General features: G+C 44.1%; 3 protein-coding genes across 5 annotated transcripts in view; 1 reads left to right on the top strand and 2 right to left on the bottom strand.

Annotated features, from left to right (window-relative positions):
* nin (ninein (GSK3B interacting protein)) overlaps positions 1 to 22,317 on the bottom strand; it is a 189,578-nt gene extending 167,261 nt beyond the window's left edge. For all 3 annotated transcript variants that reach the window (XM_041214930.1, XM_041214931.1, XM_041214932.1), the window contains exons 1-2: positions 22,077 to 22,317; positions 4,310 to 4,516 (exon numbers count right to left, since the gene is read on the bottom strand). In XM_041214930.1, the coding sequence (XP_041070864.1) occupies positions 4,310 to 4,492 (183 nt within the window). In that variant the 5' untranslated portion in view covers positions 4,493 to 4,516; positions 22,077 to 22,317. The remainder of the gene's footprint in view (positions 1 to 4,309; positions 4,517 to 22,076) is intronic.
* Positions 22,318 to 37,238: 14,921 nt separating this feature from the next.
* On the top strand, positions 37,239 to 68,875 carry LOC121292605 (lysophosphatidylserine lipase ABHD12-like). Its single transcript, XM_041214782.1, has 13 exons — positions 37,239 to 37,352; positions 40,423 to 40,550; positions 46,759 to 46,861; positions 53,656 to 53,775; positions 53,915 to 53,945; positions 55,608 to 55,653; positions 55,873 to 56,002; positions 57,040 to 57,077; positions 57,897 to 57,976; positions 59,028 to 59,110; positions 60,421 to 60,499; positions 61,256 to 61,380; positions 68,766 to 68,875. Exons 1-13 carry the CDS (start codon positions 37,321 to 37,323, stop codon positions 68,794 to 68,796), a joined length of 1,026 nt encoding a protein of 341 aa, XP_041070716.1. The 5' UTR covers positions 37,239 to 37,320; the 3' UTR covers positions 68,797 to 68,875.
* A 15,039-nt stretch (positions 68,876 to 83,914) lies between these two features.
* pygl (phosphorylase, glycogen, liver) lies at positions 83,915 to 255,380 on the bottom strand. Its single transcript, XM_041214190.1, has 20 exons — positions 255,129 to 255,380; positions 247,312 to 247,413; positions 236,605 to 236,683; positions 232,981 to 233,084; positions 224,949 to 225,080; positions 203,088 to 203,199; positions 184,660 to 184,742; positions 164,398 to 164,538; positions 163,673 to 163,765; positions 162,976 to 163,122; positions 155,537 to 155,700; positions 124,474 to 124,588; positions 119,089 to 119,190; positions 118,840 to 118,987; positions 118,253 to 118,311; positions 108,860 to 109,001; positions 104,766 to 104,973; positions 91,839 to 91,973; positions 85,155 to 85,221; positions 83,915 to 84,091 (listed from the first exon to the last, which is right to left on the bottom strand). Exons 1-20 carry the CDS (start codon positions 255,378 to 255,380, stop codon positions 83,915 to 83,917), a joined length of 2,562 nt encoding a protein of 853 aa, XP_041070124.1.
* Positions 255,381 to 288,358: the final 32,978 nt, after the last annotated feature.

The raw sequence follows: 288,358 nt of genomic DNA, 5'->3' as shown, positions 1-288,358 counted from the left end.
TCATTTCCCTCATCCAAGTCATTAATATATATTGTAAATAATTGTGGCCCCAGCACTGATCCCTGTGGCACTCCACTTGTTGCAGGTTGCCAACCTGAAAATGTCCCCCATGTCCCAACTCTGTCTTCTATTAGCTATCCAGTCGTCTATCCATGCTAATATACTACCCCCAACAACATGGGCTCTTATCTTATTAAGTAACCTTATATGTGGTGCCTTATTGAACGCCTTTTGGAAATCCAAATATATTACATCTACTGGTTCCCCTTTACCTATCCTGCTTGTTACCTCCTCAAAGAATTCTAATAAATTTGTCAAGCATGATTTCCCCTCCATGAAGCCATGCTGACTCTGCTTGATTATATTATGCATTTCTAAATGCTCTGCTATTACATCCTTTATAATAGACACCAACATTTTCCCAATGACAGACATTAAGCTAACTGGCCTATAGTTACCTGCTTTTTGTCTCCCTCCCTTTGTGAATAAGGGTGTTACATTGGCAGTTTTCCAATCCTCTGGGGACTTTTCCAGAACTAAGGATTCTTGGAAGATTACTACCAGTGCATCCATTATCTCTGCAGCTATTTCCTTTAATATCCTAGGATACAACCCATCAGGTCCAGGTGATTTTTCGGACTTTAGCCCCAGTACTTTTTCTCTAGTGATAGTTATTGTATTTATTTCCTCCCCCACTTTTGCCCCATGATTATTTGGTATTCTTGGTATGCTATTAGTGTCTTCTACCATGAAGACTGATGCAAAGCATTTATTCAATTTCTCTGCCATTTCCTGGTTCCCCAGCCTCATTCTCCAGGGGGCCTATGTTGACACTGCCCTCTTTCTTCCTGTTTATATATTTAAAGAATCTTACTGTCCATTTTTATATTACTTGCTAGCTTACCCTGAAAGTTTATTTTCTCCCTCTATTATTTTTTGGTCATCTTCTGTTGGTTTTTAAAACTTTCCCAATCCTCTGGTTTACCACTAATCTTTGCCACATTGTACATTTTTTCCTTCACTTTGATACTATCCTTAACTTCCTTTGTTAACCATGGTTGGTTTATCCCCTTCCTACAATCTTTCTTCCTCACTGGGATATATCTTTGTTGTGAGTCTTCTTAAACATCTGCCATTGTTCATCAACCATCTTTTCTGCTAAACTTTTTTCCCAGTTTACTCCAGCCAACTCTACCCTCATTTCTTTGCAATTATCCTTATAAATTCCACCATGTTATGGTCACTGTTTCTTAGGGGATCTTTTGCTCTAAGATAATTTATTAAATCTGCCTCATTACACACTACCAGATCCAAAATAGCCAAATCCCTGGTTGGATCCACAACATATTGTTCTAGGAAACTGTCCCGAATACACTTTATGAATTCTTGCTCGTGGCTACCTCTGACAATTTGATTTTACCAATCTACATAGAGATTAAAGTCACCCATGATTAATATACTACCTTTTTTACACTTCATTATCTCCTGATTTATTTTCTGTCCGACAGTATAGCTACTGTTTGGGGGGCCTATAGGTTATTCCCATTAGTGTCTTCTTTCCCTTGTTATTGCTTACCTCCACCCATATGGATTCCACATCCTCTGATCCAAGATCATTTCTTGCTATCATACTTATTCCATCTCATACTAACAAAGCTACCCCACCACCCTTTCCTTCCTGCCTGTCCTTCGAAAAGTCACATACCTCTGAATGTTTAGTTCCCAGCTTTGATCTCCTTGTAACCATGTCTCCGTAATGGCTATCAGATCATACCCATAAGCCTCCATTTGTGTCGTTAATTTATTTATTTTGCTCTGAATACTATGTGCTTTTAAGTAAAGAGCTATTAATTTTGCCTTTTTATCATTTTTCCCCCTTTGACCCTATTTACTACTGTTTTTTTTATGTTTGTACACTCTGTCTCTTCCTGTCACACTCTGGGTATCATTACCTAAGTAGCTGCCCTGCAATTGCCGCCATATCGTTTTGTTTTGTAAAGCTATTTAGCCCCTCTCCAGAACCGTCCCCCACTCCACCCCCCCCCACTCTATTTAGTTTAAAGAACTCTCTACAACCCTAGTTATTTGATTCGCCAGGACACTGTGCTGAAAGGAGAGAGGAGAGGAAGCTGAGTTTGGAGGTGGCATCACACTGAAATGGCAGAGGATGATCTGTCCAATGCGGGAGCTGGGGGTGGGGGGGCGCAGTGTGGTGCGGGGGCAGCGGGTGAGGACAAGGGAAACCCTATCGTAGTTCTGGGATGGAGGGGAAGAGCAAGACCAGAAATGCAGGAACTGGAACAGACAATTGAGGGCCCTGCAAACCACAGTGGACTGGAATTGTTAGGTAAGGAATAAAGGAGACATATCTGAAGTATGGGTATAGAAGGTGGCAGTGTCAGAATAGATGGAATGGTGATGGACAAACTTACAGGAAGCAGAGTGAGAAGAAATATAGTCAAATTAGTTGAGTCAGTAAGTTTTCTAGTTCATATTGGTCAACAACCTATCCCCAGAAAGTGAATTAAAAAAGCTGAGGAAGGAAATGGAAGTGTCAGAGATGGATCATATGAAGATGAGGGAGGGTGGAAATTTAGAGCAAAGTTGATGAAATTTTGATTCAGGGTGAGAGCAGGAAATGGCACAAACAATCAGAGAAAGGAGATTAGGGAGGGGAACTGGGTAGGACAGGACAAAAACATTCCAGATAGCCCACAAAAAGGTAGGCATAGCTAGGACCCAATAGTATTTCCATAGCAACATCTTTTACTGAGATGAAGTGAGTGGAGTCAAAGGAAAAGTAGCTCAATGTGAGAACAAATTCAGCCAAGCAGAGGTGGATGCAGGTTGTTTGGGCCTCCGTTCATGGAATCAGTTCAAATTTCACCATCTGCCATGGTGGGATTCAAACCCGGGTCCCCAGAGCAATACCCCGGGTCTCTGAAATATTAGTCCAGTGACAATACCACTATGCCACTACCTCCCCCGATACATGTTACATCTCTAACTTTAACCAGTTCTAATGATATGAAATGTTAACTCTGTTTTTCTATTTCCCTTCTTTAGTTCAGGGGGACCTGTGCCACATGAATGGATAGAGACAGCTCAGACCAGTTTCCACCACTGCTACAATTTTTTGCTTGGACACATCCAGGGAAAAAATTGGAGCTCAGTAATTGAACAGCTGTATCAAAACTTCCTATATGTGAACCTCAATCCAAATCTAATGAGAAATGGATGTATAAAATTTATGAGCCCTAGTTCCTGCCAGGAAATTGTCCAATAACAAGAAACTGAGAGCAATCATGATAGAACTGCATCCACTTTTCAAACACCAACCAGATCAGGTTCTGCAAAGTTATCGACCTACCAATGATCCCCAGTATATTGTGCTGAAGCCTGCTGTAAATGCATTACAGTAATGCAGGAATATTATCTTTCAATTACAAGAAGTAGAAAAAACGATTAAGCAATATAGGCCCCAATATTTATTGTGTGTGTGTGTGTGTGGGTGGGAGGGGGGGGGTGCAATTTTTGCTCTCAAGGTTTCCCCATGTTATGGAATTTTGATCCTTTATGTCTTTTTTCAAACAGATTCCCTACCCAGGAACCAGCCAGATTGACAGGCTTGGCTCTCTGTTGGGTGAGGAATGTTCTGAAGAAGGCAGAAGCCCCAAGAGAGGTAGGGAGGCTGCTGCTGGATTAGTGAGAGTGCGGAAAGTCCGGATCCTTGAGATAAGGTGGTGATCACTGGTTGTGGGAGGATGATGGTCTTTGGTGGGGTGGAGGTTGGGGGATGCAGGGGGAGTCCAGTGGTGGCAAGAAAGAAGGTAAGCCTGATGTGCTGAGAAGATACCTACTCCACCAGCCCACAAGCAGTGATGAATCATCAACATTTCCATGAAGCAGTACTCCCTTTACCTAGTGGGTTTCCTGAGGCACAAGTAAACTGGCTGAGCAGGGCTAGGTGTGGAAGACAGATTAAATAGGAGCCATGCAGCCTCTTATAATGTTTAAAAGGTCAGCACACCTTTAGAAGCAGTTTGTCTCCATCCACCCCGCTGCTGTTAAAACTGTAGGTGGGCAATTTAGGATTGGGTTGAAATTTTCAATGTTCCATCCAACCACAATCCACCCATTTTTTGTGGTTAAAATTACCCCCACAGTTTCACTTTATAATATTTCAAATAGATCATTATCAGATAAGAATTGGTAAGAAAGTAAATTATGACTTAGTATAAACAAACTAAGTTCATGGTTTAATCAACACATTATTTAAAATGATTCCTGAAACCAAAGGTGGCCTTACCCTGCCAGAGAGGTTTCCTTGAAGAACAGTCTGCAGCAACACTGGAGCCACCTCTTGTAACTGTAGCATATGACAGAGATCAGTCAGCTCTTTTCTGCCCAGTGACCCAGTGCCGATGGTGTCAAAACTGTCAAACACCTCTTTCAGCCGTGCCTCATACTTATCTTGCTCTGCTTCATCCATCCCATAGCACACCACGGCGACAACCTGTTGAAAAATGAAATAAAGCCTTTAACAGCTTTCTACTAAACTTCCTTTCCCTCTTCACAAAATGAACATTCAATATTCCTGGAAAAGGATTTACAAAGGGCTTTTGATAACATATTGCATAGACTCAAGACTAAGGTCAGAATAAGAGGAGGTCAAGTAGTAGAATGAATAGTGAGCTGGTTACAAAACAGAAAATAGAGGGTAGGGATTAAAACTAGCTACTCAGACTGGCAAAACGTGGAAAGTGGTGTTCCACAAGGCTCAGCGTTTACATAAATAATTTAGACTTTGGAATCGGAAATATGGTTTCAAAATTTGCAGACAACACCAAATAGGGTGTGCAGTTAATATATAGAAGAGAACTGGGATAAAATACAGGAAAACATTAATAAACTTTCAGAATGAGCATATAATTGACATTAGCTTTAATATAGATAATTGTAGGACCAGGATTTTACAGCCCCTCCCACCCAACGGGATATTACGGTGCTGCCAAACTGAGTGGAGATTTAAATGGCTTGCCGCATCCATTGGGGGGGATCCTGGCCTAGGTTATAAATTTTGGTAGGTGAGATTATGGAGGCCAAAGATTCTTCAGGAAAATAACTTTCTAAATGGGGTAGAGGAGAAGAGGGGTCAAAGGTACAGAAACGCAAATTGCTATAAGTAGCGATCCAGCTTAACAAAGCCCTAAGAAAGGCAAACAAAGCATTCGAGATGAATAGGACTGAAAGGCAGAGAATCTCAGTTAAACTTATAAAGAACCTTAATTATACCACACTGATGAAGAGTTCTGGTCCCCATACTATAAAAAGGATACAGAGGCATTGGAGAAGATACATAAACATTTACTAGAATGATACCAGAACTGAGGGGCTATACCTATTAGAAAAGATTGAACAGGATGGGGCACCTTTCTCTAAAACAAAAAAAAAGGAAAGATAGCCAGTTATGTTTACGAAAGTATAGTTGCAGAGAAGGTGTTTCCATTTGCGGGGCAACGAGAACCAGGGGCCATTAGTACAAGGTAGTCATTAATAAATCCAACTGAAGAGAAACTTTTTTAGCCAGAGAGGGGTTGGAATGCAGAACGCGTTACCACAAGGTGAATAGCATAGATGAATTTAAGGCAAATCTTGATAAAAACATGAGGGAGAAAGGAATTGAATGATATGTTGATGGGGTTAGATGAACTAAGCTGGGAGAAAGCTCATCTGAAGAATAAACATTAACATGGACCTGGTGGGCCAAATGGCCTGTTTCTGTGCTCTAAGCCCTAATGTAAGGAGTTATATGATTTGCATTCTGCGGTCATAAGGTTGAAGAACTGGTGTACTCCGTTTTTGTCCCAAAAGACAAATGAATAATGTTACAATTCCATTGTATCCCTGATTGTAGTAATTATAGTTTTGATAAATGTAGTACTGTAGCTTTAAGAATAGAGTTGTAAGATCACATGATCTGTGTAAACCAATGAGTTATCAGCACAGGGAACCTTTAGGGGACAGTTCTTTAGTTATAGAATTTGATGCACACATGTAGTTGCTGCTGCCGCCTTGTAAATAAAGTTCAATGATTCCACCAAGAAAAGTTGCCTGGAAAATCAACTCTATAACACCGATAAAGTCAATATTTCAGATTTTTGTATCAGCCAACTGACAAGGGATAGTAGCGCCAATGAGCTTATCTTACAGTGTGTCTAGGATGTAACAAGTGAAGTCAAAGCTTTGACAAAAGAAATATATATGTGAAATAATACAGATACACTAAAAACGTGAAAATTAACCTTAGACAAACCAAAGAAAGGGAAATGAAAACATGGCCATGCTTCCATCCCAGTTCACACACCAACCCCCTCAAAACCAGAATCTTAACAAAATACAGCTTAAGCTGCATCTTAAAAAGCAGCACATCTCAATGACACATCACAAACCCTCAACACAAAAGCAACTGATTGATTCCCCCCAAAAAATCATCAGCTGTGTCCCCGTAAACTTAATTATGTTGCTCTGCAGATGTCATTGTTTCACACTGATATAGTTAAAGGCTCAGAACCATGGTACTTAATAAAAAGTACTGCAGCAGCTTGGGTGACCATACTCCTCAGTGGGATGTGCCAGTTGCTTTCAATTGGTATACTAAAATTTACAGCAAATTACATTTCAAAAGATGTAATGCATATAATTCTGCAGTTACTAAACTTGCAATTTCTAAATAGTGACTTTCTGTGGCTGCTGTACAAAAGACACTGCCTTTCTGGAAACATTTCTACTTTGAATCTCACTCAGCATGACACTTGCTCAGCGGCAGGTAACTGTCACTAATCGCAATACAAAAAGCTTGTTGGCATCAGCTGGATGCAAACTCACTTCCCACTTGCTGTGATGATAGGAGAACACACTTAACAGTAATGACTGCATTTATTAATGTCAGCAAGGTTTGTTGAGGTTTCCAAATGACACCAGCTGCAACATAATGTGGAGCTGGAGACAACACAAAAGAGTCTGAATACTCTTTGACTATTACTTCAGGAGGCTACGTGACTTAAAGAAAGCTCCTTTGCTTTCAACAAACAAGGATAACAAGCTTTCATGCACAATATCACTCCCGTTACTAATTCCCAAGTACAGACGTGTGAAATCGAATCAACCAATTAAATAGAACATTACCAGATGCTTACAAACATGCACTGTAAAGAACATTAAAAGGAGCTTTTAAGAAAGCATTTGCCACATATTCAAATAGAGAAAAAAAATCAAACTGTCAAAAATGGCAAAGTCATTCATTGTTCCACACCAGCAGATTTGACTCTTAACTGTGCCCTGGACTGGCCTAGCAAGCTACTCAGTTTCCTCAAAATGCTACAACGTTGCAAGAATCAGCCCCACCACCAACATCTCAAGGCAACTAGGGATGGGCAGTAAATGCAGTCTTGCCAAAGATACCCACAGCCCAAGAATGAAAATAGAAATTCTTAATTTTATTAATATTGAAAAAAAAGTGTAAATTAAAAGTGAAAACTTGAATATGCTCTCCTGATGTCTCAATGAATTTATCCAGGGATAGCTGAGCTACAGAGCAGAGCAGAGGATCCAGATTCGATCCTCATTTTGTGCCCCTTCAGCTGGGGTGGCAGTTCTTGTTCATCCTTCGAGGCAAAGATGGCCATGTTCATCATATGGGGTGTTTGGTAAGAGTTCCAGTGTGTACGTTGGTGACTACTAAGGCCAAAGGTTCTGCTGCAAATAGGACAGGATGCTATAAATGATTGAGTTTTGGACGAGTTGCTGGCTTGGGATTTCCTATCCTTGCATTTTCTTTCTGATTTTGATATGCGCTTGCTTTCAAAAGGAGGTTGTGCTGCTTTTCAGCTGGTTGTGCCAGGTGCAGCAATCCTGGATGAGCTTCTTCCAGGACTCGGAAGTCGATATCAAAACTCCTAAGTGAAGCCTAAAGACTGTCCTTGTAGCACTTCCTTTGATCAACTTGAGAGTGCATCCCATACTCAAGCTCTCCATAGAAAATTTGCTTTGGTAAACGAGTGTCAGATACTCTGGTTAGATGATCAGCCCAACTCAATTAGGACCGTCTCAATATGGTGTGGATTCTTGGCATGCCAGCTTGAGTGAGCACCTCAGGTGTCTGATATTTCATGCTGCCATCTGAGCCTCAGAAGGCAGCTCAAGTGAAAGTGGTCGAGTTTCTTAGCATGACGCTGGTATATAGTCCAAGTCTCACATTGGTGGAGCAGAGTGGGCAGGACTATTGCTCTATAGACTCAGTTTGGTACACACCGACTTACTCCTGTTCATTTTCAGACTGATGTTCAAAGTCTACACTTGCAAAAATTGCCAAAGTAAGTGTTTAATTCTCAGTATAGACAGCTTGGGAGAGTCTGCTGCCGAGATAAGTGAACATATCTACTGCTGACAGGTTCTGCTCATGGACTGAAAGCTTGGGCTCAAGATAGGGCTTTCCTGGGGCAGGCTGGTACATTACCTCAGTTTTCTTCCTGCTTTTGATAAGGCCAAAGTCATTGCCTGCATTGGAGAACAATTCTATGCTACACTGCATGTTCAGCTCTGAACCAGCAGCTATTGCAGAGTCATCACCAAACAGAAAATCATGAAGTATGTCCTTGGAGACCTTGGTCTTTGCCTGGAGTTGTCTGAGACTGAACAGCTCCCTGACCACGCGATATCTGATTTTGATGCCAAGGTCATCATCATGTAAGGCATCAGAGAGCATGGCAGAGAAAACTATGCTGAAGAGGGTTGGCTAATTCCATTAGTGACTAGGAATAGATCAGAAGACTCACCATCATCCAGGACACATGCAAGTATGCCATCATAGAACTGTCAAACCATTAAGATGAATTTCTCAGGACAGCCAAATTTTTCCATTAAAGGATCACAGAACTGTTTTGGTGCAGGAGATGGCCATTTGGTCCATCCTGTCTGCACCAGCTTTCCGAATCGCTGTAATCTTAAACGTTCTTCCTTTTAAGAAAACTGTCTAATTCCATTTTGGATGCCTTTCAAATTGCCTTCCAAAAGGCCTTGGTCAGGCCAACAAACGTGATATAGAGGTCCACATTCTTTTCTTAGCATTTCTCCTGGAGCTGTTTAACTGCAACCACCACATCAGTGGTTCCTTAACCCTTTCTGAAAACGCACTGGCTTTGTGGCAGCAGATCCTGGTTGATCTATTGCACTAAACAGTTCAGAAGGATTCTGGCAAAGGTTTTGTTGGCGATGGAGAGCAGCGAGATTCCGCTATGATTGGCGCAAGATTGGCAAGTTCTTTTCCACTTGTGCAGGTGGATAATGGAGGCATCTTTGTTTTCTTGTGGGATGATTCCTTGCTCCCATAAGGCCTAAAAGAGTGCGAGCTTCTTGACCAGGCACTGACCTCCAGCCTTGTAAACCTCAGCTGGGATAGCATCAGCTCTCAAGGCTTTGCCACTAGACAGGAGTTTGATTGCATTAGTCATTTCTAACAGTAGGAGAGTGTCATCAAGACAGCAGTGGATGGCAACCTGTTGATTGCTTCTTCATTGAGGATGAAGGCCGTTTGAGGCTCTACTCATCTCACTAAAATTTGGGCTTTTTCTGTGAGCAGGTTTGATTTGTTGGTAACAAGGATTGGTGAACTAATAGACACTGGGGGCTGTAGGCAGATTTCAGAGCATCACAGAATCTCTTCCAGCCTATGCAGTTTGCATAAGACTGAAGTTTGTCTGTTTCTGATTCAGCCAAGTGTCTTGCATCTCTCTGAGCTTGCATTGGGCAGGTTGCCATCAACTGCTGTCTTGATGACACTCTCCTGCTGTTAGAAATGACTAACGCAATCAACCTCCTGTCTAGTGGCAAAGCCTCAAGAGCTGATGCTATCCCAGCTGAGGTTTACAAGACTGGAGGTCAGTGCTGGTCAAGAAGCTTGCAACTCTTAAGCTTTTTGGGAGCAAGGAATCATCCCACAAGAATACAAAGATGCTTCCATTATCTAGATGTTACGGTTGGCGTCATTCTTGGATAGTGATGACTTGTCATTGAGTTAAACCCTGTAGAGGTTATGTTTCTTCTCCAGTAGTTTCTGGATTACCTCACTGTTTTCATTGAGCCAATCTTGATGCATACGAAAGCAATCCAGGAACTACTGAGGTAGCAGTAGTGATGCTATAACTGGCTTAACGTTCACAGACAAGGAGAGAACCACTTGGGTTACCATTCCAGTGCCTGCCTGCTGAAAACGTGAATGTGGGATGATTCTGGAATCTAATCCCAAATAAGACACAAAATTATGAAGGATTCCAAGTAAAATCAGATGGCCTGGGGTAGCAGTGTTCCTAATGGGACACAGGTCCAGAATCAAAACTCTGCTTAAATCAGCTATGATCGAGAAAAACAAAGATATTCCTTTGTTTATGTGATGTTTCTATGTAGCATCCTCATTGTCTGAAGGTTGGTAATCATGATTCATGCCATTACATCACTATGGGGCAAGGTGAGGAGGTAGGCCCCAAAAAAATACATCAGCTGGAATGGGAATTGAACCCAAACTGTTGGCGTTATTCTGCACCACACTACAACCATCTGAGCTAACTGACCCACCCTCCCACTCAGTCATATGGTTGGTAAACGAAATAGAACGGTCATATTGGTAATGACGAGTTCTCTTCCAAATTGGGAGAAATTCCATCCTTGGTTGTATATAACCTAACCAGCTTTGTTTAGAAAAGGGCAGGAAGAGGGGCAAAATCAGTATGGTTTCCTTTCTGTGATCTCCCTTTCTCAACACACAGACTCAAACATACAGTTAGAAAGGCAACACACAATTTAAACATCATTATACTGAAACATAACAGGTATCCTAAAGTTTCTACAGTAGAAAGTCAAGTTTACGATTTCCTTCTATGGATTTAAATCAATTAAATGTCATTCTAATTGATATGTTTCACTGGGTAAGGTACAAATTTGAGAACCATATAACAAGTTAAGACATATCAGACCTACCTCCTGCTAGGAATCTGTATGTCTCCCCCAGCTTGTACAAATTATTCATAGAGATTAATATGAAATGGAGCATGTCATCCTCTATTAGACTTTCATGAAAAGTATTCTAATGATAGTGCTGAATCCAGGCAACTGGGGCATGTGATAACCCACTGACAAATTACACATGAAAATCTCTGAAAGCAGCACATTTCAGAGAGATGAGACACAATAATTTTAATTGTTATTTATTAGTCCATTAATTGCCTTAACAAAAGTATTATTGCTTGAAAGAAGCTTAGGAGGAAAAGTGATACAAGGATCAAAAGTATTTGCTCAGAATTTCCATTCTTATAGGCTATGTTTTTGTCAGTAATACAGTATCCATTTTTAAAATTATCTTTTTCCCAACCAATTATCAGCAACAAAGGTTCCTACGCATCTGTCAGTCATAAAAGTAAAGCTCTTTTTAGCCTAGATTAATAACTTACTCCGAAGGCCCTAAAATCCCCCAATATACATACAATGGTTTCTTAAATTATTTCACTAATTTTGCAGCCAATACTCTATACAGGAGTCCATTTCATGTTATGGTCACTTTGTTTTAAGATAGTACCCCAGTATCAGTTCCATATTTGCCTTTTACTAGTTTGAACCTGTGTTCTCTTGTTATACTCTCACGATTCTGTCTAAAGTGATTTTCTGGATGTACTTTATATTCCTCTATATGGTCACCTCTCAAACACTTCTCTTACCATCTCATAAAGCGGAACACCCACTAAGTGCCAGTGAAACTGTCAAATTTTGCAAAATGGACATCCATTGGCCTCAAAGAAAGATGTGAAATTTAGCACTAAACTACAAATAACTTTGCATTTTAGGCCAGGATTCAAAATGAATTCATAGACGACTGATGGAACTGAACTAAATTCACAACTAGAAGGACGGACTTAAATGGCAGAACCATTTGGCTTGAATCAGCAGTTGGGCATCATTAATAAATACAGGGCTACAGTATAAGAGCTATAGTATAAATATATGATTCCTGGCCGAAAATGCAAAGTTATTCGTAGTTTAGTGCTAAATTTTGCATCTTTCTTTGAGGCCAATGGATGTCCATTTTGCAAAATTTGACAGTTTCACTGGCACTGTAGTAGGTGTTCCGCTTTATGAGATGGTAAGAGAAGTGTTTGAGAGGTGACCTTGTAGAGGTATAAAAGGTACATCCAGAAAATCACTTTAGACAGAATCGTGAGAGTGTAACAAGAGAACACAGGTTCAAACTAGTAAAAGGCAAATATGGAACTGATACTGGGGTACTATCTTAAAACAAAGTGACCATAAAATGAAATGGACTCCTGTATAGAGTATTGGCTGCAAAATTAGTGGAATCATTTAAGAAACCATTGTATGTACATTGGGGGATTTTAGGGCCTTCGGAGTAAGTTATTAATTGGATAGCTCTTTTAAAAAGCTTGTACAGGCACAATGAACCAAATGGTCTCTGTGCTTTATCATTCTGTGTCCTAATCATTAAACTATTATCAAATGTTAAAAGCAATTTCTTCACAAAAAGTTCCATTGTCATGATCCACCAATATGTATAGCAATGCTCATGAGTTACATTTATAACAACTAGGAATAGTTTAAGTGTGTATAAAATTGTACAGTAAAGATGATTGATTTACTGTCTTTATGGATTCAAAACTAACTAATTAACAAGCCAGTAAGGCACTTCCACATTATAGAAATTAAATCAAACCATCACGTACCATACCCACAGAGTGAATTAGTTTAAACAATACTATGGGTAAAATGACCGCTAGCATTTCAATACATTCACTGCATCTTGCAGAAAATGTGTTCACTAGCACTATTTAAAGGGATCGTCAACTACTTACGGGTTAGTTGTTAGTTAGTTCCTATTGACTGTTACTGTGATTGCAGAAGTGCTTGGTGGTTTCCAGAATGGTTTAAAGCTGCTAAAGTTTACAGGAGGTGCTGCGGCAAACGGTGTGGGATTTGGTCCTGACTTCAAACAATTTGTTCCTTGACAGGGGTGCAATAATTTGTATCCTTGGACTACAGCATGGCAGAGAGAATGAACTGAGGTGACACAGAGCAGGAAAAGCTGCTAAAGAGGGAGAGGTGGAAGATTCTTAGCAAGGGGCCATATCCACCCAGGATGTTCAGAGTGCAATTCTCCTCCCTGAACCTCAGCATGGACTAGGCAAATATCTCTGTTCCACTAATGAGATCATCACTAAAATCTTTCACCTCCTGCAGCCATAACTGTAGTTTCAGTGCAGGGCGAGGATGGCATTGCCAATGGCTGTGAAGGTGACCATGGCCATGAGCTTCTATGCATCTGGCTCCTTCCAGGCTGGAGCAAGAGATATTTGCAACATTTCCCAGTTTGACGTCCGCTGTTGCATAAGAGGGGTGTTGTTTGGCGCGGGGGGCGGGGGGTGTGTGTGTGTGTGTGTGTGGTGGTGGTGGTCATTGAGAGTCTCTATTCTAAGAGATCTAAATACATTTCATTCTCTCTGGAAACAGACAGGGCAAGCACAAGGTTTTGTGAGGATTGCAAGCTTCCCTATGGTGCAGGGTACCAGTGACAATACAGATGTTGTTCTGTGGGTACTGCATGCTAACCCTGATGATATTTACCCCAACTCCTGATATCCTGCTTCTGTACTACAATACACACAGTGTATCTTGATGGTCAATACCCAGTATTCTGGCAGCCTTATCCCTGGTGGGGTAGGTGCATTGAGCAGTGTGTATGAAGCTAGTGGCACACGTGGTAGGATATGGAATTTGTAGATGCATCCACTGACCTTAGTCAAGATCAAGATCAATGAACATCTTGTGACACTGCATCCAGGTCTTCAGGTCTGGACTCTTGACATAGCTGTGGTGGGCAATCTGCTCTCACTGTCTTCACATGGTTTGTTTGGAGGACTTCCAGGGCCCCTGTGAATACACAACCTCTCTCCTCCTTTCCACCTCTCCAAGGGATCCACACCAGCATCAGTATGCTTTGGAGCAAGCTATTTTCTCTGCTGTGGCCTTCTTGCTCACACTCACTTATGCAAAAAACACCTGCTCCAGCCAGAATGCACATCCCCTTTAAAAAGGTTCAGGCTGGTTTTAAGTAGTGAAGACTAGTTTAAAGATGTGCTAGCATCACACAAACTTGTACCCCTGCTGAGATATGCAGTCACTCAGCAGCACCTTTGACATTGCTTTTGATGTAGCTAATTTGCCTGATAACTGTGTGCGACCAAAGGGCACAAGTTAGTTATGCATTACAATACCTGTGCCCATTTTCAGGCTCTGTCCAATTTTGCAGACAACCTTTTTGCATCACTTCCAGTTTATTCAGCGAACTCTATAAATAAAGCAGCACTTTTTACTTTTCTCTCATTCTACACATTCTAAACCCGCTGATACTAATGTTATAGCAATGACATAAAGTGCATATTTTGAAAATTTATCAAAATTCAGTATTTTGAGGATTAATCCATTTCTTTTTTCTAAAACAAACTGAATGAGCATGAACTTTCAGTTGATGCCTTGAAAGAACAATATCCCTAGATTACCTTTACAGACCAAAGATTTCACTACAAAACTGTCGCATCTAAAAGAAAAACTTGCATTTCTAGAGCACATTTTACAAACTCAGGACTGCAGTGGTCCAAGAAGACAGCTCACCTCCACCATCTCAAAGGTAACAAATGCTGGCTTTGCCCGCGACACCTGCATCCCACAAAAGAATAAAAAAGGACATCCAAAAGCAAAGCGAGTGAAGTGCCTTGAACTTTAGTCGCTGTTTTAGTGTAAGAAACGTAGCAGCCAATTTGTACACAAGAAGCTCCCACAAGCAGCAATGTGATCATAACCAGATAATCCATTTTGGTGCTGTTGGGTGAGAAATAAATATTGACACGGAAATCAAAGATAACTCCCGTACTCTTCTTTGAAACAGTGCCACGAGATGTTTTACCTCCATCTTGGAGAGCCAATGGGTATTGGATTAACATTGCATCTGAAAGACAGAACCTTTGACAGTGTAGCTTCCTCTCTGTACTGTATTAGAGTGTCAGCTGAGACTGTTGTGCTCAAGTCTCTGGAGTGGGACTTGAACCCACAGCCTTCTAACTCAGAGGCATGAGTGCTACCCACTGAGCCACAGCGAGTTATAGGCATTTATAATCTGATGATGATAACATGAAATGGATAAGGTGTGTTATATATATATTATATATATATTATATGTGTGCATAAACTGGGTTATTTACAGTGAGAATGTGCAAATTAGATTTTGACCATTTTGAACACAACATTATAGAGCAAGGATGAATTTTCAGTGGGTTAAAATTTTGAAATCAGTGACTTGAGGTCATTAACAATGACCAACTGAGGCCATTTTAAAAGTCTGCTTTGCTTGGGCAGTCACAGTTTTAAAAAATGTGATTATCCTGACATCCATTATTATGCCAAACAATGAAGCTTTGATTTATTGCACTAGTTCATTCCACCTGCAGCTCCACAATCAAAATGAAAATGGCCCCCTGATCCAGAAATGTTACCAATAGATGGATTTAAACAAAGGGATTGTGGCAGTTTGGTTTAAAATTTTACAAAAGACTCTAGGCTGCTCATAATTTGTTTTTAATATATAATATACATCTTTAACTAGCTTCTAGTATCAATTTATTTTTATGACTCTGTCTCCGCAGGAAAGTGGAGTTTCATCATTCATGTTTTCACCTACCAAACAGCAGGCAGTAGCTACACAGGAGAGGTTGTTAGCAACCTTTTGTTGTCAATTGACATGCTGATATGCTGTTTCCGGCAAAAATGGCTAGAACTACTGCAAGACTTTTCCTCTGTAAAAAAAATGAGGATCACTTCTTACTTTTCTTCATAGATCTTTCTTTATAACACTTTGGACTTTAAACAGCTCTTTGGAATTATTATTTCACAGGGCAACAATTCAAAGTTATGTCTCCTAGATTTTTCAAACAGTAGACTACCTGACATTATTTGGTGACAAAAGGCTGCAGGGTTGAAAAGGTCAATTGGTAGTGTTTGTAAAACTGAGGCAAAATTGATCGATTTTGCAGGTCTGGGGGCTGAATCCAAGGGCACCCGAAAAATGTTCAATGCATTACTGACCTTGGACGACCTTCCAATGTCTGGTGCCTTGCTTGTGCTAAATTGTTACCTTATGTATGCCTACTGTAGGACATCTCTGAGAGATTGGGCTACCCTGAATGAAGCAGGCTCCAGGCCTGTTCTGCATAGGTTTTCCAAGCATGGATGCAGCCTAGCTAGGGGCTGCCACTAAAAAGGTAAGTTTTACAGAAAGTAAAATTGACATAGAGCCAGGACAAGCAAGAGTTCTCCTCCTGACTCCACAGTACTCCTACCTCTTCCCCTCCCTCCTCTTACCTGAGGGCCATTGCTAGACGCAAGCAGTATGGAATTTATGGGCTGAAATGCGAGAGCTGCCAGAGAAGGTGCAACAGTCATCAGCAGCTCACCCAAATTATTGAAATGAGGTCCAAAGTCCAATTTCGGATCAGCTTTGGTCAGGTCTCTAGGTTAACTGAAATGCATGCTATCTGTGTAGCCCAGATCCTAAACAGGTCCCACTAACAAGCAATTAATTACAGCATTGAGATAGCTGAAAGCAAAAGATATTTGATTTACTTAGGAAAAAAAATGATTTTTTGAGCGCCCTGCGGTTTTCGGTGAGTCTATGATTCTGCAACCAGGATAAGCAAATTGGATTAACTGTAACACCGGGAGCAATTTTATGATTCCATTCTCCTAGAATCCAGCCGAAACATCTGTGAATATAAAAGCCAGTTTCATTTTTTCTAGCCCTCCCTCCCTGAAGATGACAGTATGCTGAGGTATGGTTCTTTGTATACCAGCAACCATTAGGCAACTTCTGCAAGCCTAGACATTGAGAGCAGTATTTAAGGGAGGCAAAGGGGGTCTAGCCTTCTGGAGGGTTGGCAAGAGCACCCACATCACCTCTATTTTTAGGAAGGCCTGCCCAATTAAGTGCCAATCAGACTCTTAACTGGGCAATGGCAGGCCTTGCCCAGGATCAAGAACCCCAGGCACGGAGGTCCCACCCACAGAGAGCTGCTAACCAATCAGGGCTCGCAGCTCTTCATTGCTCAACAACTGGAGAGGTGGCTGCTGCCAGTATTGGAGCCACCCATGATCTTGGATAGCCAAGGGTTTCAGGCACAAATGGGTGATGGTAGGACAGGGGTTGCAGAGAAGGAGGAGAGGCTGTCTCTCTGATGGCAGGTTTCGCGATCAGAAACTGAGTGCCTTTGCACAAGGAGCCACCTGCCACGCACAATGGACGCCTGCAAGAAACCCGGAGAGAATTTGCTTTTTGGGTTTCCTGCATAGTATTAATTGCCCACTTAAAGGCCTCAATGAGCAGCAGCTTGGAAGGCCCTCCACGAGCTTTTCCACCAAGGACTTAATCAGGACAGAGGCGGGAAGAAGGTGGGATTCCCACCCTGCACTCCCCTGCCCAATTAAATGCCATCCTCAACCACCAAACTTGCCTCGGGGAAGGGCGTTAAATTTCATCCTGAGTATTGACAAGCTAGTTGTTACTTGAAGACATCATAACTGAGCCTAAACATTTTCTCACACATCACCCAACTAACTAGCATGATCACCAGTGTGTAGTATAGGTGAACCAGCACTTCCCAAGATGAAAAATAGATTGTGTTGGTACATAGGATGGGGGTTCCTTATCGGTATACTGCCAGCAGGGTGGTTTACACTCTTGACATTAACCAGTTTCTTTCTCACAAGATTCTTGGGCCACTGGAGTCTGTTCTGCTTTGCCAGATTTTCATATTCCCCATTTCCAATTTACCCAACCCACTCTAAAAATGTTTATTTTACTTCTTTAATTTCTCTCATCATGTCTCCTTTCATCTAACACTATTATCACTTCTGATCCTTCTCCTATCCTCCTGATCACTTTACATGGCATTTGTTTTCATTTCTTGTGTATGCGATCTTTTTCCTTCTCTTTATCTCGCTATGTCCCTTTTTATATGCAATATCTTCCACTTTGGCCAAAGCACTATGGTTGAACCATCAATATTTATCTTTTCTTTACAAGTGCCACCCGACTTGCTGAGCATTTCAATGATTGTTTCTGAATGACTGCATAAGAATTTCTAATTTCTTCAATTTGCAATCTTAGGGGCACTCAGCTCAACTGTAGGGTGACTGCTGCCCCAACAGAGATCAGCCAACAGTGCAACTTCAAAGATTGAGACCACCTTGATTTGTATGGTCGAATACTACAACATGCAGTTTAGCTACTCAACAATTCCTTGGAACAGACCTGGAGATCACAGTCAGGTAGGGACCCCATCAAAAATGTAAGTTTTAAAAATATATAATTTCATGTGGAACCAGGAGGAGCAAGAGTTTTCCTCCTGATTCCTCAGCATTTCCACCATTCATGATCAGCTCTCCTCCTGCTTCCCCCAAGAACCACCAACCCCCCACAGAATGCAGTGTACCTGCCCAATGAACCACTGGAACAGCCCATGAAAATAAGATTAAAATATCAGAAAATAAATCTACGCAGCAATGGATCCATCTTTCGAGTAGCATTAAGTATATTAATTAAAAGCTATGCTTTAGACTAAAAAATCCATTTAAAGTAGGAACATTTAAGCCAATATAGAATAGAGATAGCCTCCCAGTGACAGTTTACAGCTCATGTTGTCCAAGTTCCAGTGCCAGCCTCCACCATATATATGAAAGTATTCTTCTTTGATGGATTTCCTAGGCACAGCACTAAATCAAGTACTGCATCAAATGGAAATGGAGCAACAAGTCTCAGGAAAGGAAATATTTAGTGGGTGACACTTGGTCCAATATAAAGGCAGCTCTTGATGGTTCATATGAAGCAACAGTGATTACAATCATGAAGAAAGCCATGACTCAACTATTGCTTGCCTTCACAGAGAGGAAAGTGATGCAACAGGGATGGAGTACAGTGGTTAATTTGTAAACAACCAATGATTTCCACTTTTATACTTGAAATTTTATTTTTCCTATTTGAACAATTGAACAGTACATGATACACTATGCAAATCAAATGCAACTATGTATTACTGTTCCCAATCTTGTTCCCAATGTAAAAGGAATAATTAGGAAGTAACGCACCAGTAACAACGTCCTCAGAGAAAGTGAACAGAGCAGTGAGGAAATCTTTTTAACTAAGACGACTGGGGAGAAACAAACCTTAAGAGCATGTACAGGAGGGTTAAGAATAGATATACTAAAAAAAGCTAAGTAGGCCAAAATATTATGCATGGGGAAGGGTATGGATAGAAGGGAATTTTTGAACAAAGAAATGGAAGAGAAATGTTACCGAGAAGTATGGTTAAGTCAGAATTACTGGTTTATATGCAAACTTGCAAAGCATTCTAAATAGAGTAAAGAAATTGGAGGAACTAATTGGAATAGATAAATAAATACATGCTCTTATTAGCATTAACAGAAGCTTGGCTTCGTCCAGGGCAAGACTAGAAACTAAATGTTCCCACCTGTAAATTTTTCACAAAAAGTGAAGGAAAAGGGCAAATATAAATACACCCAAAGTACTTCACAATGATGTATTTTTGAAAGGAAGTCGTTGTTGCAACATAGGGCAATGTGGCAGCCCATTTTAAACAATGTACCACAAAGAGAAATGACAATGATCTGTTTTAGTGACATTAAGGAATAAATATTGACCACGAAACTGGGACTTTTGCAGAAAAGGGTGGATCTAAGAAATTTTCAAAATTTTGAATAGTTTCGAGGAGGTAAGAAGTGAAAGGTTATTTCCCCTGGTTAACATAGCAGTAGCAACGAGGAAGAGACTCAAGATTACTACAAAAATAGGCAATGAGAAGAAGAACCTGCTTTCCTCTCTGCCCCCAACCCCAGAGAGAGCATTAATACAAGATGACACTGAAGTGGTTACTACACAATGACAAATTGTGTTTATTTACCAGTTTTAACATAGGAAAACACTGGTGCAATGGGAGAAGTGGCTTCCTTCTGTAATTTTAATATTATTGTTTAGGGGGAGCTATAAAGACTAAATTTATAATATTTTTTCCAATTATGATCCCCAAAGACCCAGAAGCTCAAGGCCATCACCACATCCTTCAAAGTGTTTCCCATCACTGAAAGTGGAGGAACCTGCTGCGTTTCAATATTATGTCATGTAAAAAAAAGTTGTATTATCATTTTAATAGCTCTACAGGGTGGATTAAGACACAAGCCTGTGAACTTCACCTAAGAGGGCCTAACTAAAACTTCAGTCCCAGTAAAACTTGCCACAGAAGAGATAAACTGCATTCAGCCAAGAGCTCAGTTTCATTTAAGCATACCATATTGCGATATGATGTTATTAATATTGTATAGTAACAACCACCTGCACTTATAAAGCGTGGTAAATATATTGAAACGTCCCAAGGCATTTCACAGGAACATTATTAAACAAAACATGTGTTATTAGGTCAGATTAGTTAAAGAAATAGGTTTTAAGGAGTGTCTTAAAGGAGAAAAGAAAGGTAGGGAGGTGGTGAAGTTTAAAGAGGGAATGCCACAGCTTAGGACCTTGGCAACTAAAGGCCTGGCCACCAATGGTGGGCAATTGAAATCAGGGATGTTCAAGAGGCTAGAATTGGAAGAGTGGAGATATCTTGCAGGATTGCAGGCCTGAAGGAGGTAATACAGATAGGGAGGAGTGAAGCCATGGAGGGAATTGAAAATAAGGATGAGAATTTTAAAATTGAGGCCTTGCTTTACTAGAAGCCAATGTAGGTCAGCAAGTATAGTATGATAGGTGAATGGCATTTGTTGCAAATAAGGACACAGGCAGCAGGTGACCTGAAGTTTATGGAGGGTAGAACGTGGGAGGCCAGCGTGAAATGTGTTGCACTAGCCAAGCCTATTTCTTCGTGTGTTTTACACTGTGTTTTAATGGGTTTGGCAGGGATGGGGTTTCATGGGTGGTGGTGGGGGTCCTAAATATTCTTGATGTCCAGGCTACCTAAAATTCTTAACCCAGCTTTGACTGAAAACCACACTTTTTTTTAAAGAGAACATGTTACTTAAGATGGCATTGTTTATTACCGTGAAAATATGGAAATTAATTTATTTTATAAAACAGAGATACATCAAGTTAAATTAACGTTGGCGTGCTTGATCATAGCAATATCTGAAGATTCTGCAAATAATCTTAATATTACCGCCATCAGATTAACGATCGAAGCAACAGTGTGCTCAGCAAATACTTTTAAATCCCATCAGCCAAGGACGAAGTGATAAAATATTCCAAATTAAGAACATAATCAAATTTCTTGGCCGTTACTGTATACAATGTGTTTTTTGAAGTTGGTCAAAGATCAAAACAGTAGTTACTTGATTTTAACCTGCACGGATGTTGTCTCACAGTATGAACAAGAACCTGATTCTAGATGTTAACGCTTGCCACACAAAGACACTGGCGAACATCAAGCCACGGAGCAACCACACACACACACACACACACAGATGATTCACCATAAAGGCGGTCGGGGGATCTCTGCGGCTCCGGAGCTCAGTGGGAGGGAGATTCGGGAAACAGGCTTACCCCAAAACTCAGCTTCCAATCCCAGCCACCTTTCTAATTCAGCAAGAAATTCACCCAAACCCGCCCCTGTTCAATTAAACACATGCACAATAAGCTGCAATCTCGTCTAGGAATTTTTTTAAAAAATGCCATATTCAATTAAAAAAAAGTGAATATATCCAATAAAATGTCAGCAACTTTAAGGCAGCAAAATGGCTTTTTTGGAGGTGTTTGGGAAGAAACGTCCTGCCTTGTCCTTGAAGATCACCCCTACCGACAGTAACTTCACATGGGTACTTCCTGCAGCTGCTGGTGCCGGTTACAAGAGGCAATCGTGTCCTAAAAGCTTTGAATCTCATTCAGCAGCCGAAGCAAGGCTTACCAACTGCTGCTGGATCTCAGTCCGCTTCCCGGCCTCCGCTCGGTTGCCAGCGCTCTCGGCTTCAGCTTAGAGAATGTCGACCTCGCTGGAGCACATCCTCCAGAACATCAATACTGGCTCAGGCTGACGAGAAGCGAGGAGCTGCTCTCACTCCTACTACCTGACTCCCTCTCCGCGATCTGCCACTTGCATTGCTCAAGTGCAGCTTTTTCAACAGCTTCTGTCAGAGGAGGCGCCTCATGCTACATCCTCTGCGCATTAAAACGTAAGAGGTCAGGATTTAGCGCTGAACCATGTGACACTCTCCCAGATGGACCCTTCCAGGCGAGCAGTTTGCTCTATTGAAAATTTCATATTCTCTCCATTTCAGCCTCTTCTGACGACTGAATCGAAAAGAATAAGCACAGTAGGATTGTTTAGACCTCTTTCTTTATGTTTCACATTTCTATGTAGTAAAATATAATAAAACAATTGTGATTGAGCAGTTGCAGTAACATTCGAGCCAGGCGATGACCACCTCCCCTTGCCATTTTTTTGATTCATTCATGGTGTGTGGGCGTCGCTGCCTAGTCCAGCATTAATATTGCCCATCCCTAATTATCCTTGAGAAGGTGGTGAGCTGCCTTCTTGAACCACTGCGGTCCATGTGGTATTGTCATACCCACAGTGCTGTTAGAGAGGGAGTCCCATGATTTTGACCCAGCAACAGTGAAGGAACAGCGATCAAAGTCTGCATTAACATCTTGAATCAGAGGCTGGGAATTCTGAGGCAAGTAATTTATCTCCTGACTCCCCAGACTTCCCCCATCTGTAAGGAATGTGATGGAATACCCTACACTATTGGGTGAATGCAGATCCAACAACACTCAAGAAGATCAACACTATCAAGGACAATTAAGCAGCCCGCTTGGTCAACATCTCATTGACCACCTTAAACATTCAACATCTACAAAGGCACTACAGCAACTCACTAAGGCTTCTTCAGCAGCACCACCCAAACCCATGACCTCCAGGAGGACAAAAGCAACATGTGCGTGGGAACACCACCACCTTCAAGTTTCCCTCTAAATCACACACCATCCTGGCTTTGAAATATATTACCGACTTTCACTGCCACTGGGCCAAACCCTGGAACTTCCTCCCTAACAGCACTGTGGGGGTACATAAACCACATGCACTATTAACAGTTTGACCACAACCTTCTCGGGGCAATTAAGGATGGGCAATAAATGCTGGCCTTGCCAGTAATGTGAATGGATTAAAAAAAGGTACAAAATGTCTTTGTGCTTCTGGTTATAAAATATATTCCTACTGTATCTGTGAATATAATACATTCTAAGAACTAGCTCCCTAGATGGCTGAGTGACAACATGAAGCCATATTCATCAAAAGCTCACAGGTTCAATTTCTGGCCTGTGCTGAATAAGCAGATGTTAGCTAGAATTAAAGTAGAATTATTACAATTATTCAAATATCCCTATGATAGATAGGGGAACATTGGCCAGTGTTCGCTCTTGATTACAATCCGGTGACTCCTATTGGATATCTGTGTGTTTGGACATCAGGTAAGGACCAAATTGGCTGTGAAGGTTCATATGGTCAAAGAGCTCACCCATAGACAGTGGCTCTTTGCATAAAGACCAGAGGCAATGCTGCAAGTGGAATCATATCCCCAATAATGAGTTAATACTTTGAAGAGAGAATGTAGAAAAATGTAGACATTGTAATCCGTTGCAAATAGAGTTCATGCTTTAGGTAATTATATTTCCAACAACATGACCCAGTGCCAACTCATTCCAGTGCTGTGGAATAGATAAAAGCAAAATACTGCGGATGCTGGAAATCTAAAACAAAAACAACAATTGCTGGAAAAACTCAGCAGGTTTGACAGGATCTGTGGAGAGAAAGACAGAGTTAACATTTCAAGTCCATATGACTCTTCTTCAGAACTAAAGAGAAGTAGAAATGTGCTGAAATGTATACTGTTTAAGCGGGGTGGGACAGGTGAAGCTGGATGGAAGGCCAGTGATAGGCAGAGGCAAAGGAGAGATTGCAAAAGGTCAAAGGGTGGTGATATTGGCTAAAGGAGGTGCTAATGGTGACATTAAGAATAGAAAGCAGGATGAGCAAATGGCTGATGGCCCTAGGGGGGATGGGGTGGAGGGAGGGGACAGTGTGGGAGAAAAGATCGAAATAGGCTAAAAGGTGGGGATAAAACAATGAATGGATATAAATTTTAAAAATAATAATAGAAATAGGTGGGGAAAAATATATATATAAAAATTTTAAAATAAATATTTGAAAAAAGGGGATCAAAAAGGGGTGAGGATGGAGGAGAGAATCCATGATCTGAAATTGTTGAACTCAATGTTAAGTTTGGAAGACTGTAAAGTGCCTAATCGGAAGATGAGGTGCTGTTCCTCCAGTTTGTGTTGAGCTTCACTGGAACATTGCAGCAGGCCAAGGATGGATACGTGCGCATGAGGGCAGGGTGGTGTGTTGAAATGGCAAGCGACAGGAAGGTCTGGGTCATGCTTGTGGACTGACCAAAGGTGTTCCATAAAGCGGTCACCCAGTCTGCATTTAGTCTCTCTAATGTAGAGGAAACTGCATTGGGAGCAGCGAATGCAGTAGACCAAATTGAGGGAAGTGGAAGTGAAGCACTGCTTCACTTGAAAGGAGTGTTTGGGCCCGTGGACGGTGAGGAGGGGGGAAGTAAAGGGGCAGGTGTTGCACCTTCTGCAATTGCATGGGAAGGTGCCATGGGAGGGGGTTGAGCTGTAGGGGGTGATGGAGGAGAGGACCAGGGTGTCCCAGAGGAAACAGTTCCTACGGAATGCCGACGGCGGGGTGAAGGGAAGATGTGTTTGGTGGTGACATCATGCTGAAGTTGGCGGAAATGACAGAGGATGATCCGTTGAATGCGGAGGCCGGTGGTGTGAAAAGTGAGGACAAGGGGGATCCTACCATGGTTCTTGGAGGGAGAGGAAGGTGTGAGGGCAGAGGCGCAGGAGATGGGTCAGATATGGTTGAGGGCCCTGCCAACCACCGTGGGTGGGAAACTCCAGTTAAGGAAGAAAGAAGACATGTCAGAAGCACTGTTTTGGAAAGTGGCATAATTGGAACAGATGCGACGGAGGCGAAGGAACTGGGAGAATGGGGTGGAGTCCTTACATGAAGCAGGGTGTGAGGAGTTGTAGTTGAGGTAGCTCGTGAGAGTCGGTGGACTTGTAATGAATATTGGTGGACAGTCTATCACCAGAAATTGAGACAGAGAGTTCAAGGAAGGGAAGGGCAGTGTCAGTAATGGACCATGTGAAAGTGATGCAAGGGTGGAAATTGGAAGCAAAGTTAACAAATTTTTCCAGGTCCAGACAAGAGCGTGAAGCAACACTGAAACAGTTATCAATGCAGTGGAGAAAGAGTTGTGGGAGGGGGCCTGAGTAGGACTGGAACAAGGAATGCTCCACATACCCCACAAAGAGACAGGCATTACTGGGGCCCATGCAGATACCCATAGCCACACCTTTTATTTGGAGGAATGGATGTTTCTTAGAAGAAAGACAAAGACTCTATTGAAGAGAGTTAATTGATTTCTCCAATAACTATTTGAAAGTAATCCTCTCTGAAGGATGTATATCTTTGAATTTCTTGAGTCCATGGCAGGTGATACACATGGAGAGACCAGGGCCTTGGATCTCTTGCTGACTTTATCCAGGTAAACCTTAAAACAAAATACCTAACATAAATGTCAACATTTCTTTATTATTTGGAAAAAGATTATTGTAAGTTTAGTATTAGGTTTTATCCTGAATTCTATTTTTTTGGGGGGCAGGGGGCGGGGGGGGGGGGGGGGGGGGGGGGGGGTGGTGGTGGTGGAGTTGCTAGTGCATCTATGAGCAAGAGTAGGTTGACGGGTATGACAGTCAGTGGACACACACAAACTAATAGGCTTTGTCTTCTGCTCCAAGTTTCTGTACTGGACAAAAAGATGACCATCCTGTCTTGGTCTCTTTTTTCTAGGCCAAACCTTCGAAATGAAGAGTACATTTTAAAATAAAGACATAGCAAATATATTATCAACATATTAAATTAGATTTCTGAAATTATGAAGAGACATGAAAAACTGCTTAAACATGTCAGCCCCCAAATTCCACTGGCATTCTTCTACTCTTTTAATGGAACCCTGGCAGGAGACTGGCAGAACCCTTGGAGAAACTGCACACGTAGCTGAAAATAGATGTTCACCTCATTTTTTCTTGCAGTTCTGCCTGTCTGCTCCCAGAGTTAAGGTGGGAGAATGGGCGAGCCCCAATGGAATTACAGGGAAATCTTAGCTCAAATCATTAAATCACAGACTGGTAAGTCTAGATTTATGACTACTTACAGCATCGTTGGTTTATAGAGGGCAAGTAAATAAAAACTCTTGTATTTGATTGCAAACCTTTACTGGAAATACACATTTCTGAACATTTGGACTGCATTGGGCTGTGATGCTTCTGCAGTCTAGTAACCTATCAAATTTCAGCATTAAGGCTCAAATAAATAATTGCCAGATAGGTAAAGTGTTGAAATAGGCCCAGCGCTTATGAAACTGTACTCTAGCAATGAGTCAATAACTTAGGAGAGAGGAAAGGGTGGTGAGAAAATTATCAGTAATGGTTTAATTTTTATTCTGTTTCTGAAACTCTATCAAGAAAACAAGGGAATTAAAGGCACTAGAAACGAACAGTCCACCTCCTGACTCCAGAGCCAAGAATTATGGTCCTCATTTCATCACATTAAAATGTTTCTTGACTTTCTGCACAATGATTCAGCGACTGCTACTTAGCACAATACTTGAAGACACCACTTTGTCACAAAATTGTTATTATTCAGCTCATCAGCACCACCATGTGTCTAACTGCAAGCTTACATAATGCATTGCACATTGTTTCTTCAGAAACTTTAACACTTCATTGACTGATGCAGAGTTCAAAACTTACAAATTTCATCCATTCCTTACAAATTGATAACATTATCACGAAACTAAACTATTCGCAGCTGTCTTAAAATATCACTTACCGTTCACTTTTCCAGTTTATATTCATTTTTAGTGGAATTGGTATTGAATTCTTCTTCTCAGGCAGTCGCTCAGAATTGAGGATGACTTGCTTCCACTCTGATTTGATGGATTCCGAGATGGCTGATAAGTCCGATGCGCGATCTTCAGACCTCTTTCAGGCCAGGTGGTGCTTGAAGGGGCGGGCAGATGAAGTATTTAACGGATTTTGCGCTCTCTCCGACACCTCAACTTTGCCTCTGCGTGCTCCCGACAAAGTCTCATGTTGGTGCCTTCCCAAATAAACCTCAATTTTTGCTGGTCACAAACCAGGGCCTCCTATGAGTCGGCAGGGTTGTTTGTTCTCTTCAGGGATGTTTTGATGACATCCTAAAAGCTTTTCTGTTGTCCTTCTGGAATATTTGAGGACCAGGTATAGAATAGGAACATAGGAAGAGTAGTAAGCCTTTTTTTTGTTATTCATTCATGGGTAATTGTTGTTGGTTTTGCCATCTATAATTGCCCTTCTTAAAGCATTGCAGTCTATGTCGTGTAGACACACCCACAGTACTGTTGGGTAAGGTGCTTCAAGATTTTTATCCAACAACAGTGAAGGAAAGCGATATAATTACAAGTCAGAATTGTGTGTGGGTTGGATGAGGACTTGCAGATGGTGGTGTCGAAGAAGGCTTGGCAAGTTCTTGCCTCAAGTCTGTTATACCATTGAAAGAGATCATGGCTTATCTGCCACCTAACTCCATATAAATGCCTTTGTCTTGCTTATCTCAATATCTTTGGTTACATGACAGAAACAGGCCTCTTTATTGATGTGCACTTTATGCAGGTAGGCTAATTTTTTTTTAATATGCCAAATGCCATTCAAGGTGGGAATGGATGCTTCCCAACAATTTGTGCTCCATTGCCCACAACCAGCTTGATGTGTGCCAGGCCAAGATTCTGGTGGAAATGGAAACCATATATGCTTCAATTTTCAGATTTCTAATTCCTGTGCTTCAATAATAATTTGTGGCAAAGAATTCTACATTCCAACCACTATGCACACTGTGAGCAATTGCCTTTGGGAATAATCAATTGCCTTTGGTGTTAACTTTGAATTGTGCAAAATTTGACCTCTGCCTATCTTTGGACAGCATCATAGTCAGCTTTAATGCAAGGTACCCATCCAAAATTGCTTCTTCCCCACTTAGGTGGATACCACAGTAATACCACAATTGGAGGGAGTTGGACACCCACACAAGTGACTCTGACTTGAGGATTTAGTGCAACAGACCGGGCGCTGGGGGTTTCGCATTGTTCCAAATCTGACAGCACAGCAAGGCCCTACTGATTTCAAACCCTTTATAATCTAGGTTCTAGTCTTTGAAACAACAGGCAGAAAAACTATTTGGTTGCACACCAAACCATGAAAACTTACAAAATCTAACCAACAGTTTTTTTAAAATGTTAATTTATTAACAAAAAAGGTGACAATTGAAAAACCGTCTCAAATATACTTGAGGGGGTAACTTTCCAAGTGGGTGAGGTTACAGCCTAAATATATAAATACACTATATTTGTACCAATCGGCAGAAGGATACACATAACTTGTAAGTCTTGCAGCTGGATTATGCAAAATAAACAGCAATGGGCATATGCTCACTTAAGTTATAACATGTTTAAAATAGGTTACTCACAAAATACATTAAAATTAATGCAAGCATAATGCTGCAGTATCCCAATGTATTTTACCCTCCAATTTTCTTCTTATTTTAATCTGTTCTAAATTCATTATCACCTTTTATCACCTAGAAACTATAATTCTGAACAGAATTAATTGTCAGATGGACAAATGTGAGTTAATTAAGGCAAGCCAGCATGGATTTCTTAAGGGGAAATTATTTTTAACTAACTTGCCAAAGCTTTTCAAAGAGGTAACAAAGAGGGTTGATGAGGGCAATGCTGTTGATGTGGTGTACTTGGACTTCCAAAAGCCAGTTGATACAATGCCGCACAACAGACTTGTGAGAAAAGTTATAGCTCGTGGAAAAAAAAGAACAGTTGCAACGTGAATACAAAATTGGCTGAGTGACAGGAAACAGAGGATGGAATTTTCCGTTTTTGAAACTGTGTGGTGGTGAGCGGGTTCCGCAGCACATATCCCGCTGCTCAGAATGGTGGGGAATCGTACCCAATTCCACTCTTGGAAGCTCATTAATTACGTACAGGCGATTATCACACCAAATCACCTGGCAGGTCGGGAGCTGATTCATCTGCCCAGCCGTTACCTGGTGGGGTCAAAAGTCCAGGCATCACATTTAAATGCCAGCCGAGCACACACATCTCACTCTCACCAGCCTAGCTGTCTCTAGCAGAGATGTCGGTGACCCAAAAGATGAAGGCTGCAAGCCAAAAGAAGAAGGCAGCACCCCGCCTCAGCCACGAGGCCCTCCAGGCTTGATAAGAGGAGAGTAGGTGCATAGGGATGTACTTTATCCCAGGGACTGCTCCAGAAAGCGCTCTAACCTCACCTCTCAGCTTGGGAGGCCATAGCTGAGGATGTCAGCGCAGCTGGCCAATGCATCCGAAACGCCACTGAATGTAGGAAGACGATGAATGATCTCATCTGATCTACCAGGATAAGTTGTCCTTCAACTCCCTCCAATATCAAGATCTCATCATGGCATTATGTAATCAAAAGGCTACTCTCTTCAGGGATCTCACACAACTATTAGCGGGGGACACATATCACCACTGATTGTTCTCAAGGAAACTTTCACATCACCACCATCTCATCTATCATGCTGCTCACACTCCATCCCAGTCCTTTCTGGGGATGGCTCACCACACACAGGGGGCATGCATTTTTCCCAACCTCTGCTCCATCCCATCTCATTGCCTTCCTTTCTATTGTCTTTATCCAGGGCAAGCTTGCCCACAACAGAAGGGAAAGATCCCAGGCTGGGGGAGGGATGGCCGACATCGTAACCCTCACGGAATTCGAGGAGGATGCCACCGAACCCACTGGGGAAGACAGGAATCACTCCAGTGGAGAAGGGGAGATCAGATTGTCTCAGCAACCCAGTACGGATCACACCTCCATCCGTTCATCGCATCTTGACAATCATAGTGAGTGACTTGCAATCTTGTAATCCACATGCTCATCAACTAAAACTCTCTCCTCTCTCTTTTGGCACCAGCAAATTGAGGCCCACAAGGCTGCCCACCATAGGTCCTAGCCCCCAGACCACGTTTGAAGAGGAAGCTGAGGAAGATCCATCACAGCGCTCACCCCTACCCTACACCAGTTCAGAGACAGACACCTCGGTGGGGCATAGTTCTAGATTAGGCCCGGGCTCACCTACTGAAGAACACCTCAATGACATGTCCCCGCTGCAGTCGAAGGCAGGGACAGCCCAGGTCTCAGGCACTCGGAGGGCTCCTGGAGACCAGTCACCCACTCAGTTCGAGTCAGATGATGAGCTTCTGTGAGTATCTGCCAACTCAATGCTGGAGATGCAACAACAGGTGGTGAAACATCAGGCAGAGATTCGGCAGTCACTCAGCAGACTAGAGTGAAGGATGGAGGAGTCTGTCGACGTTCTGTCCAATGTCGTGGCTCTGACATGTGAGCACATTGAGGTCAATATGGGAAGGTTGGCAACCACAACAGACACCTTGGTCCAGAAGGTTTTGCCAGATTTGCACCCGGCCCCGCACTCCATGGCCACACACCTTGGTGGGCACCATCAATGTGTAGGCAAGAGGGTGAATGAGGCATCTTTACCTCCCTCCAGGTGCACCTTCTCCTCAAGGAGTCAGATACACACAGGGAGGATAAGCGTCAGCTGGATACCTCAGGGGCTTCCTCTCAGGAAACTCCAAGGATGCCCAGCCACTCAGAGTCCTGTCTGCCTGTGATCCCACCCTCTCCAGCTGCTCAGGCTGACGGAGGTGCATCTGCCCCTGAACAGGAGACACTTATCAGGCCGGTGCCTTCCAGGCCTCGGGCCACCAGATGTCAACCGCCAAGGTCATTGCAGACATCAGGATGTAGCAGTTAGCAGGCTGCCTCCATCTCTGCTGCGGATGTCGGGGCTGCACCTAGATGTAATGTTAGGATTAGAAAAATTAAGAAATATTGAAATCACTTTTCGGTCACAGGGCTGAAACCACTGTAAAAATATTGCATTCTTGTAAATCCTTTTGATGTTTATGTGAAAGGCTTGGTCAACTGAAGGCATCGTGATTATGTACATTTGAATCCTGTTAATTCGCGGTTAGCCACCCTTCCACTCACTGATAGTCTCCCTCTGTGAAATTCAGATTCATGTGATGTCAATCTCACTGAAAATAGTTTCTACACCTTTGTGTGATGTCAGGGAGATGTGTTAAAATCTTTATTGGCAGTGTATGATTAAAGCGCTTGTAGCCCTTCTTCCTCACAATACACCATTTTGTGAGGGCAGTTCAGCAGCCTTGAGGGATTAGCAGCAGTTGTGTCTCCTAAGTGGTAGTGCCATAGGACAAGAAATGGATGGGAGGAGGAGATCCCAACCATGTCCTCATCTTACCGGCTGCTGTAGTTTCTCATTTACGTGGCGATGACTGCTTCAAGTGAGTTTGCACAGTGTTCTCCCAGAGAGAGTGCATACAGAGGGCACTGCTGGCCTTCTTAGAGATCATGGCCTGGTGAATCAGGAGGACTAGAAGGTGCAAGCATGAATGCTGAATTAGCTCTCGATGTGACTGGTTGGACATCCCTTTCAATGCAATGGAATGGCATTTAGGGCCAGGAGAAATGTGGCCATCACCCCTTCCCTTCACTTTACTCCTCCTGGAATCTGGTAGCAATTAAAGTGTCACGGGCACATCTCCCATGTCTTGCTTCCTCTATGGTGATGTCGCATTCAAACTGACCCTCATCACCCTCTTGACATTCCTGGGCCTCCTGAAAAGGGCAGGGTAAATAGTGAGAAACTGTTCCCACTCGAGAGAGAATCAAGAACTAGAGGGCACAGATTAAAAATAATTGGCAAAAGGAGTAATAAGGGTGTGAGGGTAGTTGGAGTCTGGAACGAACTTCCTGGGAGGGTGGTAGAGGCATGTTCGATCAAAGTATTCAAAAGGGAATTGGATTGCTATCTGAAAAGAAAGAATGTGCAGGATTACAGGGATAAAACAGGGAAGTGGGACTAGGTATAATACTCTTTCAGAGAGACTATGCAAAATCAATGAGCCAAATGGCCTCTTCTGCATTGTAAAGATTTTGTGATTCTGTGATCTTCATCCTCCGAAGAGCTCTCCTCCTCCCCCATTTCACCCTCTGGCACAGGTTCCCCTCTTTGCCAGGTTGTGAAGGGCGCAACACACAGCAATGATGCGTGAAACCCTATTGGGAGTGTACTGTAGTGCACTTGAGCGGTCCAAACATCTGAAGCATATCTTCAGAATGCCAATGGTCTGCTCAATTAGGGACCGCGTAGAGCTGTGAGCTGTCTTGTACCTCTCCTCTGAACAACTCTAAGGGTAACATGCTGGTGTTATCAGCCATCGTTTCAGTGGGTACCCCTTATCCCGAAGCAGCCATCCCTGCAAGCGTTCAGGTCCTTTGAAAATCTGAGGCACCTAGGAGTGACTCAGTATGTATGAATCACGGCAATTTCCAGAGTACCTAGCACAAACGTGCATGAGGTGCTCCCAGTGATCACATACCAGTTGAACATTGATGGAATGATAGCCTTTAAGGATGATAAACATTATGGCTGCTGCTGTGGAGCCCTTTAAGCCACATGGGTACAATCGATTGCACCCTGCACTCTTGGGAAGCGTGAGATAGTTGCAAAGCTGTTGAATCTTGCAGCCTGGCTATCTGTGTTGAGAGCAAACCTCATATAGTGATGTGCCTTGCTATAGTGGCATCTGTGATCGTCTTTATGCATCTATGTATTGCAGACTGCGAGATGCCGCACAGGTGATCCCTGAAACGGCCCGCAGGCAAAGAAATTGTCCGTGGTGGTCACCTTAAAAGGCACTGGTATGGGATAGCCTCCCACTCCACAGGCTGTTAGGTCTTCACAAAGAATGTGGCAGATGTAATCTACAAGCGCAGACATGCGCGGCATTGTCTGTCACTCATCTGTATTTAGGGGAGTCTTCTTTGCTATACCCTAGATCTGGCAATTCACCTCCTGGGTCTCTCCTCCTAACCCTCTTGTTCTTGCTCTGGCTCCCCATGACCCTGGACCTCAGGCGGGGCCTTCTCCTGGAGCTGTGCTCAGCATTGCCTCTCTCTCCTTCATTGCATTAGAACTCTCAAAAAGACAGCATTGAACCCTGGATCCATAATTGCTTTATCCTTCACTCTGAAATGAAAGACTAAACACATTAATGATTAATGGCTTAACATAGTGAAGCTCACAATCTGTTACCAATAGCAACTGTAATGATCTATTATGGTTTCTGCCCTACTTGCCTTGTTGCTAATATAGCCTTGTATCAGAGGCTAACACATCAAGATGCCATCCCTGAGACTTAACGTCTGAATCCTTCAGTGGTTGAAGGTTTGCATGACATGTGTCACATAACCTAGCTCAGCGCTCCAATATCTAATCTGGCATACTAATTAACAATAAATTGCATATGATTCATGGCTGGATGCCCTTTGGTCAGTTATGAATGTCAATTCCGGAAAGCACATGACAGGCCTCCATTGATGGAATGCCATCTATGCTACGCCTGTGCCTCCTTAACAGTTGCCTGCATTCCCAAATTTCACATTGCTATGTGTCAATGTTGAGATGCAGTGACTGTGAAGTTAAGCAAGTAAATCCAGAATATCCCTCTTTCAACGCTGATAAAGGCATTGGCTTCCAATGGTTCTCTTCACAAGGAGATCTTCTTCCTTTCTATCTAATAAAACTCCAGTTCACTCCTGCAGCACCAACGAGTTAGAGTGCACCCCCAGAAGTGGCCCCTTAGCCCAGCAGTGCGCTCCTCCCACACAGCCTCAGACCACTCTTGTTCAGATTCACTTTCACTTTTGATTTATTAATGCACCATAACTCTAGTGGAGCAAGGTGGTGGTTCTGCACTATTATTTCAAGACCAGCTTCGATGCTCCCTCTAACTGTCTGCATCCCAGAAATCTACCTGGAACCTCACGATGCGAAGGTAGAGCTCCCTCCTGTTATTCTCCAGCCTGCAACAGTAACACTGGATCCCATAGTTGTGGTCGACATTTCTACCATCACCGCAAGCCCATGGACAGCGGCTGTGAAACAGCACTGCACACCAAGCTGTGCATTATTCCTAGGGAGCACATAGCCCTTGCCACTCCCTGGACATGTAGTATACGTGTTTTCAACGAATATTCCTACAGCATGACTCCATGACTGTCTCAACCCTCTGACTCTTGACTGTGAGGTCCACAGAGCCCCAGAACTGTCTCGACCCTCTGAATCATGCACACAGAGGCCCAGGACTGTGCCTACTCTCTGAATCCTGTCCACAGAGCCCCAGGATTGTGTCTACTCTCTGAATCCTGTCCACAGTGCCCCAAGAGTGTCTCTATTCTCTGACTCCTTGACTGCAAGCCTCAGACCAAGGATGTCCCCCCTTTCACAGAGTTTCCCATTGTCCTCATGATTGAACACTACACAATCTCCTTCCCAATCATCCCCCCATCACTTATGAGTCTTCATGCCACATATCCCCCTTGTGCCACACTAACAAACCCCCTCCTTTCCTAACCCAGTCTCTGTGCATCCCCTCCCATTCATAAATATGTTTTCCCATTCACCCCCTTTTTGTCAGAGTTTCAGTTTCCCTTGTTGGGCTCCAGCTCCCCACCTCTTAGTCTGCCCTCTGCCTTCCATCGTTACCCCTCCTCCTCAACCCACTTGCAAAGCCTTCCTGCTCCTCTGCCTTCCATCGTGCCCACTTCCCCCATCCCTTGCAAAGCTTCTTTCCCCTTTGCCCACCCCCCATGTGTTCCCCTTCCCCCCACCACTCCTCCCCAGTTGAAATGCTGGTCTCTGAATGCTCAGCCCTGTATGAGTACCACTGCATAGTGGTGTCCTTGTGACTATGGAGGTACCCACTGGGAACAGACCAACCCTACACCCCCAGCAGTGTGGCATTCCATTGTCATCGCCAGGAGGCCAGCACAACGCTATGGCAGGTAGACTATGTATATTGCACTCGACTTGAAGTCACGTGTAAAATGAGGTCCGATCTGTGCACGCCACTCTTTTTCAAACGAGATTCAGACGGATGTGATTTCCCGCCGGCGTGACGCAAGATTGGAAGGCTCTCGAAACGTTAACTCTGTTTTTCTCTCTGCAGATGTTGTTAGACCTGATGAGTTTTTCCAGAATTTTCTGTTTTTGTTTCAGATTTCTAGCATCCGCAGAATTTTTAGTTTAGCAAGGAGGTTATGTTGAGCTTGTATTAGAACTCAACTGTAGTATTGCTTACAGTTCTGGGCACTGCATTTCAGGAAGGATGTAAAGTCATTGGAGAGAGTGCAGAAGAGATTTATGAGAATCACAGAATGATTCCAGAGATGAGGAACTTCAGTTATGAAGATAGATTGGAGAAGTTTGGACTCTTTTCCTTGGAGAAAAGAAGGCTGAGATTTGATAGAAGTATTCAAAAACATGAGGGGCCTGAACAGGGTAAATAGGGAGAAACTGTTCCCACTGGCAGAAGCCTAAAGATTCAAAAGGCATAAATTTAAAGGTAATTGGTAGCAAAAGCAAAAGAGAAAAAAACATTTTTACACAGCAAGTGTTTAGGGCTGGAATGAACTGCCTGAGAGTGTAGTGGAGGCAGGTTCAATCGAGACATTCAAGAGGGAATTGGATAATTGTTTGAAAAGAAAAATGTGCAGGGTTACGGGAAGAAGGCAGGAAAATGGCACTAGGTGAAATGCTCATTCAGAGTGCTAGTGCAGACACGATGGGTCAAATGGCCTCTTTCTGCATTGTAACAATTCTGTTATTCTGTGTTTTAAATAAGACTACACACCCCCATCCCTGGCCAAAAATGTTTGCACTGCCTTGAAGCCTATGAGCTCCTGGTTCAGAAAAATAGTTTAAAAGACATTCACCACACAAATGCCAGTAAATGACCATCCCCAACAAGAGAGAATCTAACCATCTTCCTTTGACATTCAATGGCATTACCATCACTGAATCCCCACCACAACATCTTGGGGGCTACTATTGACCAGAAATTGAACCAAACCAGCTTTATAAATACTGTGGCAACAAGAGCAGGTCAGAGGATGGGAATTCTGCAGAGAGTATCTCACTTCCTGACTCCCCAAATCTTGCCTGCCATCTACAAGAGACAACACAGGAGTGTGATAGAATACCCTCCACTTGCCTGGATGAGGGCAGTTCCAACAACACTCAAGAAGCTCAACACCACCCAGGACAATGCAGCCCTCTTGATTGGCACCCCATTCACCACCTTAAACATCCACTCCCTCTACCATCGACATACAGTGGTAGCAGTGTGTATCATCTACAAGATGCACTGCAGGAACTCACCAAGGCTCCTTTGACAGCACCTTCCAAACCCACGAGCTCTATTGCCTAAAAGGATGGAGGAACATCACCATCTGCAAGTTTTCTTTCAAGCTATACATCATCCTGACTTGAAACTAATTTGCCATTCAATCACCGTTGTTCGGTCAAAATTCTGCATCTCCCTCGCTAACAACATTGTGGGTGTACCTGCACCACATTGGGCAGCAGCTGAAGACTACAGCTCACCACCACCTTTCTCAAAGGCAATTAGTGATGGGGCAATAAATGCTGGCCTAGCTAGAAATGCTTACATCCCTTGGAAAGATATAAAAAACAGCATCACGTTCACTAAGAACCACCTTGGAAGTCCGCAGACCGATGAAAGGGATTGCACTGGAGCCTTATACCATCCTAAATGCGAAGGTATGAGGGAGATATGGCAGAGGCAGAGGCCTGGACACCGGCAGAGGGCGGAGCCTGGATGCCGACACGAGGCTGGGCCTGGTCTTCGACACGGGGCAGGACCTGGGCACTGACAGGAGGCGGGGCCTGGTCTCCGAAAGGGGCGGGGCCTGCACTCGGTGGGAGGGGCAGCGGTTGTTGAGGTTTCTGCATCAAGCTTGAATCTCGAATTCCAGCTGTTTTCAGGTGGCGTTTTCTTTGAGTCGAGATGATGAACGTGGTCAGGTTTGGGGCCATCAGGTCAGTTTAACAGCGGGAGCGCTTCAAGCCTGATGGAGGAGGGAGTGTCCCACATCTTAAAGCAGCCTTTGTATCTCCTCAGTGAAAATCAGTTTACCTGTTGTGACCAGGCCTCAGTTTGGGTGAGAGAGAGGTTGGGAGTAACTATTATATCGGGTAATTGGCCCGTCCTTTGCTTGTAATATCCCTAGTTTCCATCTATATTATTCCTGGGGCTGAATATTAATCCCTTCGTCTGGGACAGGGAAAACCCGATCTGCGCGCTCTCTCGGCTCGCAAATTGCTCACCTGACTCATGTTTGTCTTTTCACACAGGGGTCAGGTTCGCAGTTTGCCAGCCACTATTGGAGAGCGGCAGGAGTGTGGATGCAGAGGTGGGCTGGTTGGCAGGCCAGCCTTGGTTCTTCAATACAGCAAACGAGCTCCCAACAGAGTTTAAAGGTCCTATGAACCTCTACCCCCAGCCCAATCCATTCCATCTCAGATCGCCCCTGTATACTTTATAGCCATTCACCCAGTATGCCCTATGTACATTCCTCAGGAGCCATGCAATAACGATGGGAATTATTTTAAAATCATTGGAAATAGCTCTAACAATCTAAGAAAACCCTGAATGCAAACACATTATCATGGACAAAAATACCCAAAGAAAAACTTGTAATTCTTTTAAGCGTCAATGAGGTTTGTTGTAGTATGTTGCAGAACTGAGCATTTTGTTATATTGTCTCTCTACCATCCTCTCTGCTGGGGAGATGTCAATAAAATCTGAATTACCTGGAAAAACTCAGCAGGTCTGGCCCTTCAAAGGGTCATGACGACTCGAAATGTCAACTCTTTTCTCCGCCGATGCTGCCAGACCTGCTGAGTTTTTCCAGGTAATTCTGTTTTTGTTTTGGATTTCCAGCATCTGCAGTTTTTTGTTTTTATTTTTAATGTCAATAAAATCTGTTCAATAATGGTTGCCTGCAGCTGAGCATGTGTTAGTCGTATTCAGTGCAATACACAATGGAAAGATGATGACCAGATTGGGATGGAATTTTAATTTACATTTAGGTCAAGGCTATCTCCTGTGAGGGTTAAGAGTCATTGTTCTGCTGAGGTTTAGAGCGAGATTGTTGGATTAACTTCATTAAGAGCACACCGGGATAGTCTGCATGAAAGCAGCAGCAAGACCCTTTTTTTCTGGCCTCCAAAGATAGCTAGAGGTATAGAAGAATTATTGAAAATTCGTATGTTTTACTCCATTCTTACTTAGAAATATTTCAAACTCTTCTAACATACATTGTGGACCATTATCTGACGCCATCCCATAAATTGCAGACCAATTTCTCAAAACCTCAATAATTTTGACACTTGTGGTATTGGGTATATACTCAACATTTATCTACTTGCAATAGCTAGCAATTAAAACAAAGTACTCTTTTCCTTCCACTTCAAAGAAATTGACATGTACTCGTTCCCACAGTTTTCTTTTGTTTGACCATGGAATAAAAAGATTGGTTGGACGACAAGTTGTGAAGTGTAGATCAGAATGAGAAATGACATGCCTCCCCACCCAGATGAAAATGCAGCCCCTGGTATCTGGTCTCAATAACCAGCTCCACTGTTCGATACCTGTGTTCACCTCCTCCCCTGTCTATTATATCTTCGGTATCCAACATGTGTGTGTATTTCAAAACAAAAACAGAATTACCTGGAAAAACTCAGCAGGTCTGGCAGCATCGGCGGAAAAGAAAAAAGTTGACATTTCGAATCCTCATGACCCTTCAACAGAACTGAGTTTTTCCAGGTAATTCTGCTTTTGTTTTGGATTTCCAGCATCCGCAGTTTTTTGTTTTTATATATGTGTGTGTATTTGCTAATCTACCTGGACTGGGTGATAGCTCCTGCAACATGCCAAGTCTCTGATAATCAGATTTATTGCCTTCTATCCCTAGTTACCAGCCCGTGTGTAAAATGTCCTTGGTCTCCAGCCCTATTATGCCCCCAAAAATTGATGATACATATAATATCTTTAGTAACCAGGCTGTATGTATGTCACGTTCACAGCAATCAGCACCTATGCCATTAATATTTTAGTTAACCAGGCAGGATGTATATATTCCTTGTGTGTAACAGTCCTTTTCAAATATACACTGAGGACATCAAACTCTCTCTTTTGACCCCCTCCACTGCTGCTAGTGCTGTCTAATGTACAGTCTTGGATGAGCTTTCTCTGATTAAGCAATGAGAAGACTGAAATAATTTGGCCCCCAGCAAAAATTCACTGCCCTCACCCTCTTCTTGGCCATTTTCTTAGATTGAACCAGACTATTTGCAACCTCAGAACTCTATTTAACTCTGATCTGAGCTTTCAACTTCCTATCCACTCATTAAAAAGACTATTAACTTCGATCACATAACATGATCCGTCACCAACAGAATTATGAAATCTTGCTTTTAAAGAATGTTAGGTTCAAATGTTTTAATTATGCTAAAATTTTGGGTGCTGATTGCAAATACAATTTTTGTACTGTGTTGAAAAGCATCATTTGCCTTAAACATAAATTGCAGTTGATGTCTATAGGTCTTAAACATGCAGTTGGATTTTAGTGATGCACATGGTTGACAAGTGAAATTTTTGTACAATGTACACTTGAGTTGTGAAAAAATCTAGCAGCAGAGTCCTTCCAAATCTGCATCGTGACTAGAGAGAACATTTTAAGTTGTATACCAAGGTTCTTGGGTTACAGCCTGTTACTGGTGTTAACAGTAGTGTGAGCAACTTAGAGTAATTTTTATTAATATATATCAATGCCAATGCATTAAATACGCCTACTGGTACCATTGCAAAATGTAACTTATGCACAAAGATTTCTCCTTTATGCTGAAATGTTACAGAGATGTACTTAGATATCAAAATTTTCCTTTTCATTTTTTTGTAAAGGTAGGTGTTTATATTTTTGAATTAGCATTAGTCCACTTAGTGGGCAATTTGTTTTAAAATGAACATAATATGATTCCAAAAAAAACCAGTAATCTGTACCATTGATACAGCTGTTGCTCACAAAAGGATTTTTTTAAAAAACAGGATACTTCGAAATCGTGGTTCTGAACTGAAGTTGATTTTTTTGACGCTCGTCGTTATCTATGTGACTATACCGTTTGCCTTCAAAATGTGTCCTATCATAGTGACAAAGGTCGTTTATCTTAATTTTTGTAAGTATAAATTTCATAAATCAACCGTAGCAACTTTTTTACAATATAAAATAAGCATGCTATTTAGTTTTTCCCCACTCATTTCCTGAATTCATTGATACACAACTTTCATTTACATGGTGCCCTTAATGTAGAAAAATGTCCCAAGGTGAGGAGTATAGGAGACTCTAGGAGGATGCAGAGGCCATGAGATGAGATTTTTTAATATTGGGGAACTGGGAGGCAGAGTAGATCAGCAAGGACAGGAATGGTAAGTCAGACTTAAAGGACTCAAAACAATTGAATTTATGAGATTGGACACCATTCTTTCTGGAGTAAGGGAGCTGGGAAATTATTTTTGAGGTGCAGACCACTATTATGGAGAGACAGTTAATATTTGGAGGTTTCATATATGAAATTTTTCACACAAAGGATAGTAGAAATTTGGAATTCTCCGCAAAAGGCAGTGGATGCTAGGACAGTTGGAGCTGTCGAAACTAAGATCAGATTTTGTTAGTTAAGGGTATTAAAGAATGTGGAGCTAAAGCTGGTAAATGAACTTAAGGCACAAACCAGTCATGACCTAATTGAATGGTGTATCAAGTTCGAGGAGCTGAATGGCTTGTATGAATAGAAACAGAAAATGCTGGAAAAACTCAGCAGGTCTGGTAGCATCTGTGGAGAGAGAAACAGTGTTAACATTTCAAGTTTGTATGACTCTTCAGAGCTAAAGAGAAGTAGAAATGTGATGGATCTTATACTATTTAAGAGGAGGTGGAGCAATATAGAATATCAGGGATAGGTGGGAACTCAGGAGAGATTGACAAAGATGTCATGGAAACAAAACAAAGGGAGTGTTAAAGACTAAAGAAGATGCTGATAGTGGCATAAAGGTAAGAATGTGTTAATAGCAGAACAAGAATCAGTGCTCTGTGAAAGTACAGCACAGAAACAAGAGACAGGTGGCCCTGTTGTGTTGGGGGGAAGATTTTTTAAAAAGAATAAATGAATAAAAATGAATAAATAGATAATATTAACAAATTGGATTAAAAAAGATGGAGGAGAGTGTTCATGGTCTGAAGTTGTTGAACTCAATGTTAAGCCTGGAAGGCTGTCACGTGCCTATTCAGAAGATGAGGTGTTGTTCTTCCAGTTTGTGTTGGGTTTTACTCGAGCATTGCAGCAGGCCAAGGATGGACATGTGGGCATGAGAGCAAGATGGTGTGTTGAAATGGCAAGCGACTGGGAGGTCTGGGTCATGCTTGCGGACTGAGTGATGGTGTTCTGCAAAGCGGTCACCCAGTCTGTGTTTAGTCTCACCAGTTGTTAAAAGCGCAGCTGGTGTTAATTGCTGCGCAAACCTAATCCCAGAGAGAAACTTGCTTATGGGCCATAACCTTTTTTTTGTATTCTGATAATGAGAGACACACCAATCTCAGCAGTAAGAGGTCCAGTAACACTTCTGGGTTTTTAAAAATTAAAAGTAAAAGTTTTATTAACAAGAAAGAAAAAAAAACTAAAGCGCACAACCTTATAGTTACACAATTATGGTTGGTCTTACAAATAATTCCCCCTAAACTGTCTACTTGGTCAAACCACAAGTAAACACTTTCTAGGTATCACTTGCTTATATATATTTAAATATGAAATATCCAGTAATGTTACACAAGGCAAACTGCTGTAGATTCAATAAATGTGTACCACATGACCTTTACCCTCTCCCACTCTGCTATGAAATCCACTTCAGGTTTAAAACTGCTTGCTGCAGCCCAAGACTTCTCAACAGCTCAAACGGCTTCAGCCATCTCCAGCTTAACAGCTCATCAGCTATCCCTGGTAACTCTAATATCCCTTTTTTCCCTTTCATCTTTGTTCCATTGTTCTCACACACCATTTTGAAACTAAAACCCATCCAACTATAAAAACTTTCCTGTTTCCATTTTGTCTTTACTTTTGAGCCAATAAAATATCAAACCCCACTACTTCTTTACCTATGAGCTCCTGCAAGATGCAAACATTTTTCTTTTTACCTCTGACTCCCCTTTGAAATTCAAACAACCTCTCAACTTATCTAAAAATGCAAATGTTAGATCCAACCTATTTACTTGTACCTCAACTTAACACCGCTATCCTTTTCATGTTTCCAAAACCCCAGACAACCTGACTCTTATCAAACTCTTGCCCAGCTTAATTAAATCACAGACACAGACACCTAGCCTTCTTTACCAAATAACACAACATTCCCCCGAAATATTTTTTAAAAAATCCATTCCCACACCAATGTAGAGGAGACCACATTGGGAGCAATGAAAACAATAGACCAAATTGAAGGAGGTGCAAGTGAATCACTGCTTCACCTGAAAGGAGTGTGTAGGACCTTGGATGGTGAGGAGGTAAAGGGGCTGATATTGCACCTTCTGCGATTGCATGGGAAGGTGCCATAGGAAGGGGATGAGGAGTTGGGGGTGATGGAGAAGTGGACCAGGGTGTCATGGGGGAACGGTCCTTACGGAATGCTGACAGGAGGTGGTGAGGAGAAGATGTGGTTGGTAGTGGCATCATGCTGGAGTTCGCGAAAATGGTGGAAGATGATCTTTTGAATGCGGAGGCTGTTGGGGTGAAATGTGAGGACAAGGGGGACCTTATCATGGTTCTGAGAGGGAGGGAAAGGGGTGAGGGCAGAGGTGCAGGAATTGGGCTGGACACAGTTGAGGACCCTATCAACCACAGTTGAGGGATCCCTTGGTAGAGAAAGACATGTCAGAAGCATTGTTTTGGAAGGTAGCATCATTGACACAGATGCAATGAAGATGGAGCAACTGGGAGAATGGGATGGAGTCCTTAAAGGAAACAGGGTGTGAGGAGCTGTATTCAGGGTAGCTGTGAGAGCTTGTGGGCTTGTAATGAATATTGGTGGACACTCTATCACCAGAAATGGAGACAGAGAGGTCAAGGAAGGGAAGAGAATTGTCAGAGATGGACCATTTGAAGGTGAGAGAGGGGTGGAAATTGGAAGCAAAACCAATAAAGCTCCAGGTCCAGACAAGATCTTAAAGTGGCACCGATACAGCCATTGAAGAAAAGAATTGTGAGAGGGGGCCTGAGTAAGACTGGAACAAGGAATGTTCCACATACCCCACAAAAAGACAGGCATAACTGGGGCCCATGTGAGTACCCATAGCCACACCTTTTATTTGGAGCAAATGAGATAAGTTGAAGGAGAAATTGTTCGGTGATGGAACAAGTTCAGCCAGGCGGAGGAGAGTGGTGATGGATGGGTGTTGTTCGGGCCTTTGTTCAGGGAAGAAATGGAGAGCCCTCAGACCATCCTGGTGGGGGATGGAGGTGTAGAGGGACTGGATGTCCATGGTGAGGAGGAGGCAGTTAGGACCTGGAAGCTGGAAATTGTTGATATAACATAAGGCATCAGAAGAGTTGCAAATGTAGGTGGGAAGAGACTGCACAAGGAGGGAGAGAATGGAGTCAAGACAGGAAGAAATGAGTTCCGTGGGGCAGGAACATGTTGACACGATGGGCCTACCAGGACAGTCCTGTTTGTGGATTTTGGGAAGGAGGTAGAAGCGGGCTGTGCAGGGTTGGGTAACTGAGGTTGCAAACTCTGAAGGGAAGATCTTGAGAGGAGATAAGGTCAGTGACAGTCCTGGAACTTTTACCTTGCATGAATAATATTGATGTAACGAAGGGTGTAGTTGAAAGATCTAGTAGATTAGTAGACTCATTACTTGGTGTACAAAATCGCTGCAGAAGTACAATCAAAGCAAATAGAATGTTGAATTTTATCACCAGGAGAGAAGGGTACAAGCCAAAAGAGATCATATGGGTGCAATTGATCTCTGCCAATAATGTGGAATGGCTCATGGTGAGTTAGCAGCCCTTTTTATATAGTGCCCAATTTTCTTAACTTCAATGAGAAAGAAAATCAAGTTTGTGCAGAATGGCTGTTGAATTGCTACCAGTCTGCTTTACGTTACTGACAAGGACCAATTTCACCTCCATGATGAATTGTACAGTGCCCCATTCACTAGCATTGAAGAAATAAATTATGAAGATATACTGGAAAAAATTGGCGTTTCAGTCCTGAAAGGAAGTAAATGAGAGTACTACTTAAGATACGAGAAAGTAATATATAAAAGATAAATCTGGATCATTACTTCAAATTTATTTATTCATTCACAGGATGTGAGTGGCTAGGCCAGCATTTATTGCCCATCCCTAATTGCCCTTGAGAAGGTGGCGGTGATCCGCCACATTGAACCGTTGCAGTCCATGTGATATAGGTACATCCACAGTGCTGTTACGAAGGGAGTTCCAGGATTTTGACTCAGTGACGGTGAAGGACCAGCGTTATAGAGCATGGTGCATGGCTTGGAGAGGTGGTGGTGTTCCCATGCATCTCCTGCCCTTATCCTTCTTGGTGATAGAGATTGCAGGTTTGGAAGGTGTTGTTGAAGGAGCCATGGTGAGTTGCTGCAGTGCACCTTGTAGATGGTATACACTGCTGCCCCATGCATTGGAGGGAGCAAATGTTGGATGGGGTGCCAATCAAACGAGCTACTTTGTCCTGGATGGTGTCAAGCTTCTTGAGTGTTGTTGGAGCTGCACTCATCCAGGCAAGTGGGGAATATTCCATCACACTCCTGACTTGTGCCTTGTAGATGATGGACAGGCTTTGGGGAGTCAGGAGGTGAGTTACTCGCTGCAGAATTCCTAACCTCTGATCTGCTCTTGTAGCCACAGTATTTATATGACTGGTCGGGCCCAGTTCAGTTTCTGGTCAATGGTAACCCCCACCCCCCACCCCTGGTGTCGATAGTGGGGCATTCAGCAATGATAATGCCATTGAATGTCCGGGGCAGATGGTTAAATTCTTGGAGGTGATCATTGCCTGGCACTTGTATGACTGAACATTACTTGCCACATATTAGCTCAAACCTGAATGTTGTCCAGGTCTTGCTGCACAAGGGCACAGACCGCTTCAACATCTGAGGAGTCGCCAATAGTGCTGAACATTGTGCAATCATCAGTGAACATCCCCATTTCTGACCTTATGATGGAGGGAAAGTCATTGATGAATCAGCTGAAGATGTTTGGGTGTAGAACACTACCCTGAGGAACTCCTGCAGTGATGTCCTGGGACTGAGATGATTGATCTTCAATAACCACAACCATCTTTCTTTGTGCTAGGTATGACTCCAACCAGTGGAGAGTTTTCCCCCCTGATTCCCATTGACTTCAGTTTTGCCAGAGCTCCTTGATACCACCCTTGGTGAAATGCTGCCCTGATATCAAAGGCAGCCACTCTCATCTCACTACTTGAGTTCAGCTCTTTTTGTCCATGCTTGGACCAAGGTTGTAATGAGGTCAGGAGCTGAGTGGCCCTGGCAGAACCCAAACTGAGCATTAGTGGGCTGGTTGAACTATGAAGGTAGGATGAGAGACACAGGTTCATATGTAACACCCCAAGGTCAGGGATTCCACAATTCAGGTACAGAGTAAAACCAAAAAAAAAGAAAAATACGGTACTAGATATCTGAAATAAAAACAGAGAGCAATGGACATACTCAGCAAGTCTGATAGCATCTGTGTAGAGAGAAATAAAAGTTATTGTTTCAGGTCGATGAGAGCTCCGATGAAAGATCATTGGCCTGAAACTCAAATTCTGTATGGCAGCGCCTGTGGAGAGGGAAACAGAGTAAAACCACTTTTACTTTGCTTTACCAACATATCTTAACCTTAGCTTCAGTGTAGGAACAGTTGCTCGGCGTGAATATTCCTGTTTCCCTACATCAGCCCTGAGCGATAAGGATACAGGGTTGAAATTCATTATTCATTTCAGAAGGCCTGAAGGCACATAGCTACATAAAATATTTATTAGAACAGTTTGGTTAACTTTCGAATCCAGAACTCAGAAGTGAAAATGTCTATTGCACTATTCAATCCTGTTCCATACAGATCCACCAAGTAACTTTCCTCCATAGATTATGCACTATCCTGTTGCAGATTTAAGTTATCCACTTTCTCTCAGAAATATAATTTCTGAAGATAATTAAGTGAAAGTTCAGAATACCAATTCAGCCCGCCATTGTATGCTAATGATAAGAAAAAATATCAATGTTGCTTATTTATAAAGCTAGTTAGGAGATTATAAAAGAAAGTGGCATTTCCAAAATTCTACATTGTCATTGAGATTTTAATTTTTCTATTACAGTGCGACGGCCATTTATTGATTTTAAACAACCTGCAAACTATTTACTGAACCACACTCTAAATTTATATCTTACTCCCGAAGAAGGAATTACAGTAGGGGTTTGGTAAGTGCCAAATAATGAAGCCTCACAGAAAAATCTAATAGATCTGTGTACTTGTCAAACAAAATCACCTTGTCTTTAAATTAAACCATACATTTTGTTGATTGCTATAGAATATTGTTTAAATTGGACAAAAATTTGCTTTTGTATAGCACTTAATTCATTGTCCTTTGAAATATGTTTACTTTGAAGTGTATGGATTGCTGTTACATAGGCAAATGTGGCAAATGTTTTCACATAGGACAGCTTAAGAAACATTGATAAGAGTGATCTATTAATCTGATTTTGATGTTATTGGTGTAGGGAAAGCATGTTACCAAAACAGGAAGAACTTTCTGCTCTTCCTCGATAGTGCTTTGTGATCTTTAGTGTCCATCAGAACTACTGGAGGTTAGGGGCACTGGATTAGTGGCTTTTCATTTCGGTTAGTGCTGCACCCCTGCTCCCCACACCGTCTCCACATTCATCTTTATAAAAATTACCTTTTTGTTGGCAGCCTCCAGTGGTTTCTTTAAAAACCACATTTTAGACTTGGTTATCCTAAACCCAGTGGGCCCAGCGTGGTTGCATTCAGGGCACCCCAATTTCGGGAAGGGGCCCTGAAATAGGCATTTGACTCCTTATTTGCATATGCAAAGGAGCTAATGTCTGTTTCAATAATGGGCTCTGGATGCCTAAACTTCAGCCTTTACCAATATGGTGGGTGTTGCACTTCCTGCTCTGAGTATGCGCACAATGTTTGTACACCATTTTCGATACTTAGGTAACAATTTTACACTTGTAAAATTGCCCTGATCTCAAAGAGTTTCTGGGCTATGATCCTTTCAAGCCATAAACATTTAAGTTGGGTAGAAGTATTAATTTTTAAAAAAAGCATGGAACACAATTATTTCCCTGTTTGGAATATTTACTGAACACAAATTTATGAAATCAAATGTAAATCTGATTATATGGAAGCTGCCTTCTTAATGAACCACAACTGAAATCAAATTGTGGCAAATTTCATCTTGCAGGAAACAATTATTTGTATGGGTTTGGATATTTTATCAAAAAAATCATTTCCCTCTCTTAAGCAAGATCTAAAAAGATATGATCTGGTTATTTATTTCACCAGCTGTGTGTAGATCAGCTGCCACATTTCCAACACTTACAACAATGACTACACTTTGAAAGTGCACCATTGGCTGTAAAGCATCTTGGTAAATTCTGAGGTGTAAAAAATGCTATATGAATACATTTGTGCATTCTCTTTTTCCTTCTTTTGCTCCTACTAATCCTGCTGTAGTCTGGACACCTATAGTAGCTTCTCTTATTAAAGAGTGTTATAACCGGGATGGGCGGAGTGCGCAGTTGATCTAGGCCTGCTTCTCCAGAGGTCGCAACATTAGTGTAAATGTTTAATTCACTCACCAAAATGACCAATTATTTACTTTTGCTACTGTTAGACCCAGTATAAAAAAGACTTTAACAAGGCTTCTTACGATAAACTCAGAATGATGGATTATTATAAAATGAAACTTCTCTTTTAAAACAAATTGCAAGAACTGCCCGACACACAATTTGTATACTGTAAGTCTAATTATCTATCCCTTTTAAAATATCCCAGCTTGCAGGCATGCACGCACACGCACACACACGTGGGACAAACAAATAGGGTCTCTGCAGAGATAGACAGTTGAAGACAAATTTTATTAAAACAAAGGATGAGGGTAACAGGGTTTTGATGCTGTCAATCTGGAGCTCCCTCGTGTGAATACAGGTGGCTAGTCCCATTAGGTATCTGGAGCTTTTCACCAACAGCTTCAGCGTGGAGGAGAATAGAGCCGGGTTAATCCTTCTTGTCTCTGCTTCTCAGATTTCCAAATACATACACATTCCACTGAGATGAGGATTCCTAGCTGGATACTGATAGCCACACTGCATTCAGGCAAGGCAAAGAGAATGTGAGCTGGGCAGCTTTTCCCCTCCCCTTCTCAGTTCATTCCCAGCTGAGTTCAAAAACAAGTTCAAAACATAAAGCTCATCTTCATCAGGTGATTTCCAATAAATCACCAGTTCCTTTGCCTTTAAAACAGTTTCTTTGCCCCAGCCATTAAAGTAATTACTGTTCAAATAAACAAATAGCTCTTCTCCTCAAGTACTATGCAGGTCAGGTAATTTCTTGGAAAAAGCATGCTTGCTCACAGTCCGAGGTGAACTTATGACCTTTTAAAAAAATCCCAGTGTCCAAATAATGCAGCGCCCTTACAAATTTTAAAAGAAAATACAGTTCTTAAAGATATGGTTTCCCAACACAGTCCTGGTTGCTTCAAGGTTCCACCCTTGACCTCCCTCCTATTCTTCATTGTGTTGCTTCTGTGATGTTATCTATAAGCATGGGGTAAGGTTCCATTGTGTATGCTGATAACTTTGAGCTTTACCTCTCAACCACCATCCTGGATTTCATATACTATAGATTACAGCATACAAGTCGACCTGAAATACAAGATAACCTCAATTTTTTGGCACCAAGATTCACGCGAAGACCTATACTTGGCACATAAATCGACATACCCTCCCATTTCTTCAGCGAATAAAGACATGTTTAGGACTATATTCACATTAGGGGTAGACCTCAATTTTTCAACTCAGAGATACATGTTTAGGGTTATACCCACCTTGTAAGTCAGTGCATGGGATTACACAGGCAATACAGGCCATGTTGCCAAGAAGATCCACAGGAGTTTAAGACATGCCCACACAGAGCAGATCGTCCATGGTGATCACCGAGCAGAAATGGGTCCTCCTGCAAAAAGAATGAAGTATGAATCTGGTTTCATGATAAAAATTGTAACATTTGTTAACTTGTCAAATAGCTGCAGCGAATGAATTCAGCGTTAGTGAAAAACTGGTGCAAGACTGGAAGAAAAACAAATCTGTACTGAAGAAGATGCTCAAGATAAATTCACCATCAGAACAGGACTAGCCACTGGTCTGTTCTTGAGAAGCATGCATTGGAATGTGTCCTCGAAAATCCTGAGCATGGTTGCATCATCACCAGAAATGCATTGTGTACATATAGTACCCACTTAAGTAGGCCAAATCAAACCTGGAGTCCAGCAAAGATTTCAGAGCAACAGGTAGTTAGTCTAGCTGGTTTATGGACAAAAAATATCTAGTGTTGCGACAGAAGACCATTATCGCTAAGAGACTACCAAAAGACCTTGATGCCAAAATTACCAGTTTCCAGCCATTCATGATGAGACAGTGGCAAAAATATGAGTACCCTTTACGTCAAATCGGCAACATGAATGAAACGCCCATGAATTTTGATATGCCCAGCAACTGAACTGTGAAAATGTTCGAAAACAATTCTAGTGAAAACCACAGGACATGAGAAAACAAGATTCACTGTAGGACTAGCCTGCAAGGGCAACGGAACAAAGTTAAAGCCTATGGTTATTTTCAAATGTAAAACCATGCTGAAGATGAAGTGCCCTGCAGTAGTTTTTGTGCAAGTTCATGACAACAGTTGGATGGATGAGGATGGAGGGAAGTTATGGATCCATAATGTATGGAATAGATGACCCAGTGAACCATGCAAAGAATGCAGTTTATTAGTGTGGGGCATGTTCAGATCCCATATAACTGATGAGATCAAGAAGCGCTCGCGAAAACATAAATTTCAAATTGCACTTGTACCAAGGGTCTAACGTCTGTATTTCAACCTTTGGGTATGTGCCTCAATAAGCCATTCAAGAATCAGATTCATGTTGAATGGATGGTGGATGGTTGATGGAAATAAAACCTTCACAAAGAGTGGAATATGCTGGCTTGATGTTTTTTGTGGTTTTGTCAACAAATTGTGGGATGCTATTAGTACACAAACTGTCATCAGATTGTTCGACAAATGTGGAATATCCAATTTGATGGAAGGAGAGGAAGATGATTTGTAGAGGGATGATTATGAAATTGAAAGTGCCACATCTGATCCAGAATGTGGTCCTTACGATGTTGCCATAGTCAAAGTGATAGGATAAATTCAATGAACTCTTTGGGTCAGATGATTAATTTGATGGTTTTTAAACATTATAATTGTGGTTCAAACTATCCTTGTAGAAATATTTCATTAAATAAATCGTGACACATCAATTTAATTTGAATTATGTTTTTTCTCCACATTTCAAAATAGTGATCACTCACATCGGCACTGGTGGTTTGCATTTTATGCTCGGTGTATAAGTTGACCCCCATTTTTGGAAGGATTCTTTGAGATTCAGAGGTCAACCTATATGCCACAATCTACGCTATGTTATTGTGCTGCCTGATTGCCTGTCCCACGTGAAACTGGATGACCTAGAACTTCTTCAGCTTAACATGCAAAAGCTATTGTACTTTACTAAAGTCAGTAAATTTACATCTGTTTCCCCCTCATTCCATTCCCCATTCTAGCTACTTGCAGGCTTACCATCATGCACAATTTTGGTGTCCTGTTTGACTCTGACCAGAACTTGAAGCCTCGGTCTCTCCATCGCTAAAACAGCTATTTCCATTTTTGTAAGCATTCCATGCCTTCCTTTTATCTCACCTATTCCAAGTATGAAATTTCCATCTATACCTTCATTGTCACCAGGCACAAAATGTCCTTGTTGGCCTCTCCCAGTTACCTTACCCAAATTTAGTTTGTGCCACCACAGCACCCCAGTTCCCTTCCCCACTGTTTGCACTCCACCTATCCTAAAACTAAGTCCAATTTACATATCATCCTTGTCCTTGATGGCCTCTATTCACCAAAGAATCAAATTCAAAATTATTGTCTTCATTTACAGGTCCCCCCAAGACTTTGTCCCATTTTAATACTGCAAATATCCTGCAGTTCTCCATCCTTTAGCCTACTGTGCATTTCCTTACCATTGGCGATTGAATTTTCAGCTATTATAACCTTGCATTCGCAGTCCCTTTTTGAACTTCTTCACCTTGTTACATCTGTGCCCATAAGACGTAGGAGCAAAAGTAGGCCATTCAGCCCATCGAGTCTGCTCCACCATTCAGTAAGATCATGGCTGATCTGGTAATCCTCAACTCCACTTTCCTGCCTTTTCTGCATAATCCTTGATTCCCTTACTGATTAAAAATCTGTCTATCTCAGCCTTGAATGTACTTAATGACCCAGCCTCTACAGCCCTCTGCAGTAAGGAATTCCACAGATTGGCTACCCTCTGAGAGAAGAAATATTCCTCCTCACCTCTGTTTTAAATGGATGCCCCCTTACTCTGAGATTATGCCCTCTGGTCCTAGACTCTCCCACAAGGAGAAACGATCTCTCAACATCTACCCGGTCAAGCCCCCTAAGAATCTTATATGTTTCAATAAGGAAGCTTCTCATTCTTCTAAACTCCAATGAGTACAGGCCCAACCTACTCAACCTATCCTCAGAAGAAAATCCTTCCATCCCCGGGATCAACCTCGTGGACCTTCTCTGGACTGCCTCCAATGCCACTATATCTTTCCTTAGGCAAGGGAACCAAAACTGTTCACAGTATTCTAGGTGTGCCTAATTAGTGCCTTGTATAGTTTTAGCAAGATTTCTCTGTTTTTATACTCCACTCTCTTTGAAATAAAGGCCAACATTCCATTTGCCTTACCTATTACCTGCTGAACTTGTTTGCTAGCTTTTTGGGATTCATGCACAAGGACACCCAAATCCCTCTGTGCCGCAGTTTTCGTCAGTCTTTCTCCATTTAAGTAATATTCAGCTCCTCTATTCTTCCTGCCAAAGTGCATAGCCTCACACTTGCCTACATTACATTCCATCTGCCACGTTTTTGCCCACTCACTTAACCTGTCTGTATCCCTCTATTGACTCTTTGTGTCATCCTCACCACTTGCTTTCCCACCTATCTTTGTGTCATCTGCAAACTTGGCGATAGTACATTCATTTCCTTCATCCAAGTCATTAATACATATTGTAAATAATTGTGGCCCCAGCACTGATCCCTGTGGCACTCCATTAGTTACAGGTTACCATCCTGAAAATGCCCCCTATACCCCAACTCTCTGTTTTCTATTAGTTAGCCAGACCTCTATCCATGCTAATATTACTACCCCCAACACCATGGACTCTTATGTTACTAGGTAACCTTATATGTGGTATCATATCAAATGCCTTTTGGAAATCCATATATATTACATCTACTGGTTCCCCTTTATCTATCTTGCTTGTTACCTCCTCAAAGAATTCTAATAAATTTGTCAGGCATGATTTCCCCTTCATGGAGCTATGCTGACTCTGCTTGATTAGATTATGCATTTCTAAATGCTCTGCTATTACATCCTTTATAATAGACTCCAACATTTTCCCAATGACAGATATTAAGCTAACTGGCCTATAGTTACCTGATTTTGGTTCCCCTCCCTTTTGCATAAGGGTTTTACATTGGCAGTTTTCCAATCCTCATGGACTTTTCCAGAATATGAGGATTCTTGGAAGATTAATACTAGTGCATCCACTATCTCTGCCTTCCATTTTTTCTCAAACCATGTCTCTTTGGCCATGCATTTGATCACTTCTCTCAACTCTAATTTCTGCCTGGTTCCTGAACCCTTCTAACTTTGCGGCTGTTTTGCTGTGTTAGACGTGCATGTTGTAGTTATCGTACCTTACATTATCCCTTTAAAAACTTTGTCTAGGAAAAATAGATCATGAGAATTGAGAAGTTATATCCAACAGTAAACATTTTCCTTGATGTCGTTACTATTTGATTTTTAACAGAGTTAGATATTTTTTCCTTCATTATGAATAGGACTCCTTTTTCTAGGTTTACTATACCAGACAAGAGATGGCACGAAGCTAGCGGGAAGGACCAGCAGTGGTATGAAGCTGCCCTGGGAGATGATAATCCAGTAATAGTTTACCTTCATGGGAATGGAGGCAGTAGGTGATGCATTTTTAAAGCAGAAATAATTATTTCATAATTAGAATCCATATCATATTTACTAGTATTTAGTGGACTCACATATTGGTGTTTTCAGTTATATTTCTGTCTATTAATTAAACATTTTGTTGATTAAATTTAGAGCTGTAGGACACAGAGTTGAACTGATAAAGGTAAATATTAATTTGCTTTCATTAGCGCATATTTTCCTAGGCTCTGTATCAACTCTATGCCTGTTTTCCCCATGTAATTAATACTTCTAACATTTATACTTGTCTTGTTAACAGTTAAATATATAGAGCTAAACATTAATGTTTTGTAGGTGTGTTCATCTTACATAAAATATTGAGATATTTAATGAGAATATTTAACAAGAATTTGTTTAACCTAATAGCTGCAATGCTAGAAAGAGAGACTCTTCATGCATCAGGTAACTTACAACTGTACTTTCAAACTCTCAATTGCCTTGCCTTTGACCTTACATTCACAGCAATAACTTGTAGTTAGCTATCTGTCCATTCAACCACTCCCTCACCTCCATCTTTTATGCCCTTATCTTCATTAAAATCTTTACACGATCCCATTTCGGTTGTTCCCCAAGTATGATACCCATCTTTGCTATCTCAAATCCAAGGTGTGCAGGTTGATAATATCTGGTGCATAACTGACTTAGCCATCCATCACCAGATCTGGCTGGTTCACATCAAGCACCAATAGGCCTCGCTCTCTTCTACCAAAATTGCTCAGTACTCCAGGATCATCTTGGAGAGTAAAAATAACCCCAGTTTCTTTTATTCACTATAAACCATCTTAAACCCCTCACCTCTCCTCTACCCATACCTCCAACAAATGCGAGGAGCTCAGGGGTGACCTTGTCAGAAAGATTAACCATTCAACTGCCTCTGCTACTTTCCCCTTGTCCAAGTAATCAAACCTCCATCCAGCCATAGTCCTCATAATATTCTTGAAAATATCTTTTTTGTTAATAAGTTTAAGTGTTCAGTGCCCGCAACTTTAATACTTTTTATAAAGAAATAAAAGATTGTCTGTCCTCTACCATATCTTACATCGCTATATCAAATCTCGCTCACCTATTCCCTCTTTGCTTGCTAGTCTATATCCTCCAGTGTGTGTCTTCCAATTTGCATCCTTGTGCTTTAATCCCTTCATGGCCCGTACTATCTCTATCCTATTCCTGCAATACAATTCCTTTAGAACTCCCCATTCATTCAACTATGGGCTTTTGGGTGTACTCCATCCCTTCACGGAACCATTTGCTGCTGCCTTCTGCTACCTAGGCCCCATATCCTGGAGTTCTCTTCCTTCACCCCTCCTCTTTAATTCCCTCCTTGGAACTACCACCTTGACCAAAGCTTTTTGTAATCCTTTGTAACATATCGTTTTTTAGCTTGGCATCAATTTTTGCCTGTTTATGTGTCTGCAAAGCATTGTGGTACTTTATTTGGACATTAATAGCACTTCATAAATGCAAGTTGTTGAATGGTCTTAGATTGAGTTTTAGTCTACATTTATTCTTGTGCTTGATGTGTAGAGTAATCCTTGGTCAGGCCATTGGGGCAGAGGAAATAAAACTGTGTATAGGACTCCTTTCTCTTGCTTTAAAATATAACCAGTGGCGGATTGATGGAAGAGCAACATTAACAATGTATTTAGAAAGCTCCAATGCTATAATTTCAGCTAAGGTGCATAGAATAATATGGGAACTGCAGAATATTATGAAATGCAATGTGATAAGCAGTTATGAATAGATCTGATTTGTAAGTTATTTTGGGTTTATGGTTGAATGAACACCTGCAAGATTCCTTCTTCCGTAGATGCTGAGTGCACACGGGTTCCATGTATTAGCTCTAGACTATCGAGGTAAGAATGAAAATTCTCATTGTTTGAAAGATTTCTGTTATTTAGCTACCATAGTGACCTATCATATGCTATAGCAATACCATCCTGATCAGGCTAAATCTTGTCTGGAGCTTTATGATAAAATATAGCAACATGAAAAATACTTTTGTATAAGTTAAGACAACATTATACTGTTTAAACAATTACCAGAAAAACATATATTGATTTAATTTGCATCAGGATGGGCAGATTCTACTGGTGAACCTAGTGAAGCAGGAATTACCACAGATTCGTTATACCTCTTTGAGTGGACCAGAGCTCGCAGTGGGAAAAGTCCTGTGTGCCTATGGGGACACTCCCTAGGCAGTGGGCAAGTATTAAATGACTTCTTCATGTGTAAAAAAGGACATCAAAATATAAAACACCACACATTATGTAAATACTGAATATATATAGCTTTGGGAATTGATAGCAAACAATTTCTCGATAGACTTATAGCAATGATATAAACCACCCCAGTGTGTTAAGCCTATATTGTATGGGGGATTCTGATTATCAGTAAACACAGTTGTTGGAGGAGAACAAAAATCCTGAGTTTGGTAGCACATATACTACACTTAAAAACCCTACTCCTGTACCATTTTAAGATACAGTAGTATTGTGTTTATTGTACTGGACTAACAACCCAGAGATAGTAAGTTCAGTTCCCATCATGGCAAATTGTGAAGCTGAATTCAGTACAATCTGTTCGTTGAGCTAGCACCGGCAGGGGGGCGTGGGGGTAGAAGACATCAAAGCTGTTCTACACCAGAAAGCTATATTTTATTTTACAGAGATACACATTACAAACATGCACCTTCTAGCTGCCACCCTTTATATCTCTTCCTATTTATAGGACCACAGATGAATCCCAGTTAATGTCCACTACCTGCATACAATTAAACACAATTAGTATACAATTAACAAAAGCTGTCAAATTCTCAAAAAATGCAACTGGCTCATTCAGTGTTCATCATGGAAGAGAACCTGCCAACTTCACTGGTCTAACCTACATGAACTCACCCAATATGGTTAGCCCTTAGTGCTTTTTGAAGTGGCCAGCAAACCATTCTTGGCATGGGCCAGTGTCACCCAAGTCTGGAGAATGCATAATGAAGAAACTTAAAAAGGCAGTAAGATAAACTAGTCTGGGTTCAAGTGGTAAGCCTGGTTAACAGTTATTTTATAATATAAAACAGCCTATGGATGAAAATAGGTGATTTTAACTATTAAAGTAGCCAGTAAATACGTTTGAAAGGCATATTGCAAAGAGGCACTTATTTTTATTACCATGGGAAAACAGAAAATGGAAAATATCAAATCTAGTGTAGTATAATGCTTTACAAACATGTTCCTTTTCATTTACAGTGTTGCCACAAACACTGCACGGATCCTACATGAGAAAGGTAAATGCATAACGTTTTCTAAAGCTCCGTAATGCTCGTTTATTCAACTGCGTGATAACAAATGTTTTCACAAATATTATGAAGCATGTATTGTTAAACATCAGAAAGTTGTACCCCTGTCAGGCTTCTTCCTTCCTCCCTCCAGAGATGGCAGTGGCTTCCTGGGCTCCGATTTCAGGCCTCAGCTACTTCACCTCAGTGGTTATTGCATGTGTATGAGCATTAATGATGAATGCTAACAGTTTATTAACAGTGCAGTGCTGCCCTTACTGAAGATGCGCACATTCTAGGCAAGGGTCGCTGGATCAAGAAAGGATCCACTCAATCTTCTCCTCCCTTAACCAGGGGCAGCTACTTATTGCAAAATAGGCTTGGCCTAAATAGCCAAGTGGTTATGGTACTGGGTTTGTAACCCCAAGATCAAGAGTTCAAATCTCACAATGGCAAACTATGAAACAACGTAACTTCATCTGAAACAGATGGAAACGTGTTTGTACTCGAAAGAGTTACTTATTGCAAAATACTGCAGATGCTAGAGATCTGAAATAAAAACAGAAAATGCAGAAAATATTCACTAGGTCAGGCAATATCTGTGGAAAGAGAAACAGAATTTTTGTTTCAGGTCAGTGACCTTTCATCAGAACTCTACTGTCGCTCAGTTAAGGTCAGCTAACTCAACACAGATTGAGAATTTAAAGGGAACTTGCAGTCTGTATCACTGAGTTACTCACTGAGTGGAGTTGTTGACTGTTTTCTCAATCAAAAAGGATAGAAGACTGAATTGAATATTTCACTGAAAATCTGTGCTTTATTACATAGGAAGCCCAGCTGATGCTATTATACTGGAAGCTCCATTTACCTCTGTGCGAGAAGAAGTAGCCCATCACCCATTTGCTGTGGTGTGTAGGAATGTTTGCTTGTATCATACCTCTGCATAAGTGTGGAAAAAAGTTCAATTAGAATAATATGTCCTTTCCATTTTTGTTTTGTTACATAAACTTTAAGATGTTTCTTGCATTTTATATGTTACTAAATGCATGCATGTTTTTACCAGTTCTGATGTTTCTTCTGTTTTCATTTTTACAATCCTTGTGCTTTTCAGTGGAAAATATATTTGCCCAAGATTCCATTGCTGTAATAATAGTATCGCTAGTGTAACGTTTTACAAGGGATACTAAGACACTGTGTTGTAGCTGAATTGAATGATACTAATGCTGTAGTGTCTCCTTTTCTTTACAACTCCTGAAGGACTGAACATGTGTTGGGGCTTGATGAGCTTCTGCCAGTTATAACACTGTTGTGTGCACCCTTGTTCTTAGTTTATTATTTCTTTGGGTCCAGAAAACCAGAAAGTGTTTCAACACTGGAAAATTGTAATTGTCTCAAAACAGAACTGATGGTGCAGCAAGAAAGTTCCACCTTCAGTTTAAATCTAGTCCAGTCCTAGAGGATTAAATTATGTTGTGAGAGCTATAGAGCTTTAGACAAAACTATTTTGGGCGATATCAGTCAAATCTAAATCAAACTTAAGAAGTGTGAACTCATGTGCAGCAATGCCACTGAACTGGCATTCTCACTGAGATGTCTTGCAGCAGCTGATATGAAAAAATGTGCAATGTGTGAGTGACCTTCTAATGTTTGGGCTAAGGCATACTGTTGAAGTATAGTTGCTTAGCTATTTTGATGAGGCACTGGCAATCCCTGTGCCCCCCAACCAACTCCATTTCAAACAAATCAAAATTGGGAATTTCCCTGCACCTTTGCTAATGGAAGAAGAATTTGCTCAGTATCATACTACAGCATCAGCATAATTAAATGTCCAAGTTTTAGCACTGGCTTTAACTAACAATATTTAACTCGGTTGTGCATGTCCCACCAAGTGAGCCAACTTGAGACACAAATCAAAAGCAAGTACCTCTTTACTATTCTAACAATTTATTCTTCCAATAGTATTACAAGCTTTTTCCTGGATTTGAATGGTTCTTTATGGATTCAATAACAGAAAATAATATTTTCTTTCATAATGTTGAAAAGTAAGTAAAATGCATTTTTATTAGCTTTTGCTATAATAATCTAATTAGAAGCTAATAAAATAACCAGTAACATAGTTACAATGCTTAGTTGCCTATAGTGCCTTTTTTCTGCCATTTTTCCACTGTTATCTTTGTTACCTATCTTCATTTACTGCCTAGTTTCAGACTTGGTTGTCCACTTATCAATCATAAGGATGTTTACTTACCATTGTCCTTCCTACAGGATTTGCTGAATAGAAATCAAAAAATGAGGATCTAAAGCCCTGTCTGAAGATATAATTGAACCAGAGCCATCTTGATTTGTATTGATCAGCTACCCATTGAGTCACCAGAGAAATATGTTTACTTATCTTTCACATTATAAACAGTCATATACTACTAAAAGCAAGGAGGTTATGCCCCAGCGGGATGACTATAACCAATTCTGGGCATCATTTTTTAAAGAAGGATATCAAATTGTTGGACTGGATACAGAGAAGATTTACTAAAATAATACCAGGGCTGCGGAACTTCAGTAACATATAGAGACTAGAGAAGCTGGGATTGTGCTTCTTACACAGAGAAGGCTAAGGGGAGATTTAATTCGAACTCAAAAGATTTTGTTAGATGAAACAGGGAGAAACTCTTTGTAGTGGCAGATAGTTGGCAAAATAACCAGAGGTGGCATGGGCACACTTTTACACAACAAAAGTTATGATCTAGGTACACTGAAAGAGTGGCCGAAGCAGGTTCAGTAATTTTGAAAAGGGAATTGATTAGTACTTGAAGAGGAAAGATTTGTATGACTGTGGGGAAAGGGCTGGGGAATGGGATTAATGGGTTAGCTCTTTCATAGAGCTGGTATTTGGACAATGAACTGAATGGCCTTCAGTTGTGTTGTATTGTTCTATGATTGAATTGAACTTATTAACTGGGAAAAATGCCTGATAACCTAATGCAAAAAGGCTTAGCCTAGGAAGTAAATGGTTGCAAGCATATCAATCATAAGGCCATCACATTTGTTCTAATGTAGTGATTCCTTGTACTCTGTACGGGCTGATGTATTGATTCACATTAATTTTAGGAATATTGGGAACAAAGTAGGCTGTTTAGCCCTTTGAGTCTGTTCCGCCATTCAGCTAATTCACGACTTATCTGTACCTCAACTCCATTTATCCATCTTTGCTCTTTAGCCCTCTACTTTATGATTTTACATATTACTCATATTACAATATTGAAAGTTTTTGTGTAAATCTGAGTATGTGATACTTATGAATGTATTCTGCTTTTTGGCTTTATTTCAATAAGCCAAATTTATCTTTTCAATTTAGTCTGCAGTCAATTTCTACTCCTGTGTTGATTCTGCATGCTGAAGATGATAACATTATACCATTTGAGTTGGGCAAAAAGGTACACTGGATGTAATGGCTTCTTTCGCTATATTATTCATAGGATGCCATCTGAGGTTTGTTTTGACGCTTTTGGTTTACTAATCAGTAACAACGTTCACAAGATTGGTAACTATAAAGAAGATCATTTGACTGCATTTCCCCTTCATAGGTTGCTTTTCTAAATGATTAACTTTTACTCCAGCCAACCTATTCAGAAAACTATTCCATTTGTGGTCATATTTTGAGTCTTAAAATCACCTTTAGCTAGTTTGAACTTGAATACCTTTAATCTCTGATTGTGGTATAATTTGAGGTAATATTCCAGATTTATCTCTTCTGTCATATTTACTATCTTGTAAACCTCATATGAGATTTTTTCTCAGTTTCATCCTTTCAAAAACATACAAACTTGTATTCTTAAAGCAATTTTACATCCCCACATCACCCCAGAATGATTTACAATTTTAATTCCCTACACAGCACCATTGTGAGAGCACAGTCATCATCACAATAACTGCATTAGTTCAAGGAGAGAATCCACCACCACCTTCTCAGGGCAGCTAGAGTCGGACAATAAATATGCCTTTGCCTGCATCCCAAATAAAGCATGATATTATTATGTATTAGGATCACAGTGGTGAACACTGTCAATTCTAGTATTTTACAAGTACAACACAAGTTAAAAAGAGAATGATGGGCTTGGGAGCATTTTCAAATCACTTAGTCTACAAATGTCTTATTCATTTTCCGTTATTTTTTCCACATGTTTATATAGCTCTATGAAAGTCTACTGGATTCATGGACATCAGGAAGACAAGTCAAGTTTGTTTCATTTCCTGCATTTCTTGGATACAAGCATAACAACATTTACAAAGACCCACAATTGCCAGATATAATAAAGTAAGCTTTTGCTTCAGTTGTTAATTCAGGAAATGAGGTTTGTAGTGTTTCAAATAGTGTAACTTATTATTGAAATAAAATTTCTAAAGAATTTTCTTTGTGACAGGATGGTGGAATGTAACGATTAGAGACTAGAGAAACTGGGATTGTTCTCCTTGGAGCAGATTTAGTTAAGGGGAGATTTAAAAGAATGTATGAAATAGGAGCAGCAGTAGACCACACAGCCCATTGAGTCTGCTTTGCCATTAAATACGATCATGGTTGATCTTGGGTTTCAACTCCACTTTGCCGCCTGCTCCCCATATCCCTTAATTCCCTGCATGACCAAAAATCATGTCTATTTCAGCCTTAAATGTATTCAGCGATGGAGCATTCACAACCTTCTGGGGTAGAGAATTCCAAAGATTCACAACCCTTTGAGTGAAGAAATTTCTCCTCATCTCAATCCTAAATGATTGGCCCTTAAGTTGAGACTGTGCCCCTGTGTTTTAGATTCCCCAACCAGTGGAAATAATCTCTCAGCGTACACCCTATTGAGCCCCCTTCAGAATTTTGTAGGTCTCAATGAGATCACCGCTTATGCTTATAAACTCTAGAGAATATAAGGCCAATTTACTCAGCTTCTTATCATAGGACAGCTCCCTCATCCCAGGGACCAATTCAGTGAACCTTTACTGTATCACGTTCAATGCAAAAGTATATCCTTTCTTAAATGTGGAGACCAAAACTGCACACAGTACTCCAGATGTCATCTCACCAAAACCCTGAACAACTGTAGCAAGAGTTCTTTATTCTTAAAGTCCAATCTCCTTGCAATTAAGGCCAATATGCCAATTGCCTTCCTTAACAGAGCCATTAACATGGGTATTAAAGTTTTTGATAGAACAGATAGGTGAAATGGTTTTCTGACAGAAGAGTTGGTAACTAGAGGACACAAATTGGTTAATGAACCAAGCAAAAATGAGAATTTTTTTAAGCAGTGAGCAGTTATAAACTGGAATACAGTACCTGAAAGGTTGTAGAAGCAGATTCAGAAGTAACTTTCAAAGGGAATCAGATCAGCACATGAAAAGGAAAAAAATGCAAGGCTATGGGGAAAGAGTGGGACGACTTGGATAGCTGTTTCAAAGAGCCTGCACAGCATGTTAGGCCAAATGGCAGTGTCCTTTCTGTAAGATTCAATGAATCTATATTATCCATGGAATTGTGCAGAGAAAACATTTTCAACATAGGCAATAGTTCCACTGACGCTGGGGCCCAATATTGATATTCATTCAGCAAGCTGCTTTGTCTTCAGATATAATATTGGAATTTTCTTTTTAAAAAGTTACAAACGATGTGAAAGGAGGAATCCTTTCCGTAGAAAGTATTCGTCAGCATCCAAAGAAAACTTGCTTTCCTTTAAGTCATAATATTTGTCCTGTTTACAAATGTATCATTCTCCTTATTTTAAACTGACCATTTGTTTACTCTGTCGACCATGGTTAAGATTCAGGTAGCAAAATTATTCTTAAGGGTATCTTTAAATGATTTTTAGTCCTGAAAATGTAAATTTTCTTTCAGCACCATGCCCAAGTATCTGAGGATTGGCTCTCTTAGAATTGAGTTTTTCCATTATAAACATAAACTTCTGCCTGCCAACCTGCTCAGGTCAAATAAATAATATATTTTATAGTTTCACTGCTTTTAAATATACCTGTCTAATATTACATTTAGCATTCAGTACAAGTCATAGTTTTCCACTTCATATATCAGATTGGTGTCATTTATTTGATTGTGATTTTGTATATTGGAAACAGAATTGTTGAGTTGTAAGTTTATCTGATTAGAATTAATTTATGGGAAAATCAAATAACAAGGAGGGTTGTTTAAGCAACGTTTTCTATAAGCTGTGTTGGCTGGTCACAAGTTGGTCCTTTAAGTGTGGCTGTGCAACAAAAATTTAAATCACCACGTTTAAAAAAAAAATCAGGGAATGTTAGTCTAACGTTCTGCTAAAATGGCTCTGGATGAGATTAATCCTGTATAGTACTAGAAAAAAGTTGAGAAAAAATAGCCTTCAGAAAATAGGGATCCAGTAATATTCTGGTCACACTTTGTCCATTGTCTGAGACATAAAATCAAGTTTTTGTCCGTTTAAAATATGGAAGTCAATTATTTCTTTTCTGCAGTGTGATAATGTAGTTAGAGTTAAAATGGAACCCGACAAGGTGGAACCACAACCTTGTGGTCTGCGATGAACAAGCCACATTTTTGTTTTGCAAATCACTTGGGTTGAAGAAATGTTGTTCTTAGTGTTAATTAAGTTAATCCAAACACAAAGCTGGATCAGTAGGACGGGAGTAGTCTTCGTGCAATGTTAGCATATGGAATAGTCAACAAAAAATGTTGGATATGCTCAGCAAATCAGGTAACATCTGTGGAGGGTCGGGGGGGGGGTGTGGAGAGAGAGAGAGACAGAGTTAATGTTTCAAGTCATCAAATTTAATCTGTTTCTTTCTCCACAGATGTTGGCAGAGTATTTCCAGCATTTTCTGTTTTTATTTCAGATTTTCAGCATCCAGAGTATTTTGCTTTTATGTGGGAAAAGTCAAATGCAATTACTCTGGTTGACTTATCGAGATATTTGTAGAACTTAAGTGCTCAACTTCAAAATAGTACCATGAAATCCTTGGCGTTCACCTGAGGGAACACGTGGGACTTCAGTTTAACACCTCATTTGAAAGACGGCACCTCCAGCAGTGCAACACTTCCTCAGTAGTGTACTGAAGTGCAAGGATTGAAGATTGTGTCATGCCATGTAATACTATACTGCTATTCATCATTGGAATTTTCTATCACAGCACTATCTACCTTGTGTAACATGTATTACAAGAAATGTTACAAGTTATGTTTCATTTTAAAGTCATGGAGGCACAGAAGTCCATGCTGGCTCTCTGTAGAGCTGTCCAATCAATTCCATTCCCCCACTTTATTTCTGTAGCGTCAGTATGCCTATTTCGTCAAGCGTCCAGTTTCCTTTTGAAATCAATAATTGTCTCTGCTTCTACCACCCTTGTAAGCAGCGAGTTCCAAATCATTACCATTTGCTGCATAAAATAGTTCTTTCTCACACCCCCCCTCATTTCTTGCCCAACGCTTTGAATCTATGTCCCTTTGTCATTGTATCATGAGCTAATGGGTACAGATTTTCTTAATTTACCTTGGCTAAATGTGTCATAATCTTGTATGCCTTTATCAGGCTCTCAACCTCCTTTGTTCCAAGGAGAATAACCCCAGCTTCTTCAACCTAACATTGTTGCTAACATCCATCGTCCTTGGAACCATTCTGATAAATCTGCTCTGTACCCTCTAAAGACCCCTCACATTCTTCCTAAAGTGTGGCAACCAGAACCAATCTCAATACTCTAGTTGTGGCCTAAACAGGGCTTTAAACAGGTTCAATATAACTTCTCTGCTTTTGTACTCAATTTATGAAGCCCAAGATTCCATATGCTTTGCTGACTGCTCTCTCAATATGTACTATCTTCAAGGATCAATACACATGAGCCCCCAGTTCCCTCTGTCTGTGTACACTCTTTCGAACCGTGCCATTAAGTCTATTGCCATTCCCTACACCTTCTGCCAAAATGCAGCACCTCATACTTTTCTGTGTTAAATTCCATCTGCTATTTGACTATTCTGATAGCCCAGCTATGTCCTGTTACAGACAATTGGTATCACATTCACTGTCAGCCACACCACCAATTTTGGTATCATCGGCAAATTTTAAATTTTATATTGTATTCCAATACCAAGTAAAATTTGTCAACTCTCCTCTCTGCCTTTGCTTATAGCTACTCCTACCAAGTGATCTGCTGTCATGGTATGTTGCACTCATCTATCTTGCACCATCCTCACACATCCACTGTAACTCGTTTACAAATATGCATTCTTCTTATTTTAAATTGACCATTTGTTTACTCTGTCGACCATGGTTAAGATTCAGGTAGCAAAATTATTCTTACGGGTATTCTTAAGGGTGCACTCTGGAATATCTATCATCCAACTACGTTTAAGTTGACCCTATTTCTGTTGCCCCCCACTTTTCCCTTTAGCAGAGATCTCTATGGCTTTTCAGCTCTGATCAAATCTGCTCTGTAATACTAGGTTTCTTTTCTGGATGTCACTTTTTAGAATTATTTTCACTCTTGCAATTTCATGTACCTCTTCATTTGTCTTATGTTTTATATATGGCATTTTAAGCATACGTCTTAGCATCCACAACTCAAAGGCTTCTAATTTCTTCCATAAATCCTTGTTTATTGTCCAGGCTTCTGAGGTATACAGGAAAGTGGATAGAATGTAGCATCTAATGAGTTTTTTTCCTTGTTACAAGCTTGAGTTTTCTTGTTAACACATCCTTTATCGTCACAAAACTACTTCTGGCTATCTCTATTCATCTAATTTCACCATCACATCTGTCATCTTCTGTTATTATTTGTCCCAAGTAAACAAACTTATCTACTTGTTCTAGTGTGGCACTATTCATCTCAATCTTCACTCCTGTTTCTTCTAATGTACTCCTTCGGACTACCATTGTTTTTCTCTTTTTGATGTTAATACTCACCTCACATTCCAAACTTCTAGGTTTACTTGGTCTACAATATTTTGTTAACTAGCCTTTCTTAAAATCCATATAGACTATCATAGTCAGCCTTTCTAGTACATCCTTCCTATCAATTTTCATCAATTACCTCTACCACTTCTGTTTCTACTGACGTTTTGTCAGCATCCTCCTCCATAGTAAACACCAATGCAAAATATTCATTAAGTATTCTAGCCTTGTCTTGCGCCACTCTCTTTGTCCTTAATTGTCTCTATCCTGACAGATTTGGCATTATGGAAGGCATGAAGTTGTAATACTTACCCACTAGATGTATGCTACTCTTTAGTGTGTGCTGTGCTGTTGAAGTCCTTTTTAGATGGAAACCTTACAAATCGTTTGGTTTGATATGAATTTCCACTTTTAATGCTCTTTAGTCTTGCTGTTAAAATGCTTGAAAAAGTTATGCCTTGCTGTACAAGTGTAACTTTGTTTTTTATGGCATACTAAGTCATAATTATGCTTTTCTGACCCTGAAAAGCTAGTTTTATATTTGTGGATAATTTATTTTAATAATTTTTCCATTTATTACAACAAAATTCCATACATTTTTAAAAATCATTTTTTAATGTTTGATATTTTAGCTTCTACCCTAATCCCATGTGTGCACCCAATCTTTATTTTGCTGTCTGTAAAATGGTTATAAAGTGAAGGATGATCTGTGCTTTTTACTTGATGGTTTGCAGTAAGGATTCTTAAATGTGATTGTCTGCTTAGACTCTTTGATGACATCACTGATGCTGGAAGCTGGCGATCACCCATAGCTGATGCTAGAATGAAATTAACATTGGGAAAGGTGAAATACATGCCACAGAAATTGCTGGATCCTTGTGGGTAGCTTTCTTCAAGATCACTGTAGATTATGGTCACTTTGTCACTGACCGCAAAATCATTTGATGGAGCTATAAAGATAATGTCCTGTGACAGGGCCAGATAAGCAAGAATATGGATTCTTGTAACCCATCTTTGGATATCCCCAAAAGGGGCAAATAAATTAAAGAACAGGTAACTTATTTATCTATGGTGGTGAGGATAGCCTTATGGAAAATTTCTGAAGTAGGAGTGTAAAAGCAAAATACTCCAAAGTCAGAAATCTGAAATAAAAACAGAAAATGCTGAAGGTAATCAGCAGGTCAGGCATCACGTAAAGAGGGAGAAAGAGAGTTAACATTTCAGTCTGTGCCCTTTTAGTCAGAATAATATAACGTTATAACCATTAGGAAGTTTGGGCATGTGTATTTAAAATGTCCCTTCCTCATAGTTCTAATTTACTCCTTAACACACAAATGCCATGAAACAAAATAATTTTCAGATGTTGACCTCGTTGATTTTTCCTGAAATCCTCCCTAAACTTAAAAGACAACATCGTTTAATGTTCCACTTATTAGATTTTTGAATATTGGATTCTCCCTTTCCTGTGTAGATATTTTTTTCACTAATATAGGCAAGATAGCTCACTCCTATATTTTAGTACTTGCCATCATGGAGCTCCCTCTGTAATCAGCAGGGCCAGCCATCACCTTAAACTAATCTGACCAGTAGAATGATACCATAGCAAGTAGTCCTGATTCTTCAAACAGCTGATGTGTATAAGGTTCAGAAAAGTTGATCACGGGAGTATGTTTCAAGTTCAGCAAGCCATAGTTAATTGATCTGCTGCTGGCAGGATTTCTGGTGATTTCTGTATGCTGCCTTTTAGTTTATACATTAACAACTGGGCACCTGCTGTTACCATAAGGGTCCATAGGTTGAACACCCATCCAAATATAGCATCAGAACAAAAATGACTTTGCTATTACTGCCAATACCATTGGTAACTAATTGTGTACTTATCTCACCAAGATTTCTCATTTTAATTCCATAGTTTTTGATTGGTCCTTAAAACACAACTCTGAATAACGGCCAGTAAAGCTCACAAAATAAAAAATAAGTTTATGCATTTACTGAATGTGTTTCCTGTGCAATGAGCCTGTAATACCAGAAAGTTAAATGAATAGAATTTAGCATAACGTTTTCTGAAACGTGGTGCAGATCATTAGTTCCATGGGGAGGATCTTCCGGTCAGCGAGCGGGGGGTGGGGCCCGCTCGCTGACACTTAAAATAACATGGAATGACGTTGGGCGGATCTCCCGACATCACCCTGTGTCATTTCCATTTTCAGGTTGGTGGGGGCGCAGCTGAGTCAGCTGCGTGCCCGCCAACCTGTCAACGGCCTATTGAGGCCATTAATAAACCAATTTAGGTAATTGACAAGGCTGCCCGTCCAACCTTAAGGTTGGCGGGCAGGCCAGGAGCCCTGGCGGCCTTAAGCAAAAGCATGAAACTTGATCCACAAGCAGGATGAGGCTTCATGAGGGTTTTTAAATACTTAATAAATATATATGTCGGGGAAATTTTTTAAACATTTGTCTTAAAAGTTTTAATGCTGAGGCAATCTCCCTGAGGCAACACTCAGCCTCAGGGAGATCAGTGCACTCCCAGCTGAGGGAACCCCCCCCCCCTCCGCCCACACAGGGAGCGCATAGCGCTTCCTGGTGGTTGTCATGCTGGGCAGGCCTTAATTGGCCCACCCACATAAAATGGCGGTATGCCCCCGATTGGGGGCGCCGATTGGAGGCGCGCCTGCCCGTGCCCGCTCTTGCATTCCACCCCCCCCCCACACCCCAAACGGGGGGAAATTTTTCCCCATGTTACAAAGACTGCATTTGAATGATCAGATTTTGTTTTTCTTTATTTCAGAGACTTTGTCAAGACCATGCACAGATATTGAACTTAGATATGGGCACTGACAATGGCAGTACAGTTCTGTTGTATGCGTAACAAATTTATTTTGCACATATTGTGACTGCTCTTTTCACTAGCTGTAACTAATTGTGTACTGTAATTTGTTTGCATTAAAGCCTAAATAAAACAGCGCTTTAAGTTTTTATATGGAGAACAATAGCTAATCTTGCACAGAAAATTGCAAGGAATATAAGCAGAGTTCTAGCACAATTCATCTTGAGTTGTTACTATCTATAATATTCACTTGAACAAGTTGTAATTTGGGTAATGCAACGGTATGGGCAATATTTAACTTCAATGAACAGGATTCATTTTGGTCCCAGAGATCTACAGCACAATTTCTCTCTAATCTTATAGTTTATTACAATGGTTATTGATACAAAATTTGAATCATAGTACTGTAAATGTGAAACTGTGCAATCCAAGAATGTGATTGCTTGTCAACTTTGGACACTGGATTTAAATGCAGACCAGTCTCATGGGATATAAAGACTTTTTGTCAAAGATTCTCTATCAATGATTTTCTGTAGTCTCATCACTGTTGCTAATAGGCATGGATCTGCAGCAAAGGTCATTTACAGAAATAAATTTACCATAAATTGGCATTAATTTGGCAATACCAATCTAGAGAGGCCATAAAGAATCTGTTGTCAAAGGTGGCAAATTCACATTGGTGGAGTAGGGGTGCACTTCTAAGATTGGATTCAGATACATTGTTGGGCAGAGTGCCTGACCTGTGCATTTGGTAATGATGTACCAAATATAGCAGAAGCTGATTGCACTGAGTGCCTGATATGAAAATGCGTCCCATCCCTCATTTTGAACACAATACAAAAACACCAAAACATGAGTGGGACCAAAGTATTACAAGAGGTAAATCTCTTCAAAATTTCAAGATGGAGAGTTTAAGGAGTTGTGGAAAATGGTTTAATCTTTTATGTAAAAATAGTCTGCATGGCATCAAAACAGTTGCAGTGAAGGTGAAATAAGTTTTGTATTTCAATTTTTCCACCTTTATTATTATCTAAAATTATCCTTCAGGAAGACCGTTATCTACTTTGCCTCTAATTATTTCCCCTCTTCCCAACGTATGAATTTATGAATCAGGAGCAGGAGTAGGCCACTCGGCCCTTCGAGCCTGTCCCACCATTCAATAAGATCATGGCTGATCTGATTTCTCCACATTTCCGCCGATCCCTTATAGCCTTTCAACCCATTACTTTGATCAAAAATCTATCTACCGCTGCCTTACATACAGAAGCCAATGATTATGACTTGTCGAAATGCACAATACTAGTGACTTTCTCCATTGCCATACATAGTAACCATTCTTGCATTGACTAAGAAGACCATCAATATTGACACTATCATATAAAGCACACCTTAAACAATCACCAAGAGGAAGCACATACATATGAATCATAATGAGAATATAATGAAAGTAAATCTGGCCAAATATATTTATTTCTCCTTAATGTGGACAGGCGGGCCATGGGAATGTAATAGTAATAGGAGAAGGCTTGAAAGATGGGAATTCACCTTCAGTAGAGCTAGTATGTGGCATTTTCTGAGGGGGGTGGTGGGGGGTGGGTGCGGTGCAGTGGATATGTGTGGCTTTTAATAGTCAAACAAGGATAGGAGAATTATGTATATTTGAGAGGTTAGGAATTTTTGACGGGGCCACAAACTGCAGAATAGTCTTTGTAAATTCTGTTAATTTAGGGGTGCACAGCAGAAGTGCCCATCTTCCCATATGCAGATGATGGAGTTAGGACAGGATGACTTCATCCATCCTAAATTCCCTCATTTCCACCACTTCATCTTCTCTTGAGAATGTGTGCCACAATTTAAAAGTCACAATTTACCAGTATTTGTTTATCGAGTTTAGATAAAGACCACTACTGAACTGAAAATGCTTGTGGAGACTTGCCAATATTTTTACCCTTACTCAAATATAGGAAAGCTTCCCTACATTCTGCACTAAATCATGGAAAACATTGTAATTCAAAAGAATTAATGTGGGCTACACTATAAGCTTCCCAATGGGAATTCCACTTTATCTGATATATATGCTGGAGAAAAAGGAGTGGCAGGAGGCAGTGAAGGAAGCCAAATAAATCAGGCAGTGTCCGCAAAGTAAAAGGAAATGCCTTCAGAACTCTTTTAAATGCAGGTGTGGTTAGAAATTAAGAGCAAATGTTTTGCTAGTTAGAAAGAGAAACTGTATTTAGCCAAAATGCAAAAGGTTATTGTAAGAAGTTTAGGCGAAATAAATCTTGTTTTTCAATGTGCTTTTATAGAATTCAATGTAATTGTTAAATATTTTTCCATTGTAAATTCTGAACATTTATAGGGACAATGAAATGTTAAATAATAAATTTAGTGTTTGATTTGGTTAAAATAGATAAATTCAGACAACATGCTCCACACCTTCCATTTCTATTTGTAACTGGCATGAAGAAATGGATTTAGGAACTCTTTTTGGAGCATCAACTGTCCTTTGATTTGTTATGTGGAAGAGTCTTCAATTCTAAGTATAGCAGTTCATATTTATTTCCTATTTTGGGTAATTTTTTGAATACTGCAAAATTTCTTAGCAATGATAAGTTTGAGAATTTTTTTGGCCCATTCTTAAGGGTCTTGTGATGAAGTACAGGCAAACAAACCATAAATTTGTTGAAGTTCTGGTGTGAATATTGTATCAAAAATATAGATGCAGGACAGACTTTAACATCAATGTCCTTGTTACATATAAGCTGAAGCACTGAAATGGGCCACTAACCTCAACTGGTCTTTGTCAACTTTATGCTCCACACAATCTTCCTCACTTAACCTCTTCCCACCCTTCCAAAAAAACAATTCCCTCAAATGCTTCTATATTACCTTCTCCCTCATATATGCATCAAGTATTGCTTAAATATACCAATATTATATTCTTCCACCATTCCACATGGCCGCAAGTTCCACATTCTGATCACTCTGCATAAAGAATTTCCTCCTAATTTAAATAAAAACAGAAAATGCTGGAAAAACTCAGCAGACCTGGCAGCATCTGTGGAGAGAGAAACAGAGTTAACATTTTGAGTCCATATGAATTTTCAGCTGAAACGTTAGTTCTGTTTCTCTCTCCACAGACGCTGCCAGACCTACTGAGTTTATGCAGCACTTTGTTTTTATTTCAGAAACCCAGCATCTGCAGTATTTTCCTTTCCTCCTAATTTATTTATTTGATATTTTGGTGGATATCTTGTATTTATGCTCCCTTGTTGAAGACACATACATATGAAAGCATTGTATCCAAGTCTATGCCATCAAAACACTAATTTTAAAGATGTCTATCAAATCTGAAGCAACAACAATCTACAATTGATTCATTTCTAGATTCTTGAATGTATCTGTAGAGGTTGTTTCGGCAGCGGTAAGTGGCTGGAAGAGTAAGTTTGTTAGACACTAAGGAGCAGGAAGGCCGTAAGAAGGTGATGCAGTTTGTCTCAAAGGGAAATGACGGAGGCAGGCTACCATCTCTGAATCTCAATCTTTAGAGTGCAGAAAGAGGCTCTCTGAAAGAACATTCTACCTAGTTTCATTCCCTTGCCTTATCCCTGTAACCTTGCACATTCCCTCTTTTCAGATAGCCATCAAGTTCTCTTTTTGAATGCATCAATCAAACCTGCATCTGCCATCCTCTCAGGAAGTTCATTCCAAAAAATGATCCTCATATCACTTTTACTCCTTTTGCCAATGATTTTGAATCTATGTCCTTGAGTTCTTGCTGCTCCTTTGTGTGGGAACAGTTACTCACTATTTACTCTGGCCATACCCCTCAGGCTCCTCTAGCCTTTTCTCTAAGTCCTAACCTCTCCAATCTATCCTCAGAGCTACAGCTCTTCATCCCCGGAATCATTCTCGTGAACCTCCTCTGTACTCTCTCCAATACCTTCACATTCTTCCACAAGTATGGTGCGCAGAACTGGATGCGGTACTTCAAATGAGGCCTGATATGTTAACATCATGAGATGAAGTAAGATGGGAAGAGATTCATGTGAAACATAAACACTGATATGGAACCTTTCTGTGTGCTGTAAAATGCTATGCAACAACTACCTTTTTCCCACTATTTCCTAGCATCTTCAAAGGTAAACCTCATCAAAGTATGTAGCTTACAGGTAAAACTAAACATTAAAATGTACATTTTAAAATTCATTCTGCACAAATGGATTTTATTTTGTAATCAAAGCCAAATTTGTTGGGCATCATTTGAACTAGTTAAATCAGGTCATCAAGGATTGGGTACCTTGCACTATGCCCAATATTCAGGAAACTAAGAAAATATGTCAACCATAGATCTTTGGATTTTTAAAAAGGATACTAATAAAACATCAATACTTGGTTATACTGTAGGTCTTGCATTGGAGCAATGCAAAACAGTGCACAGCTGACAGCCCTGTAACATAACCGTCAAATTGGCTTTGGAAGTATTGGAACATGTGGGCAATGAGCTCGGACATCCCATTTAAAAAATGTACAAGCAGCCTGTGTAGCGCATCTCACCGTGGGAGGGCAAACGACCATAATGTTGGACATTAGCTTGCAAACCGGATACAGTACAAATCTTATTGATTAAAAATTAACATAGGTCCTAATTCAATACATTACAGTTTAAATGGTCCAAATGTTTGCTAGATATTCGATTTTGGCAAACATTGCTAGTGTAGAACAGAACATTATTTGCGCGGCTTAAAGACATCTCCGTCTTTGCCTGAGGCAAGTTATAAGGACACAACGCCAGTTAATGTCACAGAGTTAAGATGGAGATCAAACCCTTATTAGAATGAATGTGCTTCTTTTCACTGGGATTTTTTGTCGCGTTGAGTTGCGATGGGCTACAGCGCGAATAGTAAACAAATCTGCCAGGACATTTTGCCATGATCAAAAACACCGAACTGATACAAGTAAAATGAATCTTCCTCATTCCCAGTGATGTGGCAAAGAACCAAAGAGAACAACAGATTTTGTTCTTCCTGATTGTCTATAAGGAGATTGCAGCCCCGTTCCCGGTGAGCTGGCTCCGAACTCTCATCCCCGGGGTTGACTACAATATGAAAGGAGTGTATCTACGGTTGACAAGTCGGGTGTTACCACTTCTACGCATACTTTTGAAAGTATCTCCACCACGCTAAGATATACCACGCTGCACAGGCTCAGTGACCTCACAAGTGTAGCTTAAGTGCAGATATCCTTGCTAATCATGTAGGCAAGCCTTCATTTACCAGAAGCTTTCATTCTTCCAGCAGCTGGCTGTCAACTGACTTTTGCAAAGGGAAACCTCTGCTAACAAGGTGCCCTTTTTCTGATGAAGCACTAAACCAAGGCCCGATCTGCCTGCTGGGGTGAATGTAAAGGATCCCATGGCACTATTTCCAAGAAGAACAAGGGGGTTATCCCCGGCATCCTGGCCAATATTTATTTTTTCAATCATTTCTGGTCATTGTCACATTGCTGTTTTGGGGAGTTTGCTGAGCACAAATGAGCTGCTGCATGTCCTATGTTTTGACAGTGACTACATTTCTAAAAGTACTTCATTGGCTGTAAAGTGCTTTGAGACATCTGGTGGTCATGAAAAGGGCTATATAAATGCAAATCTGTCTCTCTAACACTCAATTATCTTCTTTACTCTTCCAACTCATTGCCTGGCACAAGAGCTACACCTAGTCCAAAATTTAAAGGGACAATGTAGCTCTATCATTCATCATCATGAAATTCCTGTACTCATATGGGGAGAAGTGGATCTTCCACTTCGGCCCTTAAAGTTGTCTTCTCTCCTTTCAAAAGAAAAGATGGCTTACTTTTCAAGCAGCAAAGAAATATAACGAGGGAGGGACAGTGTGCTGAAAATCCTGTACGGCTAGAAAGAAGAGGCACTACATGTTGTGGTGACAGGCAGGAGACCCTGGGCTTATCTGGGGTGAGGTTATATACTGCAAAATGACCATCAGAGGCATCTCAGCTCTTTGTCCATACACAAAGCAACTATTCAAGGAGGAATGTCACTCTGCAGCCAAACATGCTCCTGTGTTTCACAGGGTAGGGTTAATTCAGTGAGAGCCTCCCACCATGCTGACCACCTAAGCATTTTGATGGGAAAATTAGCTACCATAACCACCTCCTCTGGGCATCTTATTTGTGCAAGCATCAGTACAGAGTCACCTACTTGAGAAGGGTCTCTTCATGAACTCGGGTGCCTGTTTCATTCACAGAATTCAAATGCCACCACTTTGAAATGAGGCTTTTAAAAAAAAGATTCTTGCAGGTGGCTTGCTTGTGGACAAGGAAGTCCCTATGATCATCGAGGGAATGGTAGCATAGTGATTGGTACTGGATTAGTAATCCAGAGGCCTGAACTAATAATCTGGAGATGTAACTTCAATCCCTGTCATGACAGTATGTGAATTTGAATTCAACTAATTAAATAAATCAGGAATAAAAATATAGTAATGGTGACTATGAAGCTGCCGATTGTCATAAAAACCCAACTGGTTTGCTGATATCCTTTAGGGAAGGAAACCTGCCTTTCGACCTGGTCAGTCTTATCTCCAGAACTGCAGCATTGTGATTGACTCTTAATTACTTGAAATAGTCTAAGAGAATACATAGTTGTATCAATTACTGTGAAATGTTACAGTAAGAATAAAACTGGACAGACTAGTTGGCAAAACTGTCCCACAGATTAGTCATACTGTCAGAATAATACCTATCAGGCAAATACCTACCAGACTTCTCCATCACAACCCCTGTTCCACTGGCAGACAGACCACCAAAGGTGGTGGCACAGTGGTATAGTCAAAAGGAGATAGCCCTGGGAGTCCTTATCATTGACTACACATCCCATGAAGTCTCATGGTACCACATCAAACATGAGTAAGGAAATCTCCTTCCATTTATCACCCTGCCTTAGCTGATGAATCAGTATTCCTTTATTTTGAACATCACTTGGAAGAGCACACAAGGGATTTTAATCACCAGCAACGACTTAGTAGCACCAAGACTGACTGAGCTGGCTGAGTCCTGAGTGTGACTTCAACAGAGTTTTGAGAGTTGAGGGAGTTCAGTGGGGAGGGGAGGGAAGCACTAATTGTTAAAAATAATTTTTTCATCCTTGTGGAATTGGTTCTTGCTCTACTACAGGGGAATAAGCTAGCTGCTTGGAGAGTACCTGGTGAGTATCCAGTAATTTGTTAAGGTTATTCTATTCCTAAGGTTTAAAATTGTACAGGGATTTGTGGTAAGATTAATAAAATACATAAAAGAAAAAAAACTTGAATAAAATAATTAGGTAACACATATAGATGGCAGGACAGTTGGTGTGTCCTGGCAGCAGCATGTGGGAGCTCCTGGATATGAGTGTGATCCAGGGCAAACACACCTGCAGTCAGTGTCTGCAGCTTGAGGAGATTTGGCTCAGAGTCATTGAGCTGGAGGCTGAGCTGCAGACACTGTGACACGTCAGGGATGGGGAAAGTTACTTGGATCCTTTGTACCAGGAGCCAGTCACACCCCTTAGACACCCCTTCTAATTTGGAAGGTGGTCAGGGACAGGAGGATGTGACTGCAGCTGAGGCAGGATCCAAACTGCAAGTGTGTCAGTCTCTGTTGTCCAACAGGTTTGAGGATCTTTCAGCTTGTTTGGATGAGAGTGGGGCTACAGGATGGATGAGCTGACTGACCATGACACTGTGGTAGAGGAAGCCCTTCAATTGCGGGGGGGTGGGGGACAAGAAGGAATGTAGTGGAAGTAGGGGACATTGAGGGGGATTGATACTGCCCTCTGTAGCAAAGAGTGAGAGCTCCAGACAGCTATGTTGCCTGCCCTGGGCCAGGGTTTGGGGCATTTGCTCAAGGCTGGAGAGGAACTTACAGTGGGAGGGGGAGGATCCAATTGTTGTGGTCCATGTAGATACCAAAGACACAGGCAGGATGAGGAAGGTGGTTCTGCTTGGTCAATATGAGGGGCTAGGCACAAAATTAAGAAGCAGAACTTCAAAGGTTAGAATCTCTGGCTTATTATCTTAGCCATGTGAAAATTGTCATAGGGAAAACAAGATTAAAGAAATGAATGTGTGGCTTAAAGGGTGGTGTGGGAGAAGTGGGCTCAGTTCATGGGGAACTAGCACCAGGACTAGGGAAAGTGGGGGCTGTACCTTTGGGATGGTCTACACTTGAACTGTGCTGGGGCTGGCATTCTAGTGAGCCACATAACTAGGGAAGTAGAGAGGGTTATAAACTAAATAGTGGGGACAAGGGATCAAATTTGGGAAAATGTAAACCAAAGAGTAGAGACAAGACAAGAGAGAAAGTTACTAATGTGGGAAATGAGACACAAACCATGACAGGAAGGGACAGAGAGTATAAATCTAAGAGTAAGTCAGCAGATAGGGCTAGAAGTTACAAAAATAATAAAAGGACAAAATTAAAGGCTCTGTATCTGAAGACATGTAACATTTGAAACAAACAGATGAACTGATAGCACGAATAGAAATAAATAAGTACAATTTGACAGCAATTACAGATACATGGTTACAGGATGACATAGATTGGGGCCTGAATATTGAAGGATAGGTGACATTTAGGAAAGACAAGAAGTTAGGAAAATGTGGAGGGGAGGCTCTGTTAATTAATGATGGTATGAGCACATTAGAGAGGGATGACCTAAGTTCAGGAACATAGGATATAGAAGCAGTTTGGTTTGAGATGATAAAGGCAATAAGTCACTTGTGGGAGTATTGTACAGGCCCCCTAAATGTAACTACATGGTAGGACAATGCATGAAGGAAGAGATAATGGGAGCTTGTCCGAAAGGTTCAGTGATAATCATAGGGGATTTTAATCTACAGATAGACTGGAACAATCAGATAGGCAAAGGTAACATAGATGAGGAGTTCATGGAATGTTTTCAGGATAGCTTCTTAGAACAGCATGTTCTAAGCTAACCAGAGAATGGGCTATATTAGACCTGGTATTGTGCAATGAGATAGATTTGATTAATAACCTCATAGCGTAGGCATCCCTAGGTAGCAGCGATCATAATATGATTAAATTTTACAGTTTGAGGGAGAGAGGAGTAGGTCTAAGACTAGTTTTTATACTTAAATAAGGGCAATTATGAGGGCATGAAAGCACTGCTAGCTAAAGTGAACTGACAAATGAGGTTAAGAGATATATCAATAGAGAGGCAGTGGCAGAAAATTAAAGGGATATTTCAGAATACACAGAATAGTTACATTCCAATGGGAAAGAAAAATTCCAAGGGGAAGACCAACCACCCTTGGTTAACTAAAAAGGTTAAATGCACTATCAAACTTAATGAAAAGCATATCATTACTCAAAAACAGGGGGTAGATCAGAAGATTGGATAGAGTTTAAAGAACAGCAAAGAATAATGAAAAGATTAATAAGGAGTGAAAAATTAGAGTAGGAGGGAAAGCTAGCTTGAAATATAAAGATGGATTGTAAGAATTTCTATAGGTACTTAAATAAGAAGAGTTAACAATGTAAGCATTGGTCCTATAGAAAGTGAGTCTTGGGAATTAATAATGGAAAGTAAGGAAATGGCAGATGAATTGAACAGGCACATTGCATCAGCCTTCACTTTGGAGGATACAAGTAACATTCCAGAAATAGCTGTAAATCAGGAAATGAAAGGGAAGGAGCAACTCAGGAAATTACGATCACAAGGGAAGTGCTATTAAGCAATTTGTAGGAGCTGCAGACTGACAAGTCCCTGGGTCCTGATGGAATTAATTCTAGGGTCTTAAAAGAAGTGGCTAGTGAGACAGTTGATGAGTTGGTTTAATTTTCCAAAATTCCCTAGATTCGTGGAAGGTTCCATCAGGTTGGAAAATAGCAAATGTAACTCATTTATTCAAAAAGGGAGGGAGACAGAAAGCAGGAAACTACAGGTCGGTTAGCTTAACATTGATCATAGGGAAAATTTTAGAAGCTATTATTAAAGATGTTATAATAACATCTTTAGTAACATCTAAATGAGAAAAATTGAAAGCAATCAGGCAGAGTAAACATGGTTTTGTGAAAAGGAGATCATGTTTAACCAATTTATTGAGTTCTTTGAATGAGTCACATGTACTGTGGATAACAGGGAACTGGTGGATGGACTGTACTTAGATTTCCAGAAGGCATTTGATAAGGTGCCACATCGAAGGTTATTGCAGAAAATAAAAGATCATGGTGTAGGGGGGTAACATATTGGCATGGATAGAAGATTGGCTAGCTGACAGGAAACAGAAGCCAGGGTTTTCCCATCGGCGAGCGGGGGCGGGGTGGGGGAGCCTGCTCACCGATGTGTGAAGTGATGTGTGGTGATGTCGGGCAGAACTCCTGATGTCACCGCGCCCCATTTAAATTTTCAGGTAGGCAGGGGCTCAGCAAAATCAGTTGTGCGCCCGCCAATCTATCAATGGCCGATTGAGGGCATTGACAGAGTCATTAAAGTAATTAATGGACCTGGCTGTCCAACCTTAAGGTTGGTGGGCAACCAGGAGCACTCACAGGCATTAGAAAAAGCATGAAACCTCATCCACGGGCGGGATGAGGTTTCATGTAGGTTTTAAAAAATTTAGTTAAAATGTTTTTAAAGGTTATGGACATGTCCCAACTCATGTGGTAGTGTCACATGAGGGAACATGTCAGGGAAATTTTTTTCTATTTGTAATGTACAGCTGATCTCCCTGAGGCAGCACTTAGTATGCGTGAAAGGGCGCACTCTCGGGTTAGGGATTCCCCCCCACCCGCACAGGGAGTGCATAGTGCTTCCGTGCAGACGTCACACTGGGCAGGACTTAATTGGCCTGCCCACATAAAATGGCAGGGCACCCAACTGGGGGCACCGCACGCCTCCACACACCCGCTCTTTAACTTCTTCTCTGACAGGGGGAAAATTCTGCCCAGAGAGATGACATAAACAGGTATTTTCCTGGTTGACAGCATGTAATGAGTGGTGAGCCACAGAGATCAGTGTTGGGCCTCAACTTTTTACCATTTATACAAATGACTTGGATGAAGAGACCAAAGCTATGGTTGCTAAATTTGCTGATGACACAAAGACAGATGTGAAAGTAAATTGTGAAGAGGACATAAGGAGGCTACAAAGGGACATAAATAGGTTAAATGAATGGGCAAATGGAGTAGAATGTGGGCAAATGTGAAATTGTCCATTTTGGCAGGAAGAATAAAAAAGAAGCATATTATCTAAATGGTGAGAGATTGCAGAGCTCTGAGGTTCAGAGGGATCTGGGTGTCCTAGTGCATGAATCACAAAAAGGCTAGTATGCAGGTACAGGAAGTAATTAGGAAAGCTAATAGAATGTTATTGTTTATTGCGAGGGGAATTGAATACAAAAGTAGGGGGGTTATGCTTCAGGTGTACAGGGCACTGGTGAGACCACTAATGAAGTATTGGTCTCCTTATTGAAGGAAAGATGTAAATGCGTTAGAAGCAGTTCAGAGAAGGTTTACTAGACTAATACCAGCAATGGGCGGTTGTCTTCTGAGGAAAGGTTGGATAGGTTAGGCTTGTATCCACTGGACTTTAGAACAGTAAGAGGCAACTTGATTGAAACCCCTATGATCCTGAGGGGTCTTGGATGTGAAGAGGATGTTTCTTCTTGTGAGAGGATCTAGAACTGGGGGTCACTGTTTAAAAATAAGGGGTCACTCATTTAAGACAGAGATGAGAATTTTTTTCTCAGGGAGTCATGAATCTTTGGAACTCCCTTCCTCAAAAGGCAGTGGAAGACAGAATGTTTGAATATTTTTAAGACAGAACTAGATAGATTCTTGATTAACAAAAGGGTGAAAGGTTATCGGGGTAGGCGGGAATGTGGAGTTGAGGTTACAACTAGCCATGATCTTATTGAATGGCAGAGTAGGCTTGAGGGGCTGAGTGGCCTACTTATGCTCCTAATTTGTATGTAACTTCCAGTTTGGTTTGTAGCAGGTACTGAGAGAACCAGTGCAAGGGGAAAACCGACTTGACCTCATCCTCATCAATCTATCTGTAGCAGATGCATCTGTACATGACAGTACTAGTAGGAGTGACTACTGCACAATTCTTGTGCAGGTGAAATCTTGTCTTCCCCCTGAGGACACCCTTCTCCATGTTTTGTGGCACTATGGCTGTGCTAAATGAGTTAGACTCAGAACAATTGTCAAAACTGGGCATCCATAAGGTATTGTGGGCCATCAGCAGTAACAGAATTGTATACCACCATGATCTATGACCTCATGGCCCTGCACATCTCTCACTCTACAATTACCATCAAGCCTTTCTTTAGCCTTGCCACATCCATTCATGAATAGTGGTGGAGAATCAAATAATTAACAGAAGGAAGAATGTTCCCATCCTTAACGAAGCAACCTAGCACCTGAGTCTAAAAGACAAGCGTGAAATGTTTATAATCATCATCAGCCAAAAGTGCCAAGTGGATGATCCATCTCACCTTCTCCCAAGGTACCCACCATCACAAATGCCTTCAGCCACTTCAATTGACTCCATGTAATGTCAAAAAATGACTGAGCACATTGGATGCAACAAAGGCAATAGGCTGCAACAACATTTTGGCTGTAGTGGTGAAAACAGGTGCCAGAATTAGCTTTTAATCGAGCTGTCCCAATAAAGCCACAACGCTTGCATCTACTCAACAAAGTGAAAAACTACCCACGTATATCCTATCAAGAAAAAGGAGAATGCAATTTAGTCAACTACCACCCCTGCAACCTACTCTCAATCATTAGAAAAGTGATGATGTCAATAACAGTGCTAACAAGCTCCACTTACTCACCAATAACCTGCATCAAAAATTAATGTCCAGAGTTTCTTTGAATTGGTGTTTATTGACTATGCCAAGTGATGTGATAAAAATACAAATGTTGGTGTTTACTGCAGGGCATTCATCTGGAAGGTGGTAGGGCTGGGTCTTTTTTGGTTGTTGCTGGCAAGACCAATTATTTCCCATCCTTAATTGGCCTTGCTAGGGTAGTGAGTCACTTTCTTAAACCACCGCAATCCCCATGTGGTGAAGGTAGTCCACTAGTGTTGTTAGGTAGGGAGTTCCAGAATTTTGACCCAAAGATGATGAATAAATGGCAACATATTTCCAAGTTAGGATAGTTTGACTTGGAGTGGAATTTTAAGATGGTAATGTTCCCATGTTACTGCTTAAGGCTTTTTGTAGAGTTAAGCTTGGGAAGTTGGTGAGAAAATGTTGAAGGAAATGAGCCTGGTGCTGTCTAAAGTGAACATGCGAATTCCAGTGAATGAGATACAGTTAAAATGGGGCTATAAGATTTTGTAAAAGCGAAAATAGGCAATTTTAGTAATGGTCTCTATGAGAGTTTAAAGCTCTTACTATGAAAGGTCGGTGCCTCACGCCCACATCATTGGGTGTATACCACAGAAGTTCTGCCCATTTTGTGTGTCTGTTTTGGGTGCAAGTTGAAAATCTCTCCCTATCATTTCTTACATGTTGCCACATGTGTTCTCTGTCTTTTTGGATAGCGCATTGAAAATTACTCCAGTGAGATGAGGCCAACTGTTGACTTATGTAGATTTATTTTACACCAAATACATAAGTAAACAGACTACAGTGTTCAGTAAGATTCAAGCAATTCACTGCCACTTTGCATACCATAAAATAACAAAATATACAACTCTTCCATTATTATAAGCCAAACCCACTTAAAAGTTAGCTATTCCTCTGTTAAAGGCTGTATGTGTTCATGTGTAAACCTGTGACTGTCATCTGACCCTACTTTCAACTCTGGGTGCTGAAGATTGACTGGTTACTGCTGATGCTTGTACAGAATAGGTGGAGAAAATTAAACAAGCATAGTAGTCGCAACTCAAAAGGGCAGAAGATGCAAACTCTGAGATGTAGGACTGGAGGAGATGCCAAGGTGGGGTAGAATTTGTGGGTCAGGATGGAGTGACAGCTTTGATTTTTCAGCTCAAGTCCTGGGAGTGGAACTTGAACCTTGTGACTCAGAGCTGAGAGTGCTACCAACTGAGCCACAGCGGACACAAGAAAGCATGCAGCTGGCACTGTGAACTGGGTTAGGTTACTGTGAGGAGTTTCTGGTGAGAATGAGCAGGAACACTATCCTTAAATTTGACTCATTCATGATGATGCTGGATAGACAGTCAGACAATATGGTACACCTGTCTTTGCCAGCCTATTTGTTACACCTGAATGGGCATGCTGTAAGGCTGAATGCTTCTCAGCAGAAGTATGGACAGTGATTCAACAAGTGGACTACTGTATATAGATTTATTAGAATGTCAGCAATTGCAAAAGATTGCAAACACTTTTTGACCAGAAGACAACTGCTGTTCACGACAGGCAAAATAAAAACGAAGAACAGAAAAAAACTTCAATATGGCAGTATCAACAATTGTCTCATCAAGGCAAGGGTTTCTCAGAGGTTGATAACCTTAACTGTTTATCCCCTATATTCTATTTATATGTTGTGATTGAAAAAAAATTAGTTGTGTATGGATCTATAGCTTGGTAAAATCACTTGGAACTGGTAATAATTATGATATTAAGTTAACCATCTATTTGTGATGAAATTATGGCATTACTTTGGCAAGTTAAAAAATGTTCTTTTAGGTAAAAATGCAGTTAGACATCAGACTCAACTCTTTCCTACTTTTGAAAATTAAACTGCATTTGATAAAAATATAGAATATGCTTTTATGAGAAGCATGGGCAAAAAATCTGCTCTACAGTACTTCTATAGAAATTAAGACCTGTAATTATCAAATACTTAACTGTAAATTGCAAACAATCTTAGGCATTGTAAAATGTTAAATTCTAAACTTAAGATGCTTTATTTAGTTGAAACTGAAAAAGATCAGTCAAAATACTTCCCCTCTATGCCTATAATTGTACAACATAGGCCAGGATTTTACGGCCCCTCTGGCCTGGCAGGATATTATGGTTTTGCCGAGCTGAATGGAGATTTAAATGGCTCATTGCATCCACCGGGGGAGACATGCTGTGGCGGGACTGTAAATTCTTGGCTAAATGTATTCAAGACTTTACACTGGAGTTCCAGGTATCCTTTGAATCGTTAGGAGCAGGAATCTTCAAGGCTTTGGGTTCAACACCCCAGATATCACGGGCATACTCGGTAATAGCTCGATCACTGGAGAACTTCCCAGAAGAAGCAATGTTTTTAATTACTATTTTGGTCCATTCTCTTGGGTTCTGTAAAATGTACAGATAGACAAAACATAAAATTCATTTTTCTATCAAATTTACAAACTTTCACCATCCATACACCTTAACATTGAGCAACCTGATACATGAAAACATCAGTTCTTCTGGTAATGTCATACAGCGCAGTTCTCAGGTCCTGCAGAAAGGAAAGGGACAGAGGATTATTACACCCCCATTAAGCTGTCCTGCCCATAATGGATCTACCTATCATATGTACAGGCCCAGTATTGCAGGGGAATTGAGGAAAAAAGGGGAGTCCTGGCCCTTTCATGTCAACTTCCTCTTTGTTTCCACGTGCTATCCAAACATATGCACAGCTCAAAAATTGAACATTAGGGCTTACGCCCAAACCCACCTAACTGGAGAGTCTTGGAGTGAGGGTGCGTTGGGAGAAATCCAAACAGGACAGAGCAGCAGGTAAGTACATTTTCTTCTTCCTCCAACCAGCTCTCAGGGCTTTAGAAATGCTAAACCCTGAAGCTGGCAGTCAAGACCACAGTTGAAGGTCTCACAAGGGCAAGCCTACATTTGGGGTGTATTTGGTCTAAACTAATAAATACAAACTCTAGACCCTGAGTCACCTTTAATGCTCCCAGATCTCAGGAGCCACAGAAGGGTGTGGGGTCCTGGATGCCCAACTTTTTGCCATACCAAAATGCTCAGCATATTGGAAGCATGGACACCTATTCATTGCTTGAAAAACAGACATGCCTCCATCAAATTCAACACCCATGTTCCACCCTTCACATTATCTATTACTACTTTTTACGAGCCTTCTGCTGACTTGCAACCTGACTATTTTCTCTATGTTTTACTTTCTATCCATTTTTACTCTCTATCTTTTCTAAAAAGTGATCAAAACATATAATGCACTTTATAGTTTTAAATGCCAAACAACATTGTGTCATCCAAATCACTGTGGGCAATACCGAAGATGATTTGTTATACATAAATATTGATATTAAGGATAGGACCAGGATACTTAGCTGCTTATCCATTTTAAATTTAAAGGCTTACATAAACAATAGTGTTGGGAATACAATATTCTGACCTGGTATAATTGGTTGACTTTCTCTTGAGTTTTGACATAAGATTCAAAATCAGCAAACACTTTGAACCTGGACATAAATCGTAATTTGAAACACCATTAAAATATAAGAACAAAAGGCTGTTACAAATTAGAGTTGAACTTTACAGACTTCAATATTGGATGAAACACAGCTGGTGAGATCACGATAAGAGTCCTAAAACCTGCCTGTTACTCCCAACTCAGGAATACAACAAATTCCAGGACTAGGTCCTGGAGAATGTGAGGTTCAGCAGCTTTTTAAATGTTGGTTTCCTGATCACTAGCAAAGCTTCAAATTTAGAAATAAGGCTGTTCAACCCTTCTACTTTTAATTTTGTTTTGTACAGCTACAAAAATAAACTTTTCTCCCATTGGAATTGGTGCACCAGTTTTGTCAAAACAACATAGGTTTTATGTTTTTGGTTATCAGGTTCACTTTGTCCAGCAAACGCTAGCTAGACCCTTGATATTAACACATTAGTTGGTGCTTGAAGCAATAAAGGCAGAGACTGATTAACTGAACAAACACTGGTGGTTTATTGAAACTACACCAGGTGTGCTTCTTCAATCACCTCCAGTTCTAGACTTAGAGTTATCCAAGGAGCCCCTGGTGTGTAGCAATTGGTCAATACAGTCATATGGTCAACTAACTACATTCTCTTAAAGGTACATAGCACTCCATTTTACCTCATCCCTCCCCCTTTACTTGAAAGTACAATTGACAAGCATCACAACATCCCAATTATTTGCTTGAATAACTATTTACAAGCCAAGTCTCTCAGGAGGCTTGCTCGGACAGGTCAAATGTCGTAGCTCAATGGCATCGGTTGGTTTTTCCGAGACCTCCTTCTCAGGGGTCAACTGTCCACCAGGCTCCTCAGTGGAAGCAGGCAAGTTTGTGTCTTTGACCCTCTAGGGTCCAACAGGCTCCACTGGTACTTCCAAATAATGTGACATTTCTTCCTTCTTGTGGGCCTGTCTCTCTTCTTCAGAGATGATCCATGTGTCACCAAATTATTTGGCCATTTATCGATACATTTTAGAAGAGAGGTCCTGTCATGGCACTCAATTTGCCTAATAGCCAATTGGGCCCATCTCCAAAGTTCTTTGTGAGAGCTATGTCTCCCACTGTGAATTTTCTTTCATGATTACGGCCATCATGCCTAGCCTTCTGGGCCTCTTGGCTTCTTTCCATCCACCCCACTAAATTTGGCTTGATATGAGTTAGATGGGCGCAGAGACGTCTTTCATTAGTAATTCAGGGGCAATACCGGTGGTCGTGTGTGGCATCGTCCAGTATGCGAACAGAGACCATGATAATCTGGTGCTGATAGCATCCCTGTCCAACTTTTTCATCCCAGACTTAAAAGTTTGGACTGCCCACCCAGCCAAACCATTAAAGGCAGAGTAGTAAGCTGAAGTTTTGATATGAGTTATTCCATTGAGGGTTGTAAGCCTCTGGAACTCCCCGCTCATAAATGCAGTCCCATTGTCTGACACGAGCCCCTCTGGTAACTCATGCACTGCAAATTTCTGTTGCAAATGGTCTATGGTGGCAGCAGACATGGGTGACCGGACTTTGTAGACATTCATTCACTTACAGTGGGAACCTATTAGTAAAATGAACATTGTGCCCAAGAAGGACCCCACATAGTCGATGTGGAGGCGCACCCATGGCTGCCCTGGCCATTCCCAGGGGTGCAATGGAGCTAAGGGGGGTAGTTTTTGTATTTGCTGGCATTGAAGACAACTTTTGACCAGGGTTTCGATGTCCGCATCCATCCTTGGCCACCACAAATAGCTGCATGCAAGCATCTTTATCCTACTAATGCCAGGGTGAGCGCAATGTAATTTGGCCAGTAATGTCCATTGCCCTCTCAGGGGCATGATAACTCTTGGTCCCCAGAGCAATATGCTGTCCTGGCAGGTGAGCTCATATCTGCAGTTGAAATAGGGCTTCATGTCATCAGACTTTGGCTCGCCTGACCATCCATTCAAGACCTGCTCCCAGGCGTGAGATAAAAGTGGATCTCAGCTTGTTTACTCACGGGTTTGTTTGGCCTGGACAGGGGAGGAATCCAAAAAATTTAGTACTAAGATAAGTTTCTGGGGAATTAGAACCTTCACATTGTTACCTGGCACTGAAACTGGAAGTGTGCTTTTGCAACAATTCCTATAAGTTTCTCATCCTAATTTGAAAAATCTCGGCCCAGAGCAATTTCATCTTTTTGAGCCAGTTCTGACCAATTAAACTGGGGCCTGCCCCAGCTCCTACTATAAGGGGTAAATTTGAACACTGATCACCATAGTACACCAGGACTTGACATATCCCATTTACTCTTATTTCTTCACCCATATATGTTTTTAATTTGGTGTCCAAATATTCCAAACTTAAAGGATGGACTCCTTTATTCAAGTTTCTGAACATATGTTCTCCTATGACAGGCATTGATGCCCCAGTATCGACCTCCATCTTGATGGTTTGTTCATTGACTCTAATGACAGCTGGATTGGCTCAGTTCTACTCACTTTCAGGTTGTATAATCAATAGATGTCAGGTTCTGCTTCCTCTGGATCTTCATCTAGACAGATTTCACAATTTCTACCTTTGTTCTTAAAATGCTGTCTCAGCCTACCTTGACAATTTACCATAATTGGTCGCAATTATGCAACCATTGCAGTGGCAGAAAAAGCATTCAATATTTCTGAACTGTCGACCACTTGTAGGCTGCCAGGATGCGCTTCTCTCATTAATGTTGTGGGTTTTCACTATAGTTGCTCTCCAATGGTTTGTACATAGTGGGCATTCCCCGTCTTTCTGTGGAGTCCAACATTTTTGCACTTTTGTTACCGTCCTTCCCACCCTACAAGATGGACAGCACCATTTTGTGTATCTTTTATTGCCTCCAAGTCTCCAAAAGCGCTCTCCATGGCTGCTGCCAATTCTAGTGCCTTACTGAAGTCTAGATTGGTTTCAGATACCAAATGTTCTTGAATAGCATCGTTCGTGATTCTGCATATCAATTGGTCTCTCAACATGTCATTAATTGAAGTTTTAAACTCACAATATTCTACTATAAGGGGTAAATTTCTTTCCGTTAATTTCTTTAAAGCAGCTACATAGCCAGCGATTGTCTCCCCTGGAAAGCTATTCCGCGAATTAAATTTAAAATGCTGCATAGTGACTGAGGGCTCTGGCTTCAGGTGGTTTTATACAATACTTACTAACTCATCAAAGTCTTTGTATCGGGGGTGTTAGGTGATGTGAGACTGCGGATCAGCCCATACGTTTTGCTTCCACACGTGGACAAAAGAATCACCTTCTTCTTGTCCTCCCCTGCGATGTCATTAGTGGTAAAGAAGAATGCTAGCTGTTTGACGTAATGAGACCAGTCATTGGAAACGGGGTCAAATGGTTCAAGATGCCCAAGCCGCAGCATACTCGATGACTATGGAGACTGCACTTTCAAACAGCTTTCAAGTTGGTGTCGAAATAATGTGGCTGGCTTACCGTGACTTTCTTGATTACTGTCAATTGATCTGGTTTATCCTCGTCGTCAATTTTAAGTTTTTGGTTATCAGGTTTGCTTTGTCTGGTGAATGCTAGCTGTGCCCTTGATATTAACACATTAGTCAGTGCTTGAAACAATACAGACAGAGAGACCGATTAACTGAACAAACACTGGTGGTTTATTGGAACAAAGAACAGAGCACTAACGCCATGTGTGCTTCTTCAATCACATCCAGCTATAGACTTAGAGTTAGCCAAGAAGCCCCTGCTGTGTAACGATGGGTCAATACAGTCACATAGCATTCCACTTTACCACAATAGGTGAGCTCCAAAACATGTGAAATTTGTTGACGCTGGGAAATCAGACCAAGGTAGGAATTTCCTGTGCCCGTTGGCGTCGAGTGTCACAACAGGTGTGAATGGATATTATGCCACGAAGTCCAAAAATTGGTTTCATGCCATCGTGTAACCAGCTTGTGATTGTCCACTCTGTCCGTCTATGGTGGGCTGTTTTTCCCACTGCTGAACGTTGGGAACTTCATTTTACTACATCTGAATATCATTATAAGCCCTGCTCACCGGAATCATCCCTCCACGTTAGATCATCCAGGCATGCCCTTGTTTCATAGCTGTACATAAGCGATTTGCACTTGGCGAGCTGCACTTTGAGGTATGTTTGCCTACCTTTCTTCAGGCAGCACTCGCAATCATTAGTGCTAAGCTTCACAGGCAGCACCACATCACTTTTAGGGGGCTCATGGACGTGTCACAACCTACCAGACCAGCCCGTAAGGCAGGCTGGTTTTGCAACAGCTGCAGGGCAACGTCTTGCTTGGGGAAAGAAGAGAAGTGGCCTCAGGCAAGGGAAGAGGCTGCAGGGCATGGGCTGTCCTGGGGAAGCGGGGTATTCCAGGGGATGTGTGGGGTCACATGTTGATCTGTGCAAGTGGCCTCAAGATGATGAGGGCTGGGGAAGCAGTATGCAGAGGAGATGAAGCCTGATGGTAATGTGAGAGTTTGTGTGAGAGAGTGATTGGTGATATCCCTTGAGCTGTCAGTAAGTGATATGCCAGTGAATGTGTGATGGTTTTGAGAGTGTGTGAGTTTAGAGTAATGAGATGGTTGCCTTACCCTGGCAACACAGATGAGATCATTCATCTGTTTTCTGTACTGGATGGCTGACTTCTTCTGGGCAGCATTGGCACTGACAACTTCTGCCACCACCTCCCAAGCCAAAGTGGTGAGACTGCGGCCAGAGCAGGAGTTGAGGACATAGCAGTGGGCTTCCACAGTGTCCAGAAGGCATCCCAGGGATATGTCACTGAATTGGGAAGATTCACTCTTCTTGGCTTTTGAGGACATTTCTTCATAGTGCTCTCCTGGGCGGCAAGCATTGAGAAGTGTGCGCACAGTTTAAATATGGCGTCCTGCATGAGGAAGCGGCAAGGTATGGCGTGGTGGGAAAATTGGAGGTCACCTGCCAGCAAGACAGCGTATTTCCTGTGGCTACATAATTAATGAGGTGGGAATGGAAATGGGAATGGGGCCAAAAGTTGCCATTGTGACTGGCGGGTAAAATGTCCTTTTTCCCACCCGCTATCGCACTTAATGCAAAACTGGGATGATTCCACCCCAAGTTAGCACTGGGCCAGTCAACAGATGGAAGTTTAGCCCTGCCTTAATTCCAGTACTGCTGCAGCTACTAGGAATTTCAGGGCTCCCTTGTCCAAATAGGAGTATATTGAAACAACTAGAATATGAAATAACTGTTTAATTGAGGTTTAAGTAATAACTGGTGTTATGCCTTTAACCTGTCATTGATTATACTCAGTTTTCAGAAGACTTCAAGGCAGTGAGTACACTAGAAATGATCTACAAGGTAATGCTTTATTGAGTTTCAGGCTGTAACATGATCTTGGGTGTCATATGATAGGATCATTGAATGATACAGCACAGAAGAAGGTCATTCAGGCCATTGTGCACGTGTTAGCTCTTTGGAGAGCTATCCGATTAAACCCACTCCTGATTCATAGCCCTCTAAGTTACTTTTCTTCAAGCATTTATCTAATTCTCTTACGAATGTTAATATTGAAACTGCTTCGGCCACTTTTTTAGGCAGTGCTGACTTGGTTTGAAATCCCAGGGTCAGCAAATTTTGCATATCTTCGATCACAAGTCGCTGTGTAAAAGAAATTTATTCTTGTCGCTTCTAGCTCTTTTGTCATTCACCTGAAATCTGCGTCCTTTGGTTACTGACACTTCTGCCGGAAACATTTTCTTGTTATTTACTGTGTCAAAACTATTTATGATTTTGAACACCTCCATCAAATCTCCTTTTAACTTTCTCTGCTCGAAGGTGAACAATATCAGCTTCACAAATTATTCAAACTATTGTTCTTGTGATTTACAGGAGCGCTGCCGTTTTTCTACCAAGTCAGCTACATATCACAGCATCCCTGTATGAGCACATAGTGTTTCAAATCCTAGAAAAGGCCCATGGTAGTTCTGGTCAGGGCTTTCCACGTGTGCACAATGTGAAAAACTGAAAAAAGATTGTTCTGTACATACACATGCAGGTGATGCAGCATGTTTAGCTTTACAAAACTGTATAATAATGCTCACTCTCCACAGCAGGGAATTTTATACATGCTAATTTCTATCTCTAAGATCAGTCCAGTTGGACCTATACCCATTGAGAGACAATTGTTGCAGAAGACTGCAATACTGTGAGTAAATTGCATATATATTTTTTCATGAGAAAAATAAACAAATAGAGTTTGGAGAAAGGGTGGGACAGAACAATTTGTTCCAATGGCTGAACCGCAGAGATGGAGCAGACATTAGGCAAAAGTCATGGAGGTCAGGACTTGAACAAACACTACAAGTACAGAACAAATTAGGAATATGGATAGATAAGGTGCCAAAGCCAGAATGAGGAAGTTGTGAGGCCTGCAGCAAGAGAATCATGAGGCTGAATGCAATCTGCTCCAAACCATGTTAGGGAAGGAGAAGGAGAAAAGCTGCTAAAACTGGGAATGAGTGAAGAGAAGCTACTGCTGAAATATCAGGGCAGATAGAATTAGGTCTTCATATTTGGGAGAAGCAGACAGGAAAGAGATGTCATTGATGACGTATAAAAGGGCCTTAGCGATTACCTATCATTGTGAAAAAGCATATTCAGGATATCTCTGAAAAGTTCAGGTTCGCTTGGAGAAAAATATCCAGCTGCGATCTGATCGATCACCTCTTTCAATTCTGGAAAGTTTTCATAATATTGCAAAGCATTGTATCTGAAAAAATATCAGCATAAATTAGCAATAGGTAATCTGATGTCCTGCGGCAGAACATCAAACATACAAGTTTTCTGAAATAACAGTTTTGATAAACAGCAATTGATATTTAATAGATCTTTTATTATAAATGGTTTCAGGAAGAAAATCACATTTCTTCTATTTACCAAATAACTTTTGTTCCCAATCTTAGCACACAATCCTGGACACTTATTTTCAATATTAGTCTTTCCCCCTGGCTGTATTTCCTTAGCTGCCCTGCCATGTATCTATAATTGTCCCCATACTATGAGAACCAGTATTTCATTAATTGTTTGAGTATTATTATTAGAAGGAACCCAAAAACTGCCAAACACACAGAAGTTTGAAGCAAAGGAGTAAACTATTATAATTGACTCTGTCCTTCCCATCCAGACTTCTTCAAACTTCATCTTGCACAGCATTGCTTTGAAATCTCCCGTAGATGAGGGGGAAATGAAAGCAGGGGTGTTGTACAAAAAGTTATAGCAGGAAGTATAGGAAAATCTGTTTCCAAAATGTGCCAGGAGCATTTCCCGCTTAGTTTTTACTCATTATATTGGATTATTCTTATGCTCTTTTCAATGCACTTTTGAAATGTAAGGCTTTTTCTTTCCTTCTTGGTATATTGGGGCTGAATTATTCTCAGTTACCTTACTCAAATTGGTAAGGGTAGTAGCAGAAATGGCAGGGAAATAGGGAATGAGGCCGTATGTCAACCTAGTAAACAATGTAGTTTAGCACAGCACATGGCTGTTATTTTTTATTTTTTAAAGAGGCATAGTAAAACCTGTAACTAATGTAAACACACTGTATGGCCAGAATTTCACACAAATGGGGAGGCTCTCCATCCTTGCAAAAATGGCACTGGAGGCCCGAATCCATAAGTTCTGTCTCCAAACCAAGCCCCCATTTTTGCACTGGGGCAGAATGGGGACAGGTCAAACCTTGGATGTTCGTGGCTCACGGAAGCAGCTGCATATGTTAAAATACAGTTGCCTTCAATCTGATCTGGTTTTCGTAAATTGGAGAGGTACGGCACCCTTTTGGAGAGGTGAAGTACCCTTTTGGATATTGTCCTAATGCACCTTTGGGAGAGGTCAGGTGCCCATTGGGACCGGTAAATTGTTCTTTGGGAGAGGTCAAGTGTCCTTACTGATTATTAAAAGTAGACATGCATGTGCAGAAAATGTGGATAAAATCATTGGAACTGTCAAAGTGTGCTGTCAAGGCATTTAAATTACCTTCTCTTTAAATATTTGAAAAGAAATGTGTGCAGTATTGAAAAAAGTCAGTGTTTGCTATTTCACTCTGTCTGTTGACATAAACCTGGGGGTTGTTATTACAGCATTATTCCCACATGACTGAATTCACAACCTACCATTATCACTGGGGTGCCTGTGTGGTTTGAGTGGGCAAATAAGCCAGAAGCCTGACTCCAAGCAGGTCCAACAGATGACGTTCGCGAGCACTGCACAATGTTACTGTACATTCACCTCCGAGTTCCCCTCGAAGTGCAGCTTGCCAGTCTGCCTCTGCACCCGGCATTCTCTGTGGCTGCATATGAACTTTCTCTAGAGGCGATGGGCACGGCTCCCATAAAACCTGGCTCCCCTACCCCCAACCCCCAGAATGAGAATCCAAACTTCTGGAGCACTTTTTCAGGAGTTGGGTTTGTGGAGACGGGAATTCTACAAACTCTGTGCACCCGAAGCAGGAGTGAAAATTCAGGCCTATGTCTTAGCTTATGTTTACTTCTCCATTTAATTATGACTAAATCTGTTAGTCAGTTTATAGCCTAAACCAGTCAGGTGAAGCATTTATCCTATCCCCTTCCAAGTCAGGAAAGATCTTGTAACAGGGAGCTAAAATCTTCTACGGACAGCTTAAGGCTGGGGTGCGCGCTCATGGCGGCCAAAGGAAGTGTTACAAGGACATGCTGAAGGCTTCACTTAGAAGTTTTGTTATCAACTTCTAGTCCTGGGAGAAGCTCACCCAGGATCATTGCAACAGGTACAACCAACTGATAAATGGTGCTAGCTCCTTCCAAAGCAAGCACATATAGAGTCAGTGGATGGGCTTTTCCAGCCCCGCCTGCCGCCTGGATCGTTCGGTCCCACAGAAAGTCCCACAGAAAGTCTTTTGTCTGGGCCACCAAAGTCCCCACGGCTGGTCCTGCCATGCCAGGTTGGCCGGCACACAGCTGATTTGGCTGCGCCCCCGCCGACCTGAAAATGGAGATGACATGGGGTGATGTCGGGAGTTCCGCCCAACATCATTTTACACGTCGGCAAGCGGGCCCCACTCCCCCGCTCGCCGACCTAAAGATCCTGCCCCTGGAGTAAAATCTCCATAACATAATGATCCATTGCCCTTTTCTCCCAATTTACTTACCTCCACAGCTTAAGATCTCCTGCCCCTAATAATGAATACATTTTAACTCCATTTACAAGTTCAAGCTAATAATTAAACTGATCTACTCAGAACACATTCCATCCTTTGAACCTGCTTGCTGTGCTCTTTTCACAGCTGAAACTCACATTTTATTTCCTATACCTTTGAACTTGTCGGTTCTGCTGGACTATACTTTATGTTTTGATTATCTTGATACTGCTCCACTCCTGTGCTTTATTGTGAGCTCCACCACTGCTTTCTACTGAGATTGTACTCTTTGCTGGACTGCTTCAATTCCAGTACCTGGTCTTGTTCAGTTTTCTGCTCCTTCACTGGGATTAAATGATCTCAGCTTTATCGCTACCTCCGGCTCCCTGTGGCTACTAGCTTTGCTGTCCTCCACTGGTCCTTGGAATTCCTCCATCACTCTGTGTTAGAGCCAGCTCCTTAAACTCCTGCTGCTGCTCCCAATCTTGTGTTCTCCTCATTTATCTTCAGTCCCGCTCCCTTATTTGCACTGATCATATGGATTCACCTTTTGTCCTCCCTCTTCTGGACCTCCACTGCTCTTAGTCCTTTTGTTTAAATCCTTTTGCTTCTTTGTTGTTATAGTGGATTTGCTGATGCACACTGCTAAGGTTAGAGGCCACTATGCACCTCTTCTGGACACCTATGTTAACCTATTCTAGCAAATGATTGACTTTCCACTCCTCTGTGGCCCTCTGAACAATCTCCACCAATATTCTCACTAATACTCCTGCCACTTGAATGCCTCCTGGATCTCCTCACTCTGAAACTGTTTTCCAACCTAGATACTGGTTCAGAGGCACTCCAAGCTGATTCCATTCTGTCTAACAGTCAAATTCATACCATCACAGAATCTAAGACTTTGAACTCTTATATTATTTCCTTCCTGTCATCTCTTTACAACCTGGACTTGTGCCTCCTAATTTCCACTATTCCTATGAATTCTGAATTTGCTCAATATTTATTCACATGCACATCTTGGTGACGGCTCCATTACTTTTATTTCTCTTTCTTTTTCATCTTTGTTTCTACTCTCCTGCCTCTTGCCCTTCCCATTAGCCAATCATGGTGCCTATAATTAAACTATCGATTGTCATAAAAACCCACCAGGTTTACTAATTTCATTTAGAGAAGGAAATTTGCTGTCCTTACCTGCTCTGGCCTACATGTGACTTCATACTCTCAGCAATGTGGTTGACTCTTATGTGCCCCCTAAAATGGCCGAACAAGCCACTCAATTGCACCAAATAGCTACAGAAAAGTCAAAAAGATAAAAGCCGGAGGAACCTATGCAAAAAAACCTACAAAAGTACTTGGATAAGAAATAGGCTGAGTAACAGAAAACAGAGAGTTGTTTTTCGGGTTGGAGGAAGGTTTGTAGTGGAGTTGCCCAGGAGTCAGCATTGGGACCCTTGTTCTTCCAGATATATTAATGACCTAGTCTGTGGTGTTCAGGGCATGATTTAAATAACTGCAGATGATACGAAGATTGGAAATGTTGTAAACTATGATGAGGATAGTCATGAACTTCAAAAGGACAGAGACATGTTGGTGGATTGGGCAGACAAGTGGCAGATGAAGTTCAATGCAGGGAAGTGTGAGGTGATTCATTTTGGCAGGAAGAATATGGAGAGACAGTATAAAATAAAGGGAGAAACTTTAAAGGAGGTGCAAGAATAGAGGGAGCTCGGTGTTCTTGTACATAAATCATTGAAAATGGCAGGGCATGTTGAGAGAGCAATTAATAAAGCATATAGTATCTTAGGCTTTATTAATAAGGGCATTGAGTACAAGGGTAATGAGGTCATATTGAAATTATATTAGATACTAGTTAGGCCTCATCTGGAGTACTGCGTCCATTTCTGGTCACCATACTTGAGGACTTGGGCCTTACACTAAACATCCGAAAAACAAAGGTCCTCTACCAACCTGCCCCCTCCACACCACACTGACCCCAGTTATCAAAATCCACGACGAGGCCTTGGACAACATGGACCACTTTCCATATCTTGGCAGCTTACTGTCAAGTAGGCAGATTTCAAAGACGAGGTCCAAAACCACCTTCAGTGTGCCAGTGCAACCTTCGGAAGAGTGTGTTTGAAGACCAGGATCTCAAACCCAGCACCAAGCCCATGGTCTACAGCGCAGTAGTGATACCCACCTTCCTATATGGCTCAGAGATGTGGACAATGTACAGCAGGCACCTCAAAACTCTGGATAAGTACCACCAGCACTGCCTCCACAAGATCTTGCAAATCCATTGGCAGGATAGGTGCACCAACGTCAGTGTTCTTGCTCAGGGCAACATTCCCAGCATTGAAGTGTTGACCACACTCAAACAGCTCCACTGGGTGGGCCACATCGTTTGCATGCCTGACACGGGACTCATGAAACAAGTGCTCTACTTGGAGCTTCGACACAGCAAGCGAGCCCCAGGAGGGCAGAGGAAATGCTTCAAGGGCACCCTCAAAGTGTCCTTGAAAAAGTGCAACATCCCCACTGACATCTGGAAATCCCTGGCCCAATACGGCCCGAAGTGGAGGGAAAGTATCTGGGAAGGAGTTGAACACCCTGGGTCTCATCGCCAAGGGCTAGCTGAAGCCAAGTAAGGAGCACATGGCAACCTGGGCACTCCACCCTCCCCCTACCACCGTCTGCCCCACCTGTGACTGTAAGTTGCACATTGGACTCTTCAGTCACCTGAGAACTTATTTTTCATGTGGAAGCAAGTCATCATCCTCAATCCCGAGGGACTGCCTAAGAAGAAGAAGATTTGAGGAAGGATGTGAAGGCATTGGAGAGAGTACAGGGGAGATTCACAAGAATGATTCCAGGGATAAAGAACTGTAGCTGTGAGGATAGATTGGGGAGGTTAGGACTGTTTTCCTTGGAGAAAAGAAGGCTGAGAAGAGACTTGATGAAGGTATTCAAGATCCTGAGGGGTATGGACAGGATAAATAGTGAGAAACTGTTCCCACTCAAGAAAGCATCAAGAACTAGAAGGCACAGATTCAAAATATTTAGCAAAATGATGAGAGGAAAACATTTTTCGCCCAGAGGGTGGTTGGAGTCTGGAAAGAACTTCCTGAGAGGGTTGTGGAGGCAGGTTCGATTAAGGTATTCAAAGGGGAATTGGATTGCTATCTGAAAAGACAGAATGTGCAAGGTTAAGAGGATAAGGCAAGGGAATGGGACTAGGTAGAATGCTCTTTCAGAGAGCTAGTGTAGACTCGATGAGCTGAATGGCCTCCTTCTGCACTGTTAAGATTCTGTGAACCACCAGGCATTGAACTAGGCACTGGAAATGCCAATGGCACACCAAGTTCTGTCACCACTGCAAAGCTCTCCTTACTAACATCTGGTGGCTTGTGCCAAACTTGGGAGAACTGTCCCACAGGCCAGTCAAACAACAACCTAACATAGTCAGACTCACCAAAACATACATTACCTTACAGCCAATGTCCCAGACGCCACCACCAACATCCCAGGGTATGTCCTATTCCACTGGTAGGACAGATCCATCAGAGGTGTTAGCACAATGGTACACAGTCGGAAGGGATTTGCCCTAGGAATCCTCAACATTGATTACGGACCCCATAAACTCTTATGGCGTTAGATCAAAAATGGGCAAGGAAACCTCCTGCTGATTAGCACCTACCACCTCCACCACACCTCCCACCATTGTACCTTCTGTATAGAAACTCCTCCATGTTGAACACCACGTGAAAGAGGCACTGAGGGTAGCAAGGGCAAACAATATACTCTGAGTGGGGTACTTCAATGTCCATCACCAAAAGTGGCTCAGTAGTACCACAACTGATTGAGCAGGCCGAGTTCCAAAAAACATATCTGCTAGACTGGGCCTGCAGCAGGTGTAAGGGATCAATAAAAAGGAAAAACCTACTAAACATTGTCCTCATCAATCTACCTCTTTCAGATGTATCTGTTCTTGGCAATCTTGGTAGGAGTGACCACCGCACAGTCCTTGTGAAGACAAAGTCCCGTCTTCACAATGAGGATATCCCCCATTGGCAGCTCAAAACTGAACATCCACGAGGAGCTGTGAGCCATCAGCTGCAGCAGCAGAATTGTATTCAATTACAATCTGCAACCTCACAATCTGGCATATCCTTAATCCTACCATTACCATCAAGCCAAGGGATCAATACCCCGGTTCAAAGAAGTGTGCAGGAGAGCATGCCAGGAGCAGCACAAAGCACAAAAAACATGAGGTGTCAACCTGGTGAAGCCACAACACAGGACTACTTGTATGCAAGCAGCGGAAGTAGCATGCGAAAAACAAGAGCTAAGCGATTCCACAACCAATGGATCAGAATAAAGCTCTGCACTCCTGCCACATCCAGTTGTGAATGGTGATAGACAATTAAACTACAAACTGGAGGAGGTGGCTCCATAAATATCCTATTCAAATGATGGGGGCGCCCAGCACATCAGAATGAAAGACAAGGCTGAAGCATTTGCAACCATCTTAAACCAGAAGTGCCAAACAGATCACCAACTTGCTCTCCTGCTGAGATCCCCAGCATTACAGATGCTAGTCTTCAGCCATTTCAATTCATTCTACATGATATCAAGAAATGACTAAAGGCACTGGATACAGCAAAGACTCTGGGCACTGACAACACCCAGTATCCCTGAAGACTTGTGCTCCAGAAATAGCTGCTCCCCCTAGCCAATCTGTTCCTGTACAGCCACAACACTGGCATCCACCTGACAATGTGGAACATTGCCCAGGTATGTCTTGCCCACAAAGAGCAGGATGAATCCAATCTGGCTAATTATTGCCCCATCAGTCTACTCTCATTCATCAGCAAAGTGATGGAAGGTGTCATCGACAACGCTATCAAGCGGCACCTATTCAGCAGTAACCTGCTCACTGATGGTCAGTTTGGGTTCCACCAGGGCCACTTGGCTCCTGGCCTCATTACAGGCTTGGTTCAAACATGGACAAAAGAGCTGAACTCAAGAGGTGAGATAAGAGTGACTGCGCTTGACATCACGGCAAACATTTGACCAAATGTGGCATCAAGAATTCCTAGCAAAATTAAAGTCAATGTGAATCAAGGGGGAAAACTCTCCACTGGTCAAAATCATACCTCGCACAAAGGAAGATAGTTGTGGTTGTTAGAGGCCCAGGGCATAGCTGCAGGAGTTCCTCAGTGTAGTGTCTGAAGTCCAACCATCTTCAGCTCCTTCATCAATGACCTTCCCTCCATCATAAGGGCAGAAATGGGGAAGTTTGCTGCTGACTGCACAATGTTCAGCACCATTTGCAACTCCTCAGATACTGAAGCAGCCCGTGTTCACATGCAGCAAGATCTAGACAATATTTAGTCTTGGGCTGATAAGTGGCAAGTAACATTCATGCCAGACAAGTGCCAGGCAATGAGCATCTCCAACAAGAGAGAATCTAACCATTCGCCAGATATTTAATTGCATTACAATCACTGAATCCCCACTATCAAAATAAAAACAAAAAACTGCAGATGCTGGAAATCCAAAACAAAAATAAAAATACCTGGAAAAACTTGGCAGGTCTGGCAGCAGGAACACAGTTAACGTTTCGAGTCCATATGACTCTTCAACAGAATGCTTGGGCGGGGTTAACATTGGCCAGAAACTGAACTAGATAAGCCATATAAATCCTTTGGCTACAAGAGCAGGTCAGAGGCTGGGAATTCTGTGGCAAGTAACTCAACTCCTGTCTTCCCAAAGTCTGTCCACTATCTACAAGCACAATTCAGGAGTGTGATGGAATACTGTCCACTTACCTGGATGTGTGCAGCTTGAACAACACTCAAGAAGGTCAGCACCATCTAGGACAAAGCGGCCCGCATGATCAGCACTCTATCCACCACTGGCACCCAATGGAAGTAATGTATACCATATACAAGATGCCCTGCAGCAACTTGCCAAACCTCCTTCAGCAGCACCTTCCAAATCCACAACGTCTGCCACCTAGAAAGACAAGGGCAGGAGGCACATGAAACACCTCCACCTGCAAGTTGCCTTCCAAGCCACACAACATCCTGATTTGGAACTATATCACCATTCCTTTACTATCACTGGATAAAAATGGCGGAACTTCCTTTCTAACAGTGCTGTGAGTATACCTGCACCGGGTGGACTTCAGTAGTTCAAGAAGGCAACTCATCACCACCTCCTCAAGGGCAATTAGGGATTGGAAACAAATGCTGGCCTTGCCAGAGATGCCAATATCCCATGTAAGAATTTTTTAAGAATCTCCTCATTTGGATACTTTGCCACAGGTAATCCCTATTCCAATCTTCACTACTCCTCTACTTTCCTGCCACTCATCCCTCTTGAATAAGTTTGCAGCTGCCTTTTATGCCTCTCCTGACAATATGAAGGGCCTGTACAAGCACCCATTGCTGTTGCTTTTGATCAGCTATCATAAATGCCCCATTCTCCTCTGTCTCATCAACCACACCATAAAGCTTATCCATTTAGGGGTTAATATCATCTACCTCCTTCCAGTACTAACTGCCCCACCTCACATGACACGACATGACACTGCACCACCACTGTTCTCTTCGATGTTGCCAACTGTTCAACAATATAACCTGCTCTACATTGTCTATTCTCTCCTGAACAAAGCACTTGCTAGCCACAACCTTATTGTGGATTACTGTATTGATATCCTGGCTCTGACTATAATTCATTTCATGGGTGGTGATACCTTGTTCCTTACCAAAGCCTTCCCACTTACCCCACTTGAACTGCTGCATGGACAGTTTGGTCCTTATCATCAAGCCACATCTTGATCTCTCACCCTACTACTTTAGTACTTTTTTCTCCATTGAGCACCTCATGTTGTTCCACCACTTTCCTTTAAAATTTTCACTGTCTACCACCTCTTCACAGCTTGACCTTCTTTGTAAGATATCCTTCTTCCTTTCCTTCCTCAGTCACTGAACTGAGGAATGTCTCATTGGTGATTTAAGCTTCCATCTCAACTCCCTTTGTTTGCTGCCTTCTGAATTTACTGCCTTCCTGTAACCTCTTCCTGAATATCATTGCCTGTGGCCTCTATACATTTTTTTTATTAGTTCATGGGATGTGGCTGTCGCTGGCTAGGCCAGCATTTATTGCCCATCCCTAATTGCCTTTAAGAAGGTGGTGGTATGCTGCCTTCTTGAACTGCTGCAGTCCAGGTACTGTAGGAGCACCCACAGAGGGAGTTTCAGGATATTGACCAAGTGATACTGAAGGAATGGTGATGGTATGTGACTTGGAAGGGAACTTGGAGATGGTGGTGTTCCAATGCATCTGCTGCCGTTGTCCTTCTAGGTGGTAGTGGTTGTGGGTTAGAAGGTGCTGCTGAAGCAGCCATGATGAATCGCTGCAGTGCATCTTGTAGATGGTACACACTGCTGCCACTGCGAGTTGGTGATGGAGGGAGTGAATGTTTAAAGGTGTTGGTTGGGGTGCCAGTCAAGCAGGCAACTTTGTCCTGGATAGTGTCAAGCTTTTTCAGTGTTGTTGGAACTGCACTCACCCAGGCAAGTGGGGAGTTTTCCATCATATTCCTGACTTATGCCTTGTAGATGGTGGACAGGCTTTGGAGGGTCAGGAGGTGAGAATTCTCTCCAAAGAATTCCCCGCCTCTGACCTGCTCTTGTGGCCACAATATTATATAGCTGGTCCAGTTCAGTTTTTGGCCAATGGTAACCCCAAGTACCACAACCCCAACCACAATTATCTTCCTTTGTGTTAGGTACGACTCCAACCAGCAAGGAGTTTTCCTCCCTGATTCCCATTGATTTCAGTTTTGCTAGGTCTCCTTGATGCCACACTTGGTCAAATACTGCCTTGATGTCAAGGGCAATCACTCTCACCTCACCTCTGGAGTTCAGCTCTTTTGTCCATGTTTGGACCAAGGTTGTAATGAGGTCAGGAGCTGAGTGGCCCTGGCGGAATCCAATCTGACCATCAGTGGGCAGGTTATTGCTGAGTAAGTGCTGCTTGATAGCGCTGTCGATCACACCTTCTATCGTTTTGTTGATGTTTGAGAGTAGATTGATGGGGTGGTAATTGGCCAGGTTGGGTTTGTCCTGCTTTTTGTGGACAGGACATACCTAGGCAATTTTCCACATTGCCGGGTAGATGTCAGTGTTGTAGCCATACTAGAACAGCTTGGCTAGGGACGCAGCTAGTTCTGGAATGCAAGTCTTCAGTACTATTGCTGGAATGTTATCAGAGCTCATAGCTTTTGCTGTAGCCAGTGCCTTCAGCCATTTCCTGATATCACATGGAATGAATCGAATTGGCTAAAGTCTGGCATCAGTGATGCTGGGTACTTCAGGAAGAGGCCAAGATTAATCATCCACTTGGTACTTCCGGCCGAAGTTCTGACTCATTGAGGATGGGGAGATTGGTGGAGCCTCCTCCTCCAGTTGGTTGTTTAATTTTCCACCACTATTCATGACTGGATATGGCAGAACTGCAGAGCTTATCGCCTGTTGCTTCCATTGTTTGGCATGCAGGTCCTGTGTTTTAGCTTCACCAAGTTGACACCTCATTTTTAGGTATGCCTGGTGCTGTTCCTGGCATGCCCTCCTGCATTCTTCACTGAACCATCGGCTTAATGGTAGAGTGGGGGATATGCTGGCCTTGAGGTTACAGATTATGGCTGCATAGAATTCTGCTGCTGTTGATTGCCCACAGTGCCTCATGGATGGCCAGTTTTTGAGTCGCCAGCATTGTTTGAAACCTATCCTATTTATCATGGTGATAGTGCCACACCACACGATGGAGGGTATCCTCAATGTAAAGACTGGACTCTCTCTCCACAAGGACTGTGCAGTGCTCACTCCTACCGATTATGTCTTGGTAGGCTGGTGAGGACAAGGTTAAGTAGGTTTTTCCCTCTTGTTGGTACTCTCAGCACCTTCCAAAAACCTAGTCTAGCAGCTATGTCCTTTAGGACTCAGCCAGCTTGGTCAATAGTGATGCTACACTCACTGAAGTCACCCAGAGTACATTCTGTATGCTTGCCACCCTCAGTGTTTCCTCAAAGGAGTGTTCAACATGCAGGAGTACTGATTCATCAACTGAGGGTGTTTGGTGGTAACCAGCAGGTAGTTTCCTTGCCCACATCTGATTGATGCCATGAGACATCATGGGGTCCAGTTTCAATGTTGAGGACTCCCAGAGCAACTCCTTCCTGACTGTATACCACTGTGCCACCACCTCCAGTGGGTCTGTCCTGTCAGTGGGACAGGACATACCCAGGGATGGTGATCTCTGGGAAATTGTAAGATTTGGTTCAGTGAGTATGACTATGTCAGGCTGTTGCTTGACTAGCCTGTAGGCCCACTCTCCAGATGTTAGCAAGGAGGATTTTTCAGGGTTGACAGGGCTGGGAGTGCTTTGTCGTTTCCAAGGTCAACACCAGATGATCCATCTAGTTTCATTCCTTTTTGTAGGCATTTTGCAGTTGGATACAACTGAGTAGCTTGCTAGGTCATTTCAGAAGGCACCTAGGAGTCAACCATATTGCTTGTGGTTCTGGATATTGCTTGTGGTTCTGGAATCTCACACATAGGCCAGATCAGGCAAGGATGGCAGATTCCCTGAAGGGTATTAATTAGTTTTTAACAACAATGGTTGTTAGGCTAGCTTTTAATTCCAGATTAATTAATTGAATTTAAATTCCACTGTGGTGGGATTTGAACCTGTATCTCGAGAGCCTTAAGCCTATACCTCCAGTTTACTAGCCCTGTGATATTACCACTAAGCCATTGCCTCCCTCACTTCCAGTGTCTTGATCATAGACAAGACCATCTTTGATGTCTTCCTTATATCCTTCACCAGCCATTTTCCCCTATACTTTGCAGCCTCATTTTCATCTGTAACTATCTCTGAAAGTCATTAGGTTGGTAGCAGAGAATATTGGAAAATGCAGGTGGGTGAGGTCTAACCTGCCTCACTGAACTCCCACTGTCAGGATAATCTTGGCCTTAGGTTAGATAGATGGTGTAGACAAAAATGGAAGTCCCATTAAATTGTTGGAATTTAAACCTGTAGCCCACAAAATTTCAGCTTATAAATACTACCAGCTGATGATTAATAAAATATAACCAGAGTGCCAATTTTAAATAAGCAGTTACCCAAGCATATCAATTTATATACATCAAGTTAATTGATCTGAATTTATAGCAACATAGATCAATAATCATTTGAATATAAATATTTGCGTTGTGTACTATTCCACTGTTCCACTGGTTTGCCAGCCTTTTGCTTCCAATATTATAAATAACTTCTTAAGGTCATTGCAAATGACATTTGTTACTTTTATTATAAACACACCCTTTCTTGTCCAGTTCTGCCACATCTTGAACCCTCATGCCAAAAATGAACATATTGTTTTCACCAGCTTCTTCTGCCATTTCCACATTTGCTCCATCCATTGTGCCAATCGTCAGGGCACCATTCAGCATGAATTTCATATTCCCTGTGCCGGATGCCTCTGTGCCAGCTGTGGAGATTTGCTGCGACAGGTCTGTTGCTGGAATAACTGCAAATAGATCCGTTTAAATTGATTTAATACTGCACTAGAGTCAAAAGAAACTGACTTTTATAAAGATGGAAGAAACAATGGCCTATAAATTTTGTGGAGCGTACTCACTTTTCAGGCTCTATATAAGCACCTAGGTCTCCAATACATTGAGCAGAAGTATGCCTATTTTGAGCTTGAAGGCCTGTAAATTCTCCTAGAGGGGGTGGAAAGACAGATTCCCAGGTTTGCAAGGGGTGACATCCAGGAGTGTCAGCCTTGCCACCACGAGGAAGATGACCGAGGCACTCAATGTCAAAGTCATCACATCAAGGACTGCACTTAATAGCTGAAGAAGTTCAATGGCTTGACAAAAGCTGTCAATGCAAGGCCCACCCTTTGGGTAGCACAACTAGAATTATTGGAGAATGTGAGAGGAGGACTCCGAGCCAGGCAGTCAGCAGCACCTAGAGGAGAGTGTGAGGGGAGGACTCTGAGCCAGGCAGTCAGCAGCTCCTAGAGGAGAGTGTGAGGGGAGGACCCTGAACTAGGCAGTTAGCAGTGCCTAGTACATAAAATAAATTCATTGGTTGGTGAGAAACTGCTGTTAGGGAGTGTCATCAAGTAGCTGAGAATTAGAAAAGCACAGTCTTTTTAAAAGAAGGGGCTACTTACATTTAAGTAAGAAACACAAGCAATAGGGAAATAAAGTAAAGTCGAGGCCAGGTAAAATAAAGTTGCATAAGTAAACCAAAGTAAAATAAAGTTAATGCAAGGAAAGTAAACTAAAGCCATGGTAGGACTGCTTGGTCATGTGGAATGTGTGTCCTGTAATGTGTGGGAAGTTGTAGATGCTACCAGTGTCCTAACGACCACATGTGCAGGAAATGTTATCAGCTGCAGAACCTTGAGCTCTGGGTTTTGGAGCTTGCGTGGAGGCTGGAGTCACTGTGGCGCATCTGTGAGGCTGAGAGCTATGTGGCTGGTATGTTCAGAGAGGTGGTCACACCGCAACTTAGGAGTCTGAAGGCAGAAGGGGAAGTTGTGACTGCCAAGCAGTCCAAGAAAATCAGGCAGGTAGTGCAGGAGTCCCCTGGGGTCCCACTCACCAATTGGTTTTCCGTTTTGGATACCAGTGAGGGTGTTGGTTCCTCAGAGTGCAGTCAGATCCACGTTTGTGAAACCACAGGCAGCTCTGCTGTACAGGAGGGAGAAAGAAGTGGGGAAGAGCAGTAGTAATAGGGGATTCGTTAGTTAGGGGAACAGATAGGCATTTTTGTAAATGTGACTCCATGATGGTATGTTGCCTTCCTGGTTCCAGGGTCAAGGATGTCACAGAGTGGCTGCAAAAGATTCTTCTGGGGGGAGAGTGATCAGCCAGAGCTCGTGGTCCACGTTGGTACCAATGATTTAGGTAGGAAAGGGGATGAGGTCCTGAAAACAGACTTTACGGAACTAGGAAAGAGATTGAAAAGCAGGACATTTAAAGCAGTAATCTCAAAATTACTCCCAGTCCCATATGCAACCGAGTATAGAAATAGGAGAATTGAGCAAATAAACACATAATTGGAAAGCTGGTATAGGAGGGATGGCATCAAATTTCTGAGGCATTGGGACTGGTTCTGGGGAAGGTGGGACTTGTACAAGCTGGATGGTCTCCACCTGAACAGGACTGGGATGAATATCCTCACAAGGAGATTTGCTCGTGCTGTTGGGGAGGGTGGGATTTAAACTAGATTGGCAGGGAGATGGGAACCTGAGGGCAAATTCAGAGCAGGGAACAGGTGGAGAATTAGTGAGTGACTCTGAAAGACAGAAGCAGCACAGGTTAAAAAGTGTATAGCACAGGAATTTGGAAGTGTTAAAAGGTATATATGTAACTGCAAGGAGCATAGAAAATTAAGTTGATGAGCTGAGGGCACAGATAGACACATGGCAGCAAGATATCATATCTTTAATGGAAAAATGGCAGCTCAACATCCCTGGATAGAGAGTTTTCAGGCAGGATAGGGAGAGGGATAAGAAAGGTGGGGTGTAGCATTATTGGTTAAAGAATCAACAGCTGTGAGGATGGATGAGATACTAAATGAAGCATCAAATGAGACCATATTGGTTGAGCTCAGAAATAAAAAAAACGGCAGCCACACTGCTAGGAGTCTACTATAGACCCCCGAATAGTGGAATGGAGTTAGAAGAGCAAATATGTTGACAGATTTCTGAGTGCAAAAACAAATAATCGGTGGGGACTTCAACTACCCTAATATCAATTAGAATACAAAAAGTATGAAGGGCACAGAGGGCACAAAATTCTTGAACTGCATTCAAGACAACTTTTTTAGCTAGCATATAACAAACCCAACGAGAGGCGGTGCAATTCTAGATTTAGCCTTAGGAAATGAAGCTGGGCAGGTGGATGAAGTAGCAGTGGAGGACCATTTTGGAGATAGTGACTATAATATAGTTAGATTTAGCATCATTATGGAAATGGACAAAGATAGAACAGGAGTAAAAGGTCTAAATTGGGGAAGACAAATTTTACAAAGCTGAGAGGTGAGCTTGTGAGAGTCCATTGGATACGGCTATTAGACGGAAAAACTGTGTCAAATCAGTGGGAGACATTCAAAGGCGAGATTCTACAGGCGCATGTGGACACGTCCCCACAAAGAAAAAGGGTGGTGCTGTCAAATCTAGAGCCCCTGGATTATCCAGAAGCATATAGGCCAAGATAAAGTAGAAAAAGAAAGCTTATGAAAGTCACAAAAGACTTAATACTGTAGAAAGCCTAGAGGAGTATAGAAAGTACAAGGGTGAAGTAAAAATGGAAATTAGGAAAGCAAAGAGAGGATATGAAAAAATATTGGAATTGTATAAAACACCAGTTAGGCCATAGCTGGAATTTTGTGTACAGTTTTGGATGCCACATTATAGGAAGGACACAATTGCTCTGGAGAGATTGCAGAGGAGATTTACAAGAATGTTGCCAGGGCTTGAAAATTGCAGCTATGAGGAGAGATTGGATAGGCTAGGTTTGTTTTCCTTAGAACAGAGGAGGCTAAGGGGTGACCTAATTGAGGTGTAAAAAATTATGAGGACCTAGATAGGGTAGACAGGAAAGATTTGTTTCCCCTAGCTGAGGGGTCAATTACCAGGGGGCATAGATTTAAGACGATTGATAGAAGGATTAGAAGGGGACATGAGGAAAACCTTCTTCACCCAGAGGATGGTGGGCACCTGGAATTCACTGCCTAAGTCATGGCTAAGGGGTGGTAGATTTAAATCAGAAGTGAGGAGGAATTACTTTTCTCAAAGGGTCGTGAATCTGTGCAATTCACCATCATTTGCATGAGAAATCTAATAGTTTCTACTCTTTGTTGAAGAGTAAAAAAGTACAGTGGATGCCGGGACACTGAATAAATTTAAGTAGGAGATAAACAGAGTTTTAATTAGTAACGGGTTAAAAGGTTATGGGGAGAGGGTGGGAAATTAGAGTTGAGGGCAAAATGAGATCGTATTGAATGGCAGGGCAGGCTCAAGGGGCTGAATTGCCTACTCCTACTCCTAGTTCTTATGTTCTTATAAAATTGTAAGAAAGACTATAAAGAGAAAAAAAAGTAAGACAGGGTGTCAAAGAAGAAAGGAGGGAAATGGAATGAGAGGGGCGAGGTAATAAAGAAGATTTTGAAAGTGATCATATTATATTGATGTGGTTGTGCCAATTCATCTTGACTCAGTGTAGAACCCTTACCCTCTCCCAACATGTATGCCTCTACTCTGCCTTTATTATTATGCTCAATTTATCAGCTCTTAAAGTTTTGTTAGCAAATCACTTGCATGAGAAATCTAATAGTTTCTACTCTTTGTTGAAGAGTAAAAAATGCTACCGCATGCCTATGCTTCTTAGCAATACCTTTTTCAGCCAGTGACACTCTGTAGTTTTCCAGGAAAACGACTTTCAACTTGTTACCAATTATAGGATCATGGTTCACCTTTTGTGCCACAGATGTGATGAGTTTAATAATCAGCTTAGCCATATAATAGCCAGGAGCAGCCTAATTAAGAAAGAGGGATGTTTGAACTTGGAAAAGAAACTTTGGTAAAATTTGAATCATCACAAAATCCAATGTATTTTCATCAGAAACTGCAGTAATTGCTTTAATCAAAGACGGGCAAGAAACTTAAGAAAAAATCTTTATGTCAAGTCCACAGTAGAGATTATTCCAAAAAAGGAACAGATTTATATAGTTACAACTTAGATTTAAAATTTTGTCTGAAAATTTAATGACACAAAACTAGTTTCTGAATGGTACAGCTCCATAGTTTTGAATGAAAATGAATCAAACATTGAAATGTTGGACTGTCACAAAAATACCTGGAGAAAAAGATATAAATTGGACTTGGTAGCATTCTGGAACTAAAAAAAATCAAGCAACTGATCCACTTGTTGCTCAACATCTTGGGGGTTACCATTGACCAGAAACTGAACTGCAGTAGCCTTATAAATACAAAACAAAAACAAAAACAGAATTACCCTGGAAAAACCCAGCAGGTCCGGCAGCATCGGCGGAGAAGAAAAGAGTTGACGTTTCAAGTCCTCATGACCCTTCGACAGAACTTGGTGAATACTATGGCTAAAGAGCAGGTCAGAGGTTAGGAATTCTGCGGAGAGTAACTCGCTGCCTGATTCCTCAAAACCTACCCACCAACTACAAGGCACACGTCTGGAGTGTGATGGAATACTCTCCACTTGCCTGAATGAGTACAGCCCCAACAACACTCAAGAAACTTGACATCATCCAGGACAAAGCAGCCTGCTTGATTGGCACCCCATCCATAAACATTTGCTCCTTCCACCACCAATGGACAGTGACAGCCACGTATATCATCTACAAGATACATCGCAGTAACTCACCAAGGCTCCTTAGACAGCACCTCCCAAACCCATGACCGTTACAATCTAGAAGGACAACGGCAGCAGACACATGGAAATACCACCACCTGGAAGTTCCTTTCCAAGCCACACACCATCCTGACTGGGAAATATATCATCCTGACATCATAGTGGCTCTGAATGCCTGCTTTGGCATGGATTTGTAACGGTAAACAGAAGAAATGCATTCTTAAAGGATACCATTGCAATAAAGTTGCACCTAAATCCTCCAAAAAAAAGATAGTTCCTCTTCAGGCCTGCCATATTTTGTTACTTTTAAATGGGGTCAGGGGAATTCAGTTAATCTCCCCACCCAATTTCAAGTCCAAAAAATTTAAGTAGTGGTATGAGTTGCTGTAAGGTAACCCTAAGGCAAACAGCACACTGACAGGTCTGTGCTGCTACTGAAGGTTAATGTTTCTTTATCTACATAACAATTATTTTAGTATTTGAGTCAGATCTTTTGGTGCTACTTTCAGTCAACTCTGTTCAAAATAGAGTAGTTTGCAGTCTAGATAAGAATTTCTCAAAGGGAATAACTTTATTTTAATGTTAGGAAGAGGAGGAAGATGATATGGAAGAGACTAAGTCAGAAGCTCTTAGTCACATGGGAACAGGAGTAGACCATTCAGCCCCTGAAGCCCATTCAACTAATCAATTAGATCATGGCTAATCCATCTACCTGTTTGGTCCCTTAATATCTATGTCTAACAAAATCTATCAATTTCAGTTTTGAAATTAACAATTGACCCAGGCTCAATTTCCTCTGGGGGGAAAAGAGTTCCAGATTTCCACTACCCTTTGTATAAAATCTTATTTTCTGATATTATCCCTGAATGGCCTAGCTCTAGTGTTAAATTTATGCCCCTTTGTTCTGGGTGCCTCCACCAGAGGAAATAGTTTCTCTCTATCTACCCTATCATTTTCTTTAGTGCAGAATTTTGCCATTGCCGTGGGGGCAGGCCCGACATGCCGATGTGTAAAATGACGCGCGATGACATCAGGCGTGCGCCCCGACGTCACAGCGCGCCATCACGATATTTCGGAAGGCGGGCGCTATGACTTTTGAGGCGTGCCCACCATTAATTAACATGCCACTTAAGGCCCTTGAGGCAGTAATACACAGCGATTTATAGCAGCCCGTGCGATTTTCAGTGTGTCGCACAGGCGCTACCGGCAGGTGACATTTTTAAAAACCTCATCCACAGGCGGGATAAGAGGGATGAGTGGGCTCGCGAATGCGAGTTGTTAGTAATTTACTTTTTAAACTTACTGCTACTTGCTTGTGTGAACAGGACAACTTCAATTTTCTTCAGAGTTGCTTTGACAGGAATAACAGGCTTCAGGTCAGGACTCTGGAGGAAACATAATTCACGGGGCCTTGCAGGTTTCAGGCAGCATTCCCTTATCCTGGGAATGGGGATTGTGCTCTCCACTGGAGGCACCTCCTCTGAGGAGGAAGAGAGGGCCAGAAGGGGGAGGAGGCCAGGAGTCCATATTCAGCCTCCAGGGGAGCCACCTTTGGGAGCACAGGTGCAGGCACAAGGGGTGCAGGGCCAGCAGGAAGTGCAAGGTGGAAAGGGCCGCAAAAGACGCCACTATCCTGCTGCTAGGGTTTACAGGCGGTGATGCAGCTACCTCAATATGTCTGAGGTTAAGTGCTGAAGGAGGCTCTGTCTCTCAAGGGAGACACTGACCTCCATCTTTCAGATAGTAGGCCCTGAGATCAGCTCCAATTGTGTGGGTGGACACCCCATGCCAGTGGCACTGAAGGTCATGGTTGCCCTCAACTTCTATGCCTCTGGCTCTTTCCAGGAGTCGGTGGGTGATCTTTGTGGAGTCTCCCAATCAGCTGTCCACAGTTGTGTCAAGCTGGTGATGGATGGTCTGTTCAGGTGTGCATTGACTTTCATTCAATACTGCTTGGACAAGGCCAGCCAGGTGGAGCGAGCCAGAGGCTTTGCAGCAATTGCTGGGTTCCCCCGTGTCTAGGGTGCAATCGACTGCGCACATGTGGCCTTCAAGGCACCAGCGGGTGAGCCGGGTGCCTTCATCAACAGAAAGGGATTCCACTTTATGGACATGCAGATAATGTGTGATCATAGGATGCAGATTCTGCAAGTCTGTGCAACGTACCCAGGCAGCTCCCATGATACCTACATCCTGAGACACTCCCAGGTGCCGAGGCTCTTCAGTGCTCCAGCCCGACTAGTTGGATGGCTGCTGGGTGACAAGGGCTATCCCCTCAAAAGGTGACTCATGATGCCCCTCCACCGTCCAAGAACAGAGACTGAGCAGCAGTACAATAGGAGTCTCCACAAGGGTCATGGTAGAGAGATGTGCTTCCGATGCCTGGGCCGTTCAGGGGGCGCACTCCAATACCCTCCAGATCGTGTGTCACTGATAGTGGTTGCATTCTGCACTCTCCACAATTTGGCAATGGAAAGGCGGGATGCAGTGGAGGAAGAAGATGTAGACGCAGAAGCTCTGCCTGCAGATGATGCGTCCAGTAGTGAGTCTGAGGACGAGCACGCTCAGGAGAACGCTGAGGGGATAGATGCTGACCCGGGCAACCTCCAGGGAGGCAGGGACACCCTGGAGGCTTTGATCCAATGATCCTTCAGCTAGCCTACCACACATGAACCTCCAACACATGCCACGGCTAGAGGCTCCATACTCGATACCTGAAAGTAACATTAGCCTGGTTAGGAATAATAACTATGTGCCTTGTCAATAAAGTTTAATGACAAACAAGTCACTCATGACATCATGGGTTCCACTTCACCTGCAGAACTAATGAAGCACCCAGAGGCTTGTTGAGAACTAAAACATTTAATACTTGCATACAGAAATGAAAATGCATTAAAAGGTGTTGAGCAGCACATCTACTGAAAAACAACTGAAACAGGGGGCAAAAGAAAATCACTAGTGATAAACCCTTGGTGTGCCTAAGGTGATTTACGTTTACGTTTGTGGGTGCTATGTCTAGGTGCTCCCCCCTCGCTGGCACTGGCATTTGAGACAGCCTGCTCACTCTGCTGTCCATATGGTCTTGATGACCTCAGCGGGCGTCCTCTGGCCCATGGGACCTATGCTGACCCCGACTGGGAGGGAACAGCCAGTGGCAAGGCTGGCACCCACCCACCCCAGCCTCATCAGATGCCATGGTCACTGGCAGAGGGGCGGAGGAGCTCCTGCCCTCATCCGGAGTGTCCTGAAAGGACCCCACAGAGATGACAGGCAGCTCATGCGCCAATGTGAGGTCACTTCGGACCTCCCTGCTCACCATTGATGGATGGTGGGATATTGGGTGCCCAATCAATCTCGCACACTGATATTGACCATCTGAAGTCAATGCCGCTGTGAGGGCCTGCAGGTCTGAGCACATCCCCAGGAAGCCCTGATTGTTCTCCTGGAGGAGCCTCTCCATGAGAGTCGCCACTCCCTCCATGAAGGAGGCATTGCGCTCGGCTATGAGGGTCATTGCATTGCTCATGCTCCACGTGGACTCCTCCATCACGGAGACCATGGCACACATTCCTTCATGTATGTCCGCCAGATACTCCCAAACACCCTGCTGGACTTCCAGCATCAGCTGCCTCAGGGACGACTCCAGGGGCACATCATCAGCCACCAACTAAGCATGTTCCTGGTCCCCAGCAGGCCTCTGACTGCCAGTGCCCTGGGCAATCTCTGCCTCCGCCTGCACCTCAAGCAAGTGTGAAGTGCCCTCACCGGTGTACATGAGACACTAGCTGATGATCTTACCCCCACCGAGGTGCTGGTATCTGCGCTGGTGCCTGCCTGGATGAGATGGTGTGTTTATATCTTCTGGGCCCTCATGGGTCACTGGTGGTCCCTCTGCCTTCTGAGTGTGGCCATGCTCTGGAGAGGCTGAAAGGAAGAACAAGGACGTTTGATTAGTTGAAATCGTTACACTGTTAATGTGCATGCCTGACACACAGATCAGGATGTGCTCCTCCTTCCATTATTAAAGGGCAACCCACATTGGATGCTGAAATCAATATACAGTCAACAGTGGAATGCTTGCACTGACAGACATTGTGACCTCAGGGTATGGCACTCTTATCTCCCAGTGGCACCCCAACTTCACCATGGCTGGTTGACCTGGGTGCATGGCGCCTCTCCAGTTCGAGAGCCTACTGCTCACATCTGGTCAATATGAGCAGGTGGGCCTGCCCTCCGCCAGTCTGCAGCCGCTCTGCATTATTGTGTGCGGTCTTCTCCTGAAAGGAGAGAGGAGCATTGATTAGTTCACCCTGTACCTGCATTGCCATTGCAGCCTTGTCACCCCCAGCTCAGTGAAACATTGCAGGGCTCATCCGATTCGTGACCCTGGAGCTGCCATACACTCACTCCAAGCAGCCAGGACTGACCCCCTTGCCCAAATGCTGCCTCCATCATATTTGCTACTCACATTCTAAGACCTTCCAAACCCACAAGCACCACCACCTAGAAGGACAAGGGCAGCAGATGGATGGCTACACCGCCATCTGGAAGTTCCCCTCCAAGTCACTCAGCATCCTGACTTTGAAATGTTTTGGCGCTCCACCACTGTGCCGAGGTCCAAATCCTGGACCTCGTCCCGAAGCAGTACTGTGGGTGTACCTGCACCACATGCAGCGGATACAGAAGAAAGCTCTCTCAGGGGCAACTTGGGATGGGCAATTAATGCTGGCCCACCAGTGAAGGCCACATGCTGTGAATGAATGAATGCAATAACAAATTCTGAGTTGTGGGAGGGTGCAGGGGGGTCCAACCTAAATGGTGTGCTAAGTGACCCATGCCAACACAGTACTTACCCTTCCCAATCGCAGGAGGTCATTGAACCGCTTGCGGCACTGCACTCAGGTGTGTCTCACCACATTGTGGGAGCTGACCCTTTCTGCCACCTCCTCCAGGCACGTTTCATCTTGTGGGGGGCCTCCTCCTCCCGTCCCTTGGCATAACGATGCTGCGGCATGCTGCCATCTCCTCGAGGAGGGCAGCGAGACACTCATCCGAAAATCTTGGGGCACACTGCCTCGCTGACCTGCCCTTCTGCTTGGCCTGCTCTCCGAGAGTGCTGTCGGACATCCTCTTGTGTGACATCGGTGGCAGCCTTTGGAAGGCTGCCTTTGCCGTTTTTAAATTGACTGCCCCGGGTCGCCATTGGACCCGGTGGTCATTGGACTCCTGCCGCTGCCCGCCCCTTCCCACTGTTCTTGGGAGCAGCGATTCACACAGGGTGGGCCTGCCCGCATAAAATGGCGGCGCGGAGCTGATTGTGGGTGGCAATTGGCTCCTTGCCTGCCCATGCCCACTTTTGAACAGCCTGACCGCCATAGGAAAAATTAGCCCCTTAATCATTTTAAACACCTCAATTAGATCAGCCTTAATCTTCCATAGCCAAAGGAATACAAATAATTTAACCCTGTCAGCCCAAGCATCATTCTGCTAAATCATCACTACAACTCCTCCAAAGCCAATATATTCTTCCTGAAATGCGGTGCCAGGAATTTGTCAGGTGTCATCATGGGTAGCTCTTCCCAACACTTAGATACTCACTCATCAGGGTATACAAACCTGAATGTTTTACTTAGCATCCTCACTACATAAGGAGGTTGCACAAGAAGAGTAAATGGAACTGAAGGGTTAGCAGTCAGTTGCCAAAGTAAGGAAAGAGCAATTGATATCTTAGAACTTTTAAAAAATAAAGGTTGATTCATCAAAATCATGATAGAGTTGCCTCTTAACCCCCATACATCCTCCTAAAGTCCCCCAGTTTTCAAGACTTCTACAATGGTCCTTCATAATACATTACCAATTCTTAAAAGTTTAAAGTATACAAAGAATTGAATTCACAGCTCTACAAGCTGTCACAATTTTAATCAACATCATTCTTCAAGGAGTGCCTTTACAACATGCTGCTTTGTGCCAGCTAAATCAGTTAATCTAGTTTTAAGCTACTATTCCTATGAAGTGCTTCCTAAATTAGATGGGACTGAATGATGGTTTTCCATTGTAAGAGATATCAGCATATCTTTTCCATGTGTTCCTCCTCTTGTCTAGAATACAAAGCAGTACTTTGAGCAGAGTTAAGTAAAAGTATTAAAGTAATCTACAGGTAAAGAAACAACAACCTTCAGTCGCAGCACACCAAACAACCTCCTCCCTGTGGTAACTGCTTTAGGGGTACTTTACATCAAATAAATTAATTCATTAAGACATGTTTGGTGTTAAGATAATATTAAGGGCTTAAATGTGGTGGATTGGTTTCTCGCAAGCCTTCATTAGAAACCATTTTTGGGAGGGGAATGTAGATGCATTTTATTTTGTGTGGCAGATTTGTGACAGCACCCTAAAGAACTCATTTTATCTGTTTACTATCTCAAAATGAGTGTTAATTCCAAAAGAATGTCAGTACCTCTATGTAACACTACGATGATGTTTTTAACAGATATATTAAACATCTGGTTTACCCAATAAGGCTACAAGTTGTGCAAGCTGCTTAAAAAAATATGCATTTTCTGAAATATCTTTCTCAACAATCGGATGATTTTATCTCTTTTCATTTTAAATTTGATTAATTTTAAATTCTAGAGCACGGCTGAGTCCTATATATCAGGAACAAGCCATGCCTTATCGTAGCTATGTGGCCAGGATCCAAACAACTTCTGATAATCCTCGATGGGAGTGGGAAGGTGGAAGAGCAGCAGGGTTCCTTTTGTCAGCAAGTGTACCTTTTTGGACGTTAGGTGAGAATGGAATTGAACTGAGCTGTGCTGCCTACCGTACCAAAAGAATAAAGAAAAGACAGAACTTGAATTTACATTGTGCATTTCATGCCCACAAGGCACTCAAAGCACTTCACAGTCAATGAAGTACTTCTGAAGTGTAATCACTGATGTTCTGTAAGGAAATACAACAGCCAATTTGTGCACAGCATGACCCAACAAGCAGTATTGAGATAAATGATTGCGTTATCTGTTTTAGTGATGCTGGATGAATTTTCTCAGTGACAGTGAAGTCCCACCACTGGGACCAAAAGCGGGAGCTCACTCCGCTTTGGTGGATGGCGGGACCCTGATATAAGGCATCATTGACAATCAAGTACTTTCTCAGTACAGCACAAAAGTGTCATTCAAGATGTCACTCAGACTTCTGACACAACTTCCAAAACTCATTGTCTGAGTTTGCACATGAGGAATGAAAGTGTCGGGTTCCTCTGTTACTGAAAAGAAATCCAAACTCTATATATACTTAAAAACTTTATCCTTATTGCTATTTTTTATTCTTAAATTGGACTTTTTCTCCAGAACAAAAGAATTCTCTTCTCAGTTTCTGGATGTCACACCTTGTTATGTCTAGGGGGCTACTAACAGACAACCTGGGACTGTTTGGGTCAATTTCAAAGGTAGCTATAGGAATGTCATTTGCATTTGATAAGCCAACCTAGCTAGCAAAGTCAATAGGTCTAATGAGACAATGGCTTCCAAAACGCCAGACCCTCAACATAAATGGAATCCCTTTCAAACCATAATGGATGAGACATTATTGGTTCTGAAAACAAAGCCAATTCCAAACTCTGGATAAACATTCCTTTTGAAGTCATTATGGAGGGGGAAGGTCACATGACTCAAGACTCTGGCCCTTGGAACAGTTTAATATTACATTTCTGGGCTGCACACGTAGTTTGCTGTTCTACCATCCAACTGGCAAGGCACAAAGAAGCTGGATCTGTCCAGACAGAACAAGCAGCCCATCTAACCTGACTCTGCTGGAAGATTTCATACCATCACCTACAGAACCAACTCATTCCCTGCATGCCTACTTTATCTTGCGCCATCAACACCACGTGAAAAGTGAATCTTACAACACTGGCATTCAGCCAGCCGAATTCTAAACACCTTTGTCAAAGAATTCCTCATTGGACTCTGATTTTAGGACTCTAGAACTCATGTGAACCAATATTCAGTTTTTCTCTGGTCCTTGTACTGTAAACCTCCTTTTCTCTATACGCCCCCTCTACTGTGTGCATGCAGAGTGGGATGTTGCGGGCACTCCTGTGGATTTTGAATATGTGAAATAATCTAACCTAACTCGAATTTGTTGTGGATAATTAGTAAAATTGGATTGCATAAAGATCAAGGGGTTGGGAAAAATATGCTACCATTTATTCTTTAAAAATAAACTAATTCAAAACACCTTATGTTTACAGACAGGTGGTAAGAGAGAAAGAATGCTGCTTGAACTGACCCTCTCCTGTCTGTAACAAAAGTTTGAACAACGTACAATGCAGAACTTAAGTCACTGCTAGGTTTGGGGTTTGGAGGGGAGTTGCAGAAGAATAGGAAAGGAAATAAATCTTACCTTGCCACCTATCATAACAGTTCTTGGAACAAAATTCTTGTTCGGTTCTTTTTTAATTCCTTACATAAAATGTAAACCAGTGTTAACAATATAAGTATAGAAACTTGTCACAGTTCAGTTCAAGAACTGTGCATGCATACAGCAGTTATAGCAATGTAGTTATGGCATTTACATACCTGGTACTACAGACCTGGAAAATAACATTGTGCATATTATAATACTATTACGTACACACCAATAAGGTATTTTGGTTGTATGTGATTTTGGTTAGAAACTGGAATGTTTTGCACCCATTTCATGCATGACAATTGGGGGAAATGAGATTTAATTTCACCCTCATAGATTCAAGAGAATCAATCAAATTTGACTTTCCTATCATATGGAAGATGCTTAAATGAAGGAAGATACTTTCTTCACAATTGCATTGAGATAAGAACAAGGATATAGCCAAGCATGGACAGACCTACTCATAGGAACATGGCAATATAAACAATGTGGCTACTACTGAGCTGGAACTGCAACTAATGTTGCAACAATGAAATTGTACCACACTGAAAATAAATTAGGTTTAATAAATTGGGACTTACGGTTGTACATAACAATAACGTAAAGGCAGTTCATCAGCTGCCGTTTGTACTCATGGATTCGCTTCACATGCACGTCAAATATAGAAGAAATGTTGACCTTGATTCCATACTCCTTTTCTAGTAAAGAAGCAAGTTTGACTTTATTCTCCTGTTGACACAATAGAGAAAACATTAAAACTATTTCTGTGTACACAACTAGATTTACTAGTTGCACAGAATGCAGAATTTACATCATTCAAAATACTATACCTTTTTCACCGATGCAACATCACGAATGAATTCAACATTATTCACATAGGCATGGAGCTTCTGCAACTGGCTCAGCTCTTTAATATAATCCCCTCCTATTTTCTGTATGACATTAAAGAAAGTTAATATCTTGTTTCTAAATTCATAATACATTCACAAGTTCTTTGCATTTTCAACAAAACCACAATATATTATATCCAAAGTGGTTCCTTTGCTTTAAATTGCACTTATATGAGGTAGTCTTATATAATAAAGTTTTTCTAGTTTATTAATTTAGTAAGAGCTGGAAAGTGGTCTTAGGCTGGATAGCTTTCCTTTGACCTGTACACATATGATAAGCTGAATGGCTGTCCTCTGTGCCATAAATTTTTAAGCTTATATGACTGTAGGACACCTTTGATTTGAAGAATGAAGATCTTCCTACAAAGAAAATAATCCTAAAGCCTTCCTTCTTGATTCTTGGCATGCCCCACATTTTGTACATGATTGAACAAGTAAGTAGTGGTTTGGGTGGCAGAAGAAGTTATCCTGTGAGGAGAGAAGAGACTTCTGCTACTATCATTGACCTGTCAAAATCAGGCCAAGTCCAAGCCATAGTGTTTGGTGGGGATATTTGCTTTACTCCAAGAAGTGGTGTTCCGTATACTTTCAAGGGTGTTTGCTACAATGATGGCCATAAAGTCTGTATATATTTGGGAATGGTTCCACAATGGTTTTGTTTCTGGACTGGTAATTCAGAGGACTGGACTAATGATCTAGGAGTATGAGTCCAAATCCCTCCACAGCAGCTGGTGAATTAAGTTCAATTAATTGAATTAATCTGGAATTTTTCTTAAAAAGCTGGAATCAGTAATGGTGACCACGTAACTACCAGAACATTGTAAAAGTTCAACTGGTTCACAAATGTCCTATATAGAAAGAAATCTGCCATCCTTACTCTGTCAACCTGTATGTATATGTCACTCCAGCAATATGGTTGACTCTTAACTGACTTCTGAAATGGCCTAGCATGCCACTCAGGTGCCTTCTCAAGCGCAATTAGGGATGGACAATAAATGCCAATCTTGCCACCAACATACAACCCGGGAATGGATAAGAAAAAGCTTGCCCTCACTCAGCCCACAGGTCTCTACCACCAAAGCGAATCCACGTGATCACTATGTGCATCAGCTGCTTAACTAAAATTTATTTGAAATAGCTTTTTGCTCCAGCTTTTAGGCTGCAAATCAAAAAGAGTTGCTGACATTGCTGGAAGGTTTTAGCTTATTCCACATTAAGATAAAGGATTAGAAATTTGTGTGCCTCGGTTTTCAGGTGTGAAAGTCACAATTCATAACCTGCCTGCATTGATTCTGAATGAGACGAGGCTGGCAAACAAGGATGACCAGATTGTGATGGCTAACATTAATTCTTGTTAACTAGAGTATATAATGCAATGTAGAATACAGCATGTACTTTAACTTACTGATGATAGATTTCAGATTCAACACCATCATGTCTGAACAGTACCATTCTGAGATATTGATCAGCATAGTGAAAACCAATACACAGCTAATTCTGGGCAAAGATTTGGAATCATAGGGCTGAATTTTGACCCCTGTCGGGGGTGGGGGTGGGGGGGGGGGGGGGGCGGTGGGGGGGGGGCCGGCAGGAGTTAGCGCAAACACGATCAGTGCCCCTGATCAGGTGCATGCCATTTTACGTGGGTGGGTCAATGAAGGCCCACCTAGTGTGACACTCGCCCAGAAGTGCTGAGTGCTCCCTGTGCGGGCAGTTGGGGGGGTTCCCTGAATCAGGAATGCGCTCTTTTGCATGCAGGGTGCCTCAGGGAGATTTAAGTTTAAAATTTCTAAATTAAGTATTTGGAAACTTTTAAAACATGTCTCCTCATGTGGAATCTTAACAACTTTAAAAATAATCGTGAGTCAGGATCATTTCTGGGACCCCACCCTGCATTTGCTGGCAGCGCATCCACTGTCATGGTCTTCTGATATGCGACCTTCTAATTGTCCGCTTTCACGTCTGCCATCCAATTGAGGATGGTGGGTACGGCCTAGCAGAGATGGACTCAGAAAGCGCTGTAGGAGGGGGACCGTGAGGGTGCCTGTCTTTGTTAAAAGAAACTGTACCACAGTTGGCAGACCATCCCTGTGGAGGGGAACCTCTCCACAGCAAGGCCTATACCCACAGATCACTGTGGTTTTGGTGTAAGTATAGAAGACCTCATGGGACCCTGTTAAGCCATCTCCAGCTGTAACTCTTTCGAGTACAAACCCGTTTCCATCTGTTTTAGATGAAATTACATTGTTTCATAGTTTGCCATTGTGAGATTTGAACTCTTGATCTAGAGGTTACAAACCCAGTACCATAACCACTTAGCTATTACCAGCAGTGTCCTCAATCTGCCCACAATCGGGCACTTACATATGCAAATTGGCTACCTCCTGCTGCCAGTTAGGTAGCCCTTGACTTTTCAACTTGCCTCTAACAAGGTTGGCTGGAGACGGGAACTCGTCGGCCCATCAACCCGCACCCTCCCCTCCTACCTTCCTCCTGGTCCCATTGTCAAAGCCTCCTCGGAGGGACTGGTAAGATTCCGTCCAGGATGTTTTTCAAAGGAAAAGGCACATACAGAGACTAAACAGATTGACCATGGTAGGATTTCCAAGGTTCTAGATGTTAGGGAAAGCACAATAGGGTATTGATTGTTTAAATGGATGGAGCCACAATTACAGACTTTCTTGTCATTGGCAAAGATTATGCTATCCCTTTAATCCTCATAAGGGAATTGAAGTTCTCTCGCTGTGTTATGATCTCTTGTTCAGACATGTCACAGGGGTAAACCTAAGCCAACTTTACTCTGATTAAAGAATCTGGTGAAGAATGGGATAGTGAGTTTGATCAACTGCTATATTTGAGACTTCTGAGCAGAAGACAAGGGGGGAGGGTTTTCTCTTTAAGCTTCAGGACTCCACTGTCAGGTTCAAATAGAGGTCAGAATCCTGCATTATGTGGGAAAGACTCATTTCACTGTGACTTTTCCTGAATTGGCCAATTAATAGCCAAAGGGTGGGCTCACCATCTAACCTAAGACAGTGGGTGGTCTCTTGAAGATGGAGGGCCAATAGGATGCTCTCCAGTTTGGAAGCCATAGCAGCAGAATGCCATTGCAGTTAAATGAGGGAGAAGGTAACATTTAAAACAAAAAATAGATCCAGCAGCCTGGCCACCAATGGTGGGGTTGGGGAGTGGAACCCCTTCATAATGCAGCCTTTGGCTGCAGCTAAAGCCAGGCAGGTTGCAGGGGGTGGGGGTGGTTGGGGCCCTAAACCTACCTGAACTGCCATCAGGAGGCCTCCTCCAGGCAGCTGCACTGTCCTCTGCCACCTGTGGAGATCCTGGAGACCCTCTGGAAAATCTCAGTTGCCTCTAATAATTGGTCTTAAGTGGCTATTAATAAGGTCAATTGCCTACCTAACACTTGTGGGCAGGTAGCCCTGCTGTCTCCCAATCCCTCCTCTGTTAAATTTTGGGGTTTGGGATGGAGCTGTGGAACTGACACACTGACCAGTGTGCTATTTTAACCCCTAACCTCCACCCCCACCTAGGCCTGCCGGGATCCAAAAGTTCAGCCCATTATCATTGATTGACTAGATTTTTATGAACCTCCTTCTCCTCCTGTTAGAAACTTAACTGTCCACCAATATTGATGACTGGATTTGGCAGAGTTGAAGAGCTTTGATTTGATTCATTGTTTGTGGGATTGTTCAGCACTAACTATAACATGCTGTTTTTGCTATTTAGTCCTGTGCTGTAGATTCAGCAGGTTGGTAACTAATTTTTAAGTATCCCTGCTGCTGCCCCTGACATGTTTTTCTGCACTTCACATAGAACCAGAACTGTTACCTGCTTGATGGTGAAGGACAAATGAGGAATATGCCATGAGGTTACAGATTGTGGTTATATTCTGTAAATGATGGCTCACAGCAGCTTATGGATGCCAAGTTTGTTACTGACAGATGTGTTCTTAATATATCCCACTTTGCATGGTGATAATGCCAATGGAGGATGTCAAAAGTGCGACAATGGGCCAGGGTTTCAGAAAGATGCAGTGCAGTGATCACCACTACCAATGCTGTCATGGGCAGATGTATATGTGTTAAGCAGGTTTGATGAGGATAAATAGGTTATTCCCTTGTGCTGGTTCTCTCACCATGTGTATCAAGACCAGTATGGAAGGTCTATTCTTCAGAATGCAAGCCATAATCTGTAATGTCATGCCTAGCTCTGTCAGTGATGGGACTACCTAGCCATTTGTAATGATGGACATTGACGTTTCCCACCCAGAGTATGTTCTGCACCCTTGCTACCCTTAGTCCTTCCTCCAAATTGTGTTCAATATGAAGAAGTACTGATTTATCAGCTGAGGGAAGGTGGCAGGGAGTAATCAACAAGTCTCCTTGCCCTTGGGTTTGAAGTCAACGTTGAAGTTCACTCTACCCTGACTTTATAACATTGCGCCCCCACTAGTGGAGAGGAGATACCCAGGATTGCCGATGGAAGAATCTGGGATATTAGCTGGTGGATAGGTTTGAGAATGACCATGTCAAGCTATTGCTTGACTAGCCTGTGCGATAGCTCTCCCAACTTTGACACCAGTTTCCAGATGCTAATGAAGAGGACTTGCAGAGTTGACTAGTGTTGGGCATGCTTTTGTATTGTCTTGATTTGATGCCTTGGTCGCAGCTGAGTGGTCCATCTACTTGTTTTTTTCTCCTAGTGATTTGATTCAATTCAGTTGCTTTCTGGGTCATCGTTTTCTTGGTCACTTCAGAGTGCAGTTAAGAGTCAACTACCATAGTTCAAGGACTGGAGTCACAGCTGGGTTTGTACAACAATCTGACAGCTTCAGGATGACTTTTGCTAGTAGCAGCTTTTCATTCCTGATTTCAAATACTCAAACTGCTGTGGCATGATTTGAACTAGCATTCCCTTGATTATTAGATCCCTGCAGTACATGTTCAGTAACATAACCACAATTGTTACCATACTGACTAAGGTGTCATGTCGACAGATTTCTACCTAAGCCACAAATAGAGTTAATGATTATGCAGTTAATGAGCAAATACCAAATGGAGAAAAATCTAGTCAAAAGCAATGGCAAAATTGAACATTTAAGGAGCAAAATTTACTTTGGCAGAGGTTAAAAATGGATATTAGTATATCAGCTGGCAATCATATATGCCATCTTTTCTTTCCAATTAACTTCAGTGGAAAGGAAAATTGGATGAGGTGTATAACAAGTGGCTAATTCACTAGCAACTTTTTGTGCCCCTGCTGAAATTGAGTTTTACACTTGTAGTTGTTGGATGGTAAACTGCATACCTCAGCTATCAGGGCAGCCAGTCTGGGATTGCAAAGCAAAAGCCATCGTCTCGGAGTGATTCCATTTGTCTTATTCTGAAATTTTGCTGACTCAATATCACTGAAGTCCTTAAATCTGATTTGTAGAGAAAAGAACAGAAAATCTAAATAAAATTACCAATAACAAAACAACTATGATTTTCAATGTTCCTAAAATTTAATTTAAAAAATTACATGGTACTAATAAAGACAAACAATGCAGCCAAAATCAATTAAAAAGAATCCCTTGGTATAAAGTACAACTGTGCTCTAAGCCAAAGCATTCCTTAGAAAAATAAAATGGCACAGGTCTGAAAATAGTAATTACTATTCTATTTCTTGAAATCAGATTAAATGGGCTGAGGATCAATAACATAAGGCAGGGAAGATCATTAGCAAAATTATATATATAGACACAAGGGGTGGAATCTTTGTCCTCCCCCCTAGCAAGTTTGGTGGTGAGGAGGGCTTTTAATAAGGCAGGAGGTTTGGAGGGTGGGGACCCCGCCACCTTCCTGCCACTGCCCTGATTAAGTCTGCTATTAATTGAAGCCTTTAAGTGTCCAATTAATATGCTCATTCTGCCGCCACTGGAAATATACCAGCTACAGGCTGGGGGGAGCTTGGCCTAAATAGCCAAGTGGTTATGGTACTGGGTTTGTAACCCTGAGATCAAGAGTTCAAATCTCACAATGGCAAACTATGAAACAATGTAACTTCATCTGAAACAGATGGAAACGGGTTTGTACTCAAAAGAGTTACAGATGCTGCCAGACCTGCAGGAGTTAGGAGGCTGGTAAAAAGACCTGGGTACAACATTTTAGCTTGGCCTAAATAGCCAAGTGGTTATGGTACTGGGTTTGTAACCCCCAGATCAAGAGTTCATTTTCTTAACGATCTCGTGGAGGTAATTGTGGATTCAGTTGGTTTCCTGATACTGAGGAGAGAAGGTGTGTGGTGTTGGTGTTGCTGCTCCTCAGTGTTTCAACTGTTTCTGCTGCTGCCTTTGGGGTTGTTGCTTCTGCTGTGTGCTGCTGCTGCTTCTGCTGCTGCTCCTCCAGTGCTGCCAAAGGAGAGAGAGGGAGAGAAGAGAACAGTTGCTACTGTTGCTACAGGACAGGAAGGCCAGGAGGCCAGGACTGAGTTAAAAAAAAAACAACATCCTAGGTGGGTGTCTGAACTGTGTATTTTTGTTTAAGGTGGGGGCAATTAAGGACTGTGTTTTTGTAGGGGGAGGCAAGAAGACTGCCAGAGGAGTTGGGGAAGGAAGAGCGGGAGGGTGTGTGTGTGTGCTGAAACCATCTTTCTGCCACCCCTCCCCCCAACCCAGCCCTTTTCCCAGTAAGGCCAGCAATAGCTGGTGAAGACATCGCCTCCCCCTGCCTGAAGAACATCAGGCCCCCACCCACCGTCCATCCACCATCGAGGACACCCACCAGGACATTTACCTCTTTCCCTCCTGTGCCTCCCTGTCTTTTACTCCTCTCCCTCCTCTCCTCTCCTGCCTAAAAGAGGGGAGGTTGTTTCTACCTCTCTCCCCCACCCCCTTTCCTCCCTATATTTCTAAAAAAAAATAAAAAGAAAAAAACAAAATGGCCAATCCTTCCCGGGGTGGGCGTGGCTCTGGCCCTAAGGCCAATTCACCATCACCTGTGGCCGGGCCCTCGAGGGCTAATGTGGAGGCGGTTTTGTCACCGGTGGCAGGGCCTCAAAAAAAGAAAACTTATGCGGGGGTGGTTGCTTCTGCGGCTCCAGCTGCTCCCGCTGCCCTGTCACCTTTCCGCCTCCTGACCAGGGCCCTTGGGGTAAAGAGCTATGCTCACCCTGAAATGACAATAGAGGCCTGCGTAAAGGCTATGGCTGGGGTCGTCGGCCCCTCAGCCATTGTCGCGGCCTCTAAAATGTATGGGAAGGCCATATTCTTCTTGAGGTCCGAGCGGGCGGTGCACCTCGCCCTGCAAAAAGGACTCACTGTGGGCGGGACTTTTCTGGCGGTGGACCCCCTTGAGGCCACCGCCCAGAGAATTATTATTTCGAACATCCCGCCTTTTCTATCCGGTGAGCTCCTCCTCCCCCACCTTAATAAATTGGGGGAGGTCAGGTCGGGGGTTGCACCAATCCCGCTCGGCCTCAAAGACTCGGCCCTCCGCCATGTGTACTCCTTCCGGCGCCAGGTATTTGTCCGCTTGGCCCAGGAGGAGTGCCTGGAGGGGGCCTTCGTTATCAATTTTGAGGGGACCGCCTATCGGGTCTTCTGGACCGCGGAGGGTGTGCGGTGCCATGCCTGTAAGGAGGTGGGGCACGTAAGAAAGAACTGCCCCGCCTCCAAGGCCACGAGCCCCACCCAAGCAGCCGCGGCTGGCACCGCCCCTCCTCCCCCCGCCACCACTCCATCTCCCTCCCCGCAAGGGGAAGCGACCCCGGCAGCAGCTGCCATCTCGGCTGCCGGTGAGGCGGGGGGAGAGCCCCCGCGCCGTAAGAAGGCGCGGAGGAAGACCCGAAATTTGGAGGCGGCCCCTGAAACGCCCCAAACCCCCCAAACACCTGCAAGCACCGGCTCGGGGGAAAAGACAACATCCGGCCCCGGCGTCGTGTCCGCGTGTGCTCCCGGGCCCGTGGGTGCTAAGGCGCCGAGTGCTGGGCCCGGCGTCGTCCCTGCGCGTGCTCCCGGGGCCGGCGGGGAAGGGACGCGGGACCCCGAGCCGGGGTATCTAACACCCAAAACCCAGAGGGTGGAGTGTCCGGGAGGGCTGGACAAGGAGGAGGGGGCCTCGGAAATGGAGGTCTCCCTAGCCCCCAGCCTGACCCGGAAGAGACGTCACGCTTCGGAGGAGGAGGTGGGTGATGCCCAAACTGAAGAAGTTGGGTGTGTCCCTTCCCCCGATGAAGAGGTGGTGGCGTCTCCACCAAGTAAAATCTCGCCCTGTCCTCTGGGGGAACTCAAAACCCCTGCACCGACTCCCACCACTATTACCCCTGTCAACCTGCTGCAGTCCCCTGAACAGGGCCCCTCGGGGGTCACTGAAGGCACCTCCCTTGAGGTGGTGCCCGACTCAGAGACCCTCGATACCCCCGAGGTACCTTCTGGCTCATCGGGGGACTGTAACTTGCAAAATTTAAAAAATGTTAACGGGTCATTGGGTGGCGGCGAAAAGGAAGGCCTTCCCGCTCCCTCCCAAACCTTCGCACCGGGCGTCCTAGTTTTAGGTCAGGAGCTTGTCCTGAGCTCCCCGGACGACCCGGTGCCGGGAGGAGAGCGGGCATCAGAACTGCCGCTGCCCTCTGACCCAAAACGTTTAGAGGAGACCAGAGAGGACCCCTCTGGCCTTGATCCTGGGGGTGGGATCGAGGTACAGGTGGGGCCAGCTGGCAGCTCCGAATCAGCCCCCGTACTCAATGCGGGGGAGGGGTCGGAAGCTGGAGGCGACGACCTGGAGGAGGACGGGGTGTCCGTGGTGAGCGCTGGAGATTACGCTGAGTCGCTCTCAAGCGAGGCGGTGGATCCCCTGGTGCCCTCCACTGACTCCCCCCTCATCCCCCCAAGGGAACTCCGGGACTTTTTGGCGAGTCATCGCGGTCGCCGAGACAGGGTTCAGTTGGCCTTGGACCGGTGGCATTCTTTTCCGCTGGTGTTCTGGTCCACTCGCGAGGCTCTCAAGTCTCCTGAGTTGGATAGGAACGCGCGGCGGAGGGTCCAAACGTTTCTCGCTGGGCTCCTGAAGGAGAGGAAGGACTAAAAAGTCCTCTTCTTCTTTTTAATGACTTAAGGTGAAGATTTGATGTACCTTTGACAATGAAGACGACTATAGCCAGCCTCAACATCCGCGGCAGCAGGGCCGCACAGCGCAGGTTCCAGAACTTCTCGGTCCTCAGGGACGGGAAGTATGCGTTGTGCTTCCTGCAAGAAACCCATACCGTTCCGGGAGACGAAGCCACGTGGCTCCTGGAGTGGCGAGGGGGGGTCTACATGAGTCACCTAGCCTCCAATTCTGGCGGGGTGGCTATCTTGTTGGCCCCGCATTTTCAGCCGGAGATCTTGGGGGTCAAGGAGCCAGTGCCAGGCCGGTTGCTGCACCTGACTGTGCGTCTGGGGGGGGCGGTGCTTCACTTTGTGAATGTGTACGCTCCCCTGGGCACGCAGCAGCAAGCGAGCTTCTTTGAAGAAGTGTCCACTCATCTCGGCTCCATCGACGCTGGCGAGTGCATCGTCCTCGGGGGGGATTTCAATTGCACCCTCGGGGTCCGGGACCGTCACGGTACCCCGCACTGCACGCGAGGTGTGAGTAAGTTGCGGGACCTGGTCAGGTCCTTCGACTTAGTGGACGTCTGGCGAAATCTCCATCCTGACTCCAGCGTGTTCACCTTTGTGTCACCTGGAGTCGGAGCGTCCAGACTCGACCGCCTTTACTTTTCGAAGGCGTACGTGTCCTGCGTTCCGGCTGCTTCTATACAGCAGGTTCCGTGCACGGACCACCGTCTGGTGTGGGCGGAGCTCACTTCGTTCTGCGCTCGGACGGGGTCCACGTACTGGCATTTTAATAACCTGTTGTTAGAAGACCAGCGGTTCCTGGACTCGTTCCGTCGCTTCTGGGCCGGCTGGAGAAGGAAGCGGGGAGGCTTCCCCTCCTTGAGGCTATGGTGGGACGTGGGCAAGACTCACGTCCGAGTTTTCTGTCAAGAGTACGCGAAGGGGTCGACAAAGAGACGCAAATCCAGGGTCGAGGAGTTGGAGAAGGAGGTGCTGGACCTGGAGGCACGTCTCCGTCAGCCCGACGCGGACCCGGCCCTGCGGTCGGTGTACGATGAGAAGAAGGGCGCGCTGCGGGACCTGCAACTGGTCGGGTCTCGGGGCGCGTTCGTGAGGTCGCGGATCTGTTTCCTTAAGGAGATGGACCGTGGCTCTCCCTTCTTCTACTCACTGGAAAAAAGGCACGGGGTCCGTAAGCAGCTCTTTACGCTGCTGGCCGACGACGGATCACTTGTCTCGGATCCGGAGGGCATCAGGGCCATTGCCCGAGATTACTACACTGCCCTTTTCTCTCCGGATCCGTCCAGTGAGGAAGCTTGCAGAGTTTTGTGGGAGGACCTGCCGCAGGTCGGCCCGGAGTGCGCCGGAAAGCTCGACTCCCCTATAAGTCTGGGGGAGCTGACCGGCGCACTCGACGGTCTTTCTAGGGGCAAAACCCCGGGACTAGACGGGCTGACCGTGGAGTTCTTCAGGGCGTTCTGGGACGTCTTGGGGAGCGACTTCGCGGGGGTCCTGGGGGAGAGCATTGCTACCGGGGAGATGCCCCTTTCGTGGCGCAGGGCCGTGATTGCCCTGCTACCGAAGAAGGGGGATCTCCGCCTTCTTCAAAACTGGCGCCCGGTCTCCCTCCTCAGCACGGACTACAAAATCTTCGCCCGAGCCATGTCTTCTCGGCTCGGCACCGTGCTGGACCACATGATCCACCCTGACCAGTCCTACACCGTCCCGGACCGAACCATTTATGATAACATCCATCTGGTCCGGGACATCATCCACCATTCCCAGAGGGCTGGTCTGTCGAGCGCCTTCCTGTCTCTCGATCAGGAGAAGGCGTTCGACAGGGTGGATCACGAATACTTACTCGGAACTCTGCGAGCTTTCGGGTTCGGGACGCATTTTGTCGCCCGGATCCGACTTCTGTACACTGCCGCGGAGTGTCTAGTGAAGGTTAACGGGTCCCTGACGGCGCCCCTTCGCTTTGGGAGAGGGGTACGTCAGGGCTGCCCCCTGTCTGGCCAGTTGTATTCTATTTGCGTGGAGCCTTTCCTGCGCCTCTTGCGGAGGAGGTTGTCGGGATTGGTTCTGCGCGGGCCGGGCATCGGGGTGGTCCTTTCGGCTTACGCCGATGACGTGCTCCTTATGTTTAGTGACCCGGCTGACCTGCGGAGGATGCGCGAGTGCCAGGAGGTCTACTCTGCCGCTTCTTCTGCCAGGATCAACTGGGGTAAGTGTTCTGGACTCCTGGTCGGTCAGTGGCAGATGGATCCCCTACCCGAGGAGCTCAGGCCTTTCACCTGGAGCAGGACCAGCCTCCTCTACCTGGGGGTCCATCTCTGCCCCGCTGAGGAATCCTGGCCGGCAAACTGGCAGGAACTGGAGACGAAAGTCACCGCTCGCCTGCGGCGCTGGACAGGACTGCTCCGAGTGCTATCTTACCGGGGTCGAGTTCTGGTCATAAACCAGCTGATCGCCGCCATGTTGTGGTATCGGCTGGTCACTTTGACCCCTCCCCCGGACTTTGTCACAAGAATCCAGAGATTGTTAGTCGACTTCTTCTGGGACAAAAGATTGCACTGGGTCGCTGCCGAGGTTCTGAGTCTCCCGCTTAGGGAGGGTGGTCAGGCGCTAGTGTGCCTACGCACACAGGTGGCGACTTTCCGCCTTCAGACCCTGCAGCGATACCTCTACGTTGAGCCTCCTCCTAGATGGTGTGCCCTGATGACGTATTTCTTCCGTCAGGTGCACGGCCTGAATTATGACGTGCAGCTCCTGTTTATAGAACAGCTGGGCCTCGGTGGCTCCTTGCAGGCGTTGCCCGTCTTTTACCAGGACCTGATCAAAGTCTGGAAAGTGGTCGCCTCGCAACGCAGCTCTCCCCCGTCAGGAGTAGCGGCTATCGTCAGAGAGCCGCTGCTCAGGAATCCGCCCCTCCGTCCTTTTCAGTGGTTGGCGGAGAGGAGGGCTGTGGCCGCAGGGGTGACCAGAATCGGGGACGTGCTGGGTGGCGGAGGACTGGGCTGGATGCTCCCGCAGGAGTTGGCGCGACGCGCGTCTGTGAGTGTCCAGGTCGCAGCCGATGCCATCCAAGACCTGAGAACGGTCGTGCTCGGACCCGACGTTATTTTGGGTCTTGAGGCGGCCCAGGTGCGCGGTGGTCTTCCGTCTGAGCGTTCCCCTGTTCGGACGGAATTCCACATTGGCCCCAAGCCCCGAACCCTCCCTCGGGTGCTGGTGCCCCGCAATATGAGCCGCCTCGGGGACATGCCCTCTGTGCCTTTTGGCACGGCAAAGAGGAGCTTTTTGTACGGACTGCTGCTGCACACCTTCCATTTTCTCGCCCTTGTCCGTCGACCGGACACGCCCTGGCGTGCCTTGTTGCCGTCCGGCGGCGGAAGCCCCCGATGGGAGGCCCTCTACGGAGGTGTCCTCCCCCTTTCTATCGGAGACCTGGGTTGGAGGGTGTTGCATGCAGCAGTCCCTTATAATAAGAGGATGCATTGGTTCGCGGACTCTCAGGACACGTGCCCTTTTTGCGGTCTTGTGGAGTCCGTGGACCATGTATACATAGGGTGTTGTAGGCTGCACTCCCTTTTTAGTTATTTGAAAAACCTTTTATTGATGTTTTGTTTGCACTTCAGCCCCACGCTCCTGATCTATGGGCACCCGGTGCGGAAGGGGGTCGGGAAGGAGGAGGACCTCCTCGTGAACCTGCTCCTGGGCCTGGCCAAGTTGGCCATTAACAGGTCCAGGCAGCGGGCGATCGACGGGGGAGTCCCGCCCGATTGTTTGTCCCTCTTCCGCGGCTACGTTCGCTGCCGGATGTCCCTGGAGAAGGAGCACGCGGTGTCTGCTGGCACTCTCGAGGCCTTCCGTGCTCGGTGGGCACCGCGGGGACTGGGGTGTTTTGTTGACCCCTTTAATCACATTTTGATTTAAAGTTTGTAAGTTTCCTTTAAAACTTTGTTCTTGGTTTTACAGCTGACCTGAATTAGGGGCTGTGCCTGATTTATCCCAATTTTGTTGATTTGGTTTTCATTTAAAAGATTATCAAGAGTTCAAATCTCATAATGGCAAACTATGGAACAATGTAACTTCATCTGAAACAGATGGAAACGGGTTTACTCGAAAGAGTATCAAGAGTTCATTTTCTTACCGATCTCGTGGAGGTAATTGTGGATTCAGTTGGTTCCCTGATACTGAGGAGAGAAGGTGTGTGTTGTTGGTGTTGCTGCTCCTCAGTGTTTCAACTGTTTCTGCTGCTGCCTTTGGGGTTGTTGCTTCTGCTGTGTGCTGCTGCTGCTCCTCCAGTGCTGCTGCTGCTGCCTTGCCCCTGTGCTGCTAAAGGAGAGAGAGGGAGAGAAGAGAACAGTTGCTACTGTTGCTACAGGACAGGAAGGCCAGGAGGCCAGGACTGAGTTGGAAAACAACATCCTAGGTGGGTGTCTGAACTGTGTATTTTTGTTTAAGGTGGGGGCAATTAAGGACTGTGTTTTTGTAGGGGGAGGCAAGAAGACTGCCAGAGGAGTTGGGGAAGGAAGAGCGGGAGGGTGTGTGTGTGTGCTGAAACCATCTTTCTGCCACCCCTCCCCCCAACCCAGCCCTTTTCCCAGTAAGGCCAGCAATAGCTGGTGAAGACATCGCCTCCCCCTGCCTGAAGAACATCAGGCCCCCACCCACCGTCCATCCACCATCGAGGACACCCACCAGGACATTTACCTCTTTCCCTCCTGTGCCTCCCTGTCTTTTACTCCTCTCCCTCCTCTCCTCTCCTGCCTAAAAGAGGGGAGGTTGTTTCTACCTCTCTCCCCCACCCCCTTTCCTCCCTATATTTCTAAAAAAAAATAAAAAGAAAAAAACAAAATGGCCAATCCTTCCCGGGGTGGGCGTGGCTCTGGCCCTAAGGCCAATTCACCATCACCTGTGGCCGGGCCCTCGAGGGCTAATGTGGAGGCGGTTTTGTCACCGGTGGCAGGGCCTCAAAAAAAGAAAACTTATGCGGGGGTGGTTGCTTCTGCGGCTCCAGCTGCTCCCGCTGCCCTGTCACCTTTCCGCCTCCTGACCAGGGCCCTTGGGGTAAAGAGCTATGCTCACCCTGAAATGACAATAGAGGCCTGCGTAAAGGCTATGGCTGGGGTCGTCGGCCCCTCAGCCATTGTCGCGGCCTCTAAAATGTATGGGAAGGCCATATTCTTCTTGAGGTCCGAGCGGGCGGTGCACCTCGCCCTGCAAAAAGGACTCACTGTGGGCGGGACTTTTCTGGCGGTGGACCCCCTTGAGGCCACCGCCCAGAGAATTATTATTTCGAACATCCCGCCTTTTCTATCCAGTGAGCTCCTCCTCCCCCACCTTAATAAATTGGGGGAGGTCAGGTCGGGGGTTGCACCAATCCCGCTCGGCCTCAAAGACTCGGCCCTCCGCCATGTGTACTCCTTCCGGCGCCAGGTATTTGTCCGCTTGGCCCAGGAGGAGTGCCTGGAGGGGGCCTTCGTTATCAATTTTGAGGGGACCGCCTATCGGGTCTTCTGGACCGTGGAGGGCGTGCGGTGCCATGCTTGTAAGGAGGCGGGGCACGTGAGGAAGAACTGCCCCGCCTCCAAGGCTACGAGCCCCACCCAAGTGGCCACGGCTGGCACCGCCCCTCCTCCCCCCGCCACCACTCCATCTCCCTCCCCGCAAGGGGAAGCGACGCCGGCGGCCACTGCCATCTCGGCTGCCGGTGAGGCGGGGGGAGAGCCCCCACGCCGTAAGAAGGCGCAGAGGAAGACCCGCAACCTGGAGGCGGCCCCTGAAACGCCCCAAAACCCCCAAACACCTGCAAGCACCGGCTCGGGGGAAAAGACAACATCCGGCCCCGGCGTCGTGTCCGCGTGTGCTCCCGGGCCCGTGGGTGCTAAGGCGCCGAGTGCTGGGCCCGGCGTCGTCCCTGCGCGTGCTCCCGGGGCCGGCGGGGAAGGGATGCGGGACCCCGAGCCGGGGTATCTAACACCCAAAACCCAGAGGGTGGAGTGTCCGGGAGGGCTGGACAAGGAGGAGGGGGCCTCGGAAATGGAGGTTTCCCTAGCCCCCAGCCTGACCCGGAAGAGACGTCACGCTTCGGAGGAGGAGGTGGGTGATGCCCAAACTGAAGAAGTTGGGTGTGTCCCTTCCCCCGATGAAGAGGTGGTGGCGTCTCCACCAAGTAAAATCTCGCCCTGTCCTCTGGGGGAACTCAAAACCCCTGCACCGACTCCCACCACTATTACCCCTGTCAACCTGCTGCAGTCCCCTGAACAGGGCCCCTCGGGGGTCACTGAAGGCACCTCCCTTGAGGTGGTGCCCGACTCAGAGACCCTCGATACCCCCGAGGTACCTTCTGGCTCGTCGGGGGACTGTAGCTTTCAAAATTTAAAAAATGTTAACGGGTCATTGGGTGGCGGCGAAAAGGAAGGCCTTCCCGCTCCCTCCCAACCCTTAGCACCGGGCGTCCTAGTTTTAGGTCAGGAGCTTGTCCTGAGCTCCCCGGACGACCCGGTGCCGGGAGGAGAGCGGGCATCAGAACTGCCGCTGCCCTCTGACCCAAAACGTTTAGAGGAGACCAGAGAGGACCCCTCTGGCCTTGATCCTGGGGGTGGGATCGAGGTACAGGTGGGGCCAGCTGGCAGCTCCGAATCAGCCCCCGTACTCAATGCGGGGGAGGGGTCGGAAGCTGGAGGCGACGACCTGGAGGAGGACGGGGTGTCCGTGGTGAGCGCTGGGGATTACGCTGAGTCGCTCTCGAGCGAGGCGGTGGATCCCCTGGTGCCCTCCACTGACTCCCCCCTCATCCCCCCAAGGGAACTCCGGGACTTTTTGGCGAGTCATCGCGGTCGCCGAGACAGGGTTCAGTTGGCCTTGGACCGGTGGCATTCTTTTCCGCTGGTGTTCTGGTCCACTCGCGAGGCTCTCAAGTCTCCTGAGTTGGATAGGAACGCGCGGCGGAGGGTCCAAACGTTTCTCGCTGGGCTCCTGAAGGAGAGGAAGGACTAAAAAGTCCTCTTCTTCTTTTTAATGACTTAAGGTGAAGGTTTGATGTACCTTTGACAATGAAGACGACTATAGCCAGCCTCAACATCCGCGGCAGCAGGGCCGCACAGCGCAGGTTCCAGAACTTCTCGGTCCTCAGGGACGGGAAGTACGCGTTGTGCTTCCTGCAAGAAACCCATACCGTTCCGGGAGACGAAACCACGTGGCTCCTGGAGTGGCGAGGGGGGGTCTACATGAGTCACCTAGCCTCCAATTCTGGCGGGGTGGCTATCTTGTTGGCCCCGCATTTTCAGCCGGAGATCTTGGGGGTCAAGGAGCCAGTGCCAGGCCGGTTGCTGCACCTGACTGTGCGTCTGGGGGGGGCGGTGCTTCACTTTGTGAATGTGTACGCTCCCCTGGGCACGCAGCAGCAAGCGAGCTTCTTTGAAGAAGTGTCCACTCATCTCGGCTCCATCGACGCTGGCGAGTGCATCGTCCTCGGGGGGGATTTCAATTGCACCCTCGGGGTCCGGGACCGTCACGGTACCCCGCACTGCACGCGAGGTGTGAGTAAGTTGCGGGACCTGGTCAGGTCCTTCGACTTAGTGGACGTCTGGCGAAATCTCCATCCTGACTCCAGCGTGTTCACCTTTGTGTCACCTGGAGTCGGAGCGTCCAGACTCGACCGCCTTTACGTTTCGAAGGCGTACGTGTCCTGCGTTCCGGCTGCTTCTATACAGCAGGTTCCGTGCACGGACCACCGTCTGGTGTGGGCGGAGCTCACTTCGTTCTGCGCTCGGACGGGGTCCGCGTACTGGCATTTTAATAACCTGTTGTTGGAAGACCAGCGGTTCCTGGACTCGTTCCGTCGCTTCTGGACCGGCTGGAGAAGGAAGCGGGGAGGCTTCCCCTCCTTGAGGCTATGGTGGGACGTGGGCAAGACTCACGTCCGAGTTTTCTGTCAAGAGTACGCGAAGGGGTCGACAAAGAGACGCAAATCCAGGGTCGAGGAGTTGGAGAAGGAGGTGCTCGACCTGGAGGCACGTCTCCGTCAGCCCGACGCGGACCCGGCCCTGCGGTCGGTGTACGATGAGAAGAAGGGCGCGCTGCGGGACCTGCAACTGGTCGGGTCTCGGGGCGCGTTCGTGAGGTCGCGGATCTGTTTCCTTAAGGAGATGGACCGTGGCTCTCCCTTCTTCTACTCACTGGAAAAAAGGCACGGGGTCCGTAAGCAGCTCTTTACGCTGCTGGCCGACGACGGATCACTTGTCTCGGATCCGGAGGGCATCAGGGCCATTGCCCGAGATTACTACACTGCCCTTTTCTCTCCGGATCCGTCCAGTGAGGAAGCTTGCAGAGTTTTGTGGGAGGACCTGCCGCAGGTCGGCCCGGAGTGCGCCGGAAAGCTCGACTCCCCTATAAGTCTGGGGGAGCTGACCGGCGCACTCGACGGTCTTTCTAGGGGCAAAACCCCGGGACTAGACGGGCTGACCGTGGAGTTCTTCAGGGCGTTCTGGGACGTCTTGGGGAGCGACTTCGCGGGGGTCCTGGGGGAGAGCATTGCTACCGGGGAGATGCCCCTTTCGTGGCGCAGGGCCGTGATTGCCCTGCTACCGAAGAAGGGGGATCTCCGCCTTCTTAAAAACTGGCGCCCGGTCTCCCTCCTCAGCACGGACTACAAAATCTTCGCCCGAGCCATGTCTTCTCGGCTCGGCACCGTGCTGGACCACATGATCCACCCTGACCAGTCCTACACCGTCCCGGACCGAACCATTTATGATAACATTCATCTGGTCCGGGACATCATCCACCATTCCCAGAGGGCTGGTCTGTCGAGCGCCTTCCTGTCTCTCGATCAGGAGAAGGCGTTCGACAGGGTGGATCACGAATACTTACTCGGAACTCTGCGAGCTTTCGGGTTCGGGACGCATTTTGTCGCCCGGATCCGACTTCTGTACACTGCCGCGGAGTGTCTAGTGAAGGTTAACGGGTCCCTGACGGCGCCCCTTCGCTTTGGGAGAGGGGTACGTCAGGGCTGCCCCCTGTCTGGCCAGTTGTATTCTATTTGCGTGGAGCCTTTCCTGCGCCTCTTGCGGAGGAGGTTGTCGGGATTGGTTCTGCGCGGGCCGGGCATCGGGGTGGTCCTTTCGGCTTACGCCGATGACGTGCTCCTTATGTTTAGTGACCCGGCTGACCTGCGGAGGATGCGCGAGTGCCAGGAGGTCTACTCTGCCGCTTCTTCTGCCAGGATCAACTGGGGTAAGTGTTCTGGACTCCTGGTCGGTCAGTGGCAGATGGATCCCCTACCCGAGGAGCTCAGGCCTTTCACCTGGAGCAGGACCAGCCTCCTCTACCTGGGTGTCCATCTCTGCCCCGCTGAGGAATCCTGGCCGGCAAACTGGCAGGAACTGGAGACGAAAGTCACCGCTCGCCTGCGGCGCTGGACAGGACTGCTCCGAGTGCTATCTTACCGGGGTCGAGTTCTGGTCATAAACCAGCTGATCGCCGGCATGTTGTGGTATCGGCTGGTCACTTTGACCCCTCCCCCGGACTTTGTCACAAGAATCCAGAGATTGTTAGTCGACTTCTTCTGGGACAAAAGATTGCACTGGGTCGCTGCCGAGGTTCTGAGTCTCCCGCTTAGGGAGGGTGGTCAGGCGCTAGTGTGCCTACGCACACAGGTGGCGACTTTCCGCCTTCAGACCCTGCAGCGATTCCTCTACGTTGAGCCTCCTCCTAGATGGTGTGCCCTGATGACGTATTTCTTCCGTCAGGTGCACGGCCTGAATTATGACGTGCAGCTCCTGTTTATAGAACAGCTGGGCCTCGGTGGCTCCTTGCAGGCGTTGCCCGTCTTTTACCAGGACCTGATCAAAGTCTGGAAAGTGGTCGCCTCGCGACGCAGCTCTCCCCCGTCAGGAGTAGCGGCTATCGTCAGAGAGCCGCTGCTCAGGAATCCGCCCCTCCGTCCTTTTCAGTGGTTGGCGGAGAGGAGGGCTGTGGCCGCAGGGGTGACCAGGATCGGGGACGTGCTGGGTGGCGGAGGACTGGGCTGGATGCTCCCGCAGGAGTTGGCGCGACGCGCGTCTGTGAGTGTCCAGGTCGCAGCCGATGCCATCCAAGACCTGAGAACGGTCGTGCTCGGACCCGACGTTATTTTGGGTCTTGAGGTGGCCCAGGTGCGCGGTGGTCTTCCGTCTGAGCGTTCCCCTGTTCGGACGGAATTCCACATTGGCCCCAAGCCCCGAACCCTCCCTCGGGTGCTGGTGCCCCGCAATATGAGCCGCCTCGGGGACATGCCCTCTGTGCCTTTTGGCACAGCAAAGAGGGGCTTTTTGTATGGACTGCTGCTGCACACCTTCCATTTTCTCGCCCTTGTCCGTCGACCGGACACGCCCTGGCGTGCCTTGTTGCCGTCTGGCGGCGGAGGCCCTCGATGGGAGGCCCTCTACGGAGGTGTCCTCCCCCTTTCTATCGGGGACCTGGGTTGGAGGGTGTTGCATGCAGCAGTCCCTTATAATAAGAGGATGCATAGGTTCACGGACTCTCAGGACACATGCCCTTTTTGCGGTCTTGTGGAGTCCGTGGACCATGTATACATAGGGTGTTGTAGGCTGCACTCCCTTTTTAGTTATTTGAAAAACCTTTTATTGATGTTTTGTTTGCACTTCAGCCCCACGCTCCTGATCTATGGGCACCCGGTGCGGAAGGGGGTCGGGAAGGAGGAGGACCTCCTCGTGAACCTGCTCCTGGGCCTGGCCAAGTTGGCCATTAACAGGTCCAGGCAGCGGGCGATCGACGGGGGAGTCCCGCCCGATTGTTTGTCCCTCTTCCGCGGCTACGTTCGCTGCCGGATGTCCCTGGAGAAGGAGCACGCGGTGTCTGCTGGCACTCTCGAGGCCTTCCATGCTCGGTGGGCACCGCGGGGACTGGGGTGTTTTGTTGACCCCTTTAATCACATTTTGATTTAAAGTTTGTAAGTTTCCTTTAAACTTTGTTCTTGGTTTTACAGCTGACCTGAATTAGGGGCTGTGCCTGATTTATCCCAATTTTGTTGATTTGGTTTTCATTTAAAAGATTATCAAGAGTTCAAATCTCACAATGGCAAACTATGAAGCAATGTAACTTCATCTGAAACAGATGGAAACGGGTTTGTACTCGAAAGAGTTACAGGCTGGGGGGAGCTTGGCCTAAATAGCCAAGTGGGTTTGTGACCCCAAGATCAAGAGTTCAAATCTCACAATGGCAAACTATGAAACAATGTAACTTCATCTGAAACAGATAGAAACGGGTTTGTACTCGAAAGAGTTACAGGCTGGGGGGAGCTTGGCCTAAATAGCCAAGTGGTTATGGTACTGGGTTTGTAACCCCAAGATCAAGAGTTCAAATCTCATAATGGCAAACTATGGAACAATGTAACTTCATCTGAAACAGATGGAAACGGGTTTACTCGAAAGAGTATCAAGAGTTCATTTTCTTAACGATCTCGTGGAGGTAATTGTGGATTCAGTTGGTTCCCTGATACTGAGGAGAGAAGGTGTGTGTTGTTGGTGTTGCTGCTCCTCAGTGTTTCAACTGTTTCTGCTGCTGCCTTTGGGGTTGTTGCTTCTGCTGTGTGCTGCTGCTGCTCCTCCAGTGCTGCTGCTGCTGCCTTGCCCCTGTGGTGCCAAAGGAGAGAGAGGGAGAGAAGAGAACAGTTGCTGCTGTTGTTACAGGACAGAGGAAGGCCAGGACTGAGTTGAAAAACCACATCCTAGGTGGGTGTCTGAACTGTGTATTTTTGTTTAAGGTGGGGGCAATTAAGGACTGTGTTTTTGTAGGGGGAGGCAAGAAGACTGCCAGAGGAGTTGGGGAAGGAAGAGCGGGAGGGTGTGTGTGTGTGCTGAAACCATCTTTCTGCCACCCCTCCCCCCAACCCAGCCCTTTTCCCAGTAAGGCCAGCAATAGCTGGTGAAGACATCGCCTCCCCCTGCCTGAAGAACATCAGGCCCCCACCACCGTCCATCCACCATCGAGGACACCCACCAGGACATTTACCTCTTTCCCTCCTGTGCCTCCCTGTCTTTTACTCCTCTCCCTCCTCTCCTCTCCTGCCTAAAAGAGGGGAGGTTGTTTCTACCTCTCTCCCCCACCCCCTTTCCTCCCTATATTTCTAAAAAAAAAAAATAAAAAGAAAAAAACAAAATGGCCAATCCTTCCCGGGGTGGGCGTGGCTCTGGCCCTAAGGCCAATTCACCATCACCTGTGGCCGGGCCCTCGTGGGCTAATGTGGAGGCGGTTTTGTCACCGGTGGCAGGGCCTCAAAAAAAGAAAACTTATGCGGGGGTGGTTGCTTCTGCGGCTCCAGCTGCTCCCGCTGCCCTGTCACCTTTCCGCCTCCTGACCAGGGCCCTTGGGGTAAAGAGCTATGCTCACCCTGAAATGACAATAGAGGCCTGCGTAAAGGCTATGGCTGGGGTCGTCGGCCCCTCAGCCATTGTCGCGGCCTCTAAAATGTATGGGAAGGCCATATTCTTCTTGAGGTCCGAGCGGGCGGTGCACCTCGCCCTGCAAAAAGGACTCACTGTGGGCGGGACTTTTCTGGCGGTGGACCCCCTTGAGGCCACCGCCCAGAGAATTATTATTTCGAACATCCCGCCTTTTCTATCCAGTGAGCTCCTCCTCCCCCACCTTAATAAATTGGGGGAGGTCAGGTCGGGCCAATCCCGCTCGGCCTCAAAGACTCGGCCCTCCGCCATGTGTACTCCTTCCGGCGCCAGGTATTTGTCCGCTTGGCCCAGGAGGAGTGCCTGGAGGGGGTCTTCGTTATCAATTTTGAGGGGACCGCCTATCGGGTCTTCTGGACCGTGGAGGGCGTGCGGTGCCATGCTTGTAAGGAGGCGGGGCATGTGAGGAAGAACTGCCCCGCCTCCAAGGCTACGAGCCCCACCCAAGTGGCCACGGCTGGCACCGCCCCTCCTCCCCCCGCCACCACTCCATCTCCCTCCCCGCAAGGGGAAGCGACGCCGGCGGCCACTGCCATCTCGGCTGCCGGTGAGGCGGGGGGAGAGCCCCCACGCCGTAAGAAGGCGCGGAGGAAGACCCGCAACCTGGAGGCGGCCCCTGAAACGCCCCAAAACCCCCAAACACCTGCAAGCACCGGCTCGGGGGAAAAGACAACATCCGGCCCCGGCGTCGTGTCCGCGTGTGCTCCCGGGCCCGTGGGTGCTAAGGCGCCAAGTGCTGGGCCCGGCGTCGTCCCTGCGCGTGCTCCCGGGGCCGGCGGGGAAGGGACGCGGGACCCCGAGCCGGGGTATCTAACACCCAAAACTCAGAGGGTGGAGTGTCCGGGAGGGCTGGACAAGGAGGAGGGGGCCTCGGAAATGGAGGTCTCCCTAGCCCCCAGCCTGACCCGGAAGAGACGTCACGCTTCGGAGGAGGAGGTGGGTGATGCCCAAACTGAAGAAGTTGGGTGTGTCCCTTCCCCCGATGAAGAGGTGGTGGCGTCTCCACCAAGTAAAATCTCGCCCTGTCCTCTGGGGGAACTCAAAACCCCTGCACCGACTCCCACCACTATTACCCCTGTCAACCTGCTGCAGTCCCCTGAACAGGGCCCCTCGGGGGTCACTGAAGGCACCTCCCTTGAGGTGGTGCCCGACTCAGAGACCCTCGATACCCCCGAGGTACCTTCTGGCTCATCGGGGGACTGCAACTTTCAAAATTTAAAAAATGTCAACGGGTCATTGGGTGGCGGCGAAAAGGAAGGCCTTCCCGCTCCCTCCCAAACCTTCGCACCGGGCGTCCTAGTTTTAGGTCAGGAGCTTGTCCTGAGCTCCCCGGACGACCCGGTGCCGGGAGGAGAGCGGGCATCAGAACTGCCGCTGCCTTCTGACCCAAAATGTTTAGAGGAGACCAGAGAGGACCCCTCTGGCCTTGATCCTGGGGGTGGGATCGAGGTACAGGTGGGGCCAGCTGGCAGCTCCGAATCAGCCCCCGTACTCAATGCGGGGGAGGGGTCGGAAGCTGGAGGCGACGACCTGGAGGAGGACGGGGTGTCCGTGGTGAGCGCTGGAGATTACGCTGAGTCGCTCTCAAGCGAGGCGGTGGATCCCCTGGTGCCCTCCACCGACTCCCCCCTCATCCCCCCAAGGGAACTCCGGGACTTTTTGGCGAGTCATCGCGGTCGCCGAGACAGGGTTCAGTTGGCCTTGGACCGGTGGCATTCTTTTCCGCTGGTGTTCTGGTCCACTCGCGAGGCTCTCAAGTCTCCTGAGTTGGATAGGAACGCGCGGCGGAGGGTCCAAACGTTTCTCGCTGGGCTCCTGAAGGAGAGGAAGGACTAAAAAGTCCTCTTCTTCTTTTTAATGACTTAAGGTGAAGGTTTGATGTACCTTTGACAATGAAGACGACTATAGCCAGCCTCAACATCCGCGGCAGCAGGGCCGCACAGCGCAGGTTCCAGAACTTCTCGGTCCTCAGGGACGGGAAGTACGCGTTGTGCTTCCTGCAAGAAACCCATACCGTTCCGGGAGACGAAGCCACGTGGCTCCTGGAGTGGCGAGGGGGGGTCTACATGAGTCACCTAGCCTCCAATTCTGGCGGGGTGGCTATCTTGTTGGCCCCGCATTTTCAGCCGGAGATCTTGGGGGTCAAGGAGCCAGTGCCAGGCCGGTTGCTGCACCTGACTGTGCGTCTGGGGGGGGCGGTGCTTCACTTTGTGAATGTGTACGCTCCCCTGGGCACGCAGCAGCAAGCGAGCTTCTTTGAAGAAGTGTCCACTCATCTCGGCTCCATCGACGCTGGCGAGTGCATCGTCCTCGGGGGGGATTTCAATTGCACCCTCGGGGTCCGGGACCGTCACGGTACCCCGCACTGCACGCGAGGTGTGAGTAAGTTGCGGGACCTGGTCAGGTCCTTCGACTTAGTGGACGTCTGGCGAAATCTCCATCCTGACTCCAGCGTGTTCACCTTTGTGTCACCTGGAGTCGGAGCGTCCAGACTCGACCGCCTTTACGTTTCGAAGGCGTACGTGTCCTGCGTTCCGGCTGCTTCTATACAGCAGGTTCCGTGCACGGACTACCGTCTGGTGTGGGCGGAGCTCACTTCGTTCTGCGCTCGGACGGGGTCCGCGTACTGGCATTTTAATAACCTGTTGTTGGAAGACCAGCGGTTCCTGGACTCGTTCCGTCGCTTCTGGGCCGGCTGGAGAAGGAAGCGGGGAGGCTTCCCCTCCTTGAGGCTATGGTGGGACGTGGGCAAGACTCACGTCCGAGTTTTCTGTCAAGAGTACGCGAAGGGGTCGACAAAGAGACGCAAATCCAGGGTCGAGGAGTTGGAGAAGGAGGTGCTCGACCTGGAGGCACGTCTCCGTCAGCCCGACGCGGACCCGGCCCTGCGGTCGGTGTACGATGAGAAGAAGGGCGCGCTGCGGGACCTGCAACTGGTCGGGTCTCGGGGCGCGTTCGTGAGGTCGCGGATCTGTTTCCTTAAGGAGATGGACCGTGGCTCTCCCTTCTTCTACTCACTGGAAAAAAGGCACGGGGTCCGTAAGCAGCTCTTTACGCTGCTGGCCGACGACGGATCACTTGTCTCGGATCCGGAGGGCATCAGGGCCATTGCCCGAGATTACTACACTGCCCTTTTCTCTCCGGATCCGTCCAGTGAGGAAGCTTGCAGAGTTTTGTGGGAGGACCTGCCGCAGGTCGGCCCGGAGTGCGCTGGAAAGCTCGACTCCCCTATAAGTCTGGGGGAGCTGACCGGCGCACTCGACGGTCTTTCTAGGGGCAAAACCCCGGGACTAGACGGGCTGACCGTGGAGTTCTTCAGGGCGTTCTGGGACGTCTTGGGGAGCGACTTCGCGGGGGTCCTGGGGGAGAGCATTGCTACCGGGGAGATGCCCCTTTCGTGGCGCAGGGCCGTGATTGCCCTGGTACCGAAGAAGGGGGATCTCCGCCTTCTTAAAAACTGGCGCCCGGTCTCCCTCCTCAGCACGGACTACAAAATCTTCGCCCGAGCCATGTCTTCTCGGCTCGGCACCGTGCTGGACCACATGATCCACCCTGACCAGTCCTACACCGTCCCGGACCGAACCATTTATGATAACATCCATCTGGTCCGGGACATCATCCACCATTCCCAGAGGGCTGGTCTGTCGAGCGCCTTCCTGTCTCTCGATCAGGAGAAGGCGTTCGACAGGGTGGATCACGAATACTTACTCGGAACTCTGCGAGCTTTCGGGTTCGGGACGCATTTTGTCGCCCGGATCCGACTTCTGTACACTGCCGCGGAGTGTCTAGTGAAGGTTAACGGGTCCCTGACGGCGCCCCTTCGCTTTGGGAGAGGGGTACGTCAGGGCTGCCCCCTGTCTGGCCAGTTGTATTCTATCTGCGTGGAGCCTTTCCTGCGCCTCTTGCGGAGGAGGTTGTCGGGATTGGTTCTGCGCGGGCCAGGCATCGGGGTGGTCCTTTCGGCTTACGCTGATGACGTGCTCCTTATGTTTAGTGACCCGGCTGACCTGCGGAGGATGCGCGAGTGCCAGGAGGTCTACTCTGCCGCTTCTTCTGCCAGGATCAACTGGGGTAAGTGTTCTGGACTCCTGGTCGGTCAGTGGCAGATGGATCCCCTACCCGAGGAGCTCAGGCCTTTCACCTGGAGCAGGACCAGCCTCCTCTACCTGGGGGTCCATCTCTGCCCCGCTGAGGAATCCTGGCCGGCAAACTGGCAGGAACTGGAGACGAAAGTCACCGCTCGCCTGCGGCGCTGGACAGGACTGCTCCGAGTGCTATCTTACCGAGGTCGAGTTCTGGTCATAAACCAGCTGATCGCCGCCATGTTGTGGTATCGGCTGGTCACTTTGACCCCTCCCCCGGACTTTGTCACAAGAATCCAGAGATTGTTAGTCGACTTCTTCTGGGACAAAAGATTGCACTGGGTCGCTGCCGAGGTTCTGAGTCTCCCGCTTAGGGAGGGTGGTCAGGCGCTAGTGTGCCTACGCACACAGGTGGCGACTTTCCGCCTTCAGACCCTGCAGCGATACCTCTACGTCGAGCCTCCTCCTAGATGGTGTGCCCTGATGACGTATTTCTTCCGTCAGGTGCACGGCCTGAATTATGACGTGCAGCTCCTGTTTATAGAACAGCTGGGCCTCGGTGGCTCCTTGCAGGCGTTGCCCGTCTTTTACCAGGACCTGATCAAAGTCTGGAAAGTGGTCGCCTCGCGACGCAGCTCTCCCCCGTCAGGAGTAGCGGCTATCGTCAGAGAGCCGCTGCTCAGGAATCCGCCCCTCCGTCCTTTTCAGTGGTTGGCGGAGAGGAGGGCTGTGGCCGCAGGGGTGACCAGGATCGGGGACGTGCTGGGTGGCGGAGGACTGGGCTGGATGCTCCCGCAGGAGTTGGCGCGACGCGCGTCTGTGAGTGTCCAGGTCGCAGCCGATGCCATCCAAGACCTGAGAACGGTCGTGCTCGGACCCGACGTTATTTTGGGTCTTGAGGCGGCCCAGGTGCGCGGTGGTCTTCCGTCTGAGCGTTCCCCTGTTCGGACGGAATTCCACATTGGCCCCAAGCCCCGAACCCTCCCTCGGGTGCTGGTGCCCCGCAATATGAGCCGCCTCGGGGACATGCCCTCTGTGCCTTTTGGCACGGCAAAGAGGGGCTTTTTGTACGGACTGCTGCTGCACACCTTCCATTTTCTCGCCCTTGTCCGTCGCCCGGACACGCCCTTGGCGTGCCTTGTTGCCGTCCGGCGGCGGAGGCCCTCGATGGGAGGCCCTCTACGGAGGTGTCCTCCCCCTTTCTATCGGGGACCTGGGTTGGAGGGTGTTGCATGCAGCAGTCCCTTATAATAAGAGGATGCATAGGTTCACGGACTCTCAGGACACGTGCCCTTTTTGCGGTCTTGTGGAGTCCGTGGACCATGTATACATAGGGTGTTGTAGGCTGCACTCCCTTTTTAGTTATTTGAAAAACCTTTTATTGATGTTTTGTTTGCACTTCAGCCCCACGCTCCTGATCTATGGGCACCCGGTGCGGAGGGGGGTCGGGAAGGAGGAGGACCTCCTCGTGAACCTGCTCCTGGGCCTGGCCAAGTTGGCCATTAACAGGTCCAGGCAGCGGGCGATCGACGGGGGAGTCCCGCCCGATTGTTTGTCCCTCTTCCGTGGCTACGTTCGCTGCCGGATGTCCCTGGAGAAGGAGCACGCGGTGTCTGCTGGCACTCTCGAGGCCTTCCGTGCTCGGTGGGCACCGCGGGGACTGGGGTGTTTTGTTGACCCCTTTAATCACATTTTGATTTAAAGTTTGTAAGTTTCCTTTAAACTTTGTTCTTGGTTTTACAGCTGACCTGAATTAGGGGCTGTGCCTGATTTATCCCAATTTTGTTGATTTGGTTTTCATTTAAAAGATTATCAAGAGTTCATCTTCTTAACGATCTCGTGGAGGCAATTGTGGATTCAGTTGGTTTCCTGATACTGAGGAGAGAAGGTGTGTGTTGTTGGTGCTCCTCAGTGTTTCTGTGACTGATACTACTGCTGCTTTGGGGTTGTTGCTGCTCCAGTGCTGCTGCTGCCTTGCCCCTGTTTGAGCCAAGGGAGAGAGAGGGAGAGAGGAACAACTGCTGCTGCTTTGGGGTTGTTGCTTCTGCTGCTGCTGTTGCTGCTTCTGCTGCTGCTCCTCCAGTGCTGCTGCTGCTGCCTTGCCCCTGTGGTGCCAAAGGAGAGAGAGGGAGAGAAGAGAACAGTTGCTGCTGTTGCTACAGGACAGGAAGGCCAGGAGGCCAGGACTGAGTTGAAAAACAACATCCTAGGTGGGTGTCTGAACTGTGTATTTTTGTTTAAGGTGGGGACAATTAAGGACTGTGTTTTGTAGGGGGAGGCAAGAAGACTGCCAGAGGAGTTGGGGAAGGAAGAGAGGGAGGGTGTGTGTGTGTGCTGAAACCATCTTTCTGCCACCCCTCCCCCCAACCCAGCCCTTTTCCCAGTAAGGCCAGCAATAGCTGGTGAAGACATTGCCTCCCCCTGCCTGAAGAACATCAGGCCCCCACCCACCGTCCATCCACCATCGAGGACACCCACCTGGACATTTACCTCTTTCCCTCCTGTGCCTCCCTGTCTTTTACTCCTCTCCCTCCTCTCCTCTCCTGCCTAAAAGAGGGGAGGTTGTTTCTACCTCTCACCCCCACCCCCTTTCCTCAAACAAAATGGCCAATCCTTCCCAGGGTGGGCGTGGCTCTGGCCCTAAGGCCAATTCACCATCGCCTGTGGCCGGGCCCTCGAGGGCTAATATGGAGGCGGTTTTGTCACCGGTGGCAGGGCCTCAAAAAAAGAAAACCTATGCGGGGGTGGTTGCTTCTGCGGCTCCAGCTGCTCCCGCTGCCCTGTCACCATTCCGCCTCCTGACCAGGGCCCTTGGGGTAAAGAGCTATGCTCACCCTGAAATGACAATAGAGGCCTGCGTAAAGGCTATGGCTGGGGTCGTCGGCCCCTCAGCCATTGTCGCGGCCTCTAAAATGTATGGGAAGGCCATATTCTTCTTGAGGTCCGAGCGGGCGGTGCACCTCACCCTGCAAAAAGGACTCACTGTGGGCGGGACTTTTCTGGCGGTGGACCCCCTTGAGGCCACCGCCCAGAGAATTATTATTTCGAACGTCCCGCTTATTCTATCCAGTGAGCTCCTCCTCCCCCACCTTAATAAATTGGGGGAGGTCAGGTCGGGGGTTGCACCAATCCCGCTCGGCCTCAAAGACTCGGCCCTCCGCCATGTGTACTCCTTCCGGCGCCAGGTATTTGTCCGCTTGGCCCAGGAGGAGTGCCTGGAGGGGGCCTTCATTATCAATTTTGAGGGGACCGCCTATCGGGTCTTCTGGACCGTGGAGGGCGTGCGGTGCCATGCTTGTAAGGAGGCGGGGCCCGTGAGGAAGAACTGCCCCGCCTCCAAGGCCACGAGCCCCACCCAATCGGCCACGGCTGGCACCGCCCCTCCTCCCCCCGCCACCACTCCATCTCCCTCCCCGCAAGGGGAAGCGACGCCGGCGGCCACTGCCATCTCGGCTGCCGGTGAGGCGGGGGGAGAGCCCCCGCGCCGTAAGAAGGCGCGGAGGAAGACCCGCAACCTGGAGGCGGCCCCTGAAACGCCCCAAAACCCCCAAACACCTGCAAGCACCGGCTCGGGGGAAAAGACATCATCCGGCCCCGGCGTCGTGTCCGCGTGTGCTCCCGGGCCCGTGGGTGCTAAGGCGCCGAGTGCTGGGCCCGGCGTCGTCCCTGCGCGTGGTCCCGGGGCCGGCAGGGAAAAGACGCGGGACCCCGAGCCGGGCAATCTAACACCCAAAACCCAGAGGGTGGAGTGTCCGGGAGGGCTGGACAAGGAGGAGGGGGCCTCGGAAATGGAGGTCTCCCTAGCCCCCAGCCTGACCCGGAAGAGACGTCACGCTTCGGAGGAGGAGGTGGGTGATGCCCAAACTGAAGAAGTTGGGTGTGTCCCTTCCCCCGATGAAGAGGTGGTGGCGTTTCCACCAAGTAAAATCTCGCCCTGTCCTCTGGGGGAACTCAAAACCCCTGCACCGACTCCCACCACTGTTACCCCCGTCAACCTGCTGCAGTCCCCTGAACAGGGCCCCTCGGGGGTCACTGAAGGCACCTCCCTTGAGGTGGTGCCCGACTCAGGAACCCTCGATACCCCCGAGGTACCTTCTGGCTCGTCGGGGCACTGTAGCTTTCAAAATTTAAAAAATGTTAACGGGTCATTGGGTGGCGGCGAAAAGGAAGGCCTTCCCGCTCCCTCCCAAACCTTAGCACCGGGCGTCCTAGTTTTGGGTCAGGAGCTTGTCCTGAGCTCCTCGGACGACCCGGTGCCGGGAGGAGAGCGGGCATCAGAACTGCCGCTGCCCTCTGACCCAAAACGTTTAGAGGAGACCAGAGAGGACCCCTCTGGCCTTGATCCTGGGGGTGGGATCGAGGTACAGGTGGGGCCAGCTGGCAGCTCCGAATCAGCCCCCGTACTCAATGCGGGGGAGGGGTCGGAAGCTGGAGGCGACGACCTGGAGGAGGACGGGGTGTCCGTGGTGAGCGCTGGAGATTACGCTGAGTCGCTCTCAAGCGAGGCGGTGGATCCCCTGGTGCCCTCCACTGACTCCCCCCTCATCCCCCCAAGGGAACTCCGGGACTTTTTGGCGAGTCATCACGGTCGCCGAGACAGGGTTCAGTTGGCCTTGGACCGGTGGCATTCTTTTCCGCTGGTGTTCTGGTCCACTCGCGAGGCTCTCAAGTCTCCTGAGTTGGATAGGAACGCGCGGCGGAGGGTCCAAACATTTCTCGCTGGGCTCCTGAAGGAGAGGAAGGACTAAAAAGTCCTCTTCTTCTTTTTAATGACTTAAGGTGAAGGTTTGATGTACCTTTGACAATGAAGACGACTATAGCCAGCCTCAACATCCGCGGCAGCAGGGCCGCACAGCGCAGGTTCCAGAACTTCTCGGTCCTCAGGGACGGGAAGTATGCGTTGTGCTTCCTGCAAGAAACCCATACCGTTCCGGGAGACGAAGCCATGTGGCTCCTGGAGTGGCAAGGGGGGGTCTACATGAGTCACCTAGCCTCCAATTCTGGCGGGGTGGCTATCTTGTTGGCCCCGCATTTTCAGCTGGAGATCTTGGGGGTCAAGGAGCCGGTGCCAGGCCGGTTGCTGCACCTGACTGTGCGTCTGGGGGGGGCGGTGCTTCACTTTGTGAGTGTGTACGCTCCCCTGGGCACGCAGCAGCAAGCGAGCTTCTTTGAAGAAGTGTCCACTCATCTCGGCTCCATCGACGCTGGCGAGTGCATCGTCCTCGGGGGGGATTTCAATTGCACCCTCGGGGTCCGGGACCGCCACGGAACCCCGCACTGCACACGAGGTGTGAGTAAGTTGCGGGACCTGGTCAGGTCCTTCGACTTAGTGGACGTCTGGCAATTCACCTTTTCTCTTTTGGTGCAGGGTACACCAGTATGTAATTTCTGACTACTCTGGTTCTTCTCTACCTTCCCCTGTAAGTTTGGCTCTAAACTTTACTGTACAGGCACTGAGTGGACTTTGGGGTTCAAATGAAAGGGTCATTTCAGACATCCTGGATGGAGGTGGTAGCCCTGCTATGAGGTGGAAGCAGATCTTTGGCAGACAAGCTGAAGAAGCTTTGGATCAAGGCGTCCCTGGTGTCACTTCTTCCCTGAAGGATACAGAGGTCTGCCTCCACACCCTCAGTGTTCTCCTCATTGTGCTCCTCTTCTGATTCATTACTGGATTCATCTTCTGTGGCCTGTGGAGCTGCCTCAAGATCCTCTTTCTCCTCTGGATCCCCCCTTGCCAGTGACAGATTCTGTAGAGCGCAGCATGTAACCACTATTAGTGATACCCACTCTGGGAGGTATTGTAGTGCTCCCCCTGAACTTCCCAGCATTGGAAGCGCATCTTCAGAAGACCTATGGTCCTCTCCATCACTGCCCTTTTGGAGGCATGACTCCTATTATAATGCTGCTCTTCCTCTGTTCTTGGATGGCAGAGAGACGTCAAAGCCACTGTTTCAATGGATAGCCCTTGTCACCCAGCAGCCATCCATCCAGTCGGGCTGGAGTACTTGGCACCTGGGAGTGTATCAGGATATAAGCATCATGCCAGGGTACCTTGCACAGACTTGCAGAATCTGCGTCCTGTGGTCACAAACCATCTGAATGTTCATCGAGTGGAATCCTTTGCTGTTGATGAAGGCACCCGGCTGACTCGCTGGTGCCTTGATGGTCACATGTGTGCAGTCGATTGCACCCTGGATACGGGGGAACCCAGCAATTGCTGCAATCCTTCTGGCTTGCTCAGTCTGGTTGGCCTCGTCCATACACAATGACTAAATGTCATTACCCACCTAGACAGAGCTTCTGTCACCAGCTTGACGCAACTGTGGACAGCTGATTGGGACACTCCACAAAGATCCTCCACTGACCCTTGGAAAGAGGCGGAGGCATAGAACTTGAGGGCCACTGTGATTTTCAGAGCTACTGGCATGGGGTTTCCACCCACACTGTTGGAGGTGATCTCAGGCCCAATCATATGACAAATGGAGGTCACTGTCTCCCTGGAGAGGTGGAGCCTCCTTCGGCATTGCACCTCAGACATATTGAGGTAGCTGCATCGCTGCCTGTAAATCCTGTCAGCAGGATAGTGGCGTCTTCTGTGGTCCCTTCTGCCTTGTACTACCTGCTGTCCCTCCAACCCTTGTGCCTGTGCCTCTCCTCCCACAAGTTGCTCCCCTGAAAGCTGCAGTGGGACACCTGGCCTCCTCTCACTTCTGTCCCTCTCTTCCTCCTCAGAGGAGGTGCCTCTAGCAGAGAGCACAATCCCCATTATCAGGGTTACAGTAGGCTGTCTGATACCTGGAAGGGTCCATATGGTTAAAATCCTCTGGGGGCCTTGGAGACACCAGTGAGTTCTGAAATGAAGCATAGAAATGCTCAGAATGAAGCTCAGAACTGAGATGAAACTGATAAGTTCAAATAAACGACCAGCAGCAAACTATCTCCTAAACTCCTCAGTACTCACAATGGCAATGCTGCTGACCCTTTTTATCCAAATGCAAAATGTGGGTTGCCCGCCTGCCCGTGCAACAAACATAAAATCGCACAGGCAATGTAAAATCAGGATCAATTGGGTTTTTAATGATATTAAATGGCCTTTTAATTAATGGCGGCTGCAGCTCCAATACCCGTGTGCACCTGCCGACCTGAAGGCTGCGCGTGTTGGATGAAGTTGGGATGCTTTGCCTGATGTCTTCTCATGCTATTTTATGGCCGATCGAGTTGGGTGCGCGCCTGCCCGCCCACAAGATGTAAAATTCTGCCCCATGGGCTTGAGGGACACAATGGGAGATAATAGAGGAGGGAGGGGCATCTGTTACACTTGGATGACCTCGGAGCATTCATCAGATAGAAGAGCCATTCGCTAGATGGCACTTCCAGAAAATCAAAATATATTTACAAATGTCCAAAGTTTATAAAGTGAGTGGATATCCATGCCACCATTGTGTTCTCAGTACTTCTTAATTTTCCTAATCCTCCCGTTATATCTAGGTGCCTCCCCGACATCCGCAGCAGAGTTGGAGGCAGCCTGCTGTCTGCTATGCCCTGTTGTCTGTGATGATCTTGGTGGGCGTCCTCTGGAAGTCTGAGGCCTGGTTGGGCCCCAGTCTGCTTAGGGTCTCCTGCTGTGAGGCAGGTGAACCCTCCTCAGCCTGAGCAGCTGGAGTTGCTGAGGTCACAGGCAGGCGGAATTTGGAGCAGCTGGACACCATTAGAGAGTCTGGGGTGGATTGCCCCAGGGTGTCTGGCTGACACTCTTCCTCCCTCTGGGTGCCTGAGGTCCACATCCTGACTCCTTGAAGAGAAGGTGCTCCTGGAGGGAGATTGAGGTGACTTGTTCCCCTCTCGCTTAGCCACTGATGGATCCCACTCATGGCTAGAGCGATAGTGTGCAGGTCCGAGCGCACATCTGGCATAAAATGCTGGACCAGGGTCTCCATAGCGGATGCCACCCTTCTAATGGTGCCGTTGATGTGCTAGCATGTCGGTGCCATGACATTAGACAGAATGTAGATGGACTCCTCCATCCTGCTTTCTAATCTGGTGATGGCCTCTGATAACCCTGCCTGCTGTTCCCCTGCCTGTCTTTGGAGCTCCAACATTTCTCTGAGGGCCGATTCCAGAGGCTCGTCATCAGATTCGGACTCAGGAGTCTGGCTTCCAGTAGTCCTCTAAGTGTCAGAGATCTTGGCTGTCTCTGTGCCTGCTGTGGACACATTTTTGTGCTGTGCTCACCAGATGGTGACTCCGAGCCTGCCCTAGAACTAGGACCCATCAAGGTTATTGTCCCTGGGCTGGTGAAGGGTGCCGGTGAATGCAGTGACGGGTCTTCATCGGATGCTTCCTCAGCTTCCTCATCTAAGGAGCTCTGGGGGCTGGGGCTGATGTGCTGGCTGGCAGTTTCCCATGGTCTTTTCTTGCTGTTGGCTGTAACAGAGAGAAGAGATAATTAATGATTGGCTGGAGAGTCACCTACATTAAATAGCACTCAGTGTCAGTGGGTGGGCAATGACTACTGGATGGACTCTCACAGGATTGTTGGGGGACGCCTTTGGCACAGGAACGGCCCCTGTCCTCACCAGCTAGCTCTGCCGCCTGCTCCACTAAGGGGATGAGTGGCCTGTGCGCCGCCATACCATCTGATCTGGGATGTCTCCCTCTTATTGTGGGCAATCTTGTCCTGCCTAAAGACAGATGGATAGACTGTGAGCAGGACGGATGCAACAGCAATTGATAAGCATGCATGCCTGCTGTGAATGCTGAATGGACCTATGTAAGGGCTGAAGACACAACTTGTGCAGGATGTCACAAGAGATGAAGATGTTAAAATGTGTGTGAAAGAATCAGTGGTGATGTCCCTGATCCCTTCTGCTGCAATTATGTGAGATCTCTGTAGACTCTAACCCTTCGAATGCCTGATGGCATTATGACAGAGTGAGATGAGAATGAGGAGAAGGTTGACTTACTCTGGTGGAGCAGATGAGATAATTCATCCTTTTTCTGCACTGGAGGGGGGTCCTTTTCTGAGGTTCACAGGCGCTGACCTTGGTGACCTTCTCCCAAGCCTGCATCATGAGGTTTGTGGACCTCCAGTTCCCATCACGGGGGTAGAGGCCCTCCTGTCAGTCCTGGGCTGCCAGGAGGAGTCTCTCTAGGCACCTGTCACTGAACTTAGGGGGAGAGGGCTTGTTTCTCCATGGTGCCATCACTCGCCAAACAAGTCTTGAGCTGCAGAGATCAAATGTGCAGTAAATATGGCGGTCAGAACTTTAACCCGATGAGGTAATGGCGGGGATGATGAATCCCAGCCCACCCCACCACGAGATTCGATGAGCTGCTCATTTATGCAAGCATAATGAGCAGAAAATTGGACAATCTGGCATGACAACTGCCTCGCCATCCAGCAGGGAGTTACACCAACTTTCCTGACCACCACCGTAGTTAGTCTCTGAAATGGAAGGTACCACCCTATGATTCTAAAAGTCGACATTATGGCAGCTGGCCAAATGTTTGAGCAAAGAGGTTGCTTTTAAGGAGGGTCTTAAAGTAAGGAAGAACGGTAAAGAGGCACAGAGAAGTAGGAGATGATTTCCAGAGCTTGGGGCCTAGGCAGTTGAAGACACAGCCACCAAAATGATGGAGCAATTAAAATAGGGAATGCTCAAGAAGCCAGAATTAGCTGATTGCAGATATCTTGAAAGATTTTGGGCTAGAGGAAACCAACTTCCTACTTAGCAGTCTCGCTACTTTTCCCTGGAAACCACGGTGGATCAGCTAGTATTTTGGAAGTCTTGTATATGATTTGCATTCCTTGTTCCAAAACCTGATTTTGACTCTTGACAGTTGACCAGTGGATTGCACTTGTTGGCCATTCTGGTGGCAAAGAGTGCCCAGTCCTCATTTGAATCTGTGAGCTACAGAAACCAAATGGGTGTTTTGAGGCAGCTCATCAGTTTTGTGTCACAGGAATGTCAGCTGGCTGGGATGCCACTGCTCCAAGCACATTATAGTTGGAGTGTTGGATGCAGGTGAGGCCATGGAAAAAAAGTACTAAAAAATATATGGATATGCATTTGAAGTGCTGTAACCTACAAGGCTACTGTGCAAGAGCTGGAAAGTGGCATTAAGCTGGATAACTCTTTTTCTATGCTGTCACATTGGGCTGAAAGACCTCCCTCTGTGTTCTAAATTTTCTATATTTCTATGGAGGGCAAAGTCAGGTAGGTAGCAGCTGCAGTATTTTTGTGGGTTATGAGGAGCACTCTTGTATCTCTTAATCCCACAAAAATAAAAACAGATTTAACCTGTGGAATTCTCTTTGGCTGGACTGCCAGCTGCTACTGCTACAGAGGGTGCACATTGCTTGCTACTCTCTTGAAATGGGAATCTGGATCTATTTGTATCATATGATGACGACTTGCATTTTAAGCGCCCCTATAACCTGTATGGCCTGTGGCAGGGTGCTCCAACAGCCCACCAGGCCAAGGGAGGATTATCCTGGCCACAGTGTCAGCAGAAATAGGGCGGTAAGTATTTTTGGGGCGCTATTGCTCCATTTCTACCCCCGGAAGGTCTAGAAATTCAACCCCTTAGTTTCTGTTGTCATGATTTTTGGATGCATTTTTCTGTCAGCATTTACGTATAAGAAGGTATTTCAAACAGTCTCTTGCAAATAAGAACACATAAAAGTTGGCAAAGATCATTCAAAAATCACTGATAAGCTACTGAATATTTAAAAAACATATCCTTACACCTGATCTTTGATGATCTTGGAATGAATCTTGGCTACGCCATTCACTGCATGAGAACCAACAATACACAGGTGTGCCATATTTATCTTCTTTTCTCCATCCTCTTCTACCAGAGACATTCGTCTTAAACGCTGGTCATCTCCAGGATATAAACTTCTAATTTTCTGTGGAAAAGAGCAATTATAAGAAAAATACAGGATTTTTAAAAATAGACAATGTTATATAATGAAGTTTGTGATTAAGAGAATCATTCTGGTCAAATTTATCAAAACAACTGGCCAATCCATTCTAAATGGCTGCATTGTTTTTTTTTAAGTGAGAGGACATTTAATTAAAAAGAATGAAGTAAAATTTGACCTCATTTCACCTTTTATGGGACTAAAATGGGTAGGAACAATATGCAATGACTGATCACGCCAGGCATATGGGCTTGCTATGTTGGCATAGTTGGCTGTTCAGGCCCCACTTCTTAAATATGTGAATGATGGGCCTGTTTCAAACCCCTACATTAAATTGGTGAGTGACCATTCAGGACTTTTCAGTGGTCACCTTTTCATATCTTCTACCCTCACACTGTACTGCCCTACTTAAGCCCCAGCATTATCAAAACTTCCCTCCCCTGCTTCTCATGCTTCTCTAGTCACAACAGGACATCACTGCTTCTCTTTCTGCTTGTACTTGCATGAAGACTTCTACCGTCCTCACAACTTCTTCCTCCTCTTGCCCACATCAGCTGCTTCTTCCTGCCAGCCTGTACATTGTGCTATCATGCCTTACACATCTACAAAGTTCTTCAACAGAGTACAATCTAATCCGTTAGCATTATTCTTGAAAGAGAAGCTAGCGCACAATAAGTGAGGGAACGCAAGACCACGAACGTGCATGCACTCACACCATTAGAAGAGGTTGCCATTGGCATAATAAACAACATAGGTTAAAAAAAGGGATGAGGTCCTACAGGAAGAACATAGGATGGTAGGAAAAAAACCACCAACCAGGATCTCAGGTATAATCTCTGGATTATTTTTGGTGCCACAGCTAATGAATATATGAAGAGGAGGACGGAGCAGATGACTTGGATAACTTAGATGAAGAGAGAAAATGCATGGCAGCTAGATTTGCCATTGACACCAAGATTGGTAGGAAAGTAGGCTGGCAAGAGGAGGTAGAGAGTCTGCAAATGGATATACACAGGTTAAGTGAGTGGGTAAAAAAATTGCAGATGGAGTATAATGTGGGTAAATGTAAACTTGTTCACTTTGGGAGGAAGAATAGAAAGGCAGTATACTATTTAAATGGAGAAAGATTACAGAACTTGGTGGTGCAGAGGGATCTAGGTGTCCTGGTACATGCATCACTAAAAGTTAGTATGCTGGTACATCAAGTGATTAGGAAGGCAAATGGGATGTTGATGTTTACTGCAAAAGGAATGGAATATAGAAGTAGGGAAGTTTTACAATAACTGTACAGGGCCTTGGTGAGCCGGCATGTGGAGTACTGTGTGATGTTTAAGTCTCCTTATTTAAAAAGATACATAATTGCTTTCGAGTTCAGAGGTTCACTGGGCTTATTCCTGGGATGAACAAGAGTTGTCTTATGAAGAAAGGTTGAACAGGTTAGGCCTACACCCATTGGAGTTTAGAAGAATGAGAGGTGATCTTACTGAAACACATAAAATCCTGAGGATACTTGATAAGGTGGATACCCAGAGGATGTTTCCTCTTGTCGGGGAGACTAAAACTAGGGGACACAGTTTAAAAATAAGAAGCTTCCTTTTTAAGACAGAAATGAGGAGAAACGTTTTCTCCTAAAGGATCATTAGTGTGTGGAATTCCCTTCCCCATAAAGTAGTGGAGGCTGTGTCTTTGAATTTATTTAAGATTTTTGTTAGGCAAGAGAGTCAAGGATTATAGAGGGTAGACAGGAAAGTGGAACTGAAAACACAACCAGCTATGATATTATTGAATGGAGGAACAGGCTTGAAGGGCCAAAAGACCTAATCCTGCTCCTATGAATGCGTGGCTGGAGAGATGGTGCAGAACAGGAGGGTTTTAGAATCCTGGGACATTAGGACCAGTTCTGGGAAGATGGGACCTGTACAGGCCAGAAGGGTTGCACCTGAACAGAGCCAAGATCAATGTCCTTGAAGGGTGGTTTGCTACTTGCTATTGGGGAGGGTTTAAACTAACATGATAGGGGGTGGGAACCAGGAGGTAACAGAGAGGAAAAATAAAGTGCATAAAGAATTGGGAGAGATAGATAGCACTAAAGTAACAAATAGTAAGGTATTAGGTGGGATCAGGGTAAGAGGGAATGCAATAAAGTAGGTTTTCAGTGCATGTATGTGAACGTACAGACTGTGGAAAATAAGGTTGGTGAGCAGCAGGCGCAAGTAGCCATGTAGGAGTATGATGTTATGGCAATAATGAAAACTTGGCTTAAAAAAAGGGCAGATCTAGATACTAAATATTCCTGCATATAAGGTCTTCAGGAAAGATAGGGAAGGAAAGAAAGCAGGAGGGCTGCAGTGTTGATTAAGGAGAATATTATAGTGGTGGAGAGAGAGGATGTGCTAAAGGGATCAAGGACATAATCTCTATGTGGTTAGACCTAAGAAATAACAGAGGTGCCATTACTCTATTTGGAGTAACCTATAGACAACAAACTAGTGGGAAAGATATAGAGGAACTAATTTACAAGGAAATTACAGAGAGGTGCAAAAATTAGAGAGTAGTGTTACTGGGGAACTTTAATTATCCTAATATAGATTGGGATAGTAATGGTGTAAAGGGTAGAGAGGGGGAAGAGTTTCTAAAGTGTGTTCAGGAGGATTTTCTACATCAGTATGTTTCCAGTCCAATGAGGAAGGAGGCATTATTGGACCTGGTTCCAGGGAATGAGTTGGGAAAAGTGGATCAAGTGTCAGTAAGGAAACATTTAGGGGACTTTGATCATAGTACCACAACGTCTAGGTTAGTTATAGTAAATCCATTGAAAAAAATAATGAATTTTGGGGAGGGACAATTTCAATGGGTTGAGAGCAGGTAAATTGGAATCAAATGTTGGCTGGCAAAATTGAATTGAACAGTGGGCTATCTTTAAAGAGCAGATAGCTCGGGTAGAGTAGAGGTACATTCCCTTGAGGGGGAAAGGTGTTGGGATTCTGACATGACCTCCGGGATCATGGTTTTCAAAAGTCATCCACATCAGGTCGCAACCCTGCAGCTCTTTCAGACTCCCCTTTGAAAAGTCAACCTATAAGACACAGGCACAAGTTCACTGAAATAATACTACAGCAAACCCCATATACAAAGGGCCAGCTTTGACAGCCAATGTTTCACTGTTTTGCACCAGTAAACACTTGTTTCCTAGTAACAAAGCCCATGAAGTTAGTGTTTCCTTCCTTTGTATTGCTGGGGTATTTTCTGGAAATTCTGGGAGTGGGTTGAAGGGGGAAAGACAAAACACTTGCATCTATGGTAGTTACAAGGAATGGAAATCCCATGCTAAGAAAGTAGAAGTGACATCACAGTGCCTTCCATCTCACTTTCTTGAATCACCAGATGATCATCAATTCAGAGGTTGCTGACAGCTAGGAGGCCACAGTTATTGCACCCAGCCTATTCAATTTGCAGGATCTGAAAAGGAAATGAGCAAGGAAAAATATATATGTGTCCTTTATTGGATCTTTGGACTTGAAACTTTCTGATTGCCTTTTAGCCTTGCAGTAGCAGTTAAGTTTACTCCCTCACTTCAGGGAAAGCAAGAAAAGTCTTGCACCTTTCATGATCTCAAAGTGCTTAACCACCAATGAAGTACTTTTGAAGTCATGTAGAAAACACAACAATCAATTTGCACGCAAACAATAGTGTGCTAGTGACCAGATTATCTTTTCTGGTAATGTTGATTGAGGGATAAGTATTGGCTAGGACCTCAGGGATAACTCCTTTGCTCTTCTTCACAATAGTGACATAGGATCTTTTATATCCGCCTAAGAGGGCAGACGAAGCTTCAGGTTTCTGTCTTATCCAAAAGACAACATCTCTGACCATGTACCATTCCCTCAAGCCTGCATTGAAGTATCATCCTAGGTTCATATGCTCAAATCTCTGGAGTGGGACTTTAACCCAAAACCTCTTGACTCAGAGGCTAAATTGTTACCAACTGAGCCACAGCTGACAGGTACCCAGATATAAATTTGAAAAAACAGGCCTCCCATTCATAGCATCTTAAGCTTGCCAAAAATTGGTTAAAACAATCTACACTGAATATTTTCATTTTTGTGTAATTGCATTTTGAGATTTCTCATCCTTTTACATATCTGTAAAAAAAAAAAGAGGCAGTAAAATGAAAAGATCTATTTTTCAACCGCAAAGGGCAAACCTACGCTGCACAAAGCACAGATTTTTCATTATATGCAACCAGAATGATCAAGGTTATACATGCAGCTTGTTTTTTAAGATACCTCTGGGATCATTGTCATCATAGGGTCACAACTGACTCAAATCCTATTTGGACCAGCCGTATCTTGTGCCTATAAAGCTAGGCATTCTGTGAAGACTGCCTCACCTGTTGACCCTCGAGTCCTCACCACCATCTACAAGGTTTGAAAGGAGTGTAATGGAACACTCATTACTTGCCTGAATGGATGCAGATACAGCATCACTCAAGAATTTCTACACAATCCAGATAGAGAGTTCGCTCAGTTGGACTCAGAAGAGCCGCAGAGTCCTGAGGAAACACCTTTTTATACAATGAGTGTTTAAGATTTGGAATGTACTGCCTGATGACATGGTGGTTACAGATTCAATTGTAGCCTTTGCAAAGAGATTGAGGCAAAATGCAGGGATATGGGGAAAAGTAGGGGAGTGTTACGAATTGGAATGCTTTTTGAAACACCAAGGGCAGGGTCAATGGGCTGAAAGCTCACCTTCTGTGCTGTATTATTCTATGATTCAATATCCACACTCTGCATGACTAGACACGGTTCCTGCAAATTGTATCATCTATAGCATGCATTGCAGTAACTCACTAACCTAACTTTGATAGCATTTCCAACCATGTGACATCTACCACTGAGAAAGCAAAGAATAACAATGTCATCACCTCCAAGTTACATACCCGAACTTGGTCATTCCTCACTGTTCCTCATAGGTGTTAGGATTAAATTCTGGAATTCTTACCTAACACCATCATGGAAGACTAATACCATAAGGATTACAGTAGTTCAAGAAGAAGATTCACAGCCAGCTTTTTAGAACAATTAGGGATGGGAAATAAATGCAGCATTCCTGGCAATCCCCACAAGGTAAGAACAAAAAAATGTATCTCTATTGAATTTATATTGTTGCCAAAATATAAAGACAGTCTCTCCAGTGAAGAATCCTGCTTTGGACACCATGAAGTAGACTTCAATGTCTGAAATGTGCTAACAGCAAGTCATGATTAACAATGCTTAACCATGTACATATTAACAGTAGGAGGTACAGGTAGGTTGCTGACCCCATTCTAGTCTTAACTTAATGGTGTCCACCTCCAGACTGACCCTGGCTCTGGGTCAGGTGTCTTCTTACATTACTGTGTGGGCAGTACTGTACTCAGTCCCACATTAACCCTTTATGTACCAGACCCTTCTACTACACCTCCCCCAAGTCTTTATCCCATGGATATAGAGTTACTTTCACTTAGTTCCAAGTCTTACATTGTTATAAGTCTTGTGCATTAACCTTATTGTTACAACCTTGATACTGTTGTAACATTTGTGCTAATACAGTATTAACATTAACAATACTCTCACTACCCCATCTACCCCCTCCAAGTTCTTGAAGTTAGAGGTTCAGGTGGTCTGGCAGCCTTACAACCCTTCCATATCTCATTCGTCATTCTATCAAGAGAGTGATATGCTCTAGTGGTGCTTGTTCTTGTCATTGGCTTGGAGGTTAGATGGTGTTTGGGTACGGTTTAATCTGTTCCTTCCATTACTTGAGGTTAAAACACGCCTGGGTGGTCTGGCTAGTTTGGCGGTGTTGGATGGTAGTTACTCTTGATCGTTTCTTGTGGGATGGGCAAAAAAGTTTTTGTCTACTTGGCAGTGTTTGTTCTTCTTCCTTCTCCATTTAGGCCATCTGGAAGCTCGTTGAGGCTGCGGAAGTGTTCCTGTGGCAAGAAGATTAATTAGCATGCTCACCTCTGTTTTTTGTTGTTGATAATATGCAACTACTACCAGCTCCAGCATCCCTTGTGGTTTTGTCTCACTGGCTGGAAGTTGCTGTGTGTTCAGATGGTTGGTGTGTCGTGGCGCCTCAGACAGTTGATGCATCTCCGGTAGCACTGCCACCAGAAGTGCAATGGTAATCTTGTGAGAATAGGTTGGTCTGACCATTGGGGTCTTTCCAGCACCTGGAATGATGATGGGCAAACCTCCTTCACAAAAAGAGAACATCACAGGTGAAATCAGAGTCTGAATACTGTCTAGTGTTTGAGGACTCCAGTCCGTGCTGTTCTGGCTGACTAATGACTATGGTAGTCTTGACATCTTCCACCAGGGCTACGCAGGCATCTCTGCTCAGAAAAGAGAACGGTTGATTGCAGACGATATACATCAGCTCAAAGATTTGTTTGTTACCATACCTCAGTGGTTCCAGGAACATGCCGAGGACTGGCAGTTGGACTCCCCCCTGCTCTGTATAGTGCAGCGTCTGTCATTTGAATCCATTGACTTTGGGGCCATGGTTTCTTTTCTCACAGGACTGCCATGCTGGCACCTGAATCTAATTTAAAATTGGTTAGATGACCGTTTACCAGGGTATCAGCATTCCAAAATGAAAAACCACATTATCTGATGTTTCTCAAGAAGAATGGCTGTGCATCTTCTGGGTCTTCAGTCTCAACCTCATGGATTACCTTTGGGATGTCTGTGCAGTGCTGGGGTTTTGACTTGCACAGTTTACCAAACTGTCCCTGTCTTTGCAGCGGAAGCATTGGGCAGTACTCGCTGGACACTGATCTTTCCTGTGAGGGCACTTTGCACTGCAGCACTGGCAAGGTCACTCTGCTGGGTGGTTCAGGGGTTGCTTTCCCTGACTTGGATAGTCCCTGTGCTTTTGTGACCTGACATGGTGATTGAGGGTTCGTTTCTGCCCCATGAAGTGTTCTCTCCCCTTTGGATGGTCCTGTGTTGTTCAGGTAGCCCAAACAGTCTAGTTAGCTGGATAGCCTTGTCGAGGGTAAGATCATCTTTAGCTTGTAGGAGGTTAGAGAGTGCACCAGACCCCTCTATTACATCAGGCATCAACATTTTAACAAATTATCTCATGCAACCATTATGTTTACTACACTTCTGTATTCTTTATAACTCAAAATGACTTCATATTCCCTTCCCATAGGATTTAAAAAAAAAATAAACATTTCTAAAACATGCTGCTAGATTGTACACTTACATCTAGATGTCTTTGGTTAATCTCATAGATAATCTCCAGATGTCTGGGTAGGAGTTTCTCAAAGAGGCCCACAGGCCAGCGTTCAAGGGCTTCAGGCAAAATTGTGTGATTGGTGTATGCAAATGTATTCTTGGTGATATTCCAGGCCTGAAAAATGTCACAAATTATTACTGTTCAAGGTATGTTCATTTCAATTTCTAATCTGTAGTGTGCATTTTTATGTTTAACAAATATTTTCAGTTTTCAATGTGCTTTCACCAAAACCTCAATCACTTACTGCATAGATACTTTTTTGTGCGTTTTCATCTATTGCCTTGACATTTTCAAGTTAGACTGTCAATTCACATTAAAGTAAGCACAATTTTGTACTATGGAAGCAGGCCATTAGAAATTGAGCTGAGACACACAAGATTCTTTACCATTAGGTCTTTTTAGTCTGAGGCACTGAGTCCAACCACAGCACCTCTAGTGGTTGAGACAGTCAAATTCAAAGCAGACTTTTTGATCTCTATAGTTCAGTTACATGCTGTCTTTACCAAATGAGTCATTGGGGAGTCTATTTTAACTATGTGGAAATGTTTCTACTGGAAAATAATTGAATATATTAAGATGTGAAAAAAACCCTCTATGGTCAGTTCTCTTGTGTTTCAGAGCAGTTATGCTTAAAAATAAGTGGCTTTTGTATACATGGTCTAACCTGATCCCAAACAAGCTTCTCGATGTCTACTAAAATCCTCATTAACTCAGGAATTGCCAAAGCAGGATGAGTGTCATTGAGCTGAATTGCCACCTAGATAATTGTATAATGGGATTAATTAATAGAAAATTACATATAACTGTTTCTTTCTCTTCACTTCACCTCTTGCAAGCAGAAAATTATATTGCCAGTGTGTATAATACACGTCAAATGACTTAGGAAGGCTTCATTTCAGTTTAAGAACATCACCACTCCACCAGACACTTCATAGTCTTCTGGTCTCAACATTACTTTAACAGCTTCCAGACTTTAACCATTGCTCTAATTTACTCCCCTACAGCAGGTAATATGGAAAGTGTGCATCAAAGAAACTGGGAATGGGGGAGGTGTGGGCATGAGCTTGAGATGGGGATTTCCCCATCAATATGTGGCCATGAGGATGCTCTGTATTCTTGCAGACTACCTGCCTTTCTTGTGCAACATTTCAGCTGACAGTTTTGTGCTGTGAGCCTGTATGCATTAAGAACTGAACTGGCATCAGCTAAACTCATTTCAGTTAGAGCACCTAACCTTGTAAGACAGAATAGCTTTCTTCCCGTCAATATGAATTGGATCAAATTCAGGTTGCAATTGTGCAAGGATGTTGCACTAACCCATTACATCATTCCTTTATCTTCCAAAATAACAAAGTTCTGATGTTAGCATTCCGAATAAACAGCATCTACCTTGTCAGAGAAGGAATCAAAACAAGTCTTAATATCCTTGCAACTAAATTTAGAAGCCTTGAAGCGACGGATAATGTCTTGAAGTGAGGCAGCAACAACGAAGTATTCCTGCTTTAGTCTCAATTCTTTGCCCTCAAAAAACTGAAAACAAAATATAATTAAGAGATATTAAGGCTCAGTCTAATACAGTGAAAAAGATCAGATTCAATAAAATAAAAAAGGCTGGTTTTGTTTCCAAAATCAGCTCTTTTGATGGCAGTAATTGAACTACATTTTGTTTTACTCTCTTTTAAAATGGAGTATGGTTTACATGTTGACAACTCATTATATTTTCAGTCATTGTTCTGTAGAAAATAAACATCTGACCACCTCTGCAATGCTGCAGAGAGTTGTCTGTATGATAAAGTGGAATGTACAGTAATTGAGTTAGAAGTCTGTTACACAGTCAAGGGTTCAGTGGGCAAATACTACAAAATAAAATATCAGGTGGTTTACTAAATGTACTGTGAATCCCCAAACAGTGTTAAAGACTTTCCTTTAATTCCGTGTTTAAATTGCTGAGAGGAGGGAAGATTTGAGTTGGTGCTTGGCATGATATAATGATGCATTTTCATGAGCATTTTCCACATTGCCAATGCAGACCCAAAGTCCAAGTCTTTTGTTCAACTAAGCGAAAGAGAAGCATAAGCAAGGTTAAGGTGTAGCTTGGATGGCAAGAACACATTAGGCCTTACCAAGTTTGCATGTTCATTCATGTGTTTGTAGTGAGACAGTGGGTCAAGAAAAAAAAGGAACATGAAAAAAGAAGAAAAAGTTGTATCATTCACTCTAACAACGGGCCTTCACAGTCTCCTTATCTCCTACTTCCTTCATATTGTTTCTGCCCAATATTTCTAGCATTGCTTTTTTTTATACTTTCGTAGGATGTGGCCATCACTGGCAAGACCAATACTTGTTGCCCATACCTAATTGCCCTTGAGAAGATGGTGATAAGCTGCCTTTGTGAACCTCTGGAATCCATCTGGTGCAGGTACAACTACAGTGCTGTTAGGGAGGAACTAGCAGGATTTTGACCCAGTGACAGTGAAGGAACGATGATATAGTTCCAAGTTAGGATGGTGTGTGGTTTGGAGGGGAACTTGCAGGTCATGCTGTTCCCATGGATTTGCTGCCCTTGTCCTTCTTGTATTTACAAAGTTGGGGCAGAGTGCAGGAAATTTTGGAAGTTTTCTTTTTAAAGGTGAAGTGTCCTCATTCTTGTCTGGTGAGGAAGGGAAGCTAATTGTTATTCTTAGCGATACAGGATCTGCACGGTCACTGAAGTTGGCAGGTGATGGGAATTTTCCTCCAGAAGATTTGCTAAATAAAAACATATTTTGATATGGAGTTTGATGGGAATTGTTTATTGTTCCATTCTATAGAGTTAAGTTAAAACATGACTCAGTTGAGGGGGTTGTTCCTAATTTGCTTAGTGACCGTGTATATTTTTTATTAAGGAATGACTTGGCTGGGGATAAGGTATTACCACCACCAGTGGTTTTGGAAAAAGCCATTTAAGCTGTTGAAACTCAAGTTGTGCAAGAAAAGCCAAGTGACTTAAAAATATTAATAGCTTCCCGTAACCCTGCTGCGAAAATTAATGTTTCAACTAAAGATGTATCCAAGAAATCAGAAACTCAGTCTGCTAATTTTAAAAAGGCATTGCATCACAAGGCTGAGAAGGAGATATTAATGACAGTTGGAGATGAATTAAAGCCTTCTGAATTAAAAATGCAGGAAAAACATAAGCAAGGTGGCAAAGCAGTTAACAACAGTACTTAAAGCTAATGATGAAACAAAGGAAAGGATTGCATTGAGTGAAAGTGGAACAGCTGTATATAGACACTATAGAACAGCAAGGAAGGCTATGTGTTCTTGAACACAAATTAAAGCTTCAAAATAAAGAAGTGATCAGCTCTTTCTAGAAAGGAATCTAAGCTCAAACACAATGAGGGGATGAAAAGCAAAAGGAAATTTGGAAAAATCATGAACTGACTAGAAAGGAGTATCAAATTTTCTTGGCTGAACATCGAGATAACCTTAACAAGCTCTTAAAGCAGGTAAAGGGGATTTTATTTGACATAAATATTAACTGCTTGCACAAACGGAGGCAGTGTTAACTCTGAATTGCCTGGAAAAGAATACTGAAGTGTTAAAACAAACTTAAAGATAAAAGCGATCCTGAATTTAAACAGGATGAGGTACATTCAATTGTTAAGCAAAGCAATTTGCTTGTTTGGCTGGAGGTAACTTTCTTCTCAGGCCTGGACATTAAAAAATATGCAGGCATGGGAGAAAATGGGAATCAGGATCAGAATTTTTAGGTCGGGCGTATGCCCGACTCAATCAGATGCGAAATCGCCCATGATATTTTGGTCGGCGGGCCCATGTGAGTGTTGGAAGTGTACCCGCCAACAATTAAAGTTGTTAAGATTCCAATTGTCCCCGATTTTTCATAGTCCGTCCAACATTACGGTTGGCGGACAGGTGAATCTGCCAGGAGGACTTTGCATTTTTGATGAAACCACATCCAAGGATGGAATGAGGTTTCTGTTATTAAATTAAATAAAAATGTATGGGCAGAATTTTCATCAGGTGACTGATTCAGATGTGTGGACATCTTTTTCTGGATTTTAAAATTTTTATTTAATTGTTTAGAGGTCTTCAGCTCCCTGAGGCAGCTCTCTGTCTCTTCATTCAGCATTCACCTGCACCCGTGCTGATGTCAGTGCCCGCCCTCCTCCTGCCCACCCCCCCAGTAGTGTCACCTGCACCCGTGCTGATTTCAGTGCCTGCCCTCTTCCTGCCCCCACTCCAGCAGTGCTGAGCATTTCAGCACGTGCTTCACGCTGGTTGGTCTTTAATTGGCCAGCCAGTGTGAAATCGCAGTCAGGGGCCGATCACGAGTGGTGGTCCATTCCCCAGCTGCTCCCGGGTCTGCCGATTGCACCCGCACGCCGACCTAAGAATCCTTCCCCAGAAGTTAAAAACTGAACAGGGTGGTTCAGAGTCTGTTTTAAAAATTGAAACCCTAATAAGAATTTACAGTGTCTGGTTTTAAAGAAGAACAAAGGAAATTGTTGAAGCTGGAGGGTAAGAGGGACTATGGCAGGGGATTTCTCTTTGGATTCCAATTCACAGCCACCAGTACCTAGAAGCCAGACGGCTTTCCAGCAATCAGCAATGTTGTTCTAGGTAAAGTTAACCAGACCAAACAGACTTAACATTTTGAGTCCCTATGACTCTTCTTCAGCTCAGAAGAAGTCATAAGAACTCGAAACATCAACTTTGTTCCTCTCTCCACAGGTGCTGAATTTTTCCAGCATTTTCTGTTTTTATTTCAAATTTCCAGCATCCACAGTATTTTGCTTTTACAAACAAATTGGGAAACTTTTGAGCCCATTGAGAATACAGGTATATCCCAGGTCCAGACTGTTCACAATCTAATACAGATTTTAAAAAGTGACACAAGGAATGCAAAACTCTTAAGAAATCACGCAAGTTGTGCTTTAAATCTTAATTATCACATTCAGTTGGTTTCGTTACAGTTAAAGCTTATGATGTTGGCAAGATAGAATGTTTACTGGTGAAATGCAACAGGATATGAACGATACCTGTGTACTAAGTTAGTTGTTAAAATGTTTACAATGGTATATTTTGATGATATTATGAGAAAAAATCATTACTATGGTAATACTTTCTCGTTTCTGGGGCAGGTGTAACAAATGCTGGACTTTACAAGGTTATGTTTTAAAATGTCTCCTTCAACTTAAGGTGAAATAGGATATTCTGAAAAGGGGGCTGATGACATCACAACACAAGGCTGCTCATATCCCTACAGTGGAGACAATGAGAGATGTGGAGCACTTTCCTATTTTTTAGGCAGCCTTCAGAGATACTGTAATAATCTAACATTAAGCATTTTTTATATAAATATCTAGAATGAATAAATATACGATAGTCCTTGAACATATTGCAGAACCTTTGGGGTGCTTGTTGTCAAAACAAGTCAAAAATACCATCAACACCTTCACTTGCCAGTTTTTATTTGAGACAAGCACTAAAATTATGACAATTCACCTTGCGATTGTGACAGTTACAAACTGTTTAGGAGCAGTGGATAATGGAAGATCCAGACTCATTGGGTAGAACTTTACCAACCCCATGGGCAGCATTTTTCCCTTGTCGGGTGCCCGACTTGAATGGGAGAAAAATAGTGCACAATGACATTGGGCGAAAGTCCCGATGTAATCGCGCACTCACGCGATATTTCGGTTGGTGGGTGTGCATGAGAGGCAGTAGCCTGCTTGGCGACAATTAAAGGGCCTATTAAGGCCCTTAATCAATTAATTGAATTGAATTTTTTGCTGCCCATCCAACCTTACAGTTGGTGGGCAGGCGAAAAGGCCAAGCGGACTTTGCATTTTTTGCCAAACCTCATCACAGGCAGAATGAGGTTTCGGCATTGAATTAAAAAAAACTTGAAACTTTTAAAACTCATTTTTAACATGTCCCTGCTCATATGGCAGAGTCACATGAGGGGACATGTGTTCCTTAATTTTAAAATCATTATTTGTGAAGTTAAAAGTCTTCAGCTCCCTGAGACAGCTCTGTGCCTTCAGGGAGCTTTCTGTGAGCACGCTTGCACGCATGCGCTGACTTCCGCATCTGCCCTCCTCCCCCCCACCCAGGCAGCGCTGAGTGTTGTGGCATGCAATTCATGCTGGCTGGCTGTTAATTGGCCAGCCAGAATGAAATCATGGTTGGGGCCCAATCGCGGGCGGCAGACCATTGTGCGGTTGCTCCCCAGTCTGCCCACCAGACGAGGGGAAAATCCCCCCAATGAAGGTGGGAGGGGTGGGAGGGGAGATAATGGCTGGTAAAATAGCGTGGGTCCGCGTCACTCAGGCTGCATGACTTCTTCCTGCCATCGACCAAGTATATAGAGTGGGTTTGGTGCTTTCCTTGGGTTCTGATTGCTTAACCTGATTTATGTTTATATGGGAGTAACTTGACATTGGCAAAATGGGCACCAACAATGGGGTCGTTGATGGATCTAACTTCCCAATTGTGCCCATGGAGGAAACTCCCGCCACTCAAATTTGATTTACTTTGTAACTCAGCTTAGACAGTTGAACATACTGCAATTCCAAAGGCTCTTGTACCGCAAGAGTAAATGAGGTTTTACTTCACTTGTAATGTATTATCAACATGTCAGGTTCCACCTGTACATTGACAATATACTGTTCTAACTCACCATTACCTCTCTCATCCCTGCCAATAAACTCATAGACAGCTTGTTTGACATTCAATACTGGATGAGCAGAATTTTCTTCCATTTAAATATTGGGAAGACTGAGGCCATTGCATGGGATCTTCTGGCCCCGTCCACTGATGGGATTGTCCGGTCCTGCCTAAAATCAGTGAGCTTTTAGCTGGGCCAGCGAATCACCCACGGTGGTTCCTGTCACGATGGGGCCGGAAAATCCTGGCCATTGGACAGAATTGTCCCAGGTTTGCACTAAGTGCGGTAGTGGGTGGGAACAAGAACGTTTTACCCACATTTCCACAGCAGGAGCAGGCAGGTTCAGCCAAGCTCCCCAGCACTTGGAGAACTGTAGGGGAAGAGGCAGTTGTGAGGTCCAATTCAGATGACGAGCCTCTGGATTTGGCCTTCCAACTCAAGGTGGAGAGTCAGCAGAAGGCATGGGAACATCACACAGAGCTGTGGAAGCCCTCAACAGAGTGGCACGTGAGTTGGAGGAGTGCGTCTGCCTGCTCTCTGATGAAGCGGTGCCCAGATGTGTGTGTGTATCGAAGTCTCCATGGGAAAAATGGCGGTCGCTGTGGAGACCCTGTTCCAGCAGAATGCAGAGATGCGCACAGTCATGCACTCCATCATGGTAGCCATGGGCGAGTTCCTGAAGTGGCAATGCGAGAGGGAAACAGGGCATCTTGACATCCCTCCAGGTGCTCCTTCCCCTCAAGGAGGTAGGCCAGGGTCCTCAGGCACCTGAGGGGAGGAGGATCAGCAACTGGACAACCCTGGGTCATCCACTCAGGAATCTCAGAGGCTGTCCTTTCCTCCGAGTCCCCATTGCCTGCGACCCCCCTTAACCTTGACCTCTGTGACCACAGAGGGAGCAGCTGGTCCACAGGAGGACAGCCAAAGCAAGCCAGAGGACACACGCCAAAGTCATCAGAGGCAACAGGGCCAGCCATTGCAGAGGCTGTCTCCACCCCTGCTGTGGATGTCAGGGTAGCACCTATAAATATTAGGCCTAGAAAAGTTAAGGAATTCTGATCACAGTTGGTTGCACAGGTGAACATATTCTGTCACTTGATAATTTGAAAATATAGTCACTTTCACTGAATATTGTGTAATGGTGTCTGTCAGCTTCATTTGCAGGCTTTGCGAGTTCTCCCACTACATCCCCCACTAGCAGTTCAGCTGCACACAGCCCACAAGTGATCCTGGAGGGCGGAGTGTGTGTCTGGCAGGGCGTTTCGGAGCCTCGTGCAAGCAGTCTCTCATGCATGCGGATCCTTCATCCATCACATTCATCTCACTGTCCCGAGCATTTTCAATGCTGCCTGCTTTCAGTTGTCCATCTGAGCTGACCAGCATCTCCGCTCACCCGCTGATCACACTCCCATGCAGCACCTGTTCCCGCCCATCACAAGTCTCCTTTCACTTTCAGATTTATAAGCATGGTGCGTATAACATTCTTCTTTAGCTCCCCTGTCTTTTCCCCGCCCCCAGCCACCCATGTCCTTTCCCCAATCATTGTCCACCTCCTGGCATCACCTCCCACCTCCCCACCATCACCTACCAGCCACAACCCTTTGCTTTTGGGGATGTCCAGGTGAATGTGCACATTCCCTACCTTCACGAAAATCCCACCCCCACCAAACTAACTTCCCTGACCTCCTTCCTGCCACCAGGGTCCGTGTCTGCCTCTGAGTCCCCACCACCCACCCTCGTTGTCCTTTTTACCGATACCGTCGCACCCTCACCCTACCGGTTTACTCTGTTCTCTCTCATTCTCACAATTCCCTCCTTCCAGGCCCACCATTATTTTGCTCCCCAGGAGGCAGTCATCAACTGCACAGACCTCTCCTTTGCACGGTCACCTGGACATACCTCCCCTTACTCCTTTGTCCTTCTGGACTCCTTCCTCCCTCGGAACTTCTTCCCCCACACGGAACTTCTCCCCCTTCGGAACTCCTTCCCTCCCCGGACTCCTTCCTGCTAAGGGCTCCTTCCCCCGGACTCCTTCCCCCACTTACACCTTCCCCCTTCCTCCACCCTTACTTCTTCCTCCACCCTTACTTCTTCCTCCACCCTTACTTCTTCCTCCACCCTTACTTCTTCCTCCACCCTTACTTCTTCCTCCACCCTTACTTCTTCCTCCACCCTTACTTCTTCCTCCTCTACTGACTCCTTCCTCCCCCTCCCTGACTCCTTCCTCCCCCTCCCTGACTCCTTCCTCCCCCTCCCTGACTCCTTCCTCCCCCTCCCTGACTCCTTCCTCCCCCTCCCTGACTCCTTCCTCCCCCTCCCTGACTCCTTCCTCCCCCTCCCTGACTCCTTCCTCCCCCTCCCTGACTCCTTCCTCCCCCTCCCTGACTCCTTCCTCCCCCTCCCTGACTCCTTCCTCCCCCTCCCTGACTCCTTCCTCCCCCTCCCTGACTCCTTCCTCCCCCTCCCTGACTCCTTCCTCCCCCTCCCTGACTCCTTCCTCCCCCTCCCTGACTCCTTCCTCCCCCTCCCTGACTCCTTCCTCCCCCTCCCTGACTCCTTCCTCCCCCTCCCTGACTCCTTCCTCCCCCTCCCTGACTCCTTCCTCCCCCTCCCTGACTCCTTCCTCCCCCTCCCTGACTCCTTCCTCCCCCTCCCTGACTCCTTCCTCCCCCTCCCTGACTCCTTCCTCCCCCTCCCTGACTCCTTCCTCCCCCTCCCTGACTCCTTCCTCCCCCTCCCTGACTCCTTCCTCCCCCTCCCTGACTCCTTCCTCTCCACGGACTCCTCCCTCACCTTACTCCTTTCCCCTTCCTTACTCCTTCCTCCACCCTTACTCCTTCCCCCTCCATACTCCCTTCCTCCATCCTTACTGCTCCCTCCACCCTTACTCCTCCCCCCTCCATACTCCCTTCCTCCATCTTTACTGCTCCCTCCACCCTTACTCCTCCCCCACCCAACTCCTTTCTCTCCCTGGACTGCTTCCCCACTCTGGACTCCACCCAACCTCTGCACTCCTTCCCTTAAACCTTCCTCCCCAGTTGCTGTATTACGCCTGTTACCCCCTCCTCCCTTCCCCCCCCAAACCTCACTCCCTGACACCTTTGTTTCCCCCCGACACCTTCCTTCCCCCCACGTCCCAACCTCAACCCCCCCCAACACATCTTCCTCTCCCAGTCAAACTTAGACCTTCCTCTCCCTATCCGGTATATCTTCCTCTCCCACTCACATTGAACCTTCCCCCCCCCACCCCCTTGACAACCATCTGAAGCACACCATGACCAAGACAGTGAAGTCCCGAAGCAGACCCTCAACAGTGATTTTCCACCTTCCGTGAGCTGCTTCATGGCAGAGCCATGTCCCTGAGAATCCACCCAGCATGCGATTGACATTCCTACAGGGTCCTGTTGATGTTGGGCTCCAGCATCTTCTGCTCCTTGGGTGTCTGTGATGTGAGCAAGGGTCTGACGGTAAGTCCCGACTTCTGCATGTCACACTTGTCAAGGCATGTTCTGCATTGGCATGTTTTCCCGCTGATGGAGGCAGATGATTCCAGCGAGCTGGGCTCATAATGATATGCAAATGTGTTACAATGAAGTTCCTGGCATCTGGGAAACACGGCCCATCACTGAAGGTCAGAGTGAATGATTGCAAACTGGTTTCACGGCGGTGCAAAACCAATTTTTGGCCTCCTTGCCATATTGTCCACTTATGGCCGCTCCCAGCGGGTACGAATGATTCCAACCATTGTCTTCAGTTCCCATGACAAACTCCATTCCCTAGCCACTGATTTCATCCCTTGCTGAGGCAGATCCAAGCTGTTCTGACCCCAAGGTGAGCTTCCAATCACATATCTGCGCTATCACTAAGATAATCTATTTCCAACTCTGTAACATTGCCCATCTCTACCCTGCCTCAGCTTATTTGCTGCTGAATTCCTGATCCATGTCCTCTTTACTTATAGATTTGACTATTCTAATGCACTCCTGGCTGGTCACATTCTATCCTATGCAAACTTGAGGCCATCCAAAACTCTGCTGCCCCTATTCTAAATTACACCCAAGTCCTGTTCACTCATCATCCCTGGATTTGCTGAACTACATTGGATCCTGGTTAAACAATGCCTCCACTTTAAAATTCTCACCCTTGTTTTCAAATCCCTCCATGGCCTCTGCCTTCCCCATCTCTATAATCTTTACCAGCTCCACAACCCTCCAAGATACTTATGCTCCTTAAATTCTAGCCTCTTGACCACCCCGATTTTAATCACTCCACCACTGGTGGCCGTGCCATAAGCTGCCAAGCTCTGGAATTCCCTCCCTAACCCTCTTTGCCTCTCCATCTCTTTCCTCCTTTAAGGCACCTTGAAATATACTGCTTTGACCAAGCTTTTGGTCATCTGACCTAATATCTCCTTATGTGGCTTGATGTCATGTTTTCCTTTATAATGCTCCTGCAAAGCACCTTAAGACTGTTATGAAGTCAAACTTTCCTTAACATTGAGAGCAGAGATTGGGAACTTCAACTCCTGATGAGCCTTGGAACTCCTGCACATGCGCAGACTAGGGAGCGGGCTGCACATGCGTAGATCGACATTTTTATGTTCTTTGGGCCCACTGTGCCTGTGCATAGAGAAAAACTGGAGCAGAAACCCAGGTCAGATGACCGGGAGCGGAGCGCCATTGTTGATAAGTGTCCCAGACATGGAACAGGGAGGGGTCCCACAGGAATAGTCCCAGAGAGCGGACAGGGACAGGAAAAGTTCCCAGTTCAGATAAAAAGAGAGGAGCAGAGAAAGAGGCTCCCATTAGGTAAAGAACTGCAGGCCATTGGGTCAAAGATAACCCCTTGCAGCAAGGCTGTTCTGCTCAGTGTGGCCAAAGAGCTTAAGTTGTGCTTGTGAGTTGGTCTTTGGTTACATACTTGGGAATGCAGGGGAACAGAATCTCAGCAGACAAGATTGAAACCCTGCGAGCTGAGCTGTTGTTGATGCCATCCAAGTTTGGTAATTGAAGAGGGCTCAAGAGAAGCCCTGAAGATCCAAGAAGGCAGCTGAAGTGATTTTGTGCTGTGGGCCGTTGGAGCAAAGGTACCCCTTTGGAGCAGTAGTGCTCTGCTTGGCGCGGCTGTAGTGCTGAAGTTGTGTTTGTGAGATGGTGTTTGAGTGCATACTCGGGAATCCATGGGAACGGAATATCGGAACATGAGATTAAAACCCTGCGGAGTGGACCATTGTTGATGCTGTCTGAGCTGGAACAACTTTTGGAGAATTCCCAGTTTAGCTCTTTGAAGGTGAAGAGTGGAATTCTTTCAGAGAAAGACAGAGTTTAAGTGAGGTTGGATTACTCACGTTACTGACATCTGGGTGAGTGTTGAAAAATTCACGGACTCTGATTTGGGCTCCTCTGCCATTTATTGTGCAGATTGGTGTGTTTGACCACAGTTTGCCTGTTGATTCACATGTATCTCATATTAACCCTGAACGCTAGAGTGTAAGATAGGTATTGTAAATTGTTTTATCCTTCTGACCTTGTATAGAAAAGTTTATTTTTTGTTTGTTCAAAACCTGTGGAATTTTGTGGCTTTATTCACTAAGCAAGTGTCTTGAATCTCAAACTTTGTCTACTTTAAACAAAACGTTATTAGTCTCTAACTGGATCTTACCAAAACCTTGGCAGTCTGGTCGATGCACATAACTAGATGTTTTATTACATTAAAGCCCTTTTATAAATATGAATTGCAGTTATGCACATGAGAACTTAGAATCACTGTAACTGATTTCTCTAAATATATGGTTGTAGTCACAATCTCCAAACTAATTTAAACTGTGTTTCTAAAATTCATATTTTTGCCTCTTTTTGCAAGGTTTGCCAAACAAGATTACAAATTGAATGCTCTATGGCCTGAATTTTGCCCTTGGCGGGCACGTGGTATTGGCGGGCCCGGGACCAGTCCGTTGACTGTGATCGGCCCGACCGCGATTTCACGCTGGCCGGCCAATTAATGGCCAGCCAGCATGAAATGGACGCCGAAAAGCTCAGTGCTGCCAGGGTGGTGGTGGGAAGATGGCAGGCGATTACGTCACCGTGGGTGTGGGTGAGTGCTGCAAGAGAGCTCCCTGAAGGCAGACAGCTGGCTCAGGGAGCTGCAGACCTCAAAATGATTAAATAAAAGTTTAAAAAGTAGCAAAAAAATGTCCATGCATCACAGTCAAGCACCTGAAAATATATCTCATAAAAATGCTGTTCACAGATGCTTACTTTTATTTTATTTCATAACGAAGATTTCATCCCACCCTTGGATAAGATTTAATGAAAAATGTAAAGGCCGCCTGGCCGATTTGCCCGTTCACCAACCTTAACGTTGGATGGGCCACGAAAAATCAAAGACAATTGCACTGTTAATGGGATTAGTTGCCCTCTTAATTGTTGGCTTTTGTGCGTGCCCGCCGAGCAAAATATTGCGCGAATGTGCAATGACGTTGGGATGCTCGCATGATTTTACGCCTGATCGGGTCTGGTGCGCACCCGCCCACGGGACGTAAAATTCTGCCCTATGTCTTCTATTGATACAATTTTTATGCTAATTTCCAGTCATGTTCCACTTTCTTTATTGGTTTGTAAAGCTAAGCAGTTTTAGAGAATACCGAGATAATGGCACATGTAGAGGAAAGGCCTACTACCTGGTGCTTTATTACCAAGAAAATGAGTTTGACACATAGCAGCAAAACTGTCCCCTACGCCTAAACTCACACATATTGATCCAAGAGGGAAGCCTTCAGGTCAAGGGTGCACAACAGTCTTAAAGGGAGCTTTCGTCAGTCATTGTCTACAGGTAGTCTGGAGTTACTGGGGGAGAAAAAAATAGTTTGCCAGGGCAGGCCTGACCTGCAAAACAGCTGCCATTGGCAGAGCGAAAGGGGAAATAAACGCTTGTACCTCTGCAATGTGCTTGTGAACTGCCCTCTCAGAAAGTCAGCTGCCTGCTGCCTGATTTCCTGTCAGTTAGCAGCAGCCATGCTCAAGGATGTTCCCCCTGGCTGCCTCGCACTCCAGGCCCATGCGATTTTCTACCTGACCCAGAATCTGTGCTTTGTGATGTTCACACGCCATGTTCGATTGGAATGCAAAATGATGTCCAAAGTTTCTGGTTGGGCAGATTACCCTGCAGTGACCCAGCCAATATACATGCCCTTCCCCTCCATTGGTGTCAAGATGATAACAGTTACTCCACCTCTGCTCCATTGATGCTTCCTTACATTCTGAGCATACTTCTCTTGCGAGCATTCACAAGGGTAATGTCAGTACTGTCTCATGGCATCTATGTGCTGCTTACTCTGAGGCAATGTAAACATGCAGTGCTCTGCCTATGATATGGCACAGTGAGGCAGCTATTCAGCCATCTCATTACAGCATTCACCCATAACTGATCATGTGCTTCGGGTGCATGATGGATGCCTCAATGATAACACTGGTGCTTGATATAGCCCTATGCATGGGTTCACCACCAGATCTCCAATTTCACGGGCACCTTTCACTTCATGCAGGGCTTCTAGATGCCAACTGTTAATGACATTCACCTTTCCAGCCCACATCTGGTAATAAAATCTCTTTCTGCACAAGATCCAGGTTTCTGGCAATGACTCCTCATCTGCTCACAACTTTTGTTATCACCAGCCATGCCTTCTTGGCAATGACAGGTGGTCTCTTCCTTCCATTTTCTGCAAAGAGAACCTGCCCTAATTTTCACAGACTGCTTCCATAAGAATCATGCTTGCTCATCTGTATCTAATTGGAAGATGAACATGGGAAGTTTGGATGGAATTTCCAACGCAGACCCCTTCAATGCTAGAAGCCTTTGAGTCCTGAGTTCCCTCCTACTAATGGGCGAATTGTCTTTCTCAACTGTTTTTCATATTTGCACCTTACCCGCAAAATGCAAATAAGGATGAATCGAGAAGCTCAGCCACAGTCACTTCTGGGTCAGGAAGACAGCTGTTAATTTTGCCTTGCTCATCTATAACATGGGGCAGAGATTTCTGCTTGACGTGCAGGGGGTGGGCCCTGCACATCAGTGCGTGAAATGACATGCGGTGATGTTGGGTGAGCGTCCCGACGTCACTGCGCGCCGTTGCGATATTTCGTTGGGCCGGCCCGCGATGAAATTCAACGCGCACCCACCATTAATTAACAGGCTAGTTAAGGCCCTTAAATCGTCAATCAATGCCGATTTTCAGGCACCCGTGCAATCTTTGGGTCGGCGCACGGGCGCAACGGGCTGGCTGGTAACAGACTTTTTAATAAAACTCATCCACGGGCGGGATAAGAGGGCTCAGTGGGGTTGTCAATCTGGTCTATGAGTATTTATTCCAGAGGGTTTTTTAAACTTGCTTGTGTGACCTGCAGCAGTTCAGAATGAATTCCAGCAGCTTTCTGTGTACTTTGAACCTTCAGGTCAGCACTCTGCAGTCAGTAATCTTTATCGGGCCTGCAGCTTCCCGGAGGCCTCCTTTTACCCTGGGTATGGGTCCAGACATGTCCACTGAAGGCAGCTCCTCTGAGGAGGAAGGGAGGGCTAGAATAAGGAGGAGGCCAGGAATGCACAATCAGCCTCCAGGAGAGCCACCTTTGGGAGGACAGGTGCAGGCACAAGGGACGCAGGGTCAAGAGGTAGTCCAAGGTGGAAGGCGCCGCAGAAGACGCCACTATCTTGCTACCAGAGTATACAGGCAGAGAAGCAGCTACCTCAATATGACTGAGGTGCAGTGCCAAAGGAGGCTCCGACTGTCAAGGGAGACAGTCAACTACATCTGTCAGTTGATTGGCCCTGAGATCTCTCCTAACTAGGCGGACACCCCATGCCAGCGGCTTTGAAGCTCACAGTTGCCCTCAACTTCTATGCCTCTAGCTCCTTCCAGGGCTTGGTGGATGATCTTTGCGGTGTCTCCCAATCAGCTGTGCACACTTATGTCAAACAGGTTACAGACGCTCTGTTCAGGTGTGCATTGACCTTCATCCACTTCTGCTGTGACCAGGCAAGTCAGGCACAGCGAGCCAGAGGCTTTGCAGCCATTGCTGGCTTCCCCAATGTCCAGGGTGCAATCGACTGCACACATGTGACCATCAAGGTGCCAGCAGGTGATTCCTGTGCCTTCGCTTACAGAAAGGGATTCCACTCCGTGAACGTGCAGATAGTGTATGATCACAGGATGCAGATTCTACAAACCTGTGCCAGCTACCCAGGCAGCTCCCACAATGCCTACATCCTCAGACACTCCAAGGTGCCAGGGCTCTTCAGTGCTCTGGCTTGGCTTGATAGATGGCTGCTGGGTGACAAGGGCTATCCCCTCAGAATGTGGCTTATGACGTCTCTCTGCCATCCAATATGAGAAGCTGAGTGGCACTACAATAGGAGCCACGCCTCCACAACGGCTGTGGTGGAGAGAGACATCGATCTTCTCAAGATGCACTTCTAATGCCTAGACCGTTCAGGGGGCGCATTCCAGTACCCTGCAGATTGTGTCGCGGTGGATAGTGGTTGCATGCTGTGCTCTCCACAATCTTATGCTGGAAAGGGGGGATGCAGTGGACGATGAAGACATTGACGCAGTGGATGCGGCTGCACTGATTCTGAGGATGAGGAAGCACAGGGGAATGCTGAGGGGCTAAACGCTGACCAGGGACTACACCAGGAGGCAGGGACACCAGGGAGACTTTAATGCAATGAACCTTCAGCTAGCTCCACACAAATGGATCAGGAGGACCAGCCTGCCTGGCGCTTCCATACGCGGCACTTAAGTGCTAAATCTGCCACTTCATCGGCTGTAACTAAGGACTTTGGACATAAACTTCAATGTCCACTCAAACACTCATAACATGAATGTAAAACATACAAATGCAGAACAAAGGAGCCACCCTCAGCCACAGTAACATATCTGGTTTTAATTTGCACCATCATAAGGTCACACAAAGTCCAAACAAAACGTTTTTCAAGCATAAACAAATAATTCCCTAATCTAGGGCCAACACAAAAGCACCAGTGAGAAACCCGTGGTGTGCCTAAGGTGCCTTATGCTTACGTTTACGGGTGCTATGTCTTGGTGCCGCCCCATTGCTCAGAGTGGCATCTGAGACAGCCTGCTGACTCTGTTGGCCTCGATGACCTTGGCGGCTGATCACTGGCCTGTGGAGTCTGTGCTGGCCCCGCCTTGGCGGGATCTGCCAGGTCCACAGCTGACATCTCCCCAGTTGTCGCAGCCTCACCCGATGAAGAGGTCACTGGGAGAGGGGTGGAGCAGCTGTTGCCCTCATCCAGACCGCCGTGAGAGGAGCCCCCTGATATGACAGACAGCTGCTCTGCCGATGTGAGGTTGCCCTGACCTCCCTGCTCATGGTCGATGGATGGGCAACAAGCTGGGAAGCTTGAAGCCCACACCATCTCCCACATTGGCAATGACCAGCTGTGGCCACTGGCGCTGTGAAGGCTTGCAGGTCCGAGCATAACCCCAGGAGAACCTGCTTGTTCTCCTGGAGGCCCTTCTCCATGAGAGTTGGCACTCTCTCCACGAAGGAAGCATGATGCTCTGCCATGAGGTTCATTGCATCACTGATGCTCCACGTGGACTCCTCCACCACGGACACCAAACAAAGCATAGTCTCATGCAACACTCCCAGATGCTCCCGCATCTGCAGCTGCTGCGTCATGGATGACTCCAGAGGCACGTCATCATGCACCGACTGAGCACATGCCTGGTCCCCTGCAGTCCTCCGACTGCTGGCACCATCGGCACTCTCTGTCTCTGCCAGCTCCTCCAGCGATTGTGAAGTGCCCTTTCCACTATGCCCTGGGACGCGCCCCGGGACACTAGCCGATGTTGCAATGCCCACCGAGGTGCTAGTATCTGCGCTGGTTCCTGCCTTGCAGAAATGGTGTGATGCAGGTGACACCTGAGGGCCCTCAGGTGTGAGAGGGGGCATCTGGAATTGCTCCTGGTGGACGGGCTCTGATGATGCTGAAATTAACAACAAGGACAGTGGATCAGTTAGCTTTCACACAGTGACACACTTCATCCCTTTCCCCCGGCTCATTCTGAGCTCAACCTTCTAGAACCTATGGAAACGTATATTGGTGAGGTGGCAAATAGTTAGGAGGATACCCTTACAGGTGGATACATACGGACTGGTCAGATGCCTAAGGAATGCCAAATGGAATGTTACGTGGATAAGCGTGAGGTGATACACTTGGGCAGGAAAAACAAGGCACGGGAATACACGAGGAAGGGTAGGACCATGAAAAGTAAGGAGGATCAGAGGGTCCTTGCTGGGCATGTCAATAGGCCCCTTTAAGGTAGCGGGACAGGTAGATTAGGCGTTTAAGAAGGTAAATGTCATACTTGCCTTTATTAGCCATGGAATATAATATAGGAACAGGGAGGTCATGTTGCAAATGCAGAAAATGCTGCCTAGGCCGCAGCTATAGTTCTGCATGCAGTTGTAATATGCGCTTCACGAGAGGGATGTGACTGGAGTGCAGAGAGTGCAGAGGTCATTGACCAGGATGCTGGCTGGGCTGGAGAGTTTGACTTATGAGGAGACATCGTATAGACTGGGGTTATTTCTCCTGGAGCAGAGGAGATTGAGGGATGACATTATTGAGGGTTATAACAATATGAGGGGCATAGATAGAGTCGACAGAAAGGAACTTTTCCCTATGGCAGAGGGATGAGTAACCTGGTGGCATTGATTTAAGGTAAGGGGTTTAAGGTTGACAGGTGATGTGGTGAGCAACTTTTGCACACAGTGATGTGGGACACACTGGCTGAAAGGGCAATGGACCTCCTAACATGTAATAAGTATTTGGATGTGCAGTTGCGATGCCATTGCATACAAGGCCATGGGGATAGTGGACAGAAATGGGATAAGGCGACTTTGGAAGGTGATTGACATGTGAATCTTTGAAGGGCCATGGGACCTTTGTCTATGATCCACACCTCTGACTCTATCACTCTGTGACCGAGCAATGTTGCAACAATAACAAATCAAACAATCATCAATGCTATGGATGGTGGGAAGACAGAGCGGATGTCACTGTTGACCTCAAATACCTGGCCATTCCACCCCAGCCTCATCGACACCAGTGGACCTGGGCGCATGTCGACTTTCAAGCTCCAGGGCATCCTGCTCAAAACAGCTTAAAATCATGAGCTGGGCCTGGCTGCCTCCAGTCCACAAATGCTCGCATGCATTGTGAGCATTCTTCTCCTAAAAAACAGAGAAGACCATTCATTGTGGCTAATTGCACATGGACTCTGCACACACACACTGCACCCCAACCACAGTGGCCCATCTCAGGTCTCCAGTGCCTCCTCTTCCTGCTACTGCTGATCAGTCACACAAAGATAGTACGCCGGCTCCCAACACCGCCCCCCTCCAATGGCCACTTGGACACATTCTGTCGAGGGCAGCAGATGGCTCTTAGCCACGAGACCTTGAAGCTCCCTTTCTACAATCTCATCACCGTGAATAGGACATGTGTTGGAGTTCTGAGTACATGCCTAGCCGCATCTCCTGCAGGTTGCCCCCAGACTAGTCATATGCGACTAAGAGCAACACATGGTGCAGGGGAGAACTCATCTCCTCATCGACTACTGAGGCTGATGTAAGCATGGCCACTATCTGCTTGCCCGCCCAGTGTATGAGAAACGCCCAACATGATTCAATACAGTCACGACAGTAAGACTTGTAGGGGAGGCCCCCAAATGCTAAGGCTATCTGCTGGGTTAAATGCCCAGTGCCAACATGGTACTCACCCTTCCTGAGTGCAACAAATCGTTGAAGCGCTTACGGCACTGGATCCAGGTGCGCCGCACCATTTCACGGGAGCTCACCACCTCTGGCACCTCCTCCCAGGCACGTTTGGTCATGTTGGGGGGGTACCAACACCTCCCACCATGCTGCCACCTCCTTGAGGAGGGCAGCAAGGCAGTCATCAGAAAAGCAAGGGGCACATTGGCTCCCTGCTGGCCAACCCTGCTCCTGTGGCAGACACTGCAGCTTGCTCTGCTCCTCTGCCCTTCCCTCCAGCGTGCCCTGATCAGCAGACCCCCTGTGGTGTGACCTCGACATGGCCATTGTGAGCAGCCTACACGAGGCTGCCAGGCCTTCCTTTAAACAGACTGCCAGGTCGCCATTGGACCCGGTGGTCTGTGCACACCCGCCGCAGCTCACACACTCCCGCTATTCACGGGAGTTGGAAATGCGCTGGGCAGGCCTGCACAAAATGGCAGCACAGCTCCGATCGCCGGCACCGATTGCGTCTGCGCCCCCCCGCAGCCGCTCCTGCTCCGCCCGCCCAACAGGCAGAAAATTCTGTCCATGAACCCAATTACCAATTATACAGCTACTAGTGAATGGTCATCAACATGAACTGTTAACTCTATGGCCTGGATCTTCTGAAGAACAGCAATCATTGTTGGATTGTCATTCCACTCAAACATTGCCCCTGACTTGCCGCTGCTCCGCATTTCTTCCAGGACATTCCAAGCCAGTGTTCTCAGAAATGCAAAGCACAGTGTCCCTCGGAGTCCTCTGTTGCAGTGGAGAAGAGTCAGGGAGAAGGCAAGACATGCCCCCTTTTTAAGGCTCTAGCTGCTGTTTGGTAAGTTTGAAGGTCCAGCTTGAACGTTAGCGAATGGATGAGTGGATGAATGAGTGAATAGGTAGGGTGGTAAGGCGGGTGAGGCATGTGGTTATGATGTGTGAGGTAGCAGGTGGGTGAGGAGAGGTGGTAAATGGATGAGGTGGCAGGTAGGTGAGGTGGAAGGTAGTGAGTTGGATTAGGTTGGGGAACTGTTGTGTTGGGTCGGGTGGGTAGTCGGGTCAAGTGTAGATGGGTGGTCAGTGCATAGTTGGGTGGGGGGGTTTGGACGTATAGTAATCTGACTGGGTCGGGGGAGTAGTCGGGGGTCAGTGTAGGTGATTGGGAGGTCAATTCTGTAGTAATCCAGAAGTTAGACTAGGTTTTAAATTGTCTAACATTTCCTGGCTAACTATCTAGGTAAGTACATTGGAACTGACCCAAGCCTCTGATTCTAACTCAGTTGGAGACATTCACAGAGGGTCCCAGGGTGCGGGCGAATTGCCCACTGAAAGTTGAAACTTCCTGGGCAATTCCCATGTAGGTCAGCGCGTCAGGAGTTCCACCGGGTCCCAATCTGCATTTCAGTGGTACATATGGTTTCCAATGATCTGGAGACCGGAATATTTGGGTCTACTTCTCCATTGATGCTGCCGGATCTGCTGAGTATTTCCAGCATTTTCTGTTTTTATTACTGGCAATTTTAGTTTGTTTGGTTATAGGCGATATCATTTAATATGTCTTTTAAGAAGCTAATTAATGCAATATTCAAATACATACAAACCCTGTTAAAATTCAGTATAAATATTCCTGTCAGCCTCATCTCCAAGCATATTCTTCGCAATTTTACATATATATCTTAGCATATTCCAGGAAAAGGATAGGATTCCAATTTGCAGCTATTACCTAAAATGGGCATTGTGGATTTGAATAAAAATTGGGTGGTCTCTACAGCAAACAGCTGATCTGCTACTCAAGTTTTATGCCTGGTGGAAAGCTGAAAATCTATCCTGTCGACTTTTGTTGATTCTACATTTGTACGTACAAAATACTTTGCAACAAGTTAAAAAAATTATTTGATGATTTTGTTTTCAAATCTAAGATCTAATGTAAATCTAAATTTGCTTAGAGACAAGGCTGACTATATATACTGAATTTTATAAGTGTATTGTATTTGAACATTGCAATAGTTAGTTTTTGAAAGACAAATTCAATCATATTGGCTGTAAGAGAGAGAGTTACTGCTGACATTGTAGTCAAGCAAAACTTAAAATTACCAGTCACTCTTTAATTATATAAATACACAGACATATACAATACTTTTGGAAAATGTTCTTAGTGCCTACATTATCATTAGGGTAGAGGACTCTGCTAATATTTTCAGCCACATTTCTGTCCAAAACAGCCTGGATGTAGTCCCCAACATTAACTGTTAAGAAATAAAGAAATGCTGTTTAATATAAAGTGTAGCGACATACACAACTTTGACTGCAATTCCAAAGAAAGAACAGAAATGACAGCTACCAGTAACACTGAATTGCAGTTACTGTCAAAACAAATGTACAGGTCACATCATCATACTTCCTTTACACTAAAAGAATGCAATGTATGTTTTAGTGGGGAAAAAATAAAAACTTATGTAATAAAACCGGTGTGATATAAGGGATTCTTGACTGTAATGCTCTGACATTACAGTTCCTGCATCATGCACTTTGATTCACTCAACTAATAAAAAAAAACCTGTTGATCTAAACTCACCTGTAATTATGCAAACTTAGGAAAATGTCCCAGATCTGAAAGCCAACCAGTCAAATCACTCAAAAATTAATTTGAAATCTGTTCAGCCTCTATTTTTTTCTGAATAGCTGAAAGTTTGTAACATATAATTAAGATATACTAATTACATATTTGAAAATAAAATGGCTAAACTTAAAAACATAAAAGACAATTTTCTGAGATCTTGCAATATTCTATGTGTCAATTAAAGGAAACCAGTGTCCGAATGCTTGTACTCTGTTGAGTGTGGAATGTGAAAGTGTGGATGTGAAGGTCACTAATGCCTTTCACTTGCTATATAATGGGAGCAGGGGTGGGGGGGGGTGAAACCGAGAGCAAGTGGGTATTGTTACAGAAACAATGAAGGACTTGATAGAACTTGCATTGTTGGGATATGGCAAATCCTTTAAGTAATGCAATGATCTTTATTAAGAACCACAAGGAGAAAATATCACAGGAGAAACAGAGACTTTGTATTACCTTTGGTAACATAGAGTTATGAAGCACAAGTATTATAAGGAGAATTTGTTTTTTGTATAGCTTTGTACAATTGTATAATTTAGAAGCTAAAAGGTGGTACCAATTTGTCAAACTGGATTTATTTGGCTCCTATTTAGACATGCTAATTAAGATAAGTTAAGGACCAAATCAGTCTTGGAATAAAAGAATTAATTCCTGCTCAATAGCCAATCAGATCTGGTTTGTGTCTAGTATGGTTACAGTGAATGCACACAGATGGAAACGTGTTTGTACTCGAAAGAGTTACAGTGAATGCACCAGTTGTGCACAGCACCTTGGCGAATCATTCATTGTAACCAAATGGTTAAGTTTCTCAAAATTCAAACATTCTAAAATATTGGGCTTATATAAATGTTATTACTCAACTTGCCAGCCAGTTGGGTTTTAATCATTTAAACAATCTTATTTTATAGAAGAAAACCAATTTAAAGGTGCTTGCCTATTTAATCATTTGTATCCCGAGAAATGTTAAAACAACAGTGTAATATTTTTATCTAGTGCAGTTTTATAATGTTCACAATCCATATGGTAATTCTTCATTTAAGAGGGGTGATAATATTTTTTCAGGTATGATTTAAGATGGATTTTTTTTTTGGCCTTTTTGCCTGAAGTACTAATAAAATGGTAAATTTGATACCATCACAGATCACAGCTTTGCCATCTTAGGAATTCTGCCTACTCCCTTATAAAGCAAGCACTATCCCAATAACATTGCTATTTCCCCAAACATCTAGGCAGTTACTCAAGCATCCCGATAACTAACTCTGTGCTATAGATGATATATATTGGCTTCCATCACAAGATCAGAAATTTTGCTTTTGCAGTATTATATTAAGCTTAAGAGCAGGAACTAGGATTGTAAGAGATACAACATGATATTAGGAAGACTTTTTGCTCAGAGCAAAGAAACTGCAATTATGAATACTCAACTGCACCAAACATGGCTTTTGTTCCATGTTTCTATGTGCATTGGTTCCCCAGCCTGCCAAGCAATTTGTAGCTGCCATAAGTCATTAGTGATCTATTCCACACAGCCACAAAAAGTATAAATAAAACATCTTGCAATCCAATATAATAAAAGGAATTAATCTTATTCAGTTACCTTGAGGCAGTGATTTTAATCAAGGCTTTTATTCAATACTTTCAGTTGCATGTTACTTTTTTATTTGTCTGTTTTATTCAAGCTGCTTTTGAGGTTGCAGGTTAGCATGAATGCTCCCCAAACTAATCATGCCCTCTATCAAGGCCCTTTCAGCCTCCTTCACAGATTCCATATGCTCTTCCTAATCCTTAAAAACACACATACAAAATGTTCTAATTTCCCATGAGTGACACCAAGAAGACCCACATCTTTACAAGTAATGGGAGTGAAAAACAGATTATAGCAGATTATCTGGTCATTATATGCCCTGCTTTATTTACCTTTCCATTGAAATCAACATTAAGAATGGTGTGGAATGGGCAGTTGATCCACTGCAGCCTATTTCCACTCTCGCACCATTGAAATTCACCTTTGCAATGTCAGATAATTTTCTTTGGGCAATGCTGTGAGGGATTAACTAGTAATACAATAAAATTAATATGATTGTGTACACATCCTGTTTGTTATTCTCAACCACAAGAAAATTTCAGCCAAATCATCGGCAAATTTCTGTCACACTTTAATTTGATCAGTTTAATAATATATTCATAACACACGTAAGACTGACATTTATGTACATTTACAATTTTTTATTTCCATTTGTAATATATATAAGGTGGCAAAGCAATTAAGCCATCCAAAATACATTTTCAAACACTTTTCATCTGCCATTTTTTTCTCAGTAATTCATGTTTCTAATATTCAGAACTAAAAAAAAAAATTGCTTTAATTTAACACTTTTCACGGCCACCAAATGTCTCAAAGCGCTTTACAACCAACGAAATACTTCTGTTTGAAGAATAGTCACTGTTGTCGTGAAAAGTATCTAACATATTCCTAACACCATTATCCATAAAGGTATCACTGGTATTAATTTTTTTTTACATTAAGATCACAGCCACTCTCAAATGCCTGGGTTTGAAGTTGCTGATTTAGCCGAGATGCTTCTCTGCACTATCAGTAGACTAAGGGTGTATGGAATTTTCCATCCTACATCAGTAGGATGTCAGTGAAAGAGTCTTATATTTAAATTATATGTCTCCTCATTGTGTAAAAGGATTTTTGATTTTCTATGAGTTCATATTAACCATTGGAAAACAAACCACAATTTTTTTTTCCGAGTTAGTAACTGTTTGATGGTTAGCTTTAATACAGCACAAGTTAGAGACATCTAGTCAGTCAAAGAAAGACAGTGCCTCCTCATCCTAATTTGAGTTCTGTTTTTTCATTTTTCCAAATAAAGCACAAATGAATTGAATTTTGAAAGCTTAAGTAAACACATGGGGCAGAATTTTTAGATCCCAATGGAGGCCAGAATGGAGCTGGGTGAGTGTTAAAAATAGCATTGGCTGGCTTCCCATCACCATTCCTACCACTGATGAGTTTCATGAGGACAGGGGAAGGTGGGCCATGGAAACACCCAGATTCAGGAATAAGGTCAATTAAAGTAGTTAATGAGTTAATTGCCAGTTTGTTGTGGTGCAGTTTGGGATATTGCAAGGGAGACACATGTTGCACACTGGATCAGGAACAGACCAGATGCATGGAGGGAGCACCACAGTGGAGAGCCAATCATGGCGGCACCATCAACTTCGGGGGGCCCATAAAAGGTAGCATGGCTGAGAGAGGCATTCAACCATTGACAAATGGTGACATTGGATGTGAAGAGGTTGTGGGGAGAGTGGTCTGTAAGCGCTCAGGCAGCGGAGAGAGTCGTGACCTTCTTGGCATCTTGGGGGCACAAGAGGCAAGGACTAGGCTTCCAGCAATATGGGAAGTCCAGCTGAGTGTGAGGAAGGCAACAGGTAGTAATGGGAGCACAGTTCTCAGAACTTGTGACTAATGGTGATGAGGGTCAACATACTCAGCACCAGAGGCACAGCCCGGGCATGAGGGGAACAGAGGAGCAGGAAGGCAACAGAGGCCATACCCTTAGTGTAGGATCTACTGTCTAAGATGGAGCTACCTGGACATTTTGGAGAAACAGTGCCACAGCAGACTATGCCATCCAGGTAGATGGTCATTGATTTGTGCACTGCTCGCCATGCCCAGCTAGCTGCAGTAAAATCACTGAGGCCTTAAATTTATTCGCTTCTGGCTTCTTCCAAAGATCAGCAGTGGACTTTGGTGGCGTTTCACAAACACCTGCACACCACTGAATCTCTCAGGTCACTGTTGCCTTATTTGCAACAGCTAGACAGTATATTCAATTTCAGGCAATTGGGGCCTCACAGGCACAAAGGGCAGTGGGGTTTGCCTCCATCAATGGATTCCCCCATGTGCAGGGCATCATTGATTGCATCCATGTGGCCATCAAGGCACTGAGTGACTGGCCTGTGAGATTAATTAACAGGAAGGCTTCCACTCCTTCAATGTTCCGCTGGTCTGAATAAGAGCTTCCTATGTGTCTACTTGTTTTCCTGGTAGCTGCCTTGACTCCTTCATCCTCTGCCAATCTAGAGTGCTGCAGCTCTTCATTCCGTTCACAAACCCCTTGAAGAGGTAGCTACTCACTCTTCTATGAGAACCCGAGGCAGAGGCACAGACAAACTACAACTGAAGCCACTTACTCGCAGGGACTACCACTGAGCAGACAATAAGCTTTCTGAAAATGCAGTTCTGGTGCCTGGACAGTCAGGTAGCATCCTGAAGTGCTTCTGCATTGTGTGGTCTTTTGTGCTTTCCATAACGTAAACCTCTTAGAGAGGAGTGAACCTTGGAGAAGGTGAAGTGCTAGATCGATGCAGCTTGTCAGAGGACGAAGATGCATAACAGAGAGGTGCCCCAGCTGCACAGGGAGGTGGCTGGGCACAGTGCAAGACTCCAGGGTCTCTTTAGAGTGCTGCCAATATCAGGGATCCATGCGTGTTTCAGTTCAGCCCTTCTAACCTGGGAACAGCATGTTCTGGAACTTACTTTGAGCTGCCTGTGAGAACACTTCTGGTGAAAACGCAGCCTTGAATGGATCCACTCTTACGGTCAGTGAATGATGTGGATCTGTCCAGAGATTTCACCGTCATTCTTCACCACCACTTTGCTTTTTTCAAATTTTGTCATTAAAACATGTGAACTCACCTGTCTGAAGTCATGTGTTCATATTTACATTGTGTTCAAAGAGTGGAGAAGTGCACATTTACAGGTGAAGCAAACTACAGTGACAAACACGGTGCTCTGCCTGATGAGGTGGCCTCTGCTCTCAGCCACATCTACACAGTGTTTCACTTATGGGCTTGAATGAGGTGGAGGCAGCCTACTTGCTTGTCACTGCTTATGGCTAAGGTGATCGTCCTTGTCATGGAGAGAAGCTGCTGCACCAGTTTGACCACATTGGCAGCCTCAGTCACTGGGCCCTGCTGCATTAATGGCCCCTAAGTAAGAGGGGCCAAGGAGGATAATGATGATAATGGCACACATCCTCCTGGCCAGGCTGGTGCTCCACATGGCTGGAGGAGAGCATCAGTTGGGACACAAGTGGCGTTCCCTCCAAACATCTCTGTGCCATCAGCTCCATGGACTAGTCCATATTACAGAGCATGGTATGCATTCTATGAATGTAAGTGTGCAGTTCCAGCATGCACCCATTGCTGCTGTATTTGGTTCTCCATGAGGATGGCCAATCTCTCAATGGAGGGATTCACGCATTCAAAGCCCTGAGTCATAGTGGTGCACGAGCTGAATGGACTCCTCCGTTCTGAACCATGATCTGCACTGCTTCAGTGAACTCTGACATGTAGGGACATATCTGTTGCTGCTAGTAGAGCCTCCTTTTTTATGACTCCCGAGGCCCTGCATCTCCACGGCTGAGCATGGCTGTGTCTGTCCACCATCCTTTGAAGGGGACTGCCCATAGCTGCTTCCCTGTCCTCCTCCTGCACACTTGTGACATGCTCATCTAATCACGCATGAGGACCCACCAATGTGAGTGTATGTGCACTGGTGGAAGGTGCACTTCTAAGATGTGACAGTGCTTATTCTGTTGTCTCTGTTTCCATCGATTACTCCAGTGATCTTGCAGGACTTTGTCCTTTGCCCTCCATGTCAGAACCTGCAGGAGACAAAAGAAAAGATCATGATAGCTATCCTTTGACTGCAGAAACTGCAGTACTGAGTCTTCCCACTGTAGCTGAGTCTTTGCATGCTTTAGGACGGGGACTTCAGTCCCTTCATCTACAGATTGCAATGTCTTTTGACCCTCTCCATCAGAAACGGCATTTCTCCTACCCTATTTATTCCTGAGGGGCTACCCTGGCAATCTCCATGGCTCCTTACGCCATGGCAGACATGATGTGGGGACTCCTTCTCCTGACAGTATGTTGTGGGCAGGTGTCACAGAGTTCCATCATTCTCTCTGTGTGCATCTCCATGACAGGAGCTTTATTACAGAAGGAATGTGCACTGCCATCAGCCAGACTGGAATCAAACATGCACGGATGCAATATGAGGATCTATAGTGTCTCTTCATTGCATGGTGTCATCATCCTCCACAAATCTAGCAGCTATGAGGGCTTTCCAAGCATGCCTGCCTTGTCTGGTCATCATGATGGCCTCATTGCCATCATTGTCGCTTTCAAGGTCCTCCTCATCTCCATCCCTGTCAATGTCCTCCTCACTGGAGGAGATGGTCTGCTCCTCCTCAGCCAACTCCTCTCCCCGTCGCAGCGCTAGGTTGTAAAGAGTGCAGCAGGCATCGATGATGCCTGACACCCTCTGTGGACTATATTGCAGGGCTCCACCAGATTGGTCCAGGGACCGAAACCTCATTTTCAGGATCCAGATGGATTGCTCCACCAAGGTGTGAGTTTCAGCATGAGCTTCGTTATAACTTCACTCCACTGCAGCTGCCGCATGGGTGTCATCAGCCACATCCTCTGTGGGTAGCCCTTGTCCCTAAGAAGCAAGCCCTGCAGCCTCTGTGGACTCTGGAAGACGTGAGGGGTCTGAGACAGACTGAGAATGTAGGAGTCATGGACACTCCCTGGGAACCATGCGCAGACCTGCAGGATGCATTTGTGGTGATCGCACACCACTGAAAATTCAGCGAATGGAAGGCCTTGCTGCTGACATAGTTGACTGCGTGGTGTGACGGAGATCTGAGCACCACGAGTGCAGTCCATGGCACCCTGCACCCATGGGAAACCTGAGATCCGGTCAAATCCCAGCACTCTTGCAACCTGGCTTTCCTGGTCATGGGAGAAATGTGCAAAGTTGTGTGCTTTTGCAAAGATGTCATCCGGGACCTCATTTGTGGGTGGAGGCTTGCGATAGCTCACAGAGGCCACCTATGGAGCCCTGAAAGGAGCCACTGGCATAAAAATTGAGCACCGTGGTCACTTTCATGGCCATGGGCAGTGGATGCCCTTCATGTCCCCATGGTGCCAAATCCTGCAGCAGCTGGCAGATGTGACCGACCAGTTCCTTAGACTTGTGGTCTTCAGAGACACTGGTTCTCAGTCATCTCCAGGAATGAAAGGCGGTGTCTACCAACCCTGGGTTTAGCTAGGCACCGAACAGCGACAGCTTGCTGTGGCTCTTTAGTAGCGTGTGCAGGAGCCCCAGCTGCCCCTTCTTCCTGAGGGTGCTGCTCCTCCATCTGCCCAGCCAGGCGTCTCCATTGTTCTCTTCTCCTTTGTCTCCACTCTCTGTATGCCATGAGGAATACAGCTAGGTCACCAGGCTCCATGCTCCTGATATACTCTTCCTGCAGGATGAAAGAAAGAGATGTGTGGGTTAGCTTGGGTGTTCTAAGAACCTCTCTTGATTAAGTCTGATGGCCTTGTAACTTATCATGGAGACTGCTGGCCACCACTTGAATAGCCATCGTTTAGTGCACTGCATGGCTGCCCAAGACCCCACCAACCTCCACTCCACTCCACCTGACCGATTGGTGGCAGCTTTGCCCATTGGGCTGCATGCTGTGCTCTCAGCTCAGGTGCAGGCATTCTCCTAACCTGCAATGCAAGGCTGCACTGTTAGCTTTAACCATGGGGGAGACAGGTCCAAACCTAAATGATGACATTGCAGGGGACCTTGAGCACCACTACAAGTGTCTGCTCCATGGCTAGATTTAAGGAGATTGTACAACGTGCTCAGTCGGCCAATTGTTCTGCAGTCCACGAAAGCGGTCATTAGTTTGCAGTCTGTGCCTAAGTGGTGAAAGATTCAGGAGCATATGATGGTAATTTCATGCCTCTGTGATGCTTGAGTGGGCAGATAAGCTAGAGGCCTAACTCCAAGCATGTCAATGTGGCTGTGTCTGAACTGTCTCAGCTGCAAAAGAATGGTCATTTTTTACAAGGTTTCCCTAATGTGTGGCCACTTCCCTCGCCCACCCCACCCCGCACATGCTTGTGCATTACCATCAACCACACCCCCCCAACTTGCCTCAACCACAGTGCAGCTCTTGCCCCGGCACTGCACTGTCAGCCAGCAGGAAAATTCCAAATGTACGATTCCAAATGTAGAAAAATATATTTGAATAAGAATTGATTTCCTGATTTTAATAGCCTGGCCTCTCCAAGCTGAAGCCAGGGATTTATAAGAAGCTGCTAATTCACAGAAAGTTTCTCGACAACCAACCTCAGGATGTGCCTAATTAGACCACAGCCCCACAGCCACAGAAGAGGTTTTAATTTTAGTTCCTAGCATCCAAACATCATAATCATGCTTCAGGCCCAAGGCTATCTATTAGCAGTGCCATGGGAGATCTACTGGTAATACATAATGTCTTGGATTTTGCTTTGATAATGACAGCAAAACTGTCAGCATTCACATTATTACTCCACTGAAACTGACAGCAACCGCTGGAATCCACACATGCATAGAGTAACAAGGAAATCCGGGAATTGCTGTCAATGATTCTACAATTTGCAGAAGGTGTGCTGTTAAGGCAGACATTGCCCCACCACTTCTGCAACCGAATGGAATTATTTGAATTGATGGGACCTTCCACTCTTACATTGTTAGTCGCACTGCAAAAACACCTGAAAAAGTTACACCTCGTTATAAATCGCAGTTCTGGTTTCTATCCAGAAGAAAGGGGATTCTACCAAGTGCAAACACTCAATATCGCTGGCTCTTATGGTGGTTTTTCAGACTGTTGCAACGTACTTGCTGGGTGCAGAGGCCCACAGAGCAATCAGCAGAAAGGGTAAATTTCCAAACTGAAAAAACTTAGAGATGGAGTAAACAGTGAAGAGGACAGTAACAGACCAGGAACAGACAGTAGGACATAGACTTATGAAATGGCCAGATACATGGCTGATAAAATTTAATGCAGAGAAGTGCAGTGGTGCATTTTGAAAAGAAACATGCTGAGAGGTAGCTTAAACTAAACAGGAGTGCAGAAGCAGGAAGACAAGAAGGTTCACATACACATGTCTTTGAAGGTAGCCATGCAAGTTGATAAGGCTGTTAAAAAAGCTGATAGATCTTTAGCTTTACAAATTGAGGCATACGGCACAAAAGCAAGGAAGTTATATTGAATCTTCATAAATCACTGGTTAGACTCAGCTGCATCCAATTCTGGACACCACACTTTAGAAAGGGTGTCAAGGCCTTGGAGAGGGTGCAGAGGAGATTAACTAGGATAGTACCAGGGAAGAAAGGATTTCAGTTATCTGGAGAGCCCAGAGAAACTTGGATTGTTCTCCTCAGAGCAAAGAGGTTAAGAGGAGATTTAAGTAGAGATGTCCAAAATTATGAGAGATTTTGATAAGAGTAAAAAGGGAAAAACTGTTTCCAATGGCAGAAAGGACAGTTACCAGAAGACACAGGTTTAAAATATTTGGCAAAAAAGGTAGGGGGAAACAAGGAAATTTTTTTTTGAGAGTTATGATCTAGAATGCATTGTCTGACAGGGTGGTAGAAGCAGAACCAATAGCAACTTTCAAATGGGATTTGGATATTTACTTGAAAAGGAAAAATTTGCAGGATGATGAGGAAAGAGCAAAGGAGTGGGGCTAACTGTTAGCTCTTTCAGAAAGCAGTACAAACATTATAGGTCAAATGGCCTCTTTCTGTTCAATATGATTTATGACTTATGTTATACTCTTGTTCAAACAAGAGTGTAAAGACCCATTACAGGGCAGTGAGCTTAACCTTGGTGGTAGGAAAGCTTTTAGAAACGATAATGTGTGACAAAATTAACAGTTATTAGGACAAATGTGGATTAATTAAAGAAAGCCAGCAAGGATTTGTTTAGGGTAAATCCATGATAAAGACTTGCTGTGATAGCTATAAGAGGCTGAATGAATAAAATAGTAATCTATTCAGCACCCATAGATGGGTAAAGAAACTCTAATGTGAAACACAATGTGCGGAAGTTTCCTGAAGAATCAAAGGCAGCTTTGGAGACAGGCCAGCCAACAAATTTTCACCACAGAACAATGGAATGAGATCAAACTTTATCTTACTTACTGTTTTTGGAGTGATTGAAGAAATGTGCATGCTAAATACATGAAAATCCAGTCCAGATTGCATTCCACCATTACAATTCTGGACTTCACCAGCATATAAGTAGGTTTAAAGTCAAATTCCATAAAAGTAAGGAACTCAGACTGTTTAAAAGGATGACTGATCATACAGAACCCAAGAACGAGTAATGACTTTAATTTGGAACAGTCCTTTTCTTTGAGTGGGACATGATAGGTGATATGATGTTGTGGGAAATGGAGTCATCAATAACTGCAGATTGCATTTGGGAGGCATTTACAGGGAAAATATAGCCCTCATGGCTCTCTTCCTGATCACTCATTCTGCACATCCCTCACTCTTATCATAACTCTTGCCCTTTTACCTTCACACTAACTCCTCCTCATCCTATCCCCTTGTTCACTCTAGTCATTACCTTTTACCTCTTCCCCTTTAAACTATTGGCTCAAGTTCTGTATATTTTCATACCCAGCACTCCACTGTTATTCACCTCACCCACAGTCATTCATCCACTGCTCCCCCAATACCACACTCCCCCAAGGATGAATAGAGAGAGACTAGATGCCTTCTGACCCTTACTAATCTCCATCCTTCTTTACTCCTTAGTTTCTTTGTTTCTGCCAAAGTCTTTGTTTGATTTCAAAATACAACTTACTTGTTCTTTAAAAAATAATTAGAATGAGGACATCTTTCCCTATCTGTGTCTCTTTTTCTCTGACTCATAGTTCTTAGAAATTAGAATCTCTATTTTAGAGGTGAAACAATTAGAACATTTACCTTTTCTGTCAATAAAATACAGATGAGAATTAGTTGGCTTTAGAATTCATCTTTACATAAATTTCATAAAATTGGCATGAGGAAAGACACTCTTTGGTTAATATACTTCCTGAAGTCGATAGCAAATAAAATCAAAGCTACAACAGGTGTGCAATCATTAAAATGTCATTTCACTCGCGCTGTCTCACATATATATAGTTTCCCTGTTTAAAAAGATCAATATAAACTTTTATCTGAATCAAGATTTTGAATCTTTCCTCTAGCTTTACTTCAAATAATTTTTAAAAGCAACTGAGCGTAAACTTCTAGAATCTAAATAAATATATTCTATCAGCACAGCTGATTGAATGGTACTGACATATCTTGAGAAATTATATACATTTCACATACTCAGGCTACAATTTCCAAATTCAGCTCACAATTCTAAACAAAATATCAAGTTCAAGCACTTCTTTTGAGTAGATTGAGACTAAGGATAATAAGTTAAAAAAACGTCTTCAAAGTTGTAAAATGACAATTCAAAAGGTTAAGTGCAATCAAAATGGATAAAAAAAATTTCATTAGGCACTTTGGGAGGTCTGTGAGGAATAGGTAATATATTGGTTTGATATGTAGTGGTTTGATTACTGGGTGAGAAATTTACATATGCAATGACCCTTATAAATATGAAGATAGGAATTTATAATGGGGAAAAATGGCACAAAAGTGTGACAAAAAGACAAGAATAAGTAAAGGTTTATAGAAAGGAAATGCAGGCAGATGTAAGATTATTGATACACATAGATATTAATATACATTTCCTACTGGTTCTTCTACACTATTGTCAATGTTAGCCTGATGATACACTAGTTGCTTTACCTTTGTCTTTTTTAAAGTACAGGGTACATAATAAAATGCTAGTATCAAAATGGAGGTTAGTACCTGGTGTTTGGAACTACCAGATGGGGCATAGGAAGTCATAAGGTTTAGCAACATAGGACCCCAGGGAAAGATGGTCCCAGTGGTTGCCAGAATTGGGCAGAGGGTCCTGTGCTGTAATGTTGCAGCCCAAAGGGAAGTTCTGGAGTTGAACATCACATTGGCATGGGGAAGAGGTTGCAGGAGGTTAGTAGCATCGAGGGAGTCGTTCTAAATGTTAGCAGCATTATGGGGTGGATCCTAAAGCTAATAGGAAGGGAGGAGGCTCATGGCTTTTGGAGACACTGAAGTAATGATCTGAAATTTCACAACACTGGAATGGTAGACCTGCGATTTGATAGAACTAGGGAGTGTTGTGTAGCCCTTTTCACTACTGAAGAGGGATTCATACAGTCAGCAGAACCGGGGAGGCAAATGTTATGGATCAATAGCATTGACGGAGGTCTTCCAGTGTCTGTGAGAGATGGAGATGAAGAGTCATGAGGATCTGAGAAAGAGGGGAGGAGGGGAGGGAGTGGCATGAAGTGTCATGGCATCAGGTGGCACTAGAAAGGTTCCAGAGATTCAAGAGTACAAGAGGGAGATGGTTCCATGACCTGACCTGGGGGGCAGGAGGGGAGAGGGAGGAGTGCAGGAGCTCAATGTTCTGGCAGCACAGGGTGATTGTTTAGATGTTTGGCCAGAATTTTGACAACAGCATGCCATTCCAATGTGTCCGGAGCTGTGTGCCATTTCTGCTTTCTCTCTTTTTGCCATATCCCTCTCCCCCATGCCAAGGTGATGTTCAATTTCAGGACTTCCCTCTGAGCTGTAACATTGCAACAGAGGACCCTCTGCCCAATTCTAAAATTCAAGTGCTAGCAGCGTACATGAAAAACACGTGTTATTTGGCAGTGGGGGAAGCTTTCTATTGATGAATCCCACCATCAGCTGACAATGCTGCATCTACGGGCAGCCTATTAAAGAGCCTCCTGTTTAAACACTGCCAGAACACTGCAGTGCTTGAGAGTGCCATATTTGTCGGAGAGATGTGTGACCGCTAAGTCAAACTAGCTCCAAGGTTCAACGATACTTCCCTGCACATTTTTCTCAGGCCGTTAGGAAAGGCAGGAGGTGCTCTTTCCTGAAGACTGCATTAGAAGGCCCTCTCACTAGACCAAGGCGGCTTGGATGGACGTGGCAGAGGTAAGCAACTGTGCTGAACCTGGGTCCGGTGCAGGAAATGGGTCAACGAATTGCTCCAATCCAACAGGATAAATGCCACTGTCACACCTCAATAGGAGTCTCTTGTGTCATCAATAATGTATATGCGCAAGTGGGTAGCAATGCCAGAAGAGTAAAAGAGTGGTCAGCCCCTAGTGTCACATGGAAATTGAGGCAAAATGTGTGGAAGTTTGTCCTTTGTATGTAGTTGGATGCAACGTGTGAATGTATGTGTGATGGGGATGCATGCAGACAAGGGGATTAGGTGCCACTTGACATGTCACTTACTCTGCACTTTGTCAGGAAGGACAAGCAGATGTATAATGACAGGGAGAGAAGATGCATAGAAGGAGGAGATCCTGACATCAGTCTCCTCACAGCAGCAGAGTAGGAGGTGATGGAAAATGCTGGGGAAGAGGGAGCACAATTAGTTGCAGATGGCAAGGCTAGAGCAGGCAGGCATAAGGAGGAAGAGGCAGCCATCCTGGTGGTTGCATATGGGCACACAGGATGGATGCAATGAAATGTGAACCACTCAAACTATGATGATTCATCATGTGATTTTTTTTGTTCTCCGTTACAGGTCATCACCATCCAAGTGCCTGGCCACAAGCACGAAAGGAGCCTGGGCAAAACAGCCACTGCCCCAGAAGATGCACTGTCATCTACTTCATCATCCACATCTGCCAGCACAGTCACAACCACATGGTCCGCCGAGTGGTCGCATGTAGATTCAGAAGCACAGTGCGGCAAGCACCCCACAGATGTGCCCTAGCAGCTGAGGGAGGATGTGGCAGTCCAGTACCCAGATGATCAGAGGACTGCTGGAGATCAGACCCCTGTTGAGCCACACACTGATGGTGAGGCCTCTGGTCATGGCCAAAAGAAGCCTGCTGGACATGCAGCAGAGACTAGGGAAGAATATGGCAGAGATGCCAGGGATTAAATGTAACTTTGAGTGGGGTATGTAGGAATCCACGCATGCCATGAGTTCTGCCAGGTCTCAGGCATTTGAGTGCATGGCTTCATCCATGGAATAGGATGGCTACCAGCATGGTGAGCCAGTTGAGCATCCAATCCATATGCAATCTGATCTGCATTCAATCGTTTTAGCCATGGGCTGTGTGCAGCAGTGGCTAGGCAAGAGGGTGATGAGGCCTCTCTCCAGGAGCCCCTTTCCCTTAGGGAGGTGCCACTGTGTACCCAGATTGTGGACGAACATGTGCTAGGTGCCCCAGCGTCTTCATCTCAGGCCACCCCAGGGTTAGTGGTATCTCCTCATCCCCTCCACCAAGGACTTCAACAGTTCCAGCAGGCAGGGCTGAGGGGGAAGCTCCTGTACCAGAGCAGAAGACCTCTGGTAGGCAAAACCCTCAAGGCCCCATGCCTCCAGAGGATGCCAGCTAAGGTCATCAAAGGCAACGGGGCATGACACTGAGCAGAATGCCTCTGCCTCAGCTGCTGATGTCGGGGTTGCACCTAGACGTAGTGGTGGAAAATTAAATTGGAAAAAGCATGAGCACTAAGGCGGCATGGGTGATTTTTCCATGTCTTTCTGACTTGTAAAAATACGTACAACATAACTTATTTTCTGTAATCGTTCGTAATATTGAAAATTGTTGGGGCCTAACATAGCAATAGGTGTAATGGTCACGACCCGTCCATGTTTCTCACAATGGGATGGCTAGAGAGGTGATAGGCATACAGACATTATTCCTGAATGAGATGTGTTGCATTTTTGTGCATTCTATATTGAATGTTCATGTGAATTGTTACATTTGTGATGATCATTCTGTGAAACATGGCTCAAGATGTATGCACAGCTATCCCCACTGCGCCCCCGCCATCTATGCATGCTGGAGGATATGGCCCACTTTACTCTCAGCGGGTATAAATGAGGCAGGTGCCGTAGTAATCAAAGCACTTGAAAATGGCACTGGATCAGCATAATTGGGCAAGGCAGGCTGTTGCATGGATATCCATGTATCCCTAAGATGTCCTTTGTGCCAGCACTCACTGGTGAGCATGTGTGACAAAGCTCTGCTCCCCCTTCTATTCTACGTAGAATGCAGGTTTATAGTTAACTCAACAAGGGAGGATGGCAGGGCTAGGTCTACACCCCAGGAAGGCAATGGATGTCTGGAGATGGAGTGATGATTATGCAGATTTGTTGTTGTTGTGCGAACTTTGTGTGGATTAGGTTGTTCCTGGCATCCTTTACATGTCTCCCCATTGCCCTGGTATCCATGAAAGTCATGTGGATTTATGGCCTCCTCCTCATGCTCTGACAAATCTTGCCATCTGAGGAGGGGTGATTATCCTTGCGCTCTTCCTCTTGCAACATCTGCCTGCGTTGCAGCGCCACATTGTGCAATGCACAGCAAACCATTATTATTTGTGACACCCGTTGGAGTGCATATCGCAGAGCCCCTTCAGATCAGTCAAGGCAGCAGAATAACATTTGAAGAAGCCCAATGGTGTGGTTTATGATGGCTCTGGTGCATGCATGGACTTGATTGTGGTGTTCCTCTGCCTTGCTCTGGGGATGCTTAACTGGCATCATCAGCCATAAATGTAGGGGATAGGCCTTGACACCAAGGATCCATCCATCAACCTGAGCTGGGGCTTCAAACCTCTGAGAGCTGTGAGTCGCGCAAGATGTTTTCATGACAGCTCCTTGGGAAATGAGCACCCACCTGCCTTATTCCCCCATGGTCGCACACCAGTTGTATATTCAACAAGTGAATCCCTTTATGATTTATAAATGCAGCTGGCTGCTCCCAGGGAGCTTTTATGGTCACATGAGTGCAGTTGATAACACCTTGCCTTTGAGGAAACCCAGTGATGATACTGAATGCGTCTAACCTTGCAGCTTGGCTGTCTTCTCAGTGGTAAAGTGGATAAACTCATTGGCGCGACTAAATTGGGCATCATTCACCTCCTATATTATGCACCACTGTGTATCAGCCTGTGAGATGCCACATATGTTGCCCATCATGCCCTGGAAGCCACCGCTGACATAGAAATTGAGCGTCATTGTAACCTTGAGGGCCATTGGTAGGGGTTCCCATGTGGCTGCATGTCTTGATAAACAATCCGACATATCTCGGTGACCATTTCCTAGGATATCCTCTGACGTCTCTGGGATCGCCTCGCTGACATCTGGGCATAGTTAGTTCTTGTCCTCTGGATGTGCTGATGTGCCCGTCTTAACCGAAGTTTTCCCTGGATGGCAGCGTCCAGACCAGCCTCCCCATGTAGTGCTGCCTGGTGTTGGTTGCAGCCTCTGTTGTTGGACAGCCAAAGCTCTCATTCTTCGCATTCTCTCATTCTCCTCCAGAGGTTGAAGGAATATTGGATGAAGAGACCCATGGTTATGGCAGTAATTACACTGTGTGAAGAAGGCAGACACACACGTGAGAGTGTGTATCTCCATGGTTCTCATCCACTTAATTATTAGGGAGACCCTTTAATCAGCCCATTGTGTGCAATATGAATTCCACCCACCCAAAGCGATCCTCCTCCCACTTCAATCAAGCTCATATTTAGAAAAACTGTGTTTGGAACGAGACCCTAGAAGTGTGGTGTGTATGACTTTTGAGAGCCATTCCTGTACCTTCTACCATCTTCCTATCACCTTCAGTTTGCCCCCATCACTTTTGATCCACCTAACATAACCTTTCCTCTCCCCTCTGTTACCCATGAACCCCTCCATTACCCTGGATCCTATTACCATTTCACTGCACATTCCATCTCTACCGGTTGACACCGGTGACCATCCCAAAGTCCACTGACCCTGAACCCTCCAGTTATCCTTCTCAATGCTTTTATCCACTCCTGTGATGCAGTCCCATGAAACCTTCCAATACCCGACCTGACTCTGGACCTGCCCCCATACAGAGTACAACTCCCCACTTCAACTGTAACTGTTCCCTCCACCATGCAGAATCTTCATTTTGACTGTTCATTAATAGCAATGATCCCGCGCTTTAGAATACAGGACCACCACATCCAGGGGGCTAGGCCCTTCCCTCAATCAGCACCTCCCTGCACCTAAACACCAACCTCTGTCCACCCTCCTCCGCATCTCCCTGCACCCAAACACCAACCTGTCTACCCTCCACTGCACTTCTCTGCACCCAAACACCAACATCTGTACACCCTCCTTTCCTTCCACTGCACTTCCCTGCACTTGAACACAAACCTTTCAACACCCACTGCCTTGTACCACAGAGTTCAACATGGACAGCTGCTTAACTTAGACACAACTGCACAAAGCATGCCACCTTTAAACAATTGTGAACTGGGTGCCACGAGATTGTCATGCACCGTTAACTTTATCCCAAGGGTAGAACTTCATTGAAAACCGGTTCACATTAATGTAATATATTTGGATGCCATGAATCCACAAGTATGAACCTACCGCAGGCTGGCACAATGTTCCACACGCCGCAAACATGCTGCTGACTTTATCTCTGAATCGCAAACTGCCATCGGGAAATTGAAATTTCACATCCCAGCTAGTTTTCCCACTCTTGTGGGCTCCATAAAATTCCCCTACAATACTGAAAAAAAATCCCAAAAGGTACAGCAGCTGCACTTCAAAATTCAGCTTTCAATTGTGCAGGAGGGAACGCAGCAGGAATATATAATGTACTACCAAAAGGGAAGTTAAGGCACGTACTCGAAATTGTGTACTATTCCTAACCCCCTACTAGACACATTAGAAGTTTTACCATGCTAGTGTTCTAAAAACAGGCTTATAGAGTAGATAAAACATAAATGGCTCAAAACAGTTTTTATCTTGAATTTACAGATTGTAGGATGTTACAGCACAGAAATGAACTTTTCAATTCATCAAGTCTCTGCCACTGTTTATCTCCACTTTGTTTAGTACAACTCCCCATATCTTTTAATGTATTTATGATCTCTCCTATGCTTAAAATTATTTTTCTAATATCAGGACTGTTCAATTTATAGAATCAATGTTTATCGCAATAGAATACTTACAGTGATGCAAGTGGAAGTCGTTTGGTGCTTTGGCAGACCACAGCCTCATAGTGTTCACAGTGTTGTTCAGATATCCTGGCACTGGAGTGTCATATGGTATGGCAAGAACTACCTGCAGGTTTATCAGCAGCACAAAAGTTATTGTATTTTCAATACAGAGGAATGGACTACTGTCGTCCCATAATGAAGGGTACACATGTGAAAAAGCAATCTGTGTTTTTCTTTATAGATACATTTTCAGCATTTTCCATTTTTATTCAAATGTCTAGATTGTTAGGTTTATTCTTTTTGATTTGGTCTGCTTGTAACAAATTACAAGACACAGTAATTATAATATTCCAAATTTTTATTCTTTCATACAAAGGTCTGAACGTTATGCTTCAGCTGAAATGACAACCTTATTTTTGTTTAATTATTCTTAAAATATTTGATAACTGCCAGAAGAGTTTACAGCAGGCAGTATTGTCATATAATCATCTTGGAATGAAAGATTTTACAAGAAGTGCAATATTTCAAAGTTTTGACATTGCAACTTTCAAGAAATGTAGCACCAGTACTAAAAATCTTTAAGTTAAAAAAAATTGGAATAAGAACATAATACTAAAGGGCTACACCACATGACCCCTTGAGTCTGCTCTGCTATTCAGTACTATCATGGCTTATGTTCTCCCTCAACTCCACTTTCCTGCCTGCTCCCCATATCCCTTGCTTCCCTGAGAGACTAAAAATCTGATAACCTCAGCCTTGAATATACTCAATGATAAAACATCCACAACCTCTGGGGTAGAGAATTCCAAAGATTCACAACCCTCTGAATGAAAAAAATTCTTATCTCAGTCCTAAATGATCAACCACTTATCTTTAGGTTTTGCCCCTCTTATTCTAGGTTCCCCAGCTAGGTGAAACAATCTCTCAGTGTTTAATCTGTCAAGTCCCTTCAGAAATTTGCATGTTTCAACGTGATCACTTCTCATTTTTCTAAACTCCAGAGAGTACAGGTCCAATTTATTCTGTCTCTCATCACTGGGCAACCCTCCCATCCCAGGAACTAATCTAGCCTAACTAACTTTTGCTGTGCTACCTCCAATACAAATAAATCCTTCCTTAATTATGGAAACCAAAACTGTGCACAGCACTCTGTATGTGGACTAACCAAAGCCTTATACAATTGTAGCAAATATTTCTCCTTCTTGTGCTCCAATCCACTTGCAATAAAAGCCAAATGTCATTTCCCTTTCTATTGCTTGCTGTATTTGCATCCACCTTTGTGTCCCTTGTACGGGTATACCCAGGTCTCTCTCAACATCAACATATAGAAGTTTCATGCCTTTTAAAAATATTCTACTTTCCTATTCTTACTACCAAAGCAAATAACTTCCCCATATTATACTCCGCCTACCACCTTGTTGTCCATTCACTTAAGTCTATACCACTTTGCAGCTTATTTGTTTTTTCTCATAGATTATATTCCCACTTATCTTTATATCATCTGCAAACTTGGATACATTGCTCTTGATCGCTTTGTCTAAATCATTAGTATAGATTGCAAATTGCTGAGACCCCGTTTAACCCTGCTTTCTGCCCATTACCAGATACTCCAGCCTTGCTATTATATCTCACCCCCAATTACATGAGCCCCTAACTTGCATATTAACCTTTTGTGCAGCACTTACTTGAATGTCTTTTGGAAATCCAAATATACTACATCTACTGGCTCCCCTTTATCTACCCTTACATACTCAAAAAATCTCTAATAAATTTATCGAACACCATTTTCCTTTCATAAGACCACGTTGACTCAGTCTGATGATACTATTATTTTCTAAGTGCGTTGTTAAGATTTCCTTAATAAATAGTCATTTGGTAGTATAGAACTTGAGTATTGCTGAAAAAGCTTTTCATCTTACATTCATCAGGAGTGTATTCTTGCGAATTGTCCTACTGAGTGCAAGATGAAAAGCTTTGACATAAGACGTCTCTTTTTTCAGCAATTTCCTTCATAATAGATTCCTGCATTTTCCATGACTGATATCAGGCTAACTGGCCTACTGTACCCTCTTTTCTCTCTCCCTTCTTTCCTGAGTAGCCGTATTACATTTATCAAGCTACAATCGCTGGGACTGTTCTAGATCTTGGGAATTTTAGAAAATCATAACGTGCATTCACTATCTACCTCTTTCAGAACTCTTAAGTTTATCTAATATCTTTTCTTTGCTGATAATAATTACTTTTAAATTGCTCTTTCTTATTAACCCCTTGGTTACCTTTTATTTCTGGTGAAGCCAGGCACAATATTTCAAAGTCTGCCTTTTCCTCATTCTCCTTGGTAATTTCTCCTGTCTCTACCTTCAAGGGGCAAAAGCTTACTTTTGATAATCTCCTTTTTATATACATGTAAAAGCTCTTGCAATCTGTTTTTATTATAAGCCTAGCTAGTTTACTTTCATATTCTATTTTTCCCCTTTTTATCAACTTTTTGCTCACGCTTTGCGGGTTTCTAAAACTCCCCAAACCTTCAGGCATACTACTATTCTTTGCAACATTATAAGCCTCTTCTTTTAATCTAATACTATCCTTGATTTCCCTAGTAAGCTATGGATAGATCTTCCTTGCTGAGTTTTTTTTTTAATGGAACGTATTTTTGCTGAGCATTTTGAATTGTTTCTTAAAATGCTTTGCTCTGTTTATTTATTGCTATACCTTTTAGTCTATTTACCCAATCAACCTTCGCCAGCTCCCCCCTCATTCTTATGTAATTAGATTTGTTTGAGCTTAAGATTCTTGTTTTAGACTTCAGTACGTTGCTCTCAAATTTAATATGGAATTCAATTGTATTATGACACTTTTCCCCAGAGGATCTTCTGCTATGAGATTATTAATTAATCCTGCCTCATTAAAGAAAACTAGCTCTAAAGTATAAATACTAGCTCTATAGTATAAAATCCTTAGTTGGTTTCACAATATATTGTTCCAGGAAACTGTTGCAAAAACATTCTACACTCATCTTCCAGACTGCTGTTGCCAGTTTGACTTGTTCAGTTATGTGAAGATGAAAACCCCCGATGATTATTACATTGGCTTTGTGACAAGCTCCAATTATTCCTTCCTTAATGTCCTGTTCCATGGTATAACTATTGTTGGCAGCTGCTACTTACACCAGTGTTTTCTGACCCTTGTTATTCGTAAACACCACCCATACTGATTCTACTTTCTGATCTTCTGAGCCAAGATGCTTTCTCACTACTGTCTTTATGTCATTTTTTTTACCCTGAAGGCTACTCCTCCTCCATTTCCATTCTGTCTGTTCTTTTGAAATGTTGTGCACCAGAATATTTATTTCCCTGACATATTGGGAGTTGAGTGAAAAGGAAACAGTTCAGCAATCACACCCTCAGTTTAGCAAAACTTTAAGCTAGTGGTGCTGCTTCAATGAGCTTTCTTGCTAAAGGGGAATGATTTTTGTACCAGAGCCAGGAGAATTGTTCAGCTTGGACACTGTGACTGCACTCAGTTAGCCAGCCAGGTTTGGACTAGTTCAAAATACCACCTGTTGAAAGCCTTGGCCACTAGGCCCAATTATGAAATAATTAATCCCACTGGTTCTGTATTATACTCGTGACAATTTCAGAAGAAATTATAAACCCACTGTGTGAGGTATAGCTGATCTCTTATGATGATACTCATTGGTAGTCTGAGATCAGGGGCACATTTGAATGCATGAAACTTTTGCAGGGATTTTTTTGGACTCCCAGGCATAACTTCAGTGGAAGGTCAAGAGAAACTCCACATAAATTCTAATGCATAATGTTTAGCTGCCAACTTGACTGGTCACATTAAGGCCACTTGACAGGAACACACAATAGGGAAATATGCTAAATAAGTCCTGTGATCAATTGAAGGCTAATTATTATTGTTGGATGCTAATTTGAATGAGAGCTGCTTGGTTATCCCTCCTCTTTATTGCAATAACTTCACCAAGTTACACCCAGATCAGAAAATATGGCAGGAAATAGTGTTTTTATATGCTTATTTAAAATAAAAATTGTTTAGTTGTGTTTCATTGGTGTCTAATACAAAGGGACACATCTGCAGTAGGACAGGCATTCTGAAAATGTTTATTTAAATGCTGGTAGATTTCCTGTGGCATTGCTCACTGTAAGAGAATATGCTGCTTTTTAACAAGAAGGATATTTATAGAGTGCTGATGTCAATGTCATAACCACTAAGTTAGTAAATGAATAAGTAAATTTCATTTTTACTTATTGCTGTTCAGGAACTTTGGGGAGGTGGTGGCGTAGTGGTATTATCATTGGACTAGTATCCCAGAGACCCAGGTAATGCTCTGGGGACCTGGGTTTGAATACCACCACAGCAGATGGTAAAATTTGAATTCAATAAAAATCTGGAATTAGAATGATGGTGACCATGAAGCCATGTTGATCGTCATAAAAACACATCTGGTTCACTAATGACCTTTAGAGAAGGAAATCCTTACCTGGTCTAGCCTACACGTGACTCCAGACCCACAGCAATGCCCTCCGAAAAGGGCAATTGGGAATGAGCAATAAGTGCTGGCCTAGCCAGTGATGCCCACATCCCGTGAACAAATTTAAAAAAAATTCTACTGGTGTTTGCAAAATGAATGCCACAACTCTGTTCTTGATTATGTGAAACAGTAAATGTTTTGCATTTCAAATGTATTTTCCTTTACAACAGCTTATATTTATATACCACCTCGAATGTTATAAAACGGCCCAATAAGGTACTTCGCAGGAGCATTATAAAATATGACACCAAGTCACTTATTAGGTCAATGACCAAAAGCTTGATCAAAGAGGTGGACTTTAAGGAGTGTCCTAAAGAAGGGAAGCAAGTTAGAATGGAGCAGAGGTGTAGGGAGGGTATTCCAGAGCTTGGAACCTAGACAACTGAAAGCATGGCCACCAATGGTAAAGCAATTAAAATCAGAGATGCTCAAGAGGCCAGAGTTAGAGCATAGGAATCTCAGAGGGTTATGGGACTTGAAGAGATTACAGAGGTAGAGAGGAGCAAGGTCATGGGGGGAGTTGAAAACAAGAATGAGAATCTTGGTGCGAGTTAAGACCTGGAAGCAGAATTTTGGATGACCCCAAGTTTATGGAGGGTAGAATGTGGGAGACCAGCCAGGAGTGCATTGGAATAGTCCCATTCCGGTATTAAAGCTGAACATATACAGCAAGATGATAGTCATTAAGTATCAGTTAGAGTTACATATGTGGTGTTTAGCAATATGGGTATGTAATATAGCTGCGCTCTGGGTAGTTCTGGGCTTTGATACCACAAGGTACTGGAACTTGATGGCACTGCTATGAAGTTGCTCAGACTTACCAACAGGGCAGGATTATTTGGCCTAGCATCCTGACAGAGGGATGCATTGTGGAGCATTTATACTTCAACAATGTTCTGAAATACACCCTGAATGGAGAAATTTAAATGAAAATTTTGAAGTCCAAGATGGACCAGTGTTATAGCAGGATCCCAGAGTACTATCTAATGAAATGCTCATTAAGATTGTTTTACTCAGTTTTGGGTCCACTATATAGTTAGCTAGTGTGCACCATGCTCATAAACCTCTGCCACTGGCAAAACATATGAATGATTACAACTATCATTAAATATTTATCAGAAAATAGTATATATAAGTGAAATCAATGTACTTTATATACTGTTATCGTAGGCTGTTTATCATGTTTCTCACTCCTCATACATAACTGTAATAAACATTTCAGTTTAATATTATTTACATTCTGTGTTCAGACAGGGGAAGGATGCCGACAGGATCCACCAGTGAGTGAAGAAATCCATCTGGTGGCAGTTTCAGGAGTGGTGATATTTTGCTGATAGGATTGAAGGCAGTCAAATAAATTATATTGTTAGGCTATAGTCAACTCAGATTACAAAGTACCAGTATGCATTTCCTTGAATTGCTTCAGAACGGAAAGAATATGGCTGCTGTGGCTGCAAAACGGACCAAAAATGATTTAGAACAGCACTGGAACAGAATGATTTGGCAATCGGGTAAGGATCGATGTTGCTGGGAGAATAGGAAGGAAGATATTGGACTCTCATTTATGGCTGCCTAGCCAATGATGTCAGAATGGTAGCTTCAAGCAATCATTCTAGCCAAAAGAATGGATAAATTATGACCCAAGGCAGCAGCAGTCATCTAAGGTCTGCCTATGGAGGAGAGGCAGTGTTGCACATTGAGCCAGGGTTCAGCTGATACTAACCTGGGGATTGGCAAAGGAAGGGGATAAAATAGTGGCACCAATAATGAATGACATTATAAAGACTAAACAAGTTGAAAGCTGTATCACACCAGAAGTTCAAACATAAATTTCACAGGTGCAAAAAACCTTCAAGAAATATCTTTCAACTCATAAATTTAAATTTAAAGAAATGTTACTCAAAACATAACTTAAATCTTCAAATCCTCCAAATGTTACAGGTCCACCTATGGGTGTTGCAGGCAAGAATAAGTATTATGGATACAATTAATAATTAAAATGTAATAGGTTTACCCATTAACAGTTCAGGTCAGTTTACTGTGGAAAATTTATTTCTAAACTGCTTGAAAGAAGGAGTACCAAGAATGAGCAACTATAATTAAGAGGTATAAACTGAATTACTGGGATAATTTATTTATAGGGATTTTTAAAGCAATGTTTCATAGATGAAAGACAATTTCCTTTGGTTGTGGAGCCAGTGATGGGAGGTTACCTAGTTAAAATTGTCACTGAGGGTGAGCTATGAGAAATTTATTTATGTAGAGTGTGTAGAGCATGGAATGATTGGATACAGGCAAGTCTTGAGGCCAAGCCTACTGGATCTCTTAGGAAAAAGTGCAGAAATATTTGAAGCAGATGTAGTTACAGAACTATGGGGAAAAAGCATGGGAATGGATTCATTTGGAATTATTCTAGTTAACAGCCAGTACAGAGATAGTTGGAAAATGGTGTCCTTCTTTGCTGCAAGCTTATATGAGGCAGGATATTTTGGATAGCAGAGTTTCCTGCTGGCCACCTGAAGAGTCGGTGGAAAACGCATCCCTCATAGCAACTCTCAGTCATTTAATGCTCCATGGACCATTAATTGGTTGGGGACAGGACTTCTGCCCCTTACGTGGGCAGAAGTCCTGCCTCAGAGAGTTGCTAGCCAATCTGATTGGCTAGCAGTTCTATGGTCCAAGCAACACCAGCAGCAGCAGTGACCAGAACTAGGACCACAAGCAGTTCCCAAATTCTAAGTCTTAGAGTCCAGGACCAGGTAAGTACGTGGATCTCAGTGGTGAGGGGAGGGGGGATGAGGCCAGTCGGGTGGGATGGGGAAGGGGTTGGAAGGTTGAGGAGAGAGGAGTAGGGGTCTTGATGGAGAGACTGTGGGAGAAGGAATATCCAGCTGGATGTGGAAACGGGACTGTTGAGCGAAGCGGACACCCTCACTCTGCTTCCCACCTGAGCCTGAGCAGGTTCACCTGCTGTGCTTCTCCCCTGCTCCTGAACTCCTCCCGCTAGCCTCAAAATTGAACCCAGGTAGGAAGCGGCCCTTAAGAGGCCAATAATTCATCTCTTAAGGGTCTCAACTGAGGTGAGGGTGGATAGGCTGCCCTAGGCCTCACCTGCCCTCACAACCAGTAAAATTGCAGTCAGGTCAGAGGCAGGCAGGAGGGTAGCAACCTGGCAAGGAGCATAAAATTATGCCCATCGTTTTCAGATTCTTAATCCTCCTGAAAATTAAATTGGAACAAAACGTATCTATTTTCAGTACACCTAGAGCATTATGCTTGGATGATGCATCTTGTAGCAGCAGCAATACAACCTAGCATTGAAAGGACTGAAAAGTAATGTCAGGAAATTAAGTTCTTTATATTAACTTAAGCTTTCAAGTGGATTTCTGTTAGTGATGTTTAGTTAGTAAAATAAATTCCAGTCAGAAATTTCTGTTAGTGATGTTTAGTTAGTAAAATAAACTCCAGTGAGATATTGCTTTAACTAATAAGGTGAGATCATAAAACTGTTTGTAAGCTCTAACCTTGAAAAGGCTCTGGACATAGGATCTAGGAAATTAGTGAGTGCGAGTTAGGTTTGGGGATTTAAAACTGAAGTTCAGCAAATTCAGCAGATGACATAATATTTTGAAACATGCAGTTTCTCACAGAGCTAAGAAAGGTATAAAAAGATTTTAAAAATTTAAAAAGGTGTTAGAAAAGATGCTTGAGAATTTGAGAAGGCTTAGCCACTTGATCTTTTCAAACTTGAGACCTATGTGAGGTACCTTGTATTGTAAGTGTGACCCATGTGTAAATACTATTAGTAGTGATAGAAGATCATGAGAAATAAGAGGAGTAAGTCATTCAGACCCTTGAGCCTTGTCCACCAATCAATAAGATCAGGGCTGACCTGATTGTGGTTTTAACTCCACTTTCTGCCCTGCCCCCATAACCCTTAACTCTCTCGTAGATCAAAAATCTGTCTAACTCAGCTTTGAATCTATTCAATGAGCCAGTTTCTATTGCTTTCTGTGGAAGATAATTCCAAAGGTTAACGACCTTCTGAGAGATGAAATTCCTTCTCATCTCAATCTTAAATGAGATATCCCTTATTTTGAAACTGTGCAGATTCCCCCTCAAGGGGAAACATCCTCCTAGTATCTACCCTGTCAAGCCCCCTCAGAAACTTGTTTCAATAAGATCACCTCTCATTCTTTGGAATTATATCCATTGGTGTTTAGGCCCAACTTGCTCAACCTTTCCTCATAAGACAACTCCTTTATCCTAGTGAACCTTCTTTGAATTGCCTTCAATGCAAGTATATCCCTCCAAAACTACACAGAATTCTAGGTGTGATCACACCAAAGTCCTGTACAGTTGTAGCAAGATTTCCCTACTTTATATTCCATCCCCCTTATAACAAAGGCCAACATTCCATTTGTTTTTCTAATCACTTGCTATACCTGCAGGCTAACTTTTTTGTGATTCATATACAAGGACATACAGATCTCTCTATACTCCAGCATTCTGTGGACCCTCTCTATTTAAATAATATTCTGCTTTTCTATTCTTCTTGCCAAAGTGGACAACCTCACATTTTTCCACAATACAATCCATCTGCCAAAAAGTTGCCCACCCACTTATCTATTCCCATTGTAGACTCGTATGCTCCTCACCACTTGCTTTCCTACCTATCTTTGCATCAAGAGCAAATTTGGCTACAATACAGTCAGTCACTTCATCCAAGTCATTAATATAGATTGTAAATAGCTGAGGCCCCAGCACTGATCCTTGTGACACTCCACTTGTTACAATTTGCCAAAATGAAAATGGCCTTGCTATTTCCTCACAGTTAGCCAGTCCTCTATTCATGCTAATATATCACCCCAAACACAGTGAGCTCTTAAAAGGTTTCACACAAGTTATGCAATGCCTTATCAAATGCCTTTTGGAAATTCAAATACATTGCATCTGCTGGTTACCCTTTATCCACCCTACTTGTTACATCCTCAAAGAACTCTGACAAATTTGTCAAACGTGATTTCTGTTTCACCAAACCACATTGTCTCTGATTAATTGTATTATTTTTCTAAATGTCCTGTACTACCTTCTTAATGGAAGGAGGCAATGACGTAGTGGTATTGTTGTTGGACCAGTAATCTAGAGACCCATGGTAAAGCTCTAGGGACCTGGGTTTGAATCCCACTATGGCAGATGGTGAAATTTGAATTCAATAAAAATCAGGAATTAAAAGTCTAATGATGACCATGAAACCATTGTCAATTGTAAAAACCCATCTGGTTCTCTAGGGAAGGAAATCTGCTGTCCTTATCTGGTTTAGCCTCTAGACCCACATCAATGTGGTTGACTCTTAAAAAAAAAATGCCTCCTGAACAAGGACAATTAGGGATGGGCAATAAATGCTGGCCTAGACAGTGATGCCCACATCCCATGAATGAATATTAAAAAAAATGGATTCAAGCATTTTCCCAATGACAGATGCTAGGCTGTGAGTCCTGCTTTGTGTTTCTCTCCTTTCCTGAATAGAGGTATTACATTTATGGCTTTCCAACCTGCTGGGACATTTCCAGAATCTAGGGAATTTTGAAAGATTACAACCAATACATCCACTATCTCTGAGGCTGATTTTTTTTAGACCCAAGGATGAAGGCCATCAAGTCCAAGGGACTTGTTAGCCTTCAGTTCCATTAGTTTTCCCAGTACATTTTCTCTAGTGGTGTTGATTGCTTTAAGTTCCCCCTCCCTTTTGCCTATTGATTTTCTACTATTCTTGGGATGTTTTTTCTCTCTTCTACTGTAAAGACAGATACAAAATACTTGTAAAAGCTTCTGAAATTTGCTTGTTTCCCATTATTAATTTCCCAATCACATCTGAGGGACCAATACTAACTTTAGCTCGTCTTTTCCTTTTTATATACTTGTAGAAGCTTTTACTGTCTGGTAGTACAGAACTTAAGTATTGTTGAAAAAAAAGAGTTTTTTCTCAAAGCTTTTTGTCTTGCACTCAACAGGACAATGCTCAAGAATATCAAATGCAAAGGGAACAACAATTTATTCGCATGAGGAGAGAGTACTGTTTGGCTGGCAAGTGGACTCTGATTGGTGTTGCCATGGAGAATGCAGCAGTTGATGGTGATTGACAGGTAACTGCCAAACATTGTTTGAAATTTAAACCAGGCAGCTTGCCTCCGAATACCCTGGGGAATGAACCAGTGATGACTGTCACTTATGTTGTTTAGCTGACAGAGGCGCAATATGTGTACATGTTCTTTCGGCACAGAACAGGGCCCTGTATTCTAATATATGTAGCTTCCAGTGCACGCAAATGTGACACACTGCAAGTCTGACTGACAATCTCAAAATTGACTGTCAGCGTAATTCTCAGTATAATGAAGATTATTTAGCAAGTGTTGTCCAATCATGAAATTATATCTAATGTTGGACACTGTGTTTTGAGCTTTGCAAACACAGGTGGGTTGGGTAAAGTCTGTACCTTGCCCACTGCAAACAGTGGAAGAGACATACTGTTTGATACAATCCGCCAGTCTTTGGGCCATACAGCCTACATACCTAGCATCACACTGGCACTGAAATTCATATGCCACATTACTTATTTGTGTGATAGGTAGAACATCTTTTTGACTTGATGGCAGCATCCTGTTAGTGACGAATATCACTCATATTGCTACTGCATAGGAGCAGCGTGAAACAGCTAGCCTTACCTGTTGCTCAAATTTTTGAGATACCTTGCTCTTCCAGGGTAGTCTAAAGTACAGAGCACCTTTCAGGACTGAAAGTAAAGGCCTTATGCCCATTCATGAGTTTGCATGATGTACAGCGTGAAATGATCGGATCATGGTAGCCATTATCCCGCAGGATGCCTTTGACGCTCCCTATTTCAGCATCACGCTTCATGGTGAGCAAATGGCTTGGGCCCTATTTATGAGGTTGCCAATAAGGCCAAAATTATAGCATGTGAAACTATAAGAATCCTAACATGTATATTGAACAGTGAAGGTAAGCTTGTGGTAGACAATGATAGAGAACTCCTGGCAGATTGCTCAACTAATACCTCAAAGAAAGGGAATTCATTTGACTGCTCCAGTTCAAAGGCGAATTTGAGCCCAGGATGGAGCCCAGTAAGGCATGTAAGGAAACACAATTAAGGAAGCCACTAAACATGTAACAAATCTCTCTGACCATGTACTCTCAGAAAGTGTGTTTGTTCTTGTGCATAGTTTCAATTTTGGTGTGCCTTCATCCCAAATAAACCGGGAAGAGGTATTTGCTGAGTTCGAACTCCTCTACTTCCAACTATCCCTCCACAAACCAGCATGCACTAAAGACAATGAATCCTTGAAAACACGCCTAGCTGATCCAGTGCACGCATATTGTGGGATTCCAAATGACCTATCTGATTTTCTCATGCAACACGTATATCTTACAGCATTGAAAGGCCTTAAGACCAACCCAGACATACACATCAGTAAACCTGACAAAGGGAAGGGGATAGTCATCCTTAACAAGTGTGCCTATATCAACGAAATGCACGTCATTCTTAGTGACAGGTCCAAATTCGTACCCATTGGACCTGCCACTCAACATGAACGGATTTCCTTGCTTGAAAGTAAGCTAAAAATAAATGCTTGTTGGACTTGTGTAACAGCGATGAGTTGCTGTGTGATACATGTGACAGGGTTCATCCCCATGGCTCACTGCGTCCGCATATGTATGAGCTGCCTAAGACACGCAAAAGTGATGTCCCATTACACCATATCTTATCTATGACCAGTTCTGCACAACATGACTTGGCCAACTGGTTGGGCGAATTGTTACAAACCCAGTTTTGAGCAGGTTTTCCACATACATGATGAAAGATTCCTTCACGTTTGCGAAGACTGTACAGGGCTTGCATATCGATAGTAATACTGTGTCCATGTGCTCATTTGACATTGCTAGCCTAGTCACCAATGTTCTACTTAAGGAAGCCATAGATATTAGTGCTGCAGCACTATAGCCTGGCAATCTAGACCTGCCGCCATTGTGTGAATCAGTATTCATTGAACTTATGAACTCAGCAATTCACGCAGTTGAGTTCAGTTTTAATGACACCGTGAATGCCCAAATGCCATCCATGTATGTCCAAAAGAGGGTGTTGCCGTGGGATCCCCTCTAGAGCCTCTTTGTTGGGTTCCATGAGAAACATATCTTCGATGGAATGATACCTAACCTTCTACCCCTTGCATATTTCTGATATGTAGATGATACGTTTGCTTTTTATAATCTGCAGTTAGAAAGGCAAGGTATCTGAAAAATTTGAGCAATGGGTGAAGCTAGCTGCTTCACGCTGTTACTATACAGTAGCAACATGAGTGGTATTCGCCATTAACAAGATGTTGTCGTCAAGCCAGAAAGACGTTCTGCCTATCACGCAAATGAGTAATGTTTTATTTGAATTTCAGTGACAGTGTGATGCTAGGTATATATACTGTATGGCCCAAAGACTGGCGGACCATATCAAACAGCATGTCCTTTCCATTGTTTGCAATGGGCAAGGTACAGACCGTACCCAACCAGCCCGTGTTTATAAAACTCAAAACACAGTGTCCAACATTAGATGTAATTCTGTGATTGGACCACATTTGCTAAATAATCCTCAGTGTGCTAAGAATTACACTGACAACCAATTTGAGATTGTCAGTCGGGCTCGCAGTGTGGCACATTTGCGTATACCAGAAGCTACATATATTAATATACAGGGCCCTGTTCTTTGCAGACAGAAAGAACAAGAACACACATTGGGCAGAATCATCCCAGATTTGCACTAAGCATGGTAGCGGGTGGGTAAAATGACTTATCACGCCGTATTGTCCCAAAACCGCCATATTAATTATGCATTCCCAGCAAACACGCCGATTCGATGGTGTGTGGGTTCCAATTGGCCCGCCATGCCTCTTCATCACGCCAGGCGCCACATTTAAAGTACAGCCGTGTGCACATCTCACAGTGCTTCCTGCCCATGGCTGTTGCAAATCTACATGGCCCCAAAAGGCAAGAAGACTGCAGCCACCAGATTTAGTGATGTGTCCCTCAAGTGCCTTTTGGACGCTGTGGAGGCCCGCCATGATGTCCTCTACCCCGCCTGCTTTGGCCGCAGGAGAGACAGCGATGCTACCACTCTGGCTTGGTAGGCAATGGCAATGGTGATCACTGCCAATGCTGCACAGAAGAGGCTGCCATCCAATGCAGAATGATCTCATTTGTGCTGCAGGCAACCATCTCTAAACTTATACACTCAAGCCCATCACACATTCACTGGCATCTCACTCACTGCCAGCTCAAGGGACATCACCACTCATTCTTTCACGCACACCCTCACATCTCCATTTGGCCCCATCTGCTCTGGAGACTGCCTCCTCAGCCCTCAATACCTTGAGGCCACTTGCACAGATAAACTTGTGCCCTCACACTAACTCTGGGATACTACCCTTCCTCAGTACAGCTCTCACTCCGCAGCCTCCTCCCTTGCCTGAGGCCACTTCTCCCCCTTTCCCAAGCAAGCCCTAGCCCTGCAGCTGTACAAAGCCATCCCTGCCTTATGGCTGGTTTGGTAGGTAGAGTCCTGCCCGTGAGCCCCCCCTAAAAATACTGTGGTGCTGTCTGTTAAGCCTGGTGCTGATGACTGCGAGTGTGCCCAAAGCAAGATGGGCAAACAAACCTCAAAGTCCCGAGTGAAGTGCAGCTTGCCAGGTGCATGTCACTTATGTGCAGTTGTGAAATACATCGGCATGCAATCACTCTGACGTGGGTGGGTGATCCAGTGTGGGGGGGGGTGAGTCCGACGGGCGAGCCTTATAATTGATATGCAGATGTATTACAATGAGGTTCCTGACGTCTGATGGCAGGAAACGCCATTGAGGGGCTGAGTGGATGATCGCAAACTGGTTTCACAATGTCGCGAAATCGACTTTTGACTTTCTTTCCATATTATCCGTTCATGCTGCCGAGCGCACCCGAAGCCAGAGTGCATGGAAAACTTCACCCATTGTGCCTGTTTCAGCTAAACAACACTAGTGGCAGCCATTCACTGGCTCATTCCTCAGGACAATGCCTTGACCAATAGAAGTCAACCTGCCTGGTTTAAATTTCAAACAATGCTTAGCAGTTAACTGTCAGTCACCATCAACTGGTGCATTCTCCGTGGCAACACTTCTACCAAATAAAGTCCATTTGCCAGCCAATCAGCACTCTCTTCTCATGTGGTAGAAACAGTTGTTCCCTTTGCATTTGGTATTCTTGTGAATTGTCCTGATGAGAGCAAGACAAAAAGCTTTGACAAAAAAAACTTTTTTCAGCAATATTTTTACTGTCTGTTTTTATATTTCTTGATAGATTATTGTCATATTTTAATTTCTCCCTCTTTATTTTTTTTGAATCATCCTTTGCTGGTTTCAAAGAATTTCCCAATCTTTTGGCCTACCACAAATCTTCGCAGCATTGTATACCTTTTCTTTCAATTTGATACCATCCTTAACTTCCTTAGTTAGCCACGGATGGTACATCCTTCTTATTGTCTTTCTTTCTCAATGGAATATATTTTTGTTGAGAATTATGAAATATATCCTTATATGTCTATCACTGCTTCTCTACCATCTTACATTTTAACCTACTTTTCCAGTGCCCTTTGCCAACTCTGGCTTCATATCCTTGTAATTGTCTTTATTTAAGTTTAGCACAATAATTTTAGACCCACGTTCCTCACCCCCAAACTAAATATGAATTTCTATCATGTTATGATTGCTCTTATCTAGAGGATCCTTTACTGAGGTCATTAATTAATCCTGTCTCATTACACCATATCAGGTCTAAAACAGACTGTTCCCTGGTTGGTTCCAGAACGTATTGTTCTACTAAACTGTCCCAAATACACTCTATGAGCTCATCCTCAAGGCTACATTTGCCAATCTGAGTCCAATCTATTTGATTCGTCCAATCTATATGAAGATTAAAATCGCCCACAATTATCGCAGTACCTTTCTTACCAGCCACCCGTTATTTCCTGATTTATACTCTGTCCTACAAGGTAGCTGCCATTAGGGGGCCTATAAACTACTCCCACCAGTGACTTTCCTTTGCTATTTCTTATCTCCATCCAAAATGATTCTACATCATGATCTTCCGAACCAAGGTCATTTCTTGCTACTGTACTGAGCTCATCCTTTATTTACAGAGCTACCTCACCTCCTTTTCCTTTCTTCCGATCCTTCTGAAATGCCAAGTAACCTTTAAATATTCAGGTCCAAACCTTGGTCACCTTTTAACCATGTCTCTGTAATGTCTATCATGTCATACGCATTTATTTCTATTTGTGTTATCAGTTCATTCATTTTGTAATGAATGATGCATGCATTCAGATAAAGAGCTTTTAATTCCATTTCCATGCCATTTTCCCCTACTCTGTCCTTATTTGCTGGTGCTCTCTTGCGTTTGTATACTCTCACTCATCCTTTAGTACTCTGGTTATCATTACCTGTGTTGCTGCCTTGCACTATTGCCTTGCCATTTCTCTTTAACTTTCCAAATCTCCCCTCACGTGAACCCTCCACCTTACTATTTAGTTTAAAGCCCCTACAGCTCAAGTTATACAATTCGCCAAGACACTAGTCTCAGCACAGTTTAAGTGAAGACCATTCCAATGGTACTGCTCCCTCTTTCTCCAGTGCTGGTGGCAGTGCCCCATGAATCAAAACCCATTTCTCTCACACTAATCATTGTGCCATGCATTCGACTCTCTGAATTTATTTTCACCATGCCAATTTGCTTGTGGCACAGGTAGTATCCAAAGTTTATTACCCACACAGTCTGCCTTTTAATTTAGCTCTAGCTGCTCATGCTCCCTCAGCAGAACCTGTTTCTTCATTCTACCTATGTTATCGGTACTCATGTGGACCACAACAATTGGATCTTTGCCCTCCCACTCCAAGTTCTTTGCCAGTCCCGAGGAGCTGTCTTTAACTCTGGCACTTGATAGGCAACACAGCCTTCGGTTTTCACACTCCCAGCTGAAGAAAATACTATCTTCCCCTTAAAATACTGTCCCTACTATCACTACATTCCTTTTTACTCCCCCTACTTGAGTGGCCCCCTGTACCATGGTGCTGTGGTCAGCTACTCATCCTCCGTGCATCAGTTCCTGCTCTCATGCACACAAACCGCAAGAACATTGGACCTGTTGGACAAGTGCAATGGGTGATGCTCCTTCATTGCTACATTCTGAATCCCCAAACCTGCCTTACTGGCAATCCCACCCTCCTGTCTCAGATCACAAACCAAATCTGAAGCACCTAGCCTAAGGCTGCAGCAAAGTGACTAAGTAATTTTTCCCCTCCTTGATGCACTGCAGTGTCCAAAACTCAGACTCCAGTTCATCAACTCTAAGCCGAAGTTCTTTGAGCAGCAGTCACTCACTCCAGATGTGGTTCCAATGGATCACACAAGTATCTACCAGCACCTACATGCTACAGCTGCTACAAATCACTTGCCCTGCCATCATTATTGTGTTTTACTTAGCTAATTAGGTATCAAGTTTAGAAATATCACTCAATAATTTTTGCGGTTATATTAAGGAGTTTAACTAATTAAGATATAATTCAATAGAATACTTATATATCCCCAGTCCCAGTTTAAACTACTGCCCAAGTTTAGAGAGAAAAACCCCTTAAAGTTCAACAACCAATCACCTAGCTGTTTACCTAATTAATGCCTCTGGGCTTCAGCTCTCAGATCTCGCTGTCTCTGGCTCCCTCACTTGGACCACTCTATCTTCAGCCAATCAACTCAAGGCCTTCCTGTGATGTCACAGTTTGATTTTCTTTTCCTCACTTTATCAAACCTAAGCATGCCCAGGTCCGCTCCTGCTTTGCTTCCTTACAGGTCCACTTCCTGTCAGGTTTGCTCTCCTGACTTTCTTTCTCCTGGTAAGTGATAGGCCTGAGCTTCAATTTATTCTCTCCCTGCTCCTGCTTCATCCCAGGTCCGCTCCTGCTCTTGACTCTCTCTCCAGGTTAAGTTGATTCTCTCTCGAGGTAAGTATTGTATCTGTATATGGGTAATTTTTGGTAATAATGGTTGTCATTTTATGTTTAATTCCCATTTATTTTATGGAATAACAAAATTTAAAAGAACATCCATTCACTAACTATAAAGTAATTAGTAATACTCTGGAATGATAAATATGTGACACAAGAAGTGTGACAACTGAAAATTCATGCTGCATGCAGAACTATTGATATAGATATAGTTGGATCTGGGTAACTATATCTCTCCATATTTTTCAACATCAATAACACAAGAAATAGTTTTACCTCACCATGTGATTTGACCGCCTGGAATGTCAATATGTATCAGTAACCACAATCTAAGTCTTGAACAATATGAGCAATGCCGAAGGAGGTCTATTGGTATTGCATAATACTACGGCCCAGATCTTCCAATCAGCATCAGAGACGGTGTGTCTGATGTTGACTGCGATTTAATCTGCCCACTTACCATTTTACGCTGGAGCCTTTGCATCTTCTGATGCTAGCTCCAGCAGGGATACAAGGACGAACAGTCTGTTGAGCGTAATTCCAGTGCAGCCACACTCCTTTTCTTGTCATGAGCTGAAGACACTTCCCTTAAGATCTGGCTTCAGTCTATTGACTTACATTGTTTTAAATAGAGCTGTTAACCCCAACAGTGCACAAGCTCCCCTCATTGACAGTGCTAATCCCCTCCCTTACCCCCTGACAATGCTCAAACCCCACCCCCCCCACCCGACAACACTCAACACCCCCCACAATGCTGGCTCTTCCAACATTGGCTGGACAGCAGCCAGAGATTCCAGAAGGTGAGTCAGGAGAGGTGGGTGTGGGAAGGTTTCAGCACTGTCTGGGAGTGGGAGGAGTGGTGTGGGGCCGGGGTGAACATTGTTGAAAGTGAACATGGCTGGGGGTGGGAGTGAACATTGTTGGAAAGGAGGGTTGAACATTGCTGGGTGTGCCATTGTGCTTTGACAGCACAACTGATTTACTTAGAGTTACCCTGGCTTTATACTTGCTATAATAAGCTCCAAGTAAATCTGTGTAAAAACCTGGGTAAATATGGGGCAAACAGCCCAAATTTCCTGGATCTGGCCATGTGATTCCACTGTCATAGGAATTGTGGAGCAGCCTGGCCAGGGTAAAACGGGAAACTGGAAGTTTAAACTTACCATGTAAGTACAGCGGATGTACGCACATCGCGATTTCCTCAGGGTCCCGATGTGCATCAGCAACTTAAGTTGCGTTGGAGGCCTCCTCCATATTGCAAGATTTGGGCTTACGTTGTGCAATACATGGTACAATACTCTTCTCATTATAAAGCAATACATCCTTTAAAATACTAAGGCCGGGATTTTCTGTGCCCGCCAACATCAGGCGTGTGCGGTGGCATAAACATACAATATACGGCAATCGGATTCACAATGGCGTGAAACCAGTTCGCAATTGACTGCTCAGCCCACTGATGGCAGGTTGCATTTCCCACCATTGGACATCAGGAATCTCATTGTAATACATCTGCATATCATTATTAGGCCAGCCTGCTGGAATTGTCGCCTCCTGCTGGATCGTCCATCCACGTCGGTGGGAAAGCACGCTGTGTTTCGCAGCAGCAGATGAAAGGCATGTTTTTGGTGGGCAGCATTTTGAGGGGAACTCGGAGGTTAACAGTAACTTTGTGCAGTGCTCGCCAGGGTCACCTGTTGGAATTCAAGCTTATGGGGCGTTGCAGGGTGGTGGGGAGATTAAGGGCAGCCCTGCCAATGAGGCGACTTGTGGGGGTGGGGGAGGGGTGTTATGGGCAGCCCTGCTGTTGAGGCAACTTGTGGGGTGGGGGATGGGGGTGCTAGGGCTGCTTTGCAGTTGAGGTGACTTATTGAGGAGGAGGGGGTGAGTGTTAAGGCCAGTCCTGCCGTTGAATATAGAGTACAAGCATTCGGGGTGGGAAGTAGGGTGGACGAGGGAAGCGGCCACGCATTAGGGAAACCTGTATAAAGTGACCATTCGTCTGCAACTGAGACAGTTCAGGCGCAGCCACATTGATATGACTAGAGTTGGGCTTCTAGCTTATCTGCCCACTCAAGCAATGCAGAATCATAAAAGTGCCACCAAATGCTCCAAGGCTTTTCAGCCCTGCCCCTCTGCTCCCAACACAGGCTGCAAAGTAATAAGCATTTTAGTGAACTGCAGGACAGTTGGACGACTGCACACATTGTACAATCACCTCACTAAAGCTTGCCAAGGAGCAGTCACTGCTGGAGGTGCTCACAGCCCCTTGCAATGTCAGCATCCCGGTTTGGACCAGTCTCTCCCATGGTTCAAGCTAACAGTGCAGCCTTGCAGCATGGGTTAGGGAGAATGCCTGCTTCTGAGCTGAGAGCACAGCATACAGTGCAATGGGCAAGGCTGCTATCAATTGGGCAGGTGGGGTTTCAGGCAGCCATGCTGCACACTAATCTCTGGCCATCCAAGTAGTGGCCAGCACTCTCCTAGAAGTGTTAAGGGGACTTCATACTTAACCAGGACAGGTTCTTAGTACACCATGCTAACAACATGTCTCTCTCTTTCAACCTGCAGGAGGAGTACATCAGGATCATGGAGCCTGGTGAACTAGCTGTATGCCTGATGGCCTACAGAGAGCAAAGACGACGGAGGAGAGTGACTGAGGCTCCTGGCTACACAGAGGCAGGAGCAGCAACCTCAGGAAGCAGGGGTGGCTGGGGCTTCTGCACATGTCGCCCAAGGGACATAGCAAGCCGTTGCTGGTTGGCGCCTAGAGACACCCAGGGTATATCCTGCAGATGACCAAGAGATCTGAGGCTATTCTAAAGCTAGGTCCCACTGAGGTGTGTGTCTCTGCGCTGGTGAAGGGTGTGGGTGAGTGCTTTGATGGGGCTTCAAGGAGGGTGCCTCCAGATTCCTCTTCAGAGGTTTCTTCGGGGCTTGATTGGAGGCCCTGGGACATGGACTCCATTGGCTGTTTCCAAGATGTGCCTGCGGAAGCAAAGGGAGATAATTTGTGCATGGCAGTGGTCTGTGAAACGGGACACATCACTCACAGCATGGTTGTCTGATGGATGTTGCACTGCTGGACCCTCACTTGATGGAGCACCGCCGACCTCACAGTCAGCACAGGAATGGTCCAGATCATAGCCGACCAGCTGGATGGCTCTATTTTCAAAGTCCGTGTGGACCTTGATTTCAAGCATTCTCCACTGGTCTGCGACCTCTCCCTGTTGTTGTGTGCCAGCTTGTCCTGCATGAACAGAGATGGAGAAAGTGTCAGCAAGACGCCTGTTAGGCCAGATATTAAGTACGCCTGGCATGTGTGGGTAGTGAGTGGTCCCATGGACGGGATGAGGACAATGACGGTGAGTATGAGAGAATGAATATTGATGTCCCTTGAACTGGTAGTGAGTGAGGACCCTGTGGACGTGTGATGGGTTTGTGAGTTTGTGAGCTGACAGCGATGAGAAGAGTGACTTACCCTGGAGGAACGGAGGAGATCCTTCATCCTCTTGCGGCACTGTCCTCTTTTGAAGGGTGTTGGTGCTGACCACCACTGCCACCGTCTCCCAAGCCTGGTTGGTCACGTCGCTGCCCATCCTGCAGCCAGAATGGGGGTAGAGGACATCCCGGCAGGACTCCACATTATCCAAAAGGCATTCCAGTGACACGTCACTGAACCTGGGGGCTGCAATCTTTTTGCCTTTCAGGGCTATGTCTTCCTTGAAGCAGTCGTGTTCTGGAAGCATTGAGATGTCTGCGCATGGCTGGGCTTTAAATATCGCGCCCGGCGTGATGAAGCGGCGAGGTGATGGCGGTCGGACTCTCATTCGGCATGTTTCCCAGGAATGCATAAATAATGTGGCGGGTTTGGAATGATACAGTGTGAAACCCCACCATCGAAGTCGGTGATTAAAATGTCGTCTTACCTGCCCGCTACTGCACTTAGTGCAAATCTGGGATGATTCCACCCTAAGAATAACACTCTGGGAGATTTCTTAGTTTGTATAATTTATGAATTATATTGGTGAATTAAATTAGTCAACCAAATGGGTTAGCTAAGTATTTTACTAACATTCACCATTAGTTACAAACCAAAACAGAATATTAAACAGTAGTTCATCGCAATTACAAATTGTTAGAAGAGAGCTCTTCTGATTATGAACACTAGAATCAAAAATGTATTACCAAATTTGATTAGATAAATGTAAAGGTAAAAAGCCATACCTCTGCATCAATCCATTTGACACCATCTTTGGTATGTAGTACACGGCCGTAGAAATAAACGGGCAGTACATACTCTGGACGAGCCTTTTCCCAAGGGTTGCCATTTCGCAGCCAGTCATCAGCTTCCTCCACCTTTAATCATGCAGAATAAAGTTCACATTTATTCATATAAAAATAATTTATCACACCCTGCTCAGAAACTTGCTTATAGGTTTGGAGCATAATGCAGACAATTTGAGAACAATTCAATTTTATCAGGACAGCTCTGTTATATTTTTGAGGTTTTTTAAGCCAGATGTTTTTGTGAGTTCAGCATATTAGACTATTTCATAAATAATACCAAGCCCACTCCATAAAGTGGAGTGTATTTTTATCTGCCTGATATCTATATAAATGCAAATCAAGCTTTAAGTATAGCTCACTGTTTTAAAAAAAAATCCAGTGTCAGTCAGACAATTCCAATATAAGAAAAGCATCCTTTGGACGCTTAAGAATTTTGTGTTGAAGAATTTCAATTCCTGCAAGCTATTGCAGTAGGTAAGAGCTTATTTATAAATGTGTATGACTATTCTGCTAGTTTGGAAGCATTCAGGACCTTTGCCAGGGAAGAAATAACATTGGAATGCAATTAATCCATTCTCCTGATGAATAGCAAGTGTATATGGAGGTATTGAAAAATCAGGCCTTTAACTCTCTTTGTCCCCTCACAGATGGCCAAGAGAATGGAGCCAGGAGCTGGGGAGTATAAAGGACCAAAGATGGCCCCAAGGTTTGACGGTGACGCCCTACGAGTTCTCCTTCAGGCTGTGAGTGATGGGTGGGAGGTCCTCATGCCCACTGACAGGAAGAGCAGACCTCCCAGCCAGACAAAAGCAGCCTCCATGAAGATGGCAGCAGAGGTCAATAGACTGGCGGTTGTCCAATGAATCTAGCTGCAGTGCCGGAAAAGGCTCAATGATCTTTTGAGATCTGCAAGGGTGAGTATGTCACCATTCTGGAGATGAATATATATGAAAGGGTATGATATGAGTCAGTTATGGGATTGTCTTCTGTGTTTCCCATGTGTGTAAGACGGCATGATGCAGACATACCACTCTTCCTGGCAACGGGGATTATGAGGGGGTGGGAGGGTGGGGGATCTACAATACCTGTTAATTGGCAAAGAGCATTGAGAAAAATGAGCTGCTGACAAAATGCTTAATTTGAAGGCCCGATTGTAACACAGCATCATCATTACAATTTCCTGCTTTAGGGAGAAGAGGGTGGACAATGCAAGAGAGAAGAACAGGACTGGCGGGGATGTACCAAACTTGGCTATCCTGACACCCATTAAGGAGGAGATCGTAGAATTGGCTGCCAATGAATTGAGGTGGGCCATAGGTTGAGTAGAGATAGGAGGAATGCCCCTGGGTGGTGAGATTCCAAGGGTGCATTTTTATAATTCCAGGAAACAGTTCTGAAGGGGCTGGGGAGGAGAGGGTGCTTCAAGCTCAGGAAGCTGGCAAGAAGGTAGCATTGATGGTTTGTGACTTTTGAGGCTTACAGACATTGGGGAGGAAGGTCTGCCTCTATGTTGAAGGGTGTAAGGTTCAAACACTGATTCACATCCTCCAATAATTCCAGTATCTGCAATGAGGAAGCATGTCTCTGCAAACTTACCTCAAAGGATGAAGATGCCCCAAATCTCTTTTTGTTTCTTGCCCCGACTCTCTTTCTTTTTGTTTCCCTGACATCAGCAGCTGCATGCAATAGCTACGAGGGATGGACTTTAATCTCTGAGGAGGAGGTGGATGCCTCAGAGGCTGCAGCATCACATCCTTCCTCAGCACCTAGCACCAACGCAGATACATGTACTTTGGTGGGTATGCGTTACTCGTCTGTAATGGATTGACACACTGGTGAAAGCACATCACAGTTACATGAACAGTTCTCGGAGACTGAGATGGAGAATGCCTCTGGCAATCGGAGGAGTGCTGGAGATGACCTAGATGCTGAGCCCCAGGCTGATGATGACCCCTTGGAGTTGTCTGTCAGGCAGCAAATGCTGGGCAGTCAGCATGATGTGCATGGCGATGTGGCAGGGATACCAGAGAGGTTGCGTGATCTGACATGGACATTGGAAGAATCCATATAGGCCATGAGCACTGTGATGACCCATTCTACAGATCACATGGCTTCCTCCATTGACATATGATGTTTGGACCTGCACTCCATTGCCTTGTCTCTGAGCTCTAGGGTCCAGAGCCAGGGCAAGAGGGGGACAAAGAGCCTGCAGTCACGTCCTGGGCCCCCTCAGGAAAGCAGGGAAGGATAAATGAACTTACGGCGGCAGATGAGCAGCTGCTGATGTCATCAGGGGAACCACTCAGGATGCTTCTGATGGGGACAGCCTCTCCTCTGCCCCTCTGACATTGGCACAGATTCCTTCAAATGCTGTGGTGACAGATGTGTATCCTGCCATTGTGCAGGAGACTCCAAACACCCTGCGGTCCTCATGACCTTAGGTGACCAGAGGATGCCTGCCAAAGTCATCCCAGGCAAGAGGGCATAACGATCAGCAGCCTATCTCCATCACAGCTGGCAGGGGGAGGGGTGCACCATGCCACAGCACCCACAAAAGAATCAAGAAAGCCCCACATTAGTCACACAAGGGTGCCTTTCTTATTTGTGAAATTTGACGATTGCTCTGAGTTATTATTACATAAATGATTTTTCTTTTCAAAGATTATCCGGCTGCATCCGTGCTTTATCTGTGTGATTGTTTGGATTTGGATTTCTTTGATGCTCTTAAATGAGCCTGTGTGGTCCCTCTGTGTGACATTATTTCGCTGACTCACAGTGCCTGGTGTTCATGACAGGGAGCAATGAGGAAAAGGTGCCAGGGGCCAGGAAGGTGCTATTGAGCTGGACACATTCGGACTCTGGAATCTTCTAAGTATCAGAGCTTCCCTTGTCTTATGGCTATTCAGATTCTTCAATGGAGCAGCTTGCACAGCTACCTGCTGAGGCTCACCCTCCTCTTTGTTGGTATCCTCATCAGAAGACTGGGCTGTCTCCATTAATCCCTCCTCTGACAGGACCTCTGCTCTCTGGAGGGCCTGGTTGTGCAATGCACAGCAAACGGCTATCATAAAGGACAGTCTGGCTAGTGCATATTGGAGAGTGCTACTTGATCTATTGATGGCCCTGGTCTTTATGTCTGTCTTCACTGCAGAAGACTTAGAAAACTTCCCAAAGATACTTGAAAATCAAAAGGTGAATGGGAAGGAGGAACTTAAAACAATCACCATCACTAAGGAAAAGGTGCTGTGAAAAATATTAGACCTAAAGGCTGACAAGTTCCCAGGACCAAATAGCCTGCATCCTAGGGTCTTAAAAGAAGTAGCTGCAGAAAAACTAGATGCATTGATTATAATCTTCCAAAATTCCTCAGATTCTGGAAGGGCCCCATTGGATTAGAAAATAGCTAATGTAACATCTTTTATTTAAGAAAGGAGAGAGATAGAACACAGAAAACTGCAGGTCAGTTACTCTAACATCTGTCATAGGGAACTTGCTGGAATCCATAGTTAAAGACGTTATAGCAGGATTCTTAGAAAGTCATAATTTGATCATGCACAATCAACATGGAAGGGAAATTATTTTTAACCAATTTATTAGAGCTTTTTGAGGAAGTAGCAAGCAACATGGATAAAAGGGAATCCATAGATGTGGTATACTTGGATTTCCAAAAGGCATTTCATTTGATAAGATGCCACATCAAAGGTTACTACACAAAATAAGAGAACATAGTGTAGGGGGTAACATGTTAGCTTGGATAAAGGATTGGTTAGTTAATTGGAAGAAGGGAGTAGGCATAAATGGATCTTTTCGGGTTGGCAGGGTAGGGCCTTCGTCTACCTTTGCCTGCCTGCTGCTGCCTCCCCTCCACAGCCCCTCATTCCTCAGCTAGTTGCCCACCTTCCTGCTCCTCATGGCATATCTGCCCCTGGCCAGCTTGACTCCTCCTCCCCTCCTCACTGGAGGAGGTGCCTCCAACAGAATATACAAGTTCCATGGGGAAATGTTTCACAGTACAAATGGCGCAGTGCTCAATGATATTGAGAGCACTTGTGTTTTGACCCTCTCCCTGAGGAATTGCCCCGATGCAGATGAAAATGATATGAAAAGCAAAACTTTCAACACTACCCAGGTTTCAGCAGACTCTTCTATTAAAGCGAAGTGCAATCACACTTGCAGCCTTTGTATCCACCTTTTCAAAAGTCCCCGAAAAAAACATAACTCTCCACCTACCATGTTTCTCGTGCACTCACTGCATTACAGCATGGTCAACATTTCGTCCCATCAATTGGATTCTAAACAATCTTAATTGCTTGTTAATTAGGTATAGCAGGTGGGCTCCCGATTTCAGCGCCATCATCACGCCAGATTTAATGTATTGGTGGGACTACGGCAGTCCTGCTTTTTCAAGGTAAAATTCAACCCTATGCCTCTATTTATAAAGTCCAGGATCCCTTATCCTTTATCAACTGCAACAAAAATAACCTGTATTTATACAGCATCTTTCCTTTGACAGCATCTTTCAAACCCGTGACCTTGACCACCTAGAAGGACAAGGACAGCACTACCCACCATGGGTACACTACCACCCACAAGTTCCCTTCCAGGCCACACACCGTCTTGACTTGGAACTATATCAGCATTCCTTCACTGTTGCTGGGTCAAAACCTTGGAATTCATTTCTTAACAGCACCAAGGGTGTACCTACACCACATCGATGGCAGCAATTCAAGAAGGTGGCTCACCACCACCTTCTCTAGGGCAATTAGGGATGGGCAATGAATCCTGGGGAACACCGACTTATACCTCCCTCCAGTCTGAAAATCAGCCATTCACCACAACTCTCTGTTGTCTATGCCTGAATTAATTTTGTGTCCACGTTGCTATTATGCCTTTTATCCCATGGGCTTCAATTTTGCTTGGCTAGGATCACTATTCCTGAAATGCTCTCCAACTTTATCATTCTCCACCTGATCCACTTCATTCCCCAGGACTAGATCCAGCAATGCCTCCTTCCTCATTGAGAAGGAAGCATACTGATCAAGAAAATTCTCCAGAAAACACTTCAGAAATTCATTGCCTTCTCCGCCCTTTTAACATAATTATTGCCCCATGCAATATTGGTGTGGTTTAGATTTCCCACCTAAATCCTCAAGGCCATTCAGCACTATAACACTTCCTAGCACTATAATATTTTCCTTAATCAAAAGTACTACCTTCCCACTTTGTAACTTCCTTATCTTACCTGAATATCTTTTTTCTAGAATATTAAGTATCCAATCCTCCACTTTTTTGAGCCAGATCGCAGTTATCACCACTGTAGTATATTTCCAAATGGCTATTTGTGCTTGCAGCCCACAAACCTTATTAACCAGATCAGAGCTCTGAAGCCCAGGCACATCCAGTCATGAATGGTGGGTGAACAATTAAACAACTAACAGGAGGAAGAAGCACAGTGAATATCCCATCCTCAATGATAATGAAGCCCAGCATGCGGGTGCAAGCGACAAGGCTAAACCATTCGCAACCATCTTCAGCCAGAGGTGTTGAATGGATGATTCATCTCACCTCCCCACCATTATAGAAGCCAGTGTTTAGTCAATCCAATTCACTCCACACAACATCAAGAAACAGCTGAGCACACTGGATATAGCTGAGACTATTGGCTCTGCCAACAATTTGGTTATGGTGTAGAAGACATGCTCCAGAACTACATGTGTCTCTGGCCAAGCTGTTTCAATACAGCTACAATACTGGTATCTATCCAACAAAATGAAAAGTTGCCCTAGTATGTCCTATCAGTCTACTCTCGATCATCAGCAAAGCAATGGAAGGGATTGTCAACAGTGCTATCAAGCTGCCCAGTGATACCCGGTTTGGGTTCCACCAGGACCACTCAGCTCCAGGCCTCATTACAGTCTTGATCCAAATATGAGTGAAAGAGCTGAATTCCAGAAGTAACATCACCAAGTACTGCATCAAGGAGCCCAAGTAAAACTGAAGTCAATGGAAATCAGGGGAATTTCTCCACTGGTTGGACTTCTACTTCACAGAACAGAAGATGGCTGTGGTTTTTGCAGGCCAATAGTCTCAGCTCTAGGACATCACTGTGGAAGTTTCTCAGAGCAATAGCCTAGGCCCAACTATCTTCAGTCGCTTCATTGATGATCTTTGTTCCATCTTAAGGCAGAAGTGGAGATGTTCACAGTATGCAGTTACATTCGCAACTCCTCAGATAATGAAGTAGTCCATGCCCACATGCAGCAAGAACTGAATAACATTTAGGCCTGTATTGATAAGGCCAAGTAACATTCATGCCACATAAGTGTCAGGCAATGACCATCCCCAACAAGAGAGAATTGAGCCATCTCCCCTTGACATTCAATGGTATTACCATTGATGAATTCTGCACCCTCAATATCCTGCGGGAGGTGGGGAGGGGTGATTCCCATTGAGCAGAAACTTTACTGGGCCAGCACATAAATGCCATGGCTACAAGAGCAGGTCAGAAGCCAGGTACTCTGAGGGGAGTAACTCACTTTCTGACTCTCCAAAGCCTTTTTATCATCAAAAAGGCACAAGCCAGGAGTGTGATGTAACATTCTCCACTTGGCTAGATGAATGCAGCTCCAATAATGCTCAAGAATAAAACTTTGTGCATTCACATTCATGAACTCATGCTCTCTAAACTTAACTTTTCCTCTCTATATTTCCTATGATCCCACCTAATTCTGCATTATTTTTTAACTCTACCCATATCTCCCAGTCCTCTGATCTCCTTTTGTACCTTATAATACCACACCTTGGTGCCCAAGCCCCTGATGAGTTAATTTAAACCCTCCCCTGTAGCACATCTTACCTGCCCACAAGAATATTGGTACCAGCTCTGTTCAGATGTAACCCGTCCTTATTGAACAGGTTTCTTCTACCACAGAACTGGTCCCAAAGTTCCAGGAAGGTGAAGCCCTCCCTCCTGCACCAAGTCTCAAGCCATGCCACAACCTTCCAATTTTTCCTCTCATTACCAGGTGAAACTGGAAGTAATCCATGGATTACTTCCTTTGAAGTCCTGTTTTCTTTAAGTTTCTTGCTAGCTCCTTAAACTCTGACTGCAGAATCACAATCTACTTCCTCACTGTTTTCGGTTCTGACATAGACCACAACTTCTGGCTTCTCAGCTTCTTCTTGCAGAATGTTCTGCACCCTCTTAATTATGTCCCATACCCAGGCCCCAGGAGGCAACATATCAGGTGGGTCTCTTGTTGGTGGTAGCAAAACTGTCTGTCTCTCACCTAATTACTGAATCCACCATTGCTACTGGATTCCACCATTTTGCTGTACTCCTTTGCACAGTCATTTGCCTCATGATGTCAGATACAGAACTGTACTACTTGGGGTGCCATCACTCTCACCAGCATTCATTGCTGAATATTGGTTTAAAGAGTGTCACATTCTTGAGGGACTCCTACACTGCCTGCCTCTTCCTACCCTTTCGGGTGACCAGCCACTTGCTATTTTGAACTGGGGATATTTCCCAACTCGAGCTACCTGCCTTGGTAACGAAAATCCAGCCCATTCACTCAGAAATTCAGAATCATAACTCACTTATAATTGACATACTATGCAAAAGAGTTTTCAATTTGGGTTCTAAATTTCCCTAAGTTTGCCATCATTAAATTATGCAATACAGTGCAAATGAACATACTGGAAGGACCTTTCATGCAAGGAAAATTATTGGTTTGTTGTCTGCAATTTCGCATCTATTGCATATATAGATGAAAAATCCCAGGCTGTGCGGCCATAATTTTGCATGTGGAACTCAGCTGGTAGTAAGAGGCTATGAAAATTTCCACCCAGTGATTACAAAAAAGTTAACGCTTCTACTAAAATAATAACGAAAGTTAGCAGTTAGGAAAAATAAATTTGAGAAGATAAAGAAAACTGAAGGAAATTAATTAATTCAAAAACATGCCTGCCACCCATCTTTGATCTTCTGATTGAAAATCCCATATTCATATCTTATGCCATACCCATATGCAGCCAGGCCCAGTGTTGCCATGGAATCAAGGAAACAGGCTGTTGGAAAAGTACAAGCAAAACAAAATTTTCAGAAGAAAAATAAAATAAACATTTCATAAGTATAAGCTTACAAATGGTAATGACTACGTCAGTAAAAATTCACATGTGAAGCATCCCTCCAACCCCCAACTAAATTGTGCATATTACAATAAAATCCTTTCTGTCATGCTTCTATGTAACTTATTAATAGATGGCATTATCACTTTACTGATGCGATTACACATTTTAATGAGCAGAAAGTGCTCTCAGATTACAAAACAAGCCTGTAGGTTTCTATAATCCATGCTAATCAGATATTTTACAGCATCAGCCAAAGGCTACATAAAATGAAATACATTTGCCATTTTCATAAAATCCCTTTCAGAATTTTGGAATATTTCCTTTCTAAAGAGATTTGTTATTCTGTATTTATTCTCCTTCTCAACCACCCCAGCAACATCAGTAATGCAGAGTAGCATGTGCACTCCAAAGCAACTATATACTCTAGAATGGAAGCCTGAACTTTGTAGTGGCCTAGGTGCCAAACTAGCCCTCATTACCCCAAATATCCCTCTACTAAAAATATATGTTGGGCAGATTCGTCCCAGATTCGCACTAAGTGCGGTAGCGGGCAGAAAAAAGAATGTTTTACCTCTTCACGCTGTATCGTCCCAATCTCGCCTCATTAATGATGCTTTCCTGGGAAACATGCCCTTTCACTGGTGAGCAGCCTCCAATTCGCCCACCAAGCTGCAACCTCGCTACTCCCTCATGCTGGGCGCTATATTTAAAGTGCAAACCTCTCAGTGCTTCCAGCCCAGCATTGCTGCACAGAAGACATGGCCCCGAAAAGCACTAAGACTGCAGCACCCAATTCAGTGACAGATCCCTGGAACGCTTTTTGGACGCCGTGGAGGCTTGTCGTGATGTCCTCTAACTTTGCTCTGGACGCAGGAGCGGCAGCAATATCACCAATCTGGTTTGGGAGGCAGAGGTCAGTGCCAAAGCCCAGCAAAAGAAGACAGCTACCTAGTGCTGAAAGATGATGAATGATCTCCTCCGTTCCTCCAGGGTAAGTCACTCTTCAAATCATTCTCAACTCACACACTCGCAAACCCATCACACATCTACAGGGATCTCACTCACTGCCAGTTCAAGGGACATCACCATTCGCACTCTTACACACATGTTCATTGTCCTCATGCTGTCCATGGGACCACTCACCACCATACATGCCAGGCATACTTATCATCTGAAACAAAAATAAAAATACCTGGAAAAACTCAGCAGGTCTGACAGCATCTCCTGAGGGGAACACAGTTAACGTTTTGAGTCCGTATGACTCTTCAACAGAACTAAGGAAAAATAGAAAAGAGGTGAAATATAAGCTGGTTTAAGGGGGAGTGGGACAAGTAGAGCTGGATAGAGGGCCAGAGATAGCCAAAATATGTCATAGATAAAAGAACAAAGAGGTGTTGAAGGTGGTGATATTATCTAGGGAATGTGCTAATAGGAGACATTAAGGGTAGACAGTCACTGAGGAAGGAAATATGACTGTGAAAGCGAGTTTTAGTAAACACCTTGTCAAACACCAGGAGGGAAATGGAAAGCAATGAAGGTGAACAAGGCAAAAGAGAGAGACAGAAATCTTGTTGGAGAGAAGAGCAATACTTCTTCAAGGTGGGCATTCCTTGAAGAGAAGTGGCAGTCAATTAAACACTAAGATAAAAGCAAAAAACTGCGGATGCTGGAAATCCAACACAAAAATAAAAATAATTGGAAAAACTCAGCAGGACTGACAGCATCTGCGAAGAGGAACACAGTTAATGTTTCGAGTCCGTATGAGTCTTCAACAGAACTAAGGAAAAATAGAAAAAAGGTGAAATATAAGCTGGTTTGGGGGGGGGGGGTGGTGGGACAAGTAGAGCTGGATAGAGGGCCAGTGATAGGTGGAGATAGCTAAAAGATGTCATAGGCAAAAGAACAAAGAGGTATTGAAGGTGGTGATATTATCTAAGGAATGTGCTAACAGGTGACATTAAGGGTAAGACAGTCACTGAGGAAGGAAATATGGCTGTGAAAGCGAGTTTTAGTAAACACCTTGTCAAACACCAGGGGAGAAATGGAAAGCAATGAAGGTGAACAAGGCAAAAAAGAGAGACGGAAATCCTGTCGGAGAGAAGAACAATACTTCTTCAAGGTAGGCATTCCTTGAAGAGAAGTGGCAGTCAATTAAACACTTCTAACATATCACCTGGGACTGTACAGCGCAATTTCAAAGAGAGCTACAGGAATGGCGTTTACATTTGACAAGCCAATGTTGCTAGTGGAGTCTGTACGTCTGCTGAGACAATGGCTTCCCAAACACCCCAGACCCTCAACACGAATGGCACCCCTTTTAACCCATAATAGCTGAGACATTATCAGTCCTGAAAACAATGCCAAATTCCAGACACTGGAATAAACACCTTTTGTTGAAGTCACCGTGGAGAAGGAAGGTCACATGACCTTAGACTTTGGTTTTTTGAGCAGTTTAATATTACCTTTCTGAGCTGTAGAGCCAGTCTGCTGTTTAACATCCAAATGGCAGGCCACACAGAAGCAAATTCTGTCCAGGTTGGGCCACTAGCTATTCTAACCTGACTCTAATGGATGATTTTGTATCATTGCCTACAGAGCTGACGCAATCTCTGTGTCCCTACTTCACCTTGAGGCATCAACGCCACCTGGAAAAGCAAATCTTATGACACCATCTCTAGCCAGCCGACCATCAAATGCCTACTTGAAAGAATGCCTCATTGGACTCTGACTTTGGGACTCTGGAACTCACATGAACCAATATTCCTTTTTCGCTGTGGTCCTTGTACCATAAAACCTCCTTTTCTCTATCCCTCTCCTTATGCAGAGTGGGACATTGCTAACACTCCTTTTCATGGGTTTTTAATGTGTACAATAAACTAACCTGCTAAATTAACCCTAACTCGAGTTTGCTGTGAGATTATAAGTAAAATTGGATCATAAAAAAACCAAGGGATTAGGAAACTACACCACCACTTATTCAAAAAAAACAAATTCAAAACGCCTTCTGTTTACTGAGAAGTGGTAAGAGGAAAACAGTGCTGTTTAAACTGACACCCCTCCTGTCTGTAACATTATTTTTCTAGGGTTAGGTGACTTCTTAGCAGTCTTTAATCAAGCGTTCATCCCCACAGTTAAATGAATAAACCCATTACATAGTGCATGCATTCCATCCTTATGAATGACATTACTGGAAGGGCTAAGGAGGGTAGACATGACATGGCAGGATGATATTAAAACAAATATTTGTCACTACTTATAAAAATTATGTTTTTAGGAAAGCTAAGAATAGTTTCTTCAATAAAAGCACCATCCTCTAGAGAAACCTTTACTGAAGGCCTGCTACTCATATTTGGCACGAAAAAAAATAATTAGAACTTCAAATTCCCTTTTTATTCAGTGTTGTGTGGAAGATAGTACATTTATGATGGCAGATGGGAAGGTGGAAGAATACAAGTACCTGCAAGCCTTCCTAAACCTCCATTGCCAAGACCAGCATCATCTTCAATTTCCTCCAGTTCCTCAATATCTAAGCCCAGCTAAAGTAAATAGAATGCAATGGAATTAGTTACACATTTACGTAGTTGTTTGCAAAGGTAAAGCAACAGTTATTTCAACTGCACTCTCTATAGACTTTAAATGATTTAGGCCAACTTGGTGGGGTGTGAGGCTTGTTCAGGTGGGATGCAGCAAGTGTAAATATTGTAGCAGGGTAAGATCTGAAGCACAACCTCATGCAGCAGAATTAGTAAGGCCATTTTTAAAATCAATTCAAAAATTCAACAGGGTGGTCTATACAAATAATAAAATGATTAGAGAAACTACCTCCAGCCTAGATATTTCTTGATTTCTTTTGCTAATAGGAAATAACTTTGGAGTTACCAAGCTCCTTCCAATTCACAAACAAATGCATCACTATTAACTGGGACTCTGTTCCTGTCATTCCTCCAGTATGCTACATGTTGTGAATCACTCCTAAAATTGTTGTTGATTGTGATCAGTAAGGGCATTAATTACAGATGGGACTCCCCACCTTTGATGTGTAATTATGGACACCCCAGAGTCGCTAAAGGCAATGACAACTGAATCCATTAAATTCAGCCATGTTTCTGTGCTTCACTCTTGCCCAAATTTTGCTTCATGAATGTGGCACACTTGCACAGTTGCGTTGGTTCTTACAGTTAGTTCTAAATCCCTTCCATCTCACCATGCTTCTTTACCCATCAGGGAGATATAATCAAACTTATCATCAAAAGTTCCCTGTTAGAAAGCCTTTGGAAGGCAATTTGCACAGAGGAAGAGGCAGTGAGGAGGAAACAGAATAGAACGCTGCCAGGAATGAAACTGAAGTGAAGGTCAGATGTAGGAAGAAATAGTGGCAAAGAAGAGAAAGAAAAAATGACACAAGGAAGAGCAAAACAAAAGGAAACAGAGAGAGGAGCAGAAGTAAAGAATAGCTACAGTGATAAACTTTACATTTTAGTTGGTAGATTTATCAGTATTCATAATGTGGGATGCAAAACTTATGAGAACATTTTGGTGTGACCTAGGTCAAAAAGTATGAATTAGTGGGGCCAATCTTGAAAAAGTCTGAGAGCCACTGCTTTTGGTTTATAGTTCTTGATGATGCTACATAAATCAAAACATTTTAGAAACAGAAAAAAGCCATTTTACCCAACAAACTGAACCCTCAACAATACATCAATTACACCATCAGTCTCACCGCATCCATCTATTATCTCTCCCTCAGAAACATTTCTATTTGCTTCTTGAACCCTTAGAACTGTCAGCTTTGATGTCTTTCTCTGGTAAGCTATCATGGAAAACCATTATCCTATAAGTGAAAAAGTTCCAGTTATATCCTATCTTCTGTCTTTCCCTATTTGGGTCTCTTCACTCGTCTTCTGTACTCTCCATTTTTTTTCTTTATCCTTTCATGGGATGTGGGCATCATTGGCAGTGCCAGCATTTGTTGCCTATCCTTAACTGCCATTAAACCAAGTGTTTGCTAGGCCATTTCAGAGGGCAGTTAAGAACTAACCACATTCTGTGGGTCTGGAGTCACATATAGGCCAGGCCAGGCAAGGATGGCAGATTTCCTGCCCTAAAGGGCATTAGTGAACCAGATGGGTTTTTACAACAATCAATGGCAGTTTCATGCTCACCATTATTGAGGCTAGCTTTATATTACAGATTTATTAACTGAATGTGGGTGCTGTGGTGGGATTTGAACCCATATCCCCGGAGCTTTAGCTGGGTCTCTGAATTGCTAGTCCAGCAGCATTAGCACAATGCTATCATCTCCCATCACTGAAATTGTGCCAGTTGAATTCACAAATGACATCATGTGTGATTGTAACCATGACTTATTATCCCTTTTGATGTTCCCTTACCATTTTATTTTCTTCAAAACTGCCACAGTATCCTCTGCAAATATTTCTTCCAGAAACTATCTCTGTGTAGCAGTATAAGGCTCTGGCACATAAATGTGGGACTGGATACAGTACCACCCACATAGTGATATAAGAGAACACATGACCCACACATAGAGGTCAGTGTAGTGTTGGACAGAGCCTTGTGTAGAACCAACTATGGAGACATATCCTAGCTTGGACCCTTTATTGTAGATTTGTAAATAGTTACTAGTCATTAATAAATATTTACTGTTGAACAACCTAAGACTATAATTACCTTACTAAGACCTACCAAATTATACCCAACATCTTAAAAGATGGTGGCAGCGAATGGAAAACCCAAAACCTCACAAAGACTGCAGAAGAAAATTAAAATCCTGGAAATCTGAAGGAAAAAAAATCAAAGAAGCATTCTGAACTGAAGAAAAGCTCAAGAAGCAAAGGCACAGAAATTGCTTGAGAAAAGCTCCAAAAAAGGTTTGGAAGCTGAAGGCAGAAATAAAACTCCTCACTGCAGCAAAATACTCCGTAGGATCCTGCGGAAGTCCAGCTTCAAAACCCAAAGAGAGCACAGTCAGCAGACGTAACAGGGGTGAACTAAAAATTTAGAAATTCCTGGACAAAGCAAGTCCTGAAAAAGTTTAAATACTCCCATGGTCAGGAATTGTCATTTAAATTGCTGTGCAAGAAACCCAATTTCCAAATTGGCGCCTAAAGATGTGGCAGCCGAGTTCACTCTGAAAAAAATTAATTGCAATGAAGTAGGCAGTTTTAAATCCAGAAAAAGCCGGGATTAGACGGTTCAGCAATCTGTAAATATAGCACTAAAGTGGGGAAGGCTCTAACCAGACAGTCTAGGCAGACATTGTTGAAAAAATTTAAACATTGAAATTGCGAATGTCATTACTGAGGGAGCCCACCAAAACAGGCAAGCTTGGGAAAACCCCTTGTGTAGGAGCCTATGGTGGCACCATCTTAGCTTTTTGGAAATCTCTTAAAGCTGAGCCTGCATTTAAAAATATTTAACCATGGATCACAAATCAATTGTTCTAGGTCAATTTGGACTTATCCAAGGCCCAGATCAATCATAAAATTGGGAACTTTAGAGAAAGAAATTCTCTAGATATTGGGTATCTAGATCAGGTTTAACATCAACATCAGGTTCAAGTAGGAAATCAGAAGCAGTCCAGATTAATGTTTTATAGTCATTCGGTGAATTAGCTGACAAATTAATCCTAAAGCAGTGCATTGATGAATCCTCAACCAGCTTCGATGAAATATTAAAAGCCTTTCACAAACATTTGAATCTTCAAATTGTGAAGCAAACAGAGCTTAGCAAGGGGTATTGAAAACACCCAGTAAAGCTACAAAAGGGAAAATGACAATACCCACACAAACCCCACGATAGTGCTAGAGGCAGAGAAAAATCCGGAAGTCTTAAAAATATATCTTTTGACAATCCTGACACATTACCCAAACTGCAACAGCAGGTAGCAGTACGGAGTAAATAGCCGGCTGTGAATGAAGGAAAGTTATCTGATGAAACCTTAAAGAAACAAACTCTGCAACAGGAAAATGGAAATAAGGTTGGAAAATGTTCATATCAAAGCTGAATTGGAAGAAATGAAAACCAAGAACCTAGAATGGTAAGAGAAAGTACAAGGTCTCACAAAAGAGCTTGAAGAGTCTCAAAAACAATTGGCAGAAGTGCATTTACAGAATGTGGCCTAGCACAGAGGAATTGTACTCTGCTAAAGAAAAACTGATAGGTGTAGAGAACCAACTTTCACGTATGAAAGATAAGTTTGATAAGGATAAACAAGAGCTGATAAGAATAGTGGAATGTCACTTACAGGAAGCAGAACACTTGAAAGAGGACTTGAAATGTCTATATGATAACCTGTTAGAAACAAATTCAACAATCTTCAATTAAAACCTGATGAACTTCAAGCATCGAAAGTCTCTACTAAGCATCATGAAAAGTGCCTGGAACAGAAGGAATTTCTGATGCATCAGAATAGTTGCTTAAAAGCAGAATTGACAACCAAAATTGATGAATGTATTCAATCTGAACAACATGAAGGATGAGATGCGCAGCATTTAAGAGCAAATCCAGGATTTGAAAGCCGATAAGGAAAATTGTATGAAACAGATTGAAAATCTAATGAATGATTTGAAAGACTCTAAAGAGCAGTCAGTGACCATGGAAGAAACATTCCAAAATGACTTAAATCCCAGATGAAACTGTCAAACTTATACAAAAGTTCTACAGATAATTCTGAAATGAAGACAACTGAACTTACCAGAGTAGTTGTGGAGCTGAATGAGAAGATTCATAAGCTTGAAAAAAAACAGGGAACTAAGGGAGTAATCAAACACAAAAACAGAATTACCTGGAAAAACTCAGCAGGTCTGGCAGCATCGGCGGAGAAGAAAAGAGTTGACGTTTCGAGTCCTCATGACCCTTCAAAGTTTGAGTTTTTCCAGGTAATTCTGTTTTTGTTTTTGGATTTCCAGCATCCACAGTTTTTTTGTTTTTATCTCTGTGAGTAATCAAACATCTGAGTAGGATTGTGAAACAAGTGAGGAGGAAGGTTCCATTGTTGAAATGTGAACTTCCAAAGCATCATGGCGAACCACATGAAGGAAGAAAGGGAAAAAACACTGTAGGGATGAGTCGAGTGTTCAGTCACCCCGTAAAGAACAGGATAAATCAACTACCTTTCATCTCTACAATTGGGAAATCAACAAAGAACGATTCAATGCCAGGGAACAAGAGAAGATGAAAAGACACCCTAGTACCAGAACAACCTCCAATTTAACAAAGTTTACCCACAACGACAGAGCCACCAGTCCTCTGACAGTAGTGAGAACAAGATATGGAAGGATTATAAGGCCTCCAGACCACCTGACCCTATGAACTCAGAGATTTGAGATGGGGGAGATGGTAGTAGTAATGATGTAAATACATTGGGTAAACTGGGATAAACACTTGAGGGGCGATGTAGTATAAGGGTCTTGCACATAAAGGGCTAAGGTGGGACTGGGTACAGTACCGCCCACATAGTGAAGTAGGAGAACAAGCATGGTGACAGCTCCTAGCTTGGACCTTTAACGTACATCTAGGGGAGGTGATGGTGTAGCGGTATTGCCGCAAGACAAGTAATCCAGGGACCCAAAGCAATGCTCTGGGGACCTGGGTTCGAATCCTGCCATGGCAGATGTTGGAATTTGAATTCAATAAAAATCTGAAATTAAATGAAACCATTGTCAATTATAAAAACCCATCTGGTTTGCTAATGCCCTTTAGGGAAAGAAATCTGTTGTCCTTACCTGGTCTGACCTACATGTGACTCTAGACCCACAGCAATGTGGTTGACTCTTAAATGGCTTAGCAATCCACTCAGTTGTATCAAACTGCCACAAAGTTGCAAAAAAGGAATGAAACCAGACAGACCATCTGGCATTGACCTAGGCACTGGAAACGACAATGGCAATCTCAGACAAAAACAAAAATACTTGTAAAAACCCAGCAGGTCTGGCAGCATCTGCAGAGAGGAGCACAGTTAATGTTTCAAGTTCGAATGACCCTTCAGCAGAACTAATTCAGTCTCCAAATGTTAACTGTGCTCCTCTCCGCAGATGCTGCCAGACCTGCTGAGTTTTTCCAGGTATTTTTGTTTTTGTTTTGGATTTCCAGCATCTGCAGTTTTTTGCTTTTATCTTAATGGCAATCTCAGTCCTGTCAACCTTGCAAAGTCCTCCTTACTAACATCTGGGGGGTTAGTGTGCAAATTGGGAAAGCTGTCTCATAGACTAGTCAAGCAACAGCCTGACATAGCCATCTTCACGGAATCATATATTATAGAAAATGTCCCAGATACCACCATTACCATCCTTGGAGATGTGCAGAGTTGGTGGCACAGTGGTATACAGTCAGGAGGGAGTTGCCCTAGGAGTGCTCAACATCGACTCGGGACCTCATGAAGTCTCATTAGGTCAAACACGGGCAAGGAAACCTGCTGATTACCATGTACCATCCTCCCTCAGCTGATGAATCAGTACTCCTCCTTGTTGAACACCACTTGGAGGAACCACTGAGTGTGGCAAGGGTGCAAAATGTATTCTGGGTGGGGGACTTCAATGTCAATCACTAAGAGTGGCTCAGTAACACCACTGCTGGCCAAGTCCTAAATGACATAGCTGCTGGGTCTGCAGCAGGGGGTGAGGGAAAAACATACTTGACCTCATCCTCACCAACTACCTGCTGCAGATGCATCTGTCCATGACAGTATCGGTAGAAGTGACGACCTCACAGTCATTGTGGAGGTGAAGTCCTGCCTTCACGTTGAGGATACCCTCCATCGTGTTGTGCGGCGCTACCACCATGCTAAATGGGATAGATTACTAACAGATCTAGCAACTCAAGACTGGGCATCCATGAAGCGCTGTGGGCCATCAGCAACAGCAGAATTGTACTAGAACACAATCTGTAACCTCATGGCCTGGCATATCCTTCACTCTTCCATGACCATCAAGCCAGGGGATCAAACCCGGTTCAATGAAGAGTACAGGAGGGCATGCCAGGAGCAGCACCCGGCATACCGAAAAATGAGGTGGCAACCTAATGAAGCTATAACACAGGACTACTTGCATGCATACACAGCATAAGCAGCAAGTGATAGACAGAGCTAAGCGATCCCACAACCAATGGAGCAGATCTAAGCTCTGCAGTCCTGCCACCTCCAGTCATGAATGTTGGTGGACAATTAAACAATTCACTGGAGGAGGAGGCTCCACAAATATCCCCATCCTCAATGATGGAGGAGCTCAGCACATCAGTGCAAAAGATATTGCTGAAGCATTTGCTACAATCATCAGCCAGAAGTGCTGAGTGGATGATCCATCTTGGCCTCCTCCGGAGGTCCCCAGCATCACAGATGCCAGTCTTCAGTTAATTCGATTCACTCCACATGATATCAAGAAACAGTTGATGGCACTGGATACTGCAAAGGCTATGGGCCCTGGCAATAGTACTGAAGATTTTGTGCTCCAGAACTTGCTGCGCCCCTAGCCAAGCTGTTCAGTGCAGCTACAACACTGTCATTTATCCGGCTATGTGGAAAATTGCCTGGGTATGTCCTCTACACAAAAAGCAGGACAAATCCAACCCAGCCAATTACCGCCCCATCAATCTACTCTCGATCATCACTAAAGTAATGGAAGGGGTCATCAACAGTGCTATCAAGCAGCACTTGCTTAGCAATAACCTGCTCACTGACGCCCAGTTTGGATTCCGGCCAGGGCCACTCAGCTCCTGACTGCTGTTCAAACATGGACAAAAGAGATGAACTCCAGTGGTGAGGTGAGAGTGACTGCCCTTGACATTCAGGCATTTGACTGAGGGTGGCATCAAGGAGCCCTAGCAAAACTGAAGTCAATGGGAATCAGGGGAAAACTTTCCACTGATTGGAGTCATACTGAGCACAAGTGAAGATGCTTGTGGTGGTTGGAAGTCAGTCACCTCAGCTCTAGAAAATCACTGCAGGAGTTCCTCAGGGTGGTGTCCTCAGCCCAACCATCTTCAGCTGCTTCATCAACGACCTTCCTTCCATCGTAAGTTCAGAAGTGGGGATGTTCGCTGATGATTGCACAATGTTCAGCACCATTCACAACTCCTCAGATACTGAAGCAGTTCATGTCCAAATGCAGCAAGACCTGGACAATATCCAGGTTTGGGCTGACAAGTGGCAAGTAACATTCGCGCCACACAAGTATCAGGTAATGACCATCTCCAACAAGAGAGAATCCAATCATCACCCCCTGATTTTTAATGGCATTACCATCACTGAATCCCACACTATTAACATCCTGGGGGTTACCATTGACCAGAAACTGAACTGGACTAGCCATATAAATACTGTGGCTACAAGAGCAGGTCAGAGGTTAGGAATCCTGTGATGAGTAACTCACCTCCTGACTCCCCAAAGCCTGTCCACCATCTATAAGGCACAAGTCAGGAGTGTGATGGAATACTCCCCACTTGCCTGGATGAGTGCAGCTCCAACAACACTCAAGAAGCTTTACACTGTCTAGGACAAAGCAGCTCACTTAATTGGCACCACATCCACAAACATTTACTCCCTCCACCACCGACGCATAGTAGCAGCAGTGTGTGCCATCTACAAGGTGCATTGCAGGAATTCACCAAGGCTCCTTCAACAGCACCTTCCAAACCCATGAGCACTACCATCTAGAAGGACAAGGGCAGCAGATAGATGGGAATACCACCAACTGGAAGTTCCCCTCCAAGACACTCACTATTCTGACTTGGAAATATATTGCCGTTCCTTCACTGTCGCTGGGTCAAAATCCTGAAACTCCCTTCCTAACAGCACTGTGGATGTACCTTCACCACATACAGCAGTTCAAGAAGGCAGCTCACCACCACTTTCTCAGCGGCAAGTAGGGATGGACAATAAATATTGGCCCAGCCAGTGAAACCCACATTGCATGAATGAATAGAAAAAAGGTTATTAGTCTTTAATAAATACTTACTGCTGAACCATCTAAGACTATAAATACCATACTAAGATCTACCGAATTACAGCCAACATCTTACAATGCTCTGGGGTACTATTCTTTCAATTGCCACACGATAGACTTTATACTGCCTTGAATAGGCTTTTCCTCTCATGCTAGTATGGCTGCCTTTCATGTAGGTCCGCATTCTATCCTTGGCCTCCCCTTTAATACCATTTACTTTCTATCGCCTGACACTATCCAAAAGCAAAAGGTCAGCCTGCACATCGTGATGAGTTCTGTAACTTCCTCCCACTGCTGGTCCAATGTTAAAATTTTCAGACTATTTGGCAAAGCTGAAACCATTCTCTTTAGCTGCTGTAAGCATCTTCAGATCATTAGCCTCAACTCCATCATCCTACCTCAGCTGCAATCTTGGCTAAGTCCAATGCTCGACACCGAACTCACATTCTTAACCCAATTTCGAATCATCACAAAACAGATTTCTTGCCACCTGCATATATAAGCTTGCCCCTGCCCTACTTCTTCCCTTCTACTGCTGAAGCCTTTATTATCTCAAGACTCAATGTCTCCAATCCTTTCGGTTGAGGCCTTCAACCTGCACAAACTACAACTAAACCCAAAATACTACAGCCTGTACCCTTGCCCATAACTTCAATCCTGTTGTGTTGTCCTGAATGAGGTTCAATTGTTCCTCCTCCCTCAGAAAGTTGGCTTTAAGATCCTCAACCTTGTCTTAAAATCCTTCCAGGGACTCACCGCACCAACCTCAGCATTGTCCTCCAGCTACACATCACCTGTTCTTCCAATGTAAATCTACTGTTTCCCTACCCCCCTCCACTCCTTTGGTGATCACATCTTCAACCATATGTCAGTTCTGGAAACTACATTTAAAAGGACATATTGGCCTTGGAGGGAGTGCAGCATAAATTCATCAGAATAATACTGTTGCTAAAATGATTAAATCATGAAGTTAGGTTGCACAGACTAAGCTTATATTGCTTTGAGTATAGACAATTGAGGGGTGATCTAACTGAGATGTTTAAGATGATTAAAGAATATGACAGGGCAGATGGGGGGCTGGGTGCAAATCCAAAACATGGGGGATTAACTTTAAAATTAGAGCTGGGCTGATCAGGCAAAGCACTTCTTCACACAAATGGAAGTGGAAATCTGGAATTTTCTCTCCAAGATAACTGTTGAGGCTAGGTCAACTGAAAATTTAAAAACTGAGATTGATGATAGATTTTTGTTAGGCAAGATATTTAGAGATTTACAACCAAGCTGTGTAAATGAGTTAAAATATAGAGGAGCCATTATCTAAACAGGTTTCCAGTGATGAATACAGTGATACTCTTGTATCTATGTTGTCCCTGCCCCTTGCAACTTTACACCAGCAGCTCCTTGTTATTATCGCTTTCCCTGCTTTAAAAGCTTGCTTAAAACTTCCCTCCTCAATCTCAGCTTCCTCTCATCAGGTTCCCGTTTTCTTCCCCTTCTTCCCTCCTGCTCTAATCTTTCCCAACTATCATGTAAAGCACTTTGAGATGTTGGAAAGGCAGAGAGATTTAGGGAAAGAATTCTAGACAGTGGGGCCTAGACTAATAAAGACACATGCTGAGGTGAAGGGATGGGAGATGTACAAAAGTATAGAGTCAAAGGGTGAAGAGTTTAGGAGGAGAGTTTTAGAGCTGGAGGAGTCTACAGAGATAGGGGGAGACAACATTCTGAAACGGTTTTAACACAAGGATGAGAAATAGTAAATGAACAGTCAATCGTGGCTTTCTGACTTGGGAAAACAATTGACTGAAATTTGTCATGATGCAGAACCTAAATCTATTTGGATTTAAAGTATCTATAGACAATTCATACATTAATTCAGCCTGGTTCATACATGTATATAAGATAGCTCCAAATACTTTGTTCCAAAGCACCTAAGTAAAATACTGTATCAAAATAATTAATGGAGAATCAAATGAATTGCCTTAATCCATTCCTAAGTGTATGAAATAACACTGAGAAGTTCATATATTTTTCTAGCATTAAAACTACAGCAAATATACATTGAGGCTTCGCTATCATTTCATAATATTGTAATGTGACTGCAACTTGTTTCCTGTACTCATTTAAAGGAAAACAGGTGGAATGAAGGATAAATTGAACAGAGAATTCTATGTTAACTTCTTTGTAAAAAGCTGTCTTTCACTAACCTGGTACATAGCTTCATCACAAGAACTTTCTAGACCCAGGTTAATCATTGTATTTTGCAGGGTGCGACCCATGTAGAACTCCAGAGATAGGTAGTAAATCCGCTGAAAAAAAATCATCAAAGCAAAATACATAGAGAAAGAAAAAATGGGAGGAAAAGATAGAGTCTTTATAGGAAGTGAGGTGGAACTAAAGAATAATAATGATGGAGTCAGTGACAGATATTTTTCAATAGCCCGTCACCACAGATGGTAAATGAATCAGAAATGGACAAAGTAAAGTTGAGGAACAAGCATAAATTTGTCTTTTCTTTTCAAAGAGATTCATATGTTATTTATTTCCAGCATTTTCTGTTTATATTTGATCATATTGGAATCCATTTCACTAAATGTGCAAGGTTTCAAATGCTATTTAGGAAATCACCCAAATGCTCGAGTTTCAAACTCTTCTTTCATCTTCTTAATGTCAATTGAAGGAAAAATAATCCCTTTTTAAAACAGATCAGTGAATCTGGGTGCTACTTGCAAAAGCCAGACTAAGGAATTACTGCATCCATACAACACACTACTATCTTAGGCAGACTAGTACATATTTCTGCAATGAGTATTTAATGTGCTGTCACTGCAGAATATTTTATCTGCACTAAGTCCTGCAAGTAAGGCCTAATTTTTGCAAAGTCTAAATGTATATCCAAATGGCGCTGGGATCCCAGATCCAGAAGTCCCGCCCTCATTTCCAACAGATCCAATTTTCGCCAGTGGGGGAAAGGGGGCGGAACATGAATCACACATGAGGTAAACGCAAACTCAGCAGGGCCATTTGAACACATTGCTGAGTTCAAACAGGTCCTAATTTCGCTGGAGCGAAAGCCTTATTCCATAGCGATTGAGTTAAGAATTTTTAGGGTAGATGTAAATGATCATAAATGATGGATAAGTTCTGTAGAACTGTCAAGCTGTCATTTAAATAGCCTGCCCTTTAAAAATTGAAAAATCCCTCATGCCATGTGAGTTGAAAAAAATCTGTGATCGCAAGTTCAATAGCTGTTTGTTGACATAACCCTAAATGCTATCATTATAGCATTAATAATGCTTGACTGCTTCTAAAGCCTGTCATTATCACAATTGTGGGGGGGGGGGGGTGGTTTGTAATTTCAGTTTGATGACAACTCCAAGAGATTATTAAAGGATTAGCAGTCTTTAATGTGGGGTTACGGATATAAATGTTTGTTTCTATAAGGGATTAAGTACTTGAGGGGAACTAAGTGTATTGGAATGGCTTTCATGAATGAGAGTTTTTTTTTATATAGTCAAGTGCGTAATATTTAAAAGTTTATTTTATTTCATCTCAGTATGGCTCCTGAGATTTGTCCATGGTGGACACTGGGTGAATTAGCATGGATAGTGTAAGAGGAAAGGGTGATCGATGGGGGTCGGGGGGAACTTGGGTTGGCAATAAGTTGACAAGAGGTATAAGGGGCCATGGGGTGGGTGGGGAAGGCATGAGTTATGTTAAAAGATCCGAACTTACCTTGTCATTAGGCGGAGGTTGGGATCTCCAAGTCCCGACAGGCCTCTGGAGTTTCTGTGCATGCGCAGACCAGGAGATGGTTGCACACCTGCAGCCCTGTGTTCTTTGGCCAAGGACAAGGGCTCACTGTGTCTGCGTGAAAAGAAAATGGTACGAAAAACAGGATCATGTGACTGAAGAGTGAAGCGCTATATTTAGAAAAATTCCAGCCAAGGGACAGGGAGAGGTCCCAACAAGAGAACCCAAAGAGGGAACCCAGGGAGAGGTCCCAACAAAGAAAAGGAGAGTATAGCAAAGAAAGAGGCTCCAAGTAGTAATAGTGCTGCGGTTGACAGGCTTTAAGAAGTGAGGGCTCAGGAGAAGCCTGAAAATCTAAGAAGGTAGCAGAAGGTTGGCGACTCTGTGCTGCAGGCTGCTGGGACGAAGGTAACACTTTGGAGCAGTAGTGTTCTGCTCAGTGCAGCTGAAGTTGTGCTTGTGAGTTGGTGCTGGAGTTCAGACTTGGGAATCCAGGGGAATGGAGTCTCAAGAAATGGGACTAAAATGCTGAGAGGTGGGCTGTAGTAAAGGCAGTCTGTATCAGACCAACTTTTGGAGAGGATTCCAAAGCTAGATTTTCGAAGGTAAAGACTGGAATCTCTTGTGAAAGAGATAGAGTTTCAATGAGATTGGTTGACTCACAGTGCTTACCGATGTCTGGGGTGAGTTGTTGAGAAACTTGTTGGATCTGTCTGGGTCACACCTGTTATTTAATGTGTAGTGTGGGTGTTAGATCACAATTTGCCTGTTAATTCACATTTACCTCATGTTAATTCTGAATGTTAGAGTTTAAGACAGATATTTTAAATTGTTATATCTTTCTGACCTTGTAGTGAAGTTTATTTTGTTTGTTCAAAAATCATGGAATCTTGTGGCTTTACTCTCTAGCTTATGCCTTGGATTGCAACCTTTGTCTATTGTAAACAAGAAGTTACTAATCACTAACCAGTTCATACCACCTAATCAGGGGTCTGGTCTAGGATCATAATATGAATTGACACTAAGTTGGCATGGGGCTATAAGGGGCCATGGGGGTGGGTGGGGGGGCATGGGTTGGTATGAGTTGACATGTATAGGTATGGAGAGTGGGAGGGAGGTGAGACAGAGAGGGCCTAATATTTAAAACTGAGACAAAGACTATTAACCAGCCCGCCTTGGCACTCAACAGCCCCTATCGCCACCTCCAATCCACTTTCAGGAGTGGCAGACATCACTCCATCCTGCACCCAGACCCCTGGAACAAAGATCCAGCCACTTGGGACACTTTTTCCCCAAGGTGGATGTGGCAAGCCAGGAAACCTCCAACTTTGCAGATCCAGCTCAGAAGCAAAAATTCAGTCCTAAGAGTCCACTGAGAACAAGTGGTGAGCAGGAGGACTGGAGCTGAGTGGATGGGATGATGTGTGAGAAAGGAGGTGATTCTACAGCTGGGACCCTGGAAAGGAGATGATTATGGAGCTAGGATTGGGCGTAAGCATAAGTCTGTGTCCTCTTAAAGTCACTTAATGTCCTTCTTATAGTTAATTACATTCTCTATTTTTGTATTGTTTGCAAACTGATCCTATTGCACATATCCATTTATTTATGTCAAAGGCCTGGAGGTTCACCATTTTTTACATCACTTCAGTCCAAAAAAATTCATTAACCACCTGCCCTCTCTTTTTATCAGCTGTTCAAGAGAACCCCAAAGTAGTAAAATATAATTAAAGGTATCAAATAATCTAAAATTAAGTTCCCTTCCCATTTACTTTGGAGCTGTTTATATCATTATTGCTAGATGCAAAGCCTATCATCTTTTTTATTGAATTACTGTTGTAGTAATTCTGCCAGATGGTATCCTACTCATAGCAGTAGTACTATGTATACTGTTATGAATTCAATTCATTTTGTCACTGGGTGCTAAATTAGCAGTTTGCTAAGATTGTAACATTTAAGGTACAGGCTATCCCAATGCTTGTTACATTGGTTTCTGCCTAGTAACAAGGGTGGGACCCTCTTGGAGTGTACTGAAAAGTACCCAGATAGGTTTCAACGGTACCAAGAATCAGCTGGCAGTCGGTCAGTTTCGGGAGAGTCAGCAGCAAGGGAAAGAAGCTCCATGCAACCAAAGTGCTGCCCTGAGGAGCTGAGAAGAATGCTTGGGGAAGCCCTGGTAATTGAAAAGGGCTCATAGGAAGCCCTGGGAGTCATATATAGCTGCATACAGCTGGAAGACTGGAGTTCAGATAAATTGAGGGGCAGTGCCAGCACAGTGAAGCTAGCTGTCGAGCAAAGAGCTAAAATTACGCCAATAAGTAGAGGCTGAAGTGCAGACTCAGGAATCCAGGGAGAAGGAATCGTGGAAGGCAAAATTGAAACCCTGTGAAGTGGGCCTGCAGGAGTGACGTTTGGAGAGAATTCCAAGGAGAGATCTTCAAAGGTGGAGATTTGAAACACATACCGAGAAAGACTGAGATTGGCTGACTCACAGTGGGAGTAATGTCTAGGTGATATGTTGAGAAATCTATGGAATCTGTTTTGGTTGCATCTGTCATTTACTCTGTAGTGTTGTGTCCAGCCACAGTTCGTCTGTTAATTCACATGTACCTCATACTTACCCTGAATGTTAGAGTATAAGATACATATTGTAAATTGTTTTATCTTTCTGAACTTGTAAAGTTTGTTTTTATTTGTTCAAAACCCATGGAATCTTGCGGTTTTATTCCAAAAGCGGGTGTCTTGAATCTCAACCTTTATCTACTTGAAACAAAACGTTACTGGTCTCTAACCAGATCTCCTCCCAACATCCTGGGATCTGGCCAAGGATTGTAACAATACAGAGAAACAAAAAAAGAATCATGGCATAGAAGGTGGCCATTCAGCCCATTGTTCCAGCCTAAAAAGGGCTAGCCAGTGTAATCCCACCTTCTAACATTTGGTCAGTAGCACTATAGGTTGTGGCACTTTAAGTGCACATCTAAATGATTTTTAAAAAATGTGACGAGGGTTTCTGCCACTAACACCTTTTCGAACAATGAGTTTCGGAGCCCCCACAACCTGCTGGATGAAAAAAAAATACTCACCTCCCCTCTAATCCTTCAAACAATTCTTTTTAATCTATGCCCATCTGCTTATTGATCTTCTCTGTTAACAGAAATAGGTTCTTCCCATCCACGCTATCTAATTTCCTCAGAAATTTACACACCTCAATTAATTCTCCCCACAGCCTATCCAATCTTTCCTCATGGCTAAAATCTCCATTCCAGGCAACACCTTCATAATTCTCTTATGTACCTTCTCTAGTGTGATCACATCCTTTCTATAATGCGATGAGCAGAACTGAACTCAATACTTTAGTTGCAATCTAACTAGTGTTTTATACAGTTCTAACATAACTTCCCTGCTCTTTAATCTAGGCCTCGGTCAATAACGGAAAGTATCCTGCATGCCTTCTTGACCACCTTATTTACTTGACCCTCTATCTTCAGGGATGTGTAAATATATACTCTAAGGTCCAACTACTTTTCAGAATGCAACCCTTTTTGTTTATTCCCTTGCTTTGTTTGTCCTTCTAAAATGGATTACTTTACACTTTTCCAGATTTAATTCCACTTGCCACTTTGCTGGCCATCTGACCAGCCTGTTGAAATCTTTCAGTAGTCTACAGCTTTTTTCCTCACTATCAACCACAAGGCAAATTTTTGTATTATCTGCAAACTTCGTAATCGTGCTCCCTATATTTAAGTCTAAACCACTGATATTTTAATTCATTAATTGAATATGGGAACAACCAAGGTGCTGCTAAGAATGGAGTTCCAGGATTTTGAGCCAACGATAATGAAGGAATGGTGATATAGTTCCAAATCAGGATGAAGTGTAACTTGGAGGGGCACTTGTCCCTTGCAGTAGATCGTGGTGTTCTCATGTGTCAGCTGCCCTTTTCCTTCTAGGTGGTAGAGATCACAGGTTTGAAAGGTGTTGTCGAAGGAACTTGGCAACTTGTCACAGTGCAGCTTGTAGATGGTGCATGCCGCTGTCTCTGTGCACCAGAGTGTGAATGTTTAAGGTGGTGGGACGGGGTGCCAATCAAGCAGGTTGCTTTGTCCTGGATTGTACTGAGCTTCTTGACTGTTGTTGGAGCTGTACTGAGCCAGGCAAATGAAGAGTATTCCATCATACTCCTTACTTGTTCCTTTTAGATGGTGGAGAGGCTTTGAGGGGTCAGGAGGTAAATTACTAATTGCAGAATTCCTAGCCTCTGATCTGCTCTTGTAGCCATAGTATTTATATGCCAGGTTGAGTTAAGCTTCTGATCAATGTTAACCCCCAGGAGGTTGACGGTGGGGGATTCAGCAATGGGAATGCCATTGAGTATCAAGAGGAGATGGTAAGATTCCCTCTTGTTGAAGAAGGTCATTGCCCGGCACTTGTGTGATGTGACTATTGCTTGCCACTTATCAGTCCAACCAGAAACGTTGTCAGGTTTTGCTGCAAGCAGACATAAACTGCATCAGTATCCTTACTGAACTTTGTCAGTCTTTCGTCTCACGAGATGTTAGTTAGTGCCTTTGTGGTCAACTCTGTTATATATCATCTGGTGAAGCTCGGAGCCTCATTCTGGTTTGGCAGTCTCTGCTATATTTTCTGCAGATGAAGACAGTGGGCTGAGAGAGTGCATGATTTACTGGCCTCTGTTTTCTCTGGGCCCTCATATCAGCCAGCTGAGCTTTCAATTTCTCCTCACCTCTTCCAATGCCCTTCCAGTCAACTTCCAAGGTCACAACTGTATGATGGGATCAAAAAGGTTTTGAACAATGTGCAATCATTAGCAAACATCTCCACATCAAGCTTTATGCAAGGAAGGTCATTGATGAAGCAGCAAGATGGTTGGGCCTAGGAGCTTCTGCAGTGATGTTCTGGGGCTGAGATCATTGGCCTCCAACTACAACCATTTTCCTTTGTGCTAGGTATAACTCCAACCAGTGGGAGAGTTTTCCTGAATCCCATTACTTTAATTTTGATGACACATTGAGTCAAATGCTGCCTTGATAATAAATGCAGCCATTCGCACCTTACCTCTGAATTCAGTTCTTTTCTCAATATTTGGACTCTAGAAGAACCCAAACTGAGTATTGCTTATTGCTGTGTAAGTGCCCCATGATAGCACTGTTGATGACACTTTTTATCACGGTATGCTCTTTGACATTCATGGGGATCTAGATTTATGAGTCCCATCCTTTGCCTTTATGGGATTATTTTTGTTCAGAATCCTCACCAGATTTTCCTTCAATGTCTCCCACTGCTGATTTACCTTCAAGTGGCTGTTTCCAGGAACATCTCAACTTAGTAAAATTGGTCTTTCCCCAATTTACAGCATTTACTCTTGGTCTATCATTACTTTTTTTCATAACTATTTTAAATCTAATTGCTTTATGATCACTACCATTAACATGCCCTCCCCACTGATACTCATTCTACCTGCACAGATTCATTATTTAAAACAAAGTTCCAGGACTGCCCCTCCTCTTGTTTGGTTTGTTATCTACTGACTAAAAGCCGTTTTCCTGCATATGTTTCAAGAATTCTCTGCCCTTTGTTCTTTTACACTGATTTTATTCAAGCTAATATTAGGCTAGTTAAAATCCTCCTTTGGTTTCTGCACTTTTCAGCAGTTTGCCTACCATGGGACTTTGCTCTCAAGTCACAATGCTGAATTAAGAGCAGCTCCCTATTTACCTCCTAGTGATGTTGAATTGTTTGTAAGGATGATTCATCTCCAACTACACTTCCCCCTATCCCCATATTTTTTATCTTGCTTATAGTACTGAAGGATGCAGAAAGCCCTTTAAATTTCCCCTTGAGATTATGCTAATAATGTATGGAGGATCCCCATCCATTTTTACGTTTGGGGCCCTACTCCTAATAGTAACAAAATGCAGACAGCCTTACGTTTACATCAGATCCTGCTCATAACAGTGGCCACTGACATACTTTTACCTAGGTATCCTATTTATAATGGTACTGCTGTCACAGTGGCCCTCCCCATTTAACAAATAGGGGAATGGAAGCAAAATGAGGGCATGCCGTGGGCATCACTTTGGGCTCTTGTTCATTCGATTGCATGTGAAGGATCCTCTATTAACGCAGAGGTCCGCATTTTATACTGCTGGGCGAAGATAACCATTATGTGGGACTCCTGTTTGCAGTACTATTGAGTGTGAAGGATCTTTGACGTTGGGGTCCATTTGCGATATTGTATCCCCCAATTTACCTTGGGGTCCTTCTCATAATAGTACTGCTGGGTGCGTATCCAGCGCCCCACCAGATGATCGCGGACGATGTGCGCCAGCGCAAAGTAATAATCCCTCACGGTGGCTACATTACGGTCTTTCACCAGGGTGAAGTGCAGGTGGCGATTAAATCCTAACTTTAATCCTGGCACATTTTCCAAGCCGACCAAGCCTCCCAACCCGCGAATAGTGATCTGTTTCTTTCTCTCGCTTGGCGAGCTCTGTTTTGCCATGTCCCTGCTCCAGACACAGCGTCACAACGCCAAGCACTCGAGCTTTTTCCGTTTGCCCGTTTTCTTCAAATTGCCACCACAAGCCCGCCTTCCCTCTGCCTTGCCCCTTCACAATGCACCCAATCAACTCAGCCCGCCCGCTCCCGCTGTACCCAATTAGCTCGGCCCTCGCTGTACCCAATCACAATAGCTTCCGCTGCACACAATCACCTTTAGCGCACGCCTCCCGCCTTCAACGCGCGGCCCAAGAGCGAAAAACTGCGCATGCTCGCGGTCTAAACAGAACATGCTCGGAAAGTTCAGACGGTGTGGAAGCGCTGTGGAGCGAGAAAGAAGTTAACGTTTCAGTTTGGTGGCTACCTGTCAGCACTATTGGTTAGTTGGTCAACCGTGACGTGGAGTTAAGGAATTGTTTGGCTGATGAGAAAATCTCAGCCACCTGAAAGGGTTTGTACACGCCTTGAAAAGTCCTTTAGTTTCAATTTTTCAGCCTTGAAAATGCTTCTCAAACCTGACAACGGTTAAAATTGTGATAGGATCGAAAAGAAACGAAAACGAAAGAACTTGCACTTAAATTGCGCTCTGATTTGATGAATTCTAAATTTCACTAGCAGCAGTCCGTGTGTGCGTAAGGCATCAAACATGTAGCATGTTTTCAATCGTACTTTGGTCATTGGTAAGTACGTGCACATACCCTACTTGAGACATATTATCTTTATCCCCAATCCCTCTTGAAATGAATTTAAGTTTTATATACGAATGAAACATTCCGAAATCTTACTTAGAAGCACAAATAATTATCGTATCAGCTTGTGTCAGTATTTTTTTTTATTCGTTCATGTGGGATGTGGGCGTCGCTGGCTAAGCCAGCATTTATTGTCCATCCCTCATTGCCATTGTTCAGAGAGCATTTAAGAGTCAACCACATTGCTGTGGGTCTAGAGTCACATGAAGGCAAGACCGGCAAGGATGGCAGATTTCCTTCCCTAAAGGATAGTGAATCAGATGTATTTTTACGACAATCGGTTTTGTGGTCATCATCAGATTTTTATTAAATTCATATTTCACCATCTGCCATAGTGGGATTGAACCTTGGTCCCCAGAGCATTACCTTGGGTGTCTGGAATACCAATCCAGTGACAATACAAACGCCTATCCTATAATATAAAATATAATAATATAAAAGCAAAATACTGCCAATGCTGGAAATCTGAAATAAAAACAGAAAATGCTGGAAAAGCTCAGCAGCTCTGGCAAAATCTGTGGAGAGAGAAAAACAGAGTTAACATTTCAAGTCTGTATGACTTCTTCTGAGACTTAAAATATTTAACATGGATTTAATCCATGTTAATATTAAACCTCTCTTATTGTGAATAAAGTCCAGTGAGTCTTGTTGAGGCGTGAACGAGGTTTCATGCAATGTGTGCAAGTCTTGCGCAACATAGAGCGACTGTTGCAGCATTGAACGATGGCCTAGTTGGATCGCGGAGAGCACAGAGAATGAATTGATTAATGAGCTCTTGTTTACACCGTGCACATTACACATTGAGAATGCAGTTTTGTGTATATCTAAAGTAGATAGCTAACTACAGCTTGGTGATACCAATCCCTTGCTCAGGATATTTCCATATCAGGAAACATGAGTGCACTCTGCTGCTTGAATACTTGATGCAGCATATTTCCAGATTCATTGAGATCATTTTCATTGAGTTTGTAATGTTTGTGTTTGAATTCTTCTAAAGAGAGTAATGGGATGTTGTTTCAGTCAGATCTGTTGGGAACCCCATTCCACTAGCTCTGAAGGTTACAGCTGTGCTCAATTTCTATGATAGTAGCAGATTTTAGGGTGTGACAGGTGACATGTAACATCTCACAGGCTGCCACACATGGGTGCATAATGGAGGTGACCGATGCCCTAATTAGTCATGCCAATTATTCTATCCACTTCACCACCGATGAAGACAGCCAGGCAGCAAGGTAAGCCACATTCGGTGTCATTGCTGGGTTTCCTCGAGTTCAAGGTGTCAATGACTGCACTTATGTGGTCATAAAAGCTCCCTGGAAACAGCCAGCTGTATTTGTAAATTGTAAAGTGATTCACTGCTTGAGCATGCAGCTGATGTGTGACCACAGAAAAAGAATAATGCAGGTCTGTGCTTGTTTCCCGGGGAGCTGGCAGGACAGACACATCTTGCACAACTCATGGCTCCCAGGGGTTTTAAACCCAGCCCAGGTTGATGGATGGATCTTCAGTGACAAGGGCTATCCCCTGCTTACATGGCTATTGACACCATTGAGGCATCCCCAGAATGAGGCAGACAAGTGCTAGAATCAAGCTCATGTGTCCACCAGAGCCTTCATAGAGCACACTATTGGACGTCGTCAAATGCGTTTCCGGTGTCTTAACCAGTCTGAACAGGCTCTTCGATATGAATGCCTGAGGGTGTCATGAATAATAGTGCTCTGCTGTGCATTGCAGAACCAGTGATGCAATGCAGACAGATGTTGCAGAGGGAAGAGTGTGAGGTACATCATCTCTCCTCAGATGAGGAAGACTTGTTGGAGCATGAGGAGGAGGCCATAAATTCAAATAAGCCTTTCATGGATGCTAGGGCCATGTAGAGACATGCAAGTGGTGACAGAGACAACCCGATCTATACAAGGTTTGACAACAGTATGAATCTGCATGATCATCGCTCCATTGCCAGACCTCCATCAGCTTCCTGGGATGTAGACCTAGCTATCCTCCCTTGCCAAGTTAACTATAAATCTGCATCCTCTACCACCTAGAAAAGAATGACGAGCGGAGTTTGTCATGCAGACTTGTTAGTGAGTGCTGGTACCAAGGACATCTTAGGGGTATGTGGTCATCCATGTAACAGCAGCTGTCTCATTTATACCTGTTGGGAGTAAAGAGGACCAATATCCTCTGGCGGCAGGTCCAGGTGCCTCGTTCCCTTCTCTGCCTAGCCACTGCTGCACTGAACCCATGGCTTGAGTGATGGAATGCAGGTCTGAATGCATATGGATCCAATGCTCAACCTGGTTCTCCATTGCAGTCACCATCCTCTCCATGGATGAAGTAATGTACAGAAATGCCTGGGAGATGGCAGAACTCGTGACATGCATGGACTCCTCCGTACCCCATGCAAAGCTGCACATAATCCCTGGCATCTCCACCATATTAACCTCTAGCCTCTACTGCATGTCCAGCAGGCTTCTTATGGCCGTGACGAGAGGCTCGTCCGTCTTCAATGTGGGGCTCAGCAGGGGCCTGATTCCCAGCAGTACTCAACTGTCAGGCGATCTGGCTGCCACATCCTCCTTCAGCTGCTGGGACATGTCTGTGGCGTGCTTGCCAGATTGTGTTCTCAAACCGACATGTGACCCCTCTGCAGGCCATGTGGTTGTAACTGTGCTGGCAGCGCTGGATGATGAAGCAGATGATGGTGCACCTGGGGCAGTGGCTGTGTTGTCCCCAGAGGTGGAGTCTTCAGGCTCTTCCTGTGGCTGTGGCTTGATCCTTCCATAGTAATGACCTGTAGTGGAGAACAAAAAGAATCACATTAGAATCATCACAGTTTGAATGCTTTACATTTCATTGAATCCATCCTGTGTGCTATGTGCCACTACCAGGATATTTGCCTTGTCCTCCTTATTGCCTAGTCAGTCCAGCCTTGCTGTCTGTGACTATTCGTACCTCCCCTTGTCAAGGGCTCTCCATTGCCACCTGCTCAGCTGCTGTGAGGAGCCTGAAGTCAGGAACTCCTCCTGTGTGTCTCCTCTCCCTAGCATTATGTCTGCTTATCTTGCATAACAAAGTGCAGAGTTAGTGACATGTCAAGTGACACCTAACCCCCTTGTCTGCATGCATTCCCATGGGCTTGTCATTCACACATAGTATCCAAGTGCACATAAAGGCCAAACTTCCACACACACTTTGGCCTCAATTGTCATGTGGCATTAAGGGTGATCACGCGTTCACTCTTCTGGCATAGCTGTCCGCTTGTGTGTATACATTATTGATGACCATATGAGAGATTCCTATTGATGATATGACACTGGCACTCGCCCTTACGGATTGGAGCAGGTCGTTGACTTGTTTCCTACATTGAACCCTGGTTCAGTGAATTACTTCATGATTGCTCACCTCTTCTACAACCTCTGTCCAAGCTACCTTGGTCTGGCACGAGGACCCTATGCTGCCATTGACGAGAGAAGGCACCTCCTGCCTTTCTTTGACAGCCTGGATGAGAACCTGCAGGGAGGCATCGCTGAACCGTGGGCCTGGTCTTGTTCGACGGTCAGACACTTGGTCTGGTGGGATGTTTGAATGAACCTCCAACCAATATGGCGCTCTCAAACACTGTGTTCTGGCAGTGATGCATAACTTCCCTGTTTGAACAGGAGATGCTTTAATAGGCTGCTCCATAGATGCAGCATCGTCAGCTGAAGGTGGGTTTCACCAATGAAAAGCTTCTTCCTCCACTAAATCACTGCCGGCACTTAGAATGTTAACTAATTTCCTGGGAAATGGCTATATGTGAGAAAGTGGAAGTGGTACACAGTTCTGGTTTCAATGTCAGGAACAGCACGCTGTTGACAAAATCCCAGCCTGTGTTTCCTTATTTTCCCACCCTCTGATCCTACTTTGCTACCTCTGTACTTGCCAAAAACTAGTTACATCTATAACTTTTTCCAGTTCTGATGAAAGGTCATCTACCTGAAACTTTAACTCTATTTCTCTCTCCACAGATACTTGACCTGCTAAGTATTTCCAGCATTTACTGTTTTTATTTCAGATTTTGCTTGTGGTTCAGAAACCCTTTTTGTCTCTCTGAGGCCGAACCATTCAGAACCTCACCATCCTACCTGACCTCAAGCTGAGCTTCTGACCCTCTTAACCCTCCCCCATCACCAAGATTGCAGCTTCCACCTCCGTAACATTGCCTATCTTTGCCACTTCCTCAGCTCATCTACTGCTGAAACCCTCATCTGTGTCTTTGTTACCATCAGAGTCGACTGTTCCAATGCTCTCCTCACGTCTTCCATCCTCTGTAACCTTCAGTTCATCCAAAATTCTGTTGCCCTGTGTCCAAACTTGCATCAAGCTCTTTCACACATCACCCACTTGTGCTCAATGTCCTACACTGGCCTAAGGTCTGGCAAAACCTCAAATTTAAAATTCTCATTCCCATGTTCAAATCCATCTGGGTCCTTGTCCCTTTCTTTCTTTGTAATTTCCTCCAGCCCCTACAACCCTCACTATTTCTGTAACCATCTCAAGCCTCTACAACATTCCTTAGCTCTGTAATTCACTCCAGCCCTTACAACCCTGCCTATTTGTGTAACCTCATACAGTACCTGAAATCCTCCTTTTCTCTGTAATCTTGTCCAGAACCTAAATCCCTTTCTTTCTCTGTATTGTCCTAAGTCCTATAGCCAATCCATTCTCTGAGTACTGAGGGATCACTGCACTGTCAGAGGGTCAATACTGAGGGAGCGCTGCACTTTCTTTTATTCATTCATAGGATGTGGGCTTCGCTGGCTGGGCTAGCATTTATTGCCCATCCCCAGTTCCCCTTGAGAAGGTGGTGGTGAGCTGCCTTCTTGAACCGCTGTAGTCCATGTGGTGTAGTCACACCCACAGTGCTGTTAGGAAGGGAGTTTCAGGATTTTGACCCAGCGACGGTGAAGGAACCGCGATATATTTCAAAGTCAGGATGTTGAGTGACTTGGAGGAGAATTTCCAGTTGATGGTATTCCCATCTATCTGCTGCCCTTGTCCTTCTAGATGGTGGTGGTCATGGGTTTGAAAGGTGCTATCGAAGGAGCCTTGGTAAATTCCTGCAGTGCATCTTGTAGGTGGTACACACTGCTGCTACTGTGCGTTGGTGGTGGAGGAAATGAATGCCTCTGGATGTGGTGCCAATCAAGCGGGCTGCTTTGTCCTGGATGGTGTCAAGCTTCTTGAGTGTTGTGGGAACTGCACTCATCCAGGCAAGTGGAGAATATTCCATCACACTCCTGACTTGTGCCTTGTAGATGATGGACAGGCATTGGGAGTCAGGAGGTGAGTTATTCGTCGCACAATTCCAAACCTTTGACCTGCTCTTGTAGCCACAGTATTTATATGGCTAATCCAGTTCAGTTTCCAATCAATGGTAACCCTCAGATGTTGATAGTGGAGGATTTTGTGATATTAATGCCATTGAACATCAAGGGGCAATGGTTGGATTCTCTCTTGTTGGAGATGGCATTGCCTGACACTTGTGTGACATGAATATTACTTGCCACTTGTCAGCCCAAGCCTGGACATTGTCCAGGTCTTGCTGCATTTGGACATAAACTGTTTCAGTACCTGAGGAGTCACGGATGGTGCTGAACATTGTGCAATCATCAGCGAACATCCTCACTTCTGACCTTATGATGGAAGGAAGGTCATTGATGAAGTAGCTGAAGATAGTTGGGCCGAGGACACTACCCTGAGGAACTCCTGCAGTGATGTCCTGAAGCTGAGATGTCTGATTTGCAACAACCACAAGCATCTTCCTTTGTGCTAGGTATGACTAACCAGTGGAGAGTTTTCCCCTGATCCCCATTGACTTCAGTTTTGCTAGGGCTCCTTGATGCCACACTCGGTCAAATGCTATCTTGATGACGAGCAGATACTTTCACCTCACCTCAGGAATTCAGCTGTTTTGTCCATGTAGAACCTAGGCTGTAATGAGGTCAGGAGCTAAGTGGCTCTGGCGGAACCCAAATTGGGCATCAGTGAGCAGGTTATTGCTAAGCAAGTGCCAGTTGATAGCACTGTTGAAGGCCCCTTCCATCACTTCACTGATGATCGAGCGTAGACTGATGGGGCAGTAATTGGCCAGGTTGGATTTGTCCTGCTTTTTGTGTACAGGACAAACCTGGCAATTTTCCACATAGCCAGGTAGATGCCAGTGTTATAGCTGTACTAAAACAGCTTGTCTAGGGGCCCGGCAAGTTCTGGAGCACAAGTCTTCAGTATTATTGCCAGAATATTGTCAGGGCCCGTGTGCTTTGCCGTGTCCAGTGCCTTCAGCCATTTTTTGATATCACGTGGAGTGAATCAAATTGGCTGAAGACTGGCATCTGTGATGCTGGGAACCTCCAGAGGAGGCCGAGATGGATCATCAACTCGGCACTTCTTGCTGAAGCTTGATGCAAATGTTTCTGCCCTATCTTTTGCACGCATTTGCTGGGCCCCTCTGTCATTGAGGATGGAGATATTTGTGGAGGCTCCTCCTCCAGTTGGTTGTTTAATTGTCCACCACCGTTCATGACTGGATGTGACCGTGCTGCAGAGCTTAGATCTGATTTGTTGGTTGTGGGATCACTTAGTTCTGTTTGTCACTTGCTGCTTTTGCTGTTTGGCAAGCAAGTAGTCCTGTGTCATAGCTTCATCAGGTTGGCACCTAATTTTTAGGCATGCCCGGTGCTGCTCCTGGCATGCCCTCCTGCACTCTTCATTGAATCAGGGCTGGTCTCCTTGACGGTAATTGTAGAGTGGATGATATGCCGGGCCATTAGGTTGCAGATTGTTTTTGAGTACAATTCTGCTGCTGCTGATGGCTCACAGCACCTCATGGATGCCCAGTCTTGAGTTGCTAGATCTGTTCGAAATCTATCCCATTTATCATGGTGATAGTGCCACACAAGGGTATCCTCAATGTGAAGGCAGGACTTGGTCTCCGCAATGACTGTACGGTGGTCACTCTTAACGACATTGTCATGGACAATGCATCTGCGGTAGGCTGGTTGGTGAGGATGAGGTCAAGTATGTTTTTCCCTCTTGTTGGTTCCCTCATTATCTGCCGCAGACCCAATGTCATTAAGCTTTTAATGTATATAATGTTATTGGAAATTATTTTAAATTGGACTTGTAGTAGGATCTGAGTCTGTGGGTGTGTGTGTGTGTCTTAATTGGATTAAAGCCAGCTATTCTGGGTGCTTTGATGTATAGTAGTTTTGAGATGTTAAACAGTAAGGTAGAGGGTACATTTGCATTTTGTTGAATAAACTATTCCAGGACTGGGGGTGAAATCTTGCACCTAGCTAGGAGAGACCAAACAGTATGTTTATATTACTAGTAAAATTGGTACTATGAAGGGGATTTTATTGTTAGAAGAGGTGGAGTTCAAAGGGCTTGGCGATACAGTGAGAATTTGCATTCAGAGGGAAGGCTAGGTATATACAGAAAAGAGTTTTGTATGTGTAAGTCAGAGGCATGTAAGATCTAAGCCACCTGCAAGCCTACAATGGTGCAAAGGAACCAAATTGAAAGGAACCTCATTTTGAATTTGTAAATTTGTAAGATAAAATGTGCTTTACCTGATGTCTGTTTAAGTCTATTGGTTATTGTTGACTTGGGAAGATTTATCTAGAAGTGATTAACTTGGGGACTTGTTTAATAGTTGTTATAATGGTAGTAATTTGTAGATGTACCTGTGTTTAATTTCTTGTTAAATTAATAAATGTTTAATTTATATAAAAAACCTCTTGAGGCTTGGTGGTTTCATTTCTGCATTCAGAGCTGCATCTCAAACATACCAATTGAAAATATAGGTTATGACAGTTGTTTGAAGTATTCCTCTGGGATTTTAAATAACTCAGCCTTTACCAACTGCTGTGTCATAACAAGTGGGTGCTCTTGGTGGGATAATATTTGTAATTCCATGATTGGTTTGGAATTGGTGAATCTTAAGGCTAAGAGTACAAGAAGCACTTTGAGCTCAGGAGTTGGTGAGGTTTTTCAGAAGTGGTGAGACTGCAAGATGGCTATGGCAATTGCTAAGACATGTCTGGGAGTAGAAGATATAACTCTGGGTTACAAAAATAACCACACGTAACTTAGGCTTGGCAGATAAGTTAAAATTAGGGTTACCTGTGGGGTCTAGGAAGTCAGATATAATTAAAAGTATAGCACAGTGTCTACAGTTGGAAGTGATACCTGACAGTAGTGAGTCACAGCTGGAGGTAGTGAGTCTTCAGTTTGAAGTGAAGAAGCTTGAATTTGAACAAGCAAAGGAACTGAAAAAAATTGAATTAGAAGCAAAGGAAAGAGAAATGGTATTTAAAAGGGAGCAAGCAGAAAGGCAGGAGAAAGAAAGGAAGCTGGAAATGGAATTTTAGGAAAGAGAGAAAGAGAGAGAAAGAACACCTGCTTAAAAGGCTGGAAGTTAAAAAAGAGATCTCAGATTCTGAGGAGAGTTCTGATGATGAAAAAGCTTTAACCCGAAACCCAGTCGGGAGATGTTTAGATTTGTACAAGCTCTTCCAAAGTTTGAGGAAAAAGATGTTGAAGCATTCTTTATTTCTTTCCAGAAGATAGCTAAACAGATGAAATGGCCACAGGAGAACTGTACATTATTATTACAGTCTAAGTTGCTGGGTAGAGTGCATGAAGTATATGCCTTGCTGTCTGAAGAGGCATTATGATATTATGTATTATGTGTTATGATATGGTGAAAAAGGCTATTTTGAGTGAATGAGTTGGTTCCTGAAGCATACAGACAGAAATGTAGGAATATGAGAAAACAGCCTTGGCAAACTTAGATTGAGTTTGAGAGAGTAAAACAAAGTAATTTTGACCGGTGGGTACGGGCATTAAAAATAGAGACAACATAATGCAGTCCTTAGGGAAGTAAATTCTTCCAAAAGAATTAAAGATTCAATCCCTTCGGTAGTGAGAACTCATGTGGAGGAACAGAGAGTTCAAACTATAAGACAAGCAGCAGAGATAGCTGATGATTATGAGTTAGTTCATAGAGTTAAACCTTTTTATCGTCACCCTTTCAAATTGGAAAAGGATAGAAAGTGGGAAGGTGACAGGAAGGTAGATATACAGTGAAGAGAAGGACTGGCTGGGAATTCCCTGGAAGTTTTTTCTCAGAATAAAAAGGAAGGTGCTGAGGGTAGGACTGATATTCGAAAATTGAGGTATTTTCATTATAGTAAGGTAGGGCACACAAAGTCAGTGTGTTGGAAATTACTGGGAAAATCTGTTGCAATTATTGGGGTATAGAAAAGTTCTGGAAGTAAAAGTACTGTGAGTTCTGAGGTTCAGGCACAGGGAAAAACAGTGTTTTATTTACAGGTAAAACAGGGAGAATCAGTAATAGGTAAACAAATGGGAATATGTTCACAGTTTACCCAAGAGAATTCTGAGGAGCAGGTTGCAGAAATGTTAAAAGACTTTGTGTGCGAAGAGAAAATCTTTCCATGTGTACAAGGTGGAATGGGTAAAGATCTTAAAATCTTAAGAGATACAGGGGCTACTCAATCTTTAATGTTGTGGGGTAGTGATATTTGTTATTCAGAGCAAGTATTGCAGGAGCAGGTGATAATAAGTGGGGTTCATGGAGATGCTAAATCTATTCCGTTGTGGAAGGTAAATTCAAAGAGCAAATGGAGGACAGGTGAAGTTATTGTTAGAGTAGTGGAAAAATTGCCCATTGCAGGGGTTCAGTTTATTCTGGGTAACGATATAGCTGAATCACAAATGTGGGTGATATCTGTGGTAGTTGGGCAGCCTGTAGAAGTGTTTTCAACAGAGATGTTACAGAGGGAGCATCCTGGATTGTTTCCAGATTGTATGGTAATGACGTCACAGGCACACAGGTTGAAACAAGAAAAACAAGAAGGGCAGATAGTTGAAAGGCTGGAAGAAGGTGTTGAAATGCAATTAGCTGGCACTGTGTTTGATAACATTGTTCAGGAGGAAAGACTACGGGACAATTCAGCTGAACTGTTTAACTCAAGGAGTTTAGTGGAGTTACAGAAAAATGATTTTCAATTAAAGCCGTTATATCAGAAAGTTTATTCAGAAACAGAAGCAAGATGTATTCCAGCATGTTATTACCTTAAGGGAGATATTTTAATGAGAAAATGGAGGCTGGATCATGTCTCAGCAAATGAAGGTTGGAGTGAAGTGCATCAGATTGTTATCCCATTAGGGTATAGAAATGAGATTTTGAGGATTGCCCATGAAATTCCAATGGGGGGACATTTAGGAATCAGGAAAACACAGGAAAATATACAATGGGTTTTTTAAACCAGGATCGCATAGGGATGTAGTCAAATTCTGTAGAATCTGTCATACATGTAAACTAATAGGGAAACCACAAGCAGTGATTAAGCCGTTGCCTTTAATCCCAATACCAGCATTTGAAGAATCTTTTACTTGGGTCATGATTGATTGTGTAGGACCCCTCCCTAAGACTAAAAGCGGAAACATCTACTTACTGACAATAATGGATATGTCTACCAGGTTTCTTGAAGCGATACCTTTAAGAAATATTGTAACTAAGAAGATTATGGAGGAGTTATTTAAATTTTTTACAAGATATGGTTTACCTAAGGAAATACAAGCAGATCAGGTGTCAAATTTCATGTCACAGCTGTTTAAAGAAGTGATGAACAATTTGGGGATAAAACAGTTTAAGTCAACTGCTTATCATCCAGAGTCACAAGAAGCTTTGGAAAGATGGCATCAAACTTTGAAAACCATGATGAGAGCGTAATGTCAGAATTATCCACAGGTTTGGGATGGGGGAATTCCATTCTTGTTATTTGCATTAGGAGCATCTCTAACAGTATCAACTGGTTTTAGCCCTTTTGAACTAGTTTATGGTCATGAAGTAAGGGGACCACGGAAAATGGTTCATGAGAAATTTCATGGGTCAAAATTCAGAAATTAACTCTTGGACTGGTTTCAAATTTCAGGGAAAGATTGAACAGAGTGTGTGAGTTGGCTAGAGAACTTTTAAATACATCACAGCAAATGATGAAAGTGAAGGCAGATAAGAGAGCTAAAATTCACAGTTTTGTTCCTGGAGAGAGAGCATTTATTTTGTTACCAGTACTAGGTGATTCATTAAATGCAAGATTTAGTGGGCCTTACAGGATTGAAAAGAAATTGAGTGATGTAAATTATTTAATAAATACTCCAGAAAGAAGAAAGAAGCAGTGGGTGTGTCATGCAAATATGCTTAAAAAGTACTTTGACAGGGAAGAGGAACACAAAGAGGTTTTAGTGATGGTGGATGATGAGAAAGAGGTAGAAGTGCAGGACTCTGAAATTGATTTTCCTATAATCAAATTGGATAATGAGAGGGTACTTGAAAATTTAAATGAAATATTGAGTTACCTTCCAAGCAAGTGTCGAAGTGATTTGGAAAAGCTATAGCAGTCACACAAACCTATTTGTGGGAATAAATTGGGAAAGACAGATTTAGCTATACATGATGTACCTGCACAGGTTTCATCTTCAATAAGGGAAAATCCTTAAATCCAGCAAAGTTATCACAAGTACAAAAAGAAATTAACTTCATGCTTCAAAATGATATCATTGAGTCTAGTTGCAGTAACTGGAGTTTGCCTATTGTGCTGGCACCGAAACCGGATGGAACACAAAGTATATGTGTGGACGATCGAAAGGTGGAATACGGTGATAAAAGCGGTTTCATATCCTATACCACGGTTGGAAGATTGCATTGAGAAAGTGGGGCAATCAAAATTTATCACAAAGATTAACTTGCTAAAAGGATATTGGCAGGTACCATTGTCGAAGAGAGCAAAGGAGATATCGGCTTTTGTATTGCCGAGAAAATCTGTCCACAGAGGCATCATCAAGAGTTTGAAGCTTAAAGGAAAATTGGACATTTTTTAAAAACCTGAACACTGAACTGGAGTGATTTCTGTTGATACCAAGGACTTATGTATATATATTGTTATGTTAATGCATGCATCTGATAATATAATAAGTAAAGGAGATATTGTGAGATTGGTTATTAAAAAATGAAGCTATCTTTCGGAATTATAACAGTTCATTTTTCAATAGGGAGGGGGATGTCATGAAGTTATTAATGTATATAATGTTATTGGAAATTATTTTAAATTGGACTTGTAGTCTGGGTGTGAGTGTATGTGTGTCTTAATTGAAATAAAGCCAGCTATTCTGGGTGCTTTGATGTATAGTAGTTTTGATATGTTAAAAGAGGGTACATTTGCATTTTGTTGAGTAAACCATTCAAAGACTCGGGGTGAAATCTTGCACCTAGCTAGGAGACACCAAACAATATTGCTAATAAAATTAGTACTATGAAGGGGGTTTTCTTGTTAGAAGAGGTGGAGTTCAAAGGGCTTGGTGATACAATGAAAATTTGCATTCGGTGGGAAGGTTAGGCATATACAGAGAAGAGTTTTGTGTGTATAAGTCAGAGGCATGTAAGATCTAAGCCGCCTGCAAGCTACAGTGGTGCAAAGGAACCAAATTGAGAGGAACCTCATTTTGAATTTGTAAGATAAAATGTGCTTTGCCTGGTGTCCATTTAAGTCTATTGGTTATTGTTGACTTGGGGAAGATTTACCTAGGAGTGACTAATTTGTGGATTTGTTTAATAGTTATTATGATAGCAATTTGTAGACATGTATGTGTTTAATTTCTTGTTAAATTAATAAATGTTTAACTTAATTTATATAATAAACCTCTTGAGGCTTGGTGCTTTCATTCCTGAATTCAGAGCTGCATCCCAAACATACCAATTGAAAATATAGGTTATGACAATTGTTTAATTGGGATTAATCTGGGATTTTAAATAACTCAGCCTTTACCAACTGCTGTGTCATAACACCAGTCTAGCAGCTATGTCATTTTGGACTCGGCCTGCTATGTCAGTAGTGGTGCTACCGAGCCACTCTTGGTGATGGACATTGAAATCCCCCACCCACCCAGAGTGCATTCTGCATCCTTGCCACCCTCAGTGCTTCCTCCAAGTGATGATCAACATGGAGGAACACTGATTCATCATCTGAGGGAGGGCGGTGTGTGTCAATCAGCAGGAGATTTCCTTGCCCATGTTTGACTTGATGCCATGAGACTACATGGGGTCCGGAATCGATATTGAGGACTCCCAGGGCAACTCTCTCCCGACTGTATACCACTGTGCCTCCATTTCTGCTGGGTTTGTCCTGCTAGTGGGATAGGGCATACCCAGGGAAGGTGATGGTGGAGTCGGGGACATTATCCCTACTGTTGGAGGAGAATGTACTTAGGGAGTGCTGCAATGTCAAGAGGGGACAGTATTGAGGGAATGCTGCACTGTTGGAGGGGACAATATTGAGGGAGTGTTAAACAGTCAGAGGGGACAGACTGATGGAGAATTGCTGTGTCAGAGCTGCTGCCTTTCAGATGACAACTTAGACTGAGGCCTTATCTGCCCTATCAGGTAGGCTTAAATGATCCCGGTGTACAATATTTCAAATCAAGGCAGGAGAGCTCTTCCACATGTCATGAGCCAATATTTATCCCTTAAACAACATCACTAAAAACAGATTACTTAGCCATTACCACATTACTATTTGTGAGAGCTTGCTGTGCTTAATTTGTGCCTTTCCTACAACAGTGACCACACTTCAAAAAAAGCACTTAATTGGCTATAAATCGCTTCAGGACATCCTGTGGTTGTGAAAGGTGCATGTCACGAACGTGTTATTATATGAGGAATGAGGAAAAATTGAGCAATTCTAAATTGTCTAAAGAACAACAGTATCGAACATTTTTGTTAGAACGTGAAAAGCATCTTAATGACATTCTTGTATCAGCAAAGAGACTTTGACCAAAGCAGAGATGAGTTGTTGGCACAGATAGGGGCCATTGCTAACTTGCTCACTCAAAGGGAGAATTTAAAAGGTATAAAATCACAGAACTATTATGATGTAGAAGGAGGCCATTTGACCCATTGTGTCTGCACCAGCTCACCCTATGACTAACTCATGTGGTGCCATTCCCCCACCTTGTCCCCGTAACCTTGCACATTCTTCCTTTTCAGATAGCAGTCTAATTCTCTTTTGAATGCTTCAGTTGAACCTGCCTCCACTCTCAGGCAGTATATTCCAGACCCTAATCACTTGCTGTGTGATAAAGGTTTTCCTCATGTCACTTTTGCTTCTTTTACTAATTACTTTAAATTTGTACCCTCATTCTCGATTCTAAGTTTCATCCTATCTACTCTGTCCAGACACTTCATATTTTGAATACCTCTGTCAAACCAACTCTCAGCCTTTTTTGCTTTAAGGAAAACAGCCCTAACTTCTGCAATCTATCATCATAACTGGAACTATTCTCATGAATCTTTTCTGCGCCCTCTCTATGCCTTCATATCCTTCATAAAGTGCAGTGCCCAGAACTGGATGTAATACTCTAGTTGAAGGTGAACTAGAACAAGTCAATTCAGCCAGTTCAGTCTGAGCCAGTCTCTGTGGAGCAATCCAGTCAGCCCTGTTCCCCCATTCTATAAGATCATAAGTCATAGGAGCAGAAATTAGGCCATTTGGCCCATCGAGTCTGCTCAGCCATTCAATCATGACTGATAAGCTTCTCAACCCCATTCTCCCGCCTTCTCGCCGTAATCTTTGATCCCCTTACCAATCAAGAACTATCTATCTCGGCCTTAAATACACTCAATGACCTGGCCTCCGCAGCCTTCTGTGGCAATGAATTCCATAGATTTACCACTCTCTGGCTAAAGAAGTTTCTCATCATCTCTGTTCTAAAAGGTCTTCCCTTTACTCTGAGGCTGTGCCCTCGGGTCCTAGTCTCTCCTACTAATGGAAACATCCTCCCCATGTCCACTCTATCCAGGCCTTTCAGTATTCTCTAAGTTTCAAGCAGATCCCATCTTATCCTTCTAAACTCCATCGAGTATAGACCCAGAGTCCTCAAACTTTCCTCATATGTTAAGCCTTTCATTCCTGGGATCGTTCTCGCGAACCTCTTCTGGACCCTCTCCAGGACCAGCACATCCTTCCTGAGATACGGGGCCCAAAATTGCTCACAATATTCTAAATGTGGTCTGACCAGAGCCTTATAAAGCCTCAGCAGCACATCCCTGCTTTTATATTCTAGGCCTCTCGAAATAAATGCCAACATTGCATTTGCCTTCCTAACTACTGACTCAACCTGCAAGTTAACCTTAAGAGAATCCTGGACTAGGACTCCCAAGTCACTTTGCACTCCAGACTTCTGAATTCTCTCCCCATTTAGAAAATAGTCTATGCCTCTATTCTTCCCACCAAAGTGCATGACCTCACACTTCCTCACATTGTATTCCATCTGCCACTTCTTTGCCCATTCTCCTAACTTGTCCAATTCCTTCTGCAGCCTCCCTGCCTCCTCAATACTACCTGTCCCTCCACCTATCTTTGTATCATCTGCAAACTTAGCCAGAATGCCCTCAGTTCCTTCATCTAGATCATTAATGTAAAAAGTGAAAAGTTGTGGTCCCAACACTGACCCCTGCGGAATTCCACCAACCGCCATCCTGAGAAGGAGCCCCTTATCCCCACTCTCTGCCTCCTGCCAGACAACCAATCTTCTATGCATACTAGTACCTTACCTCTAACACCATGGGCTCTTATCTTACTGAGCAGCCTCATGTGCTGCACCTTGTCAAAGGCCTTCTGGAAGTCCAAGTAGATAACATCCATTGGCTCTCCTTTGTCTAACTTACTCATTACCTCCTCAAAGAATTCTAACAGATTTGTCAGGCATGACCTCCCCTTGATGAAACTATGCTGACTTTGCCCTATTTTACCATGCATTTCCAAGTATTCTGAAATCTCATCCTTAATAACGGACTCTAAAGTCTCACCAATGACTAAGGTCAGACTAATCGGCCTGTAATTTCCCATCTTTTGCCTCATTCCCTTCTTAAACAGGGGGGATACATTAGCGATTTTCCAGTCTTCTGGGACCCTCCCTGACTCCAGTGATTCCTGAAAGATCACCACTAACGCCTCCGCTATCTCTTCAGCTATCTCCTTCAGAACTCTGGGGTGTAATCCATCTGGTCCAGGTGATTTATCCACCTTCAGATCTTTGTTTTCCTAGCACCTTCTCCTTGGTAATGGCCACCATACTCACCTCTGCCCCCCGACTCTCTTGAACTTTGGGGATGTTACTCATGTCTTCCACTGTGAAGACTGATGCAAAGTACCTATTCAGTTCCTCCGCCATTTCTTTGTTCCCCACTACTACTTCTCCAGCAGCCCAATGTCCTCTTTTTCCTCTCTTTTACCCTTTATATATCTAAAAAAAACTCTTGCAATCTTCTTTTATATTACTGGCTAGTTTACCTTCATATTTAATCTTCTCCCTCTTTTTTTTCAGTTGTCCTCTGTTGGTCTTTGTAGGCTTCCCAATCCCCTGATTTCCCCCTGCTCTTTGCCGCATTGTATGCTTTCTCTTTAGCTTTTATGCTGTCCCTGACTTCCCTTATCAACCATGGTTGCCTCGTCCTCCCTTTAGTATGCTTCTTCTTCCTAGGGATGAATTTTTGCTGTGTCTCCCAAATTACTCCCAGAAACTCCTGCCATTGCTGTTCCACTGTCTTTCCTGCTAGGCTCATCTCCCAGTCAATTCTGGCCAGCCCCTCCCTCATGCCTCTGCAGTTGCCTTTATTCAACTGTAATACCGTTACATCTGATTCCAGCTTTTTCCTCTCAAATTGCAGGGTAAATTCTATCATATTATGGACACTTCCTCCTAAGGGTTCCTTCACCTTAAGCTCCTTTATCAAATCTGCCTCAGTATCTCTGTAGCCCTGCAAGTTTGTTTCCCTCAAGTGTCCATCAAATTTCCTTTTGAAATCAGTGATCATCTCTGGTTCCACCGCCTTATAGGCACTGAGTTCCAGGTCATTAATGCTTGCTATGTAAAAAAATTCTTCCACATATCCCTTTTTGTATCTCTCGCCTAAAACCTTAAATATGTGTCCCCTATTCCATGTACAATGTCCACCTTATCGATACCTATCATAATGTTGTACACCTCTATCAAATTTCCCATCAATCTGCTTTGGTCTGAAGTTTTCCAGCCTAACCTTTGTAGCTCATTCCGCTAATTCCAGTCTCTCTCGCTAAGGGAAACATCCTTTCAGTATCTACCCTGTCAAGTCCCCTAAGTATCCTATACGTTTCAATAAAATCACTTCTCATTCTTCTGAACTCCCATGGATACAGGCCCAAACTGTCCAATCTTTTCGCATAAGATAACCCCTTCATCCCAGCAATTAGTTGAATGAAGCTTCTCTGAACAGCTATTGATGCAATTATGTGCTTTCTTAATAAGGAGATGTTACGTTATAGGGTAACGCTTTGTTTGGATCTGACCAATATTAGTGGAATCAAAGGAGACAACTGTCTGCTAAATGTTACTTTATTGTATTCACAACTACAAGCAATAATCTCACGTCCTTCTGCCCGTCTGGGACCCCGTGGCGACGGCTGGTCGAGAGATATACTCAAGTTCCTTTGGCACCAGTCACGAACCCAGCCCATAGGTGAAGTCCGAGAGGTAGTTATTAGGAAGCTAGGAAGGAGAATAGCAAGCAGGACCTCAAAGGGAGAGATAAGTGAGTTTTGCTCTTAGTGTTTTAAACATCACTAAGAGCAATCATGAGGGTATGAAGATAGAAATGGCTAAATGCTAAATTTCTAAATGCTCTGCTATTACATCCTTTATAATGGACTCTGAACATTTTCCCAATGCCAGATGTTAAGATAACAGGCCTATAGTTACCTGTTTTTTGTCTCCCTCCCTTTTTGAATAAGGATGTTACATTGGCACTTTTCCAGTCATCTGGGACTCTGCCACAATCTAAGGATTCTTGGAAGATTACTACTGGTGCATCCACTATCTTTGTAGCCACTTCCTTTAATATCCTAGGATACAACCCACCAGGTCTCGGGGACTTATCGGCCTTTGGCCCCATTAGTTTCTCTAGTATTTTTTTCTTTAATGACAGTTATTGTATTTCTCCCCGCCCCCACCCCTTCACCTTTTGCCCCTTGATTATTTAGTATTTTTGGAATGCTATTAGTTTCTTCTACTGTGAAGACTGATTCAACTCATCTGCCATTTCCTGGTTCCCCATTATTATCTCCCCAGCCTCATTCTCTAAGGGACCTATATTCACTTGTCCTCTCTCTTCCTTTTTATAAATTTAAAGCAGCTCTTACTGTCAGTTTTTATATTACTTGCTAGTTTAACCTCAGTTTATTTTCTCTCTCATTTTTTTGATTATGTTTTGTTGATTTTTAAAACTTTCCCAATCCTCTGGGTTACCACTAATCTTTGCTACATTGTATGTTTTTTTTCCAATTTGATACTATCATTAATTTCCTTGATTAACCATGGTTGGTTTATGCACTTCCTTGAATCCTTCTTCCTCACTGGGCTATATCTTTGTTGTGAGACATGAACTATTTTCTTAAACATCTGCTATTGTTCATCAACCATCTTTTCTGCTAAACTCCTTTCCCAGTCCACTCCAGCCAACTCTTCCCTCATTCTTTTGTAATTACCCTTATTTAAGTTAGCACTGTTGTTTCCAACCCAGGTTTCTCACTCTCAAACTGAATGCTAAATTCTACCATGTTACGGTCACTGTTTCCTAGGGGATCTTTTACTCGGAGATCATTTATTAAACTTGCCTCATTACACATTACCAGATCCAAAATACCAAATTACCAGATCCAAAATCATGCCTGACAAATTGGAATTCTTTGAGGAGGTAACAAACAGTATAGATAAAAGGGGAACCAGTAGATGTAATATATTTGGATTTCCAAAAGGCATTCAAAAAGGTACTGGTTGGATCCACAACATATTGTTATTGGGAACTGTCCCGAATATACTATGAATTCTTGCTCATGGTTACCTCTGCCAATTTGTTTTTCCCAATCTACATGTAGATTAAAAATTTAATTAAACATATCCCATCTCATGTGAGTGTCACATGAGACAGGACATGTTTTTATATTTCAGAAAGCTTTTTTTATTTGATTCATAAAAGCTTTAGGAAACCTTTGGCCTTTTCGCTTGCCCACCATGGAGGAAGGCTGCAGCACAGAGGGATTTGGGAGTCCTTGTTCATGAATCACAAAAAGCTAGTGTAGAAGTTCAACAGGTAATAGGGAAGGCAAATGGAATGTTGGTCTTTATTTCAAAGGGAATGGAGTATAAAAACAGGGAAGTCTTGCTAAAACTGTACAAGGCACTAGTTAGACCGCACCTAGAATATTGTGAACAGTTTTGGTCCCATTATCTAAGGAAAGATATACTGGCATTGGATGCAGTCCAGAGAAGCTTCACTATGTTGATCCCTGATATGGAGAGGTTTTCTTATGAGGACAGGTTGAGTAGGTTGGGCCTATACTCATTGGAGTTTAGAAGAATGAGAAGCGACCTTATTGAAACATATAAGATTCTTAGGAGGCTTGTCAGGGTAAATGCTGAGAGGTTGTTTTCCCCTTGTGGGAGGGTCTAGGACCACAGGGCATAATCTCAGAGTAAGGGGTCACCCATTTAAGACAGAGATAAGGAGCAATTTCTTCTGCGGGTAGTGAATCTGTGGAATTCTTTACCACAGAGGGTTGTAGAGGCTGGGTCATTAAATATATTTGAAGCTGAGATAGATAGACTTTTAATCATTAAGGGAATCGAGGGTTATGGAAAAAAGGCAGGAAAGTGGAATTGAAGATTATTAGATCAACCATGACCTCATTGAATGGCGGAGCAGACTTGATGGGCCGAATGACCTACTTCTGCTCTTATGTCTTATGGTCTCCCCTAAGTACAGCATTCCCTCGATACAGAAGTGTTGCCTATATTTCGTGCTCGTGTCTGAAGTGGAACGTATGAACATAGAAATAGTAGCAGAAGTCAACTATTTGGCCCCTTGAGCCTGCTCTGCCATTCAATAAAATCATGGCTCATCTGTTTGTGTTTCGAATTCCATGTTCCCATTTACCCCTGATAACCTTTGTTCCCTTGCCTAACAAGAATCGATTTACCTCCGCCTTAAAAATATTCAATGACCCTTCCTCTGCTGCCTTCTGAGGCAGAGTGTTCCAAAGTTGCACAACCCTCAAAGAGAAAATTTCTCTTCATCTCTGTCCTAAAAGGGCAACCCCTAATTTTAAAACAGTGTCCCCTAGTTCTGGACTGACCGACAAGACGAAACATCCTTTCCACATCCACCTTGTCGAGACTGTTCAGGATCTTATATATTTCAATCCAGTCACCCCTCACTCCTCTAAACTCCAGTGGAGCTAGTTCAATCTATCCTCATAAGAAAACCTGCTCATTCCAGGTATCAATCAAGTAAACCTCCTCTGTACCTCCTCCCCCCTCCAACATATTTACATCCTTCCTTAAATAAGGAGACCAAAAGTACACACGGGAGGATTTTCCCCTCATCGGGCAGGCCTGGGAGTGTCCACCTCCTGTGATTGGACCCCGACCATAATTTCACACTGGCTGGCCAATTAATGGCCAGCTAGCGTGAATCGTGTGCTGAAATGTTTAGCGCTGCCTGGATAGGGGAGGAGGAGGGTGAGTGCGGAAGTCAGCACATGTGTGCGGGTGCATTTACAAAAAGCTTACTGAAGGCACAGGGCTGCCTCAGGGAGCTGAAGATTTTTTACACCAGAAATAAACTTTTCAAAAAAAGGAAAACATGTCCCCTCATGTGACTCTGTCACATGAGCAGGGACATGTTGAAAATTATTTTAAAAAACTTTAATTTTATTTTTAATTAACATCGAAAATCTCATCCCACCTGTGGATGAGTTTTCCTCAAAAATCCAAAGGCCGCTTGGCCTATTCGCTGCCCTCTAACCATAAGGTTGGATGGGCAGGAAAATATTCAATTTAAATTAATGGGCTTTACAGCCTTCTTAATTGTCGGCATGCTGCCGCCTCCCACGTGTGCCCGCCCACCAAAATTTGCGCAAGTGCACAACGACGTCGGGATGCTCGCCTGATGTCATTGCACATTATTTCACGCTCGTGCATGTTGGGTGAAAATTCAGCCCACAGTCATTTGAGATATGGTCTCACTGTTGCCCTGTATAACTGAAGCATAACATCCTTACTTTTATGTTCAATGCCTCTTGTAATATGCCTTCTTGATTACATACCGTACCTAAATATGTACTTTTTGTGACTCATGCACTAAAATACCTAGATCTGTACCTCGGAATTCTGCCGTTGTTCTCTATTTAAGTAATATTCTGCTTTTTTATTCTTCCTTCCAAAGTGAATTTTTTCCCACGTTTCAAATTTTCTCACATTTTACTCCATCTGCCAGATTTTTGCCCAATCATTCAAGCGTTCTATATCCATCTGCAAGCACCTTATCTCTTCTTCACAACATACTTTCCTACCTATCATTGTGTCATCTGCAAATTTAGCTACCATGCGTTCCCTCCCTTCATCTAAGTCATTGATGCAAATTGTAAAAAGTTGAAGTGCCAGCACAGACCCCTGCGGGTCTCCACTCGTCACATCCTGCCAATCAGAAAAAGGCCCATTTATACATAATCTGTTATTTGCCAGCCAGCCAATCTTCTTTCCATGCTAATATGTTACCCGCTATACCATGAGCTTTTATTTCCCACAATAACCTTTGATGTGACACCTTATCAAATCCCTTCTGGATATCCAAGTACAGTATGTCTACAGGCTCCCCTTTATCCACAGCACGTGTTACTCCCTCAAAGAACTCTAATAAATTGGTTAAACATGATTTCCCTTTCACAATATCAGGTTGGCTCTTCCTGATTACTTTGAGTTTTTCTAGATGCCCAGCTATAACCCCTTTAATTATCGATTCTAACATCTTCTTCACGACAGACATCAAGCTAACTGACCTATAGTTTCATGTTATCTGCCTCGCTTCCTTTGCTCAGGACCGCTTCCCTAGTGATTGTAATTTCACCAAGTTCCTCTCTTCCATCCACCTCTGGATTTACAGCTATTACTGGAATATTTTTGTATCCTCTATAGTGAAGACAGAGGCAAAATATTTGTTCATTTCATCCACCATTTCCTTTTTATCTACTATTACCTCTCCATTCTCACTCTCTAGAGGACCAACACTCACTTTGCTTACTCTTTTCCTTATTAAATCTGTAGAAGCTCATGCTATCTGTTTTCACATTTCTAGCTAGCTTCCTCTCATACTCTAATTTCTTTCTCCTGATTAACATTTTGGTCATTTTCTGCCATTCTTTATATTCTGACCAATCATCTGACCTGCCACTCATCTTTGTGCAGTTATAGGCCCTTTCCTTAAGTTTGATGGGTTCCCTAACTTCTTTAGTTAACCACGGATGGTGGGTCCTCCCTTTAGAATTTTTCTTAATAGTAGGAATATACTTACTCTGAGTATCTTGAAATATCCTCTTAAATGCCTGCCACTGCTTCTTTATTGATCTATCCCCTAGCCTAGTATCCCAGTTCACTTCAGCTAGCTTTCATGCCCACATAGTTGCTCTTATTTAAGTTTAAAATACTAGCCTTAGATGCACTCTCCTCCCTATCAAACTGCATGTAAAATTCAATCATACTCTGGTCACTGCAATCTAGCGGTGCTTTTACTCTGAGGTCATTAATTAATCCTGTCACATTACACAGTACCAAGTCTAATATAATCTGCTCCCTGGATGGTTCCAGAACATCCTGCTCGAAGAAATTATCTTGAAACATTCTATGAACTCCTCATCCAGGCTACTACTGCCAATTTGACTTTTCCAGTTTATGGGTGGAATCATCGCAAATTTGCATAAAGTGTGGAAGCGGGTGGGGAAAAAGGACGTTTTACTTGCCAGCCGCAATGGCGGCTTTTCATGCTGTATTGTGCCATTCTGACCTCATTAAATGCGCATCCCTGGGAAACACGCCGGGTCACTGGTGGGGCAGCCTCTGATTTGCCCATTCTGCTGTTACCTTAGGTGTTCAATAAACCAGGCGCCATATTTAAAGGATGCCTCTGCACAGAGCTAGTACTCCTCAAGGGATGGGAAGTTGCAGGGAACTGTTGGCTACCAAAAGGGAGGAAACATGCTGCCCCCAGATTTAGCACCGTCTCCCTTGAGTGCTTACTGGATGCAGTGGAGGCCTCTACCCCCACTCTGGGTGAAGATCAGCAAGCAAGGTCACCAATTCAGCATGGGAGGCGGCTGCAGCGGTAGTCAGCACTAACACCCTGCAAAAGAGGACAGCCATCCAGTGCAGTGCTCATCCGTTCCACCAGGGTAAGTCACTCTTCTCATCACTCTCAACTCTCACTCTCAAACCCATCGCACACCCACAAGCATCTCACACTTCGAGGGATAAGACCACTAACTCACACACCCTCACATCTCCATCAGCCTCATATCTTCTGGAACTCGTGTCCTCATCCCGTCTATTGGCTCCACTCACCACACAAACATTCCATGCAGTGCCATGCGTCCTGCTCACACGCTCCATCTGTTTTCTTGCAGGAGAAGCTGGCTCACAACAGCAGGGATAGGTCCCAGACCAAGGGTGAAGTGGCCCACATTAAACCTCTCATTCACTTTGAGGAGCGTGCCATCGCACTGACTGGTGGGGATGTGGATCGTGCTTGCAGTGACAGTGAGGTAGGTGGCAAACACCCATGTGAGGATCCTGCACCACATCATTCCTCTCAACGCAACTGTGAATGCTCTCTCTCCTGCTTTTGACTATGCTGCCATGCACTCATTATCTCTACTTTGGTTCACAGGGAGCTCTGCCAAGCGACCAACACCCTCAGCCAGCCAGTCCCTCAGCTCCATCCAGATCCGCACCTCCAGCAAAAAGGATATCTCCTCCATTGAAGAGCTGGAAATAAGCAGCCTAGAAGACCCATCACAGCCCATACCCACATTCTCCACCAGCACAGAGACACACTCCTTGGTGGGACCGAGATGTAGAGCAAGCTCAGGCTCACAATCTGGTGGTCACCGCATGGAAACGTGTCCGCAGCAGGAGGAGGCAGGTTCAGCCCAGCTCCCCAGCACTTGGAGGACTGCTGGGGAAAAGACACCTGTGAGGTTCGAGTCAGATGACAAGCCTCTGGATTCGGTCTTCCAACTCATCGTGGAGAATCAGCAGAAGGTGGAGGAACATCACGCAGAGCTGTTGGCAGCCCTCAACAGAGTGGCACACGAGATGGAGGAGTGCATCTGCCCACATGTCTGCATATGGAAGTCTCCACGGGAAGGATGGCAAATGCCATTCCTGGTCCAGCAGAATGTGGAGACATGTGCAGACCTGCACTCCATCGCGGCAGCCATGGGAGAGTTGCTGCAGTGGCAACGTGAGAGGGAAACGGGGCACCTCAACATCCCTTCAGGTGTTCCTTCCCCGCGAGGAGTCAGACAAGCCGGGGCCCTCAAGGTCTCCGCTCCAAGCTGAAGTCATCAGAGCCAACCATAGCAAAGGCTGTCTCCACCCTTGCTGCAGATGTCAGGGCAGCAATCAGAAGTGGTAGGCCTAGAAAAGTTAAGAATTTCTGATCACAAGCGGTTGCACAGGTGAACACATTTTGTCACTTCATAATCTGAAAATATATTCACTTTCACCAAGTAATGTGTAATGGTGTCTTTCAGATTCATTGGCAGGCTTTGCAAGTCCTCCACTACCACCCTTCCATCTTCCATGAGCTGCTTCACAGCGGAGCCATGTCCATGAAAATCCACCCACCATGCGATGCATGTGTTCCTCCAGGGTCCAGCAGCTGTAGGGTTTCAGCATCTTCTGCTCCTCGGATGTCCGAGATGTGAGCAAGGCCCTAATGGTAAATCCCAATTTCTGCACATCACACTTGTCAAGACGTGTTCTGGGCTGGCCTTTCTTCCCACCAACGTGCGCAATGATCCAGCTGGGCTTACAACTGGATGCAGATGTGTTCTCGACTTAATGGCGACCACTTGCCAGATACTCACCAAACAGCTAGCTTCTTTCCCTGAAGTAGAGTAAGAACCGATTCCTACAGGGCGAGAAAGGTTGAAAAAGCAAAAGGAAACAAACACCCCGCCCCCCGCCTTCTCCCCCCACCGAACTCCCCCACTTGCTAAACTCTCAGGTTTGTACTCAGTTTTCTCAGCTGTACTTGTTTGTTCTTGAACTTGAACACAACCTCTTCTGACTCAGGCCAGAGTGCTAACACTAAGCCACAACACTGCTAGGCCCTTAGTTAATATATGCCCTTGAACTGTTCACTTTCCCCAGAGGGTTTTGAAATTCTCCAAGGCAACATGCTAGTTTTAACTAGGCTGGAGGCATTAACTAGCCTCTCTCGTGACGAGGACAAAAATCTCACAACCAATTTAAACACAATTAGCTGATCCCAAGCTCTTTATTGGGGGTCCTCCATGCTACACCCAAACATCAGGAATTTAGCTTCTTAAAGGAATAGACTAAATTATGGAACTGGTGTATTTAAGATTAGGCCCACGAACCTGCCCTCCACCTTGCACAGGAAGGGGTCCAACACAACCAAAGGAGCATACTAATTAACCTCCTGACTAGGTTGAAAATGGGGAAGGGGGTTGTTCATTGTTCATAAAAGGCAGAACATTTGAAAGGATAATCCTTTGATTTTCTGCTTCTAAGGGGTTAACCAGAAGGAAAAATCCTCAAATTGTCAACCACGTTTAGTGCTCGGTACAGTGCCTGTTCAGCTAGCAGGAAGAACTCAGCCTTCCTATGCAACAACCACTGCAATTGAAGGGTTGACTACATGCGTTATGACTTTTGATGGCTCATTTGCATTTCAGGTGGATATAAAAAATTTGCAGCAATAGTTTGTACTCAAGCAGTGTTTTAATGTAATAAAGTGTCCCAAAATGCTCACAGACAATTAATTGGACAAGGAGCTTGTGTTACAGTTAATATTTTCTTTGTTAACCAACACCCCCAAAATCAGGTCAACTGCACAATTCGTGCTGCTTGTGGGAACTTGAGTGCAAAATGCCCGTTGTTTGCTTACATAGAAGTAGCTATTTATGGCTATCAGCTGCTTTGTGACTTTTTTGAGATGAAAGGTGCTATATAAATGTTGGTTTTCATTAATTTGAACAGTGCTGTTTTATCTCAACATCTATTCAAACAGCCAAACAGGTCCTCAGATCCTCTGAATTGCAGCACCCCTAAAACAATATGCCCGTTAGAGATGAACCCCAATTGTGGAGCAGGCCTCAAACGCACAACTATAAGATGCTACCAATTGTTACTAGATGGAAGGGGTAAGGACTTAATTCACCTCTCTTCTATTTTTCCTTAGTTCTGTTGAAGAATCATACGGACTCGAAAGGTTAACTGTATTCCTCTCCGCAGATGCTGAGAGACCTGCTGAGTTTTTCCAGGTATTTTTATTTTTGTAAGGACTTAATTTTGGTAAGATTTGCTCAGTTTTTAGCAGAGAATATAGCATGTTTAGTGTAATGCCTTTGGATTATTTTATTTCAATATTTTTGTTCAAGTTACTTATTGGAACTGGAGATTGAGTTTGATGAGAATTATAATTTGATTTGCAACTAATAATTCCTACATAAACTTGACATTTGTCATATGGTTGCATTTTTTTTTAGATACAACCGCTATATATCTTGCTGCTTCTCAAAGGCATCAACTATTGTTTGCTTCACAAGTACTGCGAGCTCTCCATCCCAAGTTGCCAATGACAGCAGAGCTCATGATTTTTAAAAGGTGGTCATCTGCTGTCATCAACTTCTCTTTCAATTCCCTCTAACAGACAAGCCAGTGATATATCAAGTGAATGCTCCTTTCCACTGCCCCTCTGGCATAATAGTACCGTTGTGATTTTCCTCGATACTCATGGTGTTGACTGTATAAAAAGGTGACTTGTGTAAGCATACAGGAGGCAACCTGTCCCTTTGTATATGTTGTGGATGGATCCGTGTAACAGGATTAACAAGGAAACTGCCATTGCTGTATTTCAATAACCACAAATTTTGCTGCTTTCTGCATCATTGGACTTGTCATCCCAGGACCGGAACCATGGCAGAATTGAATGCAATATTCTTTTCTTTCTACAGTCTCCAGATTTTTAACAGCAGTGAGTTTAGCCATCCACTTTACCTACTCTGCACCATTTTCTTCTATAGCACTATAATAAATTGTCAACCTAGACATTACATTACTAATTAACACTGTACCAGACAACTTGACTTGAAGTGATTCTCCGAGAAACAAATTGTGTTACTTGTAGCCTCCAATTGGGGTATATTTTTCAGCTTGCTGCAGTACCATGAATTATCACAAAGTTTAAAAACAGAGCAGCCTGTTGCAACCTTGAAGAGTTTATGCCTAGATTATCTGACTTCTCCCAGAAAGACAATGGCTCAAGCCCCAATCATTTGGGCCCAGATTGAAATTAAAACAGTTAAATAAATTTAGCTTTCACCCAACTTCTGTATGCACTTTTGAAAATGGAGTGGATACTGTAGGGTAGGAATCCCCTCCAACTGGGAAATTTATGGAATATAATTTCAAACCCACAGACATGTTTTTACCTCATAATTGGAACTATAAATTACAAAAGCCATGCTGCAGTCAGTAGTCCAGGGTTGGGCAGCAAGGGGTTAATTTGGACATTTAATTTTTAAAAAAGTGACTCGGCAAAAGGGTTTGGACATTGACTGCTATCAGGGAACAATGGTAGCAGGGAAATGCCATTACCTGCCATTGATTAATGCAATCAAGAAGTCTGATTACCCAATACAATGACACAAATGACATTTCATCAATATAATATATTCAAGGAATTATGCAACTAAGGTCTGCACCACAGATGATAGTACTCAAAATAGAGTAATTCAAACCCTCATTAACTTTGGAGCCAGGGTGATGTTACTGTGTCATCTCAAACAGCAGGAAAATTGCTCATACAATGAAAACTGATAATATTTGTCTGGATACATCTTCCATGGAAAACCCCGTATTGTTTCAACCAGCAAGAGCTGATGGCATTTGTCTGGACTTTGCATGGAATCAACGAAATGGACATTGGAATAGCCGGAAATATGTTTTGACATGAGTTAAATTATTATAAAAGAAGAGCACATCTGAGTATCTGGGCTGCAGTTGGGAGGGTTAGTTTGTTCACCTTGACTCAGGCCTACAGTCAACACCAGACAGACCAACTGTGTTGGGGATTGTAAGTTTCAGCCAAATGGTAGTGACATTGGTCTGAGGGTTTTGTGAAGGTTTGGGGCAAAAGCTTGGTGTTTTTTTGCTGGTAACTTGTTTCAGCCCTATTTTGATGATATCGGTCCGATGAGTTTTTCTTAAGGTTTCAGGACAAGATGTGGCATTTTGCCTGTGTTTTTGTAAGTTTGAGCCCGAGTTGTGGTGACTGTATTGGGTACTGGGAACAGGTTGTTTTAAATTTTGGGGTTTTGCACTCTGGGGTTGTAAGTGATTCAGTAAAGTGATTGTGAATTATGAGAAGTAACTTGTCTCGCTGGTCATGAAGTTGAAGTACCATTCTGCATTTTTAGTCCATCTTGGCCCTTCACAAAGATAACATGCAACAGACCAGCAAGGAGATTACACCTTCTCACCAAAACACTCCCACAGGCCACCTGCTCAAATCTGACCCACAAAGAAAGATCTAATTTCTCCCTTCCTGCTTTACCCAAGCTCACTGCCCAAGAATAATCTCAAACCCCTCCAACCACCAAGGTATAGCGTTGCCAAAATACACAAAGCTATACAAGTTCCACCATCTAAACGCAAACTTCTTGTAATCTACCATACAGCATGATCCAAGAAAGGGTAAACTTTGCTGATCAATACAAATGTAAATATTTTAAAGTGAATAAATGTATGCAACAAGTTGTACTATTACATCTTAACATGTTCTGATTGTGGTCAAAGCACAAGCTGCAGGATTTATAGCAGGCTTTTCATATTTGTTTTTTGTAGATAGCTTTTCTTCAGAGTTCCATTTTCAAACCTTTTTTGTTGCTCTTTTGCTCATATGTCTACCTCCCCAAAAGGCACCTTGTAAACTGTTCTTACTTTGTAAGGTGCATAACGTTAAGCCACTATTTGCAAAATATGTTGTAACAAGTTTTACTTATTTTTGACACACCGATCATAAAGTTAATTGAAGTAATTCTGTGAATTAATGAATGTTGTTCAGTTTTACCCCAACTAATTTTTGGAAAAGAAAAACTTTTGAATGTAACTAAAATGTAAGATTTCTTTAACACTTATCGCAAAAGCAGCTATCCAATATAGATGGAAAGACATCATAACTTATAAAAGTTTATTAGAACAGCAAACAATAGCAATTTCATCATTATCCACAACAGTAAGCAACATAATCAGCTTGCTGTATGGTCATGGACTCCATATTACAATATACTACAAATCTAATAAGCTTGATAAGCACCATATTGGCCACCAATATCATCACTATGAAAAGTGAGAAATTTGTGGTCCAGCCACTTCAAACTGCTGAATTACAGACTGACGTTGACCAGCAACAGTATTAATGAATTTTACTGATGATCTTAAATGAACCAGCAAGACGGTACTGGGAAAATAAATTAGGTCAAAATTTTTCTAGAATCTGGCAATGTATCAAAGATGAACAAATATAACATTCAAAATTATATCGAATACTGAAGTTTCACATATTCAATCTCCTTTAATTACCAGGGTTTTTAAAGGATGTGACGCTATGACCTCATGTTTTTATTTTAAATTCCTGCTCTTACAAGTAGCTCAAGATTGGCATGTCAAGGATTTTAGCAACTAAACTCATCACCTCTGTCTAGAAAGTCTTTAAAGACAGATTAAAAATTAACAATTTAAAATTGTAACATGCAGCATGCATATGTCATCAACACTTTGATACAAGACTGATTATAATCAAAATTAAGGTTCTGAAGGTTAAACACAGTGTTGCATTGTCCTTATAAACTGATGCCTGGTTGTTTGAATTACCAATAAGCTTTATTTGCACCTTTTTGAGACTCACTTATTAATAATGTACAGGTAACAATGTGTAATTTCCTGAGCAGATGAGTTGATTTTTTTAAAAACAAGTTGAAATGCAAATCAGCCATAATTTTTCATACAAAGCTATAACGTATGGAAGTTAAGGTAATGTAATTAGCTAGGAGAATGAATCTGAATGAAGCTTGATATCATCTGAACCCTGAGATTAGAATATTTGCAAAAGGCATCGTCAAAATACAATGGAGTGCGAAATACTTTACAGGAGGGTGCAATAATGGTCAGAAATTTCATGTCATTGTGTTTTTAGATATCTACTCAATGACTTAAAAAATTTGATTAAATTAAATACAAGGTCTGAAAACTACGTTGTAAACTTTACTCTAAAGCTGATAGGGAGGGTACATTTGCTGCAGCATTGCTCTTGGTGACCAACCTTGAAATGCTGCAGTAGAAAAGCAGAAGAAGTCACTTCAGAAACTAGATACATCTGAAAACTTAATCATTTTTACTTTTTCTAATTACAGCACTTACTCCTCTGATCAGCAATAGGGCATTTGGCTGTAATTCATAATGAGCCATGGCCCCTAATTGCATTTGTGGTTTGGTTACATCTGTTTGGAGTCTCACAAAAGCTATAGTTTAGCTGGAAAGATGAAAATCTGTGGCTTATTCTTGCTGCCTTTGAAATGTGGTTCTAATATCTCAGTTCAGGGAAGGCAGTTTTTTTATTGGCTTTATCAATAATTTTCTACTTTCTGTTTTGTTTCTCAAACACTAAATATAGACTAAAAGTATGGAAATATAGCTATTATGGTTTATATTATGAATGTAAGTTATGTTTTATATGGTACCTTTAAATGTATAAATTGTCCCAAGGCACTTCACAATTAGACATAGTGAAAATGGATGTCCACTCAGGAAGGATGCAATTTGGATGGGTTTTGTATGATTTTTGAGGAAGTTTTTGATTTAGAAAAAGAGTCGACTTAGGAAAGGGTTTTAAAGAGTAGGACAATGTGGCTAATGTTTCTGTTATTAATGGGAGATACACAGATGGCTGGAGTTAAAAGAAAAATACATTGGAGACTCTCCAAAGTGGGATAAAGCTATGAAGGGATTTATGGATGAGGGCACAGATTTTGAATGAAACGCACGGGTGCATGGAGCCAATGTAAGGTAGCGAGAATGAGGGTGATGACAAATTGAACTCATCGCAGGGAAGGATACATAGTTTAGTTTTAAATGCTTTGGTACACTTGTTTCTGGGGGGGAGGGGGGCGGTGCGGGGGAGGCCAGGAAGAAGTTAAGATTCTGGAGACACATTTTATCAGAAGTGGGGAGGGGGAGGCAGGGGTGGGGGTGCTGAGGTACAGATGGGGATGGAGCAGTTGGGCCAATGTTGCAGAGGTGAAAGTAAGTGCACTTGACTGGTTGTAAAATGATGTTAAAAGCTCAGCTCAAATCAAACTGGACGTCAAGAATATAAATATCCTGGTTCAGCCTGAGTGTGGCCAGGAATGATAACGGAGTCATGGCTAAAGAAGGTTGTTTAATGGAGAGAGCTAAAATGAAGACTTTTGTCTCCCTAATGTTGAATTCGAGGAAGGTGGCTCATTCAGATCTTGATGCCATACAACCAATCTAGTAGCCAAAGGGTCAAGAGAAGTAGGGGAGAGGTAGAGCCCTCTGCTCAGCCTGGAAAGTCTGAGGTGTAACATTCTAGGTTACCTTACTGAACAGTTATCCTCCTTAAGGAATTCTTTCCTAATGCAACTTCTCTCTAGACTGTAGAGTTTGAACTTTGCTTACCCGCTTTACATTTGGAATCTTTTGTAAATATGCCATAACCAAAAAATAAATGTAGTATTCCAACCAACTGCAGTTTAACAAGTGTGTTATAAAGCCTTGGTATAAATCCTAACTTTTGGCTGTGTCCAAATATTCAACTAGCTTTATTAACTTTTAAGTTGTTTCCTTTGTTCACAATATGATTTGCAGTGTGTTTAAAGGAAATGATAATTTTGCTAAAATACATCCTTTATAATATCAAATGCCTCTGTCCATTTTTTTTCATGAATGGAGACTGGCTTATTAATGT

This window comes from Carcharodon carcharias, chromosome 20 (assembly GCF_017639515.1).
Source record: "Carcharodon carcharias isolate sCarCar2 chromosome 20, sCarCar2.pri, whole genome shotgun sequence".
Classification (NCBI taxonomy): Eukaryota; Metazoa; Chordata; class Chondrichthyes; order Lamniformes; family Lamnidae; genus Carcharodon; species Carcharodon carcharias.
Note: the sequence above shows the minus strand (reverse complement) of the source record. Positions and strands in the feature narration are given on the sequence as shown.

What these genes read in the sequence shown, in the direction of transcription:
- LOC121292605 (XM_041214782.1), top strand. Translation starts at nt 37,321, where the DNA reads ATGATGAACGTGGTCAGGTTTGGGGCCATCAG. An exon ending in TTCTTTCATAATGTTGAAAA is followed by an intron (nt 59,111 to 60,420) that starts GTAAGTAAAATG and finishes TTTTCAATTTAG; the next exon opens with TCTGCAGTCAATTTCTACTC. An exon ending in CATTTGAGTTGGGCAAAAAG is followed by an intron (nt 60,500 to 61,255) that starts GTACACTGGATG and finishes ATGTTTATATAG; the next exon opens with CTCTATGAAAGTCTACTGGA.
- pygl (XM_041214190.1), bottom strand. Translation starts at nt 255,380, where the DNA reads ATGGCAAAACAGAGCTCGCCAAGCGAGAGAAAGAAACAGATCACTATT. An exon ending in TCAAATGGATTGATGCAGAG is followed by an intron (nt 203,200 to 224,948) that starts GTATGGCTTTTT and finishes ATAAACCTGCAG; the next exon opens with GTAGTTCTTGCCATACCATA. An exon ending in TCCTCTACCCTAATGATAAT is followed by an intron (nt 164,539 to 184,659) that starts GTAGGCACTAAG and finishes TTTTGTTTTCAG; the next exon opens with TTTTTTGAGGGCAAAGAATT.